Source organism: Pithys albifrons, chromosome 1 (assembly GCF_047495875.1).
Source record: "Pithys albifrons albifrons isolate INPA30051 chromosome 1, PitAlb_v1, whole genome shotgun sequence".
Lineage (NCBI taxonomy): Eukaryota > Metazoa > Chordata > Aves > Passeriformes > Thamnophilidae > Pithys > Pithys albifrons.
In genome coordinates this window covers 61,094,656-61,383,013 of record NC_092458.1, presented here as the reverse complement: position 1 = coordinate 61,383,013, position 288,358 = coordinate 61,094,656, and the positions used below count along the sequence as shown (strand labels likewise).

The window sequence follows — 288,358 nt, the reverse complement described above, 5'->3', positions numbered from 1 at the left end:
GCATGGACAGAGCACAGGACAAGTTGACCTGCGGGAAGGTAAGAAATTTCAAACACAGCATTTGGAACAATCTGTATTAAAATTAGCAAAATTCAGTAGGAGTTGGAAAGTTCACAATGAAGAAGAGTAGAAAAACGACCACTGCCATGAAGAAGTAACAGCAACTCCCACCACAATATTCCTCTAAACGACGACTCCACCCCAGACTCCGCCTGGACTCCGACTGTTATGAATATTATAATCAAGTGTTGCAATACCACGAATATGCATGAAACTGTATAAAAGCTCCGGCTTTGCACTGCTGACTTCGGAACTCTATTGTCCAATGACAACTGGAGAGTTCCCCAACGTTGCTTCAATAAATACCTTGCTGCTTAAAGAATAAAACCATGTCTCTAAGCAGTTTCTTTGTGCCTGTTTGGGCATCACAAACAAAACACAAAACCAGTAGAAAAATGCCTAGGCTGATATATTTGTCTTGGATATAGATAATTTTGTATCTCTGACTGGACAGAGTACCCCTTGCTTTTTTAGTGTTTCAGCAAAGTTTTAACTTTCTGACAGTGATACTGATCCTAGGTTTGGCCCAATCAAGATAAAACTATGTTGTCGTGGAAGGCAAAACCATGGCTGTGCTCTTCCTGCTTCACAATGTCAGATTAGATACCTTTCTGGACAATAGCTTCTAACTATCTTTTAGTGTGAATTCATGTTTATCTTTTCATCCGTGCTTTGACCTGTCATATCACCCTGAAATTACCTAGGGACCAATCTTCTTTTGCTAAAGCTTTCACTGAGTATCCTACTGTCTTGTTCTTCCTAACCTGTCTGTGGATCTGTCTCACATGAATTAGTGTGGAGTGGATACAAGAAATAGGCCACTGAAACCTTGATTTCACTGCTGCTCTTCTTGAGGGGAGAAGTTTTTCTCATTATCCCTTTTTAGTAATCATTTTTGATTACATGTATTCTTACATTCTCTCCCCTATTTACTTTGTTTCTGACCCAGTAGTTTAACTCTTTTGATGCCACCAGCTCACATTCTTGACAGCTTGTTGCCATTGCAGGTGAGCTCCCTTGTGCTCTGGGGAGATTTGGGGGTGCTGAAGACCTCAGCATTAATTTTGTGGTGCACCTTACTTCCATTTGCCATCAGTTAACTACCTCCACAACCTGTATCACCCGGCTGCAAAGGTAAAGACCAGACAAGCAAAACCTGTGGTCAGCTTTTGAGACAACACGTTGCCTAACCCACCATGGTGGCATATTTGTCTGGTGTGCACTGACTGTCTCCATACCAAGTCCCCTGATGTATATAATATGAGGGCTACTAAATGTCATTGATAGACCATCTCTAAATGTTTTTTCTAAAGTTGTTGCCAGAGCTGACAAAGGCTTCTCAGATGTGAGTGTTCCCATTCCAGAACTCAGGGGCTGGAGGTTGGTTAGGGCATAACTCTTACCTGAAGAGGAAAGCAAGAAGAAGGGAAGTGGGACAGGGGGCATTACAGAGAAGCTTGAATTTCTGCTTCTGCAGCCAGAAAGCTGGGAGGATGGGATTGTGGCCACCTGGCAATAGTAGCCATGAGCCACATCATCCCCATGGTGACCCTGAAGGAAGAGCAGCAGCCATTCTGGCTCTCCTCTGTCAATCACAAAGACAGCAGCAGTCACAAGTGTTTTGCCTCTCTTCAGCAGGATGCTGCTCTGGGCAGCTACCTGCTTTGTCTGTTTCCAGCAGAACTCTGGCTTGGGTATGAGGCTAAATTGGGCCATGTTTTACTGCTGATATATGTTTGATGTACAGGGGACCTGTAAAAATTCCTACCCAAAGCTAGATGAGTAAATTCTTGTGACAGGTAAAAAAAAAGTTGGTTTTTCATGGCAGATTTATATATAGTGCTGAAAGTCATAGGAGCTTCGTGGAGTAATGAACCCCCATGTGTAGTCCTTCCCCTGTACCAAGGTATAGCACAGTGCAGGAGCAAATGGGTCCTTATTTCATAATATGCCTGTTGAAAAGTAGATGCTTGTGAAAGGAAATAGGTAAAAAAATAAATTATTCTGTCACACTTTCCACTGGAATATTTTTGTTCTTTATGGACAAGCTCAAGCAATTCAGTTTCAAAGCACCACACCCCAATCCGTCCTATAAATCAGGTGAACTCTCTCAATTCAGTGAGCCTGTGAAAGAAATACCCCTTCAAATAGCAAGTTACTGTTGCAGGGAGTGTGCATCAGACAACACTCCATTTTCACCACCTCAGAGCATTCAGGTCAAGTGTTTTGAGTAGGGGAGGTAATCATGCTGCCTAGTTTTAAGCCTCCAAATTAGGAACTTATATTGAAGGGTTGCTCTCCCTCAACAGGCAAAGTTGAGAGAGAGACAGATTCTTCCAGCCAGCAGTCCAGAGTATATCTCTAATTCAGGTGCTACAGATCATCTTCTGAAAGAGCTCCTTCTGTTCACTGCCTATATTGAAAACTTAGGTTGATGTCTAAAGCAGGCCAAATGAATTCTAAAATGTTCTGTTTCTCTATCCAGGGAGCTGTGGGGAGTTGAGTTCGATGTAGGCTTCTAAAATAAGCTCCTGAGTTTGGTGGCTGAGGTTTGCCAAATGTGCCTAACATATCTTCACCTGAATATCCCTTTTCTGAGGACCTGTTTATACCCTTTTGACTACATACAGTAATAGGGTGCCAGATATAAAGGAAGTTTGAGGAAAGTTTGGCAGTGATGGGGTTAATTGATCACTGCTACACCTGGGCATCAACCAAAATAAAGCTTCCTAGAAATTTTTTTTAAGGTCAGTCTTGTAAGTAGTACTAAACAGGAAGCCTTTTTTTCCATTTATCACTGCAAGTATGTCACAAGCATATATAGTTACCAGGCTCTTCTGTAGTGTTCCTTTAACACTAAAGCATCAATGCACTGCCATGCTGCCTGCTCACAGCAATCCCTATCTCAAGGAAGAGAGGTAGGATAGTAATACTTAATACAGATGATGAAAGGCTATAAACTGTTGATTTGCTTACAAATAAGACAAATTAAATTTTGTAAATATTTTTATCTATTGGTGGCTGTAGTTCTTATTTCCTGTCTCTTCATTCTCTATATGGGCACAAATGGAGACGAACGAATGGAGATGATCAATGAATCAAATGATAAAACACAGAGAAGGTCAAAGCAGTAACATTTATTGCCATCATCTCTCAAAGAATATATGAGGCATTAACATTCTGATACTCTACCATATTCTAGTCGCAAAGATTTTAACGAGCACAAGTAATGGCATCAAATGAATCTCATCGAATGACACTAGCAATAACGAGAACAAGAAGAGGTGCACACACAACTTCCTTGGACATGATCCTAAGTAGCTGTTTTATAGTCCATCTCAGAAAGTGGGGTCTGTGGCAACATATTAGGGAATGCACAACACAGTCAAGCTGATTAGTCATTACTTATTGCACAACTGGTGTTAATTGCTCCTACTTGATATCTGATGCTGTTATCCTGTGCTACACCCCTTTTTCCCCCACCATAATCATGAAATTTCTGTTGACAGATAGAGAAACCTGCCATAGATAATACAGGGAAGCCAAGTTTAAATCTCAACTGTGAATCCACAATTGCTTCAGTAGAACAGAGGAAACAATGCAGCTGAAGAGACTCATATCTGTCAGCAATTCTTTGATATCATCATTTTCTATAGTATATGGTTGCAACTAAGATACGTATTTGAGCCAGGCATCTCAACTATCTGCAGGCATCAAATAAAAAATGACATAAATGCTTTTAATTGTATAGAATCTAGAGGATGCAGGGCAGAGTAATTCTATGTATGCAGAATTGACTGGTAAAATTTGGGAATTCCTCTTTGCAGGCTCCTTTCCCCAAAACCTCTAGAAAATATTTCAGAACTTGGTAAGGCAAAGACTGGACTGCACATTTAATTGCCTGGCTCTGGCAGAAGCAGAAATAATTGCAAAAGACTGTAAGAATATATTAAAGTTTCCATCTCCTCACTAAAGCCCAAACAAGTTGTATTTTTATCATCAGCAATAATCAAAGTGTAGTTTAGTTTGCTACAAGTCTGCCCTGACTTGGTTGGGATATTAGTTGCCTTCTTGAACATATAACTGCTTGTGGAAACTACCCGAATACAACCAAGTGTTTGCAAATCTTAATTTGCTCATCTTAAAATTCAGACCAAACTGTCACTTACAGACCTAGATTATTCTCTTTTAAATTGCATTGCACTAAAATTTAGCCCTAGCTGGAACACTTTCAAATAGTGTTATTTGCTTTTCTGTTTGCCACACTGGCAGTAGGGCCAGCTGCGGGCAGAAAAGAGCAATAAGCTCTTGGAAGCAGCAAAAGCCTTTGGCTGCACTGGCAACTTTGCCTACACCAGAGAGGACTGCTGCTCTGCCTGAGGGATGGATCAGAGCACTTGGGTCAAGAACTGCTGCTGTAGGTCAGGGTCCTTCCTTTTCCGCATCTTGCCACCAAGGGCAGGAATGGAGCAAGCCCAGGTCTCCCCTTGCATCTGTGCTCACCCCTTATGCCATGGAGAGCAAAGATGCAGTGCCCAGGGGGGCATTATTTCCTCTGCAAGTGATCACCAGGTGTTTCCAGTCCACTTAAAGGCAGCACCATCTGGGGGAGCCTGGGGCTGCTGACACATGGCTGCAATGGAAGGGGCCTGAAAGCCCTGCAGCCTGTCAGTCATAGCTGAGGAGGGCTATCCAAAATGCTTGGTCTCATCACCACTGAGTTAGATACTCTCAGTCAAGAGTTGTGCCCAACTGGAATCCTGGACTGAGTTCAGGGTATGGCAGGGATTAGCACCTGAGTAGGGACTGCATGAGTGATCCGAACACTGAAAGAAACACACTGTGGGTGGACACACATCTTTTCTCTAGTTCCCTTCCTCTATCAAGTTTATGTCTGCTCTGGATTTTGTATTTACTTGGGGTACCTTGTTGTGGCATTCAGGTTTAAGGCAAGAACTCTTATTACCTGCCAAACTCAACCTACTTGGTCAAAACTGAGCTAAATTTATCTTTATTTGGCCAAAGAAATACCAGAACTATGTGTGAATCAAGTGGAAAAGTTGTCATGAAATCCTTTGAAAATCCAAAGGGGAGTCTACTCGGTTATCATCAATAAATAATTTTGAAAGTAGTATGTGTAATAGGAACCATTCAAAGTCAGCATTTACCTACAATTGTGGAGTCTGATATACTATACTACATTTTCTGAAATGGAAATCCTGGACTATCTCCATAGTACAGGTTGATATTGACTTCTTCATGGTCATCAGTAAAAAGCTAGTCCTGAAGTGCAAAATGTTACCTTCAGTATTGATTTTCTTTATGTCAGCCAATGGTGAAAATGGTGTCATTGCTATCCTTCTTCCCAGGAGCTGGTGAAATGCTGCCTAGTGAAGGAACTGGGGGTGCCATAAGCACCTTCTGCTGCTAGTCACTGCCAACTTAAAATTTCCAAGATGGATGTGATGCTGCAGATGGTGAAATGAAGGAATCTTGTCACAAACACAGCTGCAGGCACAGATGACTGTTTTCATGCTCACTTTTGGCAAGAAAAGTGATCACAGACACTGTGGTTTACCATTGAATTCAGCATGACAACTGGTCAGTTTGCAGTTTGCTAGTCCTGTAAACTTGAGTGCTGCCTCTGGCACAGCAAAATTCTCAGAAGAGCCATGACTGGAAATACACAGAAGTGCAAAAAGCTGCAATGTCTGCTGATACTGCTTGTATATTGTTTGCATAATGCACGGCAGGACAATGATCACCATTTTAGTAGCAGTATAATGATAAGTCTTGGCAAAATACAATCTGAAGACAAAATACAATCAGACCTTTGTGCAAGACCATATTTGTGTTTAGTTCCTAACTGGAGCCAGTTCTTATGTCAGTGGAAGTTTGTTGCCTATGTCACTGGTTCTCAGACAAGTCAGATGGTATCAGCTTTCTTTTTCCTTCACCACACATGAAGCCAGAAGGGGTTCATAAGTTTAAAATGTTTTACTGTATAATGTCCTTTCAGAGACCTACTGATAACCCCTCAGCAGAGCCACAGCCTGGGAACCTCTTGCCAAAGCTTTACTGAGAATATGCTTTGTAGTGGCAACAGTGCTCAGCCGTCACCTCTGGAGTATTGATGATGAACACACATATCCTTCTCTTACTCAACCACCACAGATTCACAGATATCAGTAGGACTGTGCCTGTGAATGGGCCTTCATTGACCCTTTGAAGCAATTTGATAGCGCCCTCTGTTACACATCAAGGATTGATGTCGATTTAAAAAAATGCTAAAGCTATGTGGTTATTCAGCCTCTACCAGGACAGAGGTAATACTGAGAATAATAGTAACCTTTCAAAGGAGAGGAATTGCCAAAGATGAGGTAGGGACTTTAATGGGCAGAGCTGCAATGTAGCTATTCTAATAGCATTCAGGCACTGAGCATTAGAAGCCTAGTTCCCCTGCATTGCTTTATACCTGACTGCAGGTGTAAAAGGAGCAGAAAGACAGTGAATCATCTTTTCTTTGGAGCTGCACATTCTCCTGATACAGGAGATATGGGTTGTCATGAGACAAGGCTGAAGAAATTAGAAATGTGACAGCTGTGTCAGTGTAGTGCAAGAGTCTCAAAGATCCTTCTTCCAATTTATGACAACCCTGAAGGTGTTTGAGTTTTGGCCAAGATTCTCCTATTACTGGCCAGCCAGGCAATTCGAAGGTCACAAGTCCATTGCAGTGATTTTCTTGCCTGCAGAAGTTGCTCTATATTTTTATGCCTTTAATTTGACTGCAGCAGAAGGTTTCAACTCCGGGGTATTTTGCTTTGTCTAGCCTAGGGAGGGCAGATGCATTAAGGCTGGACAATATCTGATCCAAACTTCTAAAGTAATGAGAACTGCATGTAAAATTTTAAGACTGCACACAACTCTGCCTTGTGCTTTCCTGTGATTATATTACATACATTTATTGTAATTCAATTTGTGGTTAGGGAACAAGAGGATTTTTTAAAGCAGTTTATTGCTGCAGGTAATAGAAAAGGCATAAATCTGGTAATGCTGAAGTTTCTGGGCAGTGATACTCTAAGCAGTTGTTACTGGAGGAGTTTCACCAACCATGGGAAATCTCAGACAAATGCCATGAAACATTTCCTGACTCACATACTCTGAGTCATTGAAAGTCACAAGACTACACGTTAGCATAGTTTCATACAAATGAAAGAGGCTGGGTAGACATTTTTGAGGCCTTTTACTTATAGTGGAAAGTTCCTTAGCATGTATTTTCCTGTAAATAGCCCGGACCAGTAATAATAGAAGTTCCCTTCTGTAAAAGAGCTATCTCTGAATAGAGGAGAACAGTGTTGTTGCAACACGCAGCTGTTGTTCTTTGTAGCTAGCAGGCAAAGTATTGCTTCCGAAGTACTGCAGTGGTCATCCTCTACCCATAAGGACATAGCAAAGGCTCAATCCTAGTAAATGGTGGTGAGACCTCCCACTTCTTTCTTCTCAGTGCATGAGAAGATGTACCCTGATATGCACAGGTTGGTACAGGTGCACAGCTAGTCTAAAGCTGAAGAAAGAAGAGTCCTCAGCCTTTCATAGCACTTGGAGTGAGGAGCAGGCATGGATTTCTCTAAAGGAGTGCAGCATGACTCCATCCTTGCAGAGCAATGAGTAGCAGTTTCATACTAGATAGATAGATAGATAGATAGATAGATAGATAGATAGATAGATAGATAGATAGATGTCCAAGGTCAATACAACAAAAATGGACCCAAATGGAGGGTCTCAGTTTGTGAACTTTTGGATTAAAAAAGCCTTGGTGTAGATGGGGAAACTGAGTCTCTCTTCCTCACACCATGCAAAGTTAGAGTAAAAGTCTCCCACTGCCAAGTGATGGAGCCCCTGAGCCACCTACCATAGACTGAGAGCTTGGCACAACTGTGCTGGCAGACTTTAAAGAGCTTCTGTCAAAACAGCTGAGCTTCTAACCTCAGTGACAGGGAAGAAGGAGGCTGATGGAGGACAATCCTGAAATCCTTGGGGCCTTGGAATTGCCACTCTCATGCCTACCTGTTGCTGTATTCCCTGTTTCATTGGATGCTTTGAAAATGTACTCCTATGTAAGGAGAAATTATGCTGTATCTCTGCTTCATCTAATCTCCTGCCTTTCTCCAGCGTGCTCACTTCAGCGTTGACCTGCTTCCTGGCAGTGAGTGACTAGCAGGCTATTTGGTGGAGCTCCACCACACTTTTTGTGTCTACTGGGAGTCAACCACCCTCATCTCCTTCTTCAGTCCCACTGTACTCACTGATCATAGAGAAAGTGACTTTGGAGGACACACCAGAGCCCATAGGTTGTTTGCAAATGAATCAAAGGTGAAGATGCTTGTGAAAAATGTAGTAAATCCCTCCAGCTGTGTTCCTTATGTTCTCACTGTGGTCTCTTACCTTATCCTCCCCTCCATCTTCTTTTCTTATATTCTTCACCTGCTTGTTGCACCCTGTCCCTAGTTAACTTGTCAGTTCTTTAAGATGAGGATAATCTTTCTTAAATATTGTACTTACTCGGCATGACAGAAGCTTGAGAACCTCTGGGCCCTCCTCTAATGAATGTAATATATAATAATAATAAGATGTCATTGAAAAATGAGCCTGGCACTGTGGAGAATAATTGAGAATAATGTTAGTTTTTAACAGGAACACTTTTTTTTCCTCAATGATACATAAATTTTGTCAGAAATAAGAGTTATCAAAATTTTCAGATTTGCAAATTCCCCCCTTCATTTATGTCACTGCTTCTTTTCTCCTTCATTTCTTTATCTGTTAGATTTTTCCCCCCTTTCTACTCTAACATGTGAAAGGGGTAAAATTCAAATTCCAAGATAGATTTGAGGGTTTAGCTTCATAAAAAGGAAAAAAAAAATCAAAATCCCTATTTTCTAAACACTTGCTTTAATATATTTTTTCAATAAAAGTGTTGTTAGTGAAATGCTTGCACCCATTGTAACAAAACTTATTAACATTTATTCTGACTGAATATGCCCCTTTTCCTTTTTCTTGTCCCTCCCTTATGGCCATCTATTTTCTCCTTCCCTCCCTTCCTACTTCTCTGCATCTTCTATCTCTCTTTGTTTTCACCTGTACATGCAAACACTCACTAACAGATACTTTGAGTGGTACTTTGTCTCTGCACAGTGGAGAGGCTAAAGCTGAGCCTGAATTTTACATCTCTGTGTATTCTCCAAGCTCTTGTCCTGCCTTTGATATGTGCACAGCTACACAAAGTCCCATGGAAATATAAACATTTTTCTTTTCTTTGGTATCTTCTCCAATAACAACAAACCCAGAAATCTTTCTGCTTTCTCTGCTTTTCTAGTGGTAGCAAAGAAGCCTTTTTCTTTAGCTTGGCAAGTTTCAGAGAGAGAAAAAGACAGAGAAAATCCCTACTTACAAAAATAATATTGTAAATTAATTTTATTATTACAGTTTTTGATATTGAGTCAGTACCTAAGAGACCTTCCTTAGAGATAAGGGCCCCTTTGTGCTCTGGGGTGATACACAAAAGAACTCTGCTTCAAAGAGTTTCTTTTTTTCTTTTAAAGCATTTCTGACACTGATTGGATGCTGATGAAAAGTGCTGCTTGGCAGCAATAGAGAGCAAATTCTCCTGTTCATCTGCAGACAGTACAAATTCCCCTTTACCTCTGTCCTACTGGCCATCAGTGGGGCCCTCAGAGTCAGTCACAGTTTTCCCGTGGATCTTGGCACAAAGTTTTTTTCCCCTGGGACATGAGGTCTCTTGAGCTCATACACAAGCCTCAGCTCAAAACAGACCCATCTGTAACACAGAAAACACATTTGTGTGGATGTGTGGGTACATCACTGTTTGTACACATGAGGTGTGTTTCCTGATCCCACTGATCAGTGCACTTTTTTCCTATTGACTGATCTTCTTCATATCACACATGCCTATCAGTTTGCTAGCTTTTCAAAGGATTTTAAAAGGATTTTAAATGCTCTGTATCCTCTGCAGTTTGTTGGTTTAGTTTGTGTAACTCTAGTGAAGCCAACTCACCCAAGCAAGTTTACACCAATGGAGAATTTGCTCTTGAATTCCTTCTTAAGGGGATACAATTTTGAACCTCGAGATACCAGAAGCCACCTTCTTGTAGGTGCAGAGGATGCGTCAGGAGGAAGTCAAGAAAAGTCTCTGAGGAATGGGAGAGGAAAAGACTTCTTCTCTATCACCTTTGGACACCTTGGCAGGAAGCTGAAGCACATTTTTTTTCCTTTTCACACCCCTATCTCAGGATTCACACTAGTAGCTGTGTATGGGATACAGAGAAACTATAGCTCTGTCATGCAGAGGGAGTGTACATCAACTTCAGCATCTTGCCCTTAAAACCAGGACAAAACTTGCCTTTAAAAGAAATAAAGAAATATGTGGCAGAATTAAAAATAAAATTGTGTGAATATTTTTTCCTTCCATAGCCATTATTACTCTTAATCTTTCAGTGCCCAAGATTTCTTTTGTTTGCATTCACCTGCTCTGAGTAACACAAGTAATTTAGCTTCTGGTAGTACTAAGTGTTTTTTTAAGTGGAAATTAGGAGCTCAAATTCAGCAGCCATTCATTAAGTTCAGAGAAATGTAATGTGGTTTTTAAGATATGCTGTGTTTTTAATAACTGGTGCACTTTTAGGAATTGAAAGTGTTAAATAACTTACATGGTCCAGTGGATCTTTTTCCAGCCCAGTGTGTAGCTGGGATTTGGACCTGGTCCATTGCATTTCTTTGAAGCTCTTACTGCTTTTATATTTTGTTTTCTAATAGCCTAGTTAAGACAAAGAACATTTCTTTAAGAGCTTCTAGTCAGCTCTGCATTTCACTTGGCTTCTATTTGATTTTTGGACTGTTTCTAATTGATTTCCATTAATAAGGTAGAAACTCTTGTTGGCTTTCTTTTTTCCCTGGTGCAAAAAGAAACAAGTAATATGAAACATAAAGTTTATTTGGATTCTATCCAAACAGTTAACTCCTTTTAGTTTATCCCCAGTAGATGTTCCTTTGGGGATGGACTATCATTTCATCAGCAGTTTCTCTTCTGTTTCTGTATTTCTTCAATTAAAACTCATCTCACGGAGTGAACTTTGTTGCCTGTTCCTGCTAGAGTCCCACACTCCATAGGTGTTAACACTCCAGAGTTATACTATGAACAGAAATTTTGCTGTATTTTGCATTCTGAACACATTTTGTTCTTCCTCTAAGTTATACATGTATGTATTTATTTACAACTTAATCTATGCTAATTTCCAGATACTTACATAGCCATAGAATCTTAATTTTATTCTTGTTACCAGATCATCCTTTTTTTCCTGACTGACAAGAGGAAGAAAACCAGAAAGCAGACAGGATCAAAACTGGTTTTTTATCAGCAGTACTCAATTAGAGCAAATGCTGAAACATGAAATGATTGCAAACATTGTGTTCTGTTACTTACTATATATTTTTAAGTTGCTGACCCCTTTCATGCTTTAAAGGTTATCTTAGTAAATATTTCTGACCTAGTACCTTGAGTTAGCACTTGCAACAGAGCTTTGTTCCAGTATTATTCCTGCTTTCCTCAATACTCACTAGAGAAGAACCAGGCTTATAAGGAGAAATATATTTAGATAGAATCAGTTTTCTTCTCTGTGCATGAAATTCTATCTGTAGTTCTAGTGGTATAAGGTTATACCAGTCCCCTGGATTATTCCCATCTTAGCCTCTGAATTACGTGAGTCATGTCTAGTATACAGAAGAAAATAATATTTCCCTCAGCAAACGAAATATTTTCTTATCATTTGAATGCATTCTCAATGCAATGATGTACCATTTTTTTTGTGTTTTACAGGCTGTCTGATCCAAGTTCCCTGCAGTGCTAATGCAGGCAGACTCCATGCCAGAGCTGTGCGGTGTGCAAGTGGCAAGAACTCATTAGGCAGAGAGTGACTTGTCTGCTGTTGTGACACTGCCCCATCACCAGACACGGCACTCGTTGCAGACACATGGATAAATCCTTTCCCACTGCACCGTGCAGCATCAATCCCCAAGTGTCACGGTCCTCTTTGAGGAGCCCCAGGTCAGTGCCTGTGAGCACCTCTGCCTCAGGCAAACACCTTCACTCCCTTTTCTGATCCCTTGGAAGGGGTTTGTTGCTTGCCTGAATGTGCGGTGGAAGATCATTTGGCAGCAGTACAACACTATCAGCAGCTCACTTGTGAGTGCCTTCCGTGCCTTTCCTGGGAACAGCAGGAGCTGGGAGAGGGGCAGATTTCACCCACACTGGCACAATGTGTCCAGCCTGGCAGCTTGCTCTTCACTGACCTACTTCACCAACAGTGGGCACTCACACTCATGATGCCTGGGCACTATAGTTCTTTACTAGCCTACTAGAAAAATTTGCTTAGTGCATGGAGATGTTAAGCTGAAAAAAAATGTGACATCAGGCAACAACTTTCCTGGTTATGTCCCTGAGAAACATCCTGGCTGACACATGACATGTACAGCTGTCAGTTGCATTGCCACCCACCATTTGGTGGAGGATGCCAAGTATCATGCCAGCCCTGGTGAGGCTGCAACATGCCTTCTCTCAACATGCATCAAGGCAAAGTCTTTCCCTCTCTCCAGTATCACCTGCTGCTTTCCTTTTGATCACCAAAATCCCTCCTGCACAGCCCTTATGCTCCCTGCTGATGTCCCTCATTTGACAAATATTAATACTGTGTCAGTGGAGATTCTCACTTGTCTATTTTCCAAACTGATTTAATTTTAATTTTTTTAATGCTACTTATAATTTCATGTTTATAATGTTTTTATAGCCTTTGTGATGTATCATTTCACTCTGACCTCCCAGCAAGCCTGTGTGTGTCTCACCCTAGTGTGATTAATTATTTTAATAGAGGCAAGAGAAAGAATGGGGGATTTGTGGATAGTGGTTTTCCTTGCTTGATGTAGGGAGTAATTTCATTGTGGATCATTACCATTCACTGTAGCATAACTCAGTAATAACGCAGAAAAAGAAGTCATGTGCCTGTGGGTTGTGTATGGTAAAATTACAAGCCATGTCCAAACCTCTGAGTCACCTCTGTTGCTTCTCAACACAGTTGGGTTCAGACAGGAAGCACCGACTGAGCAAACACAGAGCTTAAAACCATCTGTTCCAGACCTCTCACTGGGTGCTCCTTGAAAAACTATGCATTTTCAAGGGTATATTTAATGAGTGGGCTGAGAAAGGCACATATTACCCTCCCCAACTAACACATCTTGACCCTGGATGCCTGCTTTGTACAGCACAGCTAGGGAGCAAGTTTTTGCTAATGACTGTTGTGCCTGCATCCAGCCCTGGCTTGTCATTGTCCACACTGATGGAGTCATTTCCAGATACAAACTTCACCGCTGTCTTTGTCACCTCATGGCTCTATATCTGCAATAATCTGTAGCTTCAGAATATATTTGGACCATCCCTAAACCACCTACTACAATTGCCTGTGTTAAATGTTACTACTATGAGGGCGACTACACTCAAGATGGAAGGATGCTTGTGACAATCCTGAACTGCTGTGCTATGGAGGCACTTACAGAGAGGACCAAGTTCAGCTCTGAGTTACTTACACTGTTGACAGAATATTCATAAAATTGTGCAGGTAGAAAAACATCTGAATGCAGAAACACTGCAGGATCAAGTAAATAATTGTATCAGACTAGAAACTGATCTGGTCATTAGTAATTTCATGTAAAATATGTTTTAGAACTTACACTCCAGGGTTCCCATCATTCATCTTCACAGTACTTCCTAAAAGAAACTGGACTTTTACAGAACAAAAAATTGGCATTGCCTTGGCAAGGAAATGAAGATTTATTTTAAAATAAAAAACAAACAAACAAACAAACAAAACAGCCACCAGATTTGATTCACAATACTTTTAAGGGATTTTATTACTGTCACTTCTATACTTGATATATGCACAAACTGCAGAGCTTTGCAACAGTTTGGACTCCACCAACCAATTTTCTGGCCACTTGCAACCCCTCAGTAGCCAGTGTGGTGGCCTCCATGCCTCAAATCATGGTCACAAAGCATTCCAGCACCACTCCCATATGGAGCAGGTGTGACTATTTGTTGTTATATGCAAATCTGTTCTTTCAGTTCTCTTTAGTGGACAAGTGTAAACACCTGATAAATCGGGATGTGGGGAAGAGATTTCTTTGCATGCTGCAGTGCACTGGAAGAGTTTACAAACTTCAGTACTGGAGATGAACACAACAGTAAGATTGCAAGCCAACTGAATAATTACCTGAAAGAATAATATACTGTCATAATGACCTGCAAAGTCAATGCTTTTTATACATTCAAAGATCTATGAAGCATCAGACACAGATCAGGACGAGTAAAAATGGGATGGACATGGGCACCTTAGTCTGTGATAATGAGGGAGCTTCAAAATGTTTTTAGAGAACCTGGCTCAAGGGTGGTCTCTAGACACTGAAGAGATACTAGCTTCTATTTTAAGCCCAGGTTCTACAGCAGTGGCACTGATTTCCAGAGGAGATCTAACTTTAGATCACTGGAGGCAAGGCTGAATGCACAAACAAAAACATTCTGCTACCAAACAATATCTCTCTTGAATATTGTCATGTTGGGTATGAAATTGAGCTGCTATATCCATACAAGATCTATTAAATGTCTAGAAATTATTCATCTGTCATCACTAATAAGGAAAATAAAATAATTAATTTTCTTGCAACAGGGCAGCTGTCTGGCAAAATATGCTAGACAAAACATCCATGCAGAAGCACATCAGTAACTTACATGTTTAGTTCACATTCCTAACCATGAATAAAAAGGAGAAATTGAATTACAATTTTTAATTGTCTGTATAATTCTTCTTAATTAGTACATTCTGGAGTACCATAAAGATGGTGTAGGTTTATGAAACAGAGATCTGTCTTCCCTTAATAATAAAGAAGGAAGCCATACTGGTTAATTATTGGATACCCTTTCATTGTGAATTAAAGGTCTATGCAAATGCCAGTTTGGAGGAGCAGAAACATGTAACACTTCACAGTACGTATGTTTTCAGAAAACTGAGAGGGTTAGGGGAAAAGGCCAGTAAGTGAAGGGAAAAAAATGGAGATGAAATGTAACAAAGATAACTGTGGTAACAGTAGAACCATTAAAGAAAGTATCATACAAGAAACGTGAAGGTAAGGGGACTGCTCACTTGCTTAAAAATAAACACGCAGAAGTGATTTGCTGGGTCAGGGCAGAGTACTTTGGCGTGGTAGAGCCAAAATCGAGGTCAGTGGAGAGGGGAGAATGCAAGTCAGTGAGACTCCTCAACTTTGTATAAAAACAGAGATGAAAATAAGTATACTTGGAAGATGAAAGCTAAAATGTTGTGAGATCTCAAGGTTCTTTTTCCTCCAGTTCATACAGCTATAGTCAATTGCCTTGCCAAAGTTCTGCAGCTGTTGCCTGACTTCAGGCATGCAGAGAGTTGCACTGACTTCAGGGTTAGGTGTCAGCATCTTCATGTTCTCACCTATGCATGCCTCCACAAAGTGGGCAGCCATGTGTTTTTATGCTACCTCTTGACTGACAAGGATTTTCCCCCATATATCTGCAAACTCACTTACTACTCCTTCAGACTCCACACAGAAGTGTCCTGGAGACAGGCTGGGAAACTGCTGAGGCTGTTGCTCATTGAATTCATCTATAGAGTTTGAAATGAGAAAAAGGGCTTAAAGAGTTAACTAAGATGATGTTGGTACTTAGCTCTTCAAAGTACTGTGTGAACCTTTGATAGATTGTTCTGTCCTTCTGACTAAATAGATGATGTTAGGAATGTACTTCAAGCACACCAGAAATCATACATAAGGATTAGGTGGACACTCAGAGAAAATAGGGAGGACATGAGTCAAGAAGCTCTACAAACGTCAGCACTTGAGTCAGGCTAAAAAAGAGTGTTGAAAAGTTCAAAGTGTGGAAGAGAAGCAGAAGACCCCAAAAGTGAAGCTGAAGACTGGAACAACCCCCTAAAAACCCTGCCAAAAGAAGGTCCAAGAAGGTTCCACCTCAGGCTCCACCTTAACCCCACGTATTATGAATATGATAATTAGATGTCAAAAACATATGAATATGTATGTTAAGATGTTGTAACTTTGTTTGAAAACTGTATAAATGACCTCGCTTTTCACTGAAACTTTGGAGCTAGATGTTCAGTGCTAACTGCCCAGCCCCCCAGTGCTGGAAAATAAATACCTTGCTGCTTAAAGATATATTGTCTCTAAGCAGTTCTTTTGGTTCCACACCATTTTGACATCAAGTTCATTGCTTGTGTGTCCTCATATCTTTGTCTCTTATTTTAAACTTGGATGCAAGGTCTTTGGGATTAGAGCTGTTTGTTTCTCAAATACAAGAAAAGCGATGGATTGAGTTCCCTGTTGATCTTGAGCCTAGGTGACTATGAAGTGAATCAGTGATCAATCACAGTCAGTTTATTCCTAAACTTATCTAAGATGATAGTTTAGACAAATATCTAAGTGCTTTATTAAGAACAAATCAGGAGTCAGCAGGAAGGAAAAGATGCACGACTTCATAGGGAAAGGAAGGAGAATTTCTTCTAATCCTGTCTTATATCTATGCATACTTTTTACTTACTTATATCTTGGACATATAACCTGAGGTGCTAGCTCAGTGGTCTGCCCATACCAGCTTTCAATTAGCTCATAATGGCAAAACTAACAGATTAATTGTCAAGGAAATTCAGTACAATCATAACCCTCATGGGACCCAGGGCACCGCTGGGGTGGCTTGTCTCCAGTGTGATCTGTGCTGCCCAGTTTACATGTCACTGTCACCAGCACTCATTGAATTACAGATGCACAGTGACATATCTACATCCTCTTCATCATTGCTGATTTATTATTCCTTAGGGATCAGGAGGGTATAGTAGGCAGACTTGTAGGCCAGAGTGATCATGCAGAGAGTTACAGGAAGGAAGGGGGAAGAAGTATCCTTGGGAAGACCATTCTGAAATTCAGAGTGCTATTTAAAGATGTCACTGCAGCTCTGTGATGACACTAAAGCTCACAACTGGTTTCAAGCTCTGGCACTGAGCCTGGCTGAAGAGAAATTTTCTATCTCAACCTCTTCTTGCAAGAAAAGCAGTGTCCTACTCTTGCTTGAGGCTTTGCTTGGCAAGATATCTTTGGACAGATCAAAGCTACTGTTGACAGGTATAAATTGCATAACGTAGAAATCTTCATCATTTGTAGAAAAACATTTTTGGACACTGTTTGGAAAAAAAGAAAAAAAAAAAGAAAAAAAAAGAGGAAGGTCTTTCTTTATTTTGAGCCGCTGGCTCAGAATTGCTTCCAGAAGGGCGTACTGTTCTTCAGCTCACTTTGGTGAAGCAGCAGTATATTTTGTTGAAGTCTGAGCTGACTGCCTGCAGCTTTGGACCATTACTGAATTAGAGCCAACAACGTGCATGCCCTCTTTTCTTTGCCTGCAAGTCAAATCCTGGTGGGGCTCAGTAGGACTCCAAATAATCCCTGATTAAATTAGATTTCTCTGACCAGAACTTTCAGGACATAGCAGATGACACAAATCCACCCTCTGAACAATCAAATACTACTTTGTAGCAAAATCATAGGCAGGAAAGAAAGGATCATCATAGAGCCTTGAGGAGCAAAAGGCACTACTATCAATTTTAACTTGCAAATGCTTCACCTACATTAGTAACTAGAAGTAATGGCTATCAGGAGGGAAGTAATACACTTTAACCAGCATATTACAAAGAAAGCCCTACAAGCCCTGCTTTCTGACCAGCCTCTTTCTGTGCCCTATACCAGAGCAGCACCCAGCCTGCTTGCTGAATCTTGCTAAAAGGGAAGCAGTTGACAGTGTTTGTTCCACATTCTTCCACTGCTCAATATCCAAATATTTCACAATGTAGATCCAGTTTCAAAAGTTCATTTAAGAGAGAATTCTTGTTTCAAGCTGAGTTTCCTGTTGCAGCCTGAATCCCAGAGCAGGTCATGCACAGCAGTTGGCTTATGACTCTCTGGAGATGTTGCGCCACTGATTTTATAAACAATATATAGTAGAAAATGGATGAATATGTTTCTTATTTGAATAAATTAAATCTGGCAAATAAAATTCACTGCAAGAACACCCGTTGCTCATGGCTTCCAGAGTATGCTGTGCAGCTCTCCCAGGGGAACCCAGGGACAAATCTGTCTCTACACAAGCCAAACTCCCTTGCACGTCTGTTGGAGCGATGCCAAACAGAGAGGTGTTTGATCCTAGAGTCTGATTCCCCACAGACCAGAGAGTAAACTCTGACCTGAATAATGAAAAGCAGCCTTGGCTTCTGGCAGCTACACTGCATGCAAGGAGCCTCTGGTGTGGTAAAGATACAAAACTCCAGCACTGACAGGAGCTGCTGCCTGGCTTGCCTGGTATGCAAGAGAGAGGTGACTGCTGCCACACTTGTGACAGTTCAGCGGAAGTCTGAGTCATGGCTCCTTGTGGGGAAACCAAATTAATTCCTGCCAGGGACATTCCCTGGCAGCATCAGAAGGCAAACAAAGAGCCCCAGTTAGGGCATGGGTTTACACATGTACATACATCCCTGAACATGTTTTGCCGGATCTGAGCTTCTGCTCAGTGTTGCGCTTAAATGTTGTTCCTGCTAGTAGAGACAGCCTCAAGGACTTAGTGGAATCATTGCTCTTGTTGGCCCAAGTGACAAGTAAATCACAGTTCAAAGAGCTGTACTGAAACCCCTTTTTGGGACATGAGCACAGCAGTCTAAAAGAACTAGCTGACATTGCCATTCCTGCAGTACCTGACAATGGCTGCGGAGATACTCAAGTACAGCATGTGCCATTTGACAGTCATATTTTGAAAGACCATGGTCAGTCTTGGCTTTTTCAAGACTCTTATGTGTGTTTAAAATGGAGCAGAATGTAAATTATTTTTTTGTTGATACCTGGCCAAAATGAAAAATATTTTACTGTCCTGTAGTGTAGGCTTGATGTTCCAGTTAGGTCCCATCTGTACTGATCTCTGGCCACTCTGCTTTGTTCCCAGGAAATCAGCGACCTGTTCCCCATCAATGTACCTCACTCCCTTCAGGTCTGAACATTTTCCGGGACTGTAAAACTTGTGAAATCCCTGTGGGCTGTGAATAACCCAGACCTGAGCCTCCCATATGCATGGTGAGTATACGTGGGTGACACTAAGAGCATCACATCAATGGAAATGCCTTGCAGCAAATCCAGAGAGGCTTGTTCCTCTACCCACTTCTTTGATTTAATTTTAGTTTCCTAGTTTGCTTCACCATCAGCATGTGACCACACTACGTTGCCTTAAAAGAGCTATTTCATAGAATCATAGAATGGCCTAGATTGGAGGGGACCTTAAAGATCATCTAGTTCCAATCCTCCTTGCCATGGGGAGGAACACCTTTCACTAGACCAGGTTGCTCAGATCTACATCACGCCTGTCCTTAAACACTTCCAGGGATGGGGTATCCACAACTTCTTGGGGAAACCTATTCCAGTGCCTCGCCACCACCACAGCAAAGAATTTTAACCTAATATCCAATCTAAACCTTCTCTCTTTCAATTTGAATCCATTACCCCTTGTCCTGTCACTACATACTCTCATAAAATGTCTCTCTCTGTCTTTCTTGTAGACACAATTCAGGTACTGGAAAGTCACAATTAGGTCACCCAAAAGCCTTCTTTTTTCAGGGTGAACAAACTCAGTTCTCTCAGCTTTTCCTCATAGGAAAGGTTCTCTATCCCTCCAAGCAATTTGATGGCCCTCCTTTGCACTTGCTGCAACAGGTCTATATCCTACCTCTGCTGGGGACCCCAGAGCTAGTGGCAGTGCTCCTAATGTAGACAGTGGGGACATGTATGCTTCTTACAGATTTTTTATTATGGTCTTTGGAGATTTTTGGCTGGGGAGGGAGCTTGTGATGTTTCCAAGTCTGAATTTAACATTGAAAAGAGAGGCTAGTATTAAAAACTATTCATCTGAAACAGATGTGCTGCGGTTAACCCTGCCCAGGCTTTCTGGTGAGCTTGGACAAATGTGTCAGTGCTGGAACTTCAATGACCCTGTGGAAGTTTCACCTGAAACAAATGGGTCTAAAGGAGGTCAAAATGTGAGTGAAGTCCTACAGCAGCCTTGTGCTCACCAAAGTCACTTTTGCTGCTAACAGTGCCATTCCTGCCTCTCTACCCTGACTGTCCTAGGAATGCTTGTACAATCAGCTTTTCTGTGTTTTCTGTAACCTTGTGATCAGTTTTAGTGGGCAGAAACCTGGAGCCAGCTCTGGGCAGAGTAGAAATATGCCTCTTTTGATGACAGACTGCTCTGAAAGCAGCTGAAATTTTCTATGGAATAGTATAGCAGTCTCAATAGCCCCTACATCTTTCTTCTTAATTTTCTATTTTTAAACCACTGATACAGTCTTTTGTGTGTGTACCTGTCTGTGGGGTTGTGTGTGTGGAGGAGAGGGGTCTTAATTGCATGTTTTGTGAATGCACAAACACACACACACATACAGACACCCTTGATATTAATTATGCCTCAGGACACATCTGTTCACCCCCATGAGCCCAGCTTATCTCTTACTTACAAGAACATGAATCCAAAGCAATTCTACCCATGTACTGTGACTTCAAATAAGCTGCAGAAGGTTGAACTGGGCAAAACCAGACCCAGTGGGTGTTTGTTTTTTGAAGATTGTCTGAAATAGAATAAGTCTTTAATCTTTTAACAACCCAGCTTTTGGCCTTTGAACACTGCAGCCTGTGCAAATGTACCAGATCCACTGGGAAATCTAACTTGCAACAATTTTGCACCATTTCCCAGTGTTACTTGTTCAGGCATTGAAGAATAGAGACTTAGGGAATGCAAAAAAGAATATCCCAGTTAGCGTGGTCTGTTGCCTTTGCATTCTAGAGAAGGCTGTTGCTTGCAGAGAATGGTGGCTTGCAGCCAGTGTTAACATGTCCTTTTGACTCACAGGCCTGTGGAAAGCTTCTTCTGTCTTTTCCAGGAGGTGTAACTATGAAGTATCACCACATTGCCATACAGTTCACAGGCATAAAAAACCTGACTTGTGGATGGAATAGACTGCCAGGGACCTGGCATGTAAATTTTCTTCAGCTTTCTTTCTGAACAAGAGCATGAGTGAGAGTTGAAAAGTCCTAAATATTTATCTTGCATCTTGGTTTACATGGATTTGCAGTTGAGATGGATTTCTCATATCCAGTGGTCTCTTAATGCTCTGATTATTTAAGAGAAAAGGAGAAGACTTCTTGGTATCTGAGACAGTATACAATATCCCCACAAAGTGCAATGCAAGTGCAATCCCATACTACAGTGGTTTTACTGGAATCTCCAACTCTCTTTGCATTCTTCCTACTAATTTGGTATTGCACTTCATCTCTCTGCTTCCCCATTACCCTCATTTCTCTTGAAACCAGGAGTGCTACAAGCTGTTTCTCACCACATGCCAGTGAATAGCAAAGTAGGACCATGACTGTGGCTGAGATACCAACTTGCCCAAGTGGTTGCCAGCAATAATGCCTTTGGGTCTGGATCTGCAACACTTACAAGAAACATCATTCAGCAAAAGGAATGTTCCTCCAGGGAGATCCAAGTACCCTTTCCAGTGCTGAACAAGGGACCTACTATCCTGCACACAAAAGAACAACAATCTGCCTCTTGGCTTCTTTTATTTCCTATAAGCCTACTGAGAGAAAGTTCTGTTTTATTTGAATGCACCATTGTTTATTTATAATTTTGTTCTAGTTGTGTGACAGATTCAGCATGTGTCACCCAGCAGGGGAACAGTAGTAGGCTGGAGAGTTAACAAATGCACTGCAGTGAAGCCAGATGGCCTGTTTTCATAAGGAGCCTCTGAAAGATGCTCCATTGCATAGATTTCGTTTTTTTTTTTTTCCCCATCCTTTGGTGCCCAAAATTCACTAGAGCAGTGTTACTGCATATTAACTCACCCACCAAAGCATCATGGATCTGAGCTCCACCCTATATATCATCTAACATCACCTGTGAACAGAAAAATATATGACCTGCTGTACTGAATCAGCCCATCACCTTTGTTCAGAAACAAAGTCAATAAATAAAAGGCTCCCGAGCACCCTCTCATTTTCAGTATACTAGGAGTACTGAGGTGAGGATGAGGAGCCTGTGTCCACCACATGATCCAAGGATGCCTACAGTCTAGCTGGAGCACAACCAGCTCCTTCTCTTTGCAGACAGCAATTGCAGAGCACAGCCCTAGCTGCACGAAGGGTCCTGCCTGATTGCCCCCTGGGAGCACCCATGCTTGTCAAAACATCCATGTACATCAAGGGAATTTACTCAGTGCTTAGTTTCTGGGAAGTAGCTGACTTGAAAACAATCTCAGACCATGTACTAGTGAAGATGTTTGCTGGAAGAGTATGGAGTTGTGCTTACATTTTCCCCAAAGGATGATTCCCCCTAGGAGCCAGATATTTTCCTTTCTTTTTGAGGAGATCATTAAAGAATGTTTCATCTCCTTCCTTATTTTCTCATTTGTTCCTGCTTAGAGTTCCCCGTCGGGATGTTTTCCAGTTTCACAGAACTGCATCTAGTTTCCCTTGGAAGCCATTAATACCAATTTGAAGCCCTAACCTTGACTTAAAAAAGATCAGAAAGAGTCTCTCTTTCACTAACACTTTTCAGGCTCATGAAAAATGGGGCAAGATATGAGCTGATTAGTTGTTTGCAACATCAGTATATCAGAGAGCTTGGTATCAAAAAAGAGAAAAAATGGGCACACTAACTGCTATTATACCTAATATGAAAGCATATATTATGATCAGCAAAGAAAGTGTTGACATTTGAACAGAAATCATATTAGCAAAGGCATGTTCTCTGCTCAGCTTTGAATTGCCTGTGTGAATGCAAAGGGTTAAATAAAAATGGTTATACATGTCTTTTTAAAGAACAAAACAGCTAAGGAGAAGTGATTTATTATACAGATAAGGCAGTATTAATTGCATGGGTTTGAGGAAGATTTTGTTATCTTTTTCCCATCTCTGCTCCAGGGGAGAAGCTATCCACCCACCCAGCTATCCTCAGTAAGGTATTATTATTCATCACAAAGCTAGACATAGCCAGCTAAAACTGAAATTAGCATGGAAAGGGAGAGTTTTGAAGTGGGTCAAGGGGCACTGCCCAAGCTAGATGTTGGACAGCCTGAAACACAGGACAGCAAAGGGTTGCAGGCATGGCTTCAGCATGATGCAGAGATACCAGAGTTAACTTTAAAGGACTTAGTGGACACTTAAAGCAGGCAGTCCAGGAAAGGAAATAGCTTTCTGTATCAAAGATTACTAGTGTGGTGTCAGTTCAGGGCCTCGTAGGGTATCACACCCTGCAGAGCACAAACACTACAGGCTCTATCAGCCACTTCCACTTGTCTGAGATGAGTTTATAGAGAGAGGCCCAGAGCCTCACATGTGTAAGCGCACTCTGCATCAGTTTAAATGCTTTCAGAAAAAAAATAAGTAATGTGTTGTTTTGAAGACAGACTACCTTTCCACAAGCAGGCTGCCACAGGTTCTTGATGGAAAGGTCTTTGAAGAGAAGGACTGTGTAAATTAGTGATTTCTTAATTTTTTTCAAGTTTGTGTGTGTGTGTGTGTGTCTCTCTCTCTTGCAATATATATATATATGACCTTGAGTCTGAATTACTGAGTCAAACCAAGTGGAAGAGATGAATTTGAAAACTGAAACATCTTATTGGGAATTGGCTTTTGTTCATTTTCAACTTTTAAAAATTTGAAAAAAAAGGACTAAATTGAAAAGCATTTAGCTCTCATGCACAAAACAAGTGAGGAGGTCCTAGCAGCTATCAATAGTGATGAAGGGGAAAAGCTCAGAACTGAACCTCATCACTAAAGTCTAGTCGCACAAACTGGCCTCAGTCCACACTGTTTAGGGTTAGCTCTTTCCATAGCAGATTTCACTTGGAGAGAGTCCATTAGGGAAAAAGAAACCTAGGGAGCAAGATAACTATTTAGTGTTGTGGATGATCAGGGCTTGGGCTCTTTCTTGGACTTCTTTTATTTGGCAGTATAGATGTAGTCACATTATTACCTTCTTCCATTTGAAGCCTTATATTCGGTATAGTTACCTGTATACTTAAACTATTTTGATAATAGTTTGATTGGATATGTCCTAGTTATTCAGAAAATGTCCCAAGTGTTACTGTAGGGTGAACCATCCACTCTCAGTCTTTCCTGTTGAAAAGAGTTTGAAAGCAAAAATGACCCTTTTTTTCAGTGGTTAAACTACTCACACTGTTCCCTCCTCTTTCCCACTACATATTGCCCAGACTTTTTGCAAAATGCAGAGGCCTGGTGGCATACAGCTCTCCCCTTTTAAATATAGGGACAGGATTGAAGCCAAGATCTTGTTCCAGGTGAAGGAGAACATGTTATTGCACTTTTAGAAATGGAATATCCTAAGGGACAGAAAAGATCCCTACATACACAGGTATGGGAGCAGTTATTCCAGAAAATGATATATCCAGTTAAGTGCAGATATAGATCTCTCCATCAGGATGGAAGTTATCTGGTCCTTTCTTGACCAGATGCCATCTGATCCATCAGGATCTGTTTCCTAGTAGTTTGTCTAGCTGATAGTTAAGTATTCTTTACTGCCATTAGCCATGGTGATTCTGCAAGCTGTCCTTGTTCTTCAGTCTTCTCGTCTTTGGATTTAACGATTTGATTCACCCCAGCAATCTTTGCTTGTAGGTCTTCTTTTCAGTCACCCTTAATCTTTCTAAGTGTTTTCCCCTTTACAGTCTCCTTTTGTATCCTCACCTTCATAGTGTGTGACACCCAACACTGGGCACTATACTCCTTGGCAGGGATAATGAGGGTGGAAGAAATCCTGGCAGTATCCTTGAGGCTGCACTCCAGTTTCCCCATCTTTATGTGGATTTGCCTTCACTGTATGACACTGTGGTCTGTGTTCAAAGTCTTCCATATACTTAAAGATAGCACCTATAGCACAACTTCAAACAGCAAATGCTTAAGCTTTGAAAAGCTACATGTTTAGGTGGGCTTTGAAGCAGATGCCTCCCGAAAAGTGCACGTGTTTTTGCTGATCTGAATCATGTAATTGTCAAGTGTTTTGGAAACATCTTGAGGACATTTGCCAAATCAGAGCCCACTTACATGGAAATAACAGGAAGTAGTCCCTAAATATTTCAACAGCCTCACCTCTATTTCTGTCTCTTGCTGGGAGGCAGAGATGCAAGAAAATGTGTAGAAATGAAAGAAATAAACCCAAACATTTGGGGTTTAATCACAGGTATGAGGTTGGATACAAACTCAAAGACATACGAGTTTCCCAGAGCTCAATGATTTAATTTCTAGTTTGTCTTAATATACACAGCTGCTGAATTACAATGAGGAAATAAAACCTAAGATTATTAATTCTTTTTATGTTCCTGTATATATACATATATATTTATGTGTATGTACAGATATATACATGTGCACATAGGTTAATTGAAGGGATATGGGATATTCCTCAGTGTGCATTATTAGATATAACAACACCACCAGGTATTTGGTTTAGGGCACAGACTTACAGAAACTTTTTTCATCTTCAGTGTAGTCAATCAGGCAAAAAGTAAATGTATGGCAGGTGTACTGATTCGGTAGACCACAAGGGTATTAGGAGTTGCTGTAGTATATCAGGATAGTGTTTCAGGCATAAAATAACTTTAGTCTTATTTATCTATGTGCTTCCAAGCATAACTGAGTAGAGGAGCTGTGAAAAACTGTTCTATAATCCAAAGACCTTCCTGGGAAATACAAAATAAATATTGTTCAGATTCATGACCAGGTTTACAGTTATATGACTTCTATGGGTCTGCAGATAGGAAGATGGGAATTTTTGCACAGCCAATATTTATGTATTTTATCTATTGATACCTACTCCTGGGAAAAAAACCACAAGTATTTATGAGCACTTTTGTTTTACTACTTGTTTTACTTTTGTATTAACTGTGCTATTCTGTTGCCTCCTTGGATCACCAGGACATGGGAGTTAATCAGTGGCAGACAGTCTTACCTGCTATTTGGTTTCTCCTTGTTTTTCATGTCTTTTTTCACAGCAAAGCCTCAGTTTACTCTACATGACGCAGTACAGAGCAGAGTAACTTTCAATGATTCACTGTGCTGCATACCCAGCTGCATGGGCCTGAGAAGCACATAGAGAGCATCCAAAGGCTGAGCAGGTCACTTGAAAGCACAGAGGCAATCCCATACATACCAGTACTCCTGCAAAAGAATTGGAAAGAAGTAGTCAAGATGGTTTCCTTCCCTTTCATGCCTAATTGTTCAAATGAGAGATTCTGCTCAGGGTTTGACTGTGTCATGGACAAAATGAAAGGTTCATTGTTCAGTTAAGAAACACTTATTTTCAAAGTTGGCATGCTGGGCTGTTACAGGTGCTTAAATGTAACTTTAGCTGATACTAAAATGTACAGCAGAGAAGATACATATTTTCCTCTGTCTTGGAAAACTCCTGGGAAATTAAAGGTTGAGACAGACAAGGACAACCCATCTCCCTTATATGATTGGAGTCACTGCTTCCAAAGACAGCCTGATATATGTAACTGAGCCTGGTTCCCCTTTTTTTCGTGAAAGAGGCACTTGGAGGGGAGATGACTGCTTCCCTCATTTGGCTGCTGTAATCATTCCGCGGTCAAGTCCACAGGAAATGTCTAATTGCTATTGGACCTTACTAGTCTTTGGTTAAATTTCACAGGACTGTGGACCACACAACTGCCGTTTGCACCTCTGCAGTACACCAGAGGTACATACTAACCAACAAACAGTCTTGATTATAACTGGTGAAAGCCAGACACCAAATTGCTGCGCACTGCAGGGAGGATGATCGCCAATGGAACAATTTCCAGCCTGGAAATTCTTTAGTCTCAATATGCCTATCTTTGCTTCATTGCATTCCTCCTACCCCTTGGGCCTGAAAAACATATTATATGTAGCAAAACTTGGATTCCAGGTCTAAATGGCATTTGACACCATATGGGTATTTGGACTAGAATAAGACTGTTTCATTTAATTTGCTCCCTGTGTAAGTAGTGCAGAATTATCATGTAGAACTGTCCTGCATCTCAAACAGGACTTGGGACATTGTACTATGTCTGTGTTCAATGTCTCAGCAGATGGTGCAAGAAATCTTCATAGCTGATAACTGGAGAATAATGTTTGGTCTCAACCTTCTGTAGCTGGTTTGTGTGCTTACACAGAGATTTCAACTAAAAGCAAAATCGGGAGGTGAAGCTGTAGCTCAATCTGAACATGATGATGCTGTTTAAACAGGAAACTCAGTCATTACAGAACAGCCTCCTGCTGTCTCATCTTTTTCATGTTCTTATATTTAAGCCAATCTGTTTCAACATACCATAAAATCCAGATTAAATGTTATATTGAGGTAGTACATTTACCCCATCTACTAGAATTTGGTGACAATCGTTTTTTACATAAACTCATAATTTTGGAGAAATGTCTTTTTGGCCAATATTTTTTCTAAACACAGAACTTTGTGTTTATAGTTTGAGATGGAGTAGGAATAGGAAGAAATTGTTCAGTAAAATAGCTCCTCTTCAGAAACAACCATTAATTTCTGATATTCATTTTATTATTTATGCTTATGTTTATTATTATGTTTAGGTGTTAGGAGAGGGAGGGAAAACGAAGAAGAAGATTGAACAAATTCATAGGTTGCTTGGGTTTTTTTGCAAAGGTGGAATCCATCATACTTCCAAAAATAAGAGATACACTTCATGTCTCCAAAGGACTGTCTCCTGGAGAGCAGAAACTCCAAAGAAGAAGCTGGATTAGAGAGGGCAAACAACATGAATCTTGTTAGAGGTTCACCTAGCTGGGCCTAGATTTGGGCTCTGAAGTTTGGACTAGGCCGAAGCTGTCAGCTGACTTGAGCTGGGCTGAGCTAACAGCTGACCTCTTCTAGCCAGTAATTTTGTATTCCATACCACAATATGACATCATCTCCAGGAAAGTTGGAACCAGTGTGGGAGTGGTTAAAGCAGTCGCTTCTCAGCCTTCCTCTTGGGAGGATGCACGATGCTGTCCCAGGGGGGATGGAGAGGACCAGGCCCACCACTGGCTCACAGGGTATCTTAGGAAAGTAAACTGTGTTGTTCTGGGTCTCTCCTTTCTGCTTGAGTTTGTCTCCCTGGGGAATAAGTCTTTTCTTAAGTAATATGTAGTTAAGACAGTAGAATTTGTGTGTTCGTTAAGAAGTGGGGACTTTGTTGTTGCAGACTTGTGTGAGTGTATATTTGTACTCTAATTGTCTCTTTCTTTCTGTGAAAAATATATGTAGTTTTAGTATAAATGCGGTTTGAAGTGTTTTTTTTTTCTTTCCCCTCTCGTTTCCTCCCTTTCCCTGGCGTGGTGTTAGGAGGGAGGTTTTTCTCTCTGTGCTTGGGGGGTGTTGGCAGTTGCTTATCTCAAACCAAGACAATCTCCAAAACTGAGGGAACAAAAAATGAATGCAATCCTTCAATGCATAACTTCAGGACTGGATAGTAAGCACAGGATGTCAATTTTACCTCTGTATAGAAGCCTTAATCTATGACTTCATATTTATTCCCATGCTCCTTCTAACCTCAAAGTTTTCCATAACAGTATGATTGCAAGCCTTACCTTCAACTTTCAAGAGCTGTGACAGGGCATGTGAGTTCCCCTTACCCATGTTATGAAGAACTGTTTGGCAAGTAATCTCTAAGTATCACTAAACTCCTGATAAGAAATATTGCCCTACTTAGCCCAAGGACAAGAAAGTGTCCATACATTTGCATATCAAAATTCTACTGATGATTTTTACAGTAGGAGTTGGAGCTGGACAATTGCAGCATAAAATTATAAAGCTTACAGCTGTGTTCAGTGATAAGATAAGAGGTTCTTTTGTAGAGAGCACAGCAAAAGCTTTGTCAGTGAATGAAATGACACTTCTATCTCATCATGAAAGATGCCTCTTCCAGTGGACATCTAGCTGGCATGACATTATCGTCTGAATTGGGTTGGGGTTGTTTTTCATGAAATGAGAGAGAAGAATCTTGCTGATTTATGAAGAGGTCTCTCCTTTTTTATTATTATTTGTATCATGAAAAGAAAATTAACTGCATCAGAAAGATTTTATAACCATCTATGAAGTTAGTTATCAGCATAGCAATATTATTCAATAAATACATAAAACAAATCACTCCAAGGCTGAAAATTGAATATTTAACATTATGGTGCCACAGGGGAGTAGCTCTGGTTATGGCTGAGTGGAAACTTGCATTATATAGCTATTTTTTATGATTATTTTAATGCTTGCAGTTTTCTGAATCAGAACTTTCCCGTGCTTTCTCTGAACCTGCAGAGTTTTAATTTGTGTGGTAATTTGTTAATAGCCTGTGACCTCTTTCTTAGCTGCTTAGTACAATACAGAAGGACTGAGAAATCACCCATAATTTTACAGTTGTCTATTGAGGAATGATTTGGTGGGGAATGATTTTGTGGGTTTGGTATATCATATAAATTTGTTCTCACCTGGTTTTGATTAGGCATCTAGTTTAAGCTCTTCCTGCAGCTATATCACTAGTTACTGATAGAAATCCTAAGAGGACAATTCCTTTCACCCAAACTGACACCTACTATCCTTTCACTTTTGAAGTCTCAGTATCCAGCTTAGATGAGTTGGTGACTTAATACATAGTTTGAATTAAATGAAAAGAATTCCATCCAGAATTTGAAGAGTGGCATTGGTTTCTACTTATAGGGGAAAGGTCTAGGCCTTCTGTCTCCATAGCCTACTGAAGAGAAGGCAAACATTGATACAATCACAGCTATATGAGTTATTAAAGGATGTAGTCTTTGATTATGTTTCTTCAGTGTGTCGGGCAAGCATCTAATGGCTGGGGGTGAAGCTGAGGTACAGGTTTTACTTGTGAATAATTAAGGAATGGAATGACATATCAAGGGTGATAATCAGTGCTTTGCTATAGGCATTTTAAATTCACTCCTAGTTGTTTAGTCCTTTTTTTGTTTTGTTTTTTAACTGTAACAAGAATTAACTCCAGGAAGCCCTTTGGTCTGTTTTTATATTCCTTCTTCTGGGTTATGTGAACCCAGCATACCCCCCACCTTTGAATTAACAGTCACATTTATCTCACTCAGCTTTAGCAATTTAAGGGTCAGGCAACCTCTGTTACCTATAGCAAATGGAGAGAAATAGGTGCTTCCATATAGACATTTTGAAAACAATTCTTGACATATGCAACAGCTGTCAAAGTGTGTGACCAAGCTGATCTGCAGGGTTGTCTGTGGAAACAATAATCCACATGCATAAACTTTATAAAAACAGGGACCCTGTGGGAAATGTAAAAGCTTATGGCTATGGAAAGTGCTGAGAGCCATTCCCAGAGCACCTTCAGGTACTGGCAGACCATATGGACCCCTCCTCCATGCTGCTTTCCAAGCCCATGTTCCCTTCATGTTATTATAAAATTCCACATATGGTCAAAGAGGCAAAAGTTGCCTGTGATACTGCAAGACAAATCATGACAAACTGAATCAAATGCTATTAGCGCAATTTAGATGAAATTCCTGCTGAAATACACACGAGAAATGACTAAGGATACACAATGTGCAAAATGTAGTAGATTCCTGATATACTAATCATAGATTTGCATTTTTCTCACCCATGTTAATTTGGGGATTTTTTGCAGTAAAAAGAACACCTGAAGTCTTTAGTCAGGTATAGAGACAGAGATTATAACAACTCCGTAAATCTTATTTTCTTTTAAATGTGTTATTATTCATCTACACCACATTAAATATTCTTTGCCTGAGTAAAAATTTAATATTGCAGGGTATGGCGCTAACTCTTGTATAATATGAACGACAAGTAAGAGTGTGCCTCATTATTGCACTCTTACATTCAGTGACAGGATAATTTACCAGCTGTGCTCTTCTGCTCTGGTCCTCACACTGTAATTAATCAATGTATTCGTCTACAGATCAGACCTCTTGCCCTTTAATTTTGTAATTTCAGACTTCTCTTCAGGTAAGTAATACCTCACTTGGGTCAGCTACTCAATTTTCACCCATAGGTATACAGGAAGAAAAAAAATATCTCTTTGCAGCCTATCCAGCAGCATGGCTCTGCAGGGCACAGATTTGACCTCCTTTGCTCTGACAGTAGGGAGAACTCCCCAAAAAAGGTGAGTTGAATATTATTGAGCTTGAGAGTACACACTTCAGCTAATGACTGTTTTTCAGAAAGCCATCTATTGGAAATGTCAAGATTTCTTCCAATCCCTGCATGAGTGTGCTGCCTTATAAATGGAAGAACTGCAGTCCAGTATAGCATATCAGTAGGATTTTATGTTAAATCTTTATATGTTCTTGCATGGTCTAACTCCTATAGCCTTTGCTGTAGCAAAGCACCTTAAAATGGCTGCATAAATTTCGTTAGATAAGGACAACAATGTTGGTGAGCAATGGCACTGCACAGCAGACACTGAGACAGTGTTTAAACAAAATTTGAAACTACTTTTCCATCACTTCTGGCACTTTCTTCCCTCTTAAATAAGGTCAAAAAAATGAAAGAGCAGACCAAGCTCTGAAAACAGATCTGAAAACTCTCTAAAGGATTCTTCTTTTTTTGATACATGGAAACAAAAGGTTCTGCTGTTTTGAAATTGAAAGGTTTTACTTGAAATTAAGGTGACATTGAAGTGCATCTGCCCATGGAGCTATGGCACACATTACAATTGCAATTGCAATGCCTAAGATGCTCATTCTGTCCTTGGATGAGGCTACTTGGCAGATGATAAGTCTATGTACTCAGATGAGACACAGAGCTCAGTCAAAAAGAAGATTTACACTGTGTTTTAGCATCAAACTGCTCACATCAAAAACATTTCAGGGGATGACAGTGCTTTATTTTTGAGAATAATCAATTTTTACTAAAATATATCTGGGATGTATTTTGCAGAAGCAAATTAAGAAGGCATAAGGGTGTAGCAAGGAAAGTCAGACTTCCTCGAGAAATTATTTATTTTGCTGAAACTGCATTATCTCTAGAAAAACTGGACAATTCAAATATTCAAAAAGATGTAGAATTTCTTCATGCTCCCTTTCCACAATGAAACAAGATACTAATTCATTCCCAAGAGAATTAAGGGATTTGTTGTTTGTTTTGTTTTTAAAGGAGGATGTATATTCAGTCCCATTGGAATTGAAAGAACATCTCAGACTTGAATAAAGATGCATTCCAAAAGATGTCAAGAGGAAAGTTTTTGCAGAGCCAGCCTCTTCAAGAGCTTGTTACAGCCAGTGCTTTCAACCAAGAGCTTTAATAAGACCTGAATTTATACACAAACATTTAGAAAGCAGATAAATAAATTGGGGGACGGGGGGGGGAGGAGGGGGGGAAGAGAACTTCACACCGTTTGGTATAATATTACGAGCGCGGCGTTAGAGAAAACCATACATCTGTTTTATGGTTGGTTTATATTCTTCTCTTGTGTGTGCATTTTATGCACATAAAAATTAACAACCTTTGACTATCCATTTGTATTTATAACATCTGCAGTACCAATGGGTGCAGTTCTAGTTTCTCTGTCCCAGGCTTGCTAAGCATCCTAATTTGGAAAGAAAATGCCAGATAACTCTCCAGGGGAACATTCACTATGTCAATGTCTCTTGATTCCTAGACATCCTAATGTCACCAGTGGGAAGTCTATAATGAAAAAATACCAATAGCAGTGCATCAGGGTAAAGATAGAAATGCCTGTCTATGCTTTTTCTGTTTGAAACAATTGAGGTATAACTAAATGCAGTCTGAGGTTGGAGTTGCCTTTCTGCTTTAGGGTAAAAAACATATTTTGACTATGTAAATGAAAAAGATCATTGAGCAAGATGAGCTTAGAAAACTATATTCACGCCACAACTACCTCTGCAATGGCCACAATCAGAGCTGGCTGGATTCCTCCAGAACTGGCTTGATTCCCCCAGAGACCTGTTCTTTGTGAGTACCCGGACAACAAGGACTTTCTGTCTCAGTTGCTTCTCTGAGGACAGTGGAGTTCACCACCACCTTACAGAAAAAAAAACCAACAAACCAACAAAAAAACCCCCCAAACCACAAAACCCCAAAACAAACCAAACATAAAACAAAACAAACAAAAAAAATACCCCAAGGAAAAAAACCCACAAAACACAACAAAACCCAGGACCTCCAGAGAGCCACTGGCACAGAAGTCTGAATTCAGCAAGAGGGACTATTATTGCGATATTTTTATTATAGATTAAAAAAATATAATTTTCTCCTCTGCTACAAGTGCTGCAGTGAAAATGTTCCAGGTGGTGTGCAGCTGGTTCAATTCAATTATTTCCATTTGCAGATAGATTCTCTAGCTGTGAGGAAGTTGCTAGTTGTTTTGCTGATAAATTCAAGATTTCTTTTGAAACTGCTGTGCTGTGGCTGAGCAGGGGAGTATCTCCTGAGGGAAAATAAAATTTCTGATGACCTGCATGTAGTAATACACTGAACCTACATCTTCCTGGGATTGCCATGGTGTACTTTTGATGTTAGCCCTTCCTCGGTGAGAACAGGCACAAGTGAGATAGTGGTTATGTTGGAAAGCTGGTTTTGGGGAAGTATTGGTGAGGAAAAGGCCATGCTACAAACTGCAGGTGAACCTTGAGTCAGCTGAACTTGGAAATCCTCTTCTTAGTCTGTGACTACAAGTCCCTTATATCCCAAAAGTCCATTGTCATAACATTTGATATGGGTGTCTCTGAGACTGTGGCTGAGATTGGCTGTGTCCAAGGCCTGTGGCCAGGCACTGGGAGGCACACTGGGGCTACCTATGGAACACAGAAGGTCTCAGACCACTCTAGAGGAAAAGTCAACCCAGAGGCAGACCAGAGGAAATAGCCAAGGCCTTTCTGTGACAAAAATATATGAATTTGAGGAGAATTTTATTCCTTCTCATCAACCATAAAAACCCTGTAGGTCTACTTAGTTGTTACTAAAATTTTCCTACACAACACTAATGGCTCCTTTGTAGAGTTCATATCAGAGAAATAAAAACTATATTTCAACTTGAAAATGTATTCTGCCAAGCAGAAGTTTGTTTGTTTGTTCTGTTTCATCAAGATGAATAGCACCCAGCAAAAAAAAAAGCCATAATCTTTGTGTATTTATTTTGCCATGTTCACTACACTCTGGGATGAATTTACCTTTGCTAACACATACTTTCACAAAATGAAAATAAAACTGCATGGAGCAGACTAGCTCCAAAAGCAAAGCAGCAGAGGTTGCTCTTAGCAATCAATGCCAGCTCTGTAAACAGTGCAAAGGAACTAAGACCTGGTGCCACCACCTTATTTCTTGTCTTGGTCTGACTTACAGTTAGTGAGTTATAGAAAGAAGCTAAAGTAAAAAAGTAAATTAAAGGCATTTCTCTCAGAAGGAATGGAAGTCGCCTTTTCTACAGAGGTTAAATCTCCCTTATTATTCAAAAGCAAAGAGAAATGACTGCCAGAGAGACAGAGCTGACAAGCTATGTAAATTGCCAGGAGCTGAAGTCAGAGTCCACATACAGTTTCGGAGGGTGCTGTCACTAAAAGTCGCAGTCTCACCTCACTGACCAAGCCCCTTGTTCTCCTCCACACAGTTCCTCATACCAAATTAATCTCCCTTTTTTCCCTTTCCATTTTCACATGTTAATTTAAAGTTGGAGCAGGTCCTTCCACCCCTAGGACCCAGACTGCTGAACGGGTGGAGGAGCTGCAGGGCTGAGAAAGAGCAGCAAGGGGCTGTGGGGAGCAAAATGCTGCTTTTTTTGGCTTAAAGTGTTTGTCAAGCACAGTTTTACTTCCAAAGTCTTTCAGGCTTGGATTCTTGGCTCTTAATTAACATACATTGCCTTCAGACCTCTCTGACACTACAAGGCTCCTTTGCATCATCAGAAAGTTATAAAGGGCAGCTTATCCTGAGACAGAGACGTAGAAATGTATATTCTTTCTCCTTAATATTGGAGATTTCAGGTTTTTCATTATAATAGTGTTATCCATGTAATATTAGTATAGAGATTTGCATGCATAGGAATACTAGTTTCGTACTTAGACCATACTTAAGTGTTAATCTACAATAATCTTCAGGAAACTGTTGCTAAGACATACACAATGTAAAAATATATTGCTTCATATTTTGTGGTGATCTTAGCAGCTAGAAAAATGTATGCATTTAAAAAATTATGAATCAGTTATCAAAAAGAACAATTATCAGAAGAAATCTTCTCTATGTTACAAAATGCATCTATGGAGGGTGCTATTCAAATAAACTGAAAAAAAAATCCACATTCATTTTTCTACTGAAGTAACTGAGGTCAGACTATATGTGGTATGTACCTGCAGACTTCTTGAACTTCACTAAAGGAAACTTTTCCAACTCTGTAGAAGCCCTGCACAGAATAACACAGCTTTGTTTTTGCCCTTACTGCATTTCTGAAACTGGTTATTAGAAAAGTGCAAGGTTGCATTAACTAACAAGCAAGTTTGGTTTCATGCACGCAGTTGTTTCACTGTTAACTTTCGTCTGTTGTCTCTAAAATGTTTTCTCTAGATTCCAAGATGGTGTATTACACTCATCAATCCATCCAGACAGTGTAAATCTTGTTCCAGTCCCAAATTAGAAATTCTTGAGCTCTTTCTTTCTAGCCCTTTGATAGCAGATTTAGCTTCCTGACAGCAAAATTTGAAAAGACTAAAAAAAGTTGTTCTCTTTCAGAGAAGTATCTGGCATTTTACAAACATCTTTCCTTAGCATGCTAAACAGATTTTGGGGGCTTTGGTCAGCAAAACATAAAAGTACCTGCAGGGCAATCCAGCAGCACTAAAATTTATCTCCTGACTTCAGGGTATTTTAGAAATTAGTTGCCACTTATACACAACAGAATATGAAAACCTGATAGTTCTTTTTTGCTCTTCCAGATTCCAATATTTGGACTTCATTTGACTTAACAGATGCTTCAGTAGTCTGGAATGAATACTAAAAGCAATGAACAAAATTTCCTGAAAGCAGAATCCATCATGTTATTGAAAATATTACCACTAAACAACCTTCAGAAATTCATTTTTGGAAAACAAGAACTTCTCCTAGGCTTTCCTATATAAACATCTATGCTTTTGAAAATTTACACAATCAGATTTTCTTACTCTGCTGGAAAGCTGATTAACTTTCCCAGGCTGCAGTTGGCAACTCCATCAGCTTTCTCCATCCAGTGAAGCCAAGAAGTGTGAAAGTTGGGGAATTGTTTCTACTTAAAGTAGGCGTTTGATGATTCACATATGTGATGTTCAAGATACTGGCAGAAGTCTGCTTTGCTTAGCTCAGTATCAAAACTGGGCCTCCTGCCACTATCACATCCTCACAAACAGGTTTGGCTCAAGTTTCAGCACATCTAAACTAGAGGAAAACAAACCTACTTTTTATGTCTTGTGAATCAATATTTGACCCTGTGTCTTGCCTATACTGCTCCAGGCTGCAACCTATTTGAAGCATAAAGAAAAGCCATTAAAAAGTTCAATTCCTTTATGGTGATTCTATTATCGCATATTCTTTTTCATTTAGCTGCAGGCAGAGAGGCCAGTGAATGTCTTGAAAAGCAAGATTTTGCCAGTTTTACCACATGCTTCTCACATTTTTGATGATAGTACTACATATGTGTCAGAAATAACCACAAGGAATGTGAGTACCTCAGGCAGTGGAAGTTTTCACATGGCCCTACAGTAGCTTTTGGAACAGAACAATGCTCCTACCTACAAACCAGCTAGCAAAAATCGGACCACCCCTCTTCCAAACAAGGGTTTTAATTACACTGCACTGCAGCAGATTCAGATGAAGGTTTTGGGAGGATGCAACTCTCATGCCTTAAATAACAGATGGTAAACTCAGAGGCTGAAGCCTTAGTGTAACTTATGCCTGGTGCAGTCTGAGATCTCAATTCCATATAATTTGTAAGGAATTTTCCTGTGATGTCTCAAAGGTCTCCTCTGTTCTGGCAGCATGTCAGAGAAAGAAATCACTTAGAAAAAGTGTTCAGTTGCATGCACGTTCTTCAGTGGGAGGCTTCCTGTAAAGCTGGGCTCTGGTAAACAAAAAGGGATTTAAAACAGTCATTAGAAGCATATTGAATTTAACTCCTTTCAATACTAAATTCCTGGGAAGGCCCTTCAAGGGAAACCATGTTTTTCTAGAGGAATGAAAAATAACCAAACAGACACTTTTTAAGAAGAAAAAAGGTATTAAAGTATTAAAACTATGGACCTAACGTGACAGGGTGAGATGCAGGTATCTCAGACCTGAGGGCTGCTCTTACACTTGCCAGCAGATCCAAGGCTCTTCCCCTTCTTCACTCACAGCAGGGCCAAGTAAATTGATTTTTCCTTAACATGATCCAGGGTGTGCCCCTTTTATTTCTTGAGTGAAGCTTGTCCTCGCTGCAATTGATCCATTCTATTTATTTTCTCTCTTTGAATCCATTTGTCAGGACTTTTGGAAGGTTGACCTTCCAAAAATTTGGAAGCCCTTCTCAGTTCATCTATGAAAATTCACAGTCCTGTTTTATAGTCCATTATACAAGTGACCAGTGAAACCTTTGAGCAGATCCTGCGATGGGCTCTTGACAGAGACCTGATCACCCTTCCTGTCACTGAAGCATTAAAAATACTGCCCACAGCTCATCACACAGTTTTGCTCACCACCTGTATGAAGATCTTCTAGGCCATATTCATTAGCTTTTCTTTTAGGGTTGAGAACAGGGAACTCTGATATTCTAGTCCCATTTTATTTTTTCTGGTCTTGTGGCCATGATAAAGTCTTTACCTATAACTTCCTGACCCATTGTCAGAGAAATGTGGGTAATGCTATTTTCTCCCATGCCTCATAGTTGTGTTGCAAGGTTTCATCATCTGAATGTGAGATGTTCTGAAGAGAACTCTGATAGCAAGTGATTCAAATTGGTATGAGTCTTAGTGGAGAGCATTTACCTACACAGAGGGAAAGAACATGATTCAACTTTCATCTCATATGAAAGCTGAACTATTTAATTTTATTTCTTCAGAGAATACCAGCAAGAAAACAAACAATAAAGATATTTGTCAATCAAGGCAATATTCATCCCCTCCGTACCAGTCACAACTCAGTTCAATTGCTGAGTTTGCAAGAACTTTAAATGCTTTCCTTTATCTCAAAACACAGTTCTTATCAACTTCATCTCTCAAAATTTTAAGGTACTCCCCCGCAGTGCATTTGCAAACACCTTGCACTGAGCTCCTCTTCCACCCTATGCCTCTGATTTAGAGCATAATTTCATGAATGACAAGAGATGACCTCTCTCTTGCATTCTGTGTGGGATGCTCTCAGCTGGCTTGTTCAGCACAGTTCTGGTCTTTATTGCACAGTGCTTTATCTTTATAGCTCTTATCAGACATTTATATCACTTTCCTCATGTGCTGGATATTATTGGCAGAGGGTCCATTGTACAATGTATCAAACATATACTGGAAAATTGGTTCTGGCAATGATACTGGGTAGTTTTTTGGTTCAGCAATCAGGCTGCAGTACATGTGATTTGTACTTGTTGCTTTGCATGGACTTGGGCTCAAAATACATAAAGATAGCCATGGTTTTCAAAACACATGAAGAAACAGGTTAAGAAGAATATTAAAAACTTGAATATTTTCTTGCCATATTAGAATATAGGTTGCCTCTTGGTTTTGCATGCAATGAACAAATGGATTTCCTTCCATATCTCATTATAAGGCATTTCTCTATTCCTCAAAATTGGTTGTCACTATTCACTGCATTGTTTCCAGGTTTTCACAACTTCTTTAGTGTATGAGCTACTTATTCAGCTGTTTGTTTTAAGAAGCTTTGTTAGTAACTCGAGCAATGTTTCATATTCACTGTCATCATTATCCTCATTGTTGTTGATTGAAGACAATACTATCAAGGACAGGGTCATAAACTAAGGTAGTTTGGAAGCTTCATGGATCTATACCTTATGGAATGTCCTGAAGCATTAAGCAGGTCAAGACTGTGCTTCTACAGATACCTATTATATTCCTGTTTCAACAGGTCAGGTACATAGGAAAATATGAGCCACTGATGCATTTCCCACTGCCCTCTGCCCTGTCCTCATGAGGGAAAGAGCTTGGGATACCTGCTCCACCTGGGAAGGAAATTATCTCCCACGCTTAAAGGGTAGGGAGTCATAAACCACCATCAGGAAAGACCAGTAACCACTTAGGTCAAGAAATCCCTTGATTTCTTGACAATAACAAGAATGTACTGTACTCTACAAAAGGTAAATTGTATCAGCACAATTTATCTTCACACATTATATTACAAAAGGTTAACAAAAGCAATACATCTAAAATATTCTACTAAGTGGTGTCTCAAGCTCCTCACTATTGCTTTGTCCCTTTCTCTCCCCTTCTCCTTTCATCACTTTGCCTGCTCTAAAATTCTGGACTGAAAAGTCTTCAGGAGAGGTGCTTTTTATGTCTTTGTAGAGTAGCTGGCACAATAGATCTATCTGATCTAAACAAGGCCTTTGAGTGATGTGGCAAGGCTCATGAATAGTGATTATTTCTTCCAACCACTAGAGAATTCAGCAGCTTTTTCCGAGAGGTTGACCTACTTATATTGTATACAGGTAGTGCTTGCAGCATTTCATTAAATTGCTCTAACAAACAGTCAGAGAGAGAAATGTGGAGGATACCTGACTATCCTGCAGGTCAGGATGTGTACCAAGAAATGAGAGCCTGCAATTATAGCACATATTTTGTACTAAGACACATTACTAAGAGCTTGAGATTGTCCTTACGGGAGTTGAGGAATCAAATGTGAAGTACTGACACTGTATCTTGTACCCAAAACTCTTACTGGTTTGATGCACAGACCCACACAGAGTGACAAGGATTCGGCTTTACCTCAGTATTTCTCTGACCCTCTGTCATTCATTCCGCAGATTTCAGGCTCAGTTCAAGGTCCTGGAAGGAGCTTCTGAGGTTTATTAAAAAATCATAGGGCGGTCCAGATCTAAGATTTTAAAATACTGATAGATAGCAAATTCACTTACAGTCTTCCAGTCTGCTTTCCCCTCCTGAATTGCATCAGGAAACATGGGGAAAAAAAAGTATAAATGTCAACCAATAAAAAGTGAGACACTAGAGAACTCCCACTAATAAAAGAGTGAATTTACAGAAAGGTAGAGGTAAAAAAAGCAAGCAAGAAGTATAATCAAACACTGTGTGCATAAGCTGCATAAGTTCTATGGAAGAAAGAAAAGCGACAGATGTCATACTAAAAAATAAAACACTAGGGTACTTATAAAAGTGACAATACTCCTACGGAAAAATATTGCTGCCTGGCTGCAACAGACATTAGACAGTGTTCCATCGGCAAAAATAATTGTCGTGATATTTAATGTCAACAATTCACCACCTCCTACAGAGATGTCAGCAAATACATATATAATTCAAAACATTTTACATTTGAAAACAAAAAGCCATGTTAGGAAAATGAGTACTTAGCTGGATGAAATTTAGTAGATAAAACATTGTGTTAGAAAAGAGCTGTTGTTGAATGAAACTATATTTATACCTACAGGATGAGATGCATGGGCTACATCTATACTACAAATGAAACAGGGGAGGAAGATATGACCATGGGGGCAAAGGGAGTGACACCCTTAGTATTCATATCAGTGCTATCTCTTCTTCTCCCTAACCAGATCTTGTCGAGAACAATCCTTGGTCTGTGCCATTTCCTGAGATGTGTCTCAACACTTATTGGGACAATATGACCTGGTAGGGTCAAAGAAGGGACAGGAGGTGTGATACCCACCAAGAGCACAGATATCCATGTGCAGATGTTTCTGATCTACCAAGCATTGAAGCAATAATAAGGCCAGAACTTACCAAGGATTGTTATCTAGTAAAACCTGTGGGTGCAAAAGCCCTGCAAGGGTAAAAGTGAAGGTCACATGTAAGAGTTATTTCACCAGACTGCAGAGGTATAATGCAGATGCCTACCTTTGAGCTGGTCGTTCAGTGTTCCCTTTATAGTCAAAGAGGATCAGGCATGCTGTGGCCACATGGTCAGATGAGTAATGTTATCGATGTAGCCATAACTCTCTACAGATTAGAAAAGGACTCTAGACAACTAGTTCAGATTTGTATGTGTGCACCTGAAGGTTCTGATAGGTTGTTTTGAAAATGGAAAAATCCCAATTATGGAAAAAAGGTGTTCTCAGAGCTTTAACACGTAGTAAGTGTTATTCTAAATTTTACTAAATCAAGAAACCCCATCAGACTTTAAGCAAGTTTATTCTAAAACAATCTAGTGTCCCAAAGATATTTAGTCTTCTCCCTACTGAAAAGAAAACCATGGCAGGCCATGAACAGTTTTTGAGTAAATTTCGCACAAGGTAATAACAATTTCCTAAATTCTCAGGATTAAAAAACTAAAAAGCATCTGCATTATTGATAGGGAGCACAAGTTTATGTGGGTCATGCTTCTGTCCATGAAGTGTCTGCAGACAGTTGTAGAGCAAGGTCAGATTAGGTTTTGGTGGTAACTGGAGTTACTGGTAAAAATTGCATGGTACTACATGCTCATCTGAGCTCAGAGCTGAATGTGTGTTGCTAACCAAAAAGGATAAAGCAGGCCTACAAGAAATCAGGCTAGAAATTTGCAATAATATTTTTCATCCCCTCACTTATTTAGTGTTCAATGTTTGGTTTTACAGGAGGGGAAATATTACTGAGGTCTTGCTCATTAGCAAAAACTTGAGAGATGAAACAGGGAAAAATTGTTGCATGTTTCTGAAAATCATACTTCAAAGCTGTAAGTGAAATGCCTCTCTTGTGTATAACAGGGCTCCTGTGTTTCCATAATGTGATAAAATGTCAGATCTATCTTTCTATTTACAATAATTTGGCTGTATTAAATATGTGGTGATACGTCTGAGCATTTTTTATCTCATTTTTGGTACAGGAAAAAATGGAAACCATAATCAACAGCAAGAGCTGGAAAGTACTAATATCAGCAAGAGTACAAGCTCAGCAGAAGGGGAATTTTCTACCCTGTAAATATGCAGCTAACATATTAATCACAAGGCTACGTAGCCTTTGGCCCGGATCCAATGATGAAAGAGGCATTACTTTTGCCAACAGAGAACTCTCAACCTCCCCCAGACATGTATGCTGCAAAAAGATGTTGAGGATGGTCCTAAGAATCATAAAAGCAACACAGATATAATAAATTTAATATATAAAAATAGCACACACCAAGTCTTAACAGTATATATTATGGTTTAATTTCAAAAAGTGATTAAAGTATTTAATTATGTGCAGCGTATTTAAGAAGAAAACAAAATACTCTTAACTGTTGAGAACACAGTGGTCTATTTTGCACTCAGACAACAAAGATATGGAAAATTTTCAATAACATTATAGCTTGCAGGGGAGTTGGAATTTGCTTTGACTGCAAACAGTTCAGACACTGATGTTGGAAGGTCAGGTTGTGCTCTTCTAAATAAACTTATCAGAACAAATGGAATTGCTATGGATTTGCCCTGGATTCAGTAAAAGCACAATCTGGTCTATGAAGTTTATCATGGTCAGTTATACAAGTTAAAATGAAGCACCAATAATTTATTTGCATTTTCTTCTATTTTACTGTAAAATTACCTAAGATTGAAAAAAGATACAACTACGTTTTCATTAGGAACCACAGATTTTAAGAGAAAGGCTGTTTATTTTCATGTTTTAGAATCCCATGCTCAACTCTAATCAATTGTAATTTAATTGTAATTACTTTTTAATTTTCATTAAGCAGAGTAGTAAAACCAGCTGTGGTCTAAAAGCTCTCCAGACTTCTCCTTCTGCTCAGGTCGATATCCATTTTCCTCCAGAGACAACAAGGACAGTGGAAGAAAGCCAAACCTGTGTGTCTGCAGCCCTGGAATTTCTCATCCTTCAGTTTCTGATTAAAATCCCCTGGGTCCACTTTTAGGCCTTGTTTGAAGGCATTGAAGGATGCAAATCTATGTATTGCCAGACAGAGCAGTGACTGCCCTAAGCGCCTCTTTCTGCTTCTGTCCAGGGAGAGGCTTGGGCAGACCCTGGTTTCCTCAGGAGCACGTTTCCTCATGTTTGGAAAACCAGACACTTACAGGATACACTCCTGAATTTTACAGGGCGATGGAGGAAAGAGAAGGAGACTTTTCTTCTCAGGTACTGACTTTTCTGTTCTTCTTGTTCATGATGAGTGCTACAAAGGAAGGAAGGACGGAAGGAAGCAAGGAAGTAAGGAAGGAAGGGTAGGCTCCTACAAAGCCCTTGGCCAGTTGCTTCAGCTGCGGATAATTATTATGCATTTCCTGTTAACTGTGCCATCTCTCCTAGGGACTGTCTACTAGAGCATGATAGTAATTTAGAGTAAAACATTTTAGATATATTGACCAGAGCTGGCACTAAAATTCATTTGAAATTGATCTGGATGGCAGTGTGACATGACACCATCTGGGTTCTTCTCCTGTTTGGACATAGAGTGGGTGTATGCTTTGGCATTGACAAAATAAGAATGTTATCACAGCAATCAATGTTGACACTTCACCAGGGAAGCCAGTGCCAAATCTGTCTGGATGAAATCCCGCTCTCCTTGACATCAGCAGGAACTTTGCCATAAAGTTCAGGATGCCACACATTTTCCTTCCATCTTGAGCTAGCATAAACTCAAGCATCATATCTGCAGTAATCTCAGAGGACAAAAGCAACAAGGAATAGGTCATGATATAGCTTTTCACATGGTCCTCTGGTACAGACAAAACAGTGAGGAGAAGCATTCTCTAAAAGGATGCAAGTGTAAAGCACTTACTGGAAATAAGCTTATGGTATAGTCTTTCTGCCAAGCAGTTCATTGTGCGGACAAGCTTGAAAACTATTGAAAATAGTCATAACTAGCTGAAACTGCTTGTGTTAAAACCCCTTCATAACAGCTGGACTGGTAAGCCTACAAAACAAAAGAAGAAAATAACAAAATGCCCTTACTTGGTATGAGTGATGACAGTAATCTCCAAAAAAGACAAAACCAACAAATACTACAGTGTGTTCAACTTCTGCAGTTACATTTTCTATTTATTTTGGCAATAGTCACTTAGCACCAATGAATTTGTAACAGAGAAACAGTGATGATTAATGGATGTTATGGCAGGTGGTACACATTTGAACTTTACAGACATCAGCAATAATTACTCACCTAGAGCTGTGGAAAATATAATAAAAATAGAAAATTTGGAAGGTCCAAGGGTCTTATATTAGAAGAAAAACAACAAAACCCAGCAAAAAAATGAAGATTCATGTGGCTTTCATTCTGGTAATAAAGCTGCAGATGTGGAGCCTGAATACATCAACAGCTAATTAGCTAACCCATGACAGTGCAAATTGTGTGCTGCAAAGCAATGGATTCAGAATCTTTTGTCGTAGCATGGGAGTTGTTAAAATATATATAGCTTCAGAAAGGAATACCAGATTCGTATTCCTTAGTGACTTCTCTTGTCATTAGGAATCCACCTTTAACTTAGGTACAAAAGCAAGAGGAAAAACGACTAAAATGTTTAGTGGAACATGTTTGTTTAACATGAAATGTTGTTATTTTTTAGTGAAATCTTTACATACCACACTTCATGTTAGACATCATTTTTCATCCTGGAGGATGCACAGGGCTTTCTGCATGAGAGTTGCAGCTACATAACACAAGCCCTTGAATATGTACAATTCTAATTCCAATAAAACAAGCAAACAAAAGCATAAATTGGAGGATGAGAACCAAGGTGGTGTTCAAAGGACAAACACCTTTTAACAGCAAGGAGTAAACATTGATTGAAGGCTGATTAAGTGTAAGTGAACGCAGAAGCCCATGTGGAGTCCATGAATCTAGTGGCTAGGAAGGATTAAGTAATTAAAAGGAGAAGACTGAAGAGAATCAGAATGCTAACTGCTTCAACTTTAGCCACCAAAACAATGAGTGGTTCCCTGCCTCCCCTCCTTGACAGCCATGATCAGATGCTCCTGAAGAAGATGACAGAAAAACAGGAGCTGGAATAAACCACCAAAAGGTGCCCTAGTATTGGATAAAATAGTTATAATGAGTAGCGCAGCTCCATATCTTCTATTCCTACTGCCTCATAATGTAAAGACCAGGTGGTCAAGGAAAACAGAAGTGAGAAATTCAAATGTGCTCCTTTGCACATCTTAGAAAAGTCTGCCATGGGATTTTGCTGAGACCAGGAGTCCTGAGAGGATCCAGTGTGCTCAGAGAGCAGGAACAGCCAGAGCACTCCAGATTAACACATGACAATGTTTGCAAGATGTATTGTCATCTTTCTGAACTGAAGCTGATGGCAGTTCTTGAGAGATGAGTGCAAATGAGACCTATGGAGGCAGTGCCTGTTTGGCCATTTCAAGGATCTAATGGCATCTGTGGGAGGCTCTGAATTGTTTCTATGTCAAAGCCAGGGTTAGAGTCTAACAAATGGAGGGCGATGGTCAGATGCACTGCAATTATGTGTCTGTGTGCCACCAACACTCAGCACAGCTGCAGGATGTCACCCGCATCATCTGCACTCCACAGCACTCAGGTTCTGGGGAGTTCAGGAAAGGATGACAGGACGTAATTTTTCTTGGATGAGCATGTGCCATGGTCTCAAAGACCTCCACGCAGGGAAATAGCAAAACAAACCCAATCAGATGAAAGGCTGTTATAATTTTAGCTGTGTGTTCAAGAAACCCCAGCACATGAAAAGCTAGCTCCAGGCCCATAAATGAAACTGGTCAGAATCATACATAGATCCCAAGTCCAAGTAGCCTGGTATGCCCATGTCCATGCAGGTACATTCTTTTTGCTTCACTAGGCCTCTCATCACCATTTCAGCCCTCCCAGTTACAACATCCTTGTGCTCGTATTATTCTCAGTACTGTGCCTTTGCAAAGACCAGGAAACTGTGGGTTGTTACAAATGAAACCCATGCCAAGGAGCCTGCTGGAAAAATGTACAGGCAACCACATGTCAGCACCTGGGGACACTGGCCTAGGTTTTTCCATAAGTACAAATGGAGGATCTGTGACCAGGTACAGAGCTAATCTGATAAGCAGTCAATCTATTTTAGAAAGATGCACTCCCAAGGAATACAGATTGGGAATCATTTAATTTCAGCCTAAGGTAAGGAGATAAATTAGGATCAAGCCCTTGAAAACCTAATTCTCTTCACTGGCATCAAAGAAAATTATCTAAGGAGTAAACATCTATCACTCAGACACTAACTATTAAGGGACATGATTCCTACTATAAGGAATCCGAACCTGTTTATATGAATCAAAGGCTTTTAATTTGCAGAATTGGCTGCAATGCTGAGGACTATGTATTGCTCTCTTAGTTTACCCACCTTCAGTTGCAGTTAGGAGTGATTACCTCCTTCCGCAGCATTCAGCCATAATAAAGATTAATTAGTGAATGTGGCTAACAATAGTTTTGCACAGAAAAGGGGTTATGAATCAAGTCTGATACTCAAACCAGTTCTCTTTATTGTGTTTTAAATGTAGGAAAGCATGTCAAACAACAAAATGTAGGGGAGCTGCAGATGTGCCATCAGTGACTACCAGTAATGTTTACTCCACATGCCATGGCAACCAAGTTATTGTGGCTGTCTCTACTCGAAATATGTGCCCTTGTTTTAGAGGCTTACATTGTCACCACTATTGAATTGCCAAGTTTCAGGCTCCTGCCTCTAAGTGAAGGCATCCACCCTTTCTAACTCAGCCTCCCTCAACCAAGTACTGGTGGGCTCTTCCTAATGAACTCATCCATCTTTGCTTGGTGACAATTCAAACATGTCAGTTCTTTGAATGGGAGAAAATATCTTTAGAACATTTAGCAGTTTCAAAGCACCACTAGGATATCTTTGCTGAGCTAATAAATACCCTGCTGATTTAATAAAAGCAAAAAAAAACCTCAATCAACAAAAGAAAAAAAAAACAAAACACCAGAGGGAAAGAAAATTATCAGTGATGCCTTCAATTCTTTACATATTTGGGTAAAAATTAAGAATTTTTCTAACATAGATTTGTGAAGTGCAAAAAGCAAGTAATCTTTGAGAGAAATTCATGGAATATTTCTGTTTGGGGAGAGGCAGGAAACCATCCTTGTGTGCCACTTGCCACATATGACCCGTAAGCATGAAAAAGTTGACAGCAGCTGGGAGTGGTGGCAGAGGCATTGCATTTTTCAATCCTCTGAAAGTCCAGTTGCTTAGATTTGGGAGGGAGTTCACTCATGACTATTCACAGAATGCTGCCACTTGTCCTGTGAGGATTTGCCTGCCTTTTAAGAGAAGTGTATCAGTCAGAAAGCAGAAGAGAAACGGGCCTGGTGTAAACTGAACAATATTTTTTTAAAAGTTTCACTGGGGAAAAGCACAGTGCTGTTTATGGGTGATACAGGAAGAATACTTTGCACATCAAGTCATTTGTAAAATTTTTTTAGCAGCAATGGCTAAAGAACTTGGGTAAACAAGAGTCAGTGTTTTGTTCTGAGCATGGCACTACTCTTCATGTGATTCAACTTGTCCAGAAAAAGAGCAGTCTTAACTAGAGTCACCACAGTATGGATATATACTTCCATAGGTTGCTTGTGAAACAGAGCAAAGGTCCAAGACTCAAAGAGTTAACATGAAACATAGTCTCTGAAACTAGCCACAGGAAATATAGCTAGAATAGGAGCCAGGTTTGGTAGTTATCCAAAAGATGGACTTGGGGTCCATCCAAAACAATACTAAATATGCACACAATAACATATAAGGGAAAAGTATGGACAGAGCACAGGACAAACTGACCTGCGGGAAGAAGATAAGAAATTTCAAAGAGAGAATTTGGAACAACCTATATTAAAATCAGTAAAATTCAGTAAGAGTTGAAAAGTTCATGATGAAGAGGTGAAAAAAAAATGACCACTGCCATGAGGAAGTAACAGCAACTCCCACTACAATATTCCTCTAAACGACGACTCCACCCCAGACTCCGCCTGGACTCCACCAGTTATGAATATTATAATCAAGTGTTGCAATACCACGAATATGCATGTAAAAATGATGTAACCTCTCACAGAAACTGTATAAATACACTGACTTTACACTGCTGACTTTGGAACTCTAATGTCCGATGCTAATCGGGGAGTTCCCCAACGTTGCTTCAATAAATACCTTGCTGCTTAAAGATTGAAACATGTCTCCAAGCAGTTTCTTTGTGCCTTTTTGGGCATCACTTGCAGTGCCAGTGAAACTTCTGTGCCAAGAATTTCCTCCTAAGGGACCTCTAATACACTGCATTATTATAAGGAGACATTTTCCTCTCCAGGAGGATGTAGTAAAGTACAGAATCTTCAACAAAATGAAAAACACAAATATTAATACTTCTTTTCATACAAGAGTCATCTGATTGCTCGGAAGAAAATGTGTTGGGTTTTTTTCTGTGTCCTAAAATGCTATAGGCCTGTGTGAACTTTACTAATAATTTTGAAACCATAAAAAATAAACACAAAATTATATAAAATAGTTTGCCAGCTAAAAATACCATTTTATTATCCAGTACTTGTAGAGAGGAGAAACCTTAATGGATAATTTTTTATCAATTCATTATTATTACCATTATTGCAGCTGTTGCTTTTATTGCTGTTACTGCTGTACTGTTTTTCTGAGTCTATTTTAAACCACAGTGAAGGCTGAGGTTTCTCTAATTTGTATAAGTGATCCATAAAATCTACATAATACATTAGTGTTGCTACAATACTATAGAGTTTGCACAGAGGGAGAGGCTCTTCACGTTGAATGTTTTCTCAAAGGACTATGGAGAAGGAATAAAGTGTGAGCAAACCTCCCGCTCCCATGGCACAACTCTGTGGCTGCATAGCAACCAGGTGGGACAGCTTGTCAGTTAATATTTTCTTCTGAGGTTTTTCAGTCCTTAATAAGGCTGTGTTTGTTGTACACTTGTACTAAAGTGGAGAAATAGGAATCTTTTCTGCCCATCTGAACACACACCAAGATATTTACAAGGACAAGGGGGAATAGCTTTGAGCTGAAAGAGGTTAGGTTTAGATTAGATAATAGGATGAAATTCTTCACTGTGAAGGTGTTGAGAAACTAGAACAGGCTGCCCAGAGAAGTTACTGATGCCCCATCACTGGAAGTGTTCATGAGCAGGCTGGATGGGGTTTTGAGCAACCTGGTCTAGTGGAAGGTGTCCCTGTTCATGGTGAGTGAGTTTTGGAACTAGATATTTAAGATCCCTTCCAACCTAAAAAATTCTATGATTCTGTGTGAGTGCCTGTGATTTCAGTCAGAGCAGAGTCTTCTCAAGGGCTTAACACCTTTTTGTATTGGCTATGAAATCCCTTTTCATCAATAGGTGTCTTTAAATGTGGACTGATGCCACATCCTGAGTCCTACTGTCTCAGTCTGGTCTGGCAAATGGTCAGCATCTGCCATGTCTCAAGTTTGAAGGGACTGTGTGTGGTAGCAAAAATGCACTGAAGTAAAAGGGGAGAAATGTGCCTGCCCTGGCTGGGAACATTGGACTCAGGACTCACCTTGGACAACTACACAGAAGGGAAGATGCTCCCAGACACTGTGCTATAGGCAGCCTCTTCAATGTTTCAATTATTCACCCATAAATGTTAAGGTAGAGATCTTCCACAAATCCATTTCTCCCTTTGAGAGTCAGATCAGAACTAAGCAGAATTAATCTCTTGGCTCTTTCCTTGCTGCCAAACTTTGGATGCCAATGCACTAAGTGTTTTGAATTATTCAGTTGAAGGCTACAGAAAATCAAATTTCCCTTGTTCAGGGGTAGACCAGAGCCAAGGCAGTGTTACAGCCCCTTAGTTTTTACTGAAAGAAAAACAAAGATGGAAAAAACCCAACCTGGTTCTAAAACATCAAGCCTCTGATGCCAATATTTCAAATAAGAGCATATAGTAAGGCAAGTTTCATTCCATGCTCAGTCTTAGATCATATAAAACATCACATCTAGGTAATATAAGAGCCACAGATCCCTGTCATTCCTCATGAACACTCCTCTGAGATAGGTGAATAACATTTCTTTTTCCTAGGCATAAAATCTACAGTATGGAGATTAATCCCTCAACATGCAGAGAGAGTGAAGAAAGACTAGAACTGCAGGGACTTTGCCAGCCTTTGCCATGTCTGTAGTCCAGAATCCCTGGGCTTACCTACTGCCATGAATCCAAATATTTGCAGTGTTTGTTTAGCTCCTAAGGGTGGCAAATGAATCTACTCCCTGTATGATGTTTCTGAATGAGAATTTATGTCTGTTTTATTTCCAAGCTGATACAGAGGCCTCCATCCCCGCTTCTACTCTTACCTGCTCTACCCAGATTTCCCTCTTTTCAGTGTGCATCAAAAGGCTGTCAGAAACCTTGAGACAAACTGACAGCCCCTTGATGATGTGGCAAGGCTGGAGATCAGCCCACCCTGGAGGTGAATCCCACCTGTAGCTGCAGAGTCCCCCATGGAGACAGGATATGCCCTGCCATGGCCACACAAACTTGGTCTCACCATACTACAAAGCATGATGGAGAGCACCTGGTCCTCTCCCAGCACAAACACATGCATGGGTACTAAAAGAGTTGTTACTGCTTTCTTGGGTGACCGGGGACAGAAAGGAAACAAAAACTGGAGAAGTGACAAGAATAGTCCATCTGAGTTTTAACAATATCATCCCCACATAGCTTCAGCAAATTCATTTTGAAGTTGAGGGCATTTATGTATGCCCCAACAAATGCAGAGAAGATATTTACGGTGCAGCCCAGTGTCCAGCTGGTATATTGGAAATGTTTGACAGACAACAGTATCTGATTTCATTGTGAGCCCTTTGTAATGCTGCCATTATTTGAAATATTGCCTGTGTCCTAATAAAAAAAGCCCCAAGGAATGAGAGTCCCTACTCCAGCCATAGTTAAAGATGTTCCATTTTTCTGTCCCTTGGACACTATCCACAGACCAGACACCAAAAGCTCACTGTTCATAGCTACACTCCCATGCTCTTTTTAGGTCCTCAGCTCACGTCTCTGTTTCCTTCTCATCACTAGGCCTCTTCCAGTATCTTTCTCCACTGGATGTCTAGAAAGTTTCTAACAGGGAAGAAATACCATGACGTCCAGCCTGATGATGAAACTCTGCTGACCTGGGAGTGTTCACATCAACTAGTGATGGAGAAAATATTCAAGAAAATGTCCCTGAATCCATTTCTGACAATCTGTGTAACCCTACAGGCATAGTATTCACTCTTCACAAAGATGGTATGTTGGCTCTGATCCTTACAAGACCCAGAGGCAAAGTAACTTTATCAACAATGATGAAGCAGAGTTAATTAAACATATCAGCTGAGGCTTGATCAGAAAGACTTATTTTCAGTTTGGAGCCAGCCACTAGGATCCAGAAGTCCATGGACCTGTCTCTTATTCCTTCTTTTTTCCTATGTTCACATGGGATAAACAAGTCTACAATGTTCAGCAATAAAGTTTTGCTCTGTTTGAAACCTGGTTAACCAGGCATAGGATATAGTTGCCAGTGACACCTGAATTGCAGTAAATTCTGACCAAAAATATGATCCAAGGAATTGCTGACAGTGAATGGAGGGAAGGGCAAAGAAAGCCAATCCTTTTATTTGCTGGCAGATGATAAGGCAGCAGACGTCTTCATAAAACAGCTTTCCCCCTCCTGGGCTGACACTGTGCTGTCAGATTGAAAGGGCAGAAATGCCAACTGTGCTGCCTGACATGCTTCAGCAGGGAGAAATGCTGCAGCCTGTGTTTGGCAGCATGATTTGGTGTCAGAGAATTTCATAGCCTTGGGGTGCAATTACCGAAAACTCTGGTGCCTGCTGTGTTCAATCTGTGCTTAGGTACAGTCGGTGGGTGGGTACCCAAGGGGTAACCAGTGAGGGGCATGAGGGTAAGAACATGTGGAAACCATCCCACCCCACCCGGAGTCAGCACTGGGATGTGGACATGGTGCAGGAATCATGAAGCAGATAGTGGAAGCAGTGGGCCAGGTTTGGCCCAGGTGGCTGCTAAGCCTCACCAGCTGCATGCAGGACTGAGAGAGAGGGGATGAATAATGAATGTATGCAATAAGGCCAGTTTGAAAGTTAAAGAGGAACAGGAGAACAGAATGTCTGGCAATCTTCCAAGGGAAGGGGTTCTAATCTGAGGCTGTTGTTTAATTTGAAGGCCTCTGATCCTACAGGTGAGAAACAGACAAGGGATCTGCAAGGTTTCCCATTGGTTCTATGCACATGGAGCAAGTTGTCAGCCCATCCATCTGTACTGCTTTAGGCTGGGATAGGGTTACTTTTCTTCTTAGTGGCTGGGTTCTGCATGTAGTATAAGAATGCTAACACACTGATGTTTTAGTTGTTGCTAAGTAGTGCTTACTCTAGTCAAGAACTTTTCAGTGACTCATGATCTGCTCGTAAGCAGATGCATAAGAAGCTGGGAGGGAGCATAGCCAGAACAGGTGACCCAAACTGCTAAAGGGATGTTCCATGCCTTGGAATGTCATGTCTAGTATATAAACTGGGGTAGCTGGCTGGAAGGAGCCAGTTGCTACTCAGGGCCTGACTGGGCTATGGTAAACCAGTGGTAAGCAATTGTGTTGTACATTACTAGTCTTTCTTGGGGTTTGTTCCTCTCTCTCTCCTTTTTGTCATCATTGTCATCATTATTACTATATTGCAATTATTAAACTGTTCTTAAATCAAGCCATGAGTTTCACCTTTTTCCAATTCTCCCTTCCATCTCACCGGGGTGGGGGAGTTGAGTGAGCAAGCAGGTGGTGGTACTTTGCTGTTGACTGAGGTTGAACCACCATCCAGCTGCTGGGCTCCACAAATTCTGTCCCTGCAGCCCACCAGCATAACAGATAAGCTTTGAAGCGAGAGCCGGAGCTGAGCTTGCCCTAAACTGGTATATCACTGGGTTGTAACCACACATGAGGCTTGTCAAAGTGTCTCTATTTTAAGCTGGTCAGATGAAGGTGGTCTGCTGAGGTCCTGTCAGCTAACTTGGCCTTCTGCATGTGTAAGGACTCCCAGGAAGACATGAAGACAATGCTATAAATGAGACTTGGCTGTCTTTTACATCCTGCAAGAGGGACTAACAATAAAGCTAATTCCACTTGTCTTGCGTTCAAGTTCTCAGTTCCACTCTGCACAGTTCTATGCTAATTTAAAAGCACTCAGCAAATAACATCTCATAGTATGTGTCAGATATTTTTTAATCTGAGAGTAGTACAGCTTGCTTCCTTATGAAATCTCAGTAGAATATTTTTCTCTGCATTCTATGCAGAGAAAAAGCATAGGAACAGCTGATGATCTTTTTTTAAGACTTCCTTTACTGAAAAAATCCTGTACTGATGAGTGATGTTACTAAATATAAAAGCTGATCTCTACAGTGGCCACATTAACAGATTGCTAGGTATTATGAAGCAAAAGTGTCTGTGCAAAGCTTCAAAGAGTAGAAGATGATGAAAACTTTGGAATCAGATAGAGGTGACCAGCAGGACCATGAGTCAGTAGTCACAGTACATGGAGTAAGAGCCAGCACAATCTGGAGGAACCAAAACAAACACTGCAGTATGTTTGGAAAGGGAAGGCTGGCAAGCATAGCTTTACCTGGGCAAGATGAAATGCAGCAGATGGGAAGATCCTGAGGGGGAAAGAAACTCAGAGGTGGAAATTAAGCCTCATAGTCCTTGGCAATCAACCAGGAAGTTGAGAAAACTCAACTGAAACTGTACAACAATGGCAGTGGCTTCCCTCCTGCTCTGAAAAACATCCTCTGAAATCATGCCCTGAGTTCATGAAGGAATGTGCAAAGACACGAGGGACCAAATTCAATGGACCAGTAGCTGCGTGTTTTTCATAGAACTTGCTGCAAGCTGTGGCATGCAGCCAGCCTTCTCCTCTTTTGCACTGCAAAGCTTCTTCCTGGGAGGAGTTCTGCTCATTGTTAAGGAACTCAGAGTCCAAAACTGAGGGAGTTGTGGGAGACACTTTTGTTTTTCCAGGACTTAGACTATCTGAGCAAGCTACCAGCATTTAGGCAGAATGATCCTTGCACGGCTGACTGGTCACTTGCAGGACAAAGCTGTTGGTTTAGAGGGGTCAGTTTTGTTTTACAGATTCTGGAAGGGATAAATGGGGGTAAATGGTTATTTTGCACTTAGCCATTATCTCAGCTGGCTTTCTTAGTAAAGATAAGCTGAGACTGACCCTGGAAGTGAGTCTTTGTTGAGAATGGGAAGTGGACAGTTCCAGAACTGGGGGAGCTGTAAGAGTTCAGGGATGAGCAAAATATAAATGAGCTGGGAAGGCACCTCAGTCAGATATTGAAACCCATGGTTCTGGGAAAGGAAGATGAGTAGAACAGTAGTACAGTATTTATTGTGCCATGGTAGGTATCCAAAGCATTCAAGGAGATAGTCAGCTTGCCCAGCATGGGTTTGCTCAGTGAAATGGCAACGGTAGTGAAAGCTGTCAGTCATCAGCATCACCAGAATGGACTCCCAGCTCCCCTGCATCACCTTGCTTCAGTTTCCTCCTCCTACTGAGAGCTGAGGGCAAGGAACTCAATCAAAATTACTGTGGAGAGGAAATCAAGAGAAGGGTAGAACAAACTGACTGAGGGAAGGAAAGTTATTAACATGCAAATCAATGTAGATAAGTCAGAGGGCAAGGGGAATCTGAGTTTAAATCATGTAACAATGTGGAGATTTGAGGACCAGAGCTAACAAGAATTTAAGCAAAGATAATGCCTATGTGTTATGTGTTTTTGTGTGCTTCATAATTCTTCAACAGGGGACAGTAAAAGAATACATATCCCTGTGAGCTGTAACATTTGCTAAAATTACTTTTCTCACATCTTTGAGTGTCCACTCCTACACACATATTCTGACAGTCCATCCAGAACCCCAGTACACAACATTGGAAAAATGCCCAGCAGATTTCTTACAAGGAAGTGTTATTGTAACTACTTCCGGCTAAGAACACTTGAGCTGTATTTATTTGTGAAGTAATGTTGACTTCCTGATTTTTATGTCAAACAGGTTTTATTTCAAAGGCAAACCATAGAAGTGGATTTCCCAGTCTCTATTCTCAGTAGCCTAAGCAATACAGCACTCCAAATATGTAATAGGCTGAGGTAGGGATATATTTTCTGAAAAGCTGTTAAAATATTGGCAGCACAAGTCTGCTGTAACATGACTCATTCCAAACAAAAGGATACACAGATATGAGAAGATTAAAAAATGAAAAACAGAAGCATATTTTGACTTCCTAGAGAATACAAGATATTGAAGAGTTGTGTTTGTGGAGGACTGACAGGACAAGGATTTGCTGAACCAGGAACAGCTGTCATAGCAACCACATCCAGGAAGGGAACTGGTGTCAACTTAGACATCACCTGGAAGGAAATTTTCCTGCTCAGAGGAACATTGTTATAGAAGGAAAACTTTGAAAGCTGTTGGTTAAGGCACCTTCATAAAACCTGGAGGATGCAGGTGAAGTCCCTACCAGAAAGCAGTGATGCTTCATGGGCAAGGCAACTATTGGAGACACAGCCTGGCTCATAGGTGTGTTTCTACCTTTGGCTTGCACAGGCAGCTCTTGGCAAGATTACATGAGTGTCTGCCTCATTTTCTCTGTCCCTCAAATAAGGAGAGCCGTTAAGCACCTTCGCAAAATTCATTGAGACCTGCCAATGTAAAGATGCTCAAGTTTCATTAATGACTTCTGGTTTTCTATATAATGCATGCCCAGACATATATTCAGTGGGATCCTTTGCCTCCCTTGTGGAGTGGCTTTTCAAGGTCCCAGGGTGCAGCGATGTGAAGGGCTGCTCAGCAGTGACTGCAAAGGAGGTTGCCTTGCTGCATATCTGCTGTTTTATACATAAAGGATAGGGCTTTTCTAGAGCCCTGGCAGAGCTGCTTTCAGCATGTCTGGGCTGAGACAAAAGAAAAGCCATGATATGCACCAGACTCCCATGCCCTGGAAGGGAGCAGGGCAGGAGCTGCGTGGCTCTGGTAACACATACTATAGTGAAAAGCCTGACATTATGCTTACCTGGTGGGAGACAGCATACAGTGGGCACAGTTGGCTACCTTGGGACCAAAATCATGCCCAAATCAGCCTGCCTGAGTAGCTCCAGCCATGTAAGATCTCATATTTGTACAGACTCCTTGTCTATGCTTATAAGGGGTGGTTAGATCCTGATACCTTGTGGCTTGCATCAGCCTGTGCTCACTTTCAGCTTTCCATGCTCCAGTCCTCTTGCAATGCCAAGGATAGTTTATCTCAGGTCTCAGAGTGCACATGCCCATGGCTATGAGCCACTGCTCAGAGATCACAGACTCACAGAATATACCAAGCTGAGAGGGACCTACAAGGATCATTGAGTCCAACTCTAGGCCTTGCATGGGACCATCCCCAAGAGTCACACCATGTGCCCCTGAGCACTGTACAAACACTTCTTGAACTCTTTCAGACCTGATGTTGTGACCACTTCTCTGGGGAGCAGAGTACCCAAACACACTTTGGGTGAAGAACTGTTTTCTAATATCTAATCTAAATCTCCCCTGAGACAATTTCAGGCCATTAGCTTGGGTCCTGTCTCAATATTGTTAATTTAGTGCCTTTAATTTAGCATAACTGAGTGTATAAGATATATTCTTATGAGAAATCTGTTATTTCACTTTAAGTTCAGCCCTTTCACATTGAGAACAAAGCATTGTCATTGTGCTGAACTGTAGGATGCTAAGAATAAGTGGGTACTTTGTCACCAGCAGTAACACTTCAGAAGGCAGTCCAATTTTCTTCTGTCCTCCCTCAGGTTGCTCCTCCATTGCTAAATCTCCCCAGCATGTCCCTTCATCATATTCAGCTATTTTTAGATGCCCCTTATCCACAGGCAATTGATCCACAAATCAAACAAGCTATGGAGTCTCCCAGTGTTATGGAGATTTTTGAAGGTTTAGTCTTGAACTGAGATCAGACGACAGTTGAGAATTCCTTGACTATTTTTTCATCAGACATAGCTCACAAGGCAGAACCCATGCTGTGCCTGTAATCCAAAGCCTCCTTAAGAAACCTCAAGTTCTGTCAGGTACCAGAAAAGAAACATCTCACACCTAAGGAATAATAGTGCAATGAGGCCTGTTATCCTAAAGCCAGCTCTCATATTCTGTGCAAAAAGCATAGGTTCCTACCGGATTCTAGTTTTTATGTTGAAAAAGTCAACAGTTACATCCTTGAAACATTGCAGTAGTGTGTTTAATATGTTTATGTACATTTTATGTTTCTCTTGTATTAATTTTTGATACAGGAGTGTATTAAGGTGACAAGAGATAAAAAGGAATGCTGACAATGTGGGGAAGTCATTATGATATCCTTCAGCTACTTGAGGTGAAATTGTTTCCCTACAAAACAAATTGCTTATCACAGATTCCATTACTCAAGAGACAGCAAACAGTTGCCACAATGCATTCCTCACAGTCACTCGAAGGGTCTTCAGGACATTTGTCAGCCTCACTTGATTTTTGGAGAGGAACATTTTTATACAATTAAGTCTGAGCAACATAGGCATGCTTCTTTTTTCCTATTTCAACCCAATAAGAAAACATAGGTTTCTGTAGATACTGGTAGACATTCAGAAAACTGAAGTATAGAGATTGGTGAGGGGTAAACAGGTGCAAAGTTGGAGGCAAGTGGGCAGGAAAAAAGTAGTGCTAATATGGAAAACACTTTTCCTTATTTAGAGTATCACCTCTTTTTGTGGTGTCCTGAAGATCAGCTGATATTCAGGACAGTTAGGGTGACAGAGTCCAAGTCTATTGCCTTAGCAGTTTAGCTAAGTCAGAAATGCTATATGCAGAAATGTTCTCAATCACCTTTTTTTTCATTCGCTCATCTCATACTTGCTATGGTTCAGTGGTCTACATTAATCAGATCCAGGTAGCTTGGCCTCTCTTTGAGGCCATGACATAAAGGAGAAAAAGATCTCCAACTTACCACTGTTCCTGAGATCTTTCCTCATTCACACTGTTGCAGCTGGTTAAAGCATCATCCCAAGGTCAGCACGAGGGAGCAATGCTTGTGCTGCTTAAAACAATGGACAGCTTAAACACACCTGCCCCAGAAGCTGGGTTGTGAATTACTGTATATCTTAAGCAGTTCATTTAGGGTCTGTCAGCACCTTCACCCTGCATTGCCATGAACGGAAATAAATGTCCAGACTGACTGAAAAGGCTCCAAGCAGCTCAGAACGTTTTATAATTGTGCTGAGGCAGCTTTGAATGGTCCTGTTCTCTGAGCAGCAATGAAAAAGGAACAGCAAGCTTTCCTTCTAAGTACCTTTTCTTCTTCAGTGTTGAAATCATCTGTCTGACCAAAGCTCAGGCAGCAATGTTTCCTAATTATATAAACCACTGAAGTACCTGGCACTGAGTGCTGCATTCATGGGAGTTTTACTGTGGCTTCCGAAGGAAACCAAATATGAATTAGGCTGCTGAATCTCTTGCAAAAAGCATTTGCCTTTCTCAAAAGTACAGTACTGAAATGTCTATGTATGGGGTGACAATAAACCAGTCAATTTGGTGCCTTCAACCAGGAAGATCAATGTCTTGTAGGACTAAAAACTGAGGAGGAGGGAAGAATGAAGAAGTGCCAGTCTTAATAAATAATTATACCTCAATTGTCCTAATATTAGATAAGCTGCGGACAAAACTGCTTCCATTGCCTGGAACAGAAGTTACCAAAGAACTGAGTATCAGCCATCTGCTGATGTACACAAGTCTCCTGATGCAGTGTTTGGAATTTCTATACCAAATATTTTCATTCAAGTGCTTGAAGTTTCATATCAACATTGCTTAACAACAACTTTTCATCTTATCTTACTTGCAGACAGCTATCATTTTTCAGCAGTTTCTATCTAGTCATTTGTTAGGTCTCTCTGATTGCTAGTTTGATAGCTGCAAGTTAAGCATACTTACACTGGAAGTCACAGGTCATACAAAATCAGCTCCTGGAAAGGTATGCTTCAGTGATCTGACTCCATTAGCTAAAATAACTTTCAGATTCTCCTTGAGAGTCAGACTGGTCCAGAAATCTGCCCTATAATAATGTTCCTTGATATTGACAGTATGAGCAGGCATAACAACCTGTAGACTGAGGAACTGTGAAACTACTCACCAGTACATGAAAAAACCAGAGTCCCTCTTCTGAGAGAGGTGAATACCACTGCTACACATTGACAACAAATGGAAATTGATTAATATTTCACTGTAGATCTAAACATTTAATGTGATTGCTTTTTGAAATGTCACTGCACATCTGGGCATGGCTTGCTTTATTTTCTAAATGCTACTTCTAAAAATTTAACTTCTTCCCTCTTAGCACAGATGGATGTTACCTGTGGCATGACTTCTCCTGGTGCTGTTGCCCCAGGACTTTAAAAAAAGTAAAATAGGTATTCATCATGACTATTATGTCCATGTTGCTCAATGGTCTTCAAGAGAGTGGAGTGTAATAACTACTTTGGAACTGAAACCATTAATCTTTTGGCAATGGATTTTCCCAGAACAAGATACTTTGATTAGTTAGTGAGAAAGAGCTTGAAACCTTCCAGAAGTGAGAGTCATGCTCTGCAGCAGCAAGCTGTAGCAAAGGGCTGTAAAGTGTGATGTGGAGAATCACAGCAGACACTTTGCTCACAAATATGCTTTTGAGAAGAGGCATTTCCTGGGGTGGCTTTAAGACACACAGAGTTGCTACAGTCAACACGCAGGAGCAGGGTGTAGTAGTTTCTGTGAGTTCTGATTTTAGCCAGAGACAGGTAGGTGTAGTAATGCAGTCTAATGTCTTTTTAATTCCTGTGTGCACTATAATTAGGTATTAATCCCAGAAGTGTAGAAAACAAATGATATGTTGACAGCTCCTTGAAAACAAGTATCTCACACTGCAATTCTCAATATAGCCACTGAGCTCCAGGAAAGAAGTATTTCATCTTTTCAAGTGTACTGTCCTAATTAGAGCTTGTGTTTTAACTGAGATTTCCTTTCTCCATTTCCCTACCAAAAGATACTACCATCCAGTAAAAGAAAGTTCTTTCCTAACCTCTACTTCTTGTTGTGGAATAACTATACTTTAGGATAGGAGTCAGAGGCCCTACTGACAGACTGGGAAATATTTGTCCTAGGTGTTGCACAAACAGAAGCCTTGTCGATATTTTTAGTGGTATAATATGAAGGAAAATAAGCCAAATGCTTCATATGGAGAGTTCCTGAGCCACAGTGAGTCATAGATGTCGAGCATCTACTACAAACCTGTAGTGGGGTCCTCAGTAAACCCCCCAGTATATGGCTACATTTCTACTTTCTATTCTTTGTCCTTTCCATCTAGGAGTAGAAAGAGTCCCTTTGGACCCACACAACCCAGTAATATCAGCTAAGAACTGCAGCCTTACTCTGAACTGCAGATTTTACTTTACATCCTTTGAAATGTTCATTATGTTAGCTAATCAATTTCCATTTTCTTCCTCTGGAACAGGAAAGATAAGGATGCATAGCTGCCTTGCTTTGCAAAAAAAAAAAAAAAAGGTGCTTTATCATCCAAATCCAGCAGCTTGTTTATCTGAAAAATAAATACAAACCATTATTTTATTGGGAGCTTCTGATCTTTGCAGACATAACTCCTAAATAAGTACTAATTGCCAGTACTACATGTCACATAGATCTGGCATTTGTAGAATCTTGTTTCAGTTAATTCTTAGATCACAAGAAATATTTAGACAAGTGAAAAATGAAGAAATATATAGAGGGTTTTTTGCTTCTGAAATGTATGTGTGTCCATGCCTGTGCAATTTTTTCCATAAGAAAAAAGATGGACAGTTTACCAAAACATAATACAAGGCCAGATAAAGGATAGCTATGACATTTTGCCCATTGAATCTGTGCCTGAGTTAAGTCAGTGGAATATTTGCCATAGGTTTCTATAGTTTCTGGATCAGGGTTATGGAGTTTAGTCCAAGCCCACTGAAATTACTGATATCCTTAACAGAAAACTAAGTATTCACATGAATGGGTTGCTTTCTCTTTAGCAGCTACCACGCTTTCAAATGTCCAAGGTCTTGAAAAGTGGTCACATCTGGCAGAGGTTTAAGGAACAGGATAAAATTATTGGGCTGAGATGTAGAGGAATTTGTAGAAAACTACCCATTCAGATATTCAGGGTAGGAATTGGCTGCCCATTACTTGAGCACGAGCAGAAGTGCTTTGCTGTGTGATTCTGTCTACAAGCCCAACAAATCTACATTATTTCTTTATTAAGTAAAGAATAAGTACTTAAATATTGATTTTACTGGCTGGTGTGAAGGTAATCAAAGCTACATATAGCTCCTGGACAATTAAAAGAGGATAAAGATATTTATGTGTGCGCAACAGGGCTGCATGCAGTTCTCATATGCACATGGAGCACATAGAACACTTTGGCTTCTATCCTGGAGCTGAGGTTGGTACAGGGGTCTCACACACAAGGGCTGCTGCAGGAGCTGTACATACAGATTTCTCTCTTGTGGAACTCCCTCTGAGGGGAGCTAGATGGAAGCTTTCTGTCTTTAATATGTTCTCTTGGGAACTCAGGCACTGACCTCCACATGTGTCCTGTAAGAAAAAAACACCAGAAAGTCACCTGAGTGGTTATGGACTCATAGACTCATTCCTTGGGCTGCTAACTCTTCCCACATACAGCAGCTAACAGCTGCTTTCCAAGGGGACAGCAAACCCTCCTCCCATTCCCAAGGATAGTGGGAGGCAGCAGCTTTCTGCCTGCTAACATAGACCTGCACTTGGTTTATGCTTCAGGTGAGAGGGGGCTTTTCTGTGCTCTAGCATTGCTTTACCATTCCCACTCCAACAAGCCAAACTGATTTGTAACCACTTGGGTGATGATCACACTCGATGTATATTTAGAGATGATTGTACATCTAGTGATGCTCAGTATTGGCCACAGTGCCTGCTGAGGAGCTATTTGAGGGCCACAAGATATCCCTGTGTGATGGAGGGTGCTCAAAGCAGAGAACTTATAGTTAGTTCATTTGCTCTTAGGCAGCCAGGAAATCAGGCAGCAATGCACTGGACCCTGGTGATGTAGATATGTCTAATGAAGCTCTGCCATATGTTCCTTTCAGAATTCCTACCATTTTCCTTGTGATGACTTAATTTAATATGCCTGACATAACACAGAATATCCCTAACATACTGATATTCCTAGCAGATCCTCCTAGCAGACTAAAAGGTCTCAAAACTGTTCACAAAAGGACTCAGAGTCTGTCTTTACTCAGCTAAAATATCCATATAAATTTCAATGAACATTTTGTTTCTTTGTGAGGAACATCAAAAAAGGCCACCTATTTGTATTGAACCTAATAACCATCCTTACTGCCACTAAGACAAGTGGACTTGAAACAGTTTCAAAATTTTCCTTATTTACTCTGATACATAATTATTTAAAGAATAATAATAAAAACACTTAATACTAAAAAGCATATATTTAAAAGCCTTTCTGCTTAAGGGATTACACTTAAATGTCACTTCTAAAAAAGACATATCTAATTTCACCATTGTCTCTCTGGAAGGTTAAGCATGTAGAGCAAAATTAAAGCATATGTTGATGTACAGATTATCTGCCTTGTCATTCAGTTTGATATTTTTCACAGACTATTTCAGTGAATGACAGACAAATTGCAGTTGTAACTGATTTGTGGATTTTCTCTCAAGAAATAGGAAATAGAGGCGTTAAGCCACCTCAGGAGCTAGCTAACTCATTTCAAAACATTTTTAAAGGTTGGGGAGTTTTTTCAGGCATATAGTTGTATTTTGTGGAGAGAGCAAACTCTACATCATGTAGCGAAAATTCAAGTCACCTGTTAACATGTGAGTCTTGAAAAGTAATGACTTTTTTGATAGAAATAGCATAATGCCCTCTCAAACTCCAGACAGGGCATTCACATGCCTCATATTTATGCAGAAAATCTTCTCCCTGACTTAACGCTTGAATGACGGAATTTGCATTTTCCCTCTCAGGAAATACCGTGTTAATGCTCAGGACAAGAGTCTTGGCACCCCACACTATGCTGCATAGGCAAAGAAAGTCCCCAGCTCTCTGGGGTTAGGGTGGGAGAATTTCCTACTCAAAATGTGTTCTCCTGAAGTCATTCCCAAAGACGAAACGTACATAAATAAAGTTGCATCAAGTTCTTCCACCTCCACTTGCCTCACTCAAACTTATATATGAAATAGATTTCCAGTCAGATTGTACTTATTGAACAAACTGTTCCTGCCCACCATGCTGTAATGGCTGGATTTGTGACTAAGGGAAGAGCTGTGGCTGTTGCTTGCCTTAATTCTAGCAAGGCTTTTGACACAGACTCCAAGGTTTTTTTGTACTAAGTTTGGGCCATCATGGTCTGGATGACTAGGCAACCTGACGGGTGAAAAGCCTGGTTAGATGACCAGGGCTGTGTCTACCAGTTGGATCTGGATGCTTGTAGTGAGTGGGGTATCACAAGTCTGTCACGGAAATCATCCTGTGTAATGGCTTTATCAGTGACCTGTAAGAGCTGGAGGATTGTACACCTCATCAAGTGTTCAGATGACACCAAGTTGGGGGGACCAGGCAACATACTGAGGTGTAGAGCTGCCACCCATAGGCACTGAGGCATTCTGGAGGAATGGCACAATAGGAACCTTATAGAATTCAACAAGGACAAATATCAAATCCTGCACATGTGAAGGAAGAAGCTCTTGCAGTGACGTAAGCCAGGGGCTGTGTGGCCTGGGAGCAACTCTGTACAAAGGACCTGGAGACCGGGGATACGGTCCAAAAGTCAAAGCTTAATTAGTCCAGTGAAAAGGTGGTTGTGTGGGGGACACAATAACCCAATAGCAGCCACCCAGTACTTATGAGGAGGGGACAGGAGATGGATGTTGGGAGTGATGAAACTTGCAGCTCCTAGAGTGTTTTTTGGGAGTGGACTAAGACCTCTGACATCTGTGTTAACAGTGAGCTCCAGAACACTGGGTGGTCTAGAACACAGAAAGTTTATAGTCACTCAAAAAATGAGACTGCAGTAAATTTCCCAATTTAGTTGCTGGGGAGAAAACTGCTTCAACAGTTTTATAATACAGCTTGATAAATTTATGAACAGGGATACCATTCCCAGCAATGGTAAGGACAGAATTCAGTGACTTAACAGTGTGTGCAAGCTTACATCTTTCATTTTGACAAATGCAAGGCCAAACTCCTCATCTTCAAGAATAAATAAATGGAAAAATTAAACACGGCAAATATTGTAAATATTTCATTGACACTTCATACCTTGAAATTGAAAGCAATCTTTTAACCAGTTTGAAGTTATTAGAGATTGTAGCTGTGAGGCTTGATAACCATGACAATAAATGGTATTTATATTCTAGTGCAAAATGGATATCAGAACCAAAATGCACAAATATGGACAAACCTAATTAAGCTGTGATTGGTTTATTTATATCAGCGCAGCTGAAGGCTATATGATAAACAGCTACAAAGCAGGTGCAGCATATGTCATTGGCTTGATTATAAAAAATTGACATTCTATTTAAGCCCAAATTTGAAAAAGGAGATTGTATACAAATCCAGATAAAGCCAGTCATGCTATAATGGTATTGCATTGCAACAAAACCCTAATTTTCTTCATGAAATAATTGCATAGTTCCAGTTTGTCCTAATAAATCAAGTCTGAACCTGAGCACAGGAAGATCTAAAAAAAGTCAAACTGTTCTCCATGATGCATGGTCCAGGATATGATCATGAGAGAGTCCGATGTAGAAAAATAACACATATATTTTTAGATAAATCACAGGAATTTGGTATAGCAAACTACAGTTTCAGTGGAAGGAAAGGCATATTTCTGCAGTAACATATTGTACAAAAGGCAGCATTTTTCCACTGACATACAACTGCCCAAGGTCTTACTGGAATCAGGGGAGCCACAGTCAAAGCTGTGTTTATATGCCCTTCAGTTTTAATAAAGCAGCAATCCACAACCAGAACAAGCATATTGATACTTACTATGGGATACATGGACTGGTGCTGACCTACCACAGTAGGTTTAGGTATGGTCCTGAGTGCCCATGAGAAGAGATGAGCCTTGAAACCTGGAATCAAGAGGGAAGAACTCCATGTCCCTCTGCTGCTGATGCCATTGGAAGAGCGTGCAGGGAGGCAAGTGGCAAGTCCCCATGGCATAGCTGGTGTGCTTCTCAGCAGAAGTGCAGTCAGATGAGATAGGGCTATTATGGCCTAATCCAGGAGCAGTAAAGTACAATTTAGTTTTCACTGCACAGCACCATAAAGCAAATAAATAGTGCTTAACCTATAATGAAACTCGATAAAATTCAGTTGAGTGATATCAGAATTGATTGCTGTAAGCTGACATTGCTACTTCCACATAGCTCCAAAAAGCTGCCCAGTGTAAATGTACAAAGCAACTGCATGACATCAGATTTGTTCAGCTACAAGTGTTACTAGCCAGCAGAACTGCAACTAGAACATTGGTGGTGACTTAAAAGTATGTGACAGAAATTTCACACTGGGAAAACAAGAGCAGAAAAATAAATTTGAAATTAAATAATATTAGATAATGTCATGATTGAAAACCCTTACAAAGTTCCCATGCTCTAAATTCACATTGTTTTACTTAAAGAAAACAAAAGATTGTTTTTTTCAAGTTTCATATGTACAGTGCCAGCGTCATGTGCAGAGAATACCACCTGGTAGGTATTTAATCATTGTTGATGCTATGAATTTATTTCAGTCGCCTAAACAGGGATAATGTAGTGGTCTGTGAAATGCTGAGTCTGCAGCAGACAGGACAAAATGGGGAGGGTGTCACTGAAGTCCTTCAGGACACCTGACAGCAGCAGGTTAAATGTGGGATATGCCAGAATGCCTCCAGTGGCAAGAGATATCTATCCTCAGGCAGTTTAACTGAACCTTAAATGTATGTGTTTTACAGAGTAAAAGGATACAGCATGGTTATAAAAGTCAGAATTTTTTCTAGTGGGGATCTGGGAAGGAACTGTTACATCTGCTGACATGACCACACATTGCAAGTATTGATCAAGGAAAAATTTATTTACAGAGATTTTTCAAATACAAACATAAAATAGCACATATTATATATATTTTTTACAAAAATGAATATTGAAATAATAAACATGGTATAGCACAATACGACATCAATGAGCTAAACATAACAGCAACAAAAATCTATACCTGGAAGAAGTTTCCTGTTAGTTGTACATAACCAACAGAGCTCTACAGTACCGTAAGTGGGATTTCCAGTGGACAGAGAACTGTCCATTAACTGCATTTCTTAAAAGTACTATAGGAAGGCTACATATGCCAAGTAATTATGTTGCATTTTGTAATAATGCTGAAAACACAGAGGCTTAATAAAAGTTATATAGGGCTGAATAAGCAGTGGCTAAATGTTTAGGCAAGAAAAATGTGTAGAGATTATACAAAATACTGATAAAGTGGCTTATTGGTCCTTTTATTAAGTTTAATATATAGATTAAAAAGTGTTGCAACACTGCGTTTTAAACCACCAGAGAGAAGTAAAAAAAAAAAAAAGAAAAAAAAAAGAAAGAAAGAAGAACTGCACCAAAAAAATGTTTCTTCTCTACTCATTTTGTGCCATGATCAAGATCTGTGCGTGTGTGTGTGTGCTTTTGGGGCTGCCATTTGCTATCCCACCTTCGGGGTACCGCTTGCCCCCTCACCAACCTGGTAACTAATTGGTGCATGCAGAATTTCACCATTTGCCAAAGCAGAGTTTTCCTTGCTTGTGTTTTTGTGGAGCACACCACGAGCAGGCTGGAGTGAGAGAGCCTGTCCCCATTTTGCATTACCCTTCACCACCCTGCCATACTGCAGCCACTCGAGGCCCGCTCCAGAGGGGAAGCACTTCAATATTCCTTGTTCATCGTCGTTGTCCAGAAGACATCGGCAGCACCCACACGTGGGGCCGGCTCAGTACGGGTACTGCTTCTGCTTCTTGCCCGAGAAGCAGGCCAGCCACGTGCACACCAGCATGGCAGCCGCCGCGCCCCCGCCTGTGCAGTAGTAGGCCCAGCCAATGTGGCATGTCCCTGCAAGGGAAACAGAGTAACATGGATCAGTGCCAGCCCTCCCTCCTGCCCACCCAGGAAAACACTCCTCTAGGTTTCTGCCCACTTGTGTGCCTGTCGCAGGCAGGGAAGATGGGGCATAACTCGAGCTCTGCCATTGCAGTGATGGCGCTTGGGACGGGATGTGGCTGCAAACTGCTGAGTGACAACAGCCTGGGGCACAGTGTGGGGACCCACTCGCATGGGCACTGATCCTGACCACCCACAAAGGAGTGTACCCTTGGGGGATCAGCTGTCTGGTGGCTGCTGTGGGATTGGAATCACAGAGTCCAGAATTAAAAATAACAGACATTTCCCTATCCCCACCATGGTCACTTGTCATTGATGAAAACTTTACTGATATTCTGTCTAATGTGTGTAACAGTGTCACAATATGGCTTTGAAACCATTTAATGGCCTCAGTATCTTTATACAGTCAAACTCATCACCAGTGAATGATGCTGGGGAATCCCACGGTGGACTGTAAAGTGATTGCATACCTTCCAGGCATGACTGTGCCTGCAGTAGTGGAGGCAAGCAGAAAAACAGTGGCTGCAGCAGGAAGAAAGTCTCTACAGAGATCTCCAAAACTGTGGAGATGGCTACAGCTATCCCTCAGGATTTCAGCCCACTTCAAAAGCAATTTTCACTTGGGCTGCATCATTGCTTGTTCTGATGTTAAGTGCTTGGGACTTCTTACAACTCCAGTCTCCCTGTATTGTGGATACCTTGGGTGGTACCACCCTTCTGTGAGCAACAAGTGCTCTCAGTAAGGCACATGCAGCAACACAACACTTCCTTCTCAGACTCGGGAAAAAGCATCAGAAACCATTCTTTCCTTCAGAGGACAGAATGTTTCAACAGCATTTCCATCTAGAAATAGGAAACATGTCCACATTCTGTCCCAATGGCATCCCTGAGGGCCAGGCTTCAGGTTCAGGCAATTATCAACTCAGCTAATCCTGCCTTAGGCAGAAGAAACACAAGATGTCTGTTCATGTTAATATGTTCAAGGCACTAGCATGCCTCAAGGCAGACAGCATGGCCATCTACTCTCTGCAGGATATTGTCAGGAAAGCTTTGTAAGGAGATATTAGTGGGAGACAAAACTTATGCTCCTGGCCCCTTTGAAGATCTCAGGCTGACACCACAGCAGGAAGCATAGTATTTTTTTTCATTTGTTCTTCATAATCCTCACAAATTTGTATTTAAAAAAAATCTAGTGAAGCAAAGATCCTGCTATGACCAAGAAGACTTGAGGAGCTGTGTGGCCTTGGCTTGACCTCAGCAGCCTCTCTCCTTAATGTGCTGGAGCAGAGAGAGAGATTTACTTGGTTTTATCATCTGGTTATGCTCTGTAGATCAGTACCATTCTTGGCTTCCTTAAAGAAAGAAGACCACACAGAGAGTTTGACCTCCTCAAGAGAAGAGCATTAGAAACACTGGAGATCTGCCAAGTGCCTGGCATTGTCACTGATGCTGGTACTTGCCCAATCACAGAGCAGTCCTTAGAGGGACATGTCTCTGGGCCATCTATTGCTTTGCCTGTGTACACACACCATTTGTAGCTTCTGTTGAGAATTTCAAACGAGACTGAAGCATAGACCAGATGTTTAAACCCACTGGATCAGTTTGAAAATGATCATGTTTATACCAGTATAAGATGTGCTACAGCATTTCTTGTGATAAGATGGACTCCATCTGATAGGTCTTTTTAAAAAGTGAAGTATTCCTAAAACTACTAAAGGATTGTAGTTGCATCTTGAAAAAGGAAATATTTCTCCTCACCGTGACACTTCCAGGTAGAGAAAATAAATGTTAAAATACCACTTTTAAAAGAGTTTAAGATTTACCCAGTAGCACTGCCCAAAGCTGTAAACTAAGCAGGATAAAATGAAGTAAATTTGACCTTTTGCATGGTGTAATTTCAACTTTTGTGCCTTGGCAGTGGGAGACGGAGAGAGTGTGCATGATACATATTAAGAAGAAAGAACTGTTAAATCAGTGACAGAGATGTGTTCAACAGATACAACACACACATTCACTCTTGGCTGAAGAGAATAACATTTATTTCTCCATACCACGCTTCATTTCCCCAAAGGACCACTGCCCTACTTACTGCTCATAGACACGGCAGGCAGGCAGCCTCTTGATCTAACAAATGCAATGTCATTCACAAGTGTGAGTTGGGTCAAGATGAACAAATGAAAGAATGGGAGAGCAGGAGAATGGATGAAAGAGCCAGGAGCCTGACCTTAGAGCAATAATAACACTGCAATAAACCTGGCCATTACTTCCACGCTGTGCCTAGAGCAACGGGAGACCTTGCACAGAATAGCTTGATCTGTGCTTGGATGATGCTGAGTAGAATAGAATTTCAAGCTGTTGTGCTGAAGAAGATCCTGTAGTCGGGCAGGTGTCTGAGGGTATAGGATTTAACTGTACTTTTCTTTGCAAGTATAGTTAAATATAAGGCCAGAGATAAACTGTCTCAAAGGTACACATTGCAATGAATGCCTAAACTGCATAGCCACATGTCAAAATGAAACAATGGCACCCCTTTTTCAATCATGTATTACACAAGAAGAAAAATATTTTGGAGTTAATGTTTTTACTTTAGTGTTCTCATTTTACCATATGTATGACCTTTTATTTAGTCTACTGCACCCTAAAGAAAGATTGTTGGTTATCAATAATTGGGTAATTTAGTTGCAGTTTAAATTGCAAAATGACTTCTGCCTCACATTAATATAAAACACTCATTTTAAAAGGAACAGGAAGCTTTATAAAAAGCAGAGTTGAGAGGTTATTATTGCACTGACATCAGCAAGATTAGTCACATATTCAGTAGCAAGCAAATGGTTAAGAGCTTTGCAGAACTGGGGCTTAAATTCTACCATCAAATAGAGCACAGTGCCCATCATATAAAAGATTAGAAGTCCAGTATTGCAGTTTCTCTTTTCTTTTTTTAATGTCAAAACTCCAAAATAAAAAGCAAGACTGCCTAAATACTTGATAAAATTAAAGCAGTTATTGAAACCATGTCAATTTTCACAGACACACACACAAAGGCACAAAAGCTGTTGTTTTCCTTAAGAATGTATAGGAAAACAGATAGATAGATAGATAGATAGATAGATAGATAGATAGATAGATAGATAGATACAAGACTGCTAGTCCATTGAGGATGTGGAGATGTACGCAAGAATGTGTACATGTTCTTGCTCATAAGATGGGCTAGATCTGGTTTTGTGCCAAAGTAAATTCCCAGCAGCTGAAGTGCTCTTCTAGCTGATAAAGATGAAATGCAGTACAGCAGCTTGCTTCCTTGCACAGAACTGGTGTTGCTTTTAACAAATCAGTCTTTACCTGACATGTCAGTATGGAGGGAGAAGCTGTAGCTTCATCACTTCAACATATTGCTAATTCTGGATCCCCTTTTTCTTTAAAAAAAAAAAAAAAAAAAAAAAAAGAGAGCATAAATATATGGAGCTCTTGCTTGCTCAGTGAAGCAGCATTGTCCAAGTTGGCTCAGGGAGATTTGTAGCCAGCCATTAAGAACTTTGTTTTCACCTTCGTTTTACTGGGATTGGCAGGAATATAGTGCCAGGATGAACACTGAAATAACAGAATAATGGACCTTGCAGCTATAGGAATGGATGGCCATTTTTCAATCAAATAAAAGAATGAAAGAGTGGGAACACTACACCCCTTTCTTTTTTCTAAGAGAAAAATTTCTAAGAGAGAAATTGTGGACCCTGAGGACTGAGGACAATAGTATGTTGAGTGAGGACACCATCAAAAGAAGGTTCACAGAAAAGAGTCCCATAGAACATAAGACAGTATTTAATAAATCAAAAGAAACCAGAAAATGTGGAGGGGTAGTTTCTCAGTGAATGATGGGCTTATTAAAAAAACACTTCCATGCTTTTTCCTGATTTCTAAGGTGATCTTCAAGGCCATAATATGTGTCCCTTTGCTCCCTTCCTCCTCTTGAATGCATAGGCAAATAAAGATTAAGACAAATTTGGGAGTGACTGAAATTTGGCAACAGAAAAGCTGCGGATACTTTATCTACCATGGACCTGTGCCAGGATCCAGTTGCCAAAACAGAATTTTACCAGGACTTCTGTTCATGATGTTGTATAAATAATAATAACATATAGTTATCAAGGTCTTGGAAATAGCATATGGTTTCATCTAAAATAACCAATAATTGCCACTTATGAAAAAATATCCTGAATATAAAAGTGTCTTGGTTGGAAACCTCTTAATTGCATGATTTAGTATCCTAAATAATTGTACCTTCTTTGCTGTTAATTATAAGAGCATCCTGGGCTTGCAGTCTGAAGTATTTGGAAAATTCTAATCTATTAACCTTAAGTACAGCTTATTTTCCAAGATGAAGAAAAAATATTTCAGAATTAGCTGGACTGTAGAATCCAAATTACATACTTTCAAAAATAAAAACTACAATTCCTACTTCCAAGAAGTTGTGCAGAAATTCTAATTAGCAGCTTCACATGAGAGTCCAGTATTTTAGAGAATGTGAACTTTTATAATCAAATCAACATGTTGGAAAAGAAATCATACAAAAGAGTGTGATGCTAGGGGATATACAGGGATTTGGAAATATGAAAGCCATAAATGGATGTAAAAGATAACCAGTTAATTAATAAGAAAGCACAATTATTTTTAAACAAAGTCAAGATAAATTAAATAGCTGAAGATTTTTTTTCTTGACACAGCTACAATGAAAAACTGTCACGTGAAATCAGTTCATCATGGCTAGGCTTCGCGAACGAAGATTTGAGAAGGGCACTACCCACGCTTGCTGCAAGCGTGCTGGTGGCTAAAAAGGCCGATACGGGATAGACAGGTCCGGTCACAAAAGGCACAGTGGAACGTTTCCCTAGGTGACATTGGCAAGGAACGGTTCTTTCTGTGTTGTCTTTTCTCCTCCAGACTGACTCTCCATGCATTCTCAAAGGAAGCAGCAGCGTCGTGAATGGTGTGTCTCCATGAGTCCCGATTGGAGGCCAGAGTGGACCATTGGTGGCAGTCAATATGGCCAAGGCTGAGGTGTTGTTTCAGGGAGTCCTTGTATCTTTTCTTCGGGGCTCCTCTCTTGCGGCAGCTGGTGGCGAGTTCACCATAGAGCACAATCTTCGGAAGGCGGTGATCCTCCATCCTGGAGACGTGCCCTGCCCAGCGTAGCTGCGTTCTCATCAGCATGGCCTCGATACTGCTGACCCCTGCCTGTTCAAGAACAGACACATTGGTCACGTAATCAGACCAGTGGATGTTTAGGATTGAACGAAGGCAGCGCTGATGGAAACGTTCGAGAAGCCGCAGGTGGTGGCGGTACATGACCCATGATTCAGACCCATATAAAAGAGTAGACAGTACAATGGCTCTGTAGACACTGATCTTTGTACTTTTCTTCAGGTGTTTATTGGACCAGACTCTTTTATGGAGTTTTCCGAAGGCTTTGTATGCCTTTGCCAGCCTGTTGTCTATCTCTTTGTCAATCTTACCGTCTGAGGAAATGATACTTCCCAAATAGGTGAACTGCTGGACTGACTTAAACTCTGAATTGCCTATGGTGATGTGAGGATGATGGAAGACTTCTTGAGGTGCAAGGTTGGTAGAGAACTTCCGTCTTCCTCAGGCTGACTTCCAGCCCAAAAAGCTCAGCAGCCTCTGCAAAGCAGGATGTTAAGCGCTGCAGAGCTGCTTCTGTGTGAGCAACGAGGGCGGCATCATCAGCAAAAAGCAGCTCACGGACAAGGTGATTCAGGGTCTTGGTGTGGGCAGAAGTAGGAAAAGAAGTTGAAACTTGGAATGCATCCAGAAAGGATTAAAGTAGTTATATGAAACAAAGAAAGAACACTATATAAGGTAAAACTGCAGCCCAGCAAATAGGCTGATACAAAATAATGAATTCAGTGAAGCTGGTTTCTTTGTCTGTTGCACGGATATGACTTTCTCAATGAATTTATCCTTAAAAAAAGAACCAACATGATTTTTTATGCATGTTGTAGTAGTTTTGGCTTTAGTCAGCATAGGTCCCCATTTAGGCCTCAGTTTTTAGCAGGCCTCAAAGGTTGTGACACAGATTAAAGGGGACAGGTATCATCTGACTTAAGCAGCCATAGAGGTATTTCATATCATATGACATCATCAGGAAGTGTCGGGGAGTATAACAAGCAAGGTGGGAGGAGTCTCTGGGCTCTTCGGTCCATGCTTCTGACCAGGACGGTTCCCGCTCCCTGACTGCTGATATCAGGCCCTCCTGCCGGTCAGCACGTCTGCTTAGCCGGGGACGTTAGCACATTCCTGTTAATTCCTCTTTCCCTCTTGCTGGGAGGTTTCCTCTGGGGAGGGGGTTTGGTTGGTTTGGAGTTTCACCTGTTAGCTGGGGCGACCTCGGTGAGCCTGTTGTTGTTTCCTGTCACTATGTGCTATTTCATATTCTGTGTTAAGCTCTCCTCTTCTCTGTATAAATATAAAAACCTCACTGTGTTTAAAGCCTCGTTTCTGCTGTTTTCCCTCACTCTCCTGCTCTGGGAGTGGACTTTTTGACTGGGTACCAGGCAGTTGGCATTTTGCCAGCTCAAACTATAACACACGAGCAGATCAAGCTATTTTGATTATTTGTAACTGCTCTGTAACTAAATGCATAAAATTTCATAAAGTTCTGAATTCTAAAAATGTAGGAAAAAATGCCAACCTGAAATTCTTTCCTTCTGCTCTATGCAGACACTTGCTTATATGATCAAATCCTCCTTTCTTTGGAGGATCCCATAATTTTGCTTAATCAAATCTCAAATTTGCTGTAGGTGTGCATTTATTATGGAATAAAGAACAAGAAACCAGTATCTTGTGTCAATTAAAATGCTCAAATTCCCAAGAGCAAATAGGTTATGTCTAGCTAATGAGCAGCTCTCTGTCTCCTGCAAGAAGTCAGCAGAAAGCTCACCTATTACAGAAAATGAAATCAATGTCACCTCTCTTTGGACATCTGCACTGACTAGTACTCCAGACTCCCTCCAGAGACAAAGAGGAGGAAAAGTCATTTACAAAAGTGTGTTGCATTTCCTCTTAAAGTAAACATCTAAAGTACAGCAGGTGAGTGTGCTCCAGTAGCACCTATTTTTCTCCCTTTTAACTATAAAGGGAATCCAAACAACCAGTTCAGCTGGTCTTTTTGAATAATAAAGAGCACCAAATACTTGCTCCAGGTGGTCTGAGACCCTTTCTGGATGCTCCCACTTATGTCTATTCAATGCAGAGGGTTCTTGCATGACCGTGTTCTAACTGACAACAGAGGTAAGTGCCTTATAGAATCATAGAATGGCTTGGGCTGGAAGAAACCTTAAATATCATCTAGTTGCAACCCTTCTGCCATGGGCAAGAACAACTTCCACTAGACCAGGTTACTCAGACCATACAACCTGGCCTTAAACACTTCCAGGGATGGGGCATCCACAACTTCTCTGAGCAACCTGTTCCAGTGCCTCACCACTCTCACAGTAGAGAATTTCTTCCTAATATCTAAACCTACAGTCTTTCAGTTTCAAGCCATGCCCCCCGTCCTGTCATTGTATGTTCTTGTAAATAGTCTCCCCTTATGTCAGAATATATGAGGACCTTGATATAGTCACCAAAGGCTTACGAAGATTTAAGAATGGAAGCTATCTGGGTAGCATGAAAGAGTAAATCTTTCTTGATGGAACCCTTTGTTTACTAACATGTAGTTTACTCACCCATTTATCTAAGAACTCAGCAGCTGCATCTCAGCTATGCTTGTAAAGATTGTGCTCAGCCCCAGTCAAAAAAATGAATGGGTAAAATCTCTGAGCTGTTTGCAGAGGATCTGCAAGCAAGAAAACTGCCTTTGTCATAGATTTCTCTTAGAAAAACACATCTGTGAATCTTTTGCCTTTAATAAGATTCTAACAAATTGTCCTTCCTTCTAAATCCCCTTCTTGATTGTTTTGGCACTGTATGTCAACACTCAGCCAGATGCTGAAATAATGCCACCTAAGACAAATTAACTAGCTGACAAAACCTTTTTTAATATACACTGCTTTCTGTAGTGTTTTTATGCTGTTTTAGTAACTGCAATGTTTGCTTTCAAAGTGCTTTAAAGATCATTTACTCTAACATTTCTACAGCAAAAGCAATTATCAGGTCAACAGTTCTCTTTAAGATATTTCAAGCCCTCTAAAAGTGCCAAAGGGGAACCTTAATAACAATGATATTTGGAAACAAATATCCCTCAACAGAGAAGTTTCTGAGAGGTTTTGAGGCCAATTGAACTGCCTGTTTAGTTCAGGATGGGAGCCAGGCTTTTAAGTTGCTCTCTAGACAGCTACTTTGGCCAGGCAAGCCCTTTCACAGCAGTTCACAGATGGATGGACTGCTACAGACAGCAAGCGAAGGTGAGCATTTGGAACGATCTGCTGAGGTTGCTGCTGCAGGATGTCTCTGACTGTGATAGAAAGCAATAAAACCTGACAGCCAGAGAAAATGGAACAACCAGAGAGGAACTAGAAGGATTTGCAGAAGACACAGTACATGAGACTGTTCCCAGTCTGTTAAGGATGGCATGAACTCAAGCACAGAAAGCATCTTGGGCATCTAGGGTAGCAGCTGCCAGATGGGTAGGCAGGACAGGGCATGCTGATGGCCACACCTGAGCCCTTGATGTCATTTTCACTGCCTTTAGTCAAAGAATTCTAGGATTGTTTTGGATTAGAAAGTACCTTAAAGACCATCTAGTTTCTGTAATAGATGAATTAATTAATTTGCTAGAAACCAAATCAAATAGTATTTTTAATTTTAATTTTAAATGTAAAATTAAATATGCCTGAAAACTTGGAGGATTGTAAAAACCAGAAAGACAGCTTCCCGGCAGAAAGAACAATGCCTTATCGGAGAATGGCTCGGTGCTTAACAAGGAATGTAGGGTACTCACTGTAGAGAAAAGGAAAGATTCCCCAGTTTCGATACCTCTCAGCCCGGTGCCTTCCCCCCTCCTTCCCCTACAGGTTTTTCTAGCCCCAAACAGTTTCGCCCTGCTAAGAAAAATACCTCCCTGCCTTTTTTTTTACCGTTTCTAGCCCTAAGAATTCCCTTCTTCTCCTCAGCCACATTGTCACACCGGGACCCTGCTAGCCAAAACCCCCCCCACTGAATCTCCGGGGAAGACCCGTGCCCTGCAAACCCCCCCGGTTCGTCCCGTTCCCCTCCTAAGCCAGCACCCGGGAAAAACCCCCACTTCCTCTCAGCCTCTCCATCTTTCCCGGTACAAGCCTTTCCTGGCCATACATGCCCGGTTTCACTCCCAAAACACCCAAAACTCAGAGCCACCAGTTTTTCTCTTTTCCCCTACGGCCCCGGTCGGTCCCGACCCTCACGCCAGCCGTGCTGGAAGGCCCTGGCTGTCTCCATGTTCTGCCAAGGTGCCTGCCAGCCGTGTCGCTGGAAACCAGGTCCCACAGAGCACCCCCAAAAGTCCCAGTACCACGGTCACCCACAGCGCAAGCCCTGCCAAGCTCCCCGCCAGCCCCCCCCCAAAGGAAGGCTGTGCAGCCCCCACACCTGGCCCCAGCTACCCCATGCCAAGGCAGGAGCGCAGTGGAGGTGGACCAGCAGAGATAGCCGCCGCCCTGGGGAGTTTCTCCAGCTAGCCACGCTGCCGGACAAAGCAGCCCCACCGGGGAAGTCCCGCCGCCCATGCTAAAAGCTGAACCAGCGTGGGGAGCCTGCGACCAAGCATGCCAGCGGGCGCCGGCTCGGCACGAGCCGACCCCCGTCTGAACGTACAGCATTGCAACCCTTCCTGCTGTGTACGACCGAACAGGACATCATGCCAAAGCCTGCAGTTTGTCCCTTGCCAAGTACCCCCGACTGTACAGCCACATGGAAACCCCCCCCACTCCTGGGCACCATGAGGCAAAAGGTATTGCGAAACACGGCCGGACCTGGTTGAGGACTGCAACTGTTACAACGCACAGAACTGAGCCTGCGCAAACGAGAAGCGATTGCGAAACTGTTATGTAACACATGGAAACTGCGCCTGCGCAAAGGGGGCGTGGCCTACGCCAGAAAAAGTGAATATAAGCAGAGCCCTGGACGAGAGCCAGATGTGAACCTTTGGGAGCTGGTCTCCTGGGTCACCCGGTGCTCTGCTATCCTGCAAGCACTGTGTTGCTCCTCTCCTTGCCTTCACAAAGAGCTGTAATCACTGAGGCTAAGGCCTACAGAGCTGGACGCTGCAATCACTTAATAAAATCACTACCTTTTTTTTTAATAAATGCTATTAACCTTTTTTCCTTATAAAATAAAATAAACGTTGATTTATCTAGCCAACGCCTTGGTGCCTATAACAGTTTCAATCCCCCTGCCATGGGGAGCAACACCTTCCAGTAGAACAGGTTGCTCAAAGGCCCATCCAACCTGGCCTTGAGGACTTCCTGGGCTGGGGCATCTGCAGTTTCTCTGGGCAACCTGTGCCAGTGCAAAACAGGACTTCGGCAATAGCAAAGAAAAGTATCATGAAACTCAATGATCAACTCTGAAGGAGTCGCATATAGCAAACACTAAGCCATGTTTGTATAATGCTTCTGAGCACAAAAACATCTAGCAGAATAAAACCCAGTAGGTCCTACATAAGGAAATGGATACCATAAAAAGTAATGTCTCACAAAAAGGGATAGGACATAAAAATTCTGGAGCTTAGATCATCCAAGCTGAGCTCTGACTGCTCAAACACACCATTATTTCATCACAGGAGGCAAAATATTTTCCAAGTAGTTCAACTTAAAAATTGGAGTTTAAATTAAATTTAGTGTCTTCATATTTTCAGATTAATAAAGTAAGTACATAATATCATTTCATACATCTGGTGGTAGGGCACTGGCAGCTGGAGGCCAGATGAAAATTCCTAGGGAACCTATGATGGCATAAGTCATCTATGTTCAGATAAATGAATCTTCCTTTAGATAAATATTTTACTGTTTGAGCTCTTAGGTATTGGTCTTCTAGTGCTGTTTCACCAGATGCCAACTGAGCCTCGACTTTGTGAGCTAAACTGAGCATGCCCTGACCTCTCTGGGACCTTATGTGGGGACTTGGCTGCCTCTTCACCTGTCACATTAAGGAACATGTAACAAAACTGAGCAGTTTCGATATGCACATCCAAGGAAATCAATAGCCTAAAATTAAGTCTTATATTGATTTTACACGTTCAAAACCAATACTAATGTACTTACATTCACACACTCACATTGCCCTTTAAAACAGGCATGCAAAATCAGATTTCCTCACACAATTTAAATTTGCAGAATGTGGAAGCTTTTGAAAATGTCTAGTGCAGTCTTCACTTCAGAGCATATTCTCCCCTTAATGAAGAGTCCCTTACTTTAATGAATTTTCTGATAAAATCCTTATTTTTCAGTTGTTGTTCTTATGTGGTACATTTAGAAATGAAAACAAAATAATATTAGTGCCTCTACGTCAGCAAAATTGAATGTGTGCTATATGATATGTTATAATGATGCTTGCTTTAGGGAAATCTGCTAATTCTTCTTGCAGACTAGGGGATTTTGTAGGTCTGACTCACTTTGACACACTTCAGTCAGCAGCACTGTTACTGCTGTGCCATGTCAGTGCTGCCCTGGATGGGCCCATAGGCAACTCCAGGGTGTAAATACTGCAATACAGCAATAACAGTTTTCACGGTGACAAGAGATTAAGATGATTTTGATCCATCCTCAGTGAAAGGCAGTCCCTTCAAGCACTGCTTTCTTATTACTTCAGTCTCCAGCTCAGACATTAGCCTCTTGCCAAGTTAGACTGAGGATTTTGATTCAGTCAATAAACAAGCAACTGTGCTGGTTTAAAACATAAAAATATTTTTTCTTGCCTCCATTCATTTGTATTGCTCCCTGAGATTAGCTAGTTGGTTAAAACTTGATTGTAATAATGCCAAGGTCATGGGTTCAATCCCCTATGTGGGACTTAAGAGTTGGACTCAGTGATCCTTGTGGGTCCCTTCCAATTCAGAATAGTCTATGATTCTGTGAAAGCCTTTACCTAATGAGAGCATTCCAGATCATTGACAGTGACCCTCATTTCTAGGAGTTACTGCCTAAAAACAGAAGATTGCTCCAGTTCATACTCCAGTGTTTCTGTGGGAACTCTGCTCCACCTGTGACCTGCGATGGGATGCTGCAATATGCAGCAGGACTCCAAGACCTCCATACATATAGGTCATGCTGACTGCTAGGGAGCTGGCAAGGACAATCAGAGAACACAACAGAGACCTATCATGGCCTTAACCCCACAACAAGATTAGCAAGGGGTCATTTGTCAAAGGCCTACTCTATCACTGTGCTTTTTTTCATGATGGCAAAACAAGATCACTAGAGAAGAGTAGGGCACGAGCCCCTCTACAGGTGCACCAGTCTCTGTCTGTTAAGGAGGTTATTTCCCACCCCCATTAGCAAAACAGCTCATCTATTGAATGTCATTTAATCAACAAATGGGGTTGTCCTTGGCAGGGTAACTTCAGTTGAAGAATAACTCCTCTATGTCAGAGATGGAGTGTACAGCCACTTTCAACTGACTGACAAAAAATCCAGATCAACTAAATACATAAATGTTTAAGTAAATCATTTGGACATAGTTCACTTTATAAAAACCAAATAAATATTCATTTTTAAAGAGAGCAGCAAACTGCTGGGCATTTCACAATGTTAGCTCAGATTTTCTAAAAATGAATACACTCAAATCCACTTATAAATAAATTAAAGGCATGATTATTTTTCCTGCAGCCTTTTTAAATATTGCTTTGGAACAGACACAGAAATGTGTGTGTTTGATGGGGGTGGAGGGAGGAGGTTCTCTCTTCACAATATGGGCCATCTCAGCACTATTTGGAGTGCCTATTAGTCTAATACCTTTTTAGAGTGCCTGAAGACATGACAAGCATTTCTTGTCTAGCACACCCACTAAAGATCAAGGGGTTTTATGGGTTCTTAGCATTGCTGTTTATTTATTTTATCTAATATGCACATGTTACAAGGGGGAAGGGGGTTGTCATGTTTTGGTTAAGCAAAAATTTTCATTTAATTGTTAATTCTAGACCATTTCTGGTTAATGTTACATTTCACAGTGCACAATTCAGCTGCCTCTCAAGAGCTCTTGCAGTCCCTCATCTATACCTGTCTCTTGTTCTTCTCATCCTCCTACTGTAGATTGCAGCTCCTGGATTATCTTTTCTACCTTTAACCTCAAACATTTTTTCCCCTCACCTTTTTTAAGTCCACAACAAATCTCAGTGCTGAACCTTCACCTTTCCTGGCTCTGTGGTCAAACCTGGTGAGCTTTGACCCTCCTTTCCTAACAGCATGCACACATTCCCTGCGGCCCAAGCTGCAACAGTCACTCTGCGGTGCTCAAAGAGGAGGCTGAATGATATCTGCTGACCAGCATCCGTTTGAGAGTAACCACCTGTGCTGAATTAGACTCCATCAGTGTCATTCTAACTAGCATCCACAGCAGCAGGAGGTCAGGACCAGCACTCCCATCACCACCTTTTCTCCCATTAGCAAACCAGCGCAGGGTTCATGGCAGCTCAGATTTTCTGAGAGCAGATTTAGAATGCAGCGTGGTTCTTCATACAACTCATTTCACACGCTCAGGAATAGAAAGCATGTCATTGAGTCTTAATCAAATTAAATATTCAAATGAAAGCAATAATTACTTAAATTTGTCTTGAGACTTAGTGAGATTAAGTCTTTGAAACATCATTTTTGGCCTGTAGGCTATAATGAGTATGCCTGTCTCTAATGATTCAGAAAAGACTAGAGGGTTGGTGTTATCACCAACCAAGAGGTATTTATGAAAGATGAGCAGTGTGGTTATTAAATGGCCTTCGGACAGTACCTCTTCCTTGTAGATGATTCTGATAGCACAGGATCAACTAGACACTGACATTAAGTAAAAAAAAATCCTAGTCAAGCATTTAAGTTCACTGCCAACATATGCAGAAAAGAGATGTTTAGTGGCAGAGCTGCCTAGCAGAAATCACTACAGCAAATTTCAGCTCTCATTATAATCTGTTAATTAATGTGTTAACATACGATTGCAGCAGACCAGTGGGATCAGCACTGCTGTCAAGTCTAGGCATAAATAACACATGCCCTGGGTGCTCCAGGTCTTGAAAATACAGTAAGAATACCTGCCTTCACAGTGAATGCAATACATCTTATGGTCCTTATGGGTACCTGGAAGAAAAGCTGTCAGCTGAAATTTTCACATGTGTTCCTTCACTGACTTTAATGGCAGAGTGATTCAATTTATGCAAATTTTGGCTCATGAGTTAAGATTGAGACAATAAAGGTGATCTTGGAGACTCTACTCTGATTGTGGACATGACAGTGTTTAAGGTCACAATATGTAAATGCCCAAGTCTTGTCTTCAAGGAACTCAGACTGGCATTACACCTACTTTCTTATAGAGAAATAACCTGGAAATGTAGCACTTTTCTCCACCTGGGAACAAACAGGGAGACAAGCAGGAGTCACAAGAGCAGAGCTGCTCACATGCTTGGCATGGAAGAGCAGGTGTCAGAGTGCACCAGTGAAGTGGCTAGCTGGCCTTTCAAAGGGGGTGCTGCTGGCTAGCAGCTACTTCAGGCTTCTGCACAACATTGACCATGGGCAGCAACAAACCTCAGTGCTCCCTGCAGCAGTTACTACAGAGTTTTCTGTAGTCTTTATACTACAACCTTTGAGACACCTTTCCATACAGCTGGGAATCTCAGTTCTGAGACATTTTTTTCTGCTAGTTAACTATACATTCCTGTTCTCATTGCTCTCTCTCTTTTGTGTTTACATCTTTCAATTATTAGGTGAATAAAAATCTTGCAGAAACTTTATACTTCACTGAAAAGAACATTTAATATCAATACTACAGAAGGATATTAGAGTTCAGAATAACAAGGTAAAGGCACATTACACATCCCTCGGGCAGCACCATAGGTGGTTGCTGATAAGAACCAGTGGCACTGTAGTGATGGGTACTGATATTGGATATGAGAATTTTTGGATGCATGCCTTATCAAATGTACTCAAAACATCACAGGAATGATGTAGGGGATGGTGGTCTGGAACATCTCTTCCCAAACAGTATTTTTTTATCTTTCAACTTCAATTCATTCTCATATCTTGGCAAAAACCATCTCTGAGATGAGAAAAAATCTCCTTACTTCTGAAATCTAACATAAACATCAGTGTAAAACTAAAAGGTAATGCAGCAGGTTTGCATTTAACCCTAGGAGATCATTTTTGTCTACTATTCCCTGCAGTAGGATTACTGTCAGGACCTGCACAGGTCCTGCACACACAGCAATGGAAAGAATTTCTAAGATTCACTAAGGTTTAGCTTGCAAGGGTTGGGAATGGGGAGGTCTGTATGCTTGGGAACAGAAGCTGTCAGGTCTGTCGGGGGTCAAGGTGCTCAGACCCTCCTGCTCCTTCAGGAGAATTGCAGATCCTCCTTGTTCTCAAGTGACTTAGGATCAGAGAGCACTTCCAGAGTAGGGTACCAGCAACTGCATCAATTCTTCTAGCTAAACAAGGACCTAGATGTGCATTTAAACATCAGATCCTAATCCTTATGTCGCTGCTGTGCCCTTGTTTTCCACAGAGCCTTCTCTAGAGAAAGCATGGGTGTGAGCCTGTTTTGGCTTCATCCCTGGCTCCCATTCCAGGCTTAGTGCAGACATCAACAGTAAGACTAGTGGCTTATTTGGGAGAAGGCTGACATAGGGAGCAAATATTATTTGCCAGCTTCCCAAGTATGTGACTAACAAAAAGATATACTCTTTAGGCTTGGGTTAGAAGGCCACAAGCATGCCAGAATTCAAAGACAGCCAATTGCACTCACTAAGAATTACCCTGACCTACACAGTGATGGGATGCCTCTGTCTACCCTGTCAAGGACTCCAGGAGTGTTAGCTCCCACACTGCAAGACTATTAAATCTGATTTATATCTTAAAGACATAGACACACACACATACATACATTCCTTAATTTTCTTTTACAATGTTCTTCTGGAAAATATTTCCAGAAAATTATTTGAAATTCCCTGCCTTAGCACCATACCAGAATTATGCAATATGAATAGCCTACCACTCACAGGTAGGTTGCTTCTCCAAGCCTGTGCTCATGTCCTAGTTTTCTTCTATGGTCAACACATAGAAGAGTCTAGCATGGCTGAGATATTTTGATGATGACTCACCCAATTCAAACTGGTTGGAAAGGTTACCACAGGTTTGTCTGACTTCTTCACTATCCCAGCCAAGAGGATAGAGGGCACAACCAGAGCCGATCAACAAACCTATGGGGAGAAAAGGAAACAGAAGTTTATAGAAACAATTGTCTTTAGCTTAAACACAGGCTGCCACTTGGGAATCAAAGGGTCAAGCTGCCATTTGGGAATTCCAGAGGAAAAAAAAAAGGTCTCCTCTTCTTCCAAAAACACCTGAAAACCATTTGCACTCCTACTATTGCACTCTACTGCACTGTTTTAGAGCTGGACTGTGGGCTGGAGCCAGCCTGTGTGATTCATCACCAGAAGCCATCCTCAACTTCTGGAGCTTTTATCTGAGAACTTTTAGACTTCACTTCTACTCTGCAGAACTGCTACATATACAGTTTGGAACACACAACATGGGGTTAAACAGAAGCTGTGTTAATCACAGCATTTACAAGCTGATTGTTTCTGATTAATTAAAACAACAATCAACCAGGGTATATCTAAGTTCTACCAGGAAAACTGACACTTGTGTTAATCAGTTGTCATTTTCCTTTGGTTTTCACCCTTTTAAAATCAAGAGAATAATGGTTTCATATCCCTTGATCAATTCATACCACAGGTACACACTTCACAAACTTTTCTCAAGTCCTTCAGCTGAAACAACTGATGTCTTGAGCCATTTATCTTTTATCATACTTGGCTTCTCATTCACAACATGCTTTACTTTCTCCAGCTCTCATGCTGTCCCAAACAGGTGCATTTTGGCAAGGCCTTTCCCTTCACAAGACCTTGCTGGGAATCACCCAAAGCACTATGATTATTTTGCAGAAGTGGCATTTTTATCATATTGCATTCTCAGCTGTCACTGCAGCAACTGCCTAAAAGCAGGTATAGCTAGCAAAGTTTCTTACACAGACAGCCTACAGAGAACATTTCAATGTATATTACAGCATTTAAATGTTACCTCCTTTGTGTCAGATCTTATTTATAAGACTGGAAACAAATTACTATGTAGATAATATGCCGGGAGCACCTGACACTTCACAGGCTGTAAAGGCAAGCAAGTCCTCATAAAGTTTGCAGTGATGCCTTTCATCTGCTAGGCAGAGCACAAGGTTTCAAGCCCTAGAGCTGTCACTTGCTGAATTTGTGCACATCTCTTGACCTCACACCACCATGCTCTTCCTGTCCTGACAATAAGGAGAACTTGCTCCCTGGCAAAGCACTTCTGCTGTACAGAAAAGCCCTGAATGTTGTGACAGAGACACTGAGGATATCACACCAGTCTAACAGGAGTCCTGAGAGGGATTCTGGCTCAGGGCCTGGAGCTTTTTGTACATTTCTACTTTCTCCATTCTCAAGGTATCTAAGCTTCTCATATTGCTGATGCTGCTATCAGATACAGAAATCACTTTATTATGTTCTTGAATTGCTCAAAGACATGCCTGAACAAGGCACTGAAGTCCAGAAGTGGTATCTCATCTTTCTTCAAAATATGTTTAATGCTCTTAGCATCTCAGCTGCTAGCAAAGTAGCTCAGCTGCTCCTCTGCTGCTACTCCAAGCACACCTGGCCCTGTTTATGCCCAAAATTGGCTCCTCAGATCTTCCTCCTCTAAGTTAAAATTTCTTCTTGCCATTAAAGTCTCCTTCTTCCCCTGTTGAGCCGCCATTGCCTGCTCCTGTCTCCCTATATCTAAAACACATAATGAAAAAGAAATCCCTGAGGCAGCTCCCTCTCAGATGGTGAATTCACCCAACAGCTGTAAGGGGAGGAAAGCAATTAAGGACATGTGAATGGTAGGTATTTTCAGAACTTTGCCTGACCTGGATATGGTTGCTGCTAATGTCCTCGCTAATGACTTCCACAGTATCATCTGGGTTTTTTTCCCCCGGCGGTCATAGAGCCAATGGCAGCTGGTGGAATCCACGTAAATGAGAATCACTTCTAATCAAATTCTTAGAGAGGGTGTTTCTCAGACATGAGAACTTCGCCCAAAACTGGGTCTACATTTGTTAAAGACAGCTTAAGACTATGAAAAACCCCCAACTGATTCTCACTTGACCTGTTATACCAAGAAAAGTCAGAATGCATGGGTAAGGGAGGAAGAACACCTTGATGCCAGAGTCATCCTCACAGACCAGTGGACCGTAGCAGCCCCAGCCAGTCCTGTGGTGGTTCTGATCCCTTCCCACACTGATCGTGGTGCCCACAACCTGCACGGTGCCAGTCCAGGCAGCTCTGGTCAAAAGTGAACCACCCTTGCTGGGCTGGCTTCAATTAACATGTACTTGAACAGACTGACTGTGAGACCTTGCAAATGCTCGAAGGGCTCTGTTGCGAGTGGCAGGGAGATGTACGCAGAAGGTAGGAGGGAAGGCAGGTTTGCAGCCACCTGCACGGGACCAGATGAAATGGCAGCCAGCCCTTCCTCACGGATAGTTTCTGGGAAAGCCTTCTGCCCAGTTCTTCCAGGAGAGCACAAGAGCAGCACTTCAAGCAAGTGAAAAGACTATTCGCATAACAATGCTGCTCCCCCAGACCCAGAACAAGCTCTTACTCAGCCCTTGCCAATTACTCTCCTCAGGTGTCAAGAGTGCCTAGTGCCCATTGCATTCACAGAGTGTTTGTTTTCAGCTCTCTTTAGGTTTTGTTGCAGCAACAGGTTCTTGTTTAGGTTTTTTCCCACGAATACGGCTCACAGCACTTTACACTGACAGCCTCCAAACACAGTTCATCCTCTTCCAAACATGTATACCTTATTTCCTTCACACATTTCTGTATATCCATCTCTGTAAGTTTAAAGCCCAGCTTCAATAAAAATAAATCCTGTATTTCGGTCAAAAATTCCTTAGCAATGCAGTATATCATAATGTTGAATTGCTCCAAAGGAACTCATACACGGCTGCTGGCCCTTAACGTCTGTCCACACTGACTAATAACTGGCCCACAGCACCTACCATTGAGCTTCACCATTAGCTGTGCCTCCTAGAAATAGATAAACCAAGTAAGGGAAAACTGTGTCAGAAAGCCTTCCAACTCCACGACAGCTGGCTCTCCAGTTAAGTATGGGCTTTAGCACTGCTCAGTTTCATTTGTGGAGTAGCAGCCACCGAGCATTGCAGCTTCTTTCCTGCTCTCAGCCTGCACTGACTGTGATGACGAGATCAAATGGAAAACTGCTGTCTCTTGCTGGTGTTGACACATGATCCCTAAGCATGAGAGGCAGCATGTTTATGTGCAAAGGACAAGGTATAAAGCCATGGGCAGGCTCACATGCTTCAGTTAGAGAACACAAAACCTTTCAGAGACCAATGGTGCTGCCAGCAGCATGGGTCTACATTCCAAAATGGCAAAAAAGCTTATGCCTATAAATACTCATTTGATCACAGGTACCAATTGGCCACAAGTCTTAAAGCTGTTGCTTTTACATCTCCTTTGACATCACCGGTTTTCAGCTGATTTTGATCCACCTTCAGACACTTCCCTATAGTGGTGTGTGTGCACCTGTTGTGGATTTGTGTCTACTGACAAAAACCACTTGTGTTCTCCAGTACTTCTTGCAGGGAAGACTTGGGCCAAAATCAGGGACTTGCCTTCAGCATAAGACTTCCACAAAGATTTAGAGCCTGCTAGTCAGCAAGAATAGGTTTCATAGTTTTGCTTTATGCCGTGAAGTATGTTTATATGTATGAGCATGTGTGTGTCATGTCCCATTGCTTTCAGCACAATTCTACATGACTTAACAGGGCTGTTGCTGCTTCAGTCTGCATGGGCAGTGAAGCTGGGAATTGGCATTTAAGCTCCCCTACTTTATGCACTGAAAGGGTGAGGTGCGCCTCAATGCCCATGGTGTTAACAGGCCTTGGACAAAAGCCTCTAAGTCCCTTCTTTCCCTTCTAATCAATCCACCCCTGTTTGTAACCAATTAACCGCGAGGATCAAATCCTGCAAAAGCAAAAAGACTACATACTATTACTGCTAATAATTCATACAGGTTTGCAGCCAATTTATTCAATCACAGCAGATGTGGATCCTACTCAACAGCTGCAACTTCGACTGAAAGATCTATGTTAAATCCAAGGGGTGCAAACCCAGTGGAAAACATTAAGCTTAGTTTGCAGCTTCTGTAGAGAGCAGTTACTAGTTTAGCTCAAGAGTCACATTCTGGCCTGCCCTATAGTTATTGCATTTAGTCAGCTATGCTACCCAGTACACCACACCCATCTTTACAGCTGCTTAAAATGCTTAGGATGCCTACAACATTTCTTAAGAAAGGCAAAAAAACCAAATCCCAATGTGCTGTAATTACTATCATCTGTCATCTTCTGTTATCCACTACAGTCATTAAAAGAAATTTAAAGGGGAAGGATATGTGCAGATCTATAAATGGCACTTTCAGAAAAGAGGTTGCAGCTTTGAGGTGTGAGGGAGCCAGTCAGGGAGATGGGGCCAGCCGGCAAATGGAGGTGCTGGTGGCAATTGGCTGCTGTTTTAGATGATATACCATGCACCAGTGGAGGTGTTGGCACTGTCACACACCAGCTTTTCTGGAGAGGTTCCATATTTGGGAATAAAACAGGCTCCTTGCCCTGGTCTGTGAAGTGCTGCTATTGTGAGTGCTGCAGCTGGCTCGATGTGCTAGCAAGGCACAGGCAGACAGATCCAGGGCTGACCAAGTGCAACAAGCTCTGGCAATCCAAAGCTGGAATTAAGTTCTTGGCTTCAGTATTTAACACGGTCCCATTTAACCGCTAGGCTCTTTTCATTGTCCATGCAGAATGTTGGATGCTTTCAAAAAGTGATCTAAAAGGAGCATATAGGCTAAGTGAGGTGCTGCCCAGACCTACAAACTGCAAATCTACTATCCAGGGTAATCCTTGTCCATCCCAGACTGCCTTCCCTGTCACTCTTGCTGTGAGTATAATGCGTGATCATATTTTAGTAATACTTAGCACTTGAAAGATGATCCTGTCTGTCAGGAGTGGTGCTTGTGATTGAAAATTATTGCATATAACAGGTTCTGCATATGGTGGATGCAGCAGGGAAGGGACAGTAATTACCTTAAGTGGTTTGGCACAGATCTAGGTCTCATCTTTGAAGGGTGATTTGTGGCATGCAGCAGTCAGCTTACTCCAAGAGGTAAAATACTGACCAAGAATAGCCTAGATACAAGCAAGTCTCAAACAATAAATGCAGAAGGATTAACAAACCAAAAGACAACCAGATTTTGCTGTAGGCAAAATGACTGCACTCAGAAACACCAAGACTGATCAACAAAGGTCAATGCACAAAATAAGAAGCCTGCAAATCCCTGTAGTGGGCAATCCTTCTACTGCTGCTGTGGCTTCAGTGGCAGCCTCCACCCAATGATCTGATGTGCCTTAAATAACCCATGTAGACATCATATCATAAATTAATTGTAAGTGCCTTGACAGTTCATAGCTAGCAAGTCCAGTTTTACACACTCAGCTCTTCTTATTCCTGCCCCTGGCTGTTAAATCACTCATTCTTGTTTTTTTTTGTCAGCCCATTTGATAATTGCATCCCCCGAAAGCCTTTTAAATAAAGCCAAACCTTCCACAGTGTCCTTCCTTCTCCCTTGCATAGGGTAAACCTAAGCATGTGAACCAGGTCAGCCTGATGGGCAAAACCATCACTTTGATGAATAAAGAGGTTGGTGATGGCAGTAAATGGGGCATTCAGCTTTGGACTCAGCCTCAGAATCTTGCTGCAACAAAATGCATTTTAAAATGGTAACTAAACTCATGGTGGCTTTCTTGATGATGGGCTTTTAAAGAACCTTCTATAGGCATTCATTTTTTGTACATCCTCACCTTCAGTCAGTTATACCCTATGATTGCAGTGAAGGGGACTGCTGGGCACCATGAGGGCCTTCTTGGCCAGCAGTTAGAGGGGTCTGCACTGCTGTATTCAGGCCCCTGGGAAGCCTCTGAAGGAGGAAGGGGTCCAGTGTCATTGTAAAACCCACTCTGTATTTTCACTTAGAAAAAAATAAATGGGCCAGACTTGATATGTGTACTGCAGAGAGAAAATAAAACCAGAACTGAAGATTGCTTTTTGTACAGTCACTTTTTTGTGAAAAATATCTCCTTCAAGTTATCTTCTTCCTTTCGTTCCCCTCATCTTCTATTTTTCCCTTTTCATTTTCAGACCTGACCAAATGCAACCTTGCCTTTTTTTTTTGTTTGTTTTGTTAGGGATTTCTAATGTATACTGTTCATCTGACAGATATTCAGGCCATCTGGAGAAGCTGACAGACAATAATTTGGAAGTCATCCCTTTCAAGACCATTTTAATGATGATTTTCTGTTCACATTTTTTCTCTATCAGTCTGAATCTTCAAGGATGATAGAAAGTTTTCACATTCCCATCTGTCATTTGAAGGTACAGTAATCCTGACAAGCAAAACAAAACCAATTTTTAGATGCAGCACAGACTTTGACTCTCTGGTTCTTGTGATCTAAAAACTCTCTTCACTGTAATGGCTTTAAAGCATTTACCTGCTATAAAAGTGAGTCTGGAGTGTGAAAGTAAAATTGAGCTAGCATGTAAAGTTGTCTGCTGCTTTCAGACATACCTTAGCCAACAAATAATGTGGTTAAAAAACTGTGATGTGAAATACTTCAGTAGACACAGCTTCTGAAGTTCCTGTTCAAAGAACTCTTCAGGAGCTGCAAGTGATGGAAGTGGGTCAGAACAGATTAAGACAAACTCCAGAGCCTGGAGAAAGCAGCAGGATCCAACAGAGGAAAGAGGGGAGCAGGGCCATGCCAGTTGGAGGCTGCCAGGCTCCCATGCCCATGGGTGTAAAGCCTCAACTCAGTTAGTGAGGGACAGTGTCTATACTGACAGCTTCCAGCATCTCACCCAAAAGCATCCCTTATTGTAGATTACACTTCTACCTCTTCTCAGGATCATCTTTTTTTTTTTGGTTTCTCTCATTTTCTTCCACTAGAAAAATGTTATCACACTGATCCCTTTCATTGCTGTTAGGACCTGTCCCTCAGGAAATCCAGACATGCACCTATAACTGGGCATTTATTAGGCTTAAGCACAAGATCAACACTCAGGACAGAAGTTCTGTCTCTAGTTAGTAGTCACTGAGCATGAGGCATTTGACTGGTTCCTTATTGAGCCTGAGTGAAAATGCCTCATTTGAGGGAGGGTACAATTGCCTACAGTGTGAATGAATATGGTAAGGGACTCATCCGTCTCCAGGCAGAGGTCTACAGGGGCACACAGACAGAAATTACGTTTATGCTGCACCAGATTTCCTTCCATTCCTCCTAACAAAGGTCACAGCATGAGAGACAGCAAGTCAGTTCAGGGTTTCACTCAAGGTGAAGGTGCTTCTGTCACAGACTTTGCTATAGCAGGACATTAGAGGGACTCTTAGACACAAAGCAAAATTAAGTGTAAGAACAATAAAACATGCTATGACCTTCAGCTTTGCAGATCTAGCCTCCAATAACACTGCTTAATCTGAAAGTGATGGAAATAGGGTTTCCAGCCAAAGGCAAAACACACCACCACCACCACCCCCCTTCCCTTCTCTTCTGGTTCTGATCTCCAGGTTTTAAGTCACTGCGTTTGACTTAGCTCCCCTCCTCCTGACTGTCAAACTCCATCCCTTAAATGAGACTTTTCCTGTTATTTTGGGTTACTCAAAGCATGAGCATGCACTGCCTGGCAGCTGCTTGGCTCTGAACCTCAACAAAGAGCCACAGTGAAGAGCTGCCACCTGCCTACTACTACTTCCTAGAGCTCTTGGAGACCAGGGCCAGTAGCAGAGCAAGCCTAAAAAAGGTATTATGAACACCTGAGTGGATCCAGCCAGCAAAGTGCTGTGTCATGGCAAAATCACAGCCCTTATTTTCATTGTGATTGAGGGAATGGGACATGGAGCAATGGAGCGACAGGAGATTTATAACAGATGAAGCACCATGTCGCTTTGATTTTCATTTGATCAAAGGTGGTGTGCTCATTACTAGAGTTGCTTCAAGCCCAGAGCGGGAAATTTCCCCACCCAGAGATGCTACATGGTTACCCAAAAGCTTAAGACTTTGTGTACTCTATTTGGCTCTGGCCATTTTTTAAGCAATACTGAAGGCTTCAGAAAATGGGGCTAGGAGAAACCCCCCCCCAGAAAAAAAATAGTGAAGTAGGGAGAGTGGAGAAATCAAACACAGAGCTCCTGCTAAATGGAAGTGAATTAATAGGGGCCATTTGATATAAGGGCAAGTGATAGAGATGTGGCAGCTGCTGTCAGTGTGGAAAGGAAAGTACCAGCACAAATTTCAAAGCCCTGCAACATGGAAGCTGATGCAGAAGGTCCCAAGAGGCTGCAGTTCCTAAAACTTTCAACCCCTGAAAATCACTTCTGAAAGTACTTCTTGTAAGTAGATTTTATAAAGCAGCAGTATAAGGACTTCACAGTCTGTACAGGTTGGCACTAGATATTAAGAAATTTGAGAGTTTAATCCTATTTTTTGTATGCAGTAGGAGAACTAGTATCATATTTGAGAACTAGTTGAATTACAATTGACATTTCACCGAAAACTCCTTTATTGTCATTTACTATACAGAACCATTCATGGCAGGGGGATTTAGAGAGATACAAGGAAACAAGAGTCCTGTCGGTGCAATTTATATCATATTGGTTATGGTTAAATGAGGCTAATGATGGCCATAGAATCAAGATGGAAGGTATCTGGAGGTAGTACCAATTGATTAAAGAATGAATATTCACCGAAGAAGAGACTTCAGACTGACTCCCTTACCACTAAATCACAGAGTCCCTCTTATATTTTCATTCTCTCAGTCAGTGATGATACAAGTATCTGGTATCAAGTAAAACATTCTCCAGAAAGAAACTCCACAGATATGAGGGATCAAGATCCAAATGAAGAAAAAAGGATTTCACCATAGCAATTTCTACAAACCAGGAGTGCTGGGTGTGGAAAACTGGATATGAGAGATTCCAGCATCACCAGGTTTTCTCCTTCAGGCTTCCTTCAATAAGTACTGGTTTTGTGCCCATGAAGGAGGTAAGTGGGGAAGTATTGAGATGGTGAATCCTGCAGTGTTTTGAAACAAGACACAGCACCAAGCACTCTGCATAAGCCCAGATTTGGCTACTTTTGTTTGCCAAAGGGGATACTTGAAGGAAAGTAATTATCATAGTCATGATTCAGAGTTGGTCCTATATTAAGTAGAAGATAGGACTATTTTAACATTCTTTCCAACATGGAAACCTTTTAGAATGTGTTTGTCCATCATTCAGGCACCTCAGCTTAAGGCAGCTGGGGCTCAAGTTACATGCACACACACAAGACTACTTGCATTGCAGCTGGGTAGCCCATCTGCTCTGGAACAGCATAGGTCGCCCTTTCTAGGTGCCTCAGATGACACAGGGCCTACCGACCCTGTGAAATTGCCAATCAGTGGAGTCTAGAAGGTATTCTTCTCATCCTAAAGAATACACCAGCATAGCTCTATGGCTGGAACACACCTAAGTTCACATAACTTTAAGACAGCAAAGACATTCACATGGAACTGGTGGACATGACAGAGCCAGCAGGGAAAACCATAGGCATCTGGACTAGCAGCTGGAGGTGGAATAGCCAAGGGCAACTCAAATGGCACTAGGCCCTTGTAGGTAGGCCAATGACTGAATTGTGCTCTCTGGTAGTATCAACCAAGAGTGAGATTTAGCCAACGAAATACATCACTTTCTTTCAGGTTAAATGCTGTTCAGTATCTTGCTTTTCCAGCTGCCTCTCCAGTATAGTGCAAGATTCCCTGTCCTCTATCATACCTGACAGCCCGCACAGAGATCTTGCAGACTTCTAGGGTATCTCTAACAGAGCAAAACCTCTAGGTTTACCCTAATGCATTTCACCCTAGATATCTACTGGTCTTGATGTGGACTTAAAAATCTACCCTCAAGGGAAAATAGCTGTATTGTAAACACCTTTAGAAAGTGTACGAATCCATAATTGAAGCCAGCCCAAAGACACCTACTCTTTATTCCTTATCTTCTATCCTGCTTTCATCTGGCCCTTAAGATGCAGATATCTCCATTCATGTCATGAATCCTGTCTTCCTTTATGGGAAATGACCTGATTGTTATGGAAGAAGAGAAGATTGAAGGAAATACTGTCTTGCTTTGAGTGTATGCTGTAGCCTCGACCTTAAAAGGAAGTTATTTGTATGGAAACAAGGTGGTGCTTCAAAATGGCCTTGGTCTGCCTCAATTCCTACCACAGAGCTAGACCACTCAGAAGTAGCTTTAGTGAATCTCTGTGTCATTCCTCCCAGAGTTTGTCACACAGTAAAATGATTGACACCACTTGTTCTGAGAAGGAAGTGACATAGGCCAGTTAAAAGCAGAGTGAATCTGCAGAGTGGAACTGAAATGCTTGAAGAACTCCAGAAAACACTCTGGAGTTTAACTGTCAGCTCATTTTTGTTTGGCAAGCCATGATCAGTGCTTGTACATTACAGGCTTCACAGGAGAAGAAAAAATAAAAAACAGTCTGAGCATTATCACATGCCATCAGATTTCTTTATGTGACAACCCATCTATGTGCTCACCCCCTCATTTTGTGACTCAAAATCAAATGCTTGACAGTTCAAAGAGTGTAGAGCAGCATATGGCATATGGCATAATGTATTTAAATAGAAATCACTCTATTAGAAACACAAGAGTGCCTACTGCAATTAAAAAAAAGATAGTTTAATAACTAACTTCCCAAAATGCATAATTGTTCATGTAGTCATAGTTGATGAAGCATATTCTTTTTCATTAATATGATTTTCAGTAGCAAGTGGAGACTGACCAAAACTAGCCTGAGCTTTTCAGAAGATCCATGCTCAAAGTTTTTCCCAGTATGTGAACTGATCTCATGAAAGACCATAAGGAGGGAATGAAGGAAATATATCCTGCACCAGTGAAAATGCCTAAGTAGAGAAATGGATAAATGGACAGGTATCTCCATATTTTTTTCACTCCAAACTGGGCAGACTAAGGTTGTTACAAGCATTAAGTACAAGTCTGCAGCAGCCCAACTCCTGAGTACTGCCCCGGTGATTTCACCACTAGATTGTTGCAGCTTTTGGAAATATTCAGTCACAGATTAAATAACAAAGAATTGCTCTTCCATGGTTATTAGTCCACTGATCTGTTCAAAAGCAACAGTTTGTAGATGATGAATAAAGCAACAAAGACATCCAGCCAATTCCTTCACTCCTGTGGCATATTCCCAAAGTCACAGGAATACTGGAACTGATGCAAAGCATGCATCAATTGGAGGAATACTGCATATCAGGCTTTTGCTTTTCTTTTATTTTTAGTTGGTTTTATTTCAGTAGAGCTGTCCAAAGATTAACAGAAGATCAACCACTGCATATCTCAGTAAAACTTCAGCTATACTCAAGACTTCAAAGTAGAATTTTACATGCCCGCTCTGCAGACCCTCTGGCAAACCACAGAGTACTTCCAAGCAAGTTCATACACACTACTAGGCAATCTTTACCTGCAATAAAGATTAAATGGGTCTACATTTCTACTGGAGAGTCTGTAAGACCCCCCCAAATCAAACGAGTTTGGAAATCACTTCCCTAGATAGGAAATACAGTAAGAGAAATAATGCTGTAAAAGTCAGTGACAGTCATCAAGCACAGCTGAGAATCCCTTTTCTCTTTATGCCATTCTCACTGGTGCTTCACAGGTTTAAATCTTCTACTCTGCAAAAATGTACACACCAACATAGCTGACACACAGGCCTGCAGCCACCAAGTGCATATCTGTCCGCACAGGGCAGGGCTTGCTGATGGCTAACTCACAGACAGCAAAGTGTTGTGACATACATGGGAACTGGTGAGGTCAGTTTAATTTACTCTTTGCTGCTGCATTACTGTAGCTGCAGCAATTTTTACCAGCTTTTAAAATACCCTCTGCATTCACAAGGCTACTTGCAGAGCATGTAGCTAAGCACGAGTTAATCTGTGAATGAACCAAGTTATATGCAGTGCCGTTTGCTTTTGCACTGAATTACAGTGGAAAATCAAAAGAAATGGAGTTAAATTTAAGCAATAATAGGCTCCATGTGAAATCAATTGTTCAATGGCTTCCTCAATTAAACTTAACTATCACCTCATTCTCAGCTACTTTGTTTTTGGTAAGAGAGATGATAAGATTCAGCACAGCTTTAATAAGAACTATGTGACACTCAAAATACTGTTTCCATACTGTTAGTCTGTGTTTTATTCTGCATGCCCTAAAGTTTGCTCCATGAGCTACAACTAAGGAAAAGAGATATTTTTTATTTTTAAAAACAAATAAAAATATGGAATTTTCTGTGCTTTCTATCTGAAGGCATTCAAACTCAATAACCAGCCCAATTTGCAGAGGAAAAAACACTCTACCAAGTCAATTTCCTTCAAATAGATCCCATTTTTCAGTTTGCCATCAAATGTGATGAACATATATTTGGATAACAGCTGCAGTTTGGTACAAATATTTTGCACATCTGCAGCTCCGAAAAATTTGGCACTGCCACTTACTGTCTCCAGAGAGGATTCATATGGACAAGCTTACCAGCAACTCAAACATACTTAACTCCTTCTGTTAACAAAACCAGTCTGTGACAGGGAAGAACTGAGTAGAATGGAATGCTTCTCCCAGGATGAGCCCACCTTTGAATTAATTTTTAAATGAGTTCAGTAAAATTTAATAATAAAACTTGGGCTGGAAGTGACATGAAGAAGTCATCTAAATTATCTTTCAGCCTCAAAGTCAGGATAAACTCTACTTGTCCCTTCCAAAAGAAATATTTGTTGACTCCATTCTTAAGAAGCCTCTCACAACAGAGAGCCCAACATCTTCTAAGACATTCTGTTTTGTGGATCTGTGTCTGAAACAGAAACTTCACATTGTTTAACCTGTATCTTCCTGTAGTAATTTAAGTTCACTCCTTCAACCATGGACTGCTAAACTCCTACTAAGACTCTGAGAAAGCATTTCATCCCCCCCCCCCCCCCTCCCCTTTTGCTGCACCCTTCTCTAAAGTGGATTAAGTAGTCCCAATTTATTATTTTTTCCTGCTAGAACTGGCTATTCCATACTGCTTTCTCCTTCCCAGAGGATTTCTGCAGCTGCTGGCTTTGACAATCTGTTGGAATTTTCCTTTCAAAAAGCCCTGCCAGAATACTATCAGAGCAGATGAATAATAGATAAAACTTGTTGCTTTCAATGGAGAGAACCCAAAAGGAAAGTTAAATGAAGAACTTGAAGGTGATGGCAACACTAAGTAGCAAAACCCTAAATTCAGCTGTGACTCTTGTAGTTCATTATTATTCTCTCTTCCTTTTTGAAAATGATGCTTTACGAGCAGTGGAAGATTCTTCTAGTAACTCTTTGCCATAAAGGCTTTCCTTGATAAAATCCTGTCCTTGTCTTGATGCCATCCCCAGCACTTTATATTTCTCCTCAAATTTAAAAGGTCATTGGCTTAATAAATTAATACTTAGTGACTGGAGCATGCAACTGCTAGATACAAGAATGCATTCTTATATGGACCTTGGAGTAGGCAGTGCTATGGAGCAATAGTAGCATTGGCTGGACCTTCTATGAGGTTTGAGAAGAATTTAAGAAAAAAAACAGGAACAGAAAATGAACAAGCTGTGAGAGCAATGTTACATGGCTTCAGAAACCACTAATGATGGCACAGACTATTTATACAGCCTTCAAGGAGGAAAAGTCCCTTATTTTCAACTCTTCTGATATACTAACCATTGTTTGCATTCTTTCGGAACCAGTTGGCTCCTGTGACACATTCAGCTCTTCACTGGCCATCTGCGTCACTGATTTCTGCTTGAGTCCCCCCAACTTATACTTCAGATATGAAATGAGTGCCCTATGTTTTCTATGATGCAAATAACAAGTGATGCCAAGCCAAAGCTATTTGACATATTCAGCAAACAGCCCCTGTCTGGAGCTGGAGCGCAGTTTCTGGTGTGCAGGCTGAGCCAGGCTACTTACAGAGGCTGCAATCCCTCCACTGCTCCCAGGCCCTGCAGTTGGTTCCCGCTTTCTACAGTTTCAACAAAACACTGTTCATACAAAATGCTGGTTTACTAATGTATTCCAAAACATGAGTTTCTTTTATGTCTTGGACAGGGGCTAGTGCAACTATGACCCCATAAGGGTTATATGATATATTGTTAGACTTGTGAAAGTATTGCATTTAATATACAAAAGCACAGGTAATTTTCACTGTTGGAAATTGTTGAAAACCAAGTATACTTTATCATGAGAGAAACCCTGTCCTCCTTTGACTTTCTACTTAAAACTAGAGAAATACCCAGCAACAGCTTTAAGGGAAGGGATATTCCCTCCCTTCTGGATCTGGCAAGGCTTTTCCTTGTCTGACATGTACTCCAGGGTGTCCTGGGTTGAGCTGGCAAAACACCAACTGTGCAGAACAGAGTGAAAAGGGTTCCTCCTCCCCCCAACCAGCTAAGGGCACTTCCTCTGTAGCAAAAACTGTATCCAGAAGCATCAGAAGAGCCCTATTACTAAGTTGGGAACATGGAGATCCCTTTATTCCTGGCTTTTCTAAAATATAAACATTTGTTTTAAAATGATACCATCGCAGCTTCCAGGACCAGCTGTTCATCTTTTTTTTCCTGTATATTTTACTGCCACTGAATCCTTGTTCTGAATTATCAGAACAATAATTAGATTCCGGAAGGAGGGGGAGGGCAGACATTCTTATCCCACTGAGAGGAAGAGATAAAAGTTTCATTTCTGAAAGCTGATGTGCCAACAGCGGATAGCGGGGAATTGGGATTCCTGCTTAACTGCATGGGAGAGTTCAGTAAAGTTTATTAATAAAACAATTTAGATAAACTCCATTTATGAATTATTTGTACTAGTATCTTGGCAACTGCTTATTTAGCATCTTGAACACATCAGGAATTTTAAGAGGAAATACTGAAATCTTCCCTCAGACTGTAAAATCTTTGACAGAAGCGGGTCTGGGAAGTAATGAGGGATTTTCTTTTTCTGTTTCTCCTTCTTTTTCTTCCTCCAACTAAAAACAATTTTCTATTATCCGTGGCATAACTACTATAATGAAGCATAATTTATTTGATCCTTACACAGCCCCCTTAGGATTACTTCTTGCAGATAGCCAATTATAAACTCTTACATACTTTATAGCCCTCATTATGTGTGACAGAGGCACACTAATAAATAATGCAAAACCCCTTTTGTACCCACTCTACCTTGTGAGAATACCGGGGTCTGGTATGGAAGGGAAAAGCACATTGTAATGCATTCTTATTTACAAATGGACTGAAAAACTTTCTAGCTTCAGCTTGTTTCCTCGGGACACTTTCTTTTTTTTTCCCAGACTGGACTCCTGTGGCTTGATTCATTACTAGATAAAAATCAAGTTCGAATAGAAGTGGACCATGACACACAAACTGTCACTGCCGTGTCACTTCCTCGTGACATCCTGTCAGCTGCAGACAAGGAAGGAGGTCTGGAAGCAGAACAGCCAGGTTGAATACAAATGAATTGATATTCAGTTGCAGGCTTTTCACAGCAATGAAGCAGAAAGGGCCAAGGCTCAAGGAGCACATATCACCTTGCCTGCACTGCATTTCTGGTGCAACTTCCAGGCACTGCTAGTGCTCAGGAGGCTCTGGATGAAAGCAAAGCAGCTCTGGCTGTCCCTCAGCTCATAGGATTTAAAGAGCAGAGTGAGCAACTCAGCAGAGACAAGGGGTTGAATATACATATATAAGGTCCTGGTGGACTGCATTATTTTTGTCTTTAATTGACATGATGCCACTTATTGAAGCCAAAAAGCTGCAACTATAATGACTGAGAAATGTTACCAAAATCACTACAGAGACCTGGGCGGTCACAAGGGTTACAAACTGACTTCTGTCTCCACCAGGGATTTCTGTGCAACTATTGTGTTACTCATACTGCCTCTTTAAGCCTTCTTTTCTCTACATGAGGAAAAGGGGATAATAGTTCCAAAAGGCACAGGGATTTCTTGTCTCTGTGTGGTGCTTTGAAACCTTGAGAGAAGGTGTTCACACAAGGTTTAAATTACTGCAACCCAGAACAAAAGTAAAACAAACAGCTGGGTGAATCATGCAATTTTATGGTTGGACTCACTGAACTCAAATTCATTCAACTTTATTTCCTTCTATCTTTCTATTTAACAGGGGAGGGGAACACTTAAAAAAATCAAAACAACTAGGAAATAAACAAACCTAAGTTTCCCAAGGGCATAGCCCACCTTGCTCCCAGAGGAGTGGGCACAGCTACTTTCACAACTCACTACATGGCCTGCACAACCCTGAATGTACAACTCTGGGCACCAAAGTCAGGCATTATTCACTGTATGGTACATCTCTTCAGCTAATGTCTAGATGACCACAGTTGATTACATAGTCTGAGATTCCAGTAGACATCTGGGTCTGCAGCATCTTCCAATATCCCCATGTGGCTTAACACAAATGTAGAATATGTGCAGAAGAAAGCATGGCTGTATAATACAAATACCTTAGATACAGTTAAGTTAAAGCTGTACCACTGAGTCCTCCTAGATTATGAGATTAAATCAGCAGCTCTTCATATTTGGCTGTGGGGATGGCAACGAACAAAAGAAACAGACATTTTCCTTTGTGTGCAGCTACAAAGACATTATCTGCCATTGTAACTACAGTGTTTGACTAATGCCCACTGAAGCACTCACCTGCAATTAGCCATTTAACCTAGAAGATCCAGCTGGGATCTGAAGAGGTTGAGATATGGGTGAGTGTTCCTCTCACGGAGACCATAGGGACTGGCCAGATGATGTGATAAGCAGGTATAATCCAACAGGTTGACAGATCCTGTGCTCCCAGGAATGAACAAAATCCAGAGTATCTTTCCTTTTTGTACACTCCTCCACTTAGGATAATCTCAGTGCCTACATACCTCAATCGGGAACAATATGCCCCTGGGAAACCATGCAAAAGTGTCACTTGAAAATATGATACTCTAACTCATGGTTTATGAATGCATCTTTTGTTTGCTTTTAAATAACTGAAATAAGCTTAAATTAAATATGGGACACTTTTTGCAGTTTGCAGGCAGCAACAACAACAAAACTTCACAGTGTAAACATCTGCTATTTTTGGTTAAAATGACTGTGGAAACAGCTTTTACATAAAAATTAATAAGGCAAGGTTGGGGTGTCTACAGTCTAAGCCTGAATCTTTCCACCTAACAAACATGTTAGCAGTGTCAGGGTAACTTCAACAAGATCATCAGCAGGAACCAGAATATGGCCATCTTCACACCTGGCTTTCACAGAAGGATGGTTTGAAAGGCTTCCTCCTCTTTGTCTGCACCCCTCTGCTCACAACTCTCTCATCATCACTTCTTCCTTAACTGCCCCAGCAGGGTATTGCCATAAGCATTTACATGGCTGCTTGGAAACTGGTATTGTAGAGATTAAGCATTTTTTGCCTCCTGAAGACAAGGGGCAACATAAAGTCAGAAACGAAAGTTTAGCAAGTGATAAATACTTAAACCAACTTAAGCTATCAAAAAATAAAAATAAAAAAGATCATGCCACTGTACTGTGCAGCAGATCACTGTATTCCAGGTCTCTGAGACTTACAAATCCAGCAGAGCTGCACAAATTGGAGATGGAAAAGGACCATTTGCATCCAGTCCCCTGCTCACACAGGGCAATTCATTCCCTGAGGTAGTCTGCTGTGCTTTGCTCCCTGAAGCACATTACTTTAATCTGTGCTGAACACCATGGTGTGTCCAGTCCAATTTCAGAGGTCTCCAAGCAATAAACGTTTATGGCTTTCCTGGGGCAACTGTTCCACAGCCAAATGGATTGCTCTGGTGTGACTTCAGGGGAACAGCTAAATGGAGGCTTATATCTATGTCTCACCAGGAAAATACATCTGCACTTAAGAGTTCTCCTACAAGAACTTTTTGTGTATTTATACACACAAAGACAAGGTCACTTCCCAGTGCTACATGACAATCTTCTGTCACCCACCAGTGACCATTCATTTCCACCAATAAGACAAAGACTCCACATGCACCATTCTCGCATTCACCAAACACCACACTTTAAGGACAAATAGCATAAAAAGCCAGCAACAGCACCCCCAGGCACAGCATCCTCCTCTGGATCACAACAGCTCACCACTGCCTTTGGGAAATGTTCAATGCCACTTGCTGTGGCCATGTGGAGAGCTGAGCAATCTCCTTCCCTCGGGGTGATTTCCAGGTGCTCCAGCTCACCACACACAGTGTCATGGCCTGAACTGACAGGCAGAGGTGGCAATACAAAGGGCATATAATAGGGCCATCCATCCCCAAAGCAGTTTGCTCTTATGCTGGTTAATGGGCCACAAAATATGATTGTGGGATGAATCTGATGTCACAAATGAGCAGTCTAATCTTGTGCTATCCCTGAAAGGAATAGTCAGGCACTCTTATACATTCCCTGCTATGTCAACCCCTTCTTCCTCCCTTCCCTCATGGAATTTCAGGCTAACATCAATCCCTTCAGGGAGCTATGCTGGTCAAAAGAAAAAAATCACTACTTTTTGTAGGGTTATTATTCTGCTGGTATTAACTCTCCAAGTTGGCACACTTGATGGGTAACATAAGTGCCATGCCAAAGGCAAAGGAGCACCTTCTCTCAAGGAGCAGTAAATCATCCTGAGCGAACTATCAAATCTCAGTCCAAGTTAGTTTGTTTGGAACCCTCCATGCCACCACACACAGGTCAGGAATATGATATAGACACATCAGGGGAACAAAGGGCATCTACACAGTGGTTTGGAACATGGACAAGTCCTGGAGAGGTGGGCAGAGCTGAGAGGACCTGCAGAGCTGCCCACGGCTGAGTGGCTGTGGAGGAACATACTAAATGGGGCTGAGAAAAAACCTTTGGAGACAATTGTGCAGAAATGAGACAAAGAGGGAACTGAGTGCTGCAAAAATGACACTGAGGGATCCTCAGAGACATACAAAATAGGAGCAGGATGAAAGCTGAAAGCTGAAGGAGCACAAAGTTTCAAGAAGAGGGGAACAGCTTCTATATTAAAGGCAGTTAAAAGGCCAAGGAGGAAAAGATTGTGATAGGAGCCCATAAACTTAGATGACTTGCATCAATAAGGAAGAATAAACTGTTGTGTAATACAAAGTGGCCCTGCAGTCAAAAGGCAATTGGTGTTGGAAAGAGGTTTCCGAAGAGATAATTCCGTCTCAGTTCTCTGATATACAGCCTTGCCACTGTACTTCTCACGTTTGTTCGTTACAATGATCTGCCTAACTGCCTAATAAGCATCATTCCGTCTGTCATTGCAAAAGAAGTTCATGACTGCAATAAAAAGCTTGGATGCAATTCAGCAATCCAAAACGCCATGGCTCTAATTTATTCATTCATTCAGTTTTCAGTGGTGCAATGACACTGGCAACAATAGTATTACACGAGGCTGGTTTAAGTATCCAGGAGAGCTCAGGGAGCGGAAAATTCAATTCTCATTGCCATGGTGAGCGATGTATGCCACTGAAGAGAGCTTAACTCCCAGGGTAAGAATGCTGGTCTCCCTGCAATATTCCTTTTGAGCACAGGCACTGTACTCACAAAGAGCATTATCAAAACTCAGAACTCATTACTCTGACTGGGGGTGACGATCCCTCCAAATCTCATTTGGGTGGAAACTCCTTCCAGTGAGCAGCAGTACTGAAAATATGATGCTGACAATCATCAAATAGATTGACTGTATCAGGCATTAAAAAAGTCCTCTGCAAAGCTGAGCAAGGACAATGTTTTCTAATTCCTTATGACCTATTCCAAGATGGGCTTTCTGAGGACTCTGTGCTACTATCCTGCCACTGAGCTGACACTAATTTTTAAAAGGCAGAATGACTGAAGAACACAAACAACTTGCTTTATTGACCCTTCACACCATAAAAAAGAGTTGAGTTGACTAGATAGCTTGTGACATAAAGTCCTTTCAGTAGGTACAGTTTCTCTTTGCTCTGCAGAACCATGGTAAAAGGTGTCTTTGACACCCACCTTATAGTGCTTGCTATGCTGTAGGATCTCAAAGCACAGGTGCACAAAGAAGTGCCAGTTACACACTACACATCCAGAGCTTGTGGTGTGGTGAACTACAGGGGAGCTGACTTGTACCCAGCTTTACATAACTCCTGACAGGCCTATGAGCACAAGTCAAGACAATGTTATTCATATAATTGAAAAAAATAACAGTGGTTTACGAATGTTTACATGTTCAATTATATATAAGCCTTCCCCAGTGAGTACATCTGTCTCTTTTTGCTTCTCTCTGTCAGTCAAAATGCCTCTTGAATGCAGAAGTTGAACGCTGCAAATGAACATCAGTAAAATCCTCCTGCCAGCAGGGCACATGAAAAGTGAGGACGGAAAAATCTGGATTTTTATTCTCTTCTGATGGGTTCTTTGGGCTGGAATTGCCTCAGTTTGCATCTTACCATTTTTAAGAAGCCATTTTGCTTTGTTGAATGCTTTACAATTATTTTTTAGCTCCCTCATTTGAAATCAGGAGGAATAGTCTGTTAGTCTGTTGTGTCTGTTATTACTACCTAAGACAAATCTATCAGCCAGACCTCTTTCCTCAAACAGATGATGTTTTTGCAGGCAGAACCATAATACTTACACTTTTTGATGGAAATGGAAAGAGAAAAAGGTGGCATGATATTTTACTAAAAGACCACTTTGAATGAGAAGGTAGGAATGAGCTGCCTACAGGAACAATCTGCCTTATAACAGGATTGGAGACAACAAGAGAAGGTCAAAGCAAGTCAAAATATTTTGCATTTGTGATAGATAAAGTGATCACCACAGGGTTACTGAAGCTCAGTTCTCAAGGGTCAAATAAAGCCTTGAGTATTCAACAGTCAGTGTGATTTCTGCATTTCACAGATATTTCCAGCACACCCATTATGCCTGCTCTAGGGTCATTAGAGAGGGGCTGACCATGTGCAGGTCCTGTGGAAAACAAGAGCAATCTCTACATCTCCTTGTACCTGCTCAGTTTTCGCTCATCCTCCCCAGTTGTTACAGGGGAGATGGGAAACTGGATGACCTATGTAACAGCATTTTCCAGATGAAATTGAAAGGTGTAGGTGTCCAGAAGAAGGCTGGCACAGTCCTTCCGAGGGGAGGTGGTATCAGCCACTGATGGGTGCTGCTTGTCAGTAAGAAATTAAATGCTTAAGACTTTCCCTTGGCAGAGTTATGAAAAACTCTGATTTTGCACACAGTAAAAGGAAATCATCACAAGGTTTTTTGCCTTAACCTGTGTTTTCTATTTTAATAAGAATATTTTTTCCTGAGTTTCAGAACAGGAAGATCTTAGCTGAAACATTTCAGGTCAGCCAGTGTGACTGATTTAATACAGATGGAAGAAGCTAGGGACAAAAAGTAGAAAAAATATGACATTACCATACAGTAAAACCTATTTAAGCTCCTGAAGAATACTGCATTCTTCATGGATCAAATGAAATGCTAACGTCAGAAAAGAAAGATTCAGAAAGTTTATTTGTGCGTCTCTTACCTCATCTTACCATAAAAAAAAAAGAGCTAATGCTGCTGTTTGGCATCAACTTCATAGTCAAGATTACTATGATACACTTATAGATGTGGAGCACAGCAACACCTTTCCTAAAAGGCAGCAGTCAGCAGGCAGTGCCAGGGATGAGGTATGCCTGGTGGGCAGCCCTGCTCTCTCCCTTGTGAAACCAAGGGTAACCATTTGATGGACAGAGAAAAAATTGGGTCAAAGTCAGGCTAGAAAAAACCACACAGATGAAGAACAGTTGTGTGACCAATTTTAGGGAATGTTGTGGTGTGTTTAGGGGTTGGGTTAAACTTTCACCTAAACTCTTGGGAGAAACACATTATTTCTGGCATCGCTTTACCAATTATTTCAGTGCATGATTTATTACTGCATTAGACAATAAGCCTAAGCTCTTTGTAATGGAAGAGGAAGATGCTTGGTTGGTCTCAAAGCAGAACACCAAAGCACAGCCAGGTCCCACTTGTCCACCCCCAGAAGTTCATTAATGAATGAAATGCTTCTAACAACTTGCTCTCTTTTTCTTCCCTGCCCTCCCCCCTTTCCTGTCTTGAACTTCCAGCAGAGAATCACGTCTTTGTTATCATTCAGGCCGTTGGTGAACTATAACCCCTTCCAGAAGCCTCATGCACCCCCATGGACCTTGTTCCAGTTCAGAGCTGGGTGAAAACATCCACCCTCCATCCCATCAGCAGGATCCAGGCCCAGGGCTGTCCTGTGCCTGTGTCTGGACATGCTTTAGGCTTCTTCAGCATGGAAATGGGCTGGGGATTTGCAGCCACTGAGATGATATGAGACGATTTAAGGCATTACTAGGAAGAAGAACAGATTTAATGGATGTTCTCTCCTTTCTAGGCTCTTTCTCCATCATATGCAGCCCATTCTGGGTAACACACTGGCCACAATAATGTGAGAAGAAGGAGAAGAAGCCTTGGCAACACCAAAGTATCTCATTACTGGATTTTGTATTCCCTTTGAACATTTTAAGAACATTAAAAATGGCATTGTATCATAATTTCCTTTTCTAGATTTGAAAAATGCTGTGAGGGGTTCCTGCTATGCAACTCAATTAAACCACTAATGCATTTGTGAAGTCTATTTTCAGATACAAGCCAGAAAGATCAAAATGCACTTTTTCAGAGCTGTAAGGAGAAACATACTGTGGGGCCAGTTTTCACACTGCAGTGGCTTCAAGGGTTCAATAGCAATGAGTTGGACTACAAAACGGAGAAGATTTTGTCACATTTTAATGTGCTTTGGATCATGCTTACATTAAGAAAGAGATCACAATGGTCCTTATCAATGGTGGCGGAAACCAGATGCCAGTGTTTGGTTATTGAGGTTTTATTTCCAGGAAGCATTATTTCCTCTATTTTATCAACGCATCTCCTTTTTATAATATGAATGACAGGTGGAGTAAGAGGAAATTGCATAATAAAATGAACAGAAGCTGGTATCAGTTTGAATTTGGTCAGACACTGATGATTATCTCGTGCTTTGAATAACAGACATCTGCATGCCTCTCATTAAAGCAGGAGTCTTTGAGCTATCATGTCATAGCTGCAAGTTTTCCTAAATTTTTCAAACAAAATAACTGACTGAACCACCAAAATCTCAATGTTGTTGTATCTCAGTAAAATTAAACAACCTTGACTCTTCAGGACTCACTGGGTCATTTGCATTAACATCAAACTCCCACAAAAGCAAAATCCACTCTGGGATTTATAGCATGTAAACAGTCAAATTAATCTGGAACTTGGTGAGAGACTGACACAAAAGAGTAAAAAGGTGCAAAGCACAACTTAATTAGATTATTATATTCCACAATGACCAGCACATGGATTACAAAAATCCAGCCTTATTAATACAGTCCTGGACAATTTCATTTGGTCAAGAGCTGGTATTCCCATTTAATATCACGTTCACTGAGTACTAATAATTATTTTTATATGGAGAGCACAAACTCTGCACGGTCCTGGGGGAACCAACTGTGCAGAAGCCTGCCCAAGAAATCCTTACAACTCTGTTGGTTCAGGAGCACTTTTAACTGGTAAGAGAAGCCCAATTATGCCTAACTCATTGCTCTTTAACTCCATCAAAATGGAGAAAAGTATTTCTAATGCACATAAAAATTCAATACTGAGCTTCTTCAAAGACTCCAACAGTTTCGTTGCTATGAATCACCCTGTTATGAGCTATTAGGAAATGTGTAAGGCTGCTTTTTGTTTATCGAAGAACAATCAAAACCTTCATCACAGGACTTCTTTTGTGCAAGATTGCTTAGTGTATTGAGCAGTTGCATATTGTCACACAGAAAAAAAATTCTGAAAATGTTTTTTTCTTGTAAGAGAGTATTAACTGCATTTGTACATTATGGAATTACATTATTTTCAGCATGGTTTTGTTTCCAGCCACACTACCAGGCAGAAGAAATACTTATCATTCACAAATGTCAGTTCTGAAAAATAATTCTAAATCACAATAAAACATACAAAAAATGCTCCTAGAAAGCCCCTTTCTGCTCCTTGTATGCCCCAGAGCTGATCATTACATATAAAACACATGCTTTTTCTCATAAAATGCATTAAGATTTTATGGCACAGTGTCTTGAAATCACTCACAAACAACCTAGAAATGTCATTAGTGGGTGACTGTGCCATGTGAATTACAGCTTTTGCCCAGTATATTACTTCATACCCTGAGAAATTTGATCTACTCAAATCATAATTATTTTCATTTTCATCTGAACATTAACCCTGCTCCATCTACGGGTGAGTGACTAACCTGGCTCCAAGTCCATTCCCCTTGGAGAGCAGAATGTGCACCAGCACATTAGGAAAACAAAGAGCCAGTCTCTGTTTTATGTTAAGCCGAAAACATCTGGTAAAATAGTTCTTGTTATATTTGGTGCACACTGAATGGCTACTCTGAGACAGCAAGGCAAGCACTGATACTTCAAAGAAAAAAAGTAATAATGTGTTATTTTCTGACTTGGCAACGAAGATGCTAAATAAATCATGTGAATTATTCAGTGCTGAAGGACACGCTATATTTTCTATTTCTGCTCTTTGCTCGTCTCACATGACTTTACTACACGCAGAGGTGAGAAAAAAAAGGCCTTTCATAACCTCTGAAGTATGGCTTCCTTGGCACTGATTGTAAATTGTTTTTTTCTAAGTGAATGGTCAGAATCTGGGTCAGCTGGAGTAACTGCCAGGAATGACAACACAAGGTTAGAGCAACATCTCCATCCTCTAAAGCTTCCCCTACATCTGGGCAGGTCTTCCCCATTTTCCTCCTTTTCCTTCCTACATCTTTCCAAATGGTGTGTTGAGACAAACACTTGTGTTGGCAAATCTCTCTGTATCCTGGTATCACCCCAGAAGTCCTGGGGGAGAGGATGCCCACCAGTGCTATGCACACATGCTGCCAAATCCTGCTGAAGAGATTGTGTGCATCACGAGCAGCCTTCTCTGGATATTTATGCCTCTCTGCTCAGAGCTCAGGTCTGACAGAAGTTATGATACCTGAAAGTACTCTATCAGAATAGCAATAAACATTCTCTAATGCAACAGAGTGCCTGACTTACATGAAGCCCTTGTCCACAGGCACTTTAAACAGAGGATTACAGTCCTTTTGATGTAGCATAAATCCTGGGTGACATGTTGGATGCCATGAATCAAATCAACACTCCAAGGGCTGCCACCAGACAGTGGCAGGTTCCTGAAGGCAAGGGAAGAGAAGCACGGAAGGAACACTCCTTCCCTGCTTTGTTGTGCTCATTCGGCACAAGAGTTACGAGGTCACAGAGCTATGAAAACATTATTTCAATGCCTCTAACATGTGACAGCAATCTTTACTACTCTGCCCTGCTAGTTTGTCTCAGCTCTATTCTTTGGTCTTCCACACTATGAGAGATTCTATATTGGTGCTTAGCATTTTGGCTAAGTTAAACCTGTCAAGATGCCTGTCTTGCGTCCATCAGTAGCCAAACAAAGTCAAAAACTCCATTCATGTCTGTCTGTAGATCCACACTTTGATCACAGGACTGTGAAGATAATCCATCCTTCACCTTCTCTGTGTGACTTTTGGTGTGTCCTGACTATATGTTGGGAGAAGGACGGGTATGAACTTTCTCTGGCTTAAGCCAGGGACACATGAAGGGAGGGTTAGATCAGGACCCCACAGTGGCCTGGAACCACTGCTAGTATGTTCATCAGAAAGGCTAATTCTAAAGAACTGGAAGAGGAGAAGGGAAGATTTTTATTGTTTCACTGGCCTTTATTGTTTCCTCAGATCTTCTGAACCACATTCACAAGTGCATACACACGTGAATTTGCAGAAGGGCAAGGTCTCAGCCCCCTTCTCAAAGGTAAAGCATTTTGTCTTACATGCAATATGCACTTTGAAATAGATGTTGTTTTAAATCACAAAGTTAGATCAGATGTAAACTTGGACCAGGGATTGCAAGTTTGGCTTGCTGGATACTGCTCCTTTGGCAATGGCTGCAAAATAGAGGTTTTGTAATTACATATTACAAAAATATAAATCAATTAAGTATAAACAGATGAAATACAAACAGATGCAATAATTACAATAGACTGCACTCTGACTGCTTGTCTTTCTAAGAAAATAATATTTCTTCCTTGAAATCTGGTTATCAAGGAGTTGAATAAAGCCTCAAAAGACATGCAGAACGAGAACTATAGAACTTGAATTACAGAATCATAGAATAGTTTGAGTTGAAAGCAACCTTTAAAGGTCATCTGGTCCAATTCCCATGCAGTGAGCAGGGACATCTTGAACTAGATCAGGTTGCTCAGAGCTCCATCCAACTTGGCCTTGAAATGTTTCCAGGGATGGGTCATTTACCACCTCTCTGGGCAACCTATTGCAGTGCCTTGCCACCCTCACAGTAAAGGATGTCTTCCTTATCTCTAGTCTAAATCTATCCTCTTTTAGTTTGAAACCATTTTCCTTGTTATATTACAACAGCCCTGCTAAAAATTTACCTCCATCTCTCTTAAAATCTCCCTTTAAGTGCTGAAAAGCCACAATAAGGTTTCTCATTATTCTTTGCATCCCTTGCTCTTGCTGCACCTTGGCCTGCCTCATCCCATCCCTACACAACTGGGCAGTATGCCTGTTCCTGCTTCCACTGCCTGTGCATCTCCATCTCATATTGTTTCTTCATAAATTATGAGCTTGAAATTTTGAGACATCACCAAAGTGCCATGTACCATATACTTCCAGTGTGAAACCAGAAAACTTGACTAGTCAATGTGCATATTTGTAATGCACTAAATATCACATCTCAAAGGTAAATGGTTTTCCTTCTACATGATGTTACCAAGTCATATAAAAAAATGAGTATCTTGCAAACTTGAAAGAAAGAAAAGATTCTAAGGAATAATGTAAATGGAGAAAATGATTCAAAGTTATGGAAGGGATTAAGTAATCTAAACAGCTGTAGTACCATAAACAAAGTCAGACATACGAGAATATGACACAAGAGACATAAGTGATAGCTACACAGCTGTGTAGGTGTAAAAATATATAATTCATACTATAATGTCATTTCCACTTGGAAAGATTCAGCGAACTTATATTTCTTTCTTTGGAATAATGAAAGTGAAAAATATGTCTCTAATAAAAAGAAGTACTTAAATATTACCATTTTGGTGAAAAGGAAATAAGACAAAAGTTGAAGAAGTTTTGGAGGAGGACAAAAGATGCTGGAAGAGCAGACTGAGTTTAGTTCAACAATATCAGAAGACTCATATTGATCTGGAAATAAGAAATCCATCAACCAGTCTTTGTGTGGTGTTGGTTCTTTTGCTGCTGCAATAACCTCAGAGCAACTGAGACACAGAATGCAACTACAGATGGTGGAATAAAACAGATTGAATGAAATTATTTTATGCTGGAATCTGTCATTTGTCAAAGGATAAACTTTTTCCCCTTTCATTCTAAAATGTTCCTTAAACTAACAACCCTGAAATTAGCTCAGTTGGTTAGAGCACAGTGCTAATAATATCAACAGTTCTAGGTTCAATCCCTGTCCAGGCCATTCACTTAAGAGTTGGACTTGATGATCCTTTTGGATCCCTTCCAACTCAGAATATTCTGTGGCAAGACATTGCTGCCAGAGTAAAGAAGCTGTACGTGAGAGTCCGCCATGTAGATGCCCATGTGCCTAAAGGTCGAGCTAATGAGGAACATGATAATAACAGACAGGCAGACTGAGCTGCACAGATCGAGGTGTCACAAGTAGACCTAGACTGGCAGCAAAAGGGAGAATTGTTCCTGGCTCGATGGGCCCATGATGCTTCAGGCCACCAAGGCCGGGATGCAACTTATAAATGGGCACGAGACCGAGGGGTGGATTTAACCATGGACGTTATCTCTCAGGTTATCCGCGATTGTGAAACCTGTGCTGCCATTAAGCAGGCAAAAAGATTGAAGCCCCTTTGGTATGGTGGACGCTGGGACAAGTATAGATACGGAGAAGCCTGGCAGGTGGACTACATCACATTGCCACAGACCCGCCAGGGTAAGCGCTATGTGCTTACCATGGTAGAAGCGACTACCGGATGGCTAGAGACTTATTCGGTATCACATGCAACAGCCCGGAACACTATCCTGGGCCTTGAGAAACAGGTCCTGTGGAGGCATGGCACTCCAGATCGCATTGAGTCAGATAATGGGACTCATTTCAAAAACAATCTGGTGGCCACTTGGGCACGGGAGCATGGTATCGAATGGGTATATCACATTCCATATCATGCACCTGCAGCTGGGAAGGTTGAAAGGTGCAATGGACTGTTAAAAACAACTCTAAAGGCACTAGGTGAAGGAACTCTGAGGAACTGGGATAAGCACTTAGCCAAGGCCACCTGGTTGGTTAACACTAGAGGCTCTATCAATCGAGCTGGTCCTGCCCAAACAGAATCCCTCCACACGGTGGATGGAGACAAAGTTCCCGCAATTCACCTGAGAGGCATACTAGGGAAATCTGTTTGGGTTACTTCTCCCTCGGGCGAAAGCAAACCCATTCGTGGGATTGTTTTTGCCCAAGGGCCTGGGAATACCTGGTGGGTGATGAGACAAGATGCTGAGATCCAGTGCGTGCCCCAAGGCAACCTAGCCTTGGGGAAAACCTAATTGTGTGCCTTGAGTTGTGTTTTGCAGGAAACCAGACACCGGATGAGAAAGACCCAAACAAAGCTGATACTGGTATCCCATGACGTCCAACGATAAGGCAGCCCTAACCTGTGAACCAGTCCTGAACTTGGAACTGTGACTTTAACCAAAAGGCGAAGGACCCAAGCTGAACTGATGCTGGGGCTGATCCTTGATGAAAGGCCACCTGCCTCGAAAGACTGCATATGGACTATACATATATGCATATAAGCGCGGGAAAAAATAAATGATTACTGAGGGATATGGGCCGTTGATGTCATATGATATGAAATAAGGGGTGGACGTTGTAGTAGTTTTGGCTTTAGTCAGCATAGGTCCCCATTTAGGCCTCAGTTTTTAGCAGGCCTCAAAGGTTGTGACACAGATTAGAGGGGACAGGTATCATCTGACTTAAGCAGCCATAGAGGTATTTCATATCATCTGACATCATCAGGAAGTGTCGGGGAGTATAACAAGCAAGGTGGGAGGAGTCTCTGGGCTCTTCGGTCCATGCTTCTGACCAGGACGGTTCCCGCTCCCTGACTGCTGATATCAGGCCCTCCTGCCGGTCGGCACGTCTGCTTAGCCGGGGACGTGAGCACATTCCTGTTAATTCCTCTTTCCCTCTCGCTGGGAGGTTTCCTCTGGGGAGGGGGTTTGGTTGGTTTGGAGTTTCACCTGTTAGCTGGGGCGACCTCGGTGAGCCTGTTGTTGTCTCCTGTCACTATGTGCTATTTCATATTCTGTGTTAAGCTCTCCTCTTCTCTGTATAAATATAAAAACCTCACTGTGTTTAAAGCCTCGTTTCTGCTGTTTTCCCTCACTCTCCTGCTCTGGGAGTGGACTTTTTGACTGGGTACCAGGCAGTTGGCATTTTGCCAGCTCAAACTATAACACTGTGTGATTCTGTGAAGATGGAACCACTCCCCTAAAACGAGGGTGAAAGGTCATCCTCTGCAAAGTCATGACCCAGGGTAAATTTATAGGACATAAGAACTACAGGATCTCATAATAAAAGTTTAAATTTTCTTTCCCACAGAGGAGTTTCCCCTCAGTCAGATTAGGGACCCTTATCTGACTGATTCCTCTCTTTTCAGCATCAATTGATGCTGAATATCTACAATATAAGTGTCACACCACCACCCAATGCTCACCTTTCATTTAACTCACAGTCCTTTGTTTTTTGCAAAATCTTGATGAAATCTTATCATACAAAGTATGAGAACATTTTGAATTCTTAGAAATTGAAGTGAGGAAACCATGTTGCAAAACAGGATGCTTTTCCCTCTAAAATCTTCCACACATAAGTAAGTTGCAACAGACTGAGGTCAAGTTAAACACCTTTTACATTTTTATCAGACATTTCTTTCTTGGCTTTCTAAAAAATATATTACTTAATGTACCTAGTTTCTCCTTCTAGGCTGACAGAGGGCTAATGTGCTGAAATTATTGTGGATTCCTCCCTATTAGGTAGAATTGGCTCATTTTTCTTTCTATTGAATTAGCTACAAAAAGACACAAGATCCTTTACACTTAACACTCTGCAGTCAAACGCAGTGAGACAATTGCAGTTTTACACAGCATCCTTTACTAAATGAAATTCTAACAAATGAAAGTTCAGCACTTAGAAATATGTGTCTTTTCAAACTGTCATGTAAAATTCTTTGCCTTTAACTTGTGTTATATCAAAGTTTCCACTTTGTATCTAGAGCTACAAAGTAGATTGATTGCCAGTGTTAGAAATGGACGAGTCCTTTAAAAGCCTCTCCTTTAAAATCATTTTATGCAGTCTTCAAAGCAATAACATCAGAGATATTAACAGCCCCAGAGGCTTTATTTTAAAGACCACATAGAAAAAAGGAAATATTTTAATATTAAAAAGTCTTTTATATAACTCCCTCAGACAGGGAGAGGGGGGAGAACCTCTGCTAAACCTTTTCAAAATATGTGTGCCAGTTTTTACAGCAGATCCTGGAGTGTCTCAGCCTGGGTGTCAAATTGTATTAGCTACCCTTCGGTTGCTCCATCCACAAGAAGGGAAGCTGAGGGTGTTACTGCTGTTGGCATATGGACTGTGACAGCATCAGTATAGGAAGGTGTATCTTGGAAAGTGCAGCAGTCAATATGCAAAACATAAATTGATTACACTTCTTTGTAGCTTTAATAGCTGTTGCCTGTCAGAATGAAGCTCTTCACACTTGGTTCACACATCCCTGATAGTGCTTGGATGATATAGTAGGACTTGTTTTCAATAGACATTACCTATCTTCTGTCAAATCTTTCCTAACTTGTCTGTGAAGCAATTCACACAGCTTCACTTTCAGTACCATGAGACTTCATAAGAAAACACTATCTTGCTGCAGGCCAACTTCCAAGGGGAAATACTTCTATGTGACCAAATGGTTACATAGTACTGAATGCAATGTCAACAACTGAGTATAATGAAAGATTCCCAGAATGCTACTTAGACCTCTCTCAGGTCTGGCAACTCACCACTGGGCAAGGTCTGGATTTTTTTTTTTTTTTTAAGTTTGAGTATCACAAACATTCAAGGATCTCTCATCCTGAATCTGAACTAAGCTTTAATTCAGACACACTTTCCTTGTCAAGAGTTGGGAGTTGCTTTGGCATTTAAATCTTTTCAGAAAAAAGGTAGTGAACTAGTAAGAATCAAAGCAAAGAGTAATTTATATCATTACAAACGGATTGAGAAAAATAAAAGGAAGGTTACATTGTTTTCGCAACTAAATCCTACCAATTTCTACTTTTTAGTACATCCACATTTCTAAGACACCTTTCTGGCTAACAGTAATAGATGTATACAGTATGAGATACAAGGATATTGCCCTTAATTTTTCCTCAAAAAGCTAAGGTAGACTTCATGATGTTGTTAAGAAAACACCTCTCTGAAGTAGTAGATGTCAAGTCATGCTCACAGATATCAGTCTGTGTCTTTACTTGACAAGGTCAAGTCAGTTGATCTGCAGTCATTGATCTGCAGCAAAACTGAGAACGGAGACATGCAGAGACCCCTTTAGCATCCACATTGAAGGGCCTTGTCATGTTTTGAGCAATTAAATGCAAACCAGTTCACTGCTGGCTTATAGCCCCTTAATCTCCTACAAGGTGTCTCCAAGTCATAGCAACTGAACATGATGGCACTGGTTTGCTTTGCTGCAATGCTCCAGTATTTCTATCCCGCTTTTCGTGACTGAACCCACCCATCCTGACTGGAGCACAGATTTATTTCTTCTGTCTTTATTTATTGTTGGTTCGCCTTGCTTGAAAAATGGCTGCTTTCCTTCTTTGAAAGATGTCCAGTTCTTTCTAATATCATCTAATGGACCTTCTTATCAATGGCTGTATTGTATCTGGCATCTCCTTAAAGCAGCGCACCTTGCTGGACCACAAGAGAAAACTAAAAACCTGTAAATATCCCTGTCTCCTTGTCATTCTGCTCTCCAAGAGGGACACTGAAGACAAGAAGCCTGTCAGGGCATGGACTTGTGCTAGGAGGTGGAGCAAGGAGTGGGGAAAACCTACAGCTTCACCTCAGGGGTCTCCTCACTACAGCTGTCATACAAGCAAAACCCAATTTCATGTGCACGTTCAAGAGACAAATGTGAATGCTCAGTTGAGTTCCTTAAGCAAGCCATCTGTTACATGGGCTTGCTTTGAACTGGAAGACTTCTGGGACTGTCCCGCTCATGTAGCAATGCATCACTTGGATGACTCCCTGATTATTTTAATTCTGCTATAAAATATGAAAAGTTCCAGTTCATTTCTTACAATCCAGCTTCATCATGAAAAAAAGCTCATGGTTCTACCACCTCACCATTGAGCACTTCAATACTAAGCTTTCTGTTTCCCTCCACTTTCCAAGGCTTTATTTGTGCCAGAAAAGATACAAAGGACCTGCAGATCAGACATGGCAAATAAATTTGTAAAAATGTTCAGCTAAAAGATCTTCTCTAGCAGGTTAACAGGTTACTGCTGAAGAAAGAAGGGGAGCACTTCTACCCCATGGTGTTTAACAGATGTATAGTCCATGTGCTGGGAGCATATATCACAAAAATGGTAGAAGCTGTGGCTGGAGTGAGAAGCTTTGTCATGGACATTCCCAAAAGAGAGGGAAAATACCATCACACTGATCTGACAGGCAACCTGCAGACTTTCACAGAGTCTTAAACTTTGTTCCAGATGCAAATAGCAGACTAAAAAAATTATACTCTAAAAATGACTTAAAATATACTAAACTTCTATGAAGCTTTAAACTTAGGATCTACATTTACGACACTTTAAATACAACAGATGGATCCACATAATTAGCATCTTATCTGCATACATTTGTAGATAAGAAAAGAAAATGCTTAATGAGCAAGTGAGGAGTCTGTATTTTTCTAATACTCTCAACTCTTTGGGTCACAGCTCAGTCTTCAAACCAATTATAAGAATTCTACTGGCATCACAAGGAGCAGTGCAGGTGGAGGATGCCTTAATCTTTTGAAAGTGAAGGCGGCTTCCAAATGCCCTTCCTCCCCAGCTCCACATTTTCATAATTCAAAATACGAAAGACAAGAAAGAACGACTTTAGGAAAGAATTAACCTTACTTCAAACACTGTTGGACTATCTAGATTTCACTTTGTAAAGCCTCCACTAATTACATAGAGACTTGCAAAGCTCCTGCTATGAACCTGACATACTTAGATTTCTACTGCAGCCAGTAATTTTCAGGAGAGATGAACCATTTTTGCTTGTATTTCATGACAGATGCTCTAGGCACAAGAAATGCCAATAACAGATCATTTTATTTCTTCTTTCAGAGATCAAAATTAATCTCATCCAAAAAAAATGAAGAGAAGTCAAGAGATTATACACAGTTGTAAAAAAAATGTATGAAGGAGAACTTATCCCTGATTTTTGAACATTAAACCTTTTGTGCTTCAACCCAACCAGAGCTGATATTCATACACTGACTGAAATAAGCCTATAGTTCATTGACTTTCATTCGTCCTCCCTTGAACTATTTAAGCAACTGAACCAAAAGTTATACATCAGTAAAAAACAAGCCAGATAAGTGGTAAGGAAATAGTTATATAGTTGTCTTACCCTTACTCAGATAGGAAGAATATCCACCTGAATGTCACTATTGCTGAACTACCTCCCTATGAGCACTGAGAAATAAGTAAGCATTTAGGAGACAATAGAGGAGACAAGAGCTTGTGGGCTGGTGAGCAACTTCAAGGGTGAAAGAACTGAAGGAAACACTCCCGACAGTTGAGGAAAGATACAGGGTAAAATGAGTGGAACCCAATAAAATGAGACCAATCACTTTTGTAAATCCATCCAGATTTTTTAGTTTTGGTTTTAGAGTTTGTTTTATTTTTTTCTTGCATTTGCTCTATATAGAGCAAAAAAATGAACACGTCTTGTATTTTAACTTGGAAACTGGACCAGTCTTTTTATTTGATATTTTAGTAGAAACAAATTTATACTTGAAATTCTGAATTTGATAGTGTCTGACAAACTTCAGAAGGAAAGTCAGATGTAAAGTTCAGATTTGAATAATGCAACTACTGAGCAGCAGGGACAAGCAGTTACAGACATATTGTGTTGAAGTCAAAAAGATGTGTCTTCAGCTTCAGCATGGCAATTCTTCTGCCCTTTTTCTAATCTGAAGAAAATTAAAGCAGGCACCCTACGGCAGCAAGAGAAACTGGAAGAGTCTATGGCTAAAACACATAAAATCTTTCTTCTTTCTTTTCTTTCTTTCTTTCTTTCTTTCTTTCTTTCTTTCTTTCTTTCTTTCTTTCTTTCTTTCTTTCTTTCTTTCTTTCTTTCTTTCTTTCTTTCTTTCTTTCTTTCTTTCTTTCTTTCTTTTTCTTTCCTCTCCTTCCTTCCTTCCACTCCTTCCTTTCCTTTCTCTCCTTCCTTCCTTTCTCTCCTTCCTTTCTTTATTTCTTTCTCTCCTTCCTTTCCTTATTTCTTTCTCTCCTTCCTTTCCTTCTTTCTCTCCTTCCTTTCCTTCTTTCTCTTCTTCCTTTTTTCTTTTTGTTTTTTTTCCTTTTCTTCCTTTCTGTCTGTCTCTCCCTCACCCTCCCTCCCCATTCCCCCACCTTTCTTTATCCTCCTCTCTTTTTCTCTCTCCCCTCTCTCAAAAATCTTCTGCTAAGAAATTGTACAAAAGGAGCACCTGAACAAAAGAAACTACCATGGCAAACTATATCAATAACAAGGTCAATAGTTTTGTTATTGATTCAGCAGAATTTGAATCTAATAAAAGTCTGTGAGTTTCAATATATTGAAGTTTTATAGGATTAAAAAATATGAAATTCTGTAAGTATTTTTCATCCCTGTTTCTGTTTCAATAGATAAATGAAAAATATTACCTTTCGCATATTAAATGGTTTAATTTTGCAGAAGGACTAAACACACTGACAATGATATACCCTTCCCAAGGAACAGATGAAACTTCAGCTAATCCACCATGAAAACCCACCACAGACCTTAACAGGGAATTAGCTAACACATGAGAGAGATTGATGCTTCTGCTGAAATAAAATTAAGGCAACCATTTTGAATGAGAACTTCTTGAAAAAGCAAAAGCATTAGGAGTGCAGACTTATTTCAGGTCTGTGCCATGCTGCATCTCTCCCTTGGAGCAAGGCAGACTCAGCTGAGTGGTGATATGGAGGATCCCCCAGGCAACTCCCATTCCACAGCAACACTTACACACACCTGAATGACCTTGCCCTTATCTCGGTGCAGCAACAGGTTCTCATGTGAACATCCTCTCAGTTTGGCATTAGAAATGATGAATGGAGTTGTTTTCTTGTAAGAAAACCCCGTAAGAGTTCAAATTATTAAAATGAGGTGAGCGCTGCAGACACAGGGTCTGCATGGAGTGCTGCACCCAGATGGGAGCTCCACTCTGCACTGCACAACTCAGCGTCCCAGGCATCTCACTGCAGACAAGGTCATTTATGTTATTGTCTTTCTCCTTATAGTGTTGGATCCAACAAATGACACCTGAAGACATACTTTGCAGAGCCTGAGTACCTTTTTCTGAAGTCATAATGAATCAGTACCTCCCAGTGCAACCCAAGTGCCTGTATCTGTGCCACCAAAGGTTCTTCTCCCATGAAAGCCTTCAGGCTCTAAAAAAAGTGGATTTGAATGGAACTATAGTGGGTCAGTGCCAAAAAATGGAAAGGACAAAATCATTCAGTGGTTTTTATACACACAGATGCTGGTAATGTTACAAACCATATTTTAAAGTAAGTTGCAGCTAATGAAAATATCACACTTGCCACTTCACTCTCTGCTCTAAATTCCTATCAGCTTATCTTTTCACAGACAAAAGCAAAAACACGTGATGAAGACTAATATAAGGAAAATCATGAGAAAATTCCCTTTTCAGAAAAAAATAGCAAAGATCAGACTGTTGGAAAAAAACATCTGCTGCTGGATCTTGTGTCTCTCCACAGGAAATGTAACACGCATTCCAACGGGACTCAGTGAGGTGCAAATAACGGTTAGATGGAAGCAGAGAGTCACTGTGTTATTTCATTTGGCAGTAACAGTTGTGTTGCCCTCCCCGGTGACAGTAAGACACCTGGAGAGAGTCTTGCAGCAGGAGAAAGGCCTCAGCTGAGCTGCCCTGCAGCTGCATGAACTGATTTTTAGGGTTCCAAAGGGAATGGATTTAGTGGTAATTCCTCAGGATTGGGTTATAGCCTCTGTAACTTCATTCACCCCAGGGATTCTGAAATCCACAAATGCCATTTCGCTGTCAGGTTTGCTAGGGTAGGCAAATAAACATCACAAAACCTTGTAAAGTGGCTCATTTTTCTGGGGGATATTCAAGTAGGACTCCAGAGCAGACACCTCAAGCCCACACAGCTGCCACCTTTAGGCCCTGGACCTCTTTTTTTCCCCTGAATATCCCCGTCTTGTAGGCAGGTACACAATATAACTCAGGAGGTAAAATAACATCATGTGAACTTTCCAGCTGATGGCTGCCTGCTTAAACTAGGTCTTCTCTGTAGCTTTTGGCTTCCTTGTCTACTGCCATATGAAAGTGAGCTGATTATTCAGGGACAGTTTCAGGAGAGTTTAGTCCCAGCACTGACAAATGCCACTGAGGATATGCAATTTTCATGAGGGCCATTGACATCTACAGACACTGCCGAACCTGTTAAAGAAATGACTTAACTGGCAGACTCAAAATCACTTATAGAGTTCATCTAAAACCTTCCCTTTATTTTGCTGACAACTCTCTGTCCTAATAGTGACTAACTGCAACTACAGCATTGACACAAAATCTCCATAAATCATGCAAAATCTAATTGAGACAAGTTTGCCATTAAAACAGGAAAGAGGTTAGAACCACTTGGTGTGTCATGTGTGACAAATATGAACTGCATCTATGAAGGAGAGCTCAAATGATACAAAGTAAGCAGTTTCCAGAGTTTCCATTTTTCATTCCATTTTCCAGTTGGTCTGAGTCCAGTTCAAAGGGCACAAGTGACTTGTCAAAAAGGATCAGTAAAGAAGGAAATCAGTAACCGAGACCAGGCTGAGAACCAGCTCCTGGAGGATCAGAGTATTTCACTCTGGTCAGTAAAGAACTGCCTAGTGAAATATTGATGTGGGATTCGCAAAAAACAGAGGAGTTGCTACATGGAAAATTATGCATAATAAAGATTTTTGAGACTATAAAGGGTATTGCTCAGAATATTTAGCATGTATAAACCCCCAAAAGCCAAAGATGCTGACAATAATATTTGAGTGAGTACAGAGAGAGTTGTAGCATTCCCTTGCTGACTGATGTATTTTCCTTTCAGCATTCAGTTTCAACACAGGCTGGAGAGTCATTAAACGTCAGGAGAGATCCTGTTTTGGAAATGAAGATGTCTGTGTAGGCGTAAGATTAAATGTTCCCCCATCTTTCAAATGACTCAATGTCTGAAAGACCCAAGTGCAATATTTTGGTTGAAATGCTGCTTAATCCAAGCTTTGCCACAATTTTAACCATTCATAAGGATCTGCAAAAGGACAAAGCACGCTATCTGTCATTATACTGAATTTGGAGATTTTACATCCCTTCTGTTCAGTGCTTGGTTCCCTTGGCTGTGTTGTCAAGATTAAGCTAAACAGCACAGACAGCAGGATTTTAGAATATGCTTGACATGGCTGCTACCACCTCTAGTTATTGTTGGAAAGCTATTTTTCTGAAGCCTCAATCTTTTTAGTAAATGACAAAAACGTGAAGCTAGGAGAGAGGAGAGTAGGAGGGAATTTTCAACAAAGAGTTTGAATTGTGGTTACAGGGTGCTATTTGCATATTCAGAATTTGAAGTCCTGTGTGGGATTAAATGTGGGCACTGGTTCACAAGATTCTTTATCCAGTTTAAGGTGCCTCATATCAGAGCAAAAATTGCAGCAGTCACACAACATAAAGCAATAGGTAAAATTCTCTACAGTTATTTAAATTTGACAAAAATCTTGAAAGCATTACTTTTTCCTTAAAGACTTTGTTTCAAAGGACCTAAACCAACTTCAGGCTGGACCACATGTCCTCTGTCACCTAACAGCCAGCGCAAAACTCAGTGTTCACCTTGGCAAATGCAACAGGAATATTACCATTGCTTAGTGCCTGTCCTGGATCCCTCTAGTACAGTCAGGTCATTTTGCAGTGCAAAGATCCAGAATTAATGAACATGGAATGACAGCCTGATTTTTGTTCTGATAACTAATTGTCAATGAGCAGAGCTGCTCCCCAAGAGCGTGTCCAGAAATGCATGCTGCAGCAGGCATCAAAAATGAAGTGACAGGGGCTTAACACACTTCAGCTGAGTCCGTGCCTGGCGTTAGGCACTCAGTCTCTGAAATTCAGCCTTTGGTAAGAAGATTCCCACCAGTGGTGAGACAACATAATTACTGCTTACTTTTGAAATTATTGGCCATAGGTTATGACCTCTGGATTTCAGAAAAAAAACACCTGTGACTGTGATTTGTGGTGAACTCCCTTTACCAAAATCATTGCAGGCTGTGGAGGCTAAAACAGCATTCCTCAGAAACTCAGCAGTTCACCCTCAAGGTATTTGATGGATGAAGTGTATTCTTGTGACTACAGTGTGTTGTTGAGTTGAATCCACCAAACTCCAGCAGCTAGTAGTACTCAGAGCATCAGAGAAGGGACTACGGAGATGAGGCTGGACTGGAGAAAAGCCATGAAGAGGGAATCCCAAACCTGTGACATTCACAGCTCTGCATGAACCGCTGCAGGGATACAAGGCATTGTTGCTCTTCCAAAGAGAAATGTAGGGAGCTTCCACCACTCGCCTATAACCTCACAGCCCATTTCCTGGTCAGCAGCTCCATGGCTGAGCTGCACTCCTCTTTCCCAGCTTCTCTTCCCCAGACGTGGGATTGTGCTGCAGACCTTCCTGGCAGCTGAACTCATTCTCCTGCAGGAAGGCAGAGCAGAGCTGTGAAGCTCAAAACTCATAATGCAAAGGCATTCTGGAAACAATTAGAGTTTCCTTTCTCTCAGGAGCAAGGCTCTCATATATTGTATTACCTTTCTTGTAGCAAACCTCATGATATTTATTTTCTGTTACACAGTGTATACATTATCTACATGAATCATTAGTATTAAACAGTGTTACAAAATGAAAAAGCAGATGATAGTGTAGTTTAACAGCATAAGCTATAAAATGAAGACTGCTTGTCAAGTAAGTAAAGCACCGCAGTTGAAACTTAAAAAACAGTTCAGAAATGAAAATGCAGAGAGAAAATATTTTTAATTGCCTATATTATTTCTAGCAGGATCATGTCATAATTGTTTCCTGAATTTAAAATGAAAGCAGCTTTGACTTGTAAAAAAAATATAATAGATAAAGCCAAAAACATAGAGTTGGTTTTTGCCTTTTTGTTTTTAGTACTTGTCAATGAAACAAACAATTCCAGATTTATTTCTGTGTCAGCATTTTGAACAACAGCAAAGGCCATGAAAATCTCATTTTTGGCACATTTGCATAAAGGCAGGGCCCATAGTCCATTCAGTTGACACATTCACCAGAGCACCTCAGCAGCAGACTTTGTTCTCTCCTGACCTTCCCTGCTCAGCGTCAAGGTCAGACCAGCCAAGCCCCAGGGTTTGGGTTTACTTCCCTTTGCATGGGAGAAATAACTATTAGTGAGACAAAGAGTGAGAGAGCCTGTAGTTCACTTGGGAAGGGGATCTCCTAATTTTCTATCCTAGTGCAAACAACTGTGTATTTCATACTTAACAGCTTCCGCAAGTAGGACAGAGACCAGTCCCCCAGGGAGCACTTTAACTTTCCCAGGGGACAGAGGCTTGCTCCCCCCAGCAGTGAGGGCAGCACTTGGCTTGAGCCCTCACTATGCCCCTTGGTGACCCTCATCCTGAAAACATCTTCAGCAATCTCAAGGCAAGCTCCCAAATACTTTAAGGATGACTAAAAGTGATGCTTTTCAACAGGGTGACTAGTCAGCTGAGGGAAGTGATAGGAGGGATGCTGCTCGGTGCAGAGGCTTGCATGAACTGAAGTGAGGGCTTTACAAGTCTAATTTTGTCATCATCTGTTTTGCTGGCTACTGGGCTTTCATTAATCAACAGGAAACACCATCTTCAGCTAATTTGGAAAAGTCAATCTGGGATGAGTGTTCACTTGCTTGGAAACAATCCTGGATGAAGAGAACAGCATGGCTAGAGCAAATCTTAAAAACAAGCTTTCAGCAGTAACTTGTGTTGTCAGGTGTCAGACAGCAGGGGAGTCGCCTGCTAATGCCTTTTACAAGTAAATCCTCTCCCCTCACTGTAATATCTATCTGTATCATTATTACTGCTTTCCTGGCAATTCCTCTGGCTCTCCAAAAAGATAATTGAAATGTCCTGCTGTTCCTCTGAGTTTGTACTTCGAAGCCCATTAAATCTTACTCGGCTATGTATACCTTAGAGAAAATAAACTGCTATGCCATGATTAATCATCTCAGATCCTGGTTTATTTGTGAGAAATATGAAGAATGACAGAAGATGTTGAAGGGTATTAGAGCAAATCAAAAAAGAAAGAGAATAAATTAAAACCCTCATGCACTAACTAGAAAAGAGGAAAGAAACAACCGAAAACCAGGATAAGAAAAAGAAATGGAATCACAACCCAAACAGAACCTCTTCCTACTACTTGCAAAATGATGTCACTGAACATCCCATTGCTCTAAGGGAGAGAGTGAAAATGAAAACACATGACAAGGATTAGGCACATGGAGGAAGACACTTGCATACACAGTGATGAATACTGTGTCAGGAAGGAAGTGAAGGTAGTCTGTAAGGGAAAGCAGAACTTCTATGTAAAAATGGAAGAATGGAGAAAACAACATGATAAAATTCTGATACTTAAAATGAAGAGGAAATAATAGCTATAAGGATTAGATTTCTCTCTTAAGAAAAACCCAAACAAACAAACGAGAAAAACAAACCCAAACCAAAATCATTCCGGCCTAATTGTGCGTTACTTTTAACTGTCCCAGGTCCAAACAACTAACATCCCAATAGACTTTGAAATTGCATTTTCAAGGAAAAACAACCGTTGTAACAGCTGCTTCTGGAAAATGTATGTGCCTTAAACAGTATATACCTGTCATGCCATTCCAGTGGCAGTGATCTAGCAGCAAAGCCACCAGAGTTAGAGCAGATGGTAAGGCAGAAATAGGAAGTTCTGCAGTTTTTTAAAATAAAGAACAACTAGGGAAAAGCAGAGAAAGCTAGGAATTGGCAAAGAGCAGAGGGGGAGAGGGGGAAAAAAAAGAAAAAAGAAAAAAATGAGAGTAAAGTTTCGTGGAGAATGAAAGGGAGTGTAACTTGAAATCAGTGTAAGACAACCATTCCTTATCTGCACACAATTAACAAATAACATGGACATCAAAGGCAAACTCCACTTTATGGAGTGCTAACACAAATTCCTTCATACAGTAACTCTTCCTCAGTTTGACTCTTCAGAGAACATCCTGTGGCTTTGCTACCAGTTATTGGAAATGAAAAAACACTAAATCCTACTTTTAACTTGTAAGGTTTCTCTCGCCCTGCTTTCCTTGTTAGGCAATTTTCACATACAACTTTCACTCTCACAAGGAATGATGCTGCCCAACATTTTAAAAGGTTTCCTATACAATCAAAGTCTGAATATATTATCCTGCACACACTGGTAAGTGTTCTGGTGTTGCTCCAAAGAAGATGCGGTCGATGTCAGACCAAAATACCAAATGGGGTTTGAACAACACAAACCTCCTCTGAGGTGCCACGACCTTGTCTTCTTAAATCCTTGTGTTTAACCTCTTCTTTATAGAGAGATCAACACTGCCTCTTGGTTTTATAGTTAGTTTTTAAAAAGTGTCCAGCAGCTCTGAGAAATCCCAACTCCAACCAAAATGCCCCACCACTGCTCCCAGCACGGATCACAACAGTGAGGATCACTGTCAGCCAATGACCATGTGGTGTCTGGCACAGTACCAGTACCATTTGCCTTGTTTTTCTAATCTCACAAAGGGCCTGGGTCCCTTGGCTGCAGAGTCACATCAGAAAATAAGATCAGATTAAAAGGCTCAGGACTGGTGCCAAAGTGATATTTGAACTATTCTGAATACCTGCAATCAGCTTAAATATTATAAAACAGCAAGCTGCATCGTAATCTCTATACTCTCTGCCACTTCATTTATTTTACATTAAATAATAAATTACTTCAGTTGCTACTGAAACCCTTTCTGTGAGCACAACTAATTAATCCCTCTGCAAATGGATAGTGTTGGTCCAGAGGACCAACAGAGCACCAAATATGGTGCTTGTCAGTTCACTTGATAATGCCTGTTACATGTGGCAAAGCCTCAACTTCTTGATCAAAGTTGCATCAACACATATAAAATTAAAGCCCTCCTGGTGTTACAGGGGAAATATTTCCAAGTGTGTAAGCAAGTATATAAAATTATTTTGATTTTATTGATTTCCTGAGCTGGCTCTCATTCCCATGTCTTTCAGAGATGCACCACCATTGCAGATTACAAATATGCCTCTTGTTTGGTTTCACCTTCTCCTCAACAGCAGCTATCTTGGCAGTAAATAGAGGATGTAAAACATGAATCCTATCACACAGAGGGTGCACATCAGAAAGAAGGCATTCTCCCCACCAGCTTTCATGTCACAACTTTCAAGAGGTCCCAGGAACAACAGCATTTTGAGGCCAAGAATTGCTAAAAGATTAAAACTTAACCAGATGCACTCTGCTGCAGCAACAGCAGCCTCTGTGGAAAATTCATGAAGGTTATCCTTTGAAAATGCTAATCAAAAGAAAAATTATTTGCTTTGGTACCAGCCACTCTTTAAAATAACAAAGAGTGTGCTCATTTGGATTGCAAGACTATTTGTGTAAAGACAGGAAGAACATGGGTTTAGCATAATGATGAGGTCATATTGTCAGAAACCTGCCCAGGCAAACATGTCCCGAGGGGCCACTGGTTAAAGGCAACAGAAAGAATCACCATGGCTGGACTGCAGGGATTATTTTTTGCTCTGCAAACAGCACACTTCACTTTGCATTAGTGAAAACTAAGGTACACAGCACTTTATCACCACTCAGCAACGCGGGCTTTGGTAATGCGGAGCCTTTGTCCTTTTCAGAAGACCAATGAATAATATGTAGAGATAGATATTACAAGAAACACATGTACACTCTTTCAACTAAATATAACTGGTTTTGATATCCAGGTCTCTAGCTGTGTACACATCCCAGACCAGAGAAGACATCATCCTTGTTTTCTAGTAGTTCATCATGAAATTCCCAGTTTTCTCTATGCTTGTCATTCATAAAGTTGCTACGAATGACTAGAAGAGAAAGAAAGCCCTACTCCAAAATCAGAGCTTGACCAGTATTTGAAACTACTTTTAATACAGAGCTGCCATAGAGTGCATATATTTTTAATTTCTCTGGATGTGCATAGTCACAAGACAGCCAAAGTCTGACTTCACCAATTGCCCAAGGAGACAAAGTAGATTGAAGTGCAAAACTATTAAATATGTTACGGTATAAAGAAGTACTGCTGGGAGAGTGCAGTCCTCGGAAATACCTATCTGTGGAGTTGAGACAGTGTCATCTCAAGCTATGGGCTGCCCACAAAGGTTGTGGGATCTCTGTTCTTGAAGGTATTCAAGACACATCTGGATGCAGACTGAACAACTTATGGGAACATCTTTGAGCAGGGCCTTGAGCTAGAGGCCTCCAGAGATTCCATTCCCATCCATGTGAGCCTGTGACTCTCTTAAGCCAGCTTGGAGAGCAGTCAGAACTGAGACCTTGTACCTCTGCAGATACATCTCTTTAATAGTGAAAGATATGAAGAAGAAGGTATCATTTCAAACTGGAAAACCACTTAAACTTTCTGATTCCATGTGAGCAAGGGAGGTATTAACTGCATTTTACAATCCAGGGAAGGGAGTTGCAAAAGGCTGGAGTAGTATATGCAGACCCACACAGTAAAACAATGCATAGTCCGGGATCTCAGACCATTTCAGTTGATGACCTTGCCCTTAATCTTTTATTCCATGCTATATCTCAGAAGAATCAGGGATTATCAAGATATGGCAGTTAAACAGGAAATGGTTCATAATTTGACCTCATTCAAAAGAGTACTTTGAAGTGATTAATTTATTTTTGCATTGTAATTTCATTTACATACAGTTCAAAGGTGGAGCACTATTCTTTTTTATGGAAGCAATTAGTCTTTATTTTTTTCCAACTGACACCCCATCTCCTTCTAAAGGAATGTAAAGTAGAGTCAAGATGATTCTAGGGAGAAAAAAAACCAAACCACACCAGACAAACAAACAATAAAACCTCCACAACAAAACTATAATAGCAATTCATATTAGTTGGTCCCAGATGTGATACTGAATCCAGATGATGAAGTGAATTCCTCTATGAAAGGGTCTTACTCAACCAGGGTGTAGGAATATCCTTCTGTGATAAAAGCACATATTAGTCAAAAATAGCTTTCAAGGATGGCTGCTGCCAATGAGCATAAATCAAGGACTGCAATTGATTAACTAATTTAAACACTAAAGACAGCTTCGGTTGCTATGGCAATAAAAGAAAGGTCAAAACCCTGATGACCTTGGAGGCTTATGATCCTCTGGAGATTTCAGAACCTAAAGTCTGGAAATGTATTAAAAGATATAATGCCAGCCAGATTGCCTTGTAATAGCTTGGCTGTTTTGTCAGCTGGAAGACAGACTTCGCAGCATGTTTCACACTGGTCTCCAGTGTGCAGCTAGCTCTGACTATCTGATATCTTTTCAGCATCAAAAATCAGCTGGGACATCTGAGAGCCTTGAACATTTCCTTTCAGCTTCACCGTTGGCCTGTTACTACTCTCAAATTTCAATTCCCTTTCTCATCAAGCACTTTATTATCAAGTTCTTATTGCTAAGTTAGCTTCCTGGGTAGCTGTTCCTAAATGCATTGTAGTTTTCATCCTACATGCTACTTACAAGTTTGATTCAGAGCCTTTTGAAGCATAAAAATTCACTGTAGAAAGTGGCAGAAAAAGAGCACCTGAACATTCCAGAAGAAACCAACACAGGCCACGGAGCTAGGTGAAACCACACTGGTTGTAGCACTTGAGGATGTGACTAGTGACATTTTGGAAATATCTGGCCAAATATTGCACCTGACTGCTGTTTGATCTGGAGTGTCTTCTGCAGAACTTCATTAGGCTGCTCCTGCTTTTATCCACCTAAGCCCGTGAGCAGCAAGGAACTTAGAAACTCTGCCTATATTGTGTCTGAATTCAGCTGTCACTGAGTAACAGGCATCTGTGAGAAGCAAGCAAAAATAAGATGACCTTGTGACCACAACAGTCTTATTGTGTAAAGCATTTGCCAATTTAAATAATTATACAGGCCAGCCTATTAGCCTTTTTTGGAAAACGTGCTTTGTAAAACATATAAAATAGTCATATGTCTGGTGTTTAAGTACAAACACTGATTTCTTTCATCAACATTGTAGGCAGTTTTTCTGAAAACAGGACTACTCCTGTACAGAAAAGCTCTGCTGTTTCAAAATAAATTTCTCAGAACATCAAGCTTAGCTGTTATTCCCCATTGCATTTTTAAAGACTCAGATTACATTCCAATCCTACTTTCTAGAAAATATGTAAGCATGCTTTCTTCAGTTTTTAATTAAGATGTTTATCTGTAATTGGCATTACATTAGTACTGTATTGTAAGTCAACCAAGGTAGAATCCACATTTGTTCTGCCTAAAACCGCAGCCACCAAAATTACCAGCTGCAAACTGGCAAAAACCCTGAGACAAATGCATTCTTGATCATTTGTCCTTAGAGCAGCCCCTTAAGCTTATTTATTTGTTATTGGATTTAAATTTTTAACAGCTGATCAATAAATTGGAGGTGTGTGCTTCTTACCTACTACAAGTTTTTACAGATTTCACAAAGAGCAAGTTGTGCTTGACTGGGCATCACAGAGCAAAGCAGGGTGAAGTCTTGTGTTACAATGACAGTCTAGACAGTGCCTGATTCACCTTCAGCATGCAAGCATAGGGCACCAGAGTATCAGTTCAGCTACAGAGGTCACTTAGTTTATTGAAAGGCAAGCATCCAGTTGGCTGGCTTTACTTTTCCTAACAAGAAAACACTCTGGGTCAGCTCCACAGGACATCAGGTTCATTTGAATATTAAATATTTTAATTGCCACATCTCTTTATCCTCTCATTTTTCTGCCCTGAATCCCTGGAAGCTTTTGTGATAGCTGCATGCTACATATATATGTGAGAGCAGATTATGTCCCATTTGGGAATGTCAGTCTTGATGCACAGAGCTCACTCTGCATTGCTCCAGCAAGACCAGAAGTACTGATCCTTCCACTGTAAAACCAGATTTTTTTACCATGGAAGCTAAAACGTTCACAATAAGTGTCAAACGGGAAAGTCTTGAGGAGCTGATTCCCTAAATTTCCCATCTTCTTCCAAGTTCCCAGCCCTAGTTCCTTCTCTCTGTAACACTTCACAATCTGCAGTTAAAAACAAACAAACAAGCAAACAACACAAAATAGCTTTTGAGGTTTTTTGCAACATTTTAAAATTTTGGCTTTTGTTTCCCTTTGAAAGAAATACAGAGTAGAGAGGGAAGAACCAGCATTAGAGGGAGGGAGCCCTGCTGGCCCTGTGAATGTGCCTCTCCAAGTGCCTTTTGTGCCCTACATGGGGCTGTTGGAAAACCCTTTGGCCCTTCCAGCTGATTTCTTTCTCGGGCTGTGGCACAATATATCAACCTTATGAGTGACTATCTCTGGGGTGATGAGGGCGGGGAGCACAGTGTCAAAAATCACACATAAACTAATCCTGCACTGAATCTCCATAGCATTCCCTCTTTCCTGCTTTTTCCTTCCATCCAATTTCCTACTCCTGCCTTTGCTCTCCTCCCCTACCAGCAGCAGCAGACGATGTCTGGGCCACCACACACTGCTGTCTCCTCAAAGAAATAATGCCTGGGCTTCCCCCTTCCCCCCTTCCCACACAGTGGAGGAATGTTAATAGCAAACCCGACTGAAGCAGGCAGGCATTTAGCAGATTTTCCACTCTGTGCTGCTGGCAGGGCTGAATGTGGAGCTGTTGGGGCGTAGACTGTCGATCCAGGCTCATTGATTGCCAGGCAGCCCAAACGCAGCATGTTTGATGCCCTTACCTGGGCACACTGGAGGGATGCAGGGATGGCAGGCAGCAATCAGTGCAGCAGCTCACAGGTGCAGGATGTGCATCCCAGAACTTTTCTACCAGCCTGCTGTTGTGCACTCTGCATCTTATGGCCATGAAAATGCTATAAGAAGTTTAAACAGTATGGCTTTACAAAATAAATGGTGAGTTTGGGTACCTTTTTATAGTCTGAGGAGTTTTCTTCAGAAAAATATTTTTTTCTTAAAATACATTTGGCCACTATAATTGTTAACCTGCAGATCACTGAGTTTCATAAAGAGCCTTTGGTTGTCATTAAATTAATTTTACATATTTTCAGACTCCAGAGGCCTTTCCTCAGCCAAAGTTTGCACCAGTTCAGTGAGTGCATGACCAGAGAGCTGAAGCCCATCTGCAATCCCATTTGGCCCAGTGTCCCTTCTGTGGTGGGCTCAGTGAGGACAGGCATTCAATGCCACACCACCTGGGCAGGTACTTAAAGAAATAAGGAGGAAAGTCCAGCCCCCATCTCACACACCTTTCTCCGACTCATCCCTGTGAAGGTGGGATGGGCTGAGAGCCAACCCACTGTTATCCTACCCCCCTCCTAAACTTGGCTCAAACAAGATTCTTCACACAGGGTCCAAGGGGAAATGCTGGGGAACAACTGGGACCTGCTTCTTATGGTAAACTGGGAGACAAGGAAAAGGCCAGGGTAGGATGAGGCCAGATTGTATCTTTGGCTTGGGCATCATATAATTTTTTTCTAAACGTTTTATTTTTTGCAGTGTTCTTTGTCTCTGGTTCTTTTGTACCACCTATGGAGAAGTTAAAAACACTATTTATTACCATGGACCACCTGATCACATTTATTTGACAAACATGGCCATCTCAAGAAGTCAGTCCCAGCAGGAAGCAATACTCAGTTTCTCACAAGTACTTAAAAGAGCCTCTGGTTTGATGAAGGAAATACAAGTGACACACATCTGCTTTTGTCGAGTACATTACCTCGATCCCACTAGCAAAACTGGCTCAGGCATAGTATCCTTCACTGCAAATTCCTTGGCATGATTCAGTAAATCTAAGCAAAGGCAACATGTCATAATCCATTGCTATACCTTTTCCCATCAATGCCAAGTCATTTTAATTTATCATTCACCCAAGGCAGTCAAAGTTTATTCCACCTGATAGGCAGATTGACAGTCCCAGGATATTCAATGGTTTTTGCCTGAGTTTCCCATTTTCAGAATATGTTTGAGCTACACATTCAGCTAGCAAATCATAGTAATAATACTAAGATGAAAGTCATCCTATGCAGTTTGGGCAAAGGCCAGTTTATACAGCAGAATCTGATGTGCTTAAGCCTTGATTGATGGTCACCACATAAATTCCCCTAGTAATTAACCTGGACTAATAACTCCCAGCCATGCTTAGGAGACCACCCTCTTGCCCTCCCTTGCAGCAGACTCATCATTTAAAGTCAAATGTCTTAGTGGCTGCTCCTGGCAGACTGGGGACGAATGAAAGCATAAACATTTCTGAGAGTGAGAGAGAAGGTAGCGAGCAGGGAAATCACATTTCAGTCCATTCCCAGTTGATATTTTATTTTTGCAGGAATGCTATGTCTTGCTCATTTCACTGATGTGAAATAGGAAAGTGGATGCCGGATGTAGAGGGTGAACGGATGATGATGAGGATGGAGAAATTCCAAGTAACAGAGACAAAGCAGGTCTGGAAATCTCTGGACTGTCATCCAATCTGCCTGCAGCAGTCTAGCAGGCTTGATTCTCTATTATGCTACAAATTCCATCCTACTCTGACAGACTAAAGGGAGCTTTGCTCACCAGTAAGGTACTGTATTTTTATGAATAGAAAAATCCAAGAAGAAAGAAAAATCTCAAAGGTATTAAAAACCAGGAGAAATCACCCTTCTACCACCTATGCAGGACCCCCTTCCTACCTCCCCCTCTCCCTTTTGCTATACCTCCTCAAGGAGCAGGCACAAGGAGCAAAGAGGATAAAGGCTGTCACACTTATGGTCCTCAGGATAAGGAGTGTATCAAGGGCATAATTGGAGTGTGCTGCTCTCCTGTTACTTGTTTTCCAAAGCCTATAGAAAGATAAGCATAAATTAGAGCAGCTCTGAAGGAGATATCTTCATATCAGTGGCTGGCAGGCCTTGCAACACACTCTGGAAAACACTGGACCCAAGAATTCCCTATGGTAGCTCATGCTGTCTTTACTTTTCCATGGCTTTCCCTACCATAGATACAGACAATTAAACCCAGTGCACTGGGATCATCAGTGTATGACTGAGTTTTTGTGATTGGAAGGAAAAAAAAAGCGACAGTAAAGAAAAAACATGCTTTAAAAAGCACTCCAGACATACTTTAAAAACATAAGCACTGGATTTTGTTCCTTTCTGCTCACCAGTGTCCCAGGCCACAGCCACAGCAACATTTATGGTTAAACTAGCAAGCAGCAATGTGCTAGTGGAAGAGCAGGAAAATCTTCGAAAAGGTTTCAAGCTGACCCTCCTAGAGATGGGTCTTTGAAACAGATGCAGTAGGACAGAAACTCTTCCTGAACTTTAAGACCACAATTATAGATTTATTGGGTCACATCAAAGATCATCCTAGTTCCCTATCTGGCCATCTGAAGAAGAACAGAGCAGGTATGTTTCAGACACTTCTGATCATTCCTCCAGACTTGCAGACTTTGCAGCTCAAGGACTTTTCGAGCCAGAGGCAATACCCTTATACTCAACAGCCCCTGGGGGAATTTTTCTGCCATGAATTACTCTCATAAAAGAGACAGTGCAGCATTTTCAGAAATTGCTATGCACACTGCTCACTATTTGTGTGAAGAAACACCTCCTTTTGTTTGTTTTGAACTCACTGCCTGCTAGTACTCTTTGATGCCCTTCAGTTTTTCTAATGAATAGGAAAGTCTCCTATTCACTTTTCCTTATAATGCCCTATTTTATAAGTCCTTCTCATCATCTTTTCAGTAACCTCTTTTCCAGGCTGAAGAGTCCTACCTACTTAGTGCTTATGTAGAAAATATTCAGTAAATTTTAACAGATGTTACAATTTTTATTAAGCTCTACTTTTTTTTTCTTCTAGTACATCTTTTTAGGAAAGGAGGGGAAACAGAACCAGTATAAAACACAATAACCACAATCTGTGAAAACTGTAGTCTAAGTGAAGGTCTGGTATGCCGTGGAGTCTTGCTCCCAGGCAAAATCTGGACTGAGCCATGCCAGCCATTCAGTGAGTATTCTACCAAGATTCCAACAGTGAACAATTCTTAATGAAAAAACAATATACCCAGCTCTCGCAGATGTTTAATCCATCTCCCTCTTGGCTCCAAACCACTTTCTGGCTCCCTTTCCCCACAGGCCTTTGGTTCTGGTATCCTGGCCACTGGTTGTGGTATCTTCAGTAAAGCTCTGAATGGACCCCCAGGAAGCCTTAACAATTCTTCAGGCTCAGCACCTTCTGGGCTACCTCTCTGCTACAGCTGAGCTGTTACCTCTCCTCCAGACATCAATCACCCAGACCACGCCCTCCCCACACTTGTCTACCATCCATCCAATATGATACTGTATTATACCAGTACTACATTTCAACATGCTTCATCACCAAGCAATATGACAGCTTTGATGAAATCTGTCTTTTATCTACTTGGCCACAAAAAGATTCTCATTGCTGCCCACACATTGTTCCCCTTTCATCTTCTATCCATGCAAGTGGAATAGCTGAGGTAATCTTGCTTACGAATGTGTGAGTGTCTGCTGAAACTGTTCCACAGCATTATGGAGAATCGGGAATTAACAAAAACAGAAAGTGCAATAAAATAGTATAGACAGTATAAGAAAAATATTGATTATGCAGCTGAATTAAAATATTTTAAAACCATGTTCTTTTTATGCTTGGAATTGCCCACTACCTGATTTTGAACCAAGCTTTTGTTGCATATCTTAGTCCAACTTTGGTTTTGCTGTTTATAATCAGATATTTATGCACGTGTTTGTCTTAGTACTGTCTTTCAATAACAGGGATAAAAGCCTGTCAGAACATTACCAGTTACCTGTGATAATATAGAGATTTGGGGGCCCTAGGCTTGTTAGGATTTTTACATTTCTTTATGTTCACCTTGAGAAGGAGAGTTACACAACTGCTCTACTCCCATGCAGATAGGATTTCTCATGAGCAGGAACTAGTACTTTGGGGGGCTCGTTTGCATAAAAGTTAAATAATAACAGCAAAATCATTTGATCAGAAAACTGACGTTCCAATGAAAGCAAATTTGGGTGTTGTAAGCAATATAGATTCCACCTTGACAAATCAACTACCTTCTTTCTTGTTGATTTAGCACTGTAATAAAAGACAATGAGCTGCTTTTTTTTGCCCTTTCCCATTGGGTTGTAATAATTTAAAACTAATTTTATTTCCTTTCACATAGTGCCCTGGAGCTGCCTTCAACCTTTTCCCCATAAGCAGTAAGAATTTGGATCCTTTGTTCTAGAGAAATAAATGTAATACTCATTGTCTGTTGGTGTGATAACTCATGGCAAGGCAGCCACTGTGTTCCCTCCTCACTCTGAAGATGAATTTCCTTGCCTGTGTCACCAGCAATTTGTGCTGCCCCTCTGTGATAATGTGAATAAAAGCACCCCTGCCTCAAAAGGACTGCTCTCCTCTCTCCTCTTTCACAGAGAAACCAGAAGGTGCTTGCAAGTGCCCTGGGAGCACTGATAAGTTGTTGCCCTGTTAATAAATGATTTTCAGAGGCATAGAACCCATAGCATATGGGCACAAGCATCTAGATGCTATAAAACCTCTGCAGCAGCTGAGGGAAGGGCAATGTGTTCCCCAGGAGCCTCTTTGCAGATATGAGATTTAAAATGATCTTCTGCTGCCATGGACTCACAGCAGCATGGCTGGTAATGGAGCATGGATCAAACCCACATGTTTTTGGAGCCTGGTTTCTGAAGGAGCTCCAGCTGCATGTTAAGGTGGCAGGTCCTGACCCAAATGCCTGAAGATACTAGTGAAGCTCTCCTCCCTCCTTTTCACATGCACCTGCCCACACCTCACTTTTAAGAAGTCTCCATGGAATCTCTTCAAGCACTAAACAAAGCAAAGTCTACATCATGACATTATATCAGACTCAACTCCTTCATCCCATATCTGCACCCTGTCATTGCAGGCAACAAAACCTATCACGGTTAAAAGCCAGAGGTTTAACAAGACAATGCATTTAAATTCATATTTGACACCCAAATGAAGAGTTGACTTTGAAGTGGGGGCAAGAATCACAGGAAGTTAAGAAGACTCCACACCTCTACATACCAAATGCCTTTGATTTAGGGTTTAAGGCAGTGTCAGATTTTGGATTAAAGGTACCTGAGCCTATAAACTCTGCAGAGGAAATATTCTCACTGACAAACATAATAGATCCCACAGAAGAGAGCAAAGAGAGCATGCATCTACTTGCATAGTGAAAAGGCCTTGTCTTCCCTGTATTTAAGACTGATACACTATTCTAGTAGTAAATAACAACTGTAAAATCTCAAAAGCATACTGCTCAAGACAGGAACTTGCATTCTACATGAGGGAAAACCATATTCAGCTCTTAAATGCCTGAGTATGGAATTGTTCCGTAACATTGAACTTGCAATGTTGAAAACAAGTTAATCTCACAAACAAAAGACAAGGCAACAGGAGAACAACTCATGCCAGTGCTGTTACTAATGATAAATGTGTGTGCTCTCAGCCTTGGCAATACAATGCACTCTCCCCAGGTGAGTAATATGCTTGAACAACCAGCCTCAGAGACAGGAAATCGGACAATTTATTTCATCTTTATTTAATGGTCAGCAAACAACACATTACAATTAAAGCAGATCCCATCTTTCATGCCATGCACAAGGATTTTAATCTCATGGGTCTGCTATGGATACACTGTAAAGGAAGAGGGAAATTTCTGAGCAAGTTATATAGTAAAAAATACCTTTCACAAATGAATTAAATTGTATGTGCATTGGTTGAGACTACAGCTTGGACCACAAGCTCTTTCAAGGGAATGAGAAACTCTGCTCCTCATTTTTCTCCTGTGGCTTATGTAGACACCAAATAAAAGATATCCCCTCCTGTTGTTACAGTAAAATCAAAAGTGAGCAATTCAGATCTATAGAAAACCCTGTGAGACTGAGCTTTCAGCCAGAAGCAGCAAGGAGCTCAGCTGCTGCTGGCTGCTAGGGAGGAGGGTTGCTTCCTGAGAATTCACACAGTAAGAATTCACAAGACTCTGCAGGTGCATGAAAACAGCCAGCATGAAATAATATAAACATGGGACTTGTGAGAGACAGGTTTTAGCCAACTGAAGTTTCTAGTGTGGTGGTGTGTAACTCTTTTAGCCAAAAAGCTGTAGTCCTAACCCTATATAAACTGTGTGCTTTGTGTAATAAAATGTCTTCACTATGAATCTCATAGATTGTGTGGAGTCCAGTTCCTCTGCCGTTTATTGTTAGTTTTCCCTCCCTTTACAAATCTGGTAGACAGTCAAGAATGGGAGTAGGTGAAGCCTTCAAGCCTACCTGCCAGTAACATGAGATTCTTTACTGCTAGTTCAGGGCAGTAGCAAATTGTTTCTCAGGTGCCTAAGTAGAATAATTACTTTTTCTGGGGGATGCTGCTGAAAGCCATGAATGCATGCTCACAAGATCACAGGTTATGTCCATATGAAGGGTAGCAAAGAGAAGAGAGTCACATGGTCATGAGACCTCCTCAGCACTGTCCTTTGGAGTTTATGCCTTCCTTGGAAGCTGTTCCTTTATTTCATTGCATAGCCAACAAAAAAGAAACTTAATTCAAAGATAATTGAGGATATTTTCCATCCATTCCAGTCACTAGAACAAAAAATAGGGGGGTGGTTATCTGTTACTCCTGGCTAGACTAGTTTCACATTTGTTGTTTTTGATTCTGCTCCCCATTATTCACTAGGAGAAAGTGCTAGTTAACCCCTCTAAGCACTGCACCAGACTAGGTGATAAAGGCTTGGGAGAGGAAGTCCACAAGGGTGGTCTTTGCAGGCATACACTGGCAAGAGCTCTTCACACAGTTAACTAGTTAGCTGAAACTGTCTAAAATTGAACTTTTCGAGTAATTCAGGTGCCCAACCACATACATTAAGTGTAATTTTAGACATCTTTGCAGAAATAAAATATCTGCACAGGCCTGGCAGCTTGACACAGGACGTTCTCTTCCAGAGGGTCAGCCAGAGGCCAACACCCTGAAGCACACAACAGGGAGTAGGCACCTGTGTTTTGGCAACTGAATAGCTTCCTTCATCTACATTAGTTGCTTAATCTGTATGTATGGCCAACAGATAGAGACAGGCACCTCTGGAATGTGATCCCTCCCATGCTGTGAGATATGTATCCTAAACATCTGTTTACAGTTTTGGCATTGGCAGCACACAATATTCCCATCCCCTCTCCCTTCTTCCCAGACCTCACTCTTCCTCAGAGTTGTTGGACAAGATTTTTAAGACAACATTCTGTGAAGGAGATAACAGAACTAGTCCAACTGAAAAACAGTGGGGGAAAAAAAGAAATACAAAGCTTGTTCTGTATGGCTGTGTCCCCCCACCCTCAACCTAGATTAATGTGTTTCAATGCATAACCACTTGAAGAGCAGTATTGACTCATCAAAAGGAGAAACTTGGGAGCAGAAATGAGCAGCCATAACAGGTACTGGTTTAAAGAAGCACTACTGATAAGGGAAATATTCAAACAACCACAGCTTTAGAGTAGATGTTTGACATTCAGGAAGCTGAAGTCACCTGAAACAAAGCCCATCCCTCTCGTCAGGGAGCCATGCTCATCTGAACACTTTGGACCATATAATAATTGTTTTGCCACTCACAGTGAGGGCCATCCTTTCAAAGACAAGGGACATGTACAAAGCAAAGATTTTCCTGTGGCAGCAATGGAAGCTGAGGCTTTCCCAAGGATTTGGATGATTATTTTGATAGGAGGGTTTCTAGTGTCATTTGTCACATGAGCACTGAACTACAGCATGTATACTGCCACATCACAGAAAACATGAACTTCTCCTCAGTGATTCCTCAGAACTACCAATTCCTTCAGCTCCAAAGAGGCTGATGCAGACTGGCCATGTCACCTTGGAGTCCACTTACTTTGCTTCCTAACAGTATACACTTATCCTTATGCTTCATAAACCATCACCAAAAGTGTGCATAAGCAGCGTATGCAAGACCTAATGTTTTATCATAAATTAACAAAATTATATCAGCAGGTAGTCATGATTGCAACTTTTTTTGATTACTTTATTAGTCTAAAATGCAAATTTTTTTAACCTGTTGTATCACAGTACACAGTACTTATGGATTACTTCCTTACACAGGCTAATGATGGGAGAAGAAAATTAGGTACCTCACAATGGCATTTCTATAAAAAGTTTACACGCAGCAAAACTATAGACACAATATTGCCATCACAGGTGTAGATGAAACTCTGATTCCATTTATATAAATAGGATCACTTCCAGTGACTTCAGCAGAAAAAATCTACTAAACTAGTCTATTCTGCAGAATTTGCTGATTCATCATTTTTAAAATGTTTCTTACAGACAAAGCTTCAGAAAGGTCCAAGGAACTCTACAAAGGAGTCTGAAATAGGGGGTGGGTTGTGGTGATCAGCTCCTCTTTGTTGGGAAAAGTCAGGAGACAAGGATCCTCTTGGGCTTTCGCCATAAACAGTAAAAATATATGGAGAGATTTGCTTGTTATAGGCAGATGAAGGCAGAAAGCCTTGCCTGAAAATATCCAGGTTTTGTGAAAGAAAAAAACCCGGTATTAAAAAACCACAACAGTTATTTCATTTTATTTTTTCCTTCCAATGGAAATCAGATACTTTTGGAGATTGATTGTTCTTGAGATTGCTATGTATTAAGACAAACTGCAGAATTTCCCATGCTGGTGCAGAACAACTGGTCCTTCAAAATCCCTCAGAAACTAAAACATTTACTTGGGTTTATGTCCTTTGATTTCCTTTTTATTACAGTTTATTATTCAGTTTTAGTCAGATACCAATGCTGCATAACGGAGACTGCCTGCACAAAATAGAGTTAGGGATATTTACAGCAGGAAAGAACCCAGTAGGAAAATTCAAATCTCCACTAAGGAGTGAGCCTAGGACTTCAGTGCTGGACCATGACTACTTACAGAGAAAGTAGACATCATCACACTAATGACTGTTTTCATTTAGTTCTTTTACGCCACACTCAACAGAACCAAAAAAAAAAAAGGGCACATTTCTCAGTCCAGCAGAGTACATGCTTAAATTTCTGATGTCTCCATCTCTCTGAGCCAGTCAGATACAATCTGGAAGCTATGTAGTCCTATTAGTCTGGCACAGTGTTAAACTAATTATGTAGAGACACAGCAGTTGTGTGATTTCCAAATACAGATGGAGAATCTTCAGCTGGCTCAAGGCTGCACTGACTGACCCTTGTGCACACTGGTAAGATACTTATAAAAAGTGGAAAGTGTTGCAATATATACAAATAGAACAGAGGAATATGTGTTTGAATGGCTTCACATTGTGCAGAAACATTAAAGCAAATATCTCACCTGGCAAGGGGTTTGCATTTTTTAGTGAAATGCTCATAGGAACCACAGATCGGACCTGTTTTCCAGGAGTCTAAAGGACAGGTCAGCATTGTATTTATCTTGGTGCTCTTAAACCATAAAGTCTCCTCCTTTACATTTTTTCTCCAGCCAAACACTGATTTTCTCATTTCCTGAAATTCGGCTGAATTCAAGTTTTTATTACATACGCAGGGTTGCAGCAATCTGATTTCTACAGAAGAGACTGACTTGACACACACACATGCAGAAAGGTAGATGACACAGACGAGTGCTGCAGGTGCTATACACTGAAAGAGGACTCAGCTCCACGTGGATGTCCTCATGTCCTAGGAGGGAGCAGCTAACCCTGTGTGGGGGTGATCAAAGCTGTGTATTCTACCCCCTCTACTCATTCCCCAAGGTTAATGGACTATTAGCAGCAGCTGCCCAGGGAGCCATTATCACCTTCACACCCAGCCTGAGGGGGGCGGAGCTGCTAATGGGCCATCAACAGCTCAACACCCCCTGGCTCCCAGAGTTAATCACCCATTGTGTGAGTCCCCGCCCAGGGGGAGGGACTGGGTGCTCCCTGAGGGTACATAAGTGGTGGGTAAGAAGACCTCAGGAACTTCTTGTCGGATCCAGAGCAGCAGCAGGACCTTGACAGGAGATCACCTCTCTTGCCCAGACCACAGTCCTTGCCTGCACCAACAGGTTTTTCTTTTCCTTTTCCTCTGGACTTGGGGGAACCACAGGGGCTCAGCACAAGGGCTAACAAACCCCCTTGGGTTTGTGCCCCAGGACACTGGGTTATACTGCTGGGGTTTTGTGAGTTGAAAGCAATTTCCCTTGTGTGTCAGTGTTGTTATTGTAATATTATTATTAAATTTTAGGTCTGACTTATAATCTCTCTTGTGGTGAGTTCATTTCCCCTGCTGGTTCACCTTTAAACCAGCACACCTCATCTGATCTGCTCAGCTACTCTTCCTTTGCAGTCAACTGACAGAAACTGATGAACAAACTGGATTTTCTACATCAAAGCAGGATGATTAAAATTGGACAGATGAACCAGAGCCCAAAAGTGCCTTCTTCCTCTTGATGATAAAGTATGTTTAAACATCTATTTCAGACACAACCATTATGCTGCAAGCATTCAAAGCTAGGATGATGAGGCCTCAACCTATTATTTCAGGCCTGTGTTTTTGTAGCTTACACTGGCAAGGAAAACTGGGATTGAGACCTCTGCAGAAAGAGAAAGGAAGGTTACCTCTTCTTAGATCCTTTCATTACTGTGATTCACCGCATCTGCAGCCTTTCTGAGGAGGTTCTGCTTTTAGGAAGTACCTGGAGATCAGCAAGTCATGAGGGTGGTGTGGAGAAGGTCAGTCCTGTTCTCCCTAGACACTGAAACAGGGATACAGTTCATCCCTAAAGATGCAGCGAAAGGTAGGTTATGTAGGTAGGTTAGTTACCTTCTGGCCTTCCTCATTCAAGAAGTATGTACAATATCTGGGAATCTGAGTAATTTATGTGGCTTTTCGGTGCCATCTGGAAACAGCCACTTATGTAATTTAGAAAGAGCTTCCAAAGCAATCCTTTGAAAGCTATCAAAGCTTGGAAACTTTTCTTTTTGAAAGACCATTGGAAACAATTTTTACAAAGTGTCTACCACAGACTTTAATTTCTCAATTACATGATACGTCTGTTTGCAACAGCATCTACCATAGTGCCTTCTTTAGAGCTATCAATAAATAATGATGGCTCACTCATAGCTTAATTCTTTTTAAATAAGTGAAGAGCCTCTGAGCATACCAAATTACCACATCACTTCTTATGTACTAATGGAGTCCCCATTTAAATCAGTTTGAGACAGGAAATGAGGAAAGTGCAGTGATCAGCTGAGTTTTCCAAGCATTACATTAACATAAAATAACCAGGCCCAGGAGTGAAATTATTTTACCATATTGAAAGGCTTTCCCTGAGCTCTCTGAGGCTATACGAGTCTGTTCTTGACAACTGCTGCATTCTGGGTCTCTAGCAGCACTGACAAGGAGTAGCTTACAGTAACACTCATCTTGACAAACTTCAGTCATATGAAAGTCAGCCATTTATTCTAAGCTACTCATCAAGTCTCCCCCTACAATCAGGGAAGTGAAATAGGTGCCTGCAGTGAACAAAATTGCTCCAAACTATTATAAAGGTTGCTCCACAACATGCTGACAGCAGCAGCAAAAATTGTTTATAAGATTTCCATTCCCTACCACCCTCAACTCAATTTTTCACACTTTCATGGTCCAGTTTGCACTTCTCAGTCCTGCCATTACAGCTATTTATTGGGATCATGCTTTAAATCCAACCAGTGATTTGACAAGCATAGTAAGAGCCTTTGTGTGGGGCAGTCTCTAATCATGGAATCACTGTACTGTTGAGTTTGGAAGGCACCTCTTGAAATCATTTTCCCCAAATGCTCTGCTCAAACAGGGCCAGTTAGACCAAGTTGCCCAGGACAGTGTCCAGTCAGATTTTGAGTATCTGGCGACTGTCTTGGGCAACCTACTTGAAAGCATGTAACTCTTATCCAGTGACTATGAAGTGTCTGGTTTCATTTTGCATCCATGAAAATTACTACCAAGTGGTTGGGCCCAACCTCCTCTTCTGTGACCACCAGTGCTTTCATTCAACAACAAAATCAAGGTCATAATGGAGCTGAAAAATTATTATCCTTGGTAGTGCTAATATTCTGATTGATAGTTTCCCTGACAAGTCCATTATGCAAGTACAGGAGCTTTGCGCTGACACAGAGAGAGGATGGAAACACATGGCTGGACATGTAAGGGAGGACCAGGCTACCCAGTCAGAGAAACAGAGGGAAGATGACCCAGACCTTCACCTTTCAGTGTCAATTAGCCATTATATCAGCTCAGTGGGCTTGCAAAATCGTATCCTTAATTTCCACAAGAGTCTCTTGTGAGGTTAAAAATAAGTCAAATCCATTCCATCTCCCTTCTAGCATGGTCCCAGCAACAGCATGTCCAAAGTGATGTGAACTGCAAATTCAGGAGCAGAAACTACTTAAGCCAGGTTTGCCACTCAAGTCAGCATCTCAGCAAATGAAACCTTTAAACACAGCTCTTTTGGATAAAATTAATTGCCCTTTGGAGGTATTTCTTCCCCTCTACAGTGACTAAAGACATAGCCTAGATAACTCAGATTAGGCAGCTGTCATGTAGACAGTTAAAGGCAGCTGAGATGAATCCCCTCGTGTGGTTGGGAAACTAAGAAAGCTTGGCCTGCAAATACTTCTGCATTTCACGCATTTCACAATGAGAGCTGAAATTCCCTGTCCCTTAGCAACCATCAGAGGCCATTTATTTAAACTTGCAAAAGCTTTTGACCAACTCCCTCTCTATAGACTTATAAAATTGAGTAGCCATGGGATGAGAGGTAACATTTCCTCATGCATTGGAAAGTGGTTGAGAGACTGAGATCAAAGATAGTCAGCTTGCTTTTCCTGCAGCAAAAGATTAACAGCAGGGCACCCACAAATTCCATGCCAGAGCTGTTGGTTACTGAATTTATTAATAATACAGAGGGAAGAGCAACAGCTAGCATTGAAGAAATTATTTGTGCTAACCTTTTAGTAGCAACCAACACATAGGAAGGAAAAACATAAGGTATTTTGTATGATACACATGTTCCCAACTAATACAGTTTTGCAAGTGAGCTTTCCTTTAGCACTGATATGAAGCATCCATAAGTGTTTTCAGATGCAGTAACCATTATGCTGAGAGAATATTATATTAAATTCACTTACAGCATGAGAACAGACAGTTGTTTGCTCCTGTGTAATGTTGAAGTGGGCAAAGACATAAGACAACAAGAAACACCCCATAGCCTCTCATTCTAGCATTTATTACTTAATGGAGTACCATTAAATTAATCAACATTGTGAAGTCTACTGTGAAAGCCAAACTGCTTTGCCTTGTGCTTCTTTGCCATCTAATCTAGGTGACTGTCATCCAAGTCTACTACTAAAGTCAGCAACTTCTTTTTCTTTTAGTGTCTCAAGGTTTATCTGCTTGAATTAAGTGTGGCATGTGGTGGTGTCCATAGGCTGGGTTAGTCTTTAAGTTCATAATATGCCCGGGACCCCAGTAATGGAATTTTAACACATGAAATAGCCTATTGCAAGGAAAAATTCACATGCAATTCCTGAAGCTGTGGAACCATCACAACATAGCAATGGCCAGTCTATTGCTGAAGAATGGCAAAGTAATAACGTAGACAATGTTCCCAACCTCCTTAAAGTGGTTGGCCACCTCCAAAACATTCCTGTCAGAGGCAAAGACAAATCCACAGAGGTGCCTACAGGGTATAATTAATCCTACATCATATTAAACCACAGGTGAGCAAAGTTGTCCCAGAACCCAGAAAAAAAATTGTCAGGCTTTTAAAAATACGGTCTGCAGGTGTCTACACAAAACCTTTGTACTAAAATGATGGGGATTTGCCATGTGAAATGCATAAGCCTATACAAAATCTAACTACCTGCTGTAAATTGAAGCACTGTAAAAATAAAATTGAACAATTACATTTTGTGGGCAGTGTAGATTGAGCTATATAGCAGCTTTAACATGACTCCAAAGCAGTAAAATCCCACCAAACACAGCTGAAAGAGCTCCAGTTGCTGCCTAGGTTAAACTTTGGGCTGAGGGTACAGATGAGTTTCAGTGGACAAAATTATCAGAGGGATCATGGCAGTAGCAGGGGAAGTCATTTTGTCACCACATCTGTACGAGTTTAAAAAGACTGGAGGAGTTCAAAATGACAGGAAAAAAAAACTTGAAAGAGAAGCCTCAAATGGTGAGATGCAATTCTGCTGCCACATACATGCACAAGATTTCTACAGATTTCAGTGTTTTGGATGAAGGGACATGACAGCGCTCATGCTTATAATAGCTTATCTTTCTTTCACTCCTTCCTTTGATATCTCTCCTTAAGCAAAACTGGGACTGGACAAAAATCATTCTTCTCAGGAACAATGGCAGGACTTTAGAGATAGCTGTCTAATGTTAGATAGCTCTCTGCTAATTCAGAAGGTGCCTCAGTTTGTTCTTTATCTTGGTGTTTTGTTGGTTTTTGTTGGTTTTTTTTAAGTTATGTTGACAATACTGCTTAGGCAGAGACAGTTGTGTCTGGGAGTTTAGGAGGTGTTTAGGAGGGGCAGAATATCTGGATTTGGGCTCTGAGAGGACTCTCTGTAGGATCTCACCTGGCTGAGTATTTTGTCACTTCAGGGGCACATATCCCTCCAAGAAAATGATGTTTGAATCACAGAATCGATTGGGTTGGAAAAGACCTCCGAGATCACCAAGTCCAACCCTTGGTCCAACTCCAGTCCATTTACCAGATCATGGCACTCAGTGCCACAGCCAATCTCAGTTTAAAAACCTCCAGGGAAGGTGAATCCACTATCTCTCTGGGCAGCCCATTTCAATGCCTGATTACTCTCTCTGGAAAGAATTTTTTTCAGATATCCAACTTAAATTTCCCCTGGCACATCTTGTCCAATCTTGCAACAAAGAGAGATGTTTAGTCCATATCTAACAGACTGATATGCTTATCCCTGAGCTCTACTGTTTGTAGTATGAGATGACTACTATCTGCTCTGATCTGGAAGCCTTTGCAGTCACATTATTGAAGCAATTTCCTTAGGCTTAATCTTATTATAGGCCTTTCAGTTAATATGCTATGAAAGGAGGCATGTTAAACTCAAACAGAGCCTGGCACTAGAGCAGTTTTGCAGATCCTGTAGCCATGCTGCTATTCTGCATCTGGACAAACCAGAATGAAGGCACAAGATCTCATCACTTATATGAAAATGTTCTCTCTTGAAATCCAATGAGACAGTTCAAGGAACGCTTAAGTGTAGAAGTAAAGCTTGGCAGAAATGTGCCTTGCGAAGGTGAGCTGGAAGCACTTATATCACATGCCACTGTGGAATAATTCCTGTCTTGGCCCTGATAGTCTACCTTCAGCTGGGAAAGCCCCTGATCCACAAAGGACTTTGTCTAAGACACAAAATAAACACAAGCTACCACCCATAGTCAGCTGCAGGCAACTTCAGCTTCTGCCCACAGTTATATAAATATTTCCATGCCCAAGTATGCAGTAGACATTTTTGTAGCATCTCCTGGCCAAAGGTAATCCAAGAGAAGGAAAATAAAATCAGCATGTGCATCATCACTTATCATCACTTCCACCCTCACAGCACCTAAAACTCCTGTCCCTCCCCAGGTTTATTGCTGTTTAGGATTATAATCTGGAAACAGATATTCCCATCCTCAAAAATTCCTGGGATTTCAAAATGCCCTCCTTTAGCATTACCTCAACAATGTTTCCTGAAAAATCATGAAATTCCAGCACTAAACCCTTAAACACTCTTTCCCTACAGTAGGCAGCACACAGGTTGGTAAGAGCTTCTGTCTTGGTTAGAAGACTGCAATTGATGTCTCAAAATCAAGGGATTCAGATCAAAAACCTGAGCCTGATTGTGTTGAAATGAATTTGTGTTTCCTCAGGAAGTCCCCAGTCACCTCTGCTTGCTATGCCTCTCACATCATATGGGAGGCAGGCAAGTATTTTGACATCTGTTTTATGAACAAATTAGCTAAAATGCAAGATACAAGATACCAGGTTGAAATTCTGTAGAGTCATCTTGAAAGATAACGCTAAGGTGTCTTCTCAGCTAAAAAGATGCTAAACGTACCTTTGTGACCCTTTTAGAGACAATTGCTGCTGGTGAACACTGCATGACCTGCCATCAAGCACATTTTGACCAGGTCTCTATAACCACAGAACCTCAGCTTAAAGACATTTTGGCAAGCCCAGATCTAGGAATTTATATTCTAAAATGACCAATGAAAAGTGAGCCATCATTAAAGGCTCCTCATTAAAGGCTCCACCCTGAGGGTGGGGTTAGACAATCTGTAGCAATGTCATTTAAGGTAATGGGAAATTTCTCTTCTCCACCTGTGGTGATTTATGTGTGACACACAGAGAGCAAATGCAGGGAATATTGTGACCTTTATTTCTTTCCTCTTTCCCTGTTTTGTTTTTTTTTTTGTTGTTGTTGTTTTTTCCTAGCCAGACCAGTTCCCTGGCTCAGTTTGCTGTGTAGTTTCACCAGCACCAGCACAAGGTTGTGGCCTCCAGGAGCTGTGGTTGGGGATTGCTTGATACCAGTGAAGACTTAAGTGAAATAGTTTGGGCTGGAGAGCACTTAGTGCAAGAAGGGGATGTTCAAGCATGGTAAGAAAAACTTTTTACGGCCTGTATTTTCAAATGTATTTGAGGCACTTAGAGATAAAAGATTGATTATTTCTGAATAGCAGGGTAGACTCTACAATACAGTAGACTCTCACATCGTGTTTGGGTGTTATCTTGAAGGTTTTTGTCAGTATAGCTTCCCAAAAGCTATTAAATCTAGCAAATGGTGGTAGAGTCTATGACCTACCCCTCAAAGAATGGGATACCTAATAAAGATTGTCTGAGGTGCTATTATTATGTTTAGGTAGCAATTCAGAGATCTACAATAAATACATTCCAGTGATTGCACCCTATCACAGTTCTCTTTGAAGATACTTTTACACAAATTAGTGGGTTTCAATACTATCACGACTATTTAAGATTTTGTTTAAATGCCTCAAGGTCAGGTCTGACCTTTTTCTCCCACATAGGAATGTAAGACCTCAATCACACCCCAGTGAGAGAATGCACATTTTTTCCCCAGCTCAAAAATCTATAAGGCCATTAAAAATGAATATACTGTTGTTAAATAAATGTATGATGCTAAGATTAAAACTGTTTGCATTTCCTGCCCTCTGTCAATTATTAATATTGCCCATAATAGAGAGATTAATACCTACATAGTGGGGTATAAACATCTAGAAAACAATATAAGCTTTCCCTTTTGAAAGAGAATTATTTGCTCAGGTTTCACACCCATCAGGAAGCAATTCTGAAGTAGGGAGCCTGCTTTTGCACACCTGTCAGCACATGAATGAGCAGAACCAGTTGCTGCTCAAATCTGGTCACAGAGAACTGGCAAGGGCATGGTCCACCAGTGGATAAAACCCATGTGTTTGTATTCACAAAGTCAATATGGGAGGAGAAATATATTTCTGAGGATAAGAACTGGAGTCAGAAGCTAAGCAATTAACATTGCTTTCATGCCCCTCTGTAATTAACGCAGATCAAAGAGGACCGAAACCATCGATTTCACCAGAAACAGGAGACAGCAGAGTAAGCACCAGCACTAACAACTCCACAGCAGAAACAAAAGCACCCATTGCAGCCACAGGCACAGGGCTGTAAGACCAACACAAAGCAGCCAGAAAAAAAACCTTTGAAATGAAAGAAGAGAATTTTAACACTCTGAGGTTTGCCATATATGGACAATATATAAGAAACACTCTTGTTTTACAAGCATAGCTAGTAAGTAGGGTTTACTCTAATACAGCTTTTATGTTTTATTCAAGGATATAATGAGGAAGAAAACAACAAGAAATGCTCCTTCTATGGGCAAAGACATTACATACAGAGGGTATATATTAATAGAGAGAAGGTATATACTAATAGAGAGAAGGAAGGAGAAAAGGAAAATGTGTCATAGTTCTCTTGATTGTGTGTTTACAAGCTGATTTTCTTCGCATGCCTCAGCTGCCCTGGTAGCAGCATTTTGTTTCTGCAGAGTGTTACATTTAAATCCAGCAGTGATGAGATCTGTGCTTGGCACCACCAGGTGAATGTGTTTTGACTTTCCATCTGTTTGCCCATGAGAAACCAGTAAATACAGGGTGTTTTACAATTAAGAAGCATAAAACTCAGAACCTACCTGGGGAAAAAAGCAGAAGACTTTGCATAGAACACAAGCAAAAAGCAAGGAATAATAACTCAAAACCATGAAGGTGGCACATAACAGCCACACCTCTTGAAAGACAAGAATGAGAATACATACTTGTCCACTGCATTATTCCCTTTTCACAACTGTGTTTGTTTGAAAAGTGACACCTGTGTGAACTACACTCATGGGTGATGTTAAGGGTGATAAAGTGCCTCAACTACAAATCAGCAAATCAGTACAGTAGGCATGAAATACGGAAGAGGAGGGAACTACAGAGCAGGAAGAATTTCCAGCAGGAGATAAAGTATAATAACTCTTTTCCCTATATCTGGTGTTCTGTTGATACCACTTCCTGGTGTCACTTTATCTTTCTGCCCTTTTTAATCTGCCAGGTGAAGTGCTCATCTGCTCCATTATATTTTTACACTGACTCCACAGAATCATAGAAGATTGTGTTGGAAGGTATGGAAGATATAAACCAGACCTTGTTCTAAGACAGGATCAAATTTATAATTTGTGCTAATTCCAGGAAACTTTGGATTGGCAAGTAACTTCTAGTCTGAACTTTGATTCTATTCTTTGATGTATGGCAGGTCCAATATATGCTATTTTTGCTTAAGTACGTATAGTCATAATGGATGTCAGTCCTTACTGGGATCATTCCATTTCAAGGATTGTTATGATGGTCAACTATTATGGTGCTGCATTAGCTGTTGTATACTTTGTGCTGGATGAAGCAGTGGTCTTTGTTGGTTTATACTGCTTTCAAAAGATCAGCCCCTTGGCTGTGCGCACCAGGAGACTAATAAGGGAGTTTATATTCAGTAAATAATATGTTGTTTGGCACATCCGTGGACTTCATGTACAATAAATAAACGTCATAGCTGTAAATGATAAATCGGTCAGATTAATTCTGTGATTGGCTTGAGCATCTTGGCACAGACAATACTAATAAACAAGATAAGAAACAAAAATATATTTAAAGCCTTTAAAATAATTCCCATTTATTGGACTTCACAAAGGACTGTGATTAGTTACAAACTGAATCTTTTACATTTAGATGCCAATAGCTGTTTCCTTTTCATCAGTCTGCCTACAAATGAATTCAGACCCACTGAGAAACTTCAGTGGTAAAGCTCCTGAAATTTCCATTGAATGCTGCTACTGAATATTTGCATGTAGCTGATCCAAAAAATTACCATGAAATATTTCTGATAAGTGTTTATTAAAAGCTGGAGCATGGGAGATTGCTATATTTAGTAGTTTAAATCAGTTTAAGCAGAATATGGCTACTTGTTACAGTGTTTTATTCAAGCAGCTATTCCAGATGAAGAGATCTGTATAATCAGAGAGCTTCAGAATCAGAGAAGAACCAGTTGTGTCACATAACCTCTGCACTCCTATCTGCTGCCTAGGCCAAAGACAAATGCACAGCATTCAGTGTGTGCCTGCCCATGCCAATAGCTGTCACTTTAACTATCAAGTGCTCAGCCTGTATTTTCCCCATTAAACTGTGCTTCTCTTTTACTCAGAACAATGCGGCCTACTTTTATGAAAAGCTTGAAAGAGGCTTCATGAGATAAAGCATAGTGAAAGTGCAGCTGGTTCATCCTCATCTCTTGTGAAGGCGAGCAAAAGAGGCAATTTTAAGGCTGCAATAGAGAGTCACTTTAACCTGGCATGAATCCAGACTGCTCAGAAGTTCTTCTGGCACTCCCCTGGCTCTTCCTTCCAGCTGTGTCAAGGTTCTGGCTCTAGAATTCATATTGCTGTGTGGTGAGGCTCATCTCATCAAGTCAGATAATATTCTTTGTCTTTTTTTTTTCCTAGCCAAGCTTCCAGCTGCATCACATACCTAGGAAGTGTAGCAATGCAAGTCTATGAAAGCTTATGGCACCCAATGCAGGTGGCAAGAATTAGCCACCTGAAGCAAAGAAGGGGGCCTACAACTCTTTTAGGCAGCAGTGATGCCTCTGGGATGAGAGATCCTTTTTAACCATGTTGAAACTGCAAAATCTTGTCATGCATATAACATTCTCAGTAACTTAAGTTTCCCAGTTTAAGGAGGAAATCAACTATCTCAAAATATCTACCTTTTAGGTAAAGTTTTGTCTGATGTGATCACTTGTGGTAAGAGAAGAGTAAACGCAGTGACACAGGAATGTCATTTCAGTTTTACATTCATATTATTGCCACTTAATAATACACTGTTACTAACTTCTGGATCAGTATTTAATTCTAGTAATGACTGTACAGTCTCCAAAAGACCAAATATAATTACAATCCATTAAAAAAAAAGAGGGGCAGGGACAGAGCTGCAACTCAGGGCTATTGGTTGTCTCCACTGCAAATGTTAATGCACCTTCCAGCTCTGTTTCCCAGCCTCATCAAGCTTTCTCCAAAATAAACCTACTCTAGAAGGCTAAGTATCACCAATGCGACCACACACCACCATTTATCCTGAGGTCCAGGAATTTAGCAAACACAGACACAGAAAATCCCTGTCTGAAGAACTATAGTCTTGGGTCTCTTTTATGTAAGAGTTATGCCAATGGGTGCACGGAGCCTCTCTGAAGTCTTGGAAGCCCTATGAGGGTACCATGAAGGGGTTTCAGAGGGGTTTGGACTGAAACTGAAAACTAGGAATTCAGGGAAGGCCAGGAAATGAATCTTTGGGATCAGTAAGGAAGATATAAAGGCAAAAGGAATCAAGAAGAATGGAAAAGAACATATGTGGGAAAAGTGCCCAGAAGCTAAAAATGAAGAGCCAGGAAGAAAGGGTGTGAGATACAAGAATGAAAAAAGAAAAGGCTTGGGGGGACTAAAAAGAATTTGGGCCAAAATGTTTGTCAAACACTCTAAGCAGAAGCAAGACTTGACAGTAGTTTGTAAGAGCATAACGCAGCAATGTGAAAGGGTGGATCTGAGAGCAGCAATAAGATCCCAAAGAGGGGGAGCATCTGTCAGAGACAGTCTCTGTCCAATTTCACGCTTCGAAGAGAGTGGGGAAGCTCAGGCCACCTCATTTTCCACCCAACCAACTCAGGCTGACACCCTGCAGCATGAAACCTTCCATGTTGTAGGTATTTATTCCTTGAGCTTGTCACCCCATAATGAACAAGGACCACTGCTAGTCATCTGCTTATTTCAGGGAGTGCTGGGATCCTGACAGCCTGCTAAACAAGCAGCAAAGGTAGGGAGGAGTGGAAAAGGTGTGGAAAGAAATGTGAGAGATCTCACAGATAATGTGGAGTGGAGGCAGTGATGTAGTTATAACCTTACTTTTATTTTCACTTGATAGCACAAAACAAGGAAGGTGAGAAGAAGCTTTCAAATGAAACATGACATTTCCTTATTTAAGTCTGATTTAGACTTTAGCAGTCTTTCTGCTTTGTACACATTTCAGTGCTCCCACACCATGGGTAGCCAAACAGAAGAGGTTGAATAAAATAAATTTAAAAGATAATTTCCTGAACAATGAGGGCTGGCTTTCTAAGCAAACAGTTCTTTTGGTGTTGTTATTGAAGATGACAGAGCTAGCCTTGTTGTAAATATGAGGAGGAGAGATATGGTCTCATTTATATATTTAAAAGTCTTGTTATGCATCTTTGTTTCCTGAGCAAACAAATCTCTTGTGGGGACTGCATGGAAAAATCTCATTATCCAGTTTTGTGTGGGCTGCCCTCATTGGAAACAACTGCATTGCTGCCTGTTCGTCAAAAGCAGCATTGTCTAGCAGTGGTCTGCTGTGGTCCCACCAAGGTCCCAGCATCCATTATTGCAGTTTGACATGGTTCCACTCACGTCAAAAGTGGAGCACAGTCAGCAGTCCCTGCCACATGTTGGGGTAACCTAAGGTGGCAAATCTGCTGCATTCCTGGCATGTGAACCTGGGTTTGTTTGGGTCCAGAGACAGTAGTAAGCAATCCCTTCCAATCATTTACAGTAATCTCTCTTACACACTACAAAGGACACCCCAGAGTATTTATATTAAACAGGTCATATGGCAGGTGGTCTTACATTTGAGAAAAACCAGAAAATAACAGAACAACCTTCAGAAACATTATTAATAACACTTTCAGACGAAGAAGTATGGGTTTCTCTATCTCATCAGCCTGCCACTAGAGCCACAGTTTGCCATAATAGGATTCAAAGCTTCTCCTGAGATTGTATCTGCCCTCAAGGGTAAATAAAGTCAGAGCTGGAACTTTCTGACACAATTTTGTCACTGGCTTATTAATCTTGTCAGGCAGTGTCCAGAGAATGGTCAACACCAGCAGCATAGCAATTTTAAGGAAACATTTCCTATAATGAAAGTAGCAGCAGTGGTGGCCAACAATTACACAAACAGTGTTGAGAGGCATTTCTTGACTTACTTTTCTATGGAGACCACTTTTCTCAATAATACGCAATGGGAGACTGCTTTGTTGTTGCTTAGTTCAATGGAAAATGTACAGTTGCCCCATAATTCGATATTATATGCATTTAGGGTCTGACCCAAGGCCAGCTGAAATCAGGGACACAGCTGCTATTAAAACTAGTTAGGACTGTGGTTTGAGCTCCCACAGAGAGGTGTTCCCAAGTATAAAGCCTTAAAGAAGATTATCAACTAATTAACAACAGTACTGGAGGGATGCTGCTTGGAAGGCAACATTAAGCTTTCAGAATTACTCACTTTATAAACTGGGGTTTGGTTCAGATTTGCAAGTCAGTCTCTACCTAAGGAGAGCTATGAGCATTCTTTAACCCTTATAATCCCTTCCAACTCACATCCATTTATAAGGATACTATTCTGGTTTTGCCACAGAGAGATTTTTGGGCCATCTCCCAAAACTGCAATGTAGTAAGCACACTGCTTTAAAAAGCCTCTCAGAGGTCATGAGTTTATGCTTAGGTATTTCTAAAAGCTTTAAAATCCAGAGCTACAGTATAAAGGGCCTGATGGTTGCCAGACTGAGAACATAGTTCAGGGTTCATAATGGTTACCTGGGGTGTGGATTAAATAACAAGGTACTGGAAGTCCCAAGCCACATGTCCTGCTGTAGCCAGCTCTGCATATCCTCTTCACAACAATGCCCTGGGGTGTGTAAGAGTATCTTGGTCCTCAGGGAACAAAACAGGGTAGCTCAGTGTCACAATCAGGTACAGAAGTAAACACAGTCTGGGACTGGGACCAGCTTTTCTTTCTAGCTGACCAGCCATGGAGGTGGGAAGGCAGGACAGTACTGTTGCAAGAGTGACTCTGCCAGTGCCCCTGGCTCCTGCTCAGAACAGCTTTACCTTTCAAACTAGTGGCTCTTTCAGATATGCAGTTCTCTTCACAACTGTATGACAAGGTATATGCTACGAAAGGGAAAAGCTAATTCATTCCAGTATCATCCAAACTCTCATAAAAACTCTTTCACTAGTAGGTCCACTCACTTCTGAGTTGAGGAAGAAGCAAGTCCAGTGGCATTAGATCACAATGCATTCCACCAAACCCACTGGAAAAATCATGCTCTTTTCAGAATCAATGCTTTGAGAATCAGGAAAATATAGAATTCAATATGTTGAGATATGGCAGCTTTTGTACTGGCACCCTGATAAAATTATTTCATATAGGTATGGAGTTGCATCCCTTGAATTCCCATACACTCCAGGCAACTCCCGCCAGACAGAAGGCCAGCTTGAAGCCTAAATGGAATAAAGACCTTGAATGCTTCTTACCTGCTCTCTATCTGCGTCTTGGCCATGTGTTTCAAATTCTAGGTGCATCTGTGGGACTTTGAGGATACGCTGGGTTTGTGCTGGCTTGAATGCTGAAATTACTTGCAGTGAGGAACCTTTTTTGAATATCCAGAATGGTAACATGGTTGCTTTTGAAAGAAATCAGTGATCTTCTGGAAGATTTCTTTACTAAACAGACTTCATCAGTACGTAGAAGAGTCATAAAAAGTGTTTCATTTTGTGACCTTTGTCAAAAAATCCTCTGTGCAAAGCAGTTTGCAAACTACTGTGCAGGGACTTCAATTGAACCAATCATGAAGCACTGGTTTTCCTTGAAAAGGACAACTCAAACTCCAAAAAGTTCTCTACATGCTCCAGCATTTAATTTTGCCACTGTATCCACAAGATTTGGGGGCCACAAAGAGAGGCCTTTCCCAGAAAGCTTTGCAGGGAATTTTGCAAAGACGCTGATGACAGAGTTGCAGACAAAAGATCTGCTGCAATGTCTCCTGCAGATTTAAGAGCGAGGTAGCCCCACAATCTGAGTCCTCCTGAACTCTTGCATGCTCTTTTAAATAGACCAGGGCATTTCTGCTTCCCCTGAGATACAGAAGACGAAGCTATATGCTCTGCACTGAATGATGTAATGTAATTTGTGGGCAAAGGAGCTGTTAAACACTTCTGCTATACAGTAGTTTTATTAATAGAAAAACTGCCAGCAATGTCAATTAGTCATACACATATGTATGCATATTCTATGCAAAGAATGGAAAACAGACTTTCACCTTCTATCAGAACTGTAATTGGTAGAATAGCCTTTGAAATGTGGGATGAGGCTTTTATACATTTAAAATATTGTTTTATATCACTCTCAATCACTAATTTATTTCTGCAAACAGCAAGGCAGGCTCAGAGCCACCTAAATGTTGTGATTAACTAGCTTGCTGATTATCTGTGTATTAACATCAGATCTGTGATAGTTTCTCAATGCCATGCTACCACAGAAGAGGGGAAAAAAAATTAGTTGATCATAGGTTATTAAGGGCAGATTGCATATCTGATGGCAAGAGCAAGCTCTTTCCCCATGTCTCCCTTGCACATCAATTGCAGCATTTTGTGTGATTCAGCAGTTTAAACTCTTTTCCTCCTCCAGCTGGGGGTAGCTCTGCCCCAGACTCCTTCACTACCTGGCAGGGTAAGTGGGTTGGAGGGGCAGCAGAGATGAATCTGGGTGCCAGTGAGCACCTCTCCTGCCCCAGCAAGTCCTCTGTATGCTGGGTCCTTTCCCCTCATGAATCATGGTGAGGAACCAATGTTGCCAATGAATGCTGGAGGGATGCTAAGGGAAGAGATTCTATTGATGCCTCTGTCCTCAGACAATGTGGCTGCTTGTGATATCTGAGGGCTGGATTTGGTGACTCAGGTCCCCTTTGGCCTTCGTATAAGAGATGAATGACATTTAGGAAGATGTTCAAGAGCAAAGGTGTCTTCTCCATGGATGTTGAATGCTGTCACTGACTGAGAAGCCCATCTCACCTGGGTAAACCCTTTATTTCAAAACACATAAATAAACCTAAGAAGTTCCACAATGCAGAGGTTTCTGATGAACCAATTACAAGCTCTTCTTTGTTCACCATAGGTGTTTTTCCATTAAAGTCAAACCAAGTTTTCCCTGTTTTAACTTGCATGCCCCCAAAGCCCACATTCTGTGGAGGCTTAATTACAGTTTCTCACTGCCAATTCCCTCTGGTGCATCTTCTTGTAAGTCAAACTTAACATGTGTTATCAGCAAACTTAGGGCCCTGCAGCAACAACTACAACACCAAGGACCCTGCACAGCTATTCAGCACATCTAGGAGCCTCCAGGAAAGGAATACAAAACATTTTCAGCTAGCTTTCATAGCATCCAAATGATGCAATTTATTTACAAGGTACCTTGCATTCCTTCGCTCTTGCCACTCATACCAGGTTGCAGACACAAAGCTATCAGTCCAGCAAGGTACTTCATGCAAGGACTCCTCACCAGCACAAGCTCACACATCCCTTGACTATACATCTGCCATGTTACTTTTAAATATTTCTCACCTTTGGGTAAAACAAAGTAGAAAGTTACAGCATATTAAGACAGTTTTTCTACAGGCAACCCTGCCTTCTCAGCAGCTCAGGTGCTCTTTCACAAACTGAAGCATCCATAACACCTCTACACCCACCAGGACCAGAGAACTCATCAAAGATAACACATTAGGTCCTTGTGTTCTCTTGGCAGTCATCTTACCTGCTTACCATTTAGTAAACCAAGCCAAAAAATGACCTGAAAGAAGACCCTTTATGAAAAATAGATACAATTTCTAAATTAATCCAAACAAGCTTTCTTGAGTAACTTAATTTTTTTTTCACAAGGCACAGAATAACATCATCATCATGGCTAGGCTTTGTGAATGAAGATTTGGGAAGAGCTCTACCCTTACTTGCTGCAGGGGTACTGGTGGCTATAAAGGCCAATGTAGGATAGGCAAGTCCAGTTGCAAAAAGCACAGCGGAATGTCTCCTTAGGCAATATTGGTGCCTGCATGCAGGGTTGGGTCTCCAGCTTCCAGAGCACCTTATCACCTGCTGTTTCATTCCTCACCTGTCGCTACAGGGCTTTGCAATGTGGGTGTGTTCTTTGAGCCTGCACAGTGGATTTTTTAGGTGAGGCACGGCATGTGTGGAACTGTTCCCACCCTTTACTCCTAAGGTTCATCTGCAGGGCCAAGCAAGCTTGGACGATGACAGCGAAGTCCTCAGGACGTAGGTCCAGTTGGAGTACCCTTCTCTTTGATGGATAGCTTTACAGGGCTATGCGAGCTCCATCTGCCCGGGTTTGGAGTTAGAGTTTTCCTTCTCCTAGGATGGTTGCCAGAGGGCTAGCGAGCCTCTCCTTCCTGTGGACACACTTTGTCTGACCCTTCAGCTGAGACCTGTCTGGGAGACCCTACTGGAGGCACATACCACCGCCAGCATAGCTTGCAACTCCTGGTCACAAGGGAGAAGCTTGCATACCAAATAACATAGTTTTGTGGAAAAACACCTACACTAAACAAAGGACACCTTTTAGAGCTTTCAACCCCGCAGAAGAGACCTGAAAAATCAATTTGGTACTAAACCACCCTTTTATCAAGTTGAAGAGGAGAAAAATGTGACGGTTACATAGATAATTGATTGAAAAGTTCCTTTATAGTAGATAAATGTGGATCCTGACCAGCTGGAACACTAGTCTTATCCCATATGACCATACTGACATCTTGATACAATTTTTGACTAACATTGTTAACATGAATACCTGTCTTAAGTTTTATACAACATCCATCATGGGGATATGAAAGCAGTATAGCTCAAGGGAAGCGAATAATTCTGAAGTCTCAATGTGCAGTAAGTAAGTTTGCTTCCTAGAAAGTTAATTTCAGAAATCCTACAGTGCAGTTAACAGGATTAGTTTTCCAGTTGCCACTGACTTTGCAAGCATACCAGATGAAGACTGGAGGGAGACAAGGAGAGGGGAAACTGGCTCTTCAAAAAGCTGGTTAATTGCAAAGAATCTGCTATTGCTTAAGATGTAACTTGCTGACAGGGAGAAAAATATATCAAAGCACGGAGGAGATATATCAAATTATCAAAATTCAGCTGAATAAATCTCAAGGGATGACAGAGGATCCGTCGCATAGAACTCATATAGAAGGATGTCTCACCCTGCTTACACCAAATAGTCTTCTTTTTTTTTTTTTTTTAAACAGTTGAGTTCTGTTCCAGCAAATAGTGAAGAGGTATTTTCAAGACAGGCCAGAAATTTCTCCGTACAGATCAGGATTTGAAGCTAACTCTTGGTGCAGATATAATATCCTTGAAAATAAGGTCAGGCAGCTGAGTGAGAGGTGGTTGCTTGTCAATCCTTGGAAGTGCACTACATTATTCATGGTAAATACTACTCTGAAGGCAGATGAACTTGCAACAGATCAGAAGCAGTTGCTTTAAAAATATTAATATGTCACATAGTTTCATATTCTGGTACAATGGCTGATCCTCTCCCTTGAAGTCCCCACCCTAGGCTAGGGTGAGGTACCAGTCTCATGCAAACCGTCTTCAGGGACCAAGGCAAAGAGAAGGTGAGATGTTTTCCCTACAGAATTGCCATTGCAAAAGAAGCACACAGCTAAACACTAGCTAGAAAATTTCCACTGGCCTAAGTAACACTTCCCATAGCCTGAATCAGCTCAATTTTTCCATGAAAAGTTACAGTTCAAACTACTAATTAGCAATCAGCAGAAATCAATACTCTGCATTGGAAACTGACATTCTCCATTTGAAGGACAAACTGTCATCTCTGTGGCTCAGTGGCATCTGAGGTGAGTGCAACAAAGAAGCTGAAGGCATAAAGTAATACTTGTTTATTTACAAGTGATGTCAAAAACGCTCTTAATAAAGGCAGGGGAGTTCTGAGCTCGGGCTTGCTGCAAAAGGGCATTTGCTCTCTGCCTCCCACCCAATTATGCCCATGTCCAGGTAAGACTCTGCCTTGAAAGCCCTCAGGAGGGCACAATACTGAAAAGCCAGCAGTGGAGAGTAATATCTGACACAGTAGTTTATCAGAGGGGCTGGTTTACACCCCAATAGCCTCATTCTGTTCCTAGGGGGCAGTAAGCCCTGTGTCCCCCTGAACCCCATTTGTACATCACTCTGGGGACTTCTGCGTATTCTGTATCTGTGTGGTCCTTCTCCTTCTAAATCTCTCTACCAGAGAACACCTGGGAGGGATAGTTTGTCACCATCACCTTAGGCTTCCAGTAATCAGAATCCAGGTGACAATTTAGAGACAGAGCAGAGCATTCAGATATACACTCAGAGACCCAGAATGCACCACCTGGTGCAATTAATAAAAAATGATGGAACAAGCCTAGGCCATTTGGTTCATCAAAGTTCACTTAGCTTTTCTATTTAACGCTCTATTTCCTCCAAGAAGGCAGCTTATGATTTACTGAATAAAATCAGTGTGCTTCTACCTCAATGCTTTAGCTTGGAAAGCCAACTGAAAATTGTTTTACCCTGTTTGCACGTGCATAGAGACCTAGTTCTGTGGTGAAGACACCCAGTACATACCATCTCTCCTTCCATTCTCTACCTGTCCCTGTTAATGGCTACTACCACTTTAGGTTATACAGATTCTTACTTTTACCACCCTTGCCACCCTCTGTCCCAACATTTCATTCCCCCCCCCCAGAAGTCCCTGGCACAGGACTAAAGGAGAGGAATGCGCAGGTGAGTTCCCATCTCAGCCTCCTCATTACTGCTGAAACTTGGCGTGCAGTGTCCCACCCACTTGGAAGAAAATGTCCTGAAGTTACTCCTGAACTTAAATGCCATGATCTGAAAATAATAATAAGAAAAAATAAGTTTTCTCAGTTTTCCATTTAAAATTAATTTCCCTGATTTTAAATCCAATGTTCCTCAGTCAAATCCCAAAATGCTTCTTGACCTGCAACTGCCTATTCATATCAGGGTGTGCATCAGCCTCCCCAAACCTCCCACAGTATACCAGGGAAATTCGCCTGTTCAAGATCTGCCCTATTTCCTCCTCCCAGTTTTCTGGAGCAGCTGACAGCTTTTAAAAAGGAGCTCTTTGTTCAATCAAGTGCTACACTGAATATGACCAGAAATTCTAAAATTGATGTTTTAAAATTCCCCATGGCCTTTGTAACAGGATTTCTCCCAAATCCTCACAAGGTCCTTTCCCCTTGCCCTAATGGACACAAAATTCTGCAGCTCTCCACAGAAGAAGGACTAAATTCAGTTTTCTTCATACCTTCAGAAGACTGGCTGCAACAGCTGAAAATGAGGAAACCTGAGGAAATCCAAGGGAATCAGAGCAAGCGCCATATCCTGCTTATCAACTCCCTGACCATGGCCCATATGATGAAAACAATGCTCCCACACCGAAAGGCCCACTGCTGTAGACAGGTATCAGCATTTTCACAGGTTTTGATTTATTTCCTGGAAACTGATTTCTCAAATGTTCAGTCCTTTTGGTAAACCAAGCAACTGCTGCTCCAAAGGCTGTGAGCTGTCCTCATTAACTTTATGTATTTTGTGTTTTTACCCACCATTTTCTTTATATTTTCACTTTAAATTCCATTTGCTGTGCAGTGACCCAGTTTCACAGCACATCTGACACCCCTTTGATTTTTTTGCTGTCTGCTCTTCACTTACAGGTAAGAGCAAAAGGAAAAAAGTCTGCAGCTGGCTTCTTTGTGGGGGTCATTTAGACAGATTAGAAACACTGAAGGAAGCACTAACTCCGCTTCTGGCTTCAATCAATACTTCCTCTGAGTTTGACACAAGTCTTCTCTATTTTTTAGCAATCCTTTGCTGTGTGATATACTGACTGCCTGATCTCTTCAGACTGAATAGCAACCTGGCAAGTGGCACTTCAGTAGGTTGCTGCAGAACCCAAATAGCATGTCATGCCAAGTCCCATCATTACCCAGACTGGTTTTTATGTATGTGTATATGTGCTTGTTATGACAGAGGCACTAGAAGGAAGAATTAAGCTAACAGAAGGGAGAGGACATGTCAACCTTAACCATGCTTTCCCTGATGGTAACAACTGAACAGCTTCCAGCAAAAATACTTAGTTATGTTCATTGTATGCAGGCTTTAGTACCTTGCTGTCTAAATGCATTTGTTAAAGTCACCCCAGTAAGTGGATGCATCTGCATATTTATTCATTTCAGCTGAAATGTTCAGGCGTCTCACACATTACTGATGACTCTGAGGATGCAAAAGCCACCTCTTTCATTTCCTTTCCACTGCATGGGAGAGGAAGGAGTCTTGGAGGTAGCAGTGGTGGCATATGACTCAGTGATCCCCCTCAAATTAGCCCTGTAGAAGGGAAAGATCATCCATTTGGTCAGCCATCTCAGGGAAAAGCTCTAGCTGGTCCAAAGTGGTTGACACTGGAAACAAGAGACATATGCAGGCACCTTGATGACGATCAGTCTGGTAACCTTCCTGCTCTGCTTCCCATGATGTGGAAGTCCTGGCTTGAAGGTCTTTGCACTCACCCACTAAGTGGCTGCAGTTCCACCACTCCCTGGTGTTGCCCCAGTCAGACAGGCTGCACACCACAGCTGGCATGCTGCCAGCTCATGTCCTTCCACCTTCACCTCTGCATGCTGGGATGGCAGCATGCACATACATGACCCAGGGGACCAGATGTATTGGGTATCCTTCCTCTTCCTCCCTGGCTTTCTCTAGGAGCAAAGGCGTGTTCATAATGGGGTGTGACATTCTCACCCACCTCCATACATTTCCAACCCCCCCACAAGTTGTTCTTCTCTTCAGGGTCCCTTTTGATCTGCCCAGTCTTTGGAGCAACTCCTCCTGTGCTTTGCAGATCAGCATTCACTGGGATTCAAATGGGGATCCTACAGCTAGGATAACACCACACTGTAGCAAAAGACAACTCTGCCTTTCCAAGCATTTCCTCCAGAGCATTCCTCTCCCTGCTTTCAAGATCTCTCATCTCCTAAAAACCCTCAGGCTTTTTTCGTTCATAGCTCTATACTCATTTAATGTAAGCATGAATCAAATTCTGTTCTTTGTCACTCTCATCTCTAGACCTAGAGTCACAGAGGAGATTAACCAAGTTACGCTGGATTTACATCAGGATAATGAGAGAAAAAATTGGCCCTTTGTCTTTATATTTTAACTGCTTCCCATCATATTTTTTATTTGTGGCAGTGTTATTGTTAGATTTACTTTGATGTGCCTGTTTGAAATTCATTAATCTACAGCATGCTTTAGGAAAGCTTTTTATATTTGCTCCCTACTTGGAATATGCAATTACTTCGCTTTACAAAGTATGTTATAATAGTCTAAATTTATGACATTACTATTATCTGAGGAATCTCCAGCTATTCATACGCATTCCTCCTTTGTTTCAGGCCCTTCAAAGTTAGTACAGCTAATTCTACATTTTCTTCTCTTGGCATCAGTTGCACATTATACTGAATGTTATTAAATTACAGATCCCCACTCCTTTTCCTGGAAACTTGCTGGTTGGCAGAGTAAGATTAGATCTGGATATTATATGCAAGGTTTTTTAACAGCTTAGCTCTAAGATGCAGATTGTATATGAAGCTTCAGTGTGATGGAGTTCTTAAAAGCATTAACAAATTACATTAAGCCAAATGATGTCACTTTAAGCAGAATTTTTATCCCTTTCTTTTCTGATTAGTGCAGCATGTGCAGATTTACCAAATATCTCTGCTGGCTCCAACAGCTTCACCTCATGGCATCTCGAGTCAGCATTTCTGGCAGCGAGCATGGCTATCGAGTGAAATTCATAATGTAAATTAACACTCAACACTGGGACCAAGGGGATCATTAGCAAATGTTTCCAAATGACCTGTGGCAATCCTACAGCTTCACCAGGCCTGCTTTAGGAAAAATCTTAATTATTCCCGGAGGGAAGGGGGAAGAGCCTCCTGATGTTCAGCTGGACAGTTTGGCAGGAACAACAGCAGCAGCTCTGCTGGGCTGTGCTAGGGGGTGTCCGTGTCAGTATGTCCCACAGAGGGCTATCAGTGCCTCTCTCCATGTGCAGTGGTTCCTGCGACAGTAAGCAACACAGTCCTGGTGGCAGGCAGCCACTCCCAATAGAGGGCATCTCTCACCCCTGCATCCTTCTGAGGAGCAGGGCCTGACACTTCCCACCAATTCTCCATCAGGAAAAACCCAGACACCTGATGTGTCTGTTGATCTTTTCGAAATTTTGTAATTCAATATGCTTAATGTAATGTATACTGTAGTAATTCCGTGATACAAGTGTGATGTAGAGCATTGGTCAATTATTGGACTTTTGATAATTTTCTCACTAATTTTATGCAGGCATGCCTGCATTTACCCATGTCAAAGCTCTTATTTGTAACCTGACTGTTAAAAGCAATAAAAACTCATCTACAAATTCATTCTCTCAGAGTTCCCTATGTAAAGTACATGCAGTTGCTTTCATGGCTTTGTTCCTTTGGAAGAAAACAATTACAACTTTGTTGTATGTATAATTATATTTTAAAATAATTACATTATTTAAAAAAAATACCTTTTGAAATACTTAATTTCAGCAGTTGGCTCAGTAGCCATTATCTGCTTTACTGGGAAATGCCAGACGCGGAGCTGATTGTTATCCCTTGCCAAGTCAGGATGGGAAGTTCATCCAGCCCAGCACTCCATGAGATGGGCCAAAGGAGGATGCTGACAGAATATTATGACTCAAGATGAAACATACTGAGCTATTTGGGCAGAAAACATAGCCTTACTCTGTAATGAGAGTTTGTAGCTCAGGGATTTCCAGTCAGAGTGTCGACATATATGCTTACAGTTACTTTTTGCAGTATCATCTGTCCTCCATCCCTTGCCCAGGTGGCTGTGGCCTCTGAGCATTCCCACGCTGGTGCTAGCTGCCCAGAAAAGCAGGTACCAGGTAAGATCAGACCCTGTGTGTCAGAGCAGCAAGAGAGAAGATTTCTTCTGGGACAAAAGCAGTTCAGGCATCGCCGTGCCATGTCTGTGTCCTGCTGAGCTGCTGACAGCTTGGCCCTGCGGTGGAAATTCTCCTGAGGTGATATAAAATAAAAATAGTCCCTGTCTGGTGGTAGCTGTTTCTCCATGATGCCTTCACTGAAGAGCCAACCTAGAAGCAGTGAGCTCCCAAAGGCAGTGGTGGTGGCAAGAAGGTGAGGACGAAGAATCCCCCTGCTTCAAAATACATCCTTAATTACTGCCCACTCATGCACCCCTCCACTGCCTTAGCATCAGAGCTGCTCTCATCAGGGCTTCCCGCTCACTAGGGTTGGGATGAATATAGATTTAACTTTGGGGGCTTTGCTCATGGCCCTTGTCTGAAGCCCGTGCAAGCCACAGGGGTGGAAGCCATGAAGGAGACAGGCAGTAACTAAGGCTGAATTTTGAAGCAAAGAGATTCCTTCTCTTACCCTTCCCTCCAACCTCAGCCCTGAGACCATGTTCCCAGAGAAGAAATGAAAGGGCAGGTTCCTGTCCCTGAGTTAGACTGTGTTCCCAGAGTAGAAATAAAAGGGCAGGTTCTTGTCCCTGAGTTCATGTAAAAAAAGTGTGAAGGTGGTAGGACAGGACTGGTGGTGTTGCTGAGCTGCCAGATCCCACAGGCTGGCTTCAAGATTCCTGCCTGTGCTGTCCATCTGTGCTCCTCCATGAGCAGGACTACATCACCCAAATGTGCACAGCATAGACCCAGAGCCTCTCTCCCACCCAACAGACATCAGAAGGAATTGGCACCCAGCTACCCACAGGGCTTGTGAGGGGCTGCACACCCTCTTGCATTACCTTCTACCTTACAGTTAGGACACAGGACCCAAAAGATTCTCAGAGGCTTAATTAAATGTATGAATTGTATAGAAAAACTCAAAATGAGCCTATCGCTTTGAAGGACTATGAAAATTTCAGGCAGATGGCCAGATAGGAATTAGCACTTCTTGCAGCACCCCTTCAGAACAGATGCAATACATAATGAGGGTCAGGCAGCAACGCACGGCACAATTCCCTTTGCTCTCCCAGCAAACACAGAAACACTAAGTCACTGTGTCACTACAGATTTTGTTGCTGGAAACACAACAAATGTCAATTGTCAAGGTAAATTAGTAATGCTGCATAAGCAGGAACTGGAGGTAGAAAGAGAGCTGTGAAAGAGGAAGCTTTAGAGACACAGTGATTCTTAAAGCACTGTTGTAGTTTGGAATTATTATATAAATTCTCTTCCCTGCCACTAACTGCCCATGCCAGCAGTTAACAAAAGAAGTAGTTAACTGCTGATCACTTGGATGGGGGCAGGTTTGTCTCTTTTGTTTTTGGGGACATTCTTCCATTCTTAGCTGGGTGGAACGCAGGAGCAGTGGCTGCCAAGGAGGGAAGCTGCTCTGCTGGCACTGCTGGGGCTTCTGGCTGAGACGCTGTTTTTCTCCTCACCGCGGCTGTTTCTCCTGGTTCCTGCATCTGGGATCCCAGGCCTCTGTTCCAGCCTCACCACCGCCTGCACCGTCATGGCCTGCCCGCCCCAGCTGGGACAGTGACCCGGAAGAGAGAGGTGTGCAGCTGCTTTTGCAGGACACGGGGTGGTTCCCCACTTTCAGCTTTCTTTCCCCTTCATCTGAGACAAGAGACACAGAGTTCATCTGGGAGCTCACCACTCGTCTGTCTCGCTGGAGAGGGACTGGGAACTACTGGGAACTCACTCCGCAGCCAGCCGGACTGTGACATTTGACACTGCTTAAGTATAACTTTCCTCCCGGAGGAAAACCTGCTGGGTTTTGTTGTTGTTTTGTTGGGTTTTTTTGTTTTTAGGGTTTTTTTCTTTCTCTTGTGGTGTTGGGGAAGCGGTTTGCACTAGTCTGTTTATATATAGCAGTTAAGAACAGTTATCCTTCTTCTATTAAATTCCTTTTTCCTTAAATTTTATAAAGAGTGGCGTGATTATTGTGGAGAAGGCCCCCTCCCCCGCTTGTGGGTAAACATTTTGGAGTTTTTCCCCTCAAACCAAAACAAGCACTTTCTCTAAACTCTACCTTCACCCATATGCATATTGCTGTTTGTAAGAGGTGCACAAAGTCAGTAAATCCCTCTGAAATTGTTGTTTATTTTGAATTCCTGATAGGATATATATTAAGTTAATTAAAATTGTTAAAAAAGGCAGTGATTCATGAGGCATCTTACTGCAGAAGAATAATGCACCTACCTGGCCACTTGTCTTGTTGGTCCATTTCTTTGCGAATTGCTGTACTTTAACTCATGAAACAGTAAAACATCAGAGTAAAGCAATGGAAAGTTAATGTGTGCTTAACTGTTCAAGAATTATATTCAGGAAGAAAAAAGTATAGGCATAATTTGTCAGTAGGTATAAAAATAGATCTTGAGGCATTATCTGAACTTGGGAAAAATGTTTAATTGGCTGCCTGAGGCCCTCTAGTATTTTAATTTTTCTAAATGAATTACAGTATATTCATTATACCGTATAGGTAGCTACAAGTGTAGAAGTGTTTCTGTGCATTCATTCTGTGGTTCATTCACAATCTGAAAAAATAAAGCCAACCAGGTGTAATGAGGACTCCCTGTTTAGGTGGTTCAGTTCCTTCTTCTTTGTTCTGCTTTTCTGCTAGCAGTATTCGAAACCCAAATTTGCATGAGTGAAAAATCTTCCTTGGAAAAGCTAACTCACACTTTGGGGTTCTGCTGCCATGCCGAATAATTCAAGCTGCTTAAATGGATTTGCAAGGTGGATGTTCAAATGTAGATTAAAGTGTGAAGCCACTTCCCAGAAAATCATCTAATTTACAAATGAGGAATCTTCAGACCTTGAGGTAGCCAGAGTAACTTGGCTTTTAAAGGAGATTACCTACAAAAAGCTCCGGCTACCAATCTGCTAGAGACTGGATGCATGACTCTTAAAACTCCAGAACAAAAGATCAAAGACTGCCTCAGTCAAGCAAAATATTCCACTGCTGGGTAAATAACTTTTGCTCTGCAAATAGCATTTTCCCAAATGCCATATCGCAATTCAGATCTTCTGACAGGTGCAAACACAGGTTGGAAAAGTGTGCAAAAACATGTCCCATGACTTGTGAGAAAGAACTGGTTACTAGAGCATACTCAGCACCTCTAAAAACTGGGATACAGGGGCCATAATGCTTTTGAGAGTACAGCTATAACTGGAACACAAGGCAGTCCTAGTTAATGGCAGCACTTTTAAGGCAGGAGCCTTTAAGGAGGAGCTTTCAGATATCCAATCATCACACAACCCTAAAGGGACAGCTCTGCAGACTTGCTCCCCAACTCAGCCCCTAAAAACTGCATCTCATCTTCTCCCCAAGCCCTATACCGCTACATAGGAGGTTATGTCCCTGGACACTAGACAGGTGAGGAAAGGCAAGGGAAGGAAATGCTAACCCAAGGATCTCTCTGGTGGGTGTGGCCACTGGTGGGGACAACCTCACCCTTGAGAGAGGCAGTAAGTACCCAGAAGTCTCACTATCTGCAAAGGCTGTCACAGGGGCTTTGTACTTTCCTGCATCACCCCACCACTGTATAGACCTCAGTGACCAGATTCCCATGACAGTTTGTGGTGAATTGGTGTAAAATGAGTATAGGGGGGCTTAAAATATGAGTGAGGTTTTAAGTAGCCCACAAGGCATGAGGGAGACCACAACATCTGGCTGTTCATCTTACTTTTCAGTCAAGTGCCAGATGTAAATATGAGGGCAGGTAATAGGCAAACAGGAATAATAAGAGAGGAAGGAAAATCTCTTGGAACCTGAGCATGGAATCACAGCACCTTCACCCTGGAGATCTAGGCAGTCCAGTAAAACAGAGCCACATCTGAGACCTTGGACCCTGAGATTAGCTCAGGTGGTTAAAACTTGGTTGTAATAATGCCAAGGTCATGGGTTCAATCCCCTGTAGGGGCCATTGACTTGAGTTGGACTCGATGATCATTGTGGGTCCCTTCCAACTCAGAATACTCTGTGATTCTGTGATTCTTGTGACACATGCTATCAGCCTAGCGCAAAGCATCAGCACTCAACATGAAAAATAATACTTTTCCCAGCAATCACCCCCAAATCATAGTGGAAGAGAACTGGAGAACTAAAGAACAGTAACTAGAGAGCTCAATCAAAACCCTAGCAATGTTGACACAGTCTTCTTGCAACTCTGAACAAGCATATTTTGCATTCCAGCTTATTTGAGGCATGTCCTGGGTAGTGGACAAGAGTACTCAGCATGCCATGGAGAAGCCTGACTTTGAAATAGCAAGCTCTGATACTCACTGGAGAACTAACACAGGTCTCCAGAAGCAGGAGCACAGTGGGGCCTTTCTGCACTGCCCTTCTTTCTGCCTCTTCCACTAGTGCTCACATCAGGGGTAGAGGAAAAAAAAAAAAGAGAAAGAAGAAATTAGGGAAATAAATGTCAGATAGCCCTGCAGCATCAAGATTCTGTATAATCCTCACATTTTACCACAAAACCAGAAGATGTGGCTCACAGAAAAGCCATTTGGCCCACTGCACCTACTGCCTTTTGGTGTTGTCTGTATCCTTAAAATCAAAAGAGAGCACAAATACTTCAAAGAATTATGGCTTATTGTCACGTGTACAGGAATGGGTTAAATCATTTTGTAAGATAGTGCAGTGGTTGCACATTTTATAATGACTTTTTATGTGTTTTTTTCTGCTGTCATTCACAATGCCTTCCCTAGGGAAATCATTTCATCACCTCTGTGATGGCAGCATGAATGAAGACTGACCCCTGCTTAGGAAGCCACATTTATTCATGTTAGGTGACTACATCCATAAAATAAAAGCCATTTTTTGCCAGAATTCCTGCTTGTCTCACTTTTATTCCCTCTTATTACTTCTATATTTTTCTCTGTCACTGTCTGAGTAAATTACTTGGTACTTTACCTTTTCTTTTGTAGGAGGTTTTCAGATAAATCTAATTCTCTAATTTTCAGGTTGCGTCTTCTATATCTTTGTGGATAACAAAATTTTAACTTTATAATAAGTAACCTTTGGTCATTACAGGCCAAAAATCCCTTTCCAGTTACTTCTATGCAAATTCAAAATAATCCACTAATAAGCAAAACTTAGCCCCTAGACCGGGCATGTCTGAAAATGGTTTGGTGTGAAACAGTTTTCTTAGATGCAGACTGATTGTCAAGTGAGCCTATACTAGTAAGCTTAAGCAAAGTTTGTACTTTTGTATCTGCAATACATCCCACCAGTAAAAAGACTCCATGAAGAGTTACTACAGAGTAGTGAGAGCATGGTAAATTTGTGTCTGAGCCTTGTATTACCTGGGCAGACAAAAGCTTTTATTATAACCTCCATTCCACCGGTAAGTCTTGCCTATAAATATTAGTCACATGGCACGGAAGAATAAATTTTTATGATGATGACAAACTAAAGCACAAAATTGAGCACTTATATGCAGGTTGCCATTGGGGCATTTGATGATTCACAAATTAGTCCTGACCCTTGTGGATGTAACTTTAAGTATTTCACTTCAAATGTTTCTACCCTTTCAAGTGCCCCTTTACAGAGCTGGAATTTGATCTGCCTACTACTAGGAAATAATTTAACACAGCCTTTGAGTACAGAAAAAATAGATGTTTTCAAGAACAGACTCTTAGTTCCTGTATTCAGGGAAGAATGATTTGTTTTATATAGCTTCCTGTTGTAGGGCCAGATTTCTTCACTTTTTATTCTGATTGAGTAGTCCTTTATTTTTCCAAGTAGCTCTGTAGTCAAAGGTTGTTTAAACAGAAGCAGATTGCATAATCTGAATTATTTTTGTTTCTCATAAAGCTGTTCTTTCTAATGTCATAATCTGATTCTTCCCATTGTACTAAACAATTCCACTTAGGCCTGTTTATGTTATACTGGAGTTCAAGGCATATCATCTTAAGTGTTATGCGCTTTGCATAGACATGTTCTATCACCCTGACTTAATTTAGAATGCTCAGAGTAGATCTTCAGCAGGTACAAAGTCTCTTTGAAACAGTAACAACTTCTCTGAATTTTACAGTTTGGCAAGAAATAGACACATAAAGTGTTGAGGGGTTTCTTTCAGAAAATGGGCTTATGAACTATCCACCCTGCACCAACTCTGTGAGACTGGAGCAGATATAGGCTAACAGACAGCAAGGACACACACCTGCTGTTAGGCGAGAAGCACTCCCTAGGAGTTCTCAATGACTCCCCAGAAGTTTTCTCATGAGAACACCTCAACTTTCACACAGGACTCCAGAGATGCATCTGAAAACATCAAGGATGAGACAATATAAACGTTTGACTTGTGAGATATGGTTTTTAACCAATTAAAGGTTGTGGCCTGATGGTGTGAGACTCAATTTAGCCAATAAGATGTAGCTTTAACCCTATATAAACAGTGTGCTGTGTGTAATAAAATGTCTTCACTGTAAACCTCATAGGCTTATCGGGTGAAGTTCTTTCTCTCTGCAAAAGATTGCTTACATTAATACAGAACATTTGTCTGTTTTTTAGTGGGATTGGATCCCATTTCTTTCTTTATCCTCCACAAAGCTGGGCAAATGCAAAGATATTTTTAATGTACCTTTGTGAGGAAAAGATTATCAAGGAATATTTTGTTTGGATTTTGCTAAAAGCTTTGTTTTCAGGGAAACACACATTTAGGATAGGCCCGAAAGCTTCTTCATGCTCATTCTGGTTAGGTATGAAAATTTTCAACCTTTGGTTCAAGAGTTCATTGCCGAATCAGGGCTACAGCACATGTCAAAGCTGTTCACTTTGAAGGAAAAGCTTTTCCAGACTGAAAACTCAATTTACTCCCAGCTACTGACATTAAGATAAGCAGTCCCTCAAGGACAGATACACTGATACACTATTTGCAGGCTCTGGCAGAAATTAAGTGGTGTTCCATGTACACACATTTGGGACATGTGTACCCTATTGAACAGGATCTTTCATTTGCACATCAAATGAAGCTTTCCAGTGGCTCAGTTGAGCACCGTTCACTTGCTGAACATCACCCCTGTTACAAGAGCCTATGATAATGGCATGCCCATATATCCTAAAGACAAAAGATTACTGCTCTGCAGGACAATGCTATCAATCCGCTGCCTATCATCTTGTGTAATGAAGTCTCTATAACAATGTTATACTTTTTACACCTTTTTTGACAAATGAGTTATCCCCTAGGAAAGCTTCATTAGATGTCCTTCACAGCTTCCATCAAAATGCTGCAATTAACTTTTTATGTTAGCAGCATCAAGGAATTTGATGTATGGTGCCATGCAAACCCAGAACGTGTGCATGCACATGCTGGTGTATACTTTGCTGCTGTATGCCTGATAATATTTCCTTTCTCTCCAGCTATTTAACCTGATCCAGTTGTTCTTTCACCTTCATGTGATGACATCAGGTGCATGCTGCTAAGTCTGAATAAGGCTTTGTGCAGACTTTCTGGAATCAAATGTCCATACGAGGGCAAGATTCCTGATCAAATGAAGCAATTAAGAGCATTAATACAAGTATCTGAAATTGATCATTGAACTTGAAATCAATCAGCTAAATTAAACATACATGTAGGAGCTGCCCTTTAGCCTGGAAATGCCCTTTTTTCTACTTAAAGGAGGATTAGCTGTGAAGGCTATCTACTACCAACACACCAAGGGAACCAATAGTCCAGAGAATATCACACTGAAAAAGGTTTTAAAGGACTAAACCAGGGAATTTCCACTCAGAAAAAAAAATCCATTCGGGAGCTGGGCTAATGAAACCTACACAGCGTTGCTCCAACTCTCCTCCTAAACATATCACCAGGAACTACTAGAAAATATAATAGAAAAGAACATATTTTCCTGGGGATTCTTGAATAATCTCCCTGCACTGAACTGAGATTGATGTAAGTCTCATGGCATGATGCAATGTGGTTCAAATTACCTTCAAAAAGGGCATTTCCATTTTTTAAAATAGCCTTTCAATTTTAGAAGAATTTTTGTAGAGCCATATTAGACAGCCTGAGAGAGTGTTAAGTTCATCCCAATAGAAATTATATACATCTCCATAAGGAGGCAAGGTCAAATGCTGTGTGAAAACTGAGCTCAGCTTTGCAATAATATAGTGAGTATTCATGACAGTGGTGGGGGTCAATGTCTTTTATAATAGAAGAACTGATTTCTCTAGGACTGGATAATTTGCACTCGCTTGGCCATGGGAAATCTTAGGCTTCCTTGCTAGGTGATCTGTCATCTGGAGCTCAGGATGTGCAGTATAAGTTATGAAAATTCTCAGTGGAAGAATTTCTGAGTAACAGAAGAAACACAATAGGTTTCCTAGGTAATTAGGAGAAGAACAAAGTAGTAAAGGACTGAATTACAGTAGAAGCAACAGAGAAAATCAAATACTTATTCAAGGATCTTAGGAGATCAATGTCACATTATTATCTATGCTAGATCAAGCTTTATGACAACTGTGATAGGCATCACTAACAATCATCGCAGAGAATTTCAGTGCTTTCCTGCTTTTCCTTCAAGTCTCATGCCACAATTTGTTTGTCAGAAGAACAGAATGTAGTATTTTCTTGCTAAAGAAGAAGATTGTGCATCCACAGCACTATCCTGAAGCTGGGAAAGTACACACAGGATCTACTTCTTTCACAAAATATCCCAGTATAGTTTACAGACTGTCTCTTCAGTCTCCCCAAAATCAAATGATCACACAGTCTTTTCCATAACCTGTCAAAGCTCCTGATAAAGGATGTCAGTGTCGTGGCCCCCAGCTATTGGTAAAAGGAAGCTGAGGTACAAAGCTGTGAAAAGGTTTATTCACTAACATCCAGGAGCTGATTAGAAAAGAAAGAGATCCTGGTTTCTAGCCAATCCTTTATCCAACTCTTGGGCTTGTATTCTATGCAGCTGGCAAAGGGAAGGCAAGACAAGGCAAAGCAAGGCAAGGCAAGGCAATCTACAGTAGGTTTTTGAAGATCTCACTTGAGCATGAGTTCTCCTCCTCTGAGGTGACATCTTACTTAGCAAGAACATCCAAAAGATGCCCAAAGTGCTACTATTACCTAAATGGGTTAGTCTATATTAGGTAAATCAGTTGCTTTTCCACTGTGCAAGAATTAAAGGCCATATTCAGACTGTCTATAACAAACCTTAACTTTCTCTCATCTCCATTTATTGAGCCAGAATCAGCCAGTCCAGTTAATCAGAGCTTGAGTCAACTGCCTAAACATAAGCATTTGATGCCATCTGATGTGCAGCATTGGAGGGAAGGGAGAGGGGTCTCTGCTTTCCCCTTTGTCCAAGGAAATGCAGAGAAGGGAGACAGAGACCAGGCAGTCCAGGCAGTCCAGGTAAGAGAGCGTTTATTGGAACAATTCATCAGGTATTATCAGATCTCAGGGGGAAAGTACCAGATCTGGGGCTGGATTGGATGAAAACTTAGGAAGGGGAAAGGATGCTAAACACCTGCATTAAAGTAATAGAATGGAAATTTTAGGCTGGAGCTAGGCAGAGCTACTTGCAGATATTGATTAAGCACATTTTAGATGAGAATTTCCAATTGAAGGTGCAAATTCCTCATCACTGACTACAGAGGATACCTATGGCAACACCATGCAAAAGTTCAGTTTTATAGGTGCCTAAAGCTGGGAGGATGAGGCTGGGCTGTACCCCCAGTTCTCTGTTGTTTGACCCCTTCTGCACTTCTCAGCTTCTCTGGAAATTGCATGGAAAATCCTGTCATAGGATTTTGAAGAACTTTGTATTTCCTCTGCAGAGTATAATTAGGGAAGATAGGAGAGAAATAAAGCCTGTTTATTCCCCACCTCAGAGAGATAGGAGAAAAATACTGTGAAGAGTTAATAGTTGAGTCAGATTAAATTTACCATGTCTGCAAAATTTTCTATCAAAAGGTTACCTTTGATATAATGTTTCAGCCTGCAGACTTTTTCTTCCCAGGCATTAAATTCTGTTGTAATAAACTTTTACAATACGCATCATTATAGGAAACTTAAATAGGCTTAGCTCTTGAGTGAGAGTCACAAAGACAGTAGAATAGAGGAAAGAAATGAAAGGTGTCTGGCTTCTTGAATATCTAAGAAAACGTTCTTCTTTATTAAATAATGCATATGAAGAGAGGGATTTGGAATTCTAAATTTTCAAGGTCAGGGTGGAGGGGAGAGACACAAATTCCTGATCTCAGCCCTTGCCTCTGCATCTGTCTTTGCCATACAGCGTTGTGCAAATCAGAGGACTACCCAGCCACGGAGCCCCTTAGTTCCAACTGCAATTGAGCCCCTGGGGCAAATGGGTTGTTAATACTCACCCCTCTCAAAGAAGAGTCATGGCAATTGCTCTTTTTATTCTTCACAGTATCGTTCTCATATCTGTGAGGACAGACTTAGAAAATATAAATGGCTCAGCTTTATAGCAAAACAGTGCTGGTGGTTTAAAAGTAAAATTCAGAGCCACTTTTCTGCTTATAATGAGCATTGCAATGCAGAATGGGGAGCTGCAGAGAGCCCAATGAGAGATAGGGAGGATCAGCCTTCTTGTTATTACTATGGTTTATGGAGACATTTGGCCTTAGTTATATGGTTCTCCCTATTCTACTGCAATTCACATGTTTAAAGTGTAATATAATTGTCCACAGAGACCATGCTACACTCCCTTCCAAAGCTCTAAGTATGTTGGTTACTTAACAGACCTTCTGTCACACATGGGTGAAATGAAAGTTCATTTCTTACAGAAGAGTTACAGTACCTTTTTCATTTGTTTTAGAAGAAGAAGGGATTTATATCCTATTTTGTTCTTTGTGTACTCTTGGAACATCAGCTATCAGCCTTATGATGGCCAGGGAGCATACATCAACTAATGTCGCATTTCATGGCTTGGTATAAACACAGAGAAAGATAGCTGGTGCTCACTATGTATAATGTGGAGTTAGACAGGGGTTGAAATTTGTCTGTGCCCTTAAAATAACAAATCCTTCATCCTGTCTATACAAGGAACAGAGCAGAGACACTGCACCACCTCCAAAGTCTTGTGAGAGGCAGAAGGAGGGGAACATTAAGACAGAGAAACCGCCTTGATATACTCCTTTTCCAATTATTATTCTGCTTCCCTCCCCCCACCAGCCTACAGACAGTTGCCTTAAAAAGCAATGCCCTACATTCATCAAGTATTACATTCCTCCAGATTTTCTCCCTTCCTATTGCTCAACAGCAGATTTCAGCTATTCAGAAGTCTGTGAGTTCACATCTGGCTTGGCTGTTTGGGTCCCTGTGCATCTCTGGGAGACCTAACTCATTCTCTTGATTAAGTGGGCACAGAGAGATTCCTGGAGTGGGAAGAGGGCAAGATAATAGCCTGAAACATCACTCACTATTTGCATTGCAGTGTCATTTGCAATCAACAAGAGTGCCCTCCATTTAAGACACTGGCTTCCTTCCCACTAGACTCAGTTATACACTTAATTCTTACAACAACCTGACACTTTATTTCTGGCAATGCTTATTCTAAAGGTCAAAGGCCTCACTGATTTTCTCAATTAGCAATACTATTTTATTTAACTTTTTTTAACTGCAAAAGGCACACCTCTCATGTGTCCTGAGGCATTTTTACAGACACAAAGGAAATATAGTCCACAGGGCAACCTTTATTAATGAACGCCAACAGGGATTCCCCAAACTAGTCCTTCAGAAAAAGCCCTAGTAAATGAACAGACTTGATGTTTGAAAAACTCAAACTCTGACTCAGATGCTGGGGTGGCTATCAAAGCAAAGGGTCCCACAAGTTCCCAGCCAGGAGGCAAAAATATATAAATTTTTAGTGTTAGAGACATTTTGGTTTGGGTTGGTCCTGATTGAGAGAAACAAAACAAATAATGAATGTTCATTAAAGTCTTCAGTTTGGCTTTGCAACTTCATTTTAAACCCAAAACACTGCCTGTCAACAGACAGGGAAGGTGACTCAGTGAAATATGGACTATGCTCTGTCCTTAGATGTATGTCGAGGCCTGCCCCTGAAGCCAACAGAGGCCAGAATCTGGCCTTATAAATATGGGTAGGTTCTAAACTGACATATAATTTATTGTGAAAGGAGAACTCTACTTTCCCAAGCTTTGGTAAAAGAATAAGGGTTGGTGGCCATTGCAGATCCTTTTGCCACTAAGGGTGAGATCCAGCAGAATTTGTTGAGGTTTATAATAAAAACAGCCTCATCATTGCCTGTATTTATTGTAGATCTCAATTTTCATGTCTTCTATCACTGACTTACCTGAGAAAGGTAATAACCTTTCAAAAAGTGTGCGCATTGTAATAAAAGGTAAGCCAGTGAAAACCCTAATTTACTCACATAGGCAAATAAAAAAGCTTTGACTTAGTATAACGTGTCACTTCTTGCAGCATCCCCTCCATTTTACCTAATGAAACATTACCAAGCGTGATGCCCTAAAAACTGAGGCTGGGAATGAAATACCCTCAATGGAATGCAAAATACAGGACCCCCTGTGCGGGCAGGTAGTGTTGCCCTGCAAGTGACTCTCTGCCCCCCCGTTCTCATTGCTTTGCAACTTTTTCCAGGAGTTTTGCTTCAAAATGATTAATCTGGAGATGTTGTCCCAAACAAAGGGGAAGCTCCTTTTTGAAACACATTGGGGAAAACAGTTCTTCATCCTCAGTCAGGTTTGCAAAACATTCAGTATGTGCCTTTGGCAAGAGAGGAAGGGAAGAGTGTTTGCAAGCCTCTGTTATAGCACATTTGCCTTCCTCACTGCTGGGAGGTGCAGTCTTTATTCTGACTGTGGGCTGAGCAGCATGGTGCAGCTCTGAAGAACAGCTTTCTTCTTGGCTGAATTCAATGTTTGGAAGCTGGTGGCTGCGGCTGCTGCTGCTATAATTGCTGAGTTTATTGCTGCCCAAAGCAAATGAATGAGTAGGAGGAACAGAAAGTGCTATTAATCTACTCTTTGCTGAGTTTGTGGGGGGAAAAAAAAGACAAGTATCATTCCTGTAGGCACTCAATATGGTGATGAGTGTTGCAAAAGCAGTTGGATATCACATCCTACCATACTAGTAGCATGAAGAAGGCAAAGGAAGTCTCCTGCCTTCTCGGCCCAAGAAGCCTCTCACCAGGCTGTTCTGTACCAGGGTCTCACTCAGGGCTGCACTGATTCCATGTTGCCTTACAGATCAGGCAGCAGGAGCTGGTCTCACACTTAGTCCATCATCAAGTCAGGATGTGGCCTTGCCTTCCTGCAGAATCAGAGCTCTCTTCTGCAAAGCACAGAGGATCAAGTCTAGAATATATATATTAAGTAAAAGCAAGAAGTATGAAGATATTGCCTTATCTGTAATCACCTTTGCACCTAGACTTATTTGCTCAGAGGTATATTATGATCTCAAATTATTTTCTTAGACAAGACTACCTATCAGTATTCTGTACAAGAAGGAAGATGCAAAATGTAGAAATCTATCTTCTCCCGTAAAGGTCACTGAAAATTATTTTCCAAATGAACAAAGTTCTTAAAAATAGGAACTCATTTTAAGATCAAAATAGTTTATGTAAGTGTTTTTTAATTGTCCTAGTTCAGCAGGAGGGACCAGCTAACACTGGGTGGGGGTGATCAAAGCTGTGTATTCTACCCCCTCTATTCATTCTCCAAGGTCAATGGGCCATTAGCAGCAGCTGCCCAGGGAGCCATTATCACTTCACACCCAGCCTGAGGGGGGCGGAGCTGCCAATGGGCCATCAACAGCTCAACACCCCCTGGCTCCCACAGTTAATCACCCATTGTGTGAGTCCCCGCCCAGGGGGAGGGACTGAGAGCTCCCTGAGGGTACATAAGTGGTGGGTAAGAAGACCTCAGGAACCTCTTGTCAGATCCAGAGCAGCAGCAGGACCTTGACAGGAGGAGATCCCCGCTCTCGCCCAGACCACAGCCCTCGGCTGCACCAACAGGTTTTTCTTTTCCTTTTGCTCTGGACTTGGGGGAACCACAGGGGTCTCAGCACAAGGGCAAACAAACCCCCTTGGGTTTGTGCCCCAGGACACTGGGTTATACTGCTGGGGTTTTGTGAGTTGAAAGCAATTTCCTTTGTGTGTCAGTGTTGCTATTGTAATATTATTATTAAATTTTAGATCTGACTTATAATCTCTCTCGTGGTGAGTTCATTTCCCCTGCTGGTTCACCTTTAAACCAGCACATTAATAAATCCTTGATAGCCTTCCTGCTGCACTGGCCATTTCTCAACATAGTTCTGCTATAGCAGAGACCATTGAAGGATATCAGAAAGAAAGAGCATGCAGGAAGATATAATATTTTTTATTAAACCAACTGATTTAGTTGTGAATATAGGCAGACTTTTGAACATCCCAGCTCTTCTTCAAGTCATTTCCAAAGACAAGCAAACTGCTTAGCTCAACAGTGGAAACACTACATGATAAAAAGTTGATTCATTTGAGACTGAAAACATGCATTGATTAATGTAGAGAGAAGCCCACAAGTCCTATGTAAAGTCATGAAGTTTTGGGAATGACAAGATGGGGGAGCAGGAGGCACATCAGGCATAATTTTTTGGCTTAAGGGAAGCAAATTACAGGTAGAACCCTAATACAGCAAGTTTCAGACTCCTATCTCTGTGTAACTTATAATTACATGACTTATTAAGGAGTTTTTTCATGTTTAAGTTGACAGAAGGAGATAAGCCAGGTCCTTGACACTGCACAGCCACTTCATGCTCTGGAAGCATTTCAGAAATTGTGGTGCTAGAATCCACACAGAGATGAAGAACTGTTTGTTTATGTTGTTGCTGACTGAATCTGCTGCTGGCATCACCATTTAAAATTTGAAGTGTATTTAAAGTGGAATTGACTCAACCAAAACATGCAACAAATGCCCAGAGACACAGATGCAGGACAGCAGTGGCAAACTTCCAGCTGCCATAGCAGGCATTTAAAATCCTCTGGAAATAAATGACTTAAAGTCTTTGAAAGGATAAAAAAGGACTGCCAAGCCAGACAAATCTTGGGGCCTGTTCCTGAAGGCCCCAGACATGCATGATTTCAATTGATTTCCAATATTGTCATCTTTCCAGGACAGGCATTAAGAGATGGCTGCCTTTCCTCAGGGTTGACCACAATTGCTGCCTTCTATCCCAGTGCTATGGTTTACATGAGGATGTATTTGGTCCAAACAAACAGCCTGCTTAGGCCACTTCCAGCCTCCAGCAGTGGCCATAAGCCATATACACTGAAAATTAAGAAATGGGTAAACATTTACAACCTTTCCCCACACAATCTCAGCTTCTGAGTATTTTCAACTGACTAGATTTTCTAAACCTCATATCCTTCACCTGTTTAGTAATCCTTTGTAAATCTCTCTTTCAAGTACTTAGTCTCTTCTTGACCTTTTGCATATGTAACATCCTCTGCCAGGAGACACATGGGTTCATTGCCTGTTATGAAGAGAACTGCCTTCTTCTGTTGGTTTTGTACCTGTCTCCCAAGTAGTCCATCTGATGGACATTTATCCTTGCCCAGGATGAAACAGGGAATAGTCAGCCCTTGTCCACAGTTTTGTAGTGCTGTAGTGTACTCCACCTATGTTGACTTTTTCCAGTCCTAGTCTAACAGCTTCTCTCCTATTTCTTGGCCCCACAGCCAGGCCGGGAGAGTCATGTTGCCCAGACATATGCTAGATAGGTACAGGTGAGCTTAAAGATGGCGAGAGGCCTCAGCATTGGGCTCCTGTGAGAGAGACGTGATCAAACCGAGCTCCATGTTCAGAGGAGCCCTGATAGATGGCACGCACTTCAGCCATGGCCCAGTGGTCCCTGGTCACAGGACACAGCACGGTGCGTCTCCTGACTCATGAGGCAAAGGCTGTATCTCTGCACTATCTCCCAGTGCAACCCTTTCCCATGTGCCTTTCAAGATCTTTCAGTGGCTGGGCACAAGGCAGCAGCAACCCCTAACTCAAATAGGAGTGCTCTGAGATGCTGTTGAGGTGCCAAATGGTGGAATGGTCCCTTATCCCAAAGGCTGCACAGTGTAAAGTGACAAGAAATGATGGGTTGTACCTTACAAACGTGTGAACAATATTGGCTGTATTTCACCATACATGATTTATATCAGATATGAGATGTATTACATGAGTTATATAGATATATGTTCCACATACTTCACCTTTTGCATTTCAAATCTATTCTAAATACCTTTGCCTTAGCACAATCATCTGTTTGTCTCATCCTATGTTTTATTCTCATAATTACCAAGAAAATTAAACAGAAAACTATTCTTGTTGAGCAAACTAGTTTTTCACATTTAAAAAGAAGGCGAGTATTTTCTATAATACAAGTTTCCAGAATCATTCTGGCTGTTGTTTGTAAAATGACTGTACTTTCATTAGACAAGAAAAATTATCTAGAGCCCCAGGAAAAATTAATTTCATGGGACGCAAAAGATTGAAGACCTATTGATAGAGTACAATATATGCTTGGCAGTTGTCCCTTGCCTAAGGCATGAAATGGCCTATTATCTTGTCTATGGTTCAAAAGTAATTGTATGCACTGCACACAGAGCACCATACACTCACAAAGCAAACACCTAGTGATGATGGATATCACTATTGATACAACTCACATCTAAAAACTGTAAGTGCTAGAAAAAGTACTGTGAATTCTAAAAGGTAATATGAATTCATTAACTGCAAAGAACACACACAGTTGCATTCAAGGAGAAGAGCTGTGACAGTAATTGCTGAATTGAATATTTTTAAAAAGCCCTTTTGTTCCTATTGGCATCAAAGCTATTGTTGAACTGTGCTGTACTGTCAGCAACGTGAATATTAGGGGTTTAGATCCATGCATGCGAAAGATCAAAAGCAGTGATGAAGGATTCTGTAATTATTAGTAATTGCTTCCCAAGTGGCCATTTTTTAATAAAGATTCTTTATAACTAAGTGTTCACTAAAGACTATGGGTTGAACTTATATTTTCATAGCAAGCACATGAGCCCATGGAAATTCTTTCACACATTATCATCATAGCTGGAAACTACCACTAATAAGAAATAAAAATGCTACCTATAATCTGGACATCATTATTATGATTAGTACTTGTAATTTTAATGTAGATTGTAATGTTACATTTTCAATTAGAAGAATTTAAATGTTAAAAAAAGTCAGTTAAACTGGTTTCAGATTGAGTAAAGTATTAATTTCTCTAATTCACTGTTCAAAATTCCTTCACTCAAGTAAAATATAAATGGTGAATCATCTGTGAACTGACATGGACTCATAAAAGGTACTTTCTAGGCTCAAGTCTCCATCTACTTCAAAGGATGTAAATCCTTACACAGTCATGGAACTATAAGCACAGCACCACGAGAATTATAACACACCCAAAAAAGGCTTTAAAAGCTCAGTCATGCCCTCTTTTCACATACCAGCCCCCATCCCATTGCCAAATGTCTATCTTTAGAGCCTTACTTCATATTTCACCCTAATGCTTGCCTTAGAGCTGTACTTGCCCATTCTGTGACTGAATTTGTCCTGAATAAATGAAAATGAGAACCATGGCATGATTAAAAATAATTCATACATGACAGTAATAGTCCACTATGTCTCACTGAAAAACATACAAAATATTTAAGAAATTGTGGTGTTCTGCTGTCCAGGTGTGGTAGCAAGTGGTTTTCTGCAATCTTCTGCTCAGCATGGAGATCATCTGCGAGTCCATGACCTACACAACAGTGGCATCTCAGTCAAGCCAAACACCATCAGGGAACAGCTCGAGTATTTCCTAGTTGGACACTTTGGAGTGCACAGCCACACCTGTACAGCTCCAGGACTTCTCCTTTCCTATACATCAAAGCCCAAATGCATTGCGTCACCATATCACAGAGTAAGCAAGATGCTGACAGGAGAGAGGAGTTTGGGCTTTGTGGGGGAGATGCCACAACTGTGCAGAACTGGTCCATACCTGTCCTCTACACCTGACTCTAGAAACAATATGTATGTAATTTTAAGAACCTGAAATGTCCTGTTAAAATTACTGTTAAGATTAATTACACTGTCATGCTTCTCAGAGTAAAAACCTTCCTGTGTCTGACTGCAAAGTGCCCATTTGGATGCCGTACAAATTAATAAAGAATAATAACAGTGGTGCCTGCATGAAAAGCCAGCCCTATTACATTGATCTCATTCTGCTGAAACCAATGGGATGACTTAGAGCCTTCCATTATGTGCAAAAAGCAATATTCAGTATGTGGTTTGTTTATGAGGTCTGAAGCAAAACATATGGAAAACCCCTTCAAGATATCCTTCCTGGACAGATTTTTTGTTTCAGTTAAGTTGCTTTGTTCAATATGCTAAAGCACCCTACTGAAGTTGTCAAGTGGCACTATTTCTTAGATTAAAATCTGTTATCCCTCACAATATAGCCTCCTTAACAACGCCAAATAACTCCCTTGCAGTTCCATTTCTGACATGGTTCCTTCTCCCATGTCACTCATAAGACATATTGATACCATAGTATATATATTTGCTCCAGGATAAATACTAATTTATCATAAAGGGGAAGCATAAGTTCTGCCCTGACATATACAAGGCTGTTAACAGGAGACTTTAGTCAGTCCAATAGCTTCATTATTTTCAAACAACTCCCTCAATATCTCTCAAAATAAAGCCAATTTTTTTTTCACTTTCATCAGTGCAAATCTGGAGTAACACCACTGAACCTGATATTTCCCCTCTGGTAAGAAAGAGTCAGGACTGGTGTCTCCTATTCATGAGACAAGTTGAGAAACAAATCATGTCACTATTTTATTTATGTTCCATCTAATTATTCAAAGCACAGCTCACATTCATCCTCCTTAGTGACTGTCTGTTTTCTGCACTTCTCCGCTGTAGCTTACCCATTCTTCAGTATGGATTTTGATCTCTGTTTAATTTACCATGACTTGTGCCACATTTTGCCTGCAAGTTGCATATTCTGCACCAAGGGTAGAGGGCAGGGGGAAACTGCAAAGGAAAAGCACTGAGAAAGCCCACCAGGATGCATCTTAAAGGACAAGGAACGTGGAGGCCCATTCTCCTTTCAACACAAGGGAGATTTACACTTACAGTTCCCGTTACCTTTAATGTAGTTACGCACATAATTTGTTCCATACACTGAGAGGAAAATAAACTTGAGAGAGGAGAAATAGAGGGTATTCAAGGGGAAACTATTTAGTATGTAAAGCTTGTGGCTGCCAGTTGGTAATAAATGTGGCAGACATAATAATGGTAATAATAGGAAAAGACACCTACATATCTGAGTTAGGGTTATTGTAATATGGCATACAAACAGAGAACAAAGCCATCAAGGAAACCACTAAATATCATTTTGAGGAGATAGCAAAAAAATATACTTAAGACTAAAGAGAAAATTAAAAGGAGAGCAAAGTAGGACTAGGAACAAGCCAGCAAAGCCAGCAGAGAAATCAGGGGCATTTTCACCTAAGGAAACAGCACCTCTCTGTGAGAATACCAGCAGAATCGAGGAAGTGGCAGAAATAAATGGGATGCCAGCAGCGAGAGGCGGAAAGCACAGAGGTACTTCCATCCATCAGAAGACAAAAGCAAACACATTCAGAAGAGACTGAATAAATTAGTTTACAAGATGATAAGTGACTCAGACTGTTCAATACAGGAGTGTTTAGGTAATGAGATTATGGACCAAAAATAATCACAGGCTAAGGCTTACAAATCAGTACTAAAGGAGAATTCTCAAGAGGTGAATCCTAGTGATTCATATACTTCACTGGCTCAGAGAGTACAAAACATAGCCAGAGGTACTGGGACAGCACTGATGCTGCAGACAGGCAGATAAACATAAATGAAACCAAATGTCATGGTGTACCACCTTCCACCTCTTCCTGGTGCGAAACTCACTGGCATTGCTCCTCTATATAGAAATAGCCATTTTGAAAAGTACTACAGATAAAGCAGTAGAGATAAGATGCAATTGCAGATGTGGTAGGAGTTACCACAAGACAAATATATCATCAACTTACACAAATAATGCATTTTAAAATGGCTCTGAGGCTTGAGAAGTAGCTGTCAGTGGGCAATCACCACCACCAAAGTAGCTTTCAGGCAAGTCTCTGATGTTCATGCAGAAGCACCATGAAGCAGGAGCACCAAATACTGGAGCACAGACAAATGATCAAGCCTCTATCATCTAGTACAACTATTTTAGGGTATAAATAATAAAAACCTCTTACTGGTGAACTGTTCTCTCCTTTGACTGCACAGACCAGGTACACAGCTGTCTTTTCTGTAGGTGGATAAATGCACACTGAGAGACATGGTCAGGATCACAAAGAAAATCTCTGGCCTGAGTCATGGCCTCAGGCATCTCCATAGCTGCCTTGTTCTTCTTCTAAACTGTTACGAGACTCTTTCACACAAATGGGCATACATGAATTATAAGTAGGGACTTGGCCCATTGTATGCAAAACAGAGAGAACATTAATCAGGAATAATTATTCTAGCATAAAATGGAGAACCTGTTTAAAATACTGCTGAATCTTGGTTCTGTAGAAGAAATATTACTGAATCTAAAGCCTTTAGCTGAGGAAAAGCAAAGTAAACCTCAGTTTTGAGAAGTATGAATTATGAGGAAACAGTGATCAGATGTTGCTTCTATAAATAATAACAGCTCATTAATTCTAACTTTGCTAATCCACACATTTAAAGAACTCAACAACCCCTTTAAACCCAAGGGTACTCATCCCTTTTTGGAGCAGAGTTTTAATTTATGTTAGTAACAAAATCTCCTATTTCTAGGAATTCATTACTTTTAAAAAACCTATTACACTGTATTTATTGGCAGGCTTGAAGATATTATCATAAATAATTGAAACTCGACTACACTTGTTCAGGCATTAACAAACTACACTGGCAAGGCATCACACTTGAGTCTTGTTTTCAAGCACATCATTTGATTCATGTCATCATTTTATGCCTATGGAGTGAGACCCAAAAAAGCTCTACTTAATCCAGAATATGGAGCTTACATGCCACACAGTGCCCTGAGTGGTCTGCTGTGCAGACACAAGTTTCACAATTAATTGCCAAGCCTTATTAGTGAACAAAGAATGCTGTCACTATCCATCCAAGCAAATCCAGTCTCCCATCATTTAAATACACAGACATGGGGTCAACCAGTGAAGATCTTGAAACCAAAGTAAGAAAATTAGTAATGTGAGGCTGATGTTAAGCAAGTTACAACCTATAATGCCAATATTAGCATTCATCAGGCAGAGTTCTTTTATGCAGGGATGATTTGAAGTGTGAAATGCAGAAGGATAATCAATCAGGGAAACGGGCCTTCCTCATGGACAGCAGGCAACCACCTCCTTCCAGAGTTGCCCTATGGGATGTACTCAGTGCAGTGGAGCATAACAGATGATAAAGGATTATGCCATGGTGTCATTGAACTCATTCTTGAAAAGATTGCAAGGTGTTTTCATGCCCAGCTTGGAGGAGGAGTGTCACATCAATATATGACATAGGTGTACTCATAGATCATCCCCTGGTCTTACAAGAGACTGAATGCTATCAAGTAAGTTTGTTCAGAGCATGCAGAATTTATCTCACTCAACATTAGCCACCTAATAGTGAAGCATCTTATATGAGCTAGTTGTCCTGGCTCTCTCCATACAGACCAGAGGCACCTCCAGCAAACTCTGTATTCTCTCTTAATGTAGATGGGATCTAACACAGGTGGGATCAAGCTCCTACTGAAGAGGCCTATCTCTCTTCACTGAACATAGAGCACCTCAGCAGCTGGCTGAAACTATTTACCTGAAGAACCAAGTGAAGCAAAAATGAAAAACAGGAGCAACTTGTGCAAGATTGTGACGAGGACTAACAGGGTGAGACAGGCTGCAAGCTGTCTTAAAAAAAGGCAGCAAAACTAATTCATGGTTTTAAAAAAGAGAACACAACAATGAAAGTTAAATCTGAGCTGAGATTGCTGTGTATATAAATACATCAGAGCAGCTTACAGCAGAGGGGGTAATATAGCTAAGGGTCGACACTGGCCCAAGAGCAAATAAGTATTTAGGAACAATATATAAATTTATTCTGAAGATTAGAAGAAGACTTGTAACCATCAAAGGACCAAGAGTCTGGAACAGCCTTCCAGAGTGGTGAGATACTATTTTTGCAGTGTCATTTCTTGTAAAGAAGTTGCTCTGCTATGTTAGTGGCATGCTTTAAGACATTATCACGAAGCATTTAAAACTGCTTGTGTAAACTTTCTTTAACGACAGGATACATAAGTATCAGGTAACTGTTCTGAACAAGAAATGACCCACTCCAATGTGAGAAGCTGTGCACATGTCAAAAACAACTCTACATTTAATTCCAAGTATTAGGATAATGTATCACAGAGGTTTAAAACTGGGCTCTTTTTGTTTGACTGCCAAGTTTCAACTCTAGCTTCCCTACGTGTTGGGATCTGACTCTGCATTGTTATAATTGTCACCAAGATCATGAAATTCCCCTCGTGCCCCACTGATTCCATAGAAAAAGCAAGTGATTGTGGGCACCAGTTTTATCATGGGCAGCCATGCGGTCGAAGCTAACTTCAGCAGCCCATTGCAAATTAGAAATGGGAGGAGAAGGCTAAAATAGAGCACACTGAACTTCAACTGTCATTTTGGTATTGTGGCTTTGGTATTTTTGTTCCTCTGAAAATTATATAGTTACCTGCCAGTGTCAGACATCAGACTGGACTTTAAGCAAGCAAATACACAGCAGACTAGTGCAAAGAAAGATGTGTAAAGAAATAACATTGCAAAGTATTTTAAGGGAGAGATCTGAAATCCACTCGGTCTCTAGAATAGGGTCTCATGTTTACACACAGTTGGAACAGTCATCTTAATTGGTGATGCTTCGTTAACATACACTGCATGGATTTCTTTCACTCTGGAAAACCAATGCAATTCTTTGTAGCTTGGTAACATTTCTGGAGCCTCTGACACCTTTTGCTCTAATATTTGCAAACAGAAAGCTTCTAGACGATTAAAGTCCCTGGGAACACAGAGATCCCTGCCATTCTCCCTCTTGTAAACAAAAAATGTTTGCTATTGTAATCCTCAGTGAACATACTCTTTGTGGGGTTTATACCCACAAAGAGAAGATGGCTACATTGAGAGGACACATCTCAAGTTTAAAATGCAAGACAATGAATGCAAGGCAGATTAAGTAGTGGAGCTAGTAACATGTCATAATGGATCAGTTTGGTGTAGTACATAAGGGGGATGCTAACAGCATCATAAAGCACCCAAGCATAATAACAAAACCACTTCAGCTGACACTGCTCTGAAAAACACCTTTTTTATGAGAGTATACTTCGCAGAGAAAAGGCCTCAAATTTTCACAACCTGGTTGCAGGCATTAAGCAACAATCAGCTCTCAGAGGAAAGTGCTGTGATGTATTATGGCATTAGGTCTTGCTGAGGAAGACAAACTGTATCATGATTACATGCAAAATTAAGCCTGAAAAACTGCATTAGAAATATTCATTACTTTAAATTTCAGATCTATTTTATTCCCTCAAAAAGCACTGTTTAAATGTTGGGTACAGGAATACCACTGACAAACACTCCTGAATACGAGGATCACACTATCCTGGAAAGAAACAATACAATTGCTTCACCTGTGCTCATTAAATATACAGTGGATAAACTCTGGCTTTGGAAATCTTATCAGCAGGAGGTTTATTTCTTTATTTATTCTTTTTTTCTCCACCCTTTGAGGATTACTGAACTCTGCATTAACCATGGAATAATGACAATGTTCTGCAGCCTCGATCTGTGACTAAGGATTTGGTCATAGAGGCTACAGGGTAGGGAACCTAGAGGCTACCACTGCAAAAATGCATTATAACAGAAGTTACTTCTTTTCTAAGCAATTAAGCATCCAACCTTGTTTATCACATGTGCTTCTCACTTGCATCGTGCACTCAGAAAAATCTGGCTATGAGAGACAACCTGCTGGTTTTGTGATTCCTTAAGGAAAAAAAATAAAAGCCCCCACAGGTTCAGCAAGGCTGTTAAAACTTCTTGCTTTGTAACTCCAGCCTCTGCTTCTAAAGTATTCTAGCTGAAAATGCTGATTTTCCACATTCATCATCACCTGCGCTTATACTATTACGCTTCCATACTAGCCCTTTCAGAACTCCACAGATATTCCTACTGAGTTCAGTGGCAGGGTCAGGCCTTAAGACTCCAAATGCACAAACAGTTTTTTGGTGATGCATACAGTTCCTGGCTTCCTCCTCCTCATATCTGTGACTGCTCATTCCCACTCTCACAGCCTCCTTTCATTTGTGCCAGTAAAAACATTTATGCAGCCATGTTGGGAATCAAACAGGGTAATTGATCCAGGTAAAAATAACCTTCCTCCCTGCCCCCCCCGCCAAGTCAATTTTCAGGCAGAGCAGTTCCTGTGTGGCAGGATGGTGGACGGCGGGCAGGCAGCAGCATCTGGATGAGAGGCTGGGAGAGCAGGGTTACCCCCTGGAACTCCGGCATCTGATTATGCTGGCTCAAGCTGATTGGCACATAAGGTACAAGTTTTCAAGACTATCACTGTTCTGAAAATACTAGCACAGTTATCAAGCCTGATCTCCAGGGACTCTTTTGTGTCCTGCTCCAGCCAAGTGCAGTTATTAACCACAATCACAGAACACAGACAAACATCAGCACTGGCAGAAGTCCTTAAATGCCATCAAACGATAAAGCTACATCCAGCACTGAGTTGGGAGCAGAGGGGTTCAGCATCAAGACACCATGATGAGATCTTCCCTTAGACTTCCTGGAGCATGAAGCTTGATACGTTGTGCAATGCCTCATCATGATGTGGTGATACCTATGGTTTCTTTCCTTTGCCAGGAACACAAGCATCCTCACACAACCACTCCTTGCTAGACTACATTCTTAGGCTTTGTGAAGAAAATTTTCCTGTCTGACCACTCAGCTTGCTATTTATTGCACTGGTCTTTCAAGCAACAAATGGTTTCAATATAAGAACAGAACATGAGGGGAACTACTAGATGTCCAAAGTGTACTAGGAAGGACAGGAATGGCCTGAGGTGCTTACCTCTTGAAGACAGAAAATAATAAAGTAAATGTCATAATCTGGAGCATGCAGGTACAAAAAAAGCAGGTGATGTTGCTGATCAGTGCAACAAAAGGCATAGAAATTATGTCGAAGATAAGCTGCCATTAGCCACTTTGGGAAAGACTGAGGAGAAACAGCAGAAGCAGAGCAGGTAGAGGATGAAGAACAGAGGACATAGCATGAAAGTGAAAAAATCAGTAAAGCAACAGTGAGCAGCATTGTAGATACTGGAAAATGTTGCACTGATGGTGGGAGGCAAGTGTTTGGTGAGCAGATGTAGTGCCAACACTTCCAAACTAAATATATCTCACAAGGTTGGTGGAACAGGGCTCTGAGTACCAACTCTCTCACCCTGACCTATGATTTCAAGTGCAAATAATGCTGAAACAGTAACCTGAAGAGCCATGGGAGCATTAAAGTTCTTCAGAGTCAACCTTGGGAAGGAAAGAAAAAGTTGAGCTCCTTGTCCAGTGAGTCTGCAGCATGCCAAGGATACCACAGTTAGTTTGGTAACAGAGCACACTTTCTCCATTATGTGTCCTGGGGCTTATTTTTACTGCCAGTTGCTAAGTAATGTTCAAATATTGTCAAAAATCATCAACAAGTTCTGAATTTTTTGTCTTTAGGAAGAGGATGTTACAGCACTGTGAGGTGGTCCACTGGCTCAAGGAGAGGAGAGGTAGGTGTCTGATTAAAAAAGCTGTTTGCGGTGCAGAAATGTGGAAAAACTCAACTACAAATCAAAGAGCAAGACAAAAACATCAGCATAAGTTCTTCAACAGGACAGAGATCATTCACAGAGAAATGCTTTGCCTCACACAGAAAGCAGTATAAAAACATCACATCAGGAACCCCTTCACTACTTGTACGCTTTCTCAGTTTCCTCTAATTTTAGACTACTCCTCCTGGAATTATTACTTCTCACAACCAGAAATTAAGCTTTTCACTCAGTGATGTAGTTAATTAAGTCCTTGAGCAGCTCTGGAATATAAAATTATCCAGGGTGAAAATAAGTTGTTTTCTCTTAAAACATGGACTAAAGTGGTCAGCATTGGACACCTGGTTCTTTTCCTGCAGACCCAAAGTTCCAGGCTGGCCAGTATGGCTGCTGTGTCTCTGGGGAATCCAGGCTTCATTTACTTTCTGACAGGTCCCGTTATCTCACAGAATCACTGAATGGGTAAGGTTGGAAGGGACAACAGTGAGTTATCTGGTCCAGTCTCCCTGATCAAGCAGGGTCCTCCTAGAGCACATGGCACAGGATTGCATCCAAACAGTTTCTGAATATCTCCAGTAAGGGAGAATCCACAACCTTTCTAGGAAGTCTGTTCCAGTTCGCAGTCACACACAGAGTAAAGAAATCCTTCTTTATATTCAGGTGGAACTTCTCTGCATCAGTTTCTACCCCTTGCCTCTTGGCCCGTTACTTGGCACCACTGAGAAGAGCCTGGCTCCATCTTCTTGGCACACCCATGTTAGACATTTATAGACATTGATGAAGTCCCCTTTCAGTTGTGTCTTCTTGAGGCTGAACAGGCCCAGCTTCCTCAGACTTTCCTCAGTCATCTTTGTAGCCCTCCACTGGACCCTCTCCAGGAGCTCCATGTCTCTCTTGTACTGAGGAGCCCAGAACTGGACACACCATTCCAGATGTGGCCTCATGAGGGCAGAGTACAGTGACAGGATCACCTCACTCAACTTGCTGGCAATGCTCTTCCTAGTGCACCCTTGGATATCACTGGCCTTCTTGGCCACAAGGGCACACTTCTGGCTCATAGACAGGTTGTTAACCAAGTCCCCCAAGTCCTTCTCCACAGAGCTGCTTCCCAGCAGACGTCTCCAGCCTTTACTGGTATATGGGGCTATTCTTCCCCAGGTGCAGGACCCTGCATTTGCCTTTGTTGAACTTCACACAGTTCTTCTTTACCCAACTCTCCAATCTGTCAAGGTCCTTCTGAAGGGCTGAGGAGGCATCTACCAATTCATTCAAGTCATTAATGAGTAAGCTAAACAAAACTGGGCCCAGAACTGAAATTTGGGGGATATGACTAGTGACAGGCCTCCATTTAGTATCCACCTGTGGACTTCTCCAGTCCACACTTCCTGAGTTTGCCTATGAGGATGTTGTGAGAGACAGCATCAAAAGCCTTGCTAAAATGGAGGTAGATAATGTCTACTGCTCTCCCCTCATCCATCTAGGTAGTTGTTTCATCATAGAAGGCAATCAGGTTGATCAAGGCTGACTTACCTTTAGTGAATCCATTCCTATTAGCCTGCATCTCTGAAGACATGACAAGCACAAATGTGGGAAACAGACCAGACTATGAGGTATGGAAAGAGCAAGCTCTGATGTGGACCTCAGAGGAGGACAGTGCTTGGAAACACCCTGGATTTTACTAGCCACATATATGATAGACTTCTTGTTCAAGTTTTAAAATTATGCATTTTACTTGTACCAGGTTTCAGCTCAGAAAGTTTCTGTATCATCTATCCCTGCATCATTATTACCTTCCTACAGTGTTGTTCACCACCCTTCCCCTGTCTTTCCCTGTGTTCCCTGAAGACTTTTGTTCTCTGATGAGTCACCACACACTCCTTAGGTACAGCTATGGTGTCTCCGTGGACCCCTATTCTCCCTGCCACCTGTCCCCGTGCACCGTGCAGCAGCATGGCTGGCGCTACTGCTGGCTTCCACCCTTGTCCTAACCCTATTGGTTCTCTCACCTGTCTATCCCCAGTCTCTGGTTTTCTATTGGCTGTGGTTCCTTCCATTTTCCCATTGGCTAGTCGGCACCTAAAGCCCTCCCTTCCCCCCAGTCCTTACCCAGTCCAGTCCCAGCTCTAGCACCTTCCCTTCAGGATCACATAAAAGCCTCGTGAAGTTCGCAATAAAGCTGTTTTCGCCCCTCATCTCTGGATTGAAAAGATCTGTGTCTCCACAATCCCCAGCTCTGGAGAACAGGTGGGAACTGCTCCCCTCCCACCAACGTGACATTACACGAAGACATGCTTCTGCACACATTCCTCATAGCCATGGATTTGTTCCTTCAGCTTATTTTAGTATGGTTTGAAAACTGATTTTTGTTACAGCCTAGCCTGTCCACCCTCCACTTGTGGGAGGACCACAACGAGAGAGTGCTGATGGTTTGGCGGTCAGGACACTAATGGCCCCAACTCCTCTGTCAAAAAGCTGGGTTTAACAGTTAAACTTTTAGCAACAAGGTAACTGCAACCATCACAGAGGAGCCAGACAAAGCCATCTGGGCCCAGGAAGGTGTAAGAGCCAGCATGGAGCTCCCTCAAAAGCAACACACAAGAACAGCAAAAATAACTGTCAACCCACAATAAAACTGCCAAGCAGCTTGAACATGGTCCATGGGTATTGGGCAGTGTGTATGGTTTGCGAATCTGGGCTGAAATACTGTTATTATTGGGATGGTAGGGCAGCATTGGTTTGTTAATAAAAACACCAGAATGCAACCAACAACAAAGGAGCCTTAAAAAAGGGCCTTAAAAAAAACCAAAAGTGGTATAATTTCTTCTAAGTTATAAAAAAAGCAAGTTTTGAAAGCAATTTTTGCCATCTTTCCCTCTGGGAGCTTTTTTATTTCCCAGTAGGTAACTGAGTGGCATGATGGGGATTAAGGCAGAGCAGATCCAAGTCATATTAGAAACCGCTGAGAAATAAGGCTGGTTTATCATTGTTTTAAGGTAATTTCAAGGGGTTTCTTCTGTGTTTTAGTCAAAATAAACAGATTTTATCCTACTGTTAAATTAATGAAAATGTTTGCTTCTTTAAATGACAAAATAAACACACTTTTGGAAATGATTAGTGGCTCAAAGTCACTATGCTGATTTAAAGGACATTGCTCACAGAAATAAAGGTATAGTAACGAAAAGGAAAGGCAGATTATTCCCTCCCTTCATGAACACATAGTACAGATATTTTCAGTGACAATTGTTAATACATTCTTAATTTAATATTTTCTTTCATTGAGCCTAGTAACTGTAGATCCAAGTTATGTCCATGAAGAGTTAAGATACACACAAGGCTGAGGAAAAAAAAAAGCCAACACAGGACAAACTATTTTCTTTGAAAAGGGAACTGGGATTGTGCCTGTGCACCCAGAAAACAGGCAGGTGCGTATCTGGATTTCTGTTACATGAGTGAACCTGGAGAAATCACACAGGAATCAGTGTCATTATCCCACCAATAAACAGGTGTATAGGAGTATAATTTTAGCCAATAGGCATGCACAGACTCCAACATCTTCACCACTGTTTACTGCATCAAAAATCATGTGTTAAATAAGTAGCATCATAAGGAATACCTTTATTCTGTAGCAAACCCTTTCTTAGAGTGGGAGTTGAAAGCACTCTTGAATTTTAAGCAGCAAGAACTTCAGTAGGAGGTTCTCTCTGGCAACAGCTGAAAAGGCTGAAGAAGACACTCCCACAAAAATGCATCAAATCCCAGAACTTTGACACAACTGGATTAGGAAGATAAACTAGGCCGTTTAAAGCAGTTGGCAACTCCATAATTTATTTCACCTGTCCTTTTCATACTGCCAGGGAGAGTCTGTCATGCATGTGAGAACCAAGTCACATCACTGGGTGCCTGATACCACACCAGTTCCCGTGAATAGCAACAAAAAAATGTATTCCATTTAATTGCCAGGTGTCAAAGCAAACTCATTACAGTGTACGGAAAGCTTTCTGTGCAACCGATTAACCTGAAGAGACTTATCTTTGTGACTGCTGTCTATACAGTTATACTTAAATTAAAGCAGATGGAGGAGGCACTGAATAATTATGACTGCAAGATAAATAAAATGCTGGGTAAGTAACTTCAGAAGTATAATTTAAGCATCTCACATAAATAAAAATAACACTCTCTTCTGTGATATGCTTTCACACTGAAGTAGCTCAGAAAATTCAAACAATCAAGAAAACAATGAAGTATTAAACTAAAAATATTAAAAATGCGTGACACATGCATAATGGGAAACAGGTACAAAATAATTTTGACTGACTCTTCCCACATGCAAATGCAAATTCTCTCTGTGTCCTCTACTAACTACATGTACCAATTAATCTTGCAATCACATTATCACAAAACTTTTGGCACTTTTTCTTATTTCACAGCACATAAAGGAGCTGCCCCAGTTCTTTACAGCCACAACTCCATAGAGATTCAATCACTGGGACATGCCAGAAGGTCACTTCAGCTCAGCTAAATCTTGGCCAGCAGGCTCAGCTATACAGGATTTCCTGCAGTTTTTGCAGTGAGATGTATCAATGCCTTAGTCCTTCTCCAGGCATCAGACAGAAACCCCAAGTCATTGTGCTGCTCAGTGTATCAAGGTCCCAGTCCTACAAATGGTAAATTTTCCATCTTCCAAGTACTGTGGTTCCCCACCAGGTGCCCCAGGTGCAGACACCAAGACAATTGATCGTGCTGCCACGCTCTTCACACACGGAACTCTGGCATGGTGCAGGGGCTGGCAGCCTGGCTGTGGGCCCTGTGCTTTCCTGCTGTTTCTCTTTGCACTCACAGTGAGACACGGGGGCATATAACAATGAGACTGTTCACCCTCAGCTGAGGTACCCAGCTGAGCATCCCTTCTGAAATCAGAAAAAAATAGAAAAATCATCTGAAATAGAAAAGAAAGAAAAACTTCTCAGATTCCTGCAGCTTGAAGGTTAAAATGCAGGAAGACAGTGTGCATGTGGGGAGCTTTTGTGCAATGTGTTGTAGCTATGTTCCCCTAACACGGATATATCTAAAGAGTAGTTAAGAACATGAGGGTTTGAAGTAGGTGCAGTGCCATCCTAAAAAGCATATTCAGTCCACCACTGGCCTTAAATGTTTCTTTCCTTGTAAATATGATGTTGTGTAGCCTGCTGGAAAGTACTGTTTGTTCAGTGCCATGTAATCTGCAGAGCTATTAATTGGTCATGTGAAAGATCCAGTAAGAAAGTGGAACAAAACACCCAAACAACTCATTTGAAAGATCATTTGAAAGAATATATAATCCACATTTCCTTAATCTTCTAAATATTTGCATAATAGAATAAAAGTGCAGGTATCATCTATTTTATAGATACAAAAGATGGCCACACGATGGCTTTATGAGATCTCTAATCTAAAATCTCCTTTCTGATCTGCGCAGCAGATCTATTCCTTGTTTGTTTGTTTGCTTGCTTCCTTTTCTGGCCAGATGTATACAGGACTATTGCTCTTTGTACATAGGGAAGACAAAATGTCCTTAACAAAATTCACACATAACAAAACAGCTCTAACATACAAATATATCAATGGAAAATTTTATATTTTCTAAAATGGTCTTTTAGTGGGTTTTAGCCTGTGACCTGAAACCATGGGAGTGTCACAGACCCTTGTTTCATCACGCACAATAGGTAACTAAGCACAGCAAGCTTAGCCATGCTTTTCAGCAATCTGGGGCGAGAACCAGACAGCAAAGGTTGAAAACCAGTCATCTAAATATGCATATATAATCTTTGCACATAAAAGAAGCTATGACCTCTTTTGAATCATGGATCCTATTCATTATTGCAAGAAAAGCTCCACAAAGAAAAGAAAATTAGCTGTGTCTTTCAGTTAGGACATGCCTTCTGCACAGCTAGACTACAAAAAGCCATTTAATTATGGCAGCAAGGAACTCAGTGGGGTAAATTGCCTTGAGAAACAGTGTGTGTTAGCTTGTGACCAACACTGTTTGCACAGTCACCCATTAGCCTGGGATGCACATAGTATACATTTCTGTCTTCCTCAAAAAAATCCTGTAGTCATAACCTAGCACACATGACAGCTACTCTTGAACCCAAGATTTGGAAGTCCTCTGTTCAACACTTCTTTAAACATAACTCTTATATGCAATCTTCAATAAGTTTCTAGCTTCCTGTCTGTAAAAAGGAAAAATATTCCTTGCACGTGTGCTGAGGCACTACGAAGATAAAGATTTTCCATAAAGATACTTTTATAACTTAGAATATTGAATTCTGTCAATCAGCTTTGCCAGAGATGACATAATATCGTGTACTCAAATAGTGAAGGAAAAAAAATTATGCAGTTTTAAGCTCTCTCAAATCTTTCCTATTTTGCCATCATATTTTGCCCTCCTTATTCATCTCAGAGACTGATTAGCTTTCTTAAAGATGCACCTGTCTTCTCAGTTTTACTTGTGAGTACTTGAAGACAGGCTGCAATGAAAAATCTGATTGTAACTTGTGAAGTCACCTTTAAACCTTTCGAGACCATAGGCCTGTATCAACATTTGCTTTTCATTCTCATTTATGCACTGTTCAAGATCACTGAAAACCTCTCCCTTTGGTTTGCAGCAGTCCCAATATATTTTCCAAGTGGAGTTACATTCCCAGTATGGAAGCAGCAACTCTCACCACCTGTTTGCAAGACAAAAGACACTCCACTATCCTTGTATCTTTACAGGTTAACAAAAATCTCTGATATTTTAAAGAGAATCTAAGTAGTCTGAATTTAAATGAGAACAACCACTACCATGATGACTAAGGAATGCTTTCTAGATATGACATAAAGTACTTCAAAGAGCATTCTGGGAGGAAAAAGGGGAAATGTGAAGAGGAATCAAAGAGATTTCATGGGAGAGACATGAGTGGTTTCCAGATGTAAGATGTAATCCAGATCACTGTGTCAGCAGATCAGTACTTGGCTCAATGAGTACTGAATCCAGAGGTAAATGCAAGTAGTAGAGGCTGTTATACTCTTGCCAACATATAATAGGTGTGTAGGGGGAAAACTAATACAGTTCAACCCCTTTCTTCCCAAATTTCATCTCCTCCTAGGTCTTCTCTAGCTACTTTGACTTTAGTGTTTGGACTGGCATCTGATTCTTTGTAGCTTCTCTTTATGATTTACTTTTGTCCTGTTCACTGGGTGGTTTCTTCCAGAAAAATAGTATTGCAAAAGATTTACAGTTTCCAAACTAATTAAACAAAGAGCTTATGCTTCCTCTCCATCTGAAAATGACAGCCAGCTCCACCACACAGAAGGGCTACACTGCCCTTCTGTTGTGAAACAGAGATCCATCTACTGACACAGTCCATCCTATCTTCCTACAGACACTAGGTGTTACTAAAACAAAACTACTGCTAATTTTTCATTTAGGGTTCTACTTGACAGAAAAAATAAAAAGCATGATTTCTTAAAAGGCATACTATTTGATCTGATGCTTTTCAAACTGGGCCCTAACAGCTTTCATTGAGGCTGAAGTAATGTCTTGTGAAATTTGGAAAGATTATCGCTGACCTATTTAAAACAAAGATGAACAAAACGAATGAAAAAAAAAATTCTGCTTTCTTATTTCTACTACAAAGACAGACAACCATACAGCCTAAAATCACAAACAGGTATAAATTTTGATCATTCTTGTGTGGATCACTGAAATTAAAGCATTTGCTTTTTGATCTTCATTGACTGAAAAACAACTTCACTGAGTACATTTAAAAATGCTGCTTATCTGAACTGTTTCAAAAGATTAGCTTGCATATTTATTATGTTAATGTTCCACAAGTAAGAAGATTTGCAGTGATTTATTACAGGACATATAACTTGGCAGAGCCCTGAGTCATTTAAGCTGGTACCTTAGTCTGTAAATGCCAGCTATACTGTTGCACACCAACTCAGAGTTTGCCCGTGGCAGTAAGCCAGTTTTACGGATTCTCTTCCAAAATCCAGGTTAGACTCTGTCTTTCAGCAGGATATTTCTCAGTGGTTTATATTTTCACTGTCACTAGTGTGTGTCAGTAAGACTGCATATCTTTTGAGCTGTGATTAATTTTGCCTTGACACTATTGAAATGCCAAGTATAACTTCAACTGAGGTTCAGAAATGTTAATCAGTTTTGAAATATCCATAGATTGCATATATATCAAGGCCTGTAAATATTCAGAGATGACTGACAGGATCCACACGCCATTAGCAGTCTTCTCTCTCTCTCTGGCTGAAGGCCCACAAAGTCAGGTGTTCATCAGCACTGGTTATGAAATATATCATCTTGAAACAAAATTATGTGGTCTTGTTTTAAAGTCTTCCAAGATATAATACATGAAGATATAATTCTTCTAAGATTTACAGTGATTTGCATTCTCACATAATATTTTAGTTATTTACTCTTTCAGAGCTATCACTGGCCACATTGGTAAAGAGTTTCTGTCTAAGTATTGATGTCCAAAAGAATCACAGAATCTGCTGAGTTGGAAGGGACCCACAAGAAACATCAAGTGCAACTATTTAGCATAGCGTTTACCAATCCCATCACATGGGAAACCTCCAAGAAAGTAGGGCTCCTTGAGGAAAAATCATCAGATTTTCTCCCACCACGAGCTAAAGAGCACAAAGGTCTCTCCTGCAAAGAAAGTGGGCAGCTGTCTATAACCTTCAGCTTTCCTGAGATATTTAAGGAAAATATGAGGTGTTTAAAGAGGCTCAAAACTACATTTAAAAATGTTTTGTCTACAAAGGCACTATGGAGACCTTAGAATAGAGGAAAGAAGATGTTCCATTAGTAAAACTAAAAGGACATAAACTAATACCTTCTAAAAGGCAATAAGGAAAAAAATTCATTAATCAGAAGCCTCTTTCTGAAAATGATTTATGATCTCCAAAGCTTGGCTACCCTTGTCTTGCAGTGAGGCACAGATCTGTCAGTCTTTGAGCTACCTCTGAATGCAGAACTCCCTTTTAAGAACTTTTAAGCTTCATTTGGAATTAATTTTTAATCAGGTACTTTTTAAAATTTTACTGAGAAACCATAACACATTATTATTGGATGTTCAGTGGGGCAGACTGAAAAAGAGTTAGTGTTTCACAAGGGCTGTCACTCTGCAAATAAAGGCCTTTTAGAATGCACCTGAAAATGACTTATACTTGCACAAAACCACTTACAAATTTGCCCAGCATCTGTCTGGAGAAAATGTTGCTCGGCACTGGGGAGGAAGTAGCAGTGCTGGGAACAAGAGATGCCAGTCGTGGGCTGGGGTGCTCGCATTCCCTCCCTGCACTCATCAAGGACTGAGTATCTGATACTAAAAGGAAAACCACCATATTTGCTCTCTGCATTCCTGCACTTACACATACACACACACACACACACACACACTTTTCCAACAAACCAACTTCCTCATCTGTTTTTGAAAACAAAACTCACAAAATCTTGCTAACCAGTCTGGGTTGCAGGCTTCTCTCACAGCCTTGGGTTGTCAATCCACTAGCAGTTCACTAGGTCTGCTTATAAAATGTAGTTGTGATTAGCCTAAAGGAAATAAAATTTGTCTCTTACAGCAAGTTCTTTAAGTGCACTTTTGACAGTCTTCAATGAAACCACCAGAACAGAAAGGGAAAGAGCTCCTTTTTGCTGTCATCATACATGAAAAACACTTGCAAGCTGACCTGCCGTCCCACATATTAGTTTCTACAGAGATTTGCAACAGTTTCTGAATCGTCTTCTCCCACCTGCTCTGCCAAATTATTATGGTACAAGCACTTCACAAAAAAAGCTTGAAATTACACTGGAGTCAAATGTTGATAAAAAGGTGTCACAGAGGGAATGAAAACTAACTGCTGTGAAATTTAATGAAACCCACTGTGTGCCAAGGGCACTGGCAGCCAAATTGAATATTAAAAAGTGCCAAGCAGGGAAGCTTGTAATCAGACTAGCCACTATGTTAGATGAGATAAGCAGAATGACTTTTCTCTATCACTAGATCAAAACAGACTGCAATTCTTATGCATGAGATGAAAAGTTGCAGTATTTATCCTCTCAGCTTCCTGTGTTCTTAGCACCGGATCTCTGGCTTAGTGGCATGAAATGGAATTTGCCATCTCCAGCGTAAGGCTTGTCCCAGCCCTCACAGGGCTTTTTCCTGACACAGTTTTTATTGCAGATTGTTATGGAAAAGAGGAACAAGCTAAACAGAGTTGTGAATGGCTCAGCATAAACTATCTTCAGCCATGGTGTCCCCTTCCATAGCCTGGGGAATGAATTGAAGTCAACAGAATAGGAAATAGAAGATAATGCTAACGTAGAAAAAGGCCCAGTGCTCACACAGAGAACAGTTGCCAAAGCATCACTCCACTGCAGCCTGCTAAGGAGTCATTTTACCCCTTAATTATTGTAACAGCATTATTTTGAAACTGTGCTCAGAAAAGCATGATCTCACAAACAGAACTGCTTGCATTCGTTTGGGGAGTAATCCCTCAAACCCTGGCTGAGGACATGGGACAAAAAAGCTGTGCAGCCCGTCTTTGTTGGAAATAGCTTCAGGTACATTCATTGCTTCAGTTAGTTGCTTTAGGAGTTATCACTAGTTTTGGGGACAGATGAGAAGGGCACATTGGTATTTGTCTTGGCTGAGGGCCACACGGAGAGGCTCAGGGTCTGCACCTTTGCCTCACTGATGAGTTACAACATCGCAACCTGCTTGAACCTGCAGCCTGGCCCAAAGAGCCAGATTCTGCTTTTAACAGTCTCGTACGTGACCCTGGAATACTTTCTAGAGAAGGTTTCTGGTTAGAGAGCAGATTTCCAGTGCTGAACAAAGCTCTCCAAAGCCAGCCATTGTGTTTCTTGTAAAGGACTTCTCATAAAAATGTCCTGAGTTTTATCATGACCTCTTGATTTTTTGACATGTGCCTGTAATGATTCGGGGGCTTGTCTTGGCTATAGAGAGCTTTAGTCCAGTTATTTAGTGCCATTCATCATGGTTTTACTGCCATACCAGAAAAAGGACTTCAAAACTTACAGAATTCCTTGAAATCTAAAATACGCTACGACGCAGAAGCTGCAAGTTTTGTATTTTCCTCTGTGTAACCCATACAACATCTGAAAGATCCTCTGCAAGTCAGAAGTAGCAAAGAATACATCTGTCTGCGAGTATGACAAATGGAAATTTACAAGGAGGTGAAGCTCCTCTCCTTCCATAGCCCTTTCCTGTCCTGCTCTGCCTGCTCGGTTCCCCACACATCATTCTGTCTCTGACTGCTGCCACCTCTGCTCATACCTTTCTGAGGATGCAGTTGAAGTAAAAGAGCTTTTAGAGCCATACAGGTTATCTGAATAGGAAATTTTACCCCCGAAAATAATACATTTGTTGTGTGTTATTAAGCCATCATTTAGATGTCTTCTTTTACTTACTCCTATAAAAAACACACAATAAATTAAAAATGCAATAAATCAAAGCTCTCAATTTCCCAGTACGACTTTGTTTCAGTAAGGACTTCTTTGGAGCAGCAAATGCCTCTGTCTTTTCCCCCATCCCTATGGTTTTCTAGAATTTCCTACATTATAACAACACCTATAACAGAAGCAACACTGTACACCTGAGGATGTTTGTACAAATTTGCCAGACAGATATACTAATCTCCAAATGACATTTAAAGCTTGTAATCATGTAGCAGCACCTGGGCTGAGTCAGAACAAAGTCTGAAATAAAGAAATTTCCTCTCACACATACAGTCACAAAGGTCCCTCAATATCACTCTACCATGGTTTCTATAAATTCCCAAAACAAAACACTTTTTAGTATGTCCCAGTAACCACTCCCAGTAGCTAGCATTCAGCTGTATTGTGCTTGACCCAAATGGCTTGTGATGCTCTGAATATCAAGTTCATTTTCAACTAAAAAAAAAAAAAGAAATGTATTCATAAAGAGGCTTTCAGTTAACTGCATACTGGGACAATAGCCCGAACTTGTGAAGAAGTCAGGCAGCACACTCCTTGCTACTTCCTATACACCACTATGTCAGCAGTTTTCATACCCTCTTACAGGGTGCTGTATTTCAGAAGCAGCTTTTGTTATTCCAGATTTACCATTCATGGCTTTATCTCAAATTCTTTCTCCTCAATGCAAGGGACAAATTCCACATTTCTTTGCACTTATTAGAAAACTATTCTTCTCAAATTAACAATACCACTTTCTATCACAAAGGCATCTTTATTGGGAAACAATGCAAGACAACTGAACTGTCAGGTTACAAAAGAAAGGGTCAAAACTTTATATTACTATAGAAATGATACAGTGTTTATCAGAATCCTGCCTTTTCTGATTCATTCTCTCTGAAGCTCTTTGGATTCTGTTACAAAATAAAATAACAATGATTTCTAACAGGTAATTGTTTAATCTTTCTTTCATTATAATTTTCTTTTATATTCCTACAAACTGCTGCCAAGCTTATGTAAAAGTCTATTAGTCCAGTAAAGAACTGCACCTGCAAATCAATTTAAAGTGGTCAGTCCTCATGAAAGATTGGGTTTTATCAGGTTTATGCAGGAAAACACAGTCAGCTCATGGTACAGCAACTTTTTCAAGAGTTTTGTTCTAAGATGTTAGTCCTGATGCAATTAATATTCCATACCTTGGGAATTAGGTACAATCTGGCATCCCATGAAGGTCTCTGCATGCTACACAGCAGCAACCTCTTCCAAATCCCTCTAAGCCACAATGAGTAGCAACAGTGCTAAGCTCCAGATCCTGCTTTCCCATGGGTTCTGCAGAGGAATACCACTGTTGATTTCAACAGGTCAGGCTCTAAGGAAAAGCCCATCTAGAGGGAAAAAAGTCTGTCTGTATTCTCAGATATACCTGTGACATCAGGGGACTAAGAGTGGAACAAACAATGTAAATGAGATCTAATCATGCCTGGTGAATCAGCATTGTCAGGGTGCATTGACCATGCCAAATTTTTGATGCATGAGAAGATACAGGACAGATACTAGAAGGGATCTGTCAAATGCCATGTTGCCCCTCTGACCTGTGATGTCTTGTGGTGGCAGAGTCATCCCAAAGCCAAGGAGAGGTTGTCTTTTCTTGGTTCTCTGTGTCTTAAGGCCATCTCCATACAGTCTGAATGCCACTTAGGACCTCACACTTATGCAACATAAAAAGGTTAACATCACTGAAGTCTAGAAAAGTGTTCCACAGAGCAAAAGGAAATCATGAAGCAGAAAGCCAGACAATAGGACAGCCACTGCAAGGCAAGCAGCTGTGGTTGGAGTTTTGGTTGTACAAATATATCCTGTTTCTCAATTACACCATGCTCCTTCCTAATGCTCACTGTATGGAAACAATACATTTGTTGCTCTCAAGTTCTATTTCTGACTTCACTGAATTCATGAAGCAGTTTGAAAACTGTCTTATTTGCACTCTGTTAAGCCAAAGTTAAAGTCCTTAGAAGGTAAAAATGTGTATTGGAGAAGTAAAAGGATGTGACGAAAAAAGGAAAATGTAGGCTGAATCCTGTAAAAAAAAATTTCTTTGGAATGCATAGTAGGCTGAGTTTCCTACAAAAAATGAGAAAAAAAATTACATTGACATTTAACGCCAGACTGGACAAAATCCTGGAAAATACACCATTAGGAACAATTTTGTCCTGTCTGTAGGGCATATGATCTCACCCACACCAGAAAATACTGAGACATTTTGGTGCCTAAATGAAGTTCCCAGAGATACTCAAATATTTCATGGAGCTCAGGAAGCAAAGCAAGCCACATCTTTCAATGTAGAAACAAAATTGCTAACTCCAGCCCAGATTCTGCTCTAATCAACACCAATGTAAAGGATCTGAAGTGAAGTAACTCTGAATTTACTCTGACTCAACATCAGCAAAATAGATTATTTGCTCCCCTGCCGCACATTTTCTGAAGTTTCATTACGTTATGCAAGCAAAGCCTTTTGAAAGTCCGACAGAAATGCTGAGCATCATTGTTTCTTTCTAATAAAAGAAGGGATAAAAAAGCAAGAAAACTGAACTTCATTCTACAGATAAATAAAACAGCACTCCAGGACTTCTTTAGATCAAAAATTTTGTTCGTAATGCAAAATTCTGTTTAAATGCAACACAGTGGCAGCAGCATTCAAAACATCCCTTTTATATTCAACATCAGTAGGACAACAAGAGAAATAAAAAGATTCTTCCCTGGTATTTTAGCAGCATCTTTTTTTTTTGTTTTAATCCGAATACAGCAGCATTTCCATTTTAAATGTACTTCCAAAGCACCTAAAATTTTACTTGCAGAATTTGATCCAGGCTGAAACTCTGGATGGGACTTTTATTTCCTCTGTATTTAGTCAGAATTTATATTAAGATTAAATACAGTTTTTAAAAACATTATGTATTTCAAAACACAATTCAGTATAAACAAATTAATTCACTGTAGTAGCTCTTTAAGAAGAAAGTCATGCTCAGAACCACACCCATTTTAGACTAATGTCACAATCCAATAATCCTATCTCAAGAATAGAAATACTGATGTAATTTTTACTAAGTGTCACTGGCTTCAAAGGACACATAAGGATTTGCAGCCCATGAGGGTCCTGATGCTTTTTTAAGGAAGATTTTGAAATACCAGAAGAATTAAGATATCTGAAGTGGTTGGAAACAGAAATTTAAAAAAAAAGACAGCTAAGTATGAAGGCTACTCTCTCCATCATTTGCCTTCTTCAAGTTACATCTCCTCTATTCCAGCAGCTTATGACTCCCTGCTTGCTCTGCACCACTTGAGACTTTGCTGGGAGGGATGGTCTCCTCAGAGCTACTGATTCTGCACTTTAGGACCAGTAATGCTTATTGCTGATTCTTCCTTGCTAATGTTTCACTGAAATGGTTGATGTTAACTTAAGTAGCAAACTTTGCTAAGCAGGTCTCCTTCAGTGGGGGTCCTTAAGGAAAATCTCACAAAAAGCTATGCTGATAGATCTGTCAGGGCAGCAGCCTTTAGCAAGGCTGCAGTGGGAACTTCTGTGAGCAAGGTGAAGGCAACCATGGGAAATGGGATCCTCTCTTAAGAATATACAGAATCTAAGTCTGCAGCTTTTCTTTACCTTTTTCAGATAAGTACCTGCTAGCTTGGGTTCCCTACCAGTCAGACCTGGTGGCCCATGCTTTGAGGAAAGATTCAAGTAGTACAGGCTGCATCTAATTAAGAGAGTAGGAATCTGAGTAATGCCCTTTATAAACTGAGAGCAACAGAGGACATATATTGCATCAGTTAGGTTTCAGTCCTGAATTTGTCTTATATTTTAACTCCTATTTAAATACAGAATGAGAAAGATGGCTCACCTTCTATAAAATATATGCTACAAAACCTTTAACATAATTTCACTGTCTGAATTCCCTTGTCCTGAACATCTTCCCAAAAAATAACACTTCCTTGTCTTACTTATCTGTATTTCAAATCTAAATCCAAGAATTTGACTCTGTATTGTACCACAGTATGTGAAGGTATCCCGTAGTTCTGGGAAGCAGAGACTGAACATGGGCCCAAGCAGTCATAGGATTCAGTTTCACAAGTCAAAGTCAAGCTGAAAAGGATGAAGCTGAGAAACTTTGCACTTCAATTAATCTTTTGGTGGATGCCTATAAAAAACTGGAGAGAACTAGTGTGAAACACTAGTGTAAAGCAGCTCCTATATAAGTTGTTCTGGTAAAGAAACCACAACAAAGCACAGTTTAAATGGATTAAAAGCAACCTGAATGTTGGATCTTAAAAAAAAAATACATCCTCAAGAAAACAAAATTTTCACAATTATATATTCTTGATGCTACATTTTTAACATTAGCATTAATGATCTGGAAGAAAAGCAATCAGAGCAATTCACCACTGGAACAGCTTATGGAGAACCTGCTTTTCTCAAACTTAATTAACTTCAGACTAGTTTTTTTCTCATAAATACACTTAGTTCAAACTAAAACTATATGAAAGCTGTCCTATGACCTATGCTACAGCAGATAGCAGACTACATAGTCAGTGTTCTCTGCTGACTTTATTATTGCTGAATCAGTGAGCCTATGACATGACATGCAATCCCTCACTAGCAACATTTAACAATGCTGTGCTCTTCTGTTACCTCCATGAGGCTTCTGTTCCTTTCATATGCCTCTCTTGCAATGTCTTTATATGTGCACAAATATACTGGATTACTAACCTAGCCCGCAGCTTGTCTTTGTCTAGGATGAGGATTGCCCTGTCATGTGTCTACATGAGCACAGCAAAGTCACTGAAGTTTTGCATCCAACAACAGGAAGATGTGACAAAACAGCCTTGAAGAGCTAACTTGCAGGTGAAGAAGACGGCTTGGTGTTGGACAGAAGCAGATGCCCCTCCCTTGCCTCTCCCCAAAAATTGGCCTTTAAGAAAATAATTTTAGGCTAAAGAGGATGAAAGAATTAAAATACTATTTTTGCAATTTTTTCAACGTCTGGGTTTTTTTCAGTTACAAATTGCAGGCAGAGCTGAAAAGAACATGTACAGGTACAAAAGGATGAAATTGCTTGGAAGAATTGCAAAAGAGTCTGTAACTGTTTTCTTCCTGGAAGTCTCTTGACCATCTCAGATCTTCCCTGTTCCCAGCAAGGCTCTTCTCAGTTACATTTTCTCCCTATGGGCAGAAAAATATGCTGATCTTATTCTTCCAAGCAGAAAGCAGAAAGCCTCACTTCAGCTGTCAGACAAAATAATGGCTATTGGTCAGTGCCTCCAGTTGCACAAAAACCTTTCCCAAAAGCTTCTATTTCCTGCAGTCAACTGGAACTACTCTCACCAAAGCCCCTAATGATTTTTCTTAGCCAGTCTCGGAACCAAGACTGTCTTTGTTCCCCTTGAACCCATGGGTTATCTTTGACTGCCAGCCACATTTTTTGAAACACAACTTGGGTTCAATGACTCCATCTTTCCCAAGGGTCTCCTCTTACTTTTACTTCTCTAACTGTTTCGCCAAGCAAATCCTTCGAGAAAGAGATTCTCTACATGACCCCAAAACGCTATGACCTAATGTTCTTTCATTCTTTGTCCCCTACATTTTAGTATTGTCTCACCTGCAAAGTCAAATTGATCCCTTAATATGCAAACAACTTGCAGATCTCCTTTGGATCTGTCTCTTTAAAATCTTCAGCACAAAATCACAAAGGCTTTCTCTAAGACTTCATCACAGACAACACAGACCCGTCACTCCACTCTCAACATTCTCCTTGTCTTGATGAGTTGCTCCTTATTCTTCTGTTCCCTACACCCAGTAAACACTTATCCTGAGCACCCTGTAGGTGGTAGAAACTATTATGGTCTCTATTGGCACAGAACACTTGGAGAAGAATTCTCCAGCACTTTCATGTATTGCTGAGAGCTTTTTTCATAAGGACACTTTTTTTTCTGAGACAAAATTGGAAGTTGGTAGGATCTGTGTCCCCTTTTTCTCAAATAACCAAATGCTCCTTTCATCACCCAATATTTCAAGAGCCCTCCAGATTTTCTAACCAGCAATTCAAGGACCATTGTTTCAGGAGTTTCAGCAGTCCCATGAGACACAAGGGAAACAAGATAGAGAAATACAGAGAGGAAAAGTAAACACTGCTGAAAACTTTGCTCAGTTACTGAAGGGAGTAGCAGAACTTGTGCTTTGCTAGAGTGCAATCAAAAAGTAGTAAAAATGACAGTACAAACCACATGGCTACCCCATAATCATGGAGAGGGTTCACTTCTCACGTAACAGTCAGAATCAGGGGCCATAATGTAAGGTTCAGAGAGATGTCTACACCAGCAGGTTGTTTCATGCTCTGTTCCCAGGGATCCACACTCTAAGCTTGGTTTAGCTGTCCCATGCAGCCAAAGGGAGTTCTGAGATAGTGAAGATTTTATTCCTGGATACTGACCATTTTAATGAAAAGCTTCACCTTGCCAGTGTAATACTCTTTAAATTGACCATCCTTGCAATAGTTTAGTCTTTTGATCCACTGCTGCCCATAAAATTGGCTAACCTTTAAGTTCATTATGTTCTTAAAAATACTGCTATGTTCTTAAAATCGTTGCTCTGAATTCAGAGAGTGAAACTATTCACCAAATTATTATGCCATCTGAGCTGCCTACATGTAAATTTCTGGTTTCTCCATTTAAGTAGAATTGACTTGCCATAGCACAATGAAAAGAAGATCAATAATTACAGACTCCAATTTGCTATAGATTTGTTAAACTTCACTTCCCGCTGTCATGTCCTCAATAGTTACGGTCAAAGATACATCCTCACAATCTGTTCTAGCTACCTTATATATGCCTCAGTCTTCCAAACATGCAAAGGAAACCAGCAAGAAACACTGCACTTACTGTTACCAGTGAAGACTGTACCCATCTACATGAATGTGCCCTCAAGAGGTTACAGATAGCATAACTTTAACCTCAGTTGTCAGTTCTTCAAAGCAATACAACAGAGATGTCCAGGAAGCATGTTCTGAGACACTATAGCAGCAGTGTGCCAGCTGTGGACTGCAGACCACTGACAGCCACTGCAGAAAAGGCTGACCTTGCGGGGGGGCTGGCTACTTCTTGTTGTCCATCAGCAAATTGCCTTAGAAAAAGCTAAAAGCACTGTTTTTCAGGTAAGCAACTGCTGTAATGGCTGCAGAGCTGCCACACGATCATACATATGGAAAGGAAGCAGTTTCCATAATTGCAAGTGGGAGAAAAAGTCTATGATGAAAACTTTCTAGTAGGAACAGAAACTCAACATGCATCATCCCAAAGTCCTCTTAAAATACATGCATGCTTTGTAGGAAGGATCATCTGATACAAATACTGACGAAGTATGTAAAATCAAGCAATATTCAAAGAGCCCTTCTGACTCTGCATGGATCTGAAATTTCTTGCATGTTCTGCCATTCAATTTTTATGAGAAGAGCAGATTTATGCTATAAGCACTCATGAATAATTTATTTCCATGAGCTGCCACATGCAAGTTGGGGAAATTCCAGCCATAGAACCTTGGCACTGTTTAGCTAACACAAGGTATACTACTTTTATACAGGTGTTATTCCACTGACCTACTTGGAGTTATTCCTCCCTCACACTGCTAGAAGAAAAGGATTAGGTGGTTTTCTACCACCTCTGGTAAGCAAACCTCTCTGCCACCTCTTCAAAGAAATAAAAACGCTTTTAGTGTCAGAGTAAGTCAGTTTTAGCAACCCTTTGTGCTTTAGCTCACAAGAGCTTCAGTGGTTTGTACATCTGCCACTCTTGGGCCTCCCATAATACTCCACTGTCCATTGGCTTACATTCTCCTCAAGTCCATGTTTTTAAATAATGTTGAGAAAATTACTTGGATCCTAAACTATAGGAACACCACTAAAGCCATAAACTAGCAACACTAAGCCTGTCTTTATGCTGGTCTCTAACTTCAAGAGAAATACGGTTTATTCTGACACTCATCCTCTACAACCGGAGCAGGAGCCACAGTAGGGTATTGTTGCAGATGACTCAGACAAAAAGAAAGTGAAACTGTCTAGCCATCTCCTTGTCCTAACACCGAGGATGAATTAACAGCATCACTCAGTGGCTACTTACTTACCCAGGTTTTTCTTCACATAAAGAAAGGTGGGAGCTCTTTTCCTCAATTGAAAATAATATTTATGAGGGGTTTATTTGATTAGATCTCTTAGTGGAGGCCAATTAAAATGGCGATCACTATACTGCCACTGAGCCATAGTCAAAGCACGTATAGTGGTATAGAGCTAAACCTACAACTGCAATACTGGGAACAAAGAGCTGGCATTCCCTGATTGTAAATAAGGTGAACAGCTCATGGCTGTCTTGACATAAAAAAACATAATAATTATACTACCTAAGTTAAGACATCTGAGTAAATGTAGTCATGTCATTTAAACAATTAACCTATACTGATTTATGCAGCTAAGGATCTGATGAAGGATGTAAGGGGCTGATCTTTACCTTAATATGTCGCTTCAGTTTATCCACATTATTGGCTTTCACCACTTGGCCTCTCCCTCATGTCCCCGCAGTTGGGTTTTAAGCAGGTTAAGAAGTGATGGGTTATCACTTTGGTCATTTCTTACACACTTCCAGCAGTGCTGCATGAAATGCGAGACAACCAGAAAAGCCAGTAGAGGGGAAAATTAGACATGGTGTGTGACTGATTTCTGAACTGTAAGCAAAGTTGTTGGCAATTTTCATTTCATATCACAAGTTCACATTTCATTGAATTGTCCCATACTGAGGACAAGCACTACCTGCTTACAGCCTTCCAGGCCAAATGGGATGCTGCCTGGTCAGCTTGGACAAGCTCCACGGGTGGCCATGGTGTATTCAGAAGGGACTTCTCTCCTCATGGTGCAGGAGCCACCAATCCTGCCTGACAGCAGGGTGCACACCTTCAGCCCATATCAGTTTCATGGGGGAGTGGGATTCCTCCCGCATCACACACAACTGGAGCTGCAGTGTTTGCTGGGGTGGCTGTAACCAAACAGCTGTAAGATCTCCTGCCAGCCCTACTCCACAGGCATGCAGGAGAGCATGGTCACGAGAAAGGGGCCAAACACAAATGAAAAACAGATGAGCTGAGAGAGCAGCTGGAAAGAGAGGGGTGGCTAAAACCTGTGATGACTCTAAGTGAAAATAGTCAGACCAAGCAGGCTTGCAGATTGTCACTGAACTGAAAATCTCCTCCACCCCTGGCTGCCCGGCTGGAAATGTATAATGGAGCAGGCTTCAAGAAGCCACATCTCCCGACAGAGTTAACTCTCCAGCAGCTGCTGCACTTTCAAATTGTCAGCCAGATTAAACACAGGAATGCCTGAGGGTCGCAAAGCTGAAGGAAGGCTGAAGTGACAGGGTCAACTTGCTCTAAAGTGCAGAAACTACTCAAAGTTGGAGGCAGAACTCCCCGAGCCAGGAGGGAGTTATGTTGGCATTGCCTGGCTAGAGGCTGGGCACAGGGCCCTTTCCCTGCCTCAGGTGTCCCCCATCAAGCTGGACAAGTAGTGGGGTTTTGTCTTGTGTTTCCTTAGAGCTGCAGATGTGGGATGTATCCAGACTGGCTTCCAGGGCAAGCTTCTGTTTGGAGGGGAGAAAGGTGAGGTGTCCACTGCAGCCCACTCCACATCTGGCTGGTCCTGGCAGGGTACCCAAAACGCTGGCTCCTGTGTTCCCTCAGCACCCAAAGCTCAGGGAAAGTGCATGATAGCACTGGAGCACTTGCAGCAGGCAAAAGTGAGTGCCACTGAGCTACCTGTCACTGATGGCAAGACAGTGATGGTTTACTGGGAAAACTGCCCTATGAAAACCTGTTCAAGGATCCTGTTTATTGTCTCATACCTTTCAAATACTCCACAGTAACAAAGACGCCATACAATTACAAGCTAGCAAAAGGCAGGGAAGTAATTCTCCCACACACTGTCTAGCCCATGGAGTCAACAAATGTATGACATCAGCAGCAGGCAGTGTGGGTCAGCCAGCCCCTCCCGGGAGATGGTGGGCCATCTCCACCAGAGATAAACAATCCACACTTCAAACATGGGCCATAAACTTGTTGCCAGATACCCACAGGTGCAGAAAGCCGAGCTGGAGGGAACTTTGCCAGTGATGGGGATAGGAAGCTGAAAGAGAACTTTTTCTCACGTAGCACAGCCTCTCCTCTTCCAAACCACAATACTGCATGGGGATCTGTAGCCTCCATGCTTCTCCAGGTAGCTCCATCCCAGCTAAGCTCTGCTGGAAACTGCAACCCACAAAACCACTGTAAAGATGCTGGACCACAGAAGTTGACTTGTCACGCAACTCTCAAAAGTCACATAATGACCAGACAGGGACTTGAGCACAAGAGAGTGACCACAGACCACTGTATCTTTGCGCCACATTCAGGCATCCAGATAACCACCAGAGTCATCAAGGGACCCAACTGGTCTCCCTTTTTAGCCGAAAGTTTGATTCATTCCCTCCTCATCCAAAGCGCTTGGGGAGTCTCCACATGTACAAACCACCAACCTGGATGCTCCCACCCCCTCCCTGCATAAGCACTTACCCCCCAGGAACTGGATGCCTCCTGCCACCCTGCCCACGGTTCTGGAGATGAGCTCAGACACGCAGCAGCCCATGAGCGCTGTCAGGGCCACCAAGAGAAGCAGCCCACAGCCCAGGCCCGTGACCACCGTGCAGATCCTCCACTCAGCGCTTGGGATGGCCTGGAAGGAAGCGTAGCGGCCACACTGCTCCACCATCACGGTCATCTGGCGGCTCTCGTCCCGCACTGGGTAGGAACACCTCCGGAAAGTGCCAAAGGAAACAGACTTCTCCAGCTGAGACCCCAAGAGCCAGTAGGGCATGAAGAAGCCAACACAGGAGGCAGCGGCACAGAGGAAGGAGAGGAAGGCCCAGACGACGCCGGCAGAGGTGAGGCTGGAGGCCATCTTTCTATCTGCTCCAAGACCCCTCACGATGCAAAGACACAAAGGTAACTGTATTTTAGAGGACGTTTGTGGATAATCCAGAGTCTCTCAGCCTTGACAAATCCTCACACAGGGAGAAGGTTGGATCCTAGTAACCAGAGAGATATTTCCTTCCATTATGAGGTCAAAGGACTCTAATTAAATAGCAAAACACAAAAAAAAAAAAAAAAAAAAAAAGGAGAAAAAACCAAGTTCAGTAATACTGACTTTAGAAAAACATATTTGTTTGCCAGAGTGTTTTTCCTTCCTACGGAACTTTTGAATAAGACATGTCACTTTTCTGTCCCATCCTTGCAAGCAGACCCTACAATCATTGCCAGTGATACCAGCTGCCACAGTTGGTGTGACAGTGGTGGTGGCCAGCCCGGCTGGCACACGCTGCTGTGCACATCCAGGAACACTCTGCAGCCACCTTCAGTGGCTTCCCGTGTACTTGGCTATGCACTTTTCCCCACTGTGCATCCTGATTTTTCCTGTGCCAATAGAAAAAAAATTACGAGGTCTTGTTTATCCATGGCTAGCTGGACCTTCCTTTTGCAATTTCTGGAGAATGTGCTTCACATATACATGTACATTCACATGTACATGGCCCCACAGCTTCAGTGCAAAACCATTCACAGTGCCTAAGGCAGGTCCAGATCAGACACTTGTGACAATGGTAAAACTCATTAACACAACCACAAAAGAAGGGTTATGAGAAAATATTTTTGCCAGCACTCCAACTTATTTGGCATCTCTGTGCAAAAGAAGCCTTTTATCACTTGATGTTCAGCAGTGCCAAGAACCCGAACTCTAGGTGGGCTTCTGGTATGTGAAGACATTGCCACATCTTTTGGATTCACCCCTACACAACCTCAAGCAGCACGTAATTAAAACACGGAGGTCTCTTAATATTCCTGCTTGAATTCAACTCACCTCTTCCCAACTCAAACCTAGAAGCTATAACTCCTCTGCATCCTCTCAGACAACTCCCAGTCTCTAAGCTCAGTATCAGTGCGACCAAGTGCATTTGCCTGTTATAGAAACCTACATGCTGTTTCCAGATGTCAGGGGTGTATTTCTTATTAAATTCATACTAGATCATTATTCCAACTGCATTTGTAAATTTATGATCATTTCTAACAGTTGCTGCCAAATTAATTCTGATAGCTATTTACAGGGCCTTTTTCTTCTAAGCATGATTAGATGCCAATCAGTGAATTCAATTCAAGAACAGGTAATAAAATGAATACTACTTCAGCACAAGGAGGGAATGTAGATAAAGTTTGGAAGTGAAATTAACCATGTGCACCGAAAGTTTTGTTTACTTTTAAAACACTAAGAAAAAGAAGTGTCTTCCACAATATTAAAAAGGCCTTGTGTTGCTACTGCAGAGGAATATATCTACCCATAGCTGAGCCAGAGAAACACCTTTCAATCTGCAAAACGTCAAACCCCTGAGGATAAAAACATGGGAGAGAGACATGGAGGGCTGCCATGCCTCCAGAGGCACCATCTAGAGGATTTGTCTGTGGCTTGGTGTGGCACCAAAAGTCTAAGCCAAAGTGGGTCACAGCACTTAGGGGATTCATTTCCTGAATCTGGGGAGGAGGTAAGGCTGGAAACAGGAGACAACATGGTAGGACCCTGCAAACCTGCGGGCTCCAGCGGGACAGCAGCCTTGCCTCCTCGGAGCCTGTCAGCTCACATCCCGGGCGCTCTCCCGGGAGGCAGACTCGCCCCTCCGGCCTCGAAACCCCGCTCCCTCACCTCCGACGGTAGGAGGGGGCGGCGGAGAGATACGGCTTCCCCCGAGGGAAGGCGGCGGCCGGGAACCAAAACTCGCCGGGGTGATGCCAGGGGAAGGCTGCTGGGCGAGAGGGCGCAGCGCCCGCGGGGCTGGCAGGGTGCGGGGTAGGGGGACCGGGGAAAGGTGGACTGGGGTGCAGGGGCTCGGGGAAGGGAAGATACTGTGAGGACTGGGGGTCTGGGAGGAAAAGACTGGGAGGGAAAGGGAGTCCGAGAGAGAAAGGGGAATCCGGTCGGGGAAGGGCTGGAAAGGAAGAGGTGCAGGGGATCCGGGGGTCCAGGAGGACGGAGGGCTAGGAAACAGGGGGGCCGAGAAGGGAGAGCGGTCCGGGGTGGAATGGAGATACGGGAAGGACGGGGGCCCGGGAGGGGAAGGATGCGGGAAGACAAGACGATGAGAGGGCTGGGGATCCGTGAAGGGGAGTCTGGAGGGTCCAGTGTAACGGGCAAGGGATGCGGCCAGGCTAGGTGTTGGAGCGGGGAAAAGGAACCCTGGGGGGGAAGACAGTCCGGGGATGCCCGTGATGTGGTCGTGCAGGGTGGGAAGGAATCGCGGAGGGGAAGAAGGTTCTGAGGGCACGGGAATCTGGAGTCCTGCAGGGGATGGAACGTACAGGGAAAGAAAGAGGGCAGGGGTTCGAGAAAGGAAGGGGTTGCAGGGGGTCCGGGAAGAGTAGGGGATGCAGGAGAGCTGGGGTCTGGAAGAAGCACGAGCGGCGAGGAGTTTGGGAGTGTCAGGATGGGGCTGGGCACGGTGCCGGGGAGTGAAAGGCTACTTACGGACACGCCGGGCGTGGAGGCTGCCCGCCGCGTCTGCCGGGAGCACATGGGCACGGAACCGGGGCGCAGGGCTGGCGGGCGGCGGCCGCCCCAAGCGACTCTCCCCGCGGTCCCACCGCTGAAGCGTCGCGGGAGCTCCGAGGCGGGCGGGACCGGGACCCTCCCCAGCTCGGCCCGTCCTTCCCTGCCTTCCTCCGCACGTTCCTCTCTCCCCCCTCTTGATTCCTCGGGAGCCAACGCACTCCGCCGCTTCTCCTCCCCCTTCCCCCGCCGCCGCCTCCCCGGGCGGGATCCGCCGCGGTCGGCGCAGTTGCGGGGCCGCGGACGGGGCCGGGGCGAGGAGCCGGGCGGCGGCGGGGGGAGCGGCGAACGGGGGATGGGGGCGCCGCCCCGAGCCTTCACGGGGCGGAGCGGTGGTCCCGGCTCCCCGGGGTAGGAGCGGGGGTGGGTCCCGGCTTCCCGAGCCCGCCCGAGACTGGGGCGGAGGGGTCGCAATTCCCGGGAGCAGGAGCCGCCGGGTCCCGGGTCCCCGAGCCCGGCAGCGGACTTCGCACCGCAGTGAAGCCGGGAACGGAGGGGAGGAAAGGGCAGGAGAGGAGAGGAGGAAAAAGCCGGCGAAGGAGTATTAGAAGGAAGGGAGCAAGACTGTAGCCCTTACATGGGAAAATACGGGCTAATATCCTGATGGTGTGCGTGTGATAAAACCTGTGTGTCTGTCTCTGCATGCGAACTGCTGATCCAGCATTTTGATCGCAACAGTTCGGGAGTTGGTCTACAGCGAGGGTAAGTGTGACCACAGTACCAAGCAGCTCATCCCGGCGGTGTTAGGTCAAGCGAAGAGACAGAAGCTCCAGCTCTTTCCCAGAGTGTCTTAAGTGGGAAAGTTTTGGGGAGGGGTTGCCTCTGGGGGAAGAGGTATATCCTATTCTGGTTTTTCCTCTACGCCCAGAAACTTGAATAAATTCTTCAGAGATTTGATGCCAGGTTTAAATTATGTCAGCACCAGACATGCAAAATCTCTTTGTTGATATTGTTTCTTTTACAGTCCTGGAACATGGCATGTCATTTAAATACCATTCATTAATATTATTAATGCTAAATGGAAGTGAGGTTTATTGCAGTGTCTACATTTACACTATTTAATAGCAACAACAGCCATGTTCAGAATTAAATACCAAAGCTACTTTTCTGAATATTTAAAATAAGACTTCTGGTTTTTTCCCATAATGCAAACTTTTAAAATCAGAACACTACTGAAAATGCATATTTTCTCAAGGGATAAGAAATGGATTGGAAAGTATCTAGCATGATCAACTCTTCCATCCTAACATTTCAAGTATATTTTTTAAGGAAATGGGCTTCAAATACAAGAAGTGGGATAAATATAGGCTGAGTGCTAGAATATATGCAATAATGTGCTTCACAAGGAAGACAAACACATAACCCCAAACCAGCCATACCCCCAGCTGACTGCCTACAGGCTACATCCACCTAGTATACTTCTATATTAGCAAATAATGGATCAATCTGATCCAATCAGTTGGTGTTGAGGACCTAAATGATGTTCATGCTTTTCCATAGTTTTTTCCTCAGAGTCACTCCAGCCTCTGCCTGTGCACTGAAGGCTTCATGAGTGCTCATCTGATGCACTCCTGGCATCCTGCTATAGTGCCATCTGAATCCACTCACCACTGCTGGGTAAAACAAAACATGGTATGTGAGGATGATCTAGAGATTCACTTCAAAAGCACTCCCTTGATCCACACCAAAACTTGAATATATCATGTGCCCCCGGGGCATCTGACTGAAAGAGAGCAGGTGTAACTTTCCCAAGTCTGAGAGCTGGAGCTGACTCTACAGCACAGCATTCTAGGATCCTCCCCTCAAATCACCTTCCTGCCTGTTGCTAAGCCTCCACCTCCAAGTGTGCACCAGCTCTCAGGTCTCCACTTCTGCAAGGAGCTATGCACTTCTTGATGAGTGTAGACATTCTTCATTTACTGGTCTCATGCTTTCACTTGTTTCAGTCAGGTGTTTTACCTCCTGCTATTCATTTTACCAACACCTGAAGTGACAGGGATACTAGGCTACTTTTGTGTCCTTTGAACTGTGCCCTTGGTGTAAAGAAAGAGAAGAGCTGAGTACTGTTATTAAATCCACAATTGTTTAAAGACCAAATCTGTCCTTATTTCCTTAGCCAAAGGCCTGGGTTATAATGAGACTGTGATAAATATTCCTAAATTAGGCATATGTTGGAGTGGATCAGACATGGGTAAAAATTGCTTGGCATTAAAGTAACTATGGAAAAACTTCTGTTTCACACATGGAAACTGTTTCTCAGTTAAAACTGGCTTTGTAAACCGAGGGAGAAGCAAAGAAGCATGCATTTATTCATGCAATTTATCTCTTCCATGGTATATGCCAAGGTCCCCAAGTCAGTGTTTGCTTTGCTAATGGCATCTCCACAACAGTTCATCTACTTCCCTTATATGGCCTATTCACTCCCTGAGCTGCTGTCATTCTGCTTTCCCTCATGGAAACTCTGCATTGAATTCTATGTCTCTTCTGAAGCATCTTATCTTGCCAACTCTCTCTGAGTGCCCCCGCAAACTGGCTGCATGACTTAGTCACTTGGAGGGAAATAAGCTTGATTTCACAATCTATTTTCTCTCAAGGAAGGAGTTTTGTTTTGATTGGAAACAAATCAACACATTGTAGTATAAGTTAACATCCAAATTCTTATTCCATTTTTTCCTAATGTTTACAACTCAACATGCTTCAGCTGTATCAACATTTGCTGCCCCTTTCAGGGATCATTGCATGAAGTATTTTTACTGGAAAAGCTGGCTGAAATATTTTAATCCACATCTAACCTGTCCAAAAGAAAAAGAAAGTTATCACATGGTGCTTCAGGATTTGCAATCTCTCCTGTAACCACAAAAGCAGAGAGCTCCTCAGAGCAGAGCAATAACAAAATACATGGTCCCCAGTGTCTTGCCCATACTGAAATAGCAGCTGTTTTTAAAATTGATTCTAGTGTTTGAATTTTAAGAGAAACCACTTGTGAGAAAGCTTCATAGTTGGTCAAGGGAACCTGAGCCACAGATTACCCACTGCTGGAACAACTTGAAGTCAGACTGAATCAAACACCCACGATGACATTGTCAGAAAAAATATCCTAGCAGGAAGATGGGAAAATATGCTTATAGATTTTACTATTTTGCCTCTCCTCAATCCATTGACTAAGCTGCTGTTACAGCTGGGGTCCTACAGACTTGATGGAGCTAATCAGCACAGCAGAATGAAGACAGAAAATCCTGTCACTGTACCTGAATCAATCCTGGCTAATATACTCATCACAGACTCAGACACTTTCACTGTAGCATATTCTGTAAGACAATATAAAATGCCATAGGGGTGTATGTATGTTCCTGAACCCCAAGGAAAATGAAACGGCTACCAAAACTCCATCTCATTCTTCAGTCTTTGACCAGAAAACGAATCAAGAGGTTTTTATCTTTCAGGTCACCATCTGTTTTCTGTTGTGTGGTCTGTAGAAGAGTGATCATACCAATATGGTTCCGAGCATCTTACAAAACTGGATCTTCAGGTCATGTCTGTACTCGATTTTAAATGAAAAAGAAAGTTGTAAGTAGAACAATAGACTTGAGGCTATGTACTGGGAGCAACAGACAGTGAACCAAATTATTCAAATACAGTCACTAAAAACCAAACAGACAAGTACTGTTAGGGAAATAATTTCATAATTAATATATTCACCTTAAATTATGTCCAATCTGCAGCAGCTGGGGAAAAAAATCAAAAAAACATAATTAAATGGGCACAAAAAGAGAACATCAACTCTAACACCTGCAAATTTCTCAAAGGAAGGTAAGAAAACAAATTCAAGTGGCCAGAACCTGATACGTTCATACAGTGTCCTTCCAAGTCAAACAAATTGCATGTGTTCTACTGTGGGTAGAACTAGACTCCTGAGATTTTGAGCTGTCATATTCAAACCTGAATCCTGGCCTATAAACTTAGCTCTAACCAAAAGATCCTTTCTCCACTTCTATTCCAATACTATATTATGATTAATATTTATTTTTATGGTGTTTCTCATGGTGGTCAATTTTGTAAATTGTGTTACTGACAGCTCATGAAAAGAAGTAGGCACATTTCTGAAAGACAGTTGTCTTGCTGGATATAATGCCATTGTTGCTAACATCAGTCTTTTAATCTCTTTTACACACATACAAATACCATGTCAATGTAAAATACAGAAGGGAAATAATCTTTATTATTTGCCATAAACCCTCCACAAGGTTTTTCATCTTTATAAAGTTATTGCTTATCTTCTATTATATAAATGCCACCAGGTGGTCTGCGTTTTACAAGGCTCTAAAATAGTAGCTAGAGCAAATCAGGCCACTGATTATCTCTTCTGTGTCCTGTTGCTGACAAGTCTGGTGGCTGTGGGAGAGGCCAGGGAGGTTTATTCTGCACCAGCCCCGCAGCCAAAGGGAGGAATGCCTGCTCTGCCCTCGCAAACACTGCCAAGGTGACAAAGCTCTGGCGTGACAGGTCACAGACCCGTCCTCCTTCACCAGGGAATTGTCTTAGTCCTGCACAGGCTCAGGAAAAACATGTGGATGGTTTCAGTCCCAAATTTCCACTGTTCCCAAGTGGACTTTGAAAAATAAGGAACATCTGGATGATGAACAAGCGATTTCCCAGTAAGAAATGCTCATCTAGTGACAGGCTGTTTTCTGTGCTTGTAGACCCAATACAACTAATTTAATAGTGTCATCTTATTTACAAGGGAAACATCTGTCTATTTTTCCCAGATGCTGTTAAAGAAAGATGCAGGGAATGTACAAAGAGCAGGTGTTGCCGTGGTGTTTTCTTGCACTTCGTCACACGCACGTTTGGAGACCTGAGTTTGTTTGACGACACTTGCATCAGTAAGAAGATTTTTTTATTTTTTTTACTTTAAAGCCTCTGTCGCGGATCGCCTTTCAGCCAAAAGTCCCAGTTTACCAGCGGGGTCTCTCAGCTGTGGCGGTGCTGCGCTGTGGGGGCGGCAGGCTCGGCTTCTGCGCTGCTCGACAGTGACACTCGGTGGGCGGCGGGGCCGGGGGCGGGCACGGGGCGGCCGGAACGGGCGAGCCCGGGGCACGGGGAGCCTCACACCTCCCGGCCCCGCGGGGCTGGCACGGGCTCTGCCCTTGTACCCCAGGAGCGTTTGATGCGGCTGCAGACGGGGAAGGGCGTGTGTGTGAAAAGCGGGGGCAGAGAGCAGAGCTTGCTTCTGTTCTCCACAAAACCTGTGGGATTCTTAACTGCCCTCGGCCACTGTCCTGAGGCTCCTGAGGTGCCTTTGCAGAAACCGACGGTGACTTCAGCAGCACGGTTTGCTTCAACCGGGTGTATCTGAGAACGGGGTGCAAGGCAGAGTCCTGTTCTACCCCCGGAATTTTTCTAAGAACTGGATTTGAGCTGCCTCTCCCCCTGAGCTCCAGCAATCACTTGCATCTAGGTCACCCTATTAGATCACATTCCCAAGGATAAGGCTAATGATTTCTGGGGTTTTCAGAAAGGACAGCTGAAAATCCTTTCATTGGGGACAAAGGCCAATTCTTTTCTGAGTGGAAGCTCATTTCCTCCTCTCACCCACATGCCCTGAGGGTCCTACAGACCTCAGGGACTCCGGGAAGCTGGAACCTCTGAAAGCTCACACAGATTCATTCAAAGGAAAACTGTAATGACAACTCTTGTCCAAAACCCAAATAGAACCCACTTTCTGGTGCATCTGTATCCCAAACATTCTCGTTGGTGAAAGAACCAAGCTCGTTTTTTTAAAGCTCTCTAAAAGGCTTGTCAAGAGGAAATCCAGTATGTATATAGCATTCATATGCCTACATGAGTATGCATTTATTAGATATATCTGTATTTATAATAAAGATATATGGATTGTGTATGGATATTTATAATACATACACGGGTAAAGAAAGGTGTACTATGTACCTCCTCATATTACCAATACTGAACAACCTGAGACACAGATTGGATGGCAAAATCCAGGCTACCTCCCTTGTGGTGAGCAGTAGGAACCTATTCAGACACAGTGGGTTGAATCGTGTTCAGGCCATGCCTTGTGTTCAGAGGGAAGCTGCAGCAAGCCAAAGAGGTGTATCTTGGTCTGTGTATCAGTGTTTATCTTTTGCTGTGGCCCACGTTATTCTTCTAAATTACAAGTGGTTTTCCAAGGCCATTCAAGTGCATTGTTTTCTGTTTCCATCAAAAGCTTCATAGAATCTTCAAGATTTGAAGAGACCTTTAAGACCATCAAGTCCAACTGTCAATCCAGCACTACCAGTGTAACCCCTAAACCACTAAAACATATCACCCAGCACCAGATCCAAATGACTCCCAAATACCTCCAAGGATTTCAATCTACCAGCTCCCTGGACAACCTATTCCAATGCCTGATCACCTTAACAGTGAAAAAAATTTTCCTAACATCTAATCAGAACCTCCTTTGTCTCAGCTTAAGATCATTTCCTCACATCCTCTCACTATAGGCACAGTAGGAGAGTAGCACCACCTTAGTACAGCCTCCTGTCAGGGAGTTGGATAGATTGAGGAGATCCCCCTCGAGCCTCTTCTCGAGATTAAGTAAACCCAGCTCCCTCAGCCATTCTTCATAAGACATGTTCTCTAGTCCTTTCACTAGTCTTGTTGCCCTTCACTGGACATGCTCCAGCACCTCAATGTCCTTTTTGAAGTGAAGGACTCAGAACTGCACTTGAGGTGCAACCTCACCAGGGGAATGATCACTTCCTTAGTCCAGCTGGTTACACTACTCTTGATTCAGGTCAAGATACCATTGGACTTCTTGGCCACCTGGTCACACTGCTGACACATTTCGAGGTGGCTGTAAACCAGCACCACCAGATCTCTTTCTGCTAAACACCTCTCAAGCCACTCCTCTCACAGCCTCTATCATTGCATGGGGTTGCTGTGGCCCAAGTGCAAGACTTTGCTGCATTGAACCTCATGCAGTTGTTCTTAGCCCACTGATTTAGTCTATCCAGGTCTTTTTGTAGAGCCTTCCTACCCCTGAGTAGGTCAACAGTCCCACCCAGTTTGGTGTTGTCTGCATATTTATTGAGAGTGCACTTAATCCCCATGTCCAGATCATCATTGAAGACGTTAAAGAAGACTGGTTCCAAAACTGGGCCCTGGGAAACACTGCTAGGACTGGCTGCCAACTGGATTTTACTCCATTTACCACCACTCTCTAGGCCCAGCTATCCAGCCAGTTTTTTATCCGTAGAAGAGTCCACCCATTCAAGCCACAAGCAGCCAGTTTTTCTAGGAGGATGCTATGGGAGATGGTGTCAGACATTTTACTGAAGTCTAGATAGATAACATTCACAGCCTTTCCCTCATCTGCTAGGCAGGTCACTTTGTCCTAGAAGGATATCAGATTGGTCAAGCAGAACCTGCCTTTCAAAAATCCATGCTGACTGGGCTTGATTCCCTGGTTGTCCTGTATGTGCCATACAGTGACATTCAGGATTATCTCTTCCATAACTTTGCCTGGAATGGAGGTTAGGCTGACAGGCCTGTAGTTCCCTGGATCATCCTTGTAAATGGGCATTACATTTGTTAATTTTCCAGTCAGCTGGAACCTCTCCAGTTAACCAGGACTTCTGGTAGACGACAGAGTAGTTTGGCAAGTTCATTCACCAGTTCCCTCGATACTCTGGGAAGGATTCCATCAGGGCCTATAGACTTATGCATGTCCAGTGGGCATAGCAGGTCACTAACCATCTCCTCCTGGATTAAGAGGGCTTCACTCATCTCCCATTCATTCTCTGGGAAGAGCTCTTAACCCCCTCTTACAAGAGAGCATTCTTTCTATACTATGTTGTAAGAAAATAACCTAGTCACAGATTGTGCTTTTGCAATAAAACTACATATTTCAATATTCCTTTTCCCAATGAGGGAGCTAATTAGCAAGGTCATTACAGTTGCCACTTTTAAGGGGGAAGATAGTAATTCCATTAATGTGCTCACAGGAACTTCATTTATATTACCTCTTAACCTTTACAAGGATATTATAATTTCAATAATTAATTGCTTTTTGCCATTTAATTTGCAGTTTACCATTTTCAAGGGAAATTACCTATTAAACTGAGATTCTTTTTTTTTCCTTAAAGAAAAAATTCTTCACTGAAATATACACCATAAGCTAGCCTCAGAGAAGCCAGCTTAGATATTTGCTAAGCTACTTTCATGTTTGAGTAGAGAGGACTCTGTGCTAGCTCTGCATATTAAAGAACTGCCCATTGCTTGAGTCTTTAGCCCTTTGGAGAAACATGAGGCAGATTGGTGTTGAGGCAGTGACAAAAAGGAAATTAATTCTTATTCTCTTCCTTCAGATTCTGGAAGGCAATGAATCCTTCCTCTCTCATTGATGCAGTGAGAATTGACTTCTTTCTTTGCAACAATATAGTTTCTTCAACTGAAGTTAATTTATGCTGCATTACCCATCCATGAGGGCTTCTGTTGACTTCAGTGACGGAAAAAAAAATAAAGGAACTTTGGCTCAGCCTTTTAAAGCACAGAAACTCTGTCCATGAATCATCGAGCACTTTAGCATGTCCTCAAGCCAGTGCCTGACCCTTTGGAGAATGGAGCTCAACACATATTCCTGCTCGCACTTGAGACTCCTGTAAAACAACTACTCATTTCAGAACAAGACACAAGCTTAGATCCCTGTGGTGATAGTATGCTGGCCTATCTCCACTAATGATAACAGAAATTGTGTCCAAATCCCATCGTGCCAAAAGAAAAGTAGATAAATATTGGTATTTGAGGAGGTGAGTAATGCATTCCAAGCAGGCATATCTGTGATAGAGTGAAACATATACTTTCGAGAGATGGATTTGCATAGGAAGATGGAGAGGAGGTGACAAAATTAATGAAGCAAGGAAATGCAGGAGAAGATGAAACAGAAGAAGCAGGTATGAAGTAGATTGCACCAATGATTTATGAATAAAAGTGTAGAAGTTTTTCTGGTTCAGGTGAAAACATTAAACTAGCCCCTGGGCAGTTCTACCTTTGCAACTGGCATATCCATGATATGTTACCCAAAGTGACATATATCTGGATAGTGTGTCACATGCCTACAGGCACCAACTAGCTCATTCTGCTGTGAAAATATTACTTTTTCTTTTTTAAATTGTAAAATCAAACCTCTTGGGGTTTTTTACCCTCTCCCCCATGAGTATAAGCAGAACCTGGGGTCATACCAGGATTTAAACACAGCATTTCATTTCCACAGCACTGAAGCTGGGCATACTCTCAGCATTATTTGCAGGAAAGTCAAAAGCCACAGTCAGACCAAGAAGGGGGAAAAAAAAGGTATCTAGTCAACAGCCCGTCATACAAGTTTTCTATGAAGCCATTGGAAAGGACTGGGTAGGAATCTTGGGAGGAATTGCCTTCTGAAAAGTGCCTTTGTTTCCATTCTTTGAATAGAATTATAAACTATCCAATTTACCCCTGACTTTTAGGTGTTACGAGATTGGTGAGATGTATTCTACCAGAAATACTTAATTTTGTCTTCAAGTCTTTGGATATCTCATTTGAAGAGAGCAAGAAGAGATTCAGGCCACTTAATATTAAGAGCTCCCTATATCAGCAATGGATCAACAATCACATCGCAGCAAAATAATCTGCTTTTTCACCAGTAAAAGGAAAGTCTAGCTCCTTGCCAACATGGACCCTTCTTGCCATAAGCTTTCTGCAGTGAAGCACAAATATTGCTTGAATACAATCTGCTAATTTTGCCAGCTGGAACTGCAATCTAGTTAAAGCACCTGATGATTCTCTTTGACATGTTACTATGTCTATATTATTGGGACTCTACACTTTAGACTTAGTTATATAAAAGGACAAGTATGGGACAGAAAGAGAAAGAATCATCAAAATTAACATAAAAATATCCTTTCAAAACTTTCGGATTTGCAGTTCACTCAACATGACATTTGCTTTTTGAAAAGCATGTGCTCTGCTTGCATAGCAATATTTTAAGGTGGCATTGTTTAAGAAAAGTTGATGGCGATAAGTGATGTGTATTCAGATTTATGATATTCTGACAAGAGCTTTACCTATGTGGACAACAAAGTCCTTGCTAGTTTGCATGCTAAAGGAACCTTGGGGCCTATTCTAGGGAACTTGATAATCCCTTGTAATTAATACTGTAATTGGAGGTTGCTGGAAATGCTCCTTGAGCTCCTGCCAGGGAATGTGAGTGCTTCACAAAGCTGTTGACACCATTCAGTACACCAGCAGAACCAACCTACTTGGCTGCAGTACATGCTAACACAGAACAGCATTGTGGAAATTCTCATCAAATCAGCAAAAGGCATGTTTTTAACTTCCAGTGCAATCATGGAGCAACATGAGTACTACACGCCCATCACTGTGCTCCTTCCTGCTGTCCTGCTGGTGGGCCTGAGACAGGCTAGATCACTACCACTCTGCCTATTCTTGGCAGAACTACCTAGACTCCTTCCACCTTCACCATTTTAGGTTGCACATGGTTAAATATGGGCCATAGACACCAAAGTTTTGAAACAAGGTTTCTTCCTGCAACCTTTGTGTGCCATTGGGGACGATAATTATTTACTTCCAGTGCGTCAGTCATGGGGTTGCCACTCCTGTAGTAATGACATGAAAGTAGAAATGACCTCCAGAAAGGGATGCCAGATTTTAGCATTTAGGACCTGCATTTCTTATGAAGGTAAGAAAATCTTTGCAGGGAAATTGTTTGCAACTCACCTGCAGTGACTGCAACCACTATCAGCCATTAAGTAATTAGGAATTTTTATCCAGAGCAGCTCTCCAGCATCTCCAAGGGTGATGGCATCTCGCCAAGGCTTTGGAAGGGCTGCAGGAGCTGACACACAAAGATGAATGGTTGAGGCAAGCCCAGATGACACTTCCAAGTCAACTTTACAGAAAGAGTCAAATCCAAATATACCAGGTAGCTCCACGCTGGAGTTGCTGAGACGTTGCTTTGCTACCCTCCTGACAAATGTCAGAGAGTGTGACTTCAGACGTTTTAAAAACTTTTACTTTTCCTGAACTAGCAATAAACTTCCATTAAATTCATCCAAACAGAATTGTTATGAGCAGTAGAAAAAGCTATTAATGAGATCCATGATGTTGATGTTTTAATACTGCTATGAAAATTGCCATAATCATCAATATGATTTTTGCAACTTTACTAGCAGCATCCCTAAATTGCTCTTTCACAAGACAATGGCTTTTGTGGTGAAGCTGTCCCATCTTTACTCCATGCCACACCACTGCTAGTCCCATCAAGAGTTCCTTGTGCACTCATGGCTCCATATTCACTTTTGCCTGACAAAATTGTTAGCTGCCATTTAAAAGGGAGTTTCTACCCACCAGATGTCCCTGACCATATACTCTTGTCCCTTCTGTGCCAATATGAACATTTGTGCAGGATTTGTTGGGTTAGCAAGGTGAGAAATCTATAATTTTATGTAAATACATCCCAATTAACAGCTACAAGATCCGGTATAGCAGTTTTTAATGCTAAGGACTGTACTTTTGAGAGTGACTATGGTAAAGAAATTGTGAGGTGATGAGAGAAGCCAGTCATACTAGCTTGCCTGCATGCAGAAGCGCATGTGTGTGGATGCAAAAAGGGCAAGAGGGCAAAAGCTATATAATAGGAGCTTGAAAGTCAAATAGGCTTCAAAACAAAGTTGAGCCAATCAATGTCATAGAGAAAATGAAAGGGCTGCAAAAATGCAATTCACTCTACATTTATGCATCTGTTTTCCTGCCGGTGAAATTATACTATATTGGAGTTCTGTAAGAATCCTGAGTGGCAGCAATATATGCAACAATTATCATGTGTCTGCAGTGACTTGAACTGTAAACACAAAGTGACCATAGTGGTTGTGTTCTGAGAATAACAAGAACACCTCAGTGAAGAATCATCACAGTTCATCACTAGATGTGGGGGCTTAAGGCAGTGTCTGGTTTTCCATTAAGGGATCTCAATGAACAGTCTGTTCACAGGAAACATGCCAGAAAAGTCAAGGGAAGTAAAAACTAAGCAATTTGACTGAGATCCACAAGACATAGACATTTGACCCCTGGGGTCAAGTTATAATCCAAATGCTGGATTATAACACAGCAGTTAGAGGAGCTATAAAAAAGGGAACTCTTCCAAGTTTGCAGCACTTACAATCTTTGTTAAAACTTGTATTGCTCATGTACTTACTCAAAAGGCATTTTTCTAATATCATCATTCTTATGATTGATTAGATCTACCTTTGGCTTGCCATGATCCATGTCACGGCCATGTCATGATCCCATAGACAGCCTTGTGTTGATTAGCTGATTTGAAAGTACTGATCAGCAATTTAGGTAACATTCTCTATATTTTCAATGCTAGAGACTGACTTCAGCTGAGATCAGGATGTAATGAAGGGTACTGTCTCTTCATCTGCTGTTGAATAGTTGTAATTTTTTTTCATTTTTTTGGGTTGCTTTTATTTCATCTGTAAAATAGAACATATTCCAGAGACTTTTTGCCAGGAGGACATAGGCAGTCATTGCTCAAAGCAAAAGAGTAGCAGGTCTGGCATACATTATCATGGGTTACTTTTGCCCTGCTTCTACCTTTTTTTTTTTTTTTGGCAAAAATATTCCTCTTTGTTGCTATATTGTTATTGTAATGATGATGGTAAGAGTAATCTATATCACAGATCTCATCAGCATACTAATGAACATACATGAAGGAAGTTAAGATTTATACCTCAGCCACAGAGACACAGTGTCACTAAGGTGATGCAATTAGCCACAAGCAGACACTAATTCTCCTTGCTACACAATCTGAACCATTTGTTTCTTTATTTTAGGTGAAAATTGGGCCCTCACTGACTGATTGGCAGAGCCACGACCAATACTATTGATCTTGCTGGGAATGTGGCCACATAATTTAGACAACCACTCCCTTAGAGAAGTCCAGTATTCTGGAGTGTTCTGGAGCCAAATATATTTAGACTAAACTCTATTAGTTTTGCTGACACAGTATTTCCCTTGAAATGAATAGTTGGGATTTTTAGCAGGAGATGAACAGGAAGATTTAATGGGTTTGGTATGCATTAGAGTGCACAGTGTAGTGCTAGTGTTATCTTTTCAGTGAGTTATAACAAACAGGGGTTTTGCAGCTTCCTCAACCAGGTGGCTGATTCAGCCTAACATATATAATAGCCACTACTGCTGACTGTGAGGCATAACAATAAATCCTCAAGTGAGATAGCATGAGCTAACCAAAAACTTCAGCATTGAACATTCTTCTGGATTTTCAAGGGACACAGACAGGTTCCATTACATGACTACAGGTTGCTATCAGGGTGACTTTTGCTCAAATCGGTCAGAAAGCAATTTACCTTAATTGCAAAATGGGGTCAACACCGAGCTTTTGAAAAATTGAGGGAATGTGTTGATTTCATCTGGTGAAAAGTATCTACAATATTAACCTCTCAGAAAATAATTTCTTAAAAAATCCAGCTCTAATTTACTTAAAGAACATTTTACATGTGCTCCTACCTATCAGCTGACTTTTCTATCCAAACCATAGCACAAAAAGATAACAAAATACTGGAGTAAGCCAATGAATAACTTCCTGGCAGAGAGCTAGTGAAAAATATATGGCAGTGGTGGATTTTTTTTCAACCTAATTTACCTATGACAACACTCACAGCAAGGGTTATTCCCCCTTCTCTGTATTTAAGACAATGTTTCCTTTAGACCCTGCTCTGTCACTCCTCTTTTGCCACAGGGCAGGGAAATACCAGTTTCAGTTATGTCTTTGAGCCCAGTCAACATATTTATGCACTGGTGTTTTATTCTTACCTAACCATTCACACAGCAGATTCAGGTTACTACTACAAATATTTTTTGTCTTTGTCTTCAAAAATTACGTGTACCTCCAAGCATTTGTAAGTACAACAACATTTATTAGCTTGGGCTATGTGGACAGCAGGTGGCATTCCTCCGACCACAGACTCTTTGTTGTGCTTTGTTTGTGTCAAAGGCTAAACTATGCCTCTGACTGTAGAGCACCAAATGAGTGTTTTGTGAACATTTTCACCAGCTACATAGTGATAACAGTTGTCTAACAGTTTTGTTGTCTGGGGCAGGGGGGGAAAGCTCACAAAACTGAAACCCAACATAATAAGGAACTGACATAAAATTAAGAGAAAACACCACATACCTGACATTTCTTTACTGACACCTGTAATTTTGCTGCTATATTGAGCTTTGGTAAGGGGACTTACAGTGGAGTAAATTACACACACTGCACAAACTGTCTACCATTGATACACAGAAAGTGATAGCTGAAAGCAAAGTACCTTCTAGGAGTTACAGATCAATAACTCCCTATCGTTTCATCCCACAATGTACATCCAACTGACTTAACAGGATGTTTGCTAGCGGGCAAGCAGACTGCCAAGAATGTCATGCCAAACCCACCTTCATGACACATACAAGCCATGGCTGAGTTTTAGATGGTGACCTCATTGAACTCACATTTATATTTTTGTTTAAAAAAATCTCTTCTGAGGAAAAATCTACCCTGCAAATAATATTCATATCAGAAGAAGAGAGGATTTTTTCTTTTATAGCTTCATCTAATATTCCTAAAAGATGAAGGAAAGATAAGCTCTGGTCTCCTCATACAAACACTTTTTTCAGTTGCGGGAGGTTAAAAATGCTCTCTTGATTATTTCTTCTCATTTTTCCAGGAGAACACATGCATAGATAAACATATCCTGTTTCAAAACCTTATTGGTTCCTGTCAGCCCAATGTTTTACATTAGCTGGAAGCATTCTGGCTCATGAAACACATTCTTGAAAAAATGCACACCCATGAAGAAGCATCTGAAAACAGAATTGGTTGCTTCAAAAGAAAATGCATGTACTGACTGATAGAGGGAATTCTTTGTGGCTCCTGGTATGTTTGTGGTATAACTTGTTGGACAAGACTTGGCAATGGTCATGACTTATCTGACACTTGTCTTTTAGATGTTGGAATCTTTCTGACTTCAAGGCGTGCCTTCACGCTGTCAACTCATCCAGCGGGTTAACAGCATTTGAAATGTTGTTCAAGCTGCTAACAGCATCCAACTCATAGGTGGGAGGGGATCTTTCTAATAATAGGATTTTCTTGACATGCTTAACTATTAATTGCTTACATGTGTGATGACTGCAGGCTGTTTTATTTCGGAATTCTAGCATGGAGAAGGGAGATTCTGGCTTGTGGAAGTTTAGTCAGACGAACATCTTGAAGGAGATAACATCAATGGAATACAGTGGAGGAGAAAGAGAACTAAGGGAAACAAGGTGTCTAAAAAATACTTGAAAACCTGGTTGCTGACTAGCCAAGGGTGGAAACACAGGCTGTTCAGAAAACTGACCTTTTATGTAGAAGATTCATGTGAGGAAGTAAAAAAAAACCAAGCAAACAAAATTAAAGAGAAAAAACATCCTATCACTGTCACCATCATGCCAAAATTTCAGGAGGGGGTTCTAGTCATATAATTATGTATGGCCAGATTTCGTGAACAAAGATTTGGGAAGGGCTCTCCCCACATGGGTGTGCCCTTCCAGCCTGCGCAGTGGATTTTTTAGGTGAGGCACAGCGTGTGCAAAACTGGCCCCACCGTTTAAGTCCTGAGGTCCATTTGCCATGGCCGAGTGAGCTTGGACAGTGACAGGGAAGTCCTCGGGACTGTCACAGCACCCGGTACTAACCAGGGCTGACCCTGCTGAGCATCCAAGATGTGACGGGATGGGATGGCAGGGAGGCATTGAACTGCCAGGGGACGGTCCCACTGAGACTCGAATTCAGGTTCTTGGGATTCAGAGTCCAGAGTGCTCTTCTTTATACCACGGGACCACCCTAGTCACATAATTATTTCTTAAGATATATGACTCAAACTAAAAGAACAAAAACATTCGGAAGCTCAGTGCTCCAACTTGGGCATAAAGGCAAAGGCTACTTGATTCACTTGCAGTTCTTTTCAGGAAGGGTCTTCAGAAGGGCAATGTGAATTCCCCAAACTCCTGAAGTTAAGTTACTTCTTGAGTCTTTGTTTTTTGATCCGCACACCATCAGATAAATGGAAAAGACTTTCAGTTGCATGTGCAAGGTGCTGTTGTTTTCACAGCTAATACCATGGTGAGCCCCTTGTCTCCTTACATAACAGCTGTGTGCTGTTGGTTGTCTTCTTTCCACAGCATCTGACCTTTATCTGTGTGTCTGCTTTCTGCCCTTTGAAAATGAAACCCCTGCATTGCACCTCAGCAGTAACATGCTGTGGCTGCAGCACAAGAGCATGGCACCCCCATTCCTGCAGGTGCTTGGCCACACCAGCACTGCAGCACCACCACAGGGCCCTGCCCAGGCTGTCCAGGAGCGGAGCCGCTGCTGCCATGGAGTGGATCCCAGCAGGGCCCAGCTGGCAGAGCCACAGCTCCTCCACTCTGTGGCAAGAGGCAGCTCTGCTGCCTTATGGCTCTCCACAACCACCTGGAAGGAGAGTGTGGCCGGGTAGGAGGTGACCTCCATTCCCAGGCAACCAGTGATATGAGGACACAGCCTCAAGCTGTGCCAGGGGAAGGTTAGGTTGGACATTGGGAAGAATTTCTTCACAGAAAGGGTTATAAGACATTGGAATGGGCTGCCCAGGGAGGTGGTGGAGTCACCACCCCTGGAGGTGTCCAAGGAAAGGCTGGATGTGGCACTCAGGGCCATGCTCTAGTGGACATGGTGATGCTTGGTCATGGGTTGGAGTCGATGATCTCAGAGATCCTTTCCAAGCTAACTGATCCTGTGACTCTGTGCTCTAGAGCTGTGTGGAGATCTCAGAGGCTCACCTCTGTGCCGTAAATGCACAGCCAAAACAAGACACCTCCACATTTTGACACAATTTTACAGCTACTGCTGTTAGGTTATACATAGATATCCCACTTATTTTCCCTTTCTAGCTGTGCTAATAACTAAAGTATTTATTTCATTAAATAAATACAGCTATTCGGTCTCAGGAAGTGAACCCGGTCTCTCGTCATCAATCCCAAATCTGTCATTTATTCCCGAGTACCACCTGTCCCAGCCGGGGCCCTGCCCCACACCGGCCTGCGCTAGGCCGGAACCAAACCCTCGGGACGGCGTTTCCGCCGGATCCGGCCCGTGCCGGGCGCCGCGGCCGGAGCGGGCCGCAGCCATGGCCGAGACTGCTGCGCCGCCGCCGCCCGCCGCCCCCGCGCCGGGGCTCCCGGCAGCCCCCGGCGCCAATCCGCTGTCCCGCAAGCTCAACAAGATCCTGGAGACGCGCCTGGACAACGACAAGGTGGGCCGGGCGGTGACTGAGGGCCGTGGCGGGGGCCGGATGAGCCAGCGGGTGCGGCGGGCCCCGACAGGCTCCGCGGCGGGGGGCGAGTCCTGCCGTGGGTCAGTTCCGCTGCGGAGCAGCGCGCTGCCCCTGCAGCAGTGACTGCATAGCACAGCGGGGTTCGCTGCTCCAGCGACATGCCGCGCTCCTGTCCGAGCACCCCCGATCGTAGGGAGGTTTGTATCGCTTCCCTCGAAGGACGTTTCTTAAGCTTTTTGCTGTTTACATGTTTTCTGGCTGTGAACAGGTCATTCCTTTGCAGAAAGTAATCTTACTTATTAAAGCTACTCTAAAATAGCAGAGTTGTCTGTTAGAAGAAAAAAGCCTCAGCAGTTATGTCAGTTGTTTTCCACCTGATCCACAGCGTGTTTAGGTAGTTTTTCCCTCTAAAACCATTTGTTACATTTTTTATTTTTAATTAAGACCATGAACTTGGTATGGTTACAGACTGTTTAACCTGCTCCTTTGTAACTGTATGTAAAGTTAAGATCTTCTTTTTTATATTCTAGGAAATGCTGGAAGCACTCAAGGCTCTCTCAACGTTTTTTGTGGAAAATAGTTTGCGCACTCGAAGAAACTTGCGTGGAGACATTGAAAGACGAAGCTTGGCCATAAATGAAGAATTTGTGCACATATTCAAGCAAGTTAAAGAGGTAGCGTTTTTGCAGTGTGACTAGATATCTTGCAAGAGTACTGCTATGTAATTTAAATTAAAAAAAAATATTTTAAGATTGATTTTGACTGTCCAGGACAAATATACTTTTAGAGTAAAATTGTTTCATCCTTTGTTTCACTTGATGAAAATGTTGCACAAAAAGATCCTATGTTTCAAATAGATACAAGTCTCAAGTGAATGTGGATAGAGTAAAATTGTTTCATCCTTTGTTTCACTTGATGAAAATGTTGCACAAAAAGATCCTATGTTTCAAATAGATACAAGTCTCAAGTGAATGTGGATTTTCAGAGGTCATTCTCTGCGTTGACTAACAGGGAGCCTGGAGCCACTATGTGCCTTGTTATTTGGGCATCTAATTTTGGTGGGATGGAGCTGGGCCTGGACATGGCATTTCTGACTGAAAACCCAGTTACTGTTATTTGAACTTATTTAGGAACTTGAGAGTATAAACGAAGATGTGCAAGCGATGAGCAGCTGCTGTGAAGACATGTCCAGTCGTTTGAAGGTAATGTATAAATAGATGTGCTTTGTATATTTTTCTTCTCAGGTCTGACAACTTTCTTTTAAACAGACAGACAGTTATCTTTGAAGATGTACAACAACACCAAGATGTTTCCATAGTGTGCATATTAAGTCACTGTAGGATATTAATATGCCTCTTCTTACTTTTTCAGAAAATTGAGGAAGTAATTTAAATTTCTTCCAAATTGCAATTTAAAATGCAGTCATATGCTTACTTTGAGATTAGCAGTGTGATAGCCATTTGTGTGGGAGTGGAGAGAAAACATTCTATTAGACTGGATGTGTATGAAGTTAAAGGGCTAATTTGTGTATTTCTGTTTAAAATGCCTTTTGCAGTGACTGCATCTGCTGTTACATGTTCATAAAATGCCTCAAGTGTATTCATAAGAAAGTATCTTGTAATTCAAAGAGGGAGACAAAATCTGGTGTGCATCTTCAGTTAATTGGTTCTATTTCATAATATTGTCTCAAAATGCTGATACACAACAAAACCAATTCTGTTCACTTTAGTCCTGAATCCTTAGTATTCTAGGTGGGAAGGAATTCTGTGTTTTACAATGTGTTACTAAATCTGGGTTGGTTTTAGTGTATAAGTTCAATATTCAATGCAGTGATGAGTATAAAAGGTTATAGATGCGGAAGTGTAGATGTTTTGCCAAACCAAATCTGTTCTGAATATAGCACATAAGTTATAGTATGTGAATGAGAATCCTTCCCTAAAAAACCCTGTGTAAACAGTTGTTTTCCTCTCCCTGTATGTGTATTCATATTAGATGTCCTCCTACTGAGACAAATAGGTTTCATAGTTGTTATCAAGATACAAGCATTTGTATGAACTTGTACTGATCTTAAGGCATCATTTTAAAAAAATGGGACAGTACAGTGTAGCCAACTGCAGTACTTAATTTCCAGTTTTAGAAGGAAGTGGGTAATGCACCTCAGAGGTCTCAGATCTCTTTGAACACTGTTAATGTGGATGTATTCCCTGGTGCAGTTCAGGAACTATTAGACTAAATTCTTAGATGTGGAAATGAGTCAAGTGTCCATGCAGATTTTTACTCTTTTCTGTCTTTAGATCATGAAGTGTAACTATGGTCTCTGATTTTTTTTTTCCCAGAGCAGAGCCACCCTGCAGAGATTTCTTTTTCTGTTAAAGTCAGTAGGTAGTTTTGTTCTGTGCCCCACAGGAGGTTTCCACTAGAGCCCTGTAGAATTCATAATGTCTCTTGATTCAGTCCATGTTTTCCTTGTCTGTATAAATGAACTAGCACTCAGTTGTGAAATACTCTGGTACTTTATCTGTAATAGCGCACAAAGACTTGCAGGTGTGTACTCAAGCTGGAAAAGAAGACAAAAAGGAACTAAGAGAGCAAATAGAAGATATAAAGAGGAGGATTTTTGGCATATAAGGCAGAAAAGTGTGCTAAGAGAAGCAGAACAAATATAATACATGAAAGGGAATATATTTGGATAAGCCAAAAATCTTTTTACCTTTGTTGTTTTGTAACTTTATAATACCATTTGATCCAAATAACCATATCCTGTCAGATCTGATTTTGATAAATGCAATGGCTGAAAGGGAGAGAAGGATGCAAGTGCCGAAATGGAATGGAGTTGAAGGATAATGAAAGTTTTAGTTAATATACTGAGGTGGGGAGGAAGAGAGAAGTATTTGTGTTTTGCATATACAAGAAACATCAAATACCAACTTTCTGATTTTTCTGGCATATCTGACTCATTTCTGACAGTTACCTTATTTGGTTAGATGTAAGCTCTTATATTTTATACATAAAATAATAAGAATATCTGGCACATATTTGAATGCATGTCAATATAAATTGGCTTCCTGATACCTCTAGCTAGATCAACAAAAACCACTTTTTTTTCCTTTCTACTGTCCTGCTGTCAATATTATTCCTGATTATTAGTACTTATGTCCAGAAAGTACTGGAAAGGAAGCAAATTTTTTTGTGTGCTTTAAAATGTACAGCTCTGAAGGAAGTGGTGAAAGAAACCAGTCTGTAATTAGTACATTCCCATACTGGATAGCTCAGGTCTAGTTTTTTATTGTAATAGTAATTTTTATTTGTTAAGCTGAAGCATTGAAAATCAAAATTACAAAAAAAGTTTTAAATTGTGAATTTATTAAACCTCCTAAATATTATTTATATAAGATATAAGAAGCTTAAAGATATCTTAAATTATTTTGGAACTACTGATTTAGTAAATGGTCTTGAGTTTTTATGAAATTTGCATGTTAGTCCATAGTAGTTTCCTTTAGAAAATTTTCTGTGCATATACTTTCGTTAGCCCTCTCAGGGATTTTGAGACTGGCATCTTCATTTTGGCAAACACTGTAATTTGGACCTAACACAGTATTGAAATTATTCACACAGAATATCTTTACAGCCATTTTCATCTCTTCATTTGCAATATTACTCTATACTGAATTCATTTTGATTTCAGGAAGTTTTTTAGCTACATCATCTCATTGTTCTGTCTAAGGGATCACTGGTGCAATCCTGTGGGAAGCCAACAATTCTGAATGTCTTTTATCTTTTTGCTGGGCAGTAGGTTTTAGAACTCTTTAACTTCATTTGCAGCAATTCCTTTAGTCATGCAGCTGCTGTCTGATAAAGAATTGTTTCTGCCTGGATTCTCTTGATTGTCATTACTGAATATTTAGGACTGTAATGAACTTCACAAGTGTGTTGCTCTTAGAATTATAGAATCATTTAGGTTGGAAAACTTTTCTAAGATCGTTGAGTCCAGTCATTAACAAAGCACTGCCAAGTCCAGCAGTAAACCATCGCCCGAAGTGCCACATCTCTGTGTCTTTTAAGTACATCCAGGTATGGTGACTCAACCATATCCCTGGGCAGCCTATTCCAATGCCTGACCACATTTTCATTGAAGACATTTTTCCTAATAATTTTTCTTGGTTTTGCAGCTCTGTAAGCTGCTTGGACAGTAGAGCTAAGCTTGTTTAGACAGCAGAGCTCTATTCATCATCTTGTCTGAAAAGTCTGGATGGGCTCTGCTACTGGACAGTTTAGTATTCAGAGAAATTCTTTTCATTTTTCATTTCATAACAGCAAACAATTTACAGTTAATGGACAAACAAAATAATCAGAACTATTTCTAACATAATGTTTTTGGAATAAATATAAATTTAAAATAAACTGTTTGACTAGAAATGTCTATAAACATGAAAATATATGGATAAGGATAACAATTTATTTTTTTCCTGCCTTGAAATAGAGTTAATGAATACTTGTTTCAAGAAGGCTTTTTGTTTCAAAGACTACAGTTTCAAAAGTATTACATGTTTTAAAGATGGTGTAATACATTTGATATGTTTATGTTTTTCACGTGATTAATAATTCTAATTGTATTCTAGGCAGCAAAGGAACAAACCCAGGATTTGATTGTAAAAACCACAAAACTCCAGGCAGAAAAGTATGTATACCACCTCATTTATTTGATGGAATTTTCTTCTAGGTGTGATCCTGCCGATTGTGGTTTGGGGTAATGACTTTGGGGGTTTTATTAACACTGTGTTTATAGCTCTTTTGGAATAAAAATATTGCACTCTTAGTTCATTGCTAGAGGATCCAAAAGGTAAGAATGTTTGCAATTGCACGTTTCAATGAAAATTGGCCTTTTAGGGGAAAGAATCAGTTACTGTTTTACAGCATGCTAAATATGAAGGTGCTTTACCTGTGTCAGTTGATAGTGTAAATGATATTGTGTTGTAGCAGATAACGGTCTGGCTCAATGTCTCACTGGTTTGACATGCTTCTTCTTGTTAATGCTTCATATCCAGTGGAAATCACTCACTTGTTGAGGGACCGTATGAAGGAATGCAAAGTTTGATTCTAACCTGCTCTGCCACATTTAAAGCTAACTGTAAAATACAGAAGTGCTGTTTAATGAGCCTAACACAGACCACTTTCTCCTTTGTTTCTCCAACCTCCTGTGGAAGAAAAGATTTGTCTTTTGCTCTTTTCCATATTTTTATTCATGGGAAGGGGATAATGGCTTATGACAGATTCAAGTAGTCTTTATTGTTTTTAAGGCTAGGATATCTGGTTTTACAGCTTTAGGTTTTCTCAGTGTAGAAGAATGAATCTCCTTGCTTTATGAGCCACCTTCTGAAAATTCTATACAGTTCACTGGAGGCTAGAAATAATTGTTTCCTGTAGTAAGTTTCTAGTAGAAATTACGGTTTTGAATAGCTCTTGGTGAACTTTCAAAATCAGTAGAAACATATCATGGACTTCGGTAGGAAGTAGTTTATGTCCCTTAGAAATCTGAATGTGAAGTTGGAATCTAATTTGTACACATTTTAAAAGCTGAATGTAGATTAACTGTGTAAAATGCAGTGCTGGTTCATATAAAGTGAAGGATTTGGTAAAGGCACAATTTAAGTGAGCCGAAGTGAACTCTTAGAATTTGTCTTTTTGAATATGAGTATGTAAAGTAATAGGACAGAGAAGTGGTCATATATTTTATAGTCTCAAGAAAAGGAATTGTGCTTTGATACCTTGTTCTGAAGCAGAATGGAAGATACCAAGACCAATCCCAAGTGGTGTATGTCTAATTGGCCTTAAATTCCATTAATGTAGATTATGTAGACTGTACATCAACACTTCCACAATATAGTCCTTACTCGCACAATAGTTTTCTTAAAAGACTTTGTGCTAATTCCTTTAAAAGGCAGAATATCCCCCTAGTGTGAAGAGGAAAAAAAAAGTTGAAGAAGTAGCCTGTCTTTCTAAGGGTCTCTGTGACCTCAGTGTGCACATGTAGGAATAAATATATCATGAAGTACCTATGAGCAGAAGCCAAAAAGTACCTGTGATTCTACAGTCTGATGGTTCTGGAAGTTTCATAGTGCCATATATTAGCAAAGTTAACAATTTTTTCTGCCTAAACTTACCAGAAAATTAGTTAAAAGCTACAGTGTGAAGGCAGTTTTGTTCCACTTGGGACATTTTTATCACCTTTATTTTAACTTGTGAAATTACTGTTTTTTGTGATGCCTCCCTCTGGTTCACATCAGGCATGGGAAGAGGCATCTGCTACCAGATGTGTGGGGTTTCTTGAAGAGCTGAAATCTTGCCTACAGTCAGAAAAAAATAACGGGTCTTAAATTGCTGATTCCTTCAACTTGATAGGTGACATTTTTTAAGCCAACGAAGGAGTACAAGGTGGCACTGGAAGGGTATGGCTTCTCTGTCTTCTGAGGGTTGTCCTAAAATGCTGTCTGATTGAAATGCAGAGATGAAAGCTGGTCCTGTTCTATTACAGTCTTCTATTATGCTTAGCATTTACTTGATTCACTTTAGCTGATCATGTTCTTATAGGTGAAACATGTTAGGATTTTATTCAATGTTCTAAAACTGAAGAGGGACTGTGAACCATCAGATGTGTTTCATGCATTTACAGGAATTAGGGATTTAGATTTTTCTACTTCTGCTGTATGTGTAAAGGAATGCTTACCTCACTGGCTCTGTGCAGGTACTTGGTGTTTTATACTGAGTAGCTTTGGCATTGTATTGTCATCTATATAATTAGATACAGCTGGAGATGACTTTTGGTTTCCAAAGCTTCTTACTTGAACTCTTTGTTGGTCATCCTGGTCTCTCAGATTTGTGGTTTGAAGGTGTAGTGTCCTGTAGGTAATTGTAGTGAGCTGTTTGGGCCTTCCTATATTGGTAAAATGAGTGAATGAAGACACCTGGTTAAATAGTTGGGTAGAAAATGAGATGTTCATCTCAGATTTAGGTTAAACCTTCTGCATTCTCAGGTTTTTTGCTTTGCAGCACTTTTTTTATTGTAACTAAGTTTGTGAGCTTTAGGCCTGATTTGGCATAAATGCTAAATAGGGTAAGCTACTTAGATAACAAATTTAAAAAATAATACAATTGCATTTTAATATTTATGAATATGTCAGAGTTTTTACATTTCTTTGGTCAATTAGGTTGCTTCTTCTGAATTTATTTTCTCTGTAAAGACTAGCTAAAATTACTGTACATTAGAAACAGAGGAGTTTTCCTTCAGATTATTTAAATTATGGAATCTCTTTAACATAGGGTGGGGTTTTTTCCTTTTTTCCTTAAAACTGAGACTTACCACAATTTAATAGAACCATGTCGGGTGAAATAAAGTAGTCCAAGCCATCCAACCCATTCTCCATTATACATAAGGTTAATTTATTGCTGTTCAGTAATGCAGAGTGTTGAGTAGAATGTTCATTTTAATGTATTTCATAACAAACTTTTACAGTAAAATAAAACCAAGGTAATTAATTCTGACAATTTCGGGGGATTCTTAAAAATCCACACCCATTTCAGTATCTTCACTAGTTTTCTATACATTTATTTGAGCAGACTAATATTGCTTTCCAGTTGCATTAGATTTTGTATGTATGTATGAGGAGCTTAGTTTACTTTCAGACAACCTCTGCTGTTTTAAAAGTTGGGGGTTTGTTTAATTGCTATTGCTAATTGACAGAAAAAGGATCTTGCTCCGTGAAGTCAGATTTTGATAATAGCTTCCTCTTACTTGTTGATTTCCTTGTTGTACCTGACTTTAGGTCTTTTTTTTTCTTGGTCTGAAGCTGAAAACTTACTTGCAATGCTAAGCTACTTCACCTTGCATTGGATACAAGTGTCCTGGAGCTCAGTAGTTCCCAAACCAGAGAAATAACTGCTGTTCCAAAATACTGTATGCAGAATGCCAGTAACCTGGCTTCATAGTAGTTCTACCAGCCACTTAATGGTAAGATGTGCAAGATTGTTTTTGAGGCTAGCCACAATTGTGGATGTAACAATTGAGGAGGCAGGCTAGAAGAAGTACCTGAAGGGAAGTTCTAGCCAGGTGGGGGCTGGTCTCTTCTCCCGGGCACTCAGCAATAGGACAAGGGGGGCATGGGCTCAAGCTCTGCCAGGGGAAATTTAAGTTGGATATCAGAAAAAAAATTCTTTCCAGAGAGAGTAATCAGGCATTGGAATGGCCTGCCCAGAGAGATGGTGGATTCACCATCCCTGGAGGTTTTTAAACTGAGATTGGACGTGGCACTGAGTGCCATGATCTGGTAAATGGACTGGAGTTGGACCAGGGGTTGGACTTGATGATCTCGGAGGTCTTTTCCAACCCAATCGATTCTATGAGTCTATGATTCTAAGGTAATAGTTACAATATTAATTCTTATAAAATTAAGGAATAATGATTATGTGGGTGTATGTATATGCTCAGGGAGATCAGTGAAAATAATCTGCAGAAATACAAAATTGACAAGAGGCTAGAGATAGTTTTCTGGAAGTAAATAGCATAATACTCTGAAAACTATCATGAAAGAACAAGAATGGAAATGGCTCAGACAGATGTTTTTTGAGTCAAGCTGATGGTTGAGAGCTTTCATTGAGCTTATGCACCTGAAAATCTTTACACCTTATCTTATTTTGCTACCTTCTCTTAATTGGGTTCTTAAACAAAAAAAAAATTGGTCTTTCGGTGTCAGAATCCTTGTTAGTTGTGTTGATTCCAAATGTAGCACTGAGATTGTTTCACTTTTTAAAAATACAGTTAAATATGATTCTCAGACAGGAATGTAACAGTATGTACTTCAATTTGTTTTAATTGAATTACATTCAGACTTGTCCTTTATTTAAATTCAACAAACACCATTCTTGGAATTAAGTCAATGACTTGACTGTCACTTCTGTGCTCAATAGAAGGTCAAAAGTCTTAGGAAAAATGTTTCTTCATGGACATCTGTTTCAGTAGTGTTACACTATTGATCTCTCATGCTTGTCTGTCGTGATACCTTTTTCCTTTTCTAAGAAATACATTTTTTGTCATAGTCGATTTGGAAATGATGCAGGAAGATCCGCATTGTTTGTAGCAGGTTAGAGAGGTTTGATTTTTCCAGCGTATTCTAAGAAAAGCAATGATCTGGTGGTTTGCATTGATGAAATGTATTTCATGTTTTGACCTTTTGAAACTTGTAATTACATTTATTCCCATGAATAAGCTTCATGAGAAAAAGCAGTGATTGCCAAAACTTAATTATAATTGGATGTGGGGGAGGGTGAAGGCTTGAAATTCTGAGGCTGATTTTCTTTCCTGATTTGTACCAAGGTAAATCATAGGTAATAAGGCATAACAGAGGAATAAAACCAGCTAAAATGGATCTGAAAATGAAAAAAACCCCAAACCTAATTTGTCACATTGTAGCCATGACTAGCAGAGAAAGTGCAAAGCTTTATTTCTTGCCAGCTTTTCTACCTGGCAGCCATGTACTCTGTTGAGACATGAAGTACTCTTGGTCAGTATGAAAAGGGGTGTGGTCTTACAAGTTGAGAAAATTCTTCAGAATTGCAGAATCTGTTACATGATACCATTTCTGACTGATGTTTGTCTAACCTGCTCTTAGAAATAAAACCCAGGAACAGAGAGCCTGTAGTCTTCACTGGAAATTGATTTTGATTCTTTATTGTTTTCCTACTCTCTAATTTAGTTTTCCTTTTGCTGCAGGTTAAACTCATTTGTGTTGATCTTATTCCAGGTGGATGTAGAGAACAGTGTGTTACTTTCATGCCTTTGGCAGCATTTTTGAATTTGATGGCAAATTTGAAGCTAGACAAAGCAGGCCCCTTTCTAGTGGCTTTATAGCAAATTTTATAAAAGATAAGCTGAAGAAATCAGTCTGTTTGTTATGGAAGTATCAATTAGCTCATCAAGATGGAAAGGAATCTAGTTACTGGAAATGCACTCCTTTTTAACTTAATTTCTGTGCACTACTTAGAAACCATATCTTGTATCTTAGCCATTGATGAACACTGATTTACCTCGTGAGTGAGTGTGTGTGTATATATATATGTATGTGTGTATATATATATCTATATCTCAAATGTGATTGCTGCAAAGTTCTGAGTATGAATTGTTTGTCCAGGCTATTTTGTAGATACATACCCATCATATTTATAGGAAGTGTAATTGGTAGAAAAGTAGAAATTTACTGAATTCCATTAATTTATTCATAGGATATAAGTTTTTTTATTCTAGTGTCTAGTAATCCGTTTGGTATGATTTCAGTCATTTTAGTGCAGATGTGTTGCTTAACTTTTGATTCAGTCTTGTTTTTTCCGTGTTTATTCTTTAAGCAGAATGTATTACATGGCAGGAATGTAGCATTGCAGAGTATCTGTCTTTAGATAGGGATTACAAGTGGGAGAAGTTCAAATCCACTTTCCTGCTGCCACCTATTATTTACATGTTGACTTTGAGAAACACATCAGCTGTTCAGCACGTGACTAGTGCATTTTTTTTTGCCTTTTTATGTTGCTATTTTGGACTACTTGCTCCAAAAGCTCATTTTTTCCAGTAAAAGCCTTTCCATGAATTCCAATCTAATTCTTGGATATAAATTGGCTGTTTTCTCATATTTCCTTTATCTGAAGTGCTTCCTTCATCTCCTGTAATAAATTAGATTTTCTATTCCCATGATCATTCTGCTAGCTCTGGTCTAATGGGAGTCCATTGTTCTTGAACTCAGATGATCAAGAGTGATCTGTTTTTCACATGAGGTCTCACAAAGCATTCTTTACTATTACTGCTATTTTCCTGTATCCTGGAAACATTAGACAATTCACTCTTATTTTCTATGCTCCTCCCTATTTTTTAGTTGAGGAAAAAATTTTATAATTATATTCTATGGTGGAATTGGTCACTGAATACATTCTCACAGTATTTCAGTTCTGCTTTAAAAAGAGATGTGTTTGACAGATAAAATGCCAAATAAATACATTTGTGATCAGCATTTATATATGCAGTTTTGCACCTGATACTTAAGAACTGTTTCCTAACAGTTGTGTGTAAATGTTTTGTTATATAGTCTCGTATATTTGCCTTTCACTAAAGCCATCAAAGAAAAATAATTTTTGCAGCTGCTGCTGAAAAGCAGACTTTATACACATCTGTTAAAGATGTTTGTTATTTCTTTATGAGATAGAAATGCTCCATCATTCTGAGACTTTAAAAATGTGTTAAACTCTCAGTATCACAAACTGAAAGTGATTTCAGAATGCTCTGCTCTGATTCATCTTAAGTAAAGGAAACTAATAGGTTTTTATGCTGTATTTGATGGCATGATAAAATAACTTTGGAAAATTCTGCTTCTCCACCTGATTTTGAGCTGTCTTGGTTATAATCCTAACAAACAGTGCACATTTGTATTTGATTCAAGGGAAAAGTGCATGAAGTGCATACTTTTCCCAGCCTTTTGAGTTCTCTTGCAAAAGAATTCTGTCTCCCTGGTAACGATTAAAACTGGGGAAATTGGTCTTTGTTGGAATCCCGTCCCCCACCCAAGCTCCAAAGTCTACCAACACTTGGCATTTACCCCTTTGCATCAATGCAGCATTCCCATGATCTGTTAGTTTTGTTCCTTTATGCAGGGATAACTTTGGAATAACAGCACAGCATAGCCTTTCCTCTGCTGTACTGCACCACTTAGAACACAATTTAGAAATTATTATCTCTGCAGAAAGGCCAGTGTGTGTCTTTCAATGTCCAAGTGTCTGCACAGGTACCAACTGCAGTGAGGTTTATGTAAGATGACCTTACTCCAGCTTTAGGTGTTACCTGCATTGTGTTTTGTATGGCACTTACTGCAGTGAATTGACTATAGCAAATTTAAGTGACATTTCTGTCCATTTCCCTGCTTTAATAGGACTGATTCAATTCTAGTTAAATATCTGCTAGGTTATGTCAGAAGAAATACATGTGTGTATAATATGTATGTATATGTGTGTGTCTGTGTGTATAAATTGAATACCTATGTGAGTGTATTGGTCTCAGTAATACTGTATACTGCCAGATAGAGATCAAGGGTCTGTACAACTTACATGTTTCGTTCCTAATCCATCATCTAGGATATAGGATCTCTTTCTCATGCAAGTTGATAAACCAAGGTAACTTTCATGGCCTTCACAAGCAGAGGAGGCTAACGTGGATTCTGAAACTGAGTAGCTTATTGAAATATGGTGTGCTTTATAAAGACCCCAGAAGAAATAGCTTTATTAAAGTTCAAACATATGCTTTTTTCTAGGATAGATGTTTGTCACCACTTCCCAGTCTGTCTTGAGGAAGGCAGCTGAAACATTGCTGCCACCTTGAGGTTGTTATCTTACGATTTACATTGTGAAACTTTTAACTTGCAAGTGTGATAGAGTTTAATATATTGACTCTGTTGTGTAAAAGTTAATTATTGGGAGTGTTCAGAGTGCATCAGTGAGCATTTCTGGCAGGTGTTAGCCCAAGACATGGCCAGGGATGGGAATGTCTTTAAAACACAGTGTTTGATCAAACCTTGTTCTCTATAGCAGCAAAAAAGCAATGGAGGAAGGACTATGGAGAGTGAGGACCTGCAGGAGGAGAAATATTGACAAGCAAGATTGTTCTTTTTTTACAACTCTGTACAAATTCCAACACGGACTAACGTGCATGCTGTTTGCATGGGTCCTGACTCTGTTCCTTGTTCTTTGAAAGTCCACTACAACCCAAATTCTTACAGAAAACTGGAAAAACCATTATGCCCAGTATATCACACTTCTTAAAATCAGACCTCCCCCGCCCCCAGTTTTGTGGGAGTATAAATTCAGAAAATCTGAAGAAGATAATAGTAAATGGAGTCCTTCTTTAAGAGCACTTAAAAGTTTATGTATTCAGGAGATAACAAATTCAAAGAACAGAAAAGTTTCTCAGCACCCCATCTGCTCCTGTGTTTATGGGAGATCTTGTTGCAGTTGAAACCAAAGAAGGCCTTGCCTTTGCATTCTCTGGTCTCTTTCCTACCTTCCTTCTTTTCCCTAATGGAAGAGATAATTCAGTGTAAGTATTTTCAGCTTTGTGGATTTATATTAAATTGAGATTTCCATCACAAGAGGAGAGACCCGGAGCAACTATTAAAAGTTAATTCACTAAATTACATTGTCTATTGTTTCAACCAAATCCAGCAATGGTGACATTGAAGGATTAGACTTGCTCAGCACAATGGAATGAAACAGGAATGCTGTTGAAAGTGGCATCATTGCATGAAATTACAAGTGTCCTTGCTTGATATTAAATTTGAGTAGCTGTCATATGCCTCTAGGGGTTTTTTGTGTTCTAGTATTCGTCATTATGATGATGATTATTATTATTATTTGTAACTGGCTATTGAAATTACTTCTTTTTATACCCTAAAAGAGTTCTGAAGTGTAGTTTTCCTGAGCAGTTTCAGAGCAGCAATGAACTAGTCATTGCCAACTTGCATCTGGCAGCTTGTCGTGCTGACACACCCTTAGTACAGCAGAGATGCATTTACAGAAGTTGGTACTTCATAGACCCTTAGCACATACTATGGAGAACTGAAATAGAAAATACAAATAATCTCTATCCTCCAAAAATAAAAACTTGAACTGGTTTTCCTGCCACATTTGTACCCTGATCTGATTCACTACCTGCTAGTATAAGCAATGGTTCTGTCACTGTGAGAAGGCCAGTACAGAGCAGGGGGGTGGTTAGTGATGGCTGAGGCAGCCTAAGCAGCATGGCTTATGCCTTGTTGCATTGATGGAATATATTACTAAGGAGCAGACCTGACCCATCTTTCATCTCTGTTGCGAGAATGACAGTTATCCTCAGAAAATCTCTCACAAGCCTAATACTCAATTAAAAATAGTCTTTTATTAGCATCTTGTCTGTTTCTTGTATGTTTTGTAGACTGCTTCTCTTGGTATTTTTTCCTCTTACACCTTGACTTCCTTTCTTCAGATTTTATCACATAATCTCCCTGCTAAAACTTTACTGAATGTGTTAAAAATGGTGTTTTTCCATTCTCCTTCCTGTGTGTTGGAAAGTGCTGTGATTTTTTTTTTATGGATGCAACTGCTGTCATTGCCTGTTTAGTTGGTCATAATCATCCTCCATCACTCTTGTTCCTTCCTTTGGAAACATTCAACTTCATGGAGACCCTAAATTTGCAATTGTAGAGTTGACTTCAAAAAAATTAGATACCTTTATTTTATGCTTTGCAAGTAACTAGTGTCTTTTCAATGTCCTGAAAAAGTAGGCTTTATTTTCTGGAATGCTCAGTGTTCAAACCACAGTTTGAGCAAATCTTCTGTTGCTAAAGGAATCTCAGTCCATTCCATTTGTATCCTTCTGCGATTGTAAATGTGTGTGACAAAATTTGTGCAGGAAAATGCTGCCCATGTGAAGGTGTTTGCATGTTATATACCTACTGTGTTTCTTTCAAGGGAGGGTACTCAACAAGAGAATTAGCTATTGCATTTTGATTGCTTGTTAGTTTAGGAAATTTGTATCCCAACTGTATGTTGTTATAAAAAAATGGATCTGATCTGCAAAAAGTAATTAATGTTAATTTTCTCATTTTGCGTGCTACAGTTTTTTTATGTCTCTCTGAAAACATTAGCTGAAACCCCGTTCTTTCCTTGGTGAATTTGAAAGGCAGTAACTGCAAGCATTACAACTGTACAAGCACAAAGTGTCCGGATTAGATAACTTGTGATATAAACACTGTACTATCATTTTTTTAAGGAACTTAGTAATTTTCAAATGTGTTAACGTACCTTTATATTGTCTTTACTTAATAATCTGTGTAAGCTTAATAGAAAACTGTATGTAAAGAAGCAATTCTAGTGTTTGATGGCAGGAATTTAATAACACCAAATGCTGTTGCTGATTATATTTCCAAAAGTATGAATATGAAAAATAAGTGTGAGATAAGCATAAAAAGCTAATGTCCTCTTCACTTTGTTTTATTACAGTCAGAGATTAGAAATGAAAGCACAAGTTGCAGATGCATTCATAGCAAAATTCCAGCTGACACCAGATGAAATGAACCTGCTTCGGGGCACGAAAGATGAGCCAATTACTGAGGTAGCTCAATGAACTTTAAAAGCTTTGCCCTGAACTAAAAATGCAGAAGTACTTCAGCAGAATTGTACACGAGATCTTATTTTCAGTTTGCAGTTTAATTCTTTATAGAAGAATGTACTTTTTAACAGAATGGTGAATTTCTGTTGAGTTTGAAATGTGTGATTAAAGATTCAAGTAAAGAGAAAGAAAATCAACATCAAATTCTAGTTTGTGTAAAGAGTTTAAGGGCAAACGATCTCTCGTGATTCTACACTTCAAAAAGACCTTTATGAAGTCTGAATTTTCAGTGAAGATTTTTTTAAAGCATCATCACACTCAAAGCAAATGAGAAGTTTGCAGCTGTTTAGTAATATGTAGTACTGCCCTTGCATGTGTGTGTACATTTTGCGTATGCATGTGTGTAGGTCTTCAGTCACTTGACACAGTATGAGCTGAGGCTTTCCCTCAGTGTTATTTGGTTGATGAATATATTAGGTGCTGATTCACTTTTAATCCAAAAGTGAAGAAAACAAGTCTTGGAGAATGTTTGTGGTTTCAATAAGAGGATAGATTGTTCTGCAGTAAAAGCAAACTGAATAGTGAGAGAATGGAATATACTTAAGAGTTGATTACTGTAGTTGCATGGAAACCTTCCCTTAAGTCTGTGCTACCTGCTGAGACATAGTATCTCAATTCCACAGGCATCATGTTTGCAGTTAAAAGGTTATTAAAGTCGTGGAACTGATAACCATAAACAGTGCTCATGAAAGGATAAACGGAATGTGTTAAATGATTGTGCCCTTGAGTAGCTGCTGTGTGCTTTTGTACCACTATTGCCATGAAAGAGCATTCAGGTTTCTAGAAAGCACATTGCAGGAACAGTGAAGTTTCCTGAAACAAACTGTTCAAATCACAGAGGATGTAACAAACAGTTGTATTGGAAGTAGTTAGGCTCCTCCTTGATGTTTGAAAGATCACTTGCTCACTAAAGCACGTTTGAAAGTTACTGGTTTACCATTTGCTTTTGAAACAGTAACAATGTAAGCTCTTTGGGCCTATATCAGTCACTTCTAGGGTTCTCTTTTTCATTCGCTGCTGCTGCTGAATTATTCAGGGGGAAGATTGTTCTGGAAAACCTTGGTCCAATCTATTGCAAATGCTTGATGTTTTTAAAGAAATTGTTACCCTATTTTATGAATACAACAAATATCAATCTGTAGTCATTGTACTTCATAGTGTTTCAGTTTGCTCTTAAGTTCCTAACGTTAATGGGAGACAATGATGTAATGCATGGTAGTGTTCAAAATCTCCCCAAAGTGTTAACTGACAAATGTGAAACACACATGTACTACATAAGACAGGTTAAAAATGTGTCTTTACTGCAATTTTTAAAATCCTAAGGCTCTTAAGGTGGAATAAAAGTCAGAGGTGTCAGAGACAGGGATCATTTGGAACAGAGACCTGCAAGGAACATAAATAAGGGATTGAAATCAGGAGTATAAAGTTCTAGAGATTTGAATGAGAAGTTACTGCTTTTAAACACTGCTCTAATTTTATTTTTAAATTTCTTTAGGATTTTTTCAAGGCTTTAGGACGAGTAAAGCAAATTCACGATGATGTCAAGATTCTCCTCCGGACAAATCAGCAAAGGGCAGGGTGAGTGCTACTTAAATGAGTGCAAGATAACTTACAGTTAAAAGCAGAAGTTAAAGCAAGGTCTTGTGCTTTACTTCATGTACAGAGTATTTAGCAAAAAAACCCCAAATAATAACATTTTAAAATCTTCATAATTTTAATAATGGTGTGTTTTATTTGATTTGCCTGTGCCTTTGCTACCTAAAATAGTATTTGCAAATAAACCTTATTTTGCCTTGTAGCTTGGAAATTATGGAACAGATGGCTTTACTGCAAGAGACGTCTTATGAACGACTTTACAGATGGACTCAAAGTAGGACTAAGAATGTTTTTATCTTTATGAATACTATTATGATGATTCCTTTAGTTCTTTCATGTAGATTCAACTTAGCAAAAATCCTTTCCAAGATACATTGGCATTTTGGTTTCCTTCTTATTGAAAGGTTTGATATGACCCAAATAATTAATTGGAGATTCTCTTCTGTTTTGGGCCAATCTCATCACTATAAAAGCACATTTATTTTTATTTTTAGTAGATGATTTGCCACACATAGCAGTTACTAGAGTTTGATAGTGCACGGAAATTGTTAATTTTATTGGATTTCATTTCCATGAAGGTTACAGGGAGGTTGTTGTCTTTGACAGTTTGGTAGTAAGATCTAGTTTAGTGGAAGGAGTGGCATATTACTTCTAGATAAGAAAAAAAAAAGGAGACATCTTTTGTCAGGATGCTCTTTTGAATGATAGTAGGCAATTATTTTTGCTTGTGTACTCTATCTAGGCATCTGTGTTCAGTGTAGCATCCTGATAGCATAAAATGTAGATGCTTTTTTATTAGTTGTCTCTTCTCCAAAGACATTGACAGTAAGATTTTCAGAAAAAAATAAATAAAAAATGGTGCACTGTGATTTTTATATTCATTAGGTGTTCTTCAGAGGATGCTGAAACCTCAAATAATAGTTGTGGTTTCACCCTATTGAAAAGTCGTAATTTTTATGCCAGTGTTGGATTTACTTTGTATGATTTCCACATTCTTGCATGGAATGTACAAGATTATATAGTTAATGTGGTAAAAGAAAAAAAAACAAACAACAAAACAAACCCACAGCTTACTTAAATACTTGCTCTCTATTTTCTTAGTAGTTTACCTGGAATGTGGTAAACAGTTCTAAAGGAGTCCAACTGAATTGTGATGGTTGAATGATTCAGCATTTGCATGTGGGCACAAAAAATACTAAGCTTCCTTTTAATCATTATTATTGTTGAAATCTGTGATGGACGTGCATTTTACAGTACTGCTTGCGGGGGAATTTAATTATATTAACACTAACCCAGGTAGCATATTCTGATAGCTTCAATTCAAAATCAAAAGCCTCTGAGATTTTGACCAATTTGTTGTTTTAGAGGTTGTTGTAAAATGCCTTACAGTGTAAAGAATATGTTTTATCTGTGTTGATATTTTATAGATGAATGTAGGACATTGACACAAGAATCATGTGACATTTCTCCAGTTCTCTCTCAAGCCATGGAAGCCTTACAAGATAGACCAGTCCTGTACAAGTAAGTAAATGTTTACAATTACCTTTAACAGAAATAGTGTTTTGAGGTTATAAAATTTAAAGATAGGCATGAATTACGGTGCAAGGCTGGTGTCACTTTACTGCTGTGTCAAATTTAAAAAAAACCCCAGATACATAAAAATAGAAAAAATTGTATTTCAAGTGCTTTAAATTTTAGAGGCCTTTTTGACATAATTATGGTACAGTAAATGTCACTGGCTTTTTTCCAACTTACTGGTTTCTCATTAAAGTAAAATGTCAGACTGTTTTTATTTTAATCTAAATGAATTGTGAATTTCTTCTGCACTCATTTTAGGGGTTTTCTGAAGTAAAAAACTCTGTCCGAAGCATGTGATTATGTCATTTAAATTCCCGAAGTAAAAAAATTGTTACCGGCTAATTAGCTCATAGTGAAGTGCCTCTGGTAGTAAGAATGTCTTCCATTATGAGTTGTTCAGTAATCTAATAAAAACTGCTACATATAGACCTCTAAAGCATAGGGGTACTTCTATATCATTTGTATCTATATCTATGTCCGTATCATCTATATATCTATATCTGTAAAATACTACTATTCTTACTCAGAATTTGCTGAAGGGATTTTATTAAGTGTGGTACTTAGTAGAGACAACCACGAGGTGGCACTGTAGGAATTGTTTTTATTGAGTGACCATACCTGAAGAAGTACTTTGCTTCTTAGGGGTTTTGTTTGTTTGTTTGTTTTTAATGCCCTCATCACATTTTGCAACGATTGCAAATTAATTTCAGCCACAGTATCCAGGACAGCAGAGCACTAGGCAGCCTTTCAAAGGATACCGTTGTCTTAAAGAGTGTCAGATGTGTGAAGGTGTAGGTACTGACTCTGCAAATTTCCATGGAGCTCCTCACAGGAAAAATGCATAGCAGAAGTGGACCTTAAACATTCTGTCAGTATGAGAGAAAGCACAGATCTTGATATGCTCAGTCAGCTCTGCTGGTTAATGTGAGGGATAAGTGGTGTCACTCACCCTCCCCAGCTGTTGGATGTGGTCCCTAGTTGAAGATTGCATTTTTTCTTCCACACTCTCTTTTATAGCTGCAAAAAATCCGTCACAACTGTGTTCACAACGTTTTATGGGATTCTTCTTAGCAAATAGTTTTATTTTGTATAACAAATATTTGGTTGAATTATGATACTTTGAAACTTCATAAAGTCATTGTTTTGCTTTCTTGACATTTATGGGAAAGAAACCCATCTTGTATGTAAATCCACAGCTGGCCAATTTAAAATGGATCTAGGATTTATTTTTCTTCTGACACTTTTCTCACAACAGCAGTAGTATTGCAATGGTAGAACTTGGTAGGTAAGACCTTCATTTTGCCAAAAAGGCAAAAGTAAACTGGAGAAGATGCAGGCACATCTCTCTCATTGTAAATTATTACGCTTAACTGCTTGCTAAAGCAGTAGTATCACAATTGCAGTACTGATGTTTTACATTTTAAATCTCAAGATTTAGTTTATTCCCTTCCAAAATTTTTTCTGTACCTGTAAGGAGCTAACAAGCTACTGAGTTCAAAATGTAAAAATTAAGTCTCAGAAGAAAGAATTTGATGGGGTTTTTTTGTTGTATGCATGTAAACACTGCTGTGTGAACTTAACACTTTTTCTCCAAATCACTGCATCTGATAAAGGTTGTCATTCAACTGGATGAAACTGAGTAAGATGGAGAAGGGCAAGAATTTAGAAACAAATCAGCAAATTCATGTTTTCTTAGATTGACTTATGTCTTGTTAACTAAAAGTGTCAGAAGGAATGAACCATGGATGGACATTTGGGAACTGCAGTCAGGAGGTGTTTGAAATAAACATTTCAGTTTGGTTTTCACTTCCTGGCTCTAACACAAAAAGTGCTTCATAGAGACATGGTGATATATCTCAAAGCAATGTTCCTTTTCTATCATCCACTCAGGTTTGCAAGGTCTTTTTTTACCTCTACCTCTTTCTTTAGTGATCATTACTGTTTTTTTTAAATTTGAAGCTGGGTTGAAAAGAATCCAAGTGTTGTTTTCTTTCCTGAACATGAGTGTGTGTAATAACATAGAAGTAAATACTGTGTTCCAGTGTAAATAATAGTTATTACTGAATTTTTTAAGATGCAGGATTTTGTAATGGTTATACCCTGTTCTCCTGAGAGCAAAAGGAAAATTAGCAGTTTCCTTTTTAAAACAAAATTATCATTATTAAGGGCTGTTTTCAAAACTAATAGCAATATCACAAAATTTGTTCCACTGCTCTGTTTTTAATGACCTATTGTATAGCTGTTCATTTGAGAGGGGAAAAAAAGCTTAGCTGATTTCTACAGGCATTTGAGATTTTTCACTGCAATACCGCTCCTCCTGAATGGTGGGCAGCTGTCAAATCCCAGATCTCTTCCACTTTTAATTGCTGTTTTTTTGTAAGTAGTAGTTTATTAAACTTTTTTCATTGTGCTTTTTTTAATTTGCTGTAGGTATTTACTCTCTGAATTAACAAGTATAGTGTATATCAAAAAAGGTTTAAACAGACATTTCTAGAATTTTCATTATGCTTCCCTCCCCTCCCCCCCCTTCCAAATAATAACATATTTTAAAAAGAAAGTTCCCTTGGACTTTTTATAGCACAGTAGGAATCTAATTGAACTTAATGTTAAAGAGTTTTGTAACAGTATATTATATTGTTCTATATTTTGTTCTCCACCTCTGTTAAATGTGAATGCAGTACTTACTTGTAGCTTCAGTCAGTGAATAACTTATTATTATTATTGTTTTATCTATGTTCATCTGCTGAGTGTCATTGGTAAGGGACATCAGGCTTGCTCTTTGACGTTTTTCAGTTATATTGGAAAAGGAAACTGTAGTATTTATTTTGTTTTTTTCTTTTGTAATTTACATGTATTGTTTAAAATGCTTAAATTAATTTTTGAAAAAGTAGAAATATTCTATGGCTTGTAGAAATCCTGCTCCTAAGTAAATGTAACAGGAATGTTAACAGTGTTCATTTCTCATCCTTTACTTGCTGTCTTGCTTCAATGCCAGCAGGAAGGTAGCCTGCTCCAGAAATGAGCCATGTGTAGTTTTTTGGTACCTCCTCTACCACCAGCAGGCCATGTGAGATTATGCACTCGGGGCTGTAATTGCTCAGCCATTAAATATCCAGCTAAGACTCATTTGACTGAAATCAATGAACGATCATCAAATGAAAATAACATTTTTTGCTACTGATCATGGGGTAGCCTAGAAGAAGGAAGAAGCCTTGGGTTTGCAGTGCAGTAAATCACTGCTTGTCAGTCAGCTGTACCATATGCAAACAGGAGTCCCAAATCTGTCAAAGCTGCTTAGGTGTGGACAAAAATGGAAAAAGTTTTTATTATTTTTTTATTTATTTGTGTGGGGCAAGGGAATGAAGGGGTCAAGGTAAAGTTCTCTTCAGTATCTGTTTAGAGGAGTCAAGAAAATCAGATGATTTTGAATGTTTTATAGTAGAAGCATTGCTGCAAGATTTCTGGAACTTTAAAAACAGTTACTCGTATTAGCTGGAAAATTGAGCTAATCAGCTGAGGTGAGGTGAGCTGTTTTTTCTTAACCCATTTTCCTATTTCAATAACAGATACACCTTGGATGAGTTTGGGACAGCTAGAAGGAGTGCTGTGGTCCGTGGCTTTATAGATGCTCTTACTAGAGGAGGTCTGGGAGGTACTCCCCGCCCTATTGAAATGCACTCTCATGATCCTCTGAGGTACAGTACTAACAAGTATATGAAGTAGGTTTTATTTTTGCCTGTTGCCATTTTGAGTCAATGACAGTATAAACCACTGATTTACACAGAAATTTCTGTCTTTTTGTAGGTATGTAGGAGACATGCTGGCCTGGTTGCATCAAGCTACAGCTTCTGAAAAAGAACACCTAGAAGCTATGTTAAAGCTTGTAACTATTCAAGGTAGTACTCATTTTAAAACATAAACTGGGAAGTAATAGAAAGCAAGTCAGTGATAAGTCAGAAAGTGTGGTTCATTTCTTAGTCTGGGCTTCAGTTACAAGTCTGAGCTTAAGTTTTCCTGAAAATAATCTCAGAATAGCTGCTGGTTGCATTCTTCTAAAAGAAGGTCTGCAACAAAGAAGAGTATTTCAAAATGCTCTTTTTTGTTTTACTGTGTTTATAATAATAGTTTCACTCTAACTTTTCAGAGGGATATTTTAGGGTGTAGTTGAGTGCAAAAATTGTTTGTAATGTATACATATCTCCTTGAAAAGATTGTCACTGCTTAATGTTATGTTGAGGGTTTCCATTGTGCCATGGCCTTTTGCTTAGTAATTTTTTTTAAGTATCGTTTCTTGTTCCTATAGGTCTCTTCCTTCTAGGCTACAAGTAAAATGGAATTTTCATCTGTCATATAACATCATGACAGGTTTGCGGAGGTCAAAGTAGACTGCTCATAGATATGTGAAACTTTTTAATATCAAAGCTCTCCTTCAGTAACAAAACTGCAGATTCTCATGCTCAGTCTTCAGCCCTCTTGTTTTCTTTCAAGTAGGTTGGACCTATGCTTGAAGGACCTTTTATACAGTAGAAGGTTTAGTATGATTTTCAGACAAAGACATTTTTAAGAAGTTAAGCATGGGTGCGTAGTTGTAACAAACTCGTTGTAACAACTTACATTTAATCTGCATCTGGTGAGCTCTTGAGACTGTATGTCTCAATCCTTGTCTGGGATTTACAGTGGGTATGTATTTTGATTTTTCTTGCTGATGTAAGTATTGGTTTGCTTTCCTAATTAATGGTATGTGGGAAAGGAGGCTGTTTAGGAACTGTTGTAACTCAAACTGGAGGAATGCTGTTGTTTTTTGACTACAGTTACAGTGTACTATAGAAGTGAATTTAATGTTGTTTGCTGACAGTATCTCAGGGAGACAGGAAAGCAGGCCTCATGATGGTTTTATGGTAGAGAAAAAGACATGGGAATTCTTTGTAGATGACGAATCATGCTTCTGCTGTAACTGGGGAGTCCTTCAGGAAAAGCTGGCCCCATGGAGCATTATACTGTGCCTGATTCTGCTGGGGATTGAGCTACTGCTGCTGTACCACCCTGCACTTTGTTCTGAAATTCTCCCACCTCTTTGTGTAGAGCTTTGTTTAACTATTGAGTTCCTTGACCTTCTGTCAGGATGTCAGGCCGAGATGCCATGACCATGTGATTAGATCTATTTAGAGCATATCGGCCACAGAACAAGGTGCTGGATAATACAGAGAATATAAATGTTTAGGGGGAAAATTTTCAACAACATATCATCTGGCCAAAACTTTTTTCCCAAGAGATCGGTGCAAACACAAGAGTCAATATTTCTGTGTGAAGGAAAAGTACATTTTTCTAAGCTCTACAGGAATGAGTTTGCTATCACTGTTGTACAATTTTCAGGAAATGTAAACAGTGATTCTACTTTCCTGCTGGGAAGCTACAAAGCTTGGGAGGTGCTGTCTGTAACTATTCCTCTGCATCTTTGGGAAAATTTTTTGATGACAAGGATAGTGATGGAAGATCTCTAAGATAAAACTACTTAATAGGATACCACTGGATTTAACAAGAACTATTAATGGGCAGTGCAGCCAGAAGTACCTTGCAATTATATGCTTTTTATAAATACAATCCCGAGTTGGTAGTGGCTAATCAGTGAGTGCAGCATCTGTGGTACTGAGAGGTTCAAGTTGAAGGCCTGTTGTGTAGCCTTCAGGCATATGGCTGCAGAGGCTCTGGAAGAAATAGAGTTAATTTCACTTAGACATTTAAAAAGTGTACATCTTGTTTATTTGCAGTTATAGATAATGACAGAGATTTGCACCTCCAGAGGGCAAATCTTCCCAACAAAATTTAAGATATAATGCAAGCATTTCTGGAGGCTTTTATCACAAACTGGAATTTTTTTTCTGTCCCTATGGAGGGAGACCGAGATACTACCGTAGATTAGACACTTACCTGGTGGTCTGAAGTTAGGTCAGCCAAATGTTTTCACTTTCATTTCAACTTTATCTTTTTGCAGATGGAACCCCTTCTATTATTTTAGCTCAGGTGTGTCTGTTCTGAGTTAAGATTTCTGTTTGAATTCTCCTGTAAGCTCTGTAATTTCAGGACTATGGACAGTGTGGTAAACCACAGCTACACAAAAATATAGCTATTGGTGTGATAGAGGTAGATTTGGTTCCACTGGAAGAAAAGTTGTGTGAATAACACATTTTTTTGAGAAATGTTCCCATCCCAGTTTTTACTTTAAAATGACCTAACTATGTAGCCCATAATCAAAGTATTCAAGAGTAGCTTTTAAAAAGTTTTAAAATGTTAAGCTTCCAAATATTAACTGTTTGAAATTAATCTGACCAAAAATGCCATTAAAATTTTAAGCACTGAAAACGCATTCAGCAAAGTTTTAACTATTTTGCTGGACAAGGATAAAGCATCTGGTTCTCTTCTTTGGAGCCTAGGTATTCTGAGAGCAGGAGAATTCCAGTCTTACAGAGATCTGGTACTTGAAAGGAAGGGAGAATTGCAGGCATTTTAAGAGATGCAGTAGAAACCCATTTTTCATGGAGTTACAGGAACCCAGATGGAGAACAGAAGCTAAATGAAGTCCAAGAAAGATTTCTCCTTTTATAGGATACCCAGAGAAAGCTTATATATATGGTGTAGCAAGCAATCAGAAGCATATCTTCAGTTATGAGCTGTTTTCTAAAAGTTATTTTGGGCATCTAAGAATTGTTTATTCTGTAGTTCTTTTGTGTCAAACTTGTACCAGTTATATAACCCATTCTACTGGAAGATTTCACTGCTTTCGGAATCCAAATATTCTAATTGGATATTAAAATATATGCGAAGGCACAAGCATGTGGTATATCAAGATTGTTATTCCATGTCCTTTGGTATTCGAACTTGTATATTTTTTGAGTTAAAATTTCATACCCAACAACTTGTTTTTAAGTCAATCTGGTCTAGATACACTATTGCAAATATGTGCTAGGTGCTTGTTATGTTGATGAACAGTAGAAATGTGACTGTTCCTTCTAAAAAATGTGTAAATTGTTAGGGGATATGTGACAGCTAGCCATTACATAGGAGAGCATGCATGTTGTGGTTTGTAATCTTGCTTTCTGCCTTGATAACAGTACCCAATAATATTAACATACTTCATCTTACCAATTTAGTATGTTGAAATTTGTAGAGCCACCACACTGAATTAAGTTACTACTGCTTATGTGGCTTTTCACATAGCTTGGTGTAAAGAGGCATTGGCACAGATCTCATCTTTCATTATTTTTGCTCTCAGAGGTAATCTCTTTTAGCCTGAAAGCAAAATACAGCTTCAGGTCACCTGATTTCTGTCACATGTCACAGTCAGTTTGTTTACTTTCATTGCATGGGTCCCATCTGAAGATGAACTCCTGTTGACACGTTTTAAATTAGAATTAAAGTATTGCTTTCTCCATAAATCTGTTCTGAGTTGTTACTGAAGTGAGAGCTTGAAGATCTGTTGCTTTCAGTTTGATTGATTTATGACAGTACTGGTTGCCATGCAACAATTCATCTCTGTTTCATGATAAGACAGGGCAATATTCTCCTTTGTATATAGTTCTGTGAAAGATGAGTTTCAATTGCTGCTGGGGAAGAAGCATTTGCTAATGCTGAAACACACAGCAGTGTGAAAGGTACATGTCACTTAATTTGTATCAATGCCATGAGAATGTCAGTACCCAACACTGACAGACCTTTCAAAATGGTATATGTTGTTGCTCCTCGAGCATCTCACTGGCCTGCTTGGGTTTGTTTTTTTTTCCTTTCTAATTTAATTTCATGAAGTGCTAATATTGAGCCTTACTGTGACAGCTTCTTGCTAGATCGTTTATTCTTCCCCTTGTTGCTTCTCCCTCCCTCCCTTTCCCTTGCTGCTTCTCCCTCAAATCCCCAGGCACTATATTGCACTGGCAAGCAATTGCATAGCAAAAGGTAATGACTCCAGGACTCTTTTGTCATGCAGCTATTTCTTAATGGCTAGATTTGAAGTGCAGTGGAGGTGTGAACTAGTCCTGTGGAGAAAAGAACATACAGTTCATAAGGCTTTTTTCTGGAGGAGTACCTCCTACGTTTGTTTATTTATTTTATAGTCTTGAAGAAAAGAGAATCTCATTTGCATAATCTTAGCATGTGTTTGCATTAACTATAGGTGTGGAAGAAAATATTCAAGAAGTAGTTGGGCACATCACAGAAGGTGTCTGCAGGCCTCTAAAGGTGAAGTATTTTGCTTTCCTTAGCGTTCTAAATATAAAAGCTCTTCTCTCATGTTCTTTCAGAACTTGTGTCCCCATCTCTTCAATATGTTTTCATTGCTCTTGGTTGAGAGTTGGATTCTCAGCTTCTGGAGGGTTTTATGACTCTCAAAGATTCCTTAGTTCATACATACCTGGTTTATAATAGTTGGATAGTGAGAGACACTAGGATACTAAATTTGAGTCTTGATTTTGATTTATTTTTCTGAGATTTGGGAGTGCTTATGTACAAAAAATCTAGCTTTGGGATAAGTGTATAGGAGCTTTGGGATAAATATATGGGAAAGGTAGTAGTTGGTCAAATGAAAAATCGATTTAATTTACTACCTGTTTTTTCGTAGTGATCATTTACATATGCTTAGGGAAGAGTGTATAGGTTATGCAGTTTTGTCACGATACTGATGTAGGATAGTTTCCTTGCCTGTTTGTGACTATGCTAAGGACTTACCAGCCATAACTTCTGTCTTTATATTTAATAGACCTCAATAGATTTTTATTTTTTTGCACGAATTGATTAAAAATGTTGGCATTCACAACATATATCCTACAGCACGGAAGTGAAAAGTTTCTAGTCTGTGTGAAAAGTCAACTCCTTTTGTGGTTTTGGGGTTTTTTTATTGAATAACTCCAGCTCTTGTATTTAAAAGAGACCATAAATAATTGTTTCTTAATTACCATCTTTATGTGACCTGCTTTTTTCTATTTTTTTGTCTCATCCCTCTATTATTGTCCTTTTTTTCAAGGTACAGCCTTTGTAAGTTTAGGAGATGCATTTGATAGAAATCATTAATGATGATTCATCAAATGATTGACTGACTTATTGGATGCGCTTCACATAAGCACTAAATTAATTGAGGTGATGAAGCTGATACCAATAATTGCCTGTATAAATCCAAATGCTTTGTAAATAAAATCTACTGTACTAAATACTATTACAATAAATTTCTGTTAGGATGCTGTATCTGTAACAACTATGTCCAGGTGACAGATACTTAGTCTCCAATGTGAACAGGTAGTTTCTGGATAACATATGTAATTTTCTGATAGGAAAAAGATAAGGTCTGGATAGAGTTAAAAATCAAAAAGGTGCCATTTAAAGTGTCACAGGATCACAGAAGGGATGAGCTTGGCAGGGACCTCTGGAGGTCACTTCTCATCCAATCTCCCTGCACAAGTCCAGCAGCCTAGAGCTGGTTGCCCAGGACTGTGTTTGGATGACTTTTGAATACTTCCAAGAATAGTTTCCATAGGCTCACTGGGCAACTTATGCTAATGCTCAGTCACCTGCACAGTGGGAAAAAAAAGTGTTTCCTGATGTTTGGACAGAACCTCCTGTGTTTCAGTTTTCTGTCTGTTGCCATAGATCATCCTTCACAGCCTTTAGTTTTTGACATGTCAGAAAACACCTATATTTGTTTCATCACCCTCTGCTGATGTTTGCAAATCTATTACTTTGATTTCTGTTAATGCTGAAGTACAGAATAGTTCAATAAAATCCTAGTCATAGAATTTCCACAAGCACTTTAAAATACTTAGATAATTATGTAGCATTTTCCTACTAGCTTATGCCCTTCCATGTGAATGTACAATATGATACAGGCTCTTTATTTTTGAAGAAGGGTTATGCTTATATGCAGTATAAATTGATCACATTTCTTCCTGATATTTGATTTGTGTTCTAGGGATCCAAGTGAATCTTGAATACTCCTAGTGGTAGATCTTACCAGAGGCCTCTCCTTTCAGATGGAATTAGAAGAATCCTAAAAAACTTTTAAATTAAACTCATCTTTTCGGTAACACTTAAGATGAGTTCAAAACAAAATGGTTTTGGTGCCTTACACAGACTTCAGATAGTCTTCTCTAGTCAGCTCACAAAAGGATGCATTGGATGAAGAAATTGTAAGAACTCTTAAGTCCAGGGCTTCCCTGAACACTTCAGGTTGAGTCACTTTCAAGTTTTGGTTCTCCAGTGCAGTGAAGACTGCTTTATGGGAACCAGCAGTTCTTCTTTTCTTGCTTTATTTTTTTTAATTCTTATTTTCGTTTCATGACCCTAAAATCTTATGTTTTTTCCTTTCCTTCTGCCTCTTCTTTTTCTATATCTTAATTTTTTTCTTTATTTTTAGCTATTGCTATTTTTTAGTCAGTATTTTGGTCTTCTTTTTCCCCTGCCTGGCTTACTCTTTTTTGCTGTGCAACTAGAATATACTCAGTATCCGTGCCCAAATGACCTTTTAGGTAACATATACATCTTTGGATATACAAATAAGTGGAAGAGCAAAGTTCACCTGTGTGTTGAAATAAACTTTGTGCATTAACCACTGCAAGTAAGTATTAAAGTATTATTTGTTTTAGGCCTGTGAATTAGATGAAATGGGAGAGGATTGAGAAAGCATAATCTTAGTTGGTTCTCCTGCAGCTGTCTCTGACAAGAAGGCACTGCAGCACATTGTGTTCCATTAAACAGCAAATAACTTGGGAGAGTGAGTGCTGGCTGCTGATTTGTGTGTAGCCCTTTCAAACATCTGCACTTGGGAGAACAGTGCAGATAAGTCACTGTCTATTCAGCTTCCCAGATGCACCAAAATTGACCCTGGAGCAGCCTTTGGTGAGGGGGCTGAGACTGTGCGTACCATGGAGACAAGACATCAGCTGTCCAAATCAGCACTGTTTTGGGTAGTGTAGCCAGTATTTCCTGGTTGAGATAAGCAGTCAGCATAGCTGATCACTAGTTATAAATTCATCTAACTAAAGGCTGGCAGGAGATACATGCACTCCCCTTTAACTGAAGAAGAGATTCTTCCAGGTGAAATTTTGATTTTTGCATAAAATACCTAATACTTTGGTGTCCGAATTTCTGCATGACATGAGCAAACTACTGTTTTAGTTTAGTGATTTTGCAGCATTGCTGCAGTTCTTGCTGTTCAGTCCTGTCAAGAATTCCAGTGTGTACTGGATCCATCAAATGGTGTCATTATTTTTAAATTTTCAACAACAAGTTGCAGCAGAAATTTGTAGGGAAAACCAAGATTTTTGAAGGCTTTTTGGGTTTGTGGGGTTTTTTAAAGAATGCATACACCTGCTTGTTTTCTGCCCAGATGCTTGGCAACTCAGAAGCACTTTGGTTCAAGTTGAATGTCAAGTTAACTGGATATTCTCTTTTAAAATTTATTTAAGGTTTAATTTATTTTTCAAAAATTGTACATATATTGCAGGAGGTTAGCTTTTTAAATTTATGACTTGAAGGGTGCTTGTATTTGTTCATGCTGCAGGTTAGAATTGAGCAGGTGATTGTTGCTGAGCCAGGAGCAGTTTTACTCTACAAGATTTCTAATCTTCTCAAGTTCTACCACCATACAATCAGGTATGCAAAATTACAAAGAGTGGTAACAATGCCTTTTTTCATGAATTGTATATGTAAAGATGCTAAAAGGAGTACTTTCGTGACTTAGTTTTTGCTCTGTACTGTAACAAGTACTATCAGGGAAAAAGATGCAAGATATCAAGCAGATACCATTTACCTGTTGTCATTCCTCGTTTCATATCAAATCTGCTTTGGAATATAGCATCAATTTGTCAGAGAAACTTGCTTTTTAGGTGAAATACCATATGAAATTCCAACAAGCCATATGCTGAACTGCCTATGTAAATCAGTGCTGTAGCCTTAAGAACTAATTAATGAAATCAGAAATGGCTGCTGCCGACTTTCTCAGCAGATGTGCATGGTCAGCCAATTATGAGGGGCTTCGTAATGTAAACAGCATTGTTAGCCAATAATCAGTGCCAAAGTGTCATCACCTGCAGAAGGTTACAGACTTAAAGATGTATATAAGTGTGTGTGCGGATGAATAAAGTGGCCTGTTGCTGCTAACTCCTGTGGAGTCGTCTCTCGGGTCCAAAAACCCGTCTCCCGCGGTTACAGAAACTGTTTCTTTATTGTTCTGTGTAGATTCAAATAGTATACAAAAAACTCTACAGAACATTTACGATTACGAAGTTAAGTCCCCTTTGATAAATTGTTGGAATTACCTCTAGAGCTTCAATTTTTCTTTTATTCTTTAAACAACTGTGTTTAGATAACATTTTTTTTCTAAGTATGCACTTCCATTTTTCTATGAAAGTTGTTTCCCTCATTCCTTACCTTGCTGTTGAAGGTGCACTAGTCACCTTTCAGTCCTCCAGATGCCACCAGGAATACATAAACTGGAAAAAAGCCAGATCTGCTGTTTTTATACATTGTGGCATGTGCAGTACTTCATGTTGATTAGAAACAGAAGGAGCAGGAAAATCTTCCTCATAGCCCTAGGGGGTCTGAACTGCTGAGAATTTGAATCATTAATACTAGTTCTTGAGCTTCTCTGCCTGAAAAGGCATTTAGGTATTGGGCAGACCTGGGACAGGTTGTTCTTGGGCACCTCCCACCCTGTTGAAAATCCTTGGTTGTGGTGGCACTACAGGTCTATGGTAGAACACATATAAGACCTATTCCTAATTTTATTCTCCAAAAATCTTGAAATACTTTTGCTGTCATTTTTCTGTCACCAAAATTAGTGTTTCCCTGTGGTTATTAAACTTGGTGCAGTTGAAAATGTGATGTTAAAATGGGAGGTCTTAGGCAGTCTTATCTGTCGCTTTTGGTCTTATTAACAACATGTTGTTTAAAGACCTCTGAAGTACCTTCTACCAGCTGAATAATTTTCTCTGTATAAAGTGCACCTCACTGATGAAGGGAAAAAGCAATTTGAGAAATGATCTATTAAATACAAGATTACAATCTGAAAATCAGGCTGCAAGTTTAAATTAGCCCTCTTGTGACACAATGAATTTTCACTGTCATTTAGTAGCTTAAAAGTGCATTTACTTTAGACAGGTGGAGTGTAGTCATGTAGTGCCATTTAAGGTTTATAGGATATTTGTGCTAAGTGTGATACAGACACTTGGAATAGCAAGGCATGAATTCTTTCATTTTTGGAGATGCCTAGAGTCTCAATGAAGAAAGAGAGAATGCCATCCCTAAGGGACAGTATGATAGAATACTTGTTAACCCTTTTTGTTTATGTAATCTGTTTTCTATAAGTAAAGTAGATTCATAGTGTAACAAAGCAAAAATCCAGTAACTTTTGGGATACTACAGAAAAGTTCGTGCAAGTTTGATAGCCTGTATTTAGTCTCTGCATTGTTGCGTAATTGATAATGCTTATTCTTACAGTCAACTTATCTCTCAGCCACTAAGGAGAACTGTTCCCTGCAATTGTTGGTTATAAATTTTCAACTTTGAAAATAATCATATTTGAAATGACATTTAATTATCTGATTTTGTCATGTTGTCCCCCCTTCAGAATTGTTAAGTAATCTTAATTTTCTTTTCAGTGGTATTGTAGGAAACAGTGCAGCCACATTGTTGACAACAATTGAAGAAATGCATTTGTTGAGCAAGAAAATATTCTTTAATAGCCTCAGTCTTCACGCAAGTAAACTAATGGACAAGGTTTGTTTCAAACTCATACAGCTTTCCAGTTTCAAAACACTCTTGCATTTCCCTTTTGTCTACTAAGATTACTAGATAAATGGCTGTTATATATGTCAGCTTTTCCTAAAGTTGAAGTTTTGTATTTTCAATATTTTGGCTATGGAACTGCATTAAAATCTTGCTGTATATTTTAATTCTATTATTAGTGAGGTTTTTGTGAGTATGTGACTACAATACTGCTGTTAGCAGTATTTGTTTGCAGAGCAGTTTATATATGTTTAAAATCTATGAGAAGCAACAAGAGGAGGAAATTTTCTTAAAAGTGATAGAGCAAGATCAGGTGATTGAGCTAGATGATTTGTATTAATGCATCATCAGATCAGTAGTTAATTGCTCATGTGCATAATTCCTTTCTGAAGTTGCAGGGGGCATTCTAAAATGGTAAGCTAAGTAAAAACAAAATTTGAGCTTTTTTATAAAAATAGGTTTACCACATCAACATTGCTGTAACATTTGTAAATGCAATTTTAAATTATTTTTACTTAACCTGCAAGAAAAATGCAAAAAAAACCCCCACCATAGACTTAGAGAAACTATTCTTTGTGCAAAGCCTTGCAATTTTCTGATCCTTCAGTCCGATTTTCTGAATTTTGTCAGTGTTGTTCTGTGGTCCCAAACAAGTTTTCTCATTCAGCACAGCTTGTGTCTGGTCCCAATTTCCTGTCTTTCTACAGGGGCTGAGGAGTGACTTTCTCAAAGAAACAGTTGTTCCTCCTCTTCTTCTCTCCCATATATCCCAGTGACTCCTTTCAGTGGTTTCATTTGTGCAGTGGGTTACACCCAGAGCCCATTTAATAAAATGCACTTAGTACATTGTTGCCATGTGGTATTTCCATTTAAATGTAGTGTCATCGTAATAGTAGTTCCTTTTCGATTAATGCTTCTTCACGTCTGTTAAAGCTGACTTCATAAAACATGCAGTGGATGAGGACAAAGTGACTTTACCAAAAAAACCATTTTATTTCCTAATATTTAAGCTAAAATATCTGTCTGCTTCTTCCTTTTGTGAAAAGAAAGTGGTGATGTATGTATGTATGTATGGCCAGACTTCGCGAACGCAGATTTGGGCAGGGCTCTCCCCACATGGGTGTGCCCTTCCAGCCTGCGCAGTGGATTTTTTAGGTGAGGCACAGCGTGCACAGAACTGGCCCCACCGTTTAAGTCCTGAGGTCCTTTTGCCACGGTAAATTGCCACGGTCCATTTGTGAGCTTGGACAGTGACAGTGAAGTCCTCGGGACTGTCACAGCACCTGGTACTAACCAGGGCTGACCCTGCTGAGCATCCGAGATGTGACGTGATAGGATGGCAGGGAGGCATTGAACTGTCAGGGGACTGTCCCACTGAGACTCGAACTCAGGTCCTTGGGATTCAGAGTCCAGAGTGCTCTCCTTTACACCATGGGACCACCCCCTGCTGTAGAAATTGGTGATGGACCGTAGCAAAAATGTATGACTGCTCTTTGCTTACAAAATGCTTAGGAAAAGAAGTTTTCTTGGTTTCAGACTGCAAACCAGCTCTGTATTCATCTCTTTTCTATTTATTTATCCTGCTGGGTATTACATCTGTACTCAAACAGGCTCCAGCATGATTTTCCTTCTCACATAACTCACAGTCTCTGCTTTTCTTTTGGGTGATACACTGTTTTCAGTTTGGAAGTGTGTAGAATTCAGAAGAAGAGTGATAAAGGAATTGTGGTCCCCCAGTTCATACTGTGTGTATTCTTTGTATTGTCAGTATGGGAAGGTTGTGTAATCTTCTTCATCCTCTTAGTACCCCTTCCTTCAGCTCCCAGCCTGGATGTAACTGGTTCTAGATGCTGCCATTGTTTTCTAAAGTAGTCAAATTTGGCTTTACTGACCTTAAATGAAGGTAGTGCCACCTTCAGTGGTGTTTTATTACAAGTAATGAATGGCATGCCGAACCTCTCATGTAATGGGAAAAGATCATAATATTGCTCTTTCTCATAAGCACATTTATAAATTAAGTCTGCAACACTGACAATGTTACATTGCCAGTGTGCCCTATGAAGATCTTTCCTCAGGATATGAATGAGGTCAAAAGCTTAAAGAGATTCAGGAGACTGTTAGATATATGGGTAACAAAGGCTTCCACAATAATGTATTAATCTCTGTGCTTCAGGATTTAATGAGGTAACTCTGTGTGTGAGAAGTAATTTTACTGTTTTTATGTGTAGTTCTTGTAACTGTTTGACAGTCCTCTATAGCACCTTTGAGTGATTCAACTACTGAATTCATAGAATTATGTCTTTTGCCTTCATAACTGAAATTAGTTTTGCTTCATAAAAAATACAAAATTATTACTTTGAATTACACTCAGAGAAACATTAGTTTCGAAGCAATAAAGACCCTATTTTATCATCAGTTTAATTCTTGTTACTTAGTTTTGTATGTGTTAATGTACAGAAAGCAACTTCTATGTCTTTTCATACGTCTTTGTTAATTTGATAGTAAATGTCGCAATACCTTTACATTTTGAAGAAACTGATGGTTGCTTTTTACCATCCTTTTTATAAATGCATTCAGATCAAAATTGTTTATATGTATTAGTAGGATTCTCTTCACATCCCTGTCTTTTCACCAGCTTTTTGCAGCTATGTATGCAGTGCAAGTGCGTTCAGGTGTTTTATTTCTCTTATTTTCAGAGAAGATAAAAACCTCTGGAAAACAGACCCTTTGTGCTTATAGAGGCAATTGCAGAGGCATCATTGCTGTTCCAGTTGTGCCGTAGAAAATATTCACTTGTAAAATTAGTAAATTAATTTTCACTTTGATAGTCAGGAAATCATGGTTCCTTATTTCCACTTACATTTTGTATCTTAAGGCATTTATAAGCCTGTTTCAAGTAATATCAGCTGTCCAATACTTTGATTAAAATATGATGTTAAGGCAATTTGAATAACTTTGGAAATAGAATAAAATACAATTAGGATGCTCTCAAAAAAGTATTTTTATTTCTATAGATTTATGTGCCTCTTTTTTGGATCATTGGAAAGTGGTGAATACAGCCCAAGTCAGTTAGACTATTTTAATGATAGTATTCCCTCAGTAGCATCTGTTGTTGCTGATAATTTTCTTGTTTAGTACCTATATTCTATCTAGCAGTTGATAGACCAGAATATGATTTAAGCAAATCTTTCTCTGAAGTATAGTTAGTTGGGAACTTTCTTTAGACAAAGCAGGTTTTATTAAATATGCTAACTCCTCAAGACTCCATCCTTAGGATGTAGACAAATGACAGGATGGTAATTTGACTCTGATGGCCTCATCACCACAGAGAATTTAATTCCCTAGATTATTGATTATCCTGAGTTGAGCATTGCCTTCAATCTGCCTGGGATTTAATTTCTGAAGCACAATGGAAAACTGAGATTTCAGGCTGTTCTTTCGAGGACAAGAAAATAGCTTCCTCTTCACATCTGTTTTTGAGAAGAGTCCCTTGTTACATAAGGAGTGTCACAAGTGTGGAGGTTTATGGAAGCTTATAGGCAGTCTTAGGTCAGTATTGTCTCTCTTGGTTGTCAAGCCATCAGTGTAAATGGTACGGGGAAATCCCTGGTTACTTCAGAATAATTACTGGTTTGCCTATAAGCACTTTGCTATGAACTTTCTCATTGCATAAGAAAATCTCAAGCATCTGGGTTGCAATCTGAAAATAAAGTAGTCAGCAGCTCTCAACTTCCGACTGTTTGTTCTGAGAAAGCCTTTTTATGTTTTTTTCACGTTCAGGTGTCTCAGGTAGCTCTATATGAGCTGAAATCCATGTAACAGAAATATTCAGCAAACTGCCTGAAAGCAAGCCCATTGTTATCAAAGAAAGGCAGTACACAAGGGAGTCTCTTTGGCTCTGATACTCCTTGAAACCTGTCATGAAGTTTGGTAGCAGAGTTGTTGCAGAGCTGCTTTGTTTTCAGGCTTTAAATTGCCATTCAAAACTTCGAGATTCTCAGGCTTTTGTAGAGCTTAGCACGCACATTGTAGAGAAGCTGTGCATCACCAGCCGTCTCTTCTATCACCAAAGTTTTGGTGCAGCAACTCTTACTGCAAGTGCTGTCTCTCCTTTGCATTGTTGGTTCTTACCATTCAAAGGGTTATTTTTTTAATATCTACAAGAATAAAGGCGAGGTAAGAGTAGGGGAACTGAATTTTTAAGAATCACCCTGAATCCTGGTTATATGCTAGGGAGACTATGTAATGAGTGTTGGGCAGTCTTGCCTGTACTTTCTATCTCTGGCAACAATTGGCTTGTTCTTAGTTCAACCATAATGGTTTTTGGACAATATTGGTGTCCTTGTGCTGAAAACACATATTTGTATTTGTTGCTCTTCAGCTTTCTTGGACCCAGCCATGGGTCTACCAGCTGTGCAAGTGGAGGAGAAATATCTTTACAGTCCTTAGGTATCCTTTTATATGTTACTTTTGACCCTGCACCAATAAAACAAATGTTTAGGAATTCAGGATTCTGCTTGTGTTAGTCACTCATTGACTGGATCTAAAAACAGCCCATTAAGATTAAAATTTGACAGATGATTATAAAATTCATGAGAGAATAGTAAGTGAAAATAATTGTCAGAACAACTGAATCTGTTGCAATGAAACTGGGAGTAAAGTTCAAAGCACCTAATGGACTGGAGTGGGTGGACTGTTCTTTTGTTCTCTCACATGAGAGTTGTCATTTAAAGTAATGAGTCTATTGGTGAGGCATTTCAACAAGCACATTACATTAACCTTTTTAGCATATTTTATTGGACCAGCTGATAAATCAGAAAAGTGGGAATTTTCAAGCCCATGTTTCCTTCCTCTGGCTTCACAAGTGCTCCATAACAATTATTAAAGGGAAGAATAATTGCAAACATTTAATGAAATGGAATGAGCATTACCATAGGGGTACTAAAGAGACATTGTGGCAAACTGCAGTCATATGCTCTCAAAGCTGTTAGAAGATCTTAGTAGAGTGCCCCCAATCAAGTTTTTGAATTGTTATTCTTTAATGCTGTTCTTTTTAGAGTAGAAGTACACAAATAAAATGCTATTATTGCATTTATATTTTAGGTTTGTTGATGGGAGAGGTATTAAAGTGTTGCATGGGACTGATTGTAAACTTGGCCCTCATAATTTGATTCCTGTCAGAATGAAGCCTGTTAGGTTTCTGGAAAACCAGATATAGGGCAGATTGAAGGAGACTGGTTGATGTTGTGATCTGAACACTGTTATGGTTTTGAATGGATACGTATGAACAAGGTATAACTAGTGATCTTTTCTTCCTAGACCAACTTGAGAGCTGAAAAGAAAAGCATGCCATTAGGTATTCTACTTTAACCTCTGTAGGATCCTAATAGGACCAAAAGAGCTTAGGACAGCTGCACTGAAGCTTCTCTAGCAGATGAGCACTTAAGATCCTTGGAGTGCTAGTGAATGTTGTCTCAGTTGTGAGAATGAACTTCTGTAGTTGGCACTGCTCAGTGTTAAGTAACAACATGACATAATGTCACCAAGGACAGAGACTCCAAAACCTCACTGTGCAACTGCCTCCAGTGTTTGACTAACCTCACAGTAAAACAATTGTGTCCTTGTGTCTTGATCTGTGCCCATTGCTTCTTGACCTATTACTGGACGCCACTGAGAAGAGTCTGTCTTCTTAATCCCTCACTTCATGTATTTATACACTTTGATAACTTTCCACCTGAGCCTTCTCTTCTCCTGACTGAACTCTGCCTCTCCTTTTGTAGGAGGTATTCCTTGCCCTTCATGAATTTTGTGACCCTTTTTTCGACTTGCTCCAGTATGTCCATGTCTTTCTCTACTGTTAACTTCTAATGTTCAACTACCATAGTATATAAAAATTTGATTGCCTATACAGTATTTTCAGGTCCATGTATGATCTTTTAACACGGTTGCTTTCCCTAATATCTGCTCCAATCCTTAATAAAATTAGCGGTATTTAATAGGAAGAAAAGTCGCCCTTTTTTAATTTTGTTTTTTTATTTAACCTTTTTTTGTAAATGTGAAGGGGAAAAACTTAACATACATGCATGTTCTTAATTGTTGATACTGCCTTTTCTTTTGTGTTTTCCTTTGCTGTTTGTTAAACTCTGTAAGACATCCTTTGAGCTACTTGCTTTCATAGACAGAGAAATCTGTTCTGTGTTGTATGTTTGGAGGTAGATAACGGGCATAGTAAATGCTCCCCACTGATTAATATGCGGAATTTTAAAAGAAAAGCCAAATTTTTCTACTAGAGCTTATGTACAACTTTTAGTGACCATTGTAATATTAGAATTCATGTAATTTTCTTTATTGGATTTTAAAAGTGAGTAATTTCTTCTTGTTTTGTTTGAAAGGCTGAAGAGCTGGTTGGCCTCATTTCTGTATGACTGAACTGCTAGTTATAACTGATTGGACACTTAATACTGTGTTATAGTGTGTTTTAAATGATGTTTAACTCTCTGCTGCAGAACTTTGCTGATCATTTTTCAGTTAGGTTCTGTCTGGCTTGCGTCTGAAGGAGGTACTTCAAAAGTAGAATTCAGCCTGTTTTTCAAACCTAGTTTTCTGAAAGTAAGAGCAATTATAATGATCTCTTAATGCACATAGAACATTCAGGGCAACAATTACTTTTTTATTAAAATAGTGATTTAGTGCTCATACGCTGAAGCTTTAGGTTCCTCTGTAAATTAGACGTGTCTGTTTCCAAATGTTCCTTTTTAATTCAAAAAAAAACTCCTCACTCTGTATTCATGTGCAGTAAGTTACAATTTTCAAAATGAATATACCACTGCTTTAAGTTTCCTTCCGGTTACTGATAATTTTGCTTGTATTCCAGTAATCAGGAATTTCAAGCTAACTGAAGCAGAATCTAGTGATCTAAACCTTTTTTCCTAGCTGTATTTTCTTCTTCTATAGTGTTGTTCCTTGCTTATATCCAGAAGAGAGTGGATTTTAAAAGAACAGACTAAATGAAAGATTAAACTAATTTAAGAGCTTCTGAGCACTAGCTACTTCAGGAGACAAAAATTCTGTGCTAAGCAGCCTGAAATTGCCATGATCTGTTTGTGTGTGTGTATCAAACTCTAGTCTCAAATTAACAGCAAAATATCCATGATCACGGTCCAGTTCAAGTCTGAGAACAGTGTGTTCAGGACACAATCAATACTCCTAATAATAAAAAGAAGAAACAAGAAGAAAGTCACTCAGCGCTGTGAATTTCAGTAAACTTTACTACTGATCAGCATTGAACAAGTTCCTCTTTCTGAATTAGTTACTTCATTACTAGAATATTTATGTTTTCAGGACTGCTTAGGCTGAACAACTGTTCTCTGAACCTATTAGATTTAGTTTTCCATTAGTTCCTTGAACTCAGTATACTCTCTCTTGGAAAGCGAGATCTGAGGAACACGTTGTATTCAGAAGGATGAAAAAAAGGTTTTTTTAGGTCTGTCTGGCTAGCAGTGTGGGGACATGTATGGTATCTCAAATGTTTCAAAACCAAAGTGTGAAAGCTCAGCCTGGCTTCAGAGAGAGAGAGTTTTTTTTCCTTTCTCTGGTGGTGTGTTCATCAGGTACAGATTCGTTTTTGGAAGACTCTAATGCTCTACTCTGAATATGGTTGTTGTGCTCTCCTTCTTGGTTTCTTGGGCCATCAGCCTCTGCCCATTTTTTTTTATTTTTTTTTATCTCCTTGAAGACTCAGACTTGCATTTTATAATGCTGTTCATCAGTACTTCCCATTTGGGAAGGTATGAAACATGTTGCCTGTGCCTTGGAGGTCCATCCAAAGTTGCTACCTTTTTGTGTTGAGCATTGCAGAAGTGCACACTGCCTTGCTCTGCTACAGCTGGGCACACTTGGGCCAATCCCATCCCAGTTTAGTTCTCCCTGCCTCCTTTTGGGGAGATTATGCATTTAAGTGTTAACTTACTGTGTCTTGCTGAGGGTCTCCTTACTCCAACAATATGCAGCCAGATCTGTGTTTGCCCTTGGATGGGCAGGGGGTACAGGAAGGTAGGAAGCAGATTGTTGGCAGAAGGAAATGAGATGAGCAGCCTGGGTTGTAGTCAGGGTTTGGATGCAGCAGGATGCCAGTTTAAGACAGCATTGGAGACAAGAAGTTGCAGCTGTATTTGGAGTGCAGTCTGAGAAATGTGTGTTGGGAAAAAGAGAAATGAGTATTTGCCTGTTACAAAAAAAGGGGTAAAGTATGTGAGCCTGTGTTAAAGATAGCATAGAATTTCAGTCCATTTCACGTGCTCCAATTTTCATAATTTGGCTTGGAAAGCGTGTTTTTTTTCTAATATACACAAATTTCAATTCTCTCTTTTTTAAACATCTGCAGTTCCTGCTGCTTATCTGCTTTCTGCCTGCATTCCAGTTTGTGCAGTCTTGTTGAAGTTTATGTAGGTGTGCTTGAGTTAGCTTGTGTACAGTTCATTTGTGTACTGGCAATTTAAGGTACAAATTTGCTAGGGATAAGACTGTTGCATTTTTGATGCAGCTCTCATACTTGGCATCACAGGGGCTGTGCAGCCTTGTCATGAACTGCAGCAGTGTGGCTCTAATCTCCTAGAGCTCTGCCTGCATGAGATTCTCAAATGTTCACAGGAGATCGTGCTTACTGTCAACTCAGTGCTGCCAGCAACGTGGCTACTCGTTGGCATCTAATCCAGTAAATGCTTTCCACTACCAAACCCAGTAGTGTCTGGGTTTCTCCAGATCAAAAAATAGGTGTAGTCTGAATGAAATGAGAAATTCAGCATTGCTTGTTTGTTACTGAATGAGATGGTTATGCTGAAAGTTGCAGGCATTTATTGTCTGAAACATGCTAGATTTGTCCAGTGTCAAATTAAAGTTCTTCTCTGCATGGCTACATGTAATTTTATTATTAGCTGGTTGCATTTGTGCTAACAGATTGGGTGGTGCTCGCTGTAAATGAAATTAATGAAAAGAACCACAAACAGATAATCCTGTCCTTCAGGTTGAACTCCCACCTCCTGATCTTGGCCCAAGCTCTGCACTAAATCAGACACTTAACTTGCTACGGGAGGTTCTGGCATCTCATGACTCATCTGTTATTCCACTGGATGCCCGTCAGGCTGACTTTGTGCAGGTATAAGAATGTTTGACTGCTCTCTGTGTGTGAAGAGGAGGGAGAGGGAACAGAGAAAGGATGTGTAAATTAATTTCAGTGCACAAAAGATAAGTGGAACATTAATTTTTTTGTCTGGTTCCATTTTGGACCTTTCTACCAAACCAGAGTTTGAAATGTGAATAAGAGGGTGACTAACAAAGTGGGTAATTACAGTACAGTATGGAGTGCTACTCTTAATGGAGTATCTAAATTCTGTTATCCAATTACTGCTCCATTAAGTAAATACACCCTCAACATTTCACAATTACCCATTATCTAATCTGGCTTACTCTTCCTTCTGCTATGTTGGAATCCCTTCTTCTCAGGTTTTTACACTTTTCCTATCACTGTGGTAGCTGATCACCTGCTGACAAATCCAGTAGAAAACTGTTTTCACAGTTGGAAACTCATTCCTCTTTATTCTGCTTTGGGGAATAAATAGAGACAGAATGAGGTTATAAGCCTCATGTGACATGATTTCCTCCCTTCTTTCCCTCTTTTCTGTGTGTTTGCTATTCCAGGTTCTGTCTTGTGTGCTAGATCCGTTGTTACAGATGTGTACTATGTCTGCAAGTAATTTGGGCACAGCCGATATGGCAACCTACATGGTAAATTCGCTCTATATGATGAGGACTACTTTGGCTCTCTTTGAGTTCACTGACAAACGTCTAGAAATGTTGCAGTTTCAGGTAAGCTTTAACAGCCCCCAAAGAAAATGAAATTATTACTGATTTTTGCAGACTGTAAGTTGTGATGTGAACATATTTATCTTAGATAATGTTAGCTTTGGGTCAGCTCTAAGTTGGGCATATGGGAGACTGTGAACAAATAACATCTTTCATTTCAAACAGAAAATGATAAAAGATTTGAGTTTGTTTGGGTTAGTTTCAGATAAACCCAGATCAGTGAACCTCTTCATTATCCTAATCATTCTAATATTTATCTGCAAACTGCGTGAGAAGAAGCAAATGGAAGTTGAAAGCTCAAATATATGCATATATATATTATAGTTAGTACCAGATCATCATCTATTTCGTACTAGACTGTTGTGTAGCTGAAGTTACTACTTCAGTCCTGCTTTCTACCTCTCTTTTCTCTTTGGTTTGGTTTCCCCTAACATCCCAGGATAGTAGTTCTTGTGTGGTCCGTTTTGAAAAGGAAATGGAAGTTTAGAAACTGTTGACTTGTGAAAACTTGGACACTACCCATTTTTATTTTGCTGCGTGAACATGTCTGTAGTATATCTCAGGAGAGCTTTTGGAGCTGTGGGGTTTAAAAAAATCGTAACTTCTTATTTTAAGGGATCGGTAAGGATGGGCTGCAACCCATTTTTCACCTTCTGCTCCTAATCAGAATTTGTAGCACCTCTTAATTCTGAAACAAACAGATCCAAGCAGTCTGGGATATTTCTGATTTCTATTATCAGCATTTATATTCAGTAAATGTTGCAATTGATTGATTCTTCAGATAAGCAGAACTGAAACTTATGCATTTAATACCATTTACTGTCTTCAAGCATTTTAAAAATACAGGAACAGACTGAAAAAATAAGATTATACATAAGTAGGTTATTCAAGTGGAGTTAGAATGACATATTTAATAGGAGAATCATTTTTCGTAGAAGAAATAACTCAGTAAGACATTTAAAATCTCCAAATTGAAATACTGAGATTTCCCTCCTGATTTAAAAAGGAAAGTGTGTTTTTCTAAACAATTGTAGGAAGTAAAAAGATGAACTTTTAAGATAGCAGACAAAGAAGTCTTATATTTTACAAGACTTTAACATATTATAATTTTTTTCTCTAAGACTGGAAGATTAAAAAAGAAATGTGGGGTAGTTATTTGTAAAAATGAAGTAACAATGTATGTATACCCAAATGAATGTCTCACTGAGACTGCTCAAACTGAAAAATGATTGCTGCTGCTGTGACTGGATTTAGGGATTAGGTTTCTCTGCAAAGTGAAGATTATATTAAGAATGTAAAATATTCTTATGAGCTTTTTTCATATGAAAATAATTAAAACAAAATTGGTAAATGTCATTTCAGTGCCTGTTGTTCTTTCAGTAAATTTTTTTCAAATACATGTTTATCAGAATTAAACTTAAAATCAACACTGATTATGATTATTTTATTTCCCTTATGAAGGACTGTCTCCTGTGTATTAGAAAATTGCCATGCTATTGTCAATACTTTGAATAAAAGTTGAGTGAGTTTTATCAGGTATTTTCAAAGAATTATGGCAAAATAAAATCATATAGGAATTTTTAAGATCTGGGCTATAGCATTCTTCATTTTTGGTGCTGTTGTATGCACAAATAAAAAATGGATTCTTTTATTAGTCAGACATGAAAGAATTCTCTGCATTTTTCTTGTTACATTTAATATGCTCACACACTTTTTCTGACTATCTTGTGCTTAAAATTTCAGATTGAAGCTCATTTAGATACACTCATAAATGAGCAAGCTTCCTACGTGTTAACAAGAGCTGGTCTAAGTTACATATATAATGCTCTGCAGCAACACAAACCAGAACAGGTAAGCTCATAGAATGTACATGTTGGTGAGGTACTGCATACTTGCCAACTAGTAGAATTTTGTCACTAATATTTTTGCAAATTAAGTTTCCTCTGAAAGCAAAACCTTAGTTATATCTGTTGTTTTTTCACATGGAACCAGGACTATTAGACAAAGGCATCTTGCACCTTCAAGTTTCCCCTACATTCTGTGTCCAGCAAGCCTGGCAGGTTTGGTGTGCAGCAGACCTTCTGTACTGCTTGTCTGCCTACCATCAACAGATGCCATGCACTACAGACATCCTGGATGTTCTCAGAATAACTGTATAGGTAGTTTAATATGCCTCAGCAAGTGTCTAACTCCTTTTACAAAACCTATTTTCAGTCAACTAGAGCAGGTTGTTAATGCAAGGTGGCAATTTTCGTTTATACCTGTAACAGCTGCTGGGCTGCAGAAGGGATATCACAGAATTTACTAGGGTGTTAAGCATCATTTAGACATCATATTGCCATACCAGCACAGAAGATTTACTGGGTAACAGGTCTAAATTCTGCATGGTCCCTTATTTTTAATGGTGAAGAAGGAAGAAAAGAATTTGAAAGGTCATATTAAGAACTCTGTAATCTCAGCTTTTAATTTGGGTGGTAGAATACAAATGTACTGTTAACAGCATTTCGATACTGATATGGTGATACAGTTTCCAAACATTTAAGATTGTGTAGCAGACCAAATAAAAGTTTACTACTGAACTGATTGTAGAATTTGTTTTTTGTCTTTTTTCTGTATGCTAGTATGACTTTTTTTATCCCTCTCTTTGACTACTGGTTCTTAGGGTCCTCTTTCAAATTTTTCAAGTATGGATTCCGTGTCCCTGAAGGTTGCAATGGTAAGCATTTTAGACTTTCATGTTATGGTGGGATGCTGTGACATGGGAAAGAATACTACTAATTATGTGATGCAGTGGATACTCATCTAACCAGTCCCTATTCTTTAAGAATAGCTAAATTATGTGTCTGGGAATACTTTCTTAATTTGTAGTAATTTGACCACTCGAAGTAATAAATACATAAATTATTTCTGAAGGTGTAGTAATAGAATATTAGTTTCTAAGCTTTGAGAAATAGAACTTTACTTACAAGAATGCTATCCCATGTGTCATCTTAAATTGCTAAAAGCAAATACTTAGCTCTAATTAATTTTAATCACCAAAGGTTCTTTTTCTGCCTCTGCTTTGAAATATAGGTTCTGCTATCATTTATAATTTTAGTCCTTAGGCTTTGATTTTATGAAAATAACTGAGCTTTACTCAGGAATTGGATTCTGGGTGTATGTCACAGTTATATTTTTTTAAGTTGAAAGTTACAATATATTGTAAAGCAAATTGTCAGCTAATACTTGTTTCTTAGAGTGTGTCAAGGCTATTTGACATAGACATAGCAATATCACAGTTCAGTACACAATGATGTATGATGTGTCACTCTTCTTAGCCAAGTTTGTCTTTATTCTGTAAAGGCCCACTCATCCAGCAATACATGTATACCCCCATGGAAAAAAGATCTTCTTGAAATAATTTTTAAAATTTTTGTTTGTTAAAATTCTGTGTTGAATCCATCCTAATTGTGCTAGTGTAGCTGGGTTTTTTTCTGTTTAAACCACTGATTCCCAAGCTGGTTGGATGAACAGAGCTCTGGCACAGAGCACTCAGTAGTTTACTCAGATTAGCATGCACTCTCATTTTAATTGATAAATTGTGCATTTAAAATATCTTCTATTTATCATGGTCTTGTAGACCAATAAGAACTTTAAAGGGTACAGCTTGAGGACCTTCTCTTTAAATTATATATATATAATTCTGTTATCTCTAGTGATGCGTAATAATTTCATTTGAATAGTTAAGGATCCAGCTGTTCTGTTTTCTTCATTACTTAATATCTGCTTCTGTGAACACACTTTAACCAGAATGGAACCAAATATGCTGAAATCAAACCCACATAAATCCCATCTATCAACCTAGTCTGTTGGCTTCTGAAACCAATAGATTTAACCAATGGTATTTAAACCAGGAGGGAGTACTTGCAGGCGATTCCCTGCCTCCAAACTACACTTAGAAGTTTTCCTCTTAAATTGTTCCTATGTGCTTGCAAATTCTATGCTAGTGAAGTCTATACCCCTCAGTGAAAACTCCCTTGCTTTCCAAACAGGGGCAGAAACCCCCTAAAAATTAATTTGTAAGAACTGTGACTTCGTTAGTCATTTTTGCATGCGTTTTGCACATTTAAATGATGGATGGATGTGGATTTCAGGGTTTACCAACTTGAGAATATTCATGCAGTGTTCAGAAAGGTTGCCATCATTAGATAAACTAGCCTAGGGCCCTGCCTGTGTGTATAATGCCAAGGATGGAGATTATACAGATTTTCTTGGTAGCCTTTTCAGTGTTTAATGACATTTTTCCTCTTACTATCTAGTCAAAATTTTCCTTAGTGTAACATTTTTTCAGCATTCCTCATATTTTTGTCTGTGAGAAGACCTGGTTTCATCTTCTCTGTAGTCACCCATTTGATCACTGATTCACAGAATGGTTTTAGGTTAGAATGTATCTTAAAGACCATCCTGTCCCTCCCGGTGGGGAGGTTGGAACACCTTCCATGAGAACATAGTGGTCAGGTCCCCATCCAACCTGGCCTTGAACAGTTTCAGAGATGAGGCATCCACAGTTTCTCTAATCTATTGTTGAAGACAAGGATAATGTTCTTACTGTTTTCCACTCCAGACTACTAGAATCAAAGCACTACTCTTTTTCTCACTATGTTATATGGGGGAGGAGAAGTAGGCTTAGAAGCAGTTTGAAGAAGTGTGAAGTGGGTGATTTGCTCTTGGTCTTCCGAATATAAGCAGTGACTCCCTGCCAAAAAGTGAAAAGAAACATGTAAAAAGAATCGTGCCACATGTCTGATTTGGACAGAGTAGATTTCTCTCTAAAGCTGTCTATGTTCCCTCTGCATTGAATAGACTAGGTCTGATCTTCAGTGATGTGTGCATACCTGCACCAGCTGTGTAGCAAGCTTAGTTGGATAATTATGAAAGCTGAATTCTCATATTTGCCCTCCACTCACATTCCTCAAAATCCGAAACAAAATTTTGGTGGCAGAGGTGCTGAAGTTAGACATTTGTTTTGTGCTATTAAGTTCTGCCTTTTAATGTCATCACTTTTCAGAAATCTGTGGTTTTGCCTATTTTCATAAAACGGGAAGGTGCTAATATGTTGATCTCATATTCTCTTTTCCTCCGAGGCTCAGTTTGATCGCTATCTGTCTGCTCCAGATAGTCTGTTAATGTCCCAGCTGAATTTCCTTCTGAGTGCTACTGTGAAGTAAGTACCTTACCTTTGAATTTCTATTATGCTTGTATAATGATCAAAAAGATTAATTTGATTAGGTTTTAGTGGATCATGATGAAAATTCAAGTTACCAGCTGTGATCATATTTGCATTGTCCTTCAGGTCACGATTCAGTTTTTTAATGACTCTCCTCTTTTTGAACAAGCAGTGAGGAGTATGTAATTCTGTAACTTTCTGAAGTAGTTACTCTTGATTTAACAGACACCATCAAAATGAGTTACAGTCATCTATTTTAAACATGTTCTGCTGTGTCGGCAGTTTTTTGTCAACTTAGTTGTAAATTGTTTTAGAACTATTTTGTAAGCTTTCCAAAGACAGATTAAATACGTAATTCTCCAAGATTTCTTTTATCTGCATTGCTTTGTCAGTTCTAGGATTTTCAACTTTTTTGTCTTCTGCTGTAGAGTATTGGCATTCTGTCTCATTGAATATTGTGCTGAGATTATTCTACTTTTCACCTAATGTAGTTTTTTAGTGATTTCTTCTTCGAAGTATGGAATTGAGAGAACTTTATTACTTTCTTTTCTTATTTTTTTGAATATAACTAAACCCTAAGGCTAGGGAAAGTGCCATGAATTTCTTTCCAATTAAATGTGAACCACATGAAGACTTTCTGTGGTACTTAAACTCAGAGAATTACATGCTGCACTTATCGGAACCTTTTCTTGATGTTATTTTTCATACTTTTGCAAAGAATGCAGGTTAGAGAATGTATCAGAAATTTAGAGTAACGCATCACGTTTTACGTATGCAATAGTAGTTGGAATTTCAATACTAGTAGCTGTCCTCAGTGAGATTGTGTTGCAGCATTTTGCAATTAAAAATTACATATGTCAAGGTAAAAATAGATATTGTTGAGAATTGAATAGAACAGTTCACTTGGAAGGGACCTACAATGACCAGCTAGTCCAGCTGCCAGGTTCTTGTGCTGTATTGCTGAGGTTCTCCTGATCCAAAGACTTCCAGTGTCATGCCATACAGCTGGTGCATGACTGGGCATGGGGAATGCTGGTGCTTTTCAGCAGCCATTGGATGTCTCTGTTTAACGTTCCTGCAGCTCAGCTGGCAGAGCTGACCCTGTTGTTTGAGAGCTCTCCTACTCTGCAGTACAGATCAAATAGGGTACTTGAGCAGTAATGTCAGTGAAACATTGCAACCTCTGCTTCTTAGTGTCAAGCTATTAAACCTGTATTTTAGCTCTCAGGTTTGGTTGGTTGTTTTTTTTTTAATGTGGGTCTATTTAAAAATCGTAGTAACAGTAAATATTTTGAAATCCTCAACTTTTCACTGCTAACCATAAGCAATTTTAAGAGGTAGACTATGATATCACAAAGACTGAGGCATAGTGAAGTTACTTGAATTTAATAATTTCTTTGGTCAGATGAACCTAGATAAACTACTCATGTAAGCACTCTTATCCCTTTGATAAGCTTTTTAAAGCTCTCAGCACAGTTTAAGCTAAATTCATATTATCTTACAGCAGTGGGCAGTTGAGGGGTAAGAGGGAATCCTTGCATGAGGATGGTGGCTCTATGCTACAACTCAACTAACATCCAGGAGTTTATGAACCTGCTATAGTCAGTGCTATAAGTCCCTAGCCTTCAAACATGTTGCTTGAAACACAAGCAATCCTTTTGAAGTTAAAATATCTATTTACAGAGATGCATACTTGTAGAATCTCAATCTTGAAAGTCAATATTTTCTGTAGTAAATAAATGTTGAAATTCAAAAGTTACGCAAAATTCAAGCAAAACATTTAACCACAGCTATAATTTTAATCTCTGGGTATAGTAGTTGAAATTTTCAATTCTGAAGACATTTTCCTTGAAATCGAATAGTTGTGAGTCACTGTTCCAGTGGTCAAGCTGGAACTTACGAGATCTTTGGTTCTCAGAATGAGACCACATGCTATTGATAAGGACCAGTTGCATACTCTTTGGCAATATCATTTAATCTTTACCACCGTGAAGAACACTCCTTCCAACTTTTACCAGGGCATGCTCTTGTCTTTCCAATTCTTTTGCTCATTTAAAAAGTCTTAAGCTATGTATTTATATGGCTGTTGGTATTTATATGGCTGTTGGTCTTGGAAAGCTCTTTTTGGTTGTGTTGGATCACAGAAACTGAATTCTGAAATTACTGTTTTTAGAAAATGCTGCCATTTGTGTTAGTGTTAAAATGTATCATGTTGTTATGGCAACTGAAATCCTAATGTACTGATTAATGACACTGATATTATTTGATGGAAAGACTGTGTGATACTGTTCAGTCCTCTGGAATATTTTATCAAACTTTATTCATTTGGTGCAATAGGTGGTTTTATACAAATTCCATGCACAATACTTTCTTAAAAGGTTGTCATGTTACAGTAGCTTAATGATCCTATACTGAGATCAGAAAGAGTTGTTTTACCTGAATGCCCTGAATATATTTCCCTTATAATAGTGAGCTTGGATTTGCTACTATAAGGCCAGTCTTTTTTTTCAAGTATTGTAATAACCTAATAATACTGGCAGTTGGTGCTGTGTATTAAAAAAGTGGATACTATATGTCAGAATAAAAGGCAAGTTTGGTTTTTTTATTCTGTTTCTCATAGCTTCTGTTCCTTAATGTTTCCTGTAAAAACAAAATTAATTTTACTTAATATTCGAAATTTCCTTTACATACTAATTCCAAACAGTTGGTGAATTCAGCCGTGATTTTAGTGGATGTAGTTTTGCTGTCTTTGTGCCTTTGCTGCATGTTACAGCAGGGCAGATTCTGGATTTGTTGTTACTTTGGTTTCCTCAGCTTCTACTGGTGTTCCACTTGCTGTAAAATAGTTGTAACTACTGTTTCTGGTAGATAAAAATGTATCTGCAATTGTAAACACATCACCATGATGATTAAAGCAAACTGATTCAATGGGCAATACAAAATCAAGTTATTAGATTGCCTTCAAAAATATTAAACATTCCAGTTAAATTTAGCATTCTGTGTCTTTGTGTTGTTACTCATTTATCTCTGGAAAGATAACAGGACACAGAATTTATAGCATTGTTGACAAAAGGTTGAGTTTTAAATCTCTGACCTCTATCACTCCTTTTGATTATGTGATCAGGTGCTGTCAGGATAAAGCAAATAGAACATATTTGTTAGTAGATGAAAAAAAAAAGCTGTGTATTTACAAAGGACAGTCAGAAACTGCAGAAGGTAAATCACTAAGTTTATCAGTCTTTTAAAAGATACATGGGAGTGCAGGTGGGAAACTAATGTATGCAAATTAAATCCTTCTACCAGTTTTTGCTTGATTGTAGAAATAAAGAAGGTGATTTCTTTGTTATCAGGATCACATATATGAGTTTTATCTGTATACGATATAAAGAAAGAAAACTTCTGTTTTGAAACTTCAAGCTGTTTTCACAGTTGAAGTAAAATGGCTTTTTAATGCAACTCATACTGGGTTTTAATGTGTATTTTTAATGTATATCTTTAATTCCTTGTATGTAGTACAGTTATATTCCCTACGATTTGAAAATTATGTCGTTCCATTTTGTTTTTCAGAGAGCAAATAATAAAACAGTCAACAGAACTGGTCTGCAGAGCTTACAGTGAGTTATATGCAGCTGTGATGGATCCTTCAAATGAGTATAAGGATCCAGAAACCATACTACACAGATCTCCTCATCAAGTTCAGGCACTCCTTTCATAGTCTTGCTTCCCCCAGATTTATCAGAATCCATAATTCTCTGTTTATTATTTCCATTGAATTATTTTTCTGCTTTGACTTTCAATGTGTGACTATATAGTTAAAGTATGTAGGAATGCAGTTTTGTTTAATCTGCTTGGCAGAAGTCTAGTCTTTCCTGTGTCTTTGAATACTTTCTATAGATCAGAAAATAGAATATAGATCAAAAATTATTTTAATTTATTTCTCTGATGGAAATGGACCTTGAAAATGTGCAATCTCTTTGAAAAAGGAGAAAAGCTTTTTCCTTGCTGTACATAATCCTTTCAACTGCAGGTTTAACCAGTGTCTTTTATGACCTCACCAACAGTTTTATTTGCTTTATTGTTTGTTCTTTCACTCTTTTTCTCAGCCTATCATCAGCAAACACTGATAACTGAAATTTTATTACAACTGATACACATTGAATGACTCATTGCATCATTTTTGCAGCTCATGAATCATTTCAGGAGACTTGATACTCTTGCAAATCCTTTTGATTAAATCTTTGAGGCAAAATTTATGTGTTTTTTTTTCTTAATCTGTTATCTGGGTTTTTCCTGTAAGGAAAAGAAATGTTTAAACTACATGCATGTGCATCACCTGGAACTTAATGCTTTAAATTATTTGTATAATTTTGTTTTACTGGAAGGATTTTGGTTTGCTGCAATTATTCAGGAGGAATCCTTGTATCAGTTGAAACTTGCTGATCTCTTAAGGCTGAGACCAATAACGGTGTAAGCTAGGAAAGTGGTTTGCACAGCAGTATGGCCATTCCTCCTTCACGTGTTCATGCTTTTTATTTTGCTTGTTTTTATGTACAGAAAAAGTCCATCTACTCTAGTACAAGCATTTATTCAGTTCATAATCCACCAAGATATTTTTGTGGTTTACATGTCTACAGCAGTGCTCCTAAAAAATTTATTCAAGTTCACCTGTGGCAGCCATAGGTTGTCTTGGGAGTTTTTTGGTAGAGTCAAGGTGTGCCGATGTTCCAGGCTGATGCATAGAAAGCCATAAGCAAAGGGTTAATTCCTTTCCTCCTTTAGTGCAAGGTTGAAGCTGCTCTGTGTAGAAAACCCGACATTACAGCATTATGATGTAGGGGACCTTTGCTTCCAGGAAAAGAAGAAAGCAAATAGGTAGGATGCTTGTTCTCTGTTAAGCCTTTTGATAATTTTCTGCAACTTCCTTAAACATAGTCGTCTTTTAGGAAATTATTGTTAAAGAGAAACCTTTAGGAAACAAAAAGTTAGTAAAAGGAATTTGTGACTAGGTTTTTTATTTGTTCTTTAAAGCATAATTGAAACTGTTCTGTTGAAAGCATTTCACTTATTTTTCTCTTTGTTGTTGTATGAGTGCCACAGAGTTTCTACAGTTGCCTGTCACATTAGATGTGGCTTATTTTATATACATCAAAGGGGAGATGAGCAGTCATTCATATTGAATAGCTTATTTTACTTTTACTAGTAAATAATATTCCACATATAAAATATATACTTAGTGGCAGCCAAGTCTTCAGTTTTAGTATATGCTTGCAAAAGAGCAAGACATAAAGAAGATCAGCAGCAATACATTTTAGCCCCTCAGAAAACTCATTGCACAGAATATATCCAGCGTGCTCAGAAAGCAGCTTCCTTGGTAATACCACAGTAAAGCAATAACTCCTTTTCCAAATGGGTGTAATTTGTTGGCATAGTGGAAAAACATTTAAAAGTGCAAGTGTCCCTGGAGTTCTTGGGTCAGGAATAAATTTTTCTGTAGATATGAATGTTAGATTTCTTCTGTTTAAAATCTCTAGACCTGTAAAACAAAAAATTATAGAAACTTAGAAAAGCTCTAATGCAAAATTCTGCTCTTTTGCTAGGTAAGGCACCTTATATTACTCAAATTTTGCATTACCATGGTATACACTCAGGTGGCTGTTCATTGTTGTTTAATAATGTTAATAATGCTTAATATGCATATAATTATTATTCTCTAATATATAAAAAATTACATCGGTTGTGGAAGGACTATAAATTAGCTTGTTATTAGGTGAATATACTCATAAGAGTGAACTTTTTCCTGAAATTACCCTCAACCTGGGTCTCCAATAATCAGTCTGTAGTTTGCATGAGAATTAATAAGAATTTGCTTCCTATCTTTGATTCCCTGTAGAGACTTATCCATGATTTCGTCTTCTCTTGATAAAAATGCAAAAGCTATAGAAATTGTAATTTAGGAAAGTTAAAGTCAATCGCTAATTTTGATCTGTGCAATTAAATGACCAATGGTCACAAATGAGAAAGAACATTAATAAAAATACTTGATTTACTGACTCTGTCTTCCATGATGTTATTTCCTCTTGCCTTCCTAAAAAGAGGAAGGAAAAGATGATTAGATTGCGACCTACCTTTTCCAGCTTGGTATTTTTGATCCTTTTATCTTGCAAATTCCAGGATTTCCATACCAGAAACCTTGTATGTAGCTGCAGTCCTCAAATTAGATGGATGACCCCATTAGCTGGATGACCCAAAAGTATTCAGTATATGGAATCATTCTGGGTGCCAGTACCAGGCCTATGTTGAGACCAGTTACCAGAGGTCTGCCTTGAGCATCCCAGTGCATGAAGAGATCTTCTGCTGACTGGGCTGAGTCAGTCAGCCCTTCTTCTGCTGTCCTTGAGTGCTTTATATGGAGGGGCCTGCCTTCAGGGAGCGACTCCACTACTCTGTGCTGGCAGGGGTGTGCTTGGGGGAGATGGGAAAAGGAGACGTTTGAACACTGCCCATAGTAGGCAGCACTGTCCACATTTGACACTTTGACAACCCTGCTCTGTTGTCTGGTGCAAAGAGCACTTTCATGGGAAATGGGAGAGCTGGGTTCTGGGCCAAAGGAGTTTGGAATTGACATCTGCCATCTTCTGGAGATCACCCAACCCCTTTGACTGCTGTGTAGTCTGAGATGGGACTGGTCTGTTTCTTCTCTTTTGAATTTAGCAGCTGTGCATAAATAAGTGCAAAATACAGGAAGCAGGAGATAAAATAAGCAAGGAGGAGTTTGACCCTGTGCAACATACATGAGGGGTTTCCTTAGGACTCTAAGGTCTGGATTTTCCTTCATTTGTTATATAGGAACCTTAGTTTTGACCTCCAGTACATGAGTCCCTGAAACACAATCAGGATCCCAGGACTTTATCACCCACAGAATATCCAGCAAACTGTGATGCACAGGTGAGTTTGGGTTGGACCCAAAGTGGTTCATCTGTACTGCATGTCCACTTTTCTCCTCCCTGCTTTATAAATGTTCACACCACTATGGAAATAAAATATAAAAGTTGTTTTAATTACAGCAAGCACACAGCAATCAGCCATGGTGAT

At 40.5% G+C, this 288,358-nt stretch overlaps 2 protein-coding genes across 6 annotated transcripts; one reads left to right on the top strand and one right to left on the bottom strand.

Annotated features, from left to right (window-relative positions):
* Nucleotides 1-66,608: 66,608 nt before the first annotated feature.
* LHFPL6 (LHFPL tetraspan subfamily member 6) lies at nt 66,609-216,928 on the bottom strand. Of its 3 annotated transcripts, none has more exons than XM_071571014.1 (4): nt 216,538-216,921; nt 213,546-214,103; nt 83,977-84,075; nt 66,609-67,640 (listed from the first exon to the last, which is right to left on the bottom strand). In XM_071571014.1, exons 2-4 carry the CDS (start codon nt 213,928-213,930, stop codon nt 67,522-67,524), a joined length of 603 nt encoding a protein of 200 aa, XP_071427115.1. In that variant the 5' UTR covers nt 213,931-214,103; nt 216,538-216,921; the 3' UTR covers nt 66,609-67,521. The 3 variants fall into 3 exon arrangements, with proteins under 3 accessions (XP_071427115.1, XP_071427125.1, XP_071427134.1); XM_071571024.1 differs by having other exon boundaries at nt 213,546-214,057; XM_071571033.1 differs by lacking the exon at nt 83,977-84,075 and having other exon boundaries at nt 216,538-216,928.
* A 16,922-nt stretch (nt 216,929-233,850) lies between these two features.
* COG6 (component of oligomeric golgi complex 6) lies at nt 233,851-287,316 on the top strand. Of its 3 annotated transcripts, none has more exons than XM_071552217.1 (19): nt 233,851-234,011; nt 234,563-234,706; nt 235,163-235,234; nt 238,652-238,710; nt 249,093-249,204; nt 250,757-250,839; nt 251,061-251,131; nt 252,285-252,378; nt 256,002-256,130; nt 256,240-256,331; nt 260,600-260,664; nt 263,975-264,066; nt 266,073-266,190; nt 275,222-275,353; nt 275,896-276,063; nt 277,804-277,911; nt 278,723-278,776; nt 281,190-281,263; nt 284,834-287,316. In XM_071552217.1, the coding sequence occupies exons 1-19, from the start codon at nt 233,886-233,888 to the stop codon at nt 284,979-284,981; spliced, it is 1,941 nt and encodes a 646-aa protein (XP_071408318.1). In that variant the 5' UTR covers nt 233,851-233,885; the 3' UTR covers nt 284,982-287,316. The 3 variants fall into 3 exon arrangements, with proteins under 3 accessions (XP_071408318.1, XP_071408309.1, XP_071408328.1); XM_071552208.1 differs by having other exon boundaries at nt 281,184-281,263; XM_071552227.1 differs by lacking the exon at nt 233,851-234,011 and adding an exon at nt 234,104-234,229 and having other exon boundaries at nt 281,184-281,263.
* The last annotated feature ends 1,042 nt before the right edge of the window (nt 287,317-288,358 follow it).

What these genes read in the sequence shown, in the direction of transcription:
- LHFPL6 (XM_071571014.1), bottom strand. Translation starts at nt 213,930, where the DNA reads ATGGCCTCCAGCCTCACCTCTGCCGGCGTCGTCTGGGCCTTCCTCTCC. An exon ending in AGGCATCCAGTTCCTGGGGG is followed by an intron (nt 84,076 to 213,545) that starts GTAAGTGCTTAT and finishes TTCTCCCCATAG; the next exon opens with GTTTGTTGATCGGCTCTGGT. An exon ending in TTCCAACCAGTTTGAATTGG is followed by an intron (nt 67,641 to 83,976) that starts GTGAGTCATCAT and finishes TTTCCCTTGCAG; the next exon opens with GGACATGCCACATTGGCTGG.
- COG6 (XM_071552208.1), top strand. Translation starts at nt 233,886, where the DNA reads ATGGCCGAGACTGCTGCGCCGCCGCCGCCCGCCGCCCCCGCGCCGGGG. An exon ending in ACAAAACTCCAGGCAGAAAA is followed by an intron (nt 238,711 to 249,092) that starts GTATGTATACCA and finishes GTTTTATTACAG; the next exon opens with TCAGAGATTAGAAATGAAAG. An exon ending in ACTTTACAGATGGACTCAAA is followed by an intron (nt 251,132 to 252,284) that starts GTAGGACTAAGA and finishes GATATTTTATAG; the next exon opens with ATGAATGTAGGACATTGACA.